At 48.9% G+C, this 275,160-nt stretch overlaps 1 protein-coding gene and 1 long non-coding RNA gene across 3 annotated transcripts; one reads left to right on the top strand and one right to left on the bottom strand.

Annotated features, from left to right (window-relative positions):
• Positions 1–60,520: 60,520 nt before the first annotated feature.
• LOC142835178 (uncharacterized) lies at positions 60,521–62,972 on the bottom strand. Its single transcript, XR_012907762.1, has 3 exons — positions 62,776–62,972; positions 61,770–61,908; positions 60,521–60,872 (listed from the first exon to the last, which is right to left on the bottom strand). It is a non-coding gene; the product is annotated as an uncharacterized LOC142835178 (long non-coding RNA).
• A 152-nt stretch (positions 62,973–63,124) lies between these two features.
• Positions 63,125–218,896, top strand: Esrrb (estrogen related receptor beta). 2 transcript variants are annotated; one of them, XM_075948102.1, is made up of 7 exons: positions 63,125–63,219; positions 170,230–170,633; positions 187,059–187,175; positions 202,802–202,912; positions 203,331–203,492; positions 211,489–211,758; positions 216,083–216,478. In XM_075948102.1, coding segments are annotated over exons 1-7 (1,311 nt in total). In that variant the 5' UTR covers positions 63,125–63,217; the 3' UTR covers positions 216,328–216,478. The 2 variants fall into 2 exon arrangements, with proteins under 2 accessions (XP_075804217.1, XP_075804216.1); XM_075948101.1 differs by lacking the exon at positions 63,125–63,219 and adding an exon at positions 122,266–122,585 and having other exon boundaries at positions 216,083–218,896.
• The last annotated feature ends 56,264 nt before the right edge of the window (positions 218,897–275,160 follow it).

The raw sequence follows: 275,160 nt of genomic DNA, 5'->3' as shown, positions 1-275,160 counted from the left end.
GAAGTGACACGTGCAGCCAAGATAGGAACATAAGTAAGGCGATGCGGTGAACATTCTTAATCAGGAAAACGGAAAGCCTCCCTAGTAATTTACCAGAATTCTGCAATCAGGGGAAATGAAAAGATGGGTTAGTTCTGTGACATTAAACAACACTGATTGTGGTTTCAAATCTGGGACTGTCCTCTTCGTAGACAGGTCTGTGGTCTACGCCACCTACACACTGTCGATTCTTTGCTGGGAACTAGTTCATGAGAAGACTGACTTGGAAGAACACAGGAAGACAACCAGCCTGAGAAAACTGAAAAGGCACGTGGAAGAGAGACTTATCCTACTCCATATTGGCATGAAGTCTAACTCTGAAAGTGATGTACAGCACGGGAATAGGCAGTGGGGCAGATAGAGAATTCAGAAATAGGCCCAGCTGCTGAAGAAAGTTGAGGATACCGTGAAGTTGTTGCCCCCGGGCATGGGGGTGGGGCGGGGTGGGCCGAGATAAACTGGAAGACTGAATGATGGATGCTGGGACAACTGTTTAGAATACCTCAGATGGCTGTACAGGAAAAGGGAGACTGCACCTGTTCCTCACACTGTATGACAGGATAATGTCCAGATTGACTGAGGGTTTGATTATACAACACCAGCTACACAATTACTAGGTGATTTCTCTTTAACAGGAGTCAGCAGGGCATGGCTGCTGATGGTCTGCACTGCCCAGTGCGTGTCTCCGCTGCTAGGTGCTGTCATGTTTGGTTTATTTTTTCCCCACAATTTGGGGATTCAGTAGGAAAGCAAAGGGCACAAGATAGAGATGTTCTGTGGTTGCAAGTCCTAAAATACTAAGAGTTTTCATAAGAAAGTTGGCCCTGCTTGTAACATGGGAGGAGGTAAGCTTCCTAGGCGCATTGGTCAGCTGCCTGGTTCTAAAGGAGTGACTGTCTGGTCCGCCCTGCTCTTTGTTCTTTGCTCTCCTTGGACCAGCAGGAAAACATAGACTACCTTTGTTGGAGAGGACCGTAAGTTCATATGGCAAAGGCTGGGGATGCAGGGAGAGTAAGGATTAGAGACACGAATCCTCAGGGCCTCTTGAAATTCAGGTGCAGCTGGAAGCCTTTGGCTCCTAAAGCAAACAACTAAACTTTTGAGTGCACTTATGACATAAGCAAACAAAAATGCAGTAACTGGGATGCACGTTTGTAATTTACATCACTGATTATGGCTAAGCTCAATGTATAAGAAACTTAAAAACAATATATTCCACAGAAAAATTGGGAATAAATTTGAACAGGCTGCTCAGGTTTTTTTGTTTTGTTTGTTTTAAGTGAAAATAGCTTTTAAACATTTGAAGAGGTGCTCAGATTTCTGTACAGCCATTCGGTATGCACAGCCACTTAATGAGATAGTGCGCCCCCATCCTTGTTCTAAAAGGCAAGGGAACTGAATCCTGAGGAGGTAAAGTATTCTGCTGAATACCAGTAGTTAGCAGTGGAGCTAGGATTGCGTCCAGCCAGATGGCTGTAGATAAGAGTAATTCACCATGACTAAGTGATGCTTATTTCAGGAATACAAGGATCATTTAATACAAGGAATAGCTGGGTGTCTCCTTCATATGATAAAATATATTTATCTCAATCTGAAGCCAGCTTCGTGCTTAATTGAGAATACCAGAAGCAATTTCATTAAAGCCAGGAACAAGACAAAGATGTCTACTAATCATCGCTATTATTTAAAGTTGTTCCACAGGACGTAGACAAAACAATTAGACAAGAGAAGGAAATTAAAGACAGAAATTAGAAGGGAAGAGAAGATAAAGTTCTAAGTCTCAGATGAAATGATTGGATTATTTGCCTAGAAGCAAAAGACTAACCAAAGACAAAATGATTTGCAAGATTAATTTTCAGAAAACAATCATCTTTATATACATGGTATCCAATTTCATGCCTTAAGAGAAAATATTTTTACAATAGCAGAAAACAAAAAATAAAATATTAGGAATAAATTTATTTGCAGAAAAAATTTAAATACCAGTGAGAGGCCAAACAAATTCCAATGAAAATAAGAACAAATGAAAAGACTACCATGTCCATGTTCTTTCGTAGGAATGATCAGCATCATGAAGCCATGACTTCCTCATGTTTAATCTGTCAATTCAATATGATATCCAGGGTTGGAGAGATGGCGCAGCACCTAAGAGTGCTTGCCATACTTCCAGAGGATCCAAGTTCAGTTCCCAGCTCCTGAATCATGAAGCTCATAGCTACCTGTAAGTTCAGCTCACAGGGAGCCGCTTCTGAACTCTTAGGCATCCACATGCATATGTACCTAACACATAATACAAGATAAGAGTAAAGATGATAGCCAAGAAGCATATTAGTAGGCTTTTTAAAATAAGATTTACATAAGCTAATTTTAAAATTCACATGGAGCAAGGCTGTGGTAGCTCACACCTTTAATCCCAGTACTCCGGAGGCAAAGGCAGGTAGATCTCTGAGTTTGAGGTCAGCCTGGTTTACAGGGTGAGTTTCAGGACATCTGGGGCTACACAGAGAAACCCTCTCTCGAAAAACAACCAAAAAAAAGTGATGAGCGAGACTCCACTATACATTAACATTTACATATGTGCGGCAGTTACAGTGTGGCAATAATTTGTAAATAGAGGAGAACAGAATGGTGCAGAGATAATATCAGCACATGAGAACTGAGGCTATGCCAAAGGGAGCTTTCAAATCAGTGGGATGGGGACCACTCCATGTGTTCTGGAAAAGGGAGCAGAGGCGTTCTTCACTTCTCACACCAGCAGTCTGCACGCAGACCTGTGTGAAATACCAGTGGTTATGGGAGTGTCCTTGGGTGTGTGGGGGCCAGAGGGGCCATTCGCAATGTTTTCTGAGGCAGCTTCTGATTAGCCTGGGGATTTTTGCATGGGTATCGAGGGTTCCTGTGCTTGTGTAGTAAGCACTTCCCAACTTAGCTAAGAATTGTCAAGTGGGAAGGCCTTTCTAAGCGTGAGCCAAGAAGCTAGAAAAGTTTACTAGATTTGATTTTTATACATATAAAAAGTTTCTTGAACTAGAGACCTCAGCAGTTAAGAACACTTGTTCTTCCAGAGGACCTGGGTTCAATTCCCAGCACCCACATAACAGTTTACAATAGTCTGCAGCTCCAGTTCCAGGGGATCCAACATCTTCTTTTAGTCTCCCTCTTCTGGGCTCCAGGCATGCACATAGTGCACAAACACATGTGTAGGCAAAATACCTATACACATAATCAAAAATAAAGCAGCAAAGTCTAAATTATCTGCCATTTTCTGTCCTTTGGTTGTTGATAGTGGGCTTCAGTATATTTTAAGTATATGTTCAATTCAGTGTCATAATTACAGTCATTTGAATTCTCTCCATGGGGGGTGGTGATGACTGAGTCCTCAAGGAATAACTGTTCACTAAGAACATTTCCAAATAAAACTGAATGAGATCACACAGGTACAGATACACAAACCATCACACAGCACACAGGAAACACACAAAAACAAGGCAAGATGATGCCTTCAAAAGACACTGACTTCTTAATTACCAAATTTTCAAAATACTGAAATCGTTAGGCAAATCACTCAAGTCTGCTTGTGAAAATGATGAGTGACTTCCGAGAGGAAATGAAGCAGGTCAGTGAAAGTAAGGAGAGAGAACATGGATGAGAACTGAACAAGGAAGTTTAGATTTTGGAAAAATGATCAGAAACATTAGAAAGGAGAAGCTTGTTGGATCGAATGCACACAGTGGAGAGAATCCCCAGATTAAGTTTAGGTTAATCTGCCTCACTGTTGTGTTGGGCCCACGGTGCATATCACGGCAGGGAGCAGATGGCAAAGTTGCTTAACAAACGGCAAAGCAAAGCAAAGAAGCAGAGAGGAGAGATACTGGGATCCTGTTCTCTACTTTTCTTCCCTCCATCATGAGGTGAATAGGCCTCTTTCTCCATGTAGACTAGATTAAGCCAAGGAAATACTAGAGATGGATGAGTAGGACTAAGAAATACTACATTCAGACAAAAAAATGAAAGATTAACAAGGATTGCTTCAACTTTCAGAAAATTTATGACCTAAGAGTCCTCACCTAAGAAGAGAAGGAGTACACAAAGGAGCTAATGGATTAAAACAAGGTCCAGCTGTTTGTTGTCTGCAGGAAATGCAGTTCTCAACAAAGAAAGCCAGAGATGAGAACATAGTGTCTAATTCTACTTATAAGCAGTAAATACCAAGTGTCATGGTTTCGATTTTAGATGTCCCCACAAAGGCCAGTGCACGAAAGACTTGGTTGCCAGCCATGGCATGTATTGGAAGAGATGTGGTAGGACCTTTGGGGTGAGGCTTATGTTAACTCTCCACTACTATGACAAAACGTCTGAGGCAATCAGCTTGAAGTACAAAAGATTTGTTTAGGCTCACAGTTTGAGGCCTTAGACTCTGGTCAGTTGGTACCCGTGTGTTGGGCCTGTGGCGACATACCATGGCAGGTAACAAAGTTGCTTACCTTATGGTAGCAAAGAGGCAGAGACAGACTGGGGTCCTAATAGTCTCTACTTTTCTTCCCTCCATTTTAAGGTAAATAGGTCTGTTCCTCCATGTTGTGCTCTGGTGTGATGCACTGAGCTGCCTCAGGCACGCGAGAAGGCCAACTGACCATGGCCTGAAACCTCAGACCCTGTGTAGTACAAGGAGATTTCTTCCTTATTCATTGCCCATCTCAGGCATTTTGTCACATATATAAAGCTGACCAGCTCAACAGGCAAAGGAACTTTGTTATTGCAAATCAGGATCCTGCCCACGCAGAGAAGTGTGAAGTAACCAAGGGGAGGTAAAAAGTCCCTGGGAGTCAAGGTGGTACCAGTTCTATGCCTTTGTTTAGAAGAGGGGGTGTTGTCATATGGCCTGAATGTGCCCGTTAAGTCCATGTGTTGGGAACTTAATCCTCAGTGCAACAGGTTGAAGACAGGGCCTGATGGAGTTCTTTAGGCCATGGGACGTCACCCTCCTGAACTGATAATGCCATTATAAAAAAGGAATGGTAGGTAATGTGAGCTCATTACCTTTACCGCCCACCCTGTATCCTCACCAGATGCTGGCACCATGACCTCGGACTTTGCACTTACAGAACTGTGAGGAAATTCATGTCTGTTCTTTATTATCCATTGAGGTGTTCTCTTAGCAGTAGCCCAGCTGGACAGTGTTATCCTGTGCAGCTACCCTTGGGGGTGTGCATTGTTCTGAAAGCGTGCTATTCATAAAAACAGGCAAGACCAAACATAAAATGTGCATGAGCACGAGTCAGTGTGCTTTGAATGTAGGGGATGTTTGAGAGCCTAGAGATGACACGTGTAATGCGGCCCAAGCCCTGGGCGGGAAACGCTGCACAGAGGCCTTCTGGACTCGGGGATTCCCTCATGCTATGGTTTGGGGATCCTGAGGGGACCTAGCATTCCCTTTCATAATAGGTCATGAAACCATGTATGATTTTAGGGCAGAGGGCATGGGATTCTGACTTTGTCATCATGCCACCATCTCCCTTGATTGGCATAACCTCCTTCCCACAAAAACCCTTCATAGGGGATCAGCTGTTGTTCCCCAATTTCCAGGGCCTGAGCACCTGCCTGGTCATGTGGCACGGAGGAAGGAGCTTGACAAAAGGGGAGTGAAGCCAAAAGAGCTGCAGAGTGGAGGGGACAAACTCGGACAGCAGTGACTGCTAGCGGGTGGGGTAGAGGCTTGTGCGTGAGGCTGATTGTCCAAAGAAGATGACTTCAGAAACACGCAGGGACATTCCCAAGGCCACACAGGATGTCACATTCTGTAACTCATGGCAGCATCCTCATAGGTCATTTGTGGATTGAGTCATGTTCTTGCTAAGACAGAGGCTTTTAAGATATTAAAAAGTGGCACACATTCATAGCCCAGATATCATCCTGTACATTTAGGAATGTACTAGACAAAGGGTTACCTATAAGAACTCTAGGAGAATTAACACCACAGTGGGTAGTGTGTAGGTCAGCTTTCATTGCTATAATGAATACCCAAGGGGGGCCAGCTTTACAAAGAACGGTTTGTTTCAGCCTACTATTCTGGAGGTACAGGGTCTGCTGTTCACCTTTAATGATGGCTTCCTTGAAAGGAGAGTTCTGACTAGTGCAGGTCATCAGTGTCAAGTCAGGAAGTGTATCTGTGTTTCTGGCTGTTTCTCTTCTATAACCACCAGGGTTCAACTTTGGGGGCTCCCACCTAATGAACTTATCTTACCTCTACACACCATGCTGAGATTCAGCTTTCCTCCTCTCCTGGTACCTCAAACGGGAATTAATTTGAGGAACACACTGAAACCACACCCAGATTGTAACCACACCCTGGCAGGCAGGCAGGTAGGTATGTAAACACAAGTTAATTCCCCTTCCAGGCAGTAGATAGGCTCATGGATTCAGGGCGTTCAGGTCTGCAACTCTACCCACAGGCCATCATCTATACCAGTGGTTGAGACCCCTTTGGGGTCAAACAACCCTTTCCTGGAAGTCACCTAAGATCATCTGCATAGCACATATTTATGATTCATAGCATCAAAATTGTAGATTCGAAGTAGCAATGAAAATCATTTTATGGTTGGGGGTCACCACAGCCTGAGGCGCTGTATTAAGGGGTTGCAGCCTAGGAAGGTTGAGAACCACCCTACAGGTCACCTGCTCCAGACTCTCCCAGGCGGAGGCTCACTCCTTAATTCCCAGGAGAAAGGAAAATAGCAAATCTACCTACTTTCTTCTCTTGGAGCGCGTGCACGCGCGCGCGCGCGCGCGCGCGCGCGCGCACACACACACACACGGGCTACGTGGTAGCGGGCATCCCTGGAGCTTTCCAAAAGCAACATGACTCTGGCACAGCCACAGTTAAATGTTCATAGGAAGCCTACTCAGACCAACAGCGTATTGCCCTAGGCATCCAGGTATCCAGATTTGTTTTTTGTTCCCAGGTAAGAGGTTCACTTCCTCTTCACCCCATGACCCCAAAAGGAGCAGAAATTCCCCTTCGTCACATCCAAGATTCTTGTTTTGAATGTTGCCCCCCTTTTGGGGACAGAGGAACTTCTGGCTCTTTTTGGGGGTGGTGTGTACATATGTGTGCAGAGAAAGAGGTTGCTTTCTCCCCTAGCCTCCCCTCATTACAGGTCTTCTCCCCGCTCCAGGCTTTCAACCGTCAACTTCTGCCAGGGGGCACGCAGTTTCTAGTCTGTCGGTTTCCCAAGGTCATCCTTTGAGACTGGCTGACTGCTGGGTGTAAGTGCTGTAAGCATTGGCTTGCTCAGCTCCCTGGGGGAAACTGGGTCCCTCGGACTTGGAAGCTACAGAGCAGGGCAGGGTGTGGCCTGGGGATGGGAGGGTGGAAGCAGAGGCATGGCTCCTGGTCCCCATTTCTTCCCTCCTCCTGCCCTTTGGTAAGTGTGGAAGGGGGTGGCAATGCCTGGTGGAGCTTGTGGAGGGGGAAGCAGCAGCCTGTGGGTTGGAACTTGGAGAGAGAGGTTATCTAGGATGAAATATCAAACCATATCACATTGATTTTCCCTCTGGGGGGGCCGGATATCACATCCTTCCATTTCCCTCTAGTGCCTGCCCGCCATCGATGGGGAAGCATTAACGGGGAATAATCAATGATTCTCTGTCCTGAAAATAAAAGGCTTGTCATGTCTCTCCATTTGGTGGAATGGATGTAAGACCAGGGGTCATGTGGCCGCTTCCATCTGTCTCCTGATGGAGGCACTGACTCAGACATGCTTCCCACCCAGAGGCCTGCAGCCCACAGTCAGGGGACCACAAGCTCTCTCTGGGCATCAGGAAACTCAAGACTTCAGTTTCTTTGGGTTCTCTATCAGCAGCTCAGCTAACACACAAGCTTGGCAGCCTAGGAGGGGCTTTCAGGACCGTTAACTTGGGAGTTCCCTCATGGGCTGGTTCCCTCATTCTCTGGGTGCTAAGCTGGCCATCAGTACAAGGCCATGGGGCATTGCCTCAAGGCAAATCTTCCTCCCACCTCTCTGATTCGATTCACTTGGCTCCCTGCTCCTAACTCTCCCACTTACAAACGCATGAAGTCCTTTTAGATTGAGTTCTTATATCTCTGCCCATCAAAAGCTCCAGCTTGGAAGCATGCCAGGGCTCTTCTATCAACCCCTGGGATAGCTTCTCGGTTCTGCCTCCTCCTCAACCCTTCAGCCCAGAGAAAAGTAGAAAACAGTCCTTCCAATTTCCATATTAGTGTCCACATGGCTGGAGGCTTTAGGTGATAGTCTTTGAACTAGTCTGAAGGTAGTTCTGGTTTAAAGTTCCTTAGCGTTCTGTTGGGTGCCTATTTCCTCCTGGAGGGAGGAGGTGTCTTACTGGAAACTTGCAAGGATCCAGAAGCTCAGAGAGCACCAGCATCCACAAGCCCCCTCCCCAGGGTATAGAAGCAGCAAACAGCAGCAGAGAGGAGACTGCTGGAGCTGCCTGCAAGTCTGCATGAGCTCCAGGGCTGCAGGTTAGTGCGGCATCTTCCACGCTGGAGTCCTTCTGAGTCCCTTTCTACCCCCCCCCCCCCAGTAAACTCTCAGCTACACATGGGTGGACTCCTTCTTTGGTCTGCTGCCGGTGCCCTAGCTGGGATGAACAGACATTTATTCACATCTCTGAGGATAAGTCATAGATCTACTATTTTCTGGGCGGAGGGAAGGTGTAGTGTGGAAAATGGACCCATGCTGTTGGGCATTCTAGGCAAATGCTCTGCCACTATGCCACATCTCCAACTCTTCTTGCTTTTTTTCTTTATTTAAGACAGAGTCTAATCTAGCCAAGGTTGGCCTCCAATTTGAGATGTAACTAAGGATGGCCTTAAATAATTCTCCTGCCTCTACCTCCTTAGTGCTAGGATTACTACCACACCCAGTTTTATGCAGTTCCAGGTGTGGACCCCAGGACTCCGTGCATGCCAAGTAAGCCTCCTACCATCTACCTTGCCCATCCTTGCTCCTTTGTAATTTTTTTAGACAAGGTCTGGCTAGCCTTGTACTCTCTGTGTAGTCCAGGCTGGCCTTGAACTTGTGGTACCCCTCCCCCTGTCTCTGTACTTTTGATGCACGCTGTATCTGAGGCAACATTTTTCCACCCTATACCTTGTTTTCGATCTACACACATCTGCTGTCATCCCAGTTTCTAGCGGTGGAGAGGTTTGTTGTGCCACCTGGAGCTCTATTTAAACTGGGCCCCACTATTGAAATCATTCGCTTTTATTCTCAGCTTTGGTTAACCTGGGAATTTTATGAGCATGCCTCTTCTCTCCTGGCAAACATGAGATGGTGGGGCTCAGCAGACCTAGATGTATGTCAGCTTCATCACTGACTAGGGTGCGGGACTTTGGAGGCACCAAACACACAGATGAGTTGCATTTCCCCTCTGGTTAAGGAGAAGAGAGCAGTGATGAGTCCAGAGGAGGCCATGGGAGGGGGCAAAGCAGCTCCTGCAAGTTCACGAGGCCTTCCTCCGTCTTTGGCGGTGGGGGTGATAACATCGTGAGTCTCCTGCCGTTTTATTTTCAACCGCCACCCCTGCATACTCTCTCATTTCCACTACCCAGGTTAGTGTCGGGGCTGAAGGGCTCAAGGTTAGCATGGGCCCTGGGAGCAGAGCTTCTCCCAAGGAGCCGCCCACTTGGATCGCCACTAACGATCTGTAAGATGGTTTCCTCAACCTTATTTCAAGAAAAACAAAACAAATAATGATTGCTTCTGGGATCTGTGCTCCTCTACTCTTCCTGGTGAGCTCTAGATGTAACATCTCTTTCTTCAGGAGCAAGGGAGGGACACAGATGCTAAGCTCAGGCCCTGTACCTCCTGTCCTCCTCCTGGGGTCCTGTACTCCAGGCCAGACCAGGGGGCTCTTCTGACCGAGTGAGTCCTGCCCATCTTTATGCAGCCCCTTCTTCCTGCCAGCCTGTGAGTTCTTCAAGATTTCCCCCAGAAAAATCCTCCGTTGCTCTGAAATGCCCAGGGGATTACAGCTGCTTGCGCACAGCAATGGGCTCCACGCAGCATGAAAGGCAGGTTCAGCAGTAATCAGGCTCTCAGCCCCTGCTTGGACTCACAGCTTCAAGCCCCACTGATCCGACTTCCTGGGTTTCCTCATTGGCTCTGTAAGCTTCCCCTGTCTATCAAGATGCAGCGCCACCTCCTGCCTGGCAGGGAGGGAACTAAGAATTACTCTGATGAGATACATATACCATGCCTATATTTGTGTGTCATATTCAAGAAGCCAATGATTATGACGAAGATGATGCCAGCCTGATGTGTGTGTATGTGTGTCGTATAAAACTCCAACTCTTGTCTTCTGGCATCTGCTGTATTAGTTGCCCCGGAGTAGCAATCCCATTTGCAAGGGTTATCAGCATCCCGGGAAGTAACTCATCGCGGTGAGTGACTTTAATTCATTACGTAGCTAGAGAAAGGGGGTCCTTTCTATAATCTATAAACTCCAAGCTCTAATTCTCTTATCAACGTCTTTGTTACCCTTCTCATGGTAAAAAAAATTGTATTTGACAGTAAAGATGGAGGAAAGCTGGGAGTATAAAGGAGCGGCCTCTCTTCTGATAAAAAAGAAAATCACAACTGTCCTAAACCATAGCCTGTACCATCTTCTTTTTCTATTTGACCCAATTTAACTTTAAAAAAATCTACTTTTGATGACTTGTTTGATGTCTCAATAGACGTGACTCTCTCTCTCTCTCTCTCTCTCTCTCTCTCTCTCTCTCTCTCTCTCCCTGGACACTGGGCATCACTGGTCAGCACATTGGACGTCTGTCTGCACCTCCTCCCCCCGTGCATGTCCCTGCCTTTGCTGTGGTGTCTCTGCTCCCCTGCACACAGCTTTCCCAATCTGATTTCTGAATGACTGTAAATTGCTCCTATGAAGCTTTTGAAATGGAACATCTGTCCTTGAGCTGACCCTGTGTGGTCACCTCCTGACCAGGAAACCCAGGGAGTTCTCTTTCTCTTCCACATGCGGAACAGTTGGTCCCCTTGGTTTTCATGGTCCAGGGCTCCCACCATAGATCTCTCTTCTATTTCTAGTCTTCCCTCTGCCACTGCCCCTACTCCCATCTAAGAGTTTGAAAACAATGGCCAGAAAATACCATTTAATCTGTTTTCATTTTTTATTATATAAAGAGGAAGGGAAAAGTGGTGGTAAGATTGTGGGTGAATCATGAAGGATTCTTCAGAGCTGGGATTTTTTTTCCTACAGTGAAATGAGACAGATTCCCATCACAGCTCGAGGACATGTTCCATGTAGCTCCCCCCATGCTCTCAGGGAATGGTCAGGGTTGGTGCTGTAGTCCTGATAGAGCCATCATAGAACCATTCCTAGAAGGTGCTGACTGCTGGAGGAGCACCCTGCTCCCCGCAGCCTTGCTCTGTGTGCTCCTGGGAGTTCTTACTTTCTCAGACAGGTGCTACTAGCTCATCTTGTCCAGGATTCTGAGCAAGACAGAAGCAGAGTGGGCAAGAACCAAGGCGGGAGCATGGTACCAGAGAGGAGATGATTTTAGATAGAGCTGGGATGCTGCAGCAGCAGGCTTGCAGAGAGTGCCGATCCTGACTAGTCTCAAAGCGAGGAGTTCAAAGGTGACCATTTCCCAAGACAGCAGATGCTAGACCACAGGTTTTTTTCTCTCAGCCTCCTTTTGATCCCAACTCTAGGCAGTCACCTGTGCAAAGAGCTTTTCCGCCACCAGGAACTGCTCTCCTCAGCTCTCTGTGTTGGTCCGAGCAGGGCTGCAGTGCCTACGACATCAGGAGACTCCCTGGGGAGACCCTTTGACCTACAGAACATCTGTCTCTCCACTCGAAAACATAGTCTTTCTTTCTCCCCGCTTTTAACACGGATCCACTTACGGCATAGTATAGCGAAGTAGAGGTAACAGACAAGGACCATACCGGGAAATAACGGCAGAGAAATTGAATCTCTCACAGCAAAAGCTGACTGATGCCCTGTTGCTAATTTCCTTTGGAATTTTCTAGAAGAAGCATATACAAACACTGATTCCCATGAATGTAGGCTCTGCTTTTACCATTGGTCATAGTGAACAGATACTGTAGAAATTCTACTTTGCCCAATTCTTAAAAAAAAATTATGCAAGCACAAACATGCACATACACACACACACACATGCACACACACATACACACACATACACACACATGCACACACACATACACACACACGCACACATGCACACACATGTACGTGGGGGCTGGAATGGAGTATCAGAGCTTCGGAGACTGGAGTTACAGGTTGTTGTGAGCTATCCTTTGTCAATGCTGGGAATTAAGTTTAGTTCCTCTGTAAGAGTAGCAAGTGCTCTCAACTACCGGACCATCGCTCCAGTCTAGATTTTTGCCCAGTTCATAACCACATCAGAAGTGGAGTCCTGAAAGGCGTGACAGTTTTTCCCTTTCCCATGTCCCTTGGTCTTTCTCTCTGGGAACCAGCTCCCCTGTGAAGTGTAAACTTTTGCCAGCTCCCGGATTCTGCCTTTTCAACTTTCCTGCATCTTCTTAGTTCATAGTCAAAGCTATCATCTTCCTGAAATTCTAGGGTCTCAAGCAGACATCCACGTACATCCAGGTTTCCGGTGTGCTTACGGCATCAACGCCTCTTCCTTTGCCCTAATGGCTTCTGTTAGTTTCTGCGGTCATGCCTCATTTGGACTCCAGGCAGACTGAGAGTGTGGATTTCATTTCTAGAATCATGATTGCTGCCTTATTAATACAAAGACAGTAGCCTAAGAATGGATGGAAGAGCCAAAGAGGGAAAGAGCAGGGACTCGTTGTTTGTTTGGTTATCTTGTTTTCGCTTTGGGCCTGGAACTCACTGTGCAGACAAGACTGACCTCAAACAGAGATCTGCCTGCTTTAGTCTCTAGTGCTGAGATTAAAGGTGTAACTGTAAGGCCCATATGACTTTGTCAGGGCATAAATTAGCCAGTACTGTCACTGCCTACCTCTGGGTTTCATGGTATGTGAAGCCTAGAGGTTGAGTGAATTCTCTTGTTACTTGCAGATGGAAATGTCCAGAGAAGGTTGAGTGAGCTCTCTTGCTATTTGCAGATGGAAATGTCCTAGACATGGCAGACACAGGACAAAACACATGCAGCTCTGTGGAAGGACACTTGTTTGCCTGGCTGGACATGGTCCTAGGTCTGACCCGTCTGGGGAGAGGGGAAAAAGGGGGGAAAGGGAGAGAAGGAAACAGAAGGGGAGCATAGGAAAGGAGAGGGAAGGGAATTTCACCACTTAGGGATTTGGGGAGCCTAGGGAAGAAAGCTACATCACCAAAGCTCTACATAAAAGAAATTTCTTCTCCCTTTCTGTAGTTGTTTTTACTCTTTGCTTTTGGGAGACCTGCCACCCAGCTCCCAAATATATCACACGCAGGGGCTTATTCTTACTTATGAATGCGCAGCCTTAGTTTGGCTTATTTCTAGCCAGCTTTTCTTACCTTAAATTATCCAGTCTACCTTCTGACTCTGGGCTTTTATCTTTATCCTTTCTTACTCCGTGGCTTGCTGTGCAGCTGAGTGAATGGCCCCGGATGTCCTCCTCCTTCTTTCCTCTAACCTCAATCCTTTTTCTCTCCTTTTATCCTTTTATTTATCCTCTCTTCCTGCCAGTCGTTCCTGTCCTTTCTCCTGCCTCGCTTTTGGCCATTCAGCTCTTTATTAGACCAATCAGGTGTTTTAGACAGGCAAAGTAACACAGCTTCACAGAGTTAAACAAAGGCAACATAAAAGAATGCAACACATCTTCGTATCATAAAACCAGTGTTCCACAGCATAAGTGACTGTAACACATCTTTAGTATTTTATAATACTTCTCTGTTTTAATCACACACACACAGTGTCTTATTATTCTGCTTCTAAGAATATGTGTCAGGGTGAGCTGTGTTCAAATTTCATGAAGTAGAACCTCAATACACATGCGTTTTGGCCTGGCTGTTTTGTTCATCCTTATATCTGTGGGATTTATCCAGTTTGTTGAATGTGTCAGTAGTTTCTTCATGTTGTGGACTTGGAATATTGTATAAATATACCACACTTGTTGTCGATAGTCGAATGACAGACTATTCCAGTTTGGAGCGTTGATATGAGCAAGCAGATATTCTCCTGGTAAGTGTGTGTGTACACACTTGGGGATGTATAGTGGGCTATGCAATAGGCACGTGTTCACTCTCATCTGGATCCAAATGATTTTTTTTAGATGCCTTTTATTCCTTCTTGCGTCCTTACATATTCTCCTGTCCCTTTCACTCAAAAAACTTACTTCACACAAAGTATATACACAACAGGTACTCATAACACTGTCAAACATATACATGTCTAACTGCATGTACATATCACATATACATATATATGGGTGTGCATATATAAGCATGTGCACAAACATGTGTGTTTAAAATATAACATACAACATATAGAATATGTAACATAATAGAATATCAAGCAAACCTTAGCAAGCCAACAATGCCAGGGTCTTAAAAGATATGTGAATGGCCAGGCATGGTAGTATATGCCTTTAATCCCAGTACTGGGGAAGCAGAATCAGGTGGCTTTCTGAGTTTGAGGCCATTCTTGTCTACAGAGAGAGTTCCAGGATATCCAGGACTACACAGAAAAACCCTGTCTTGAAAAAAAAAAGGAAGGAAAGAAGGAAGGAAGGGAGGGAGGGAGGGAGGGAGGAAGGAAGGAAGGAAGGAAGGAAGGAAGGAAGGAAGGAAGGAAGGAAATGAGAATGACCATGGACACCTATTCCCATCTGAAATCTGAGATTTAGTTCATCAATGGATTAGTCTCCAGGAATATTTCAGTTGTCTTTAGTTTGAGTTCTGGAAGTTGCTACAATTTACTTATTTCTATGGTTATTTGACAAGTTGTTAGCAGGCAGAACAAAGGCCTTTCTGCTGCAGCACTGGACTGGGGAAAGAGGGTCCACACCAGGCTATTTGGAGCAGAGAATATGATCTTTGATGGGAGCGCTGTCTAGCAAAAGCTGCCAGGCCAAGGTCTCAGATGTGGTATTGATTTTCTTAGAATTATTTTTGTTTCCAACAAACCACCTTTTCCTGCATGCTTCTTCCTCGTTCAAACTTTAGAAAGAACTTGGGCTACAGTGTGATATTAACACGGATCTTCTATGAACTGTCTCACAAAACCAGGCTCAATCTTTAGAATTTCTATAAAAGAAAACATTATGGTGTTGGATGGCTTTTTGTAATCACAGGAGGATGCAAAAATACATATTATTTGCTTTGCTCTTGATTGGCCTCATGGGAAAAATCTAATGCTGTTCAGAAATATATAATTTCTCCTAGATGATAAATCTCTGATATTAAACCACTATTCTCCAAGACCCTCACACTCATGGAAAGGCCCAGAATCAGCTAACTTTCTCTCCATCCCCAGATTCTTTTTTCCTTTTTGAACGATGGAGGCTTACCACATACTCCAGGATGTCTGTAAATTCACTATGTCCATGCAGGCTGACCTTGAATTTGTGACCCTCTTGCCTCTGCCTTCCTAGTGCTGAGATTACAGCCCTGCTCCGCACTGCAGGTTCAGTTCTGCCCCCAGTGCTTGCCATCTCAGGTCTCAGGGAAACTGCGCATGACTGGAAGAATGAACCCATGAATGTGCTTCTCATCGTGAAGGGTGTGGATGGCTGCCACTTAAATGCCAAACACACAGTTCTTTAACTTCATATAGAAATGCACGGCCACGTCAGAAAACACTGTAGGATGCATAGCAAGCTAGCAATGCATTTGAAGTTCAGCTACCAGGAACTGCTCATTTAAAGGAGGAAGAACAACTCTTGAGCATGCTGGGTGACCCATACATTGAGACAATTGGAATACTGACCAAAAAGTATCCTCTTCCAAAGGGATGGGAACTCTGAGTGTGCGCAAGATAAGTCAACGGGTACTCTGCCATGACCAAGACCTTGCACGGGTGCTAGATGGCTTAGCAGACCCTGCCTAGACATATTCCCAGTGAATGCTGGGAATTCAGTCATGGAAGCTTGCCATACGTATGGAATTCTCCAGTCATTAAGAATCTTCCAGGACAGTGGTTCTCAACCTTCCTAATGCTGTGACCCTTTAGTACAGTTTCTCATGTTGTGGTGACCCCCAGTCATAAAATGATTTTCATTGCTACTTCATAACTGTAATTTTGCTATTGTTATCAATTGTAAATATCCAGTACGCAGGACATCCAGTATGTGATCCCTGTTTGTTGGAGAAAAAGGGTTTGTTGAGCCAAAGGGTTTTTTGACTCCCAAAAGGGTCTGGACCCGCAGGTTGAGAACCACTATTCCAGGAAGTCACTAGTACAAACTCCTTAATCCTAAAGGGGAGAAGGGCTAAAGCCCTTGTAATTCCCTCTCCTTTGCCCTTGAGTCCCATGAAAAGATGCATGCCATTTCCTGCCCAACATGAGACCCTGCTCAACTCACCAGTGGGACAGAGCAAACTCTCTTCACTGAGTGAATTAGGAGTAGAGGTCTGTGCTGGCTAGTTTTATGTCAACTTGACACAAGCCAGAGTTAGCTGAGAGGAGGGAACCTCAAGTGAGAAAATGTCTCCATAAGATCAGGCTGCAGGCAAAACTGTAGGGCGTTTTATTAATTAGTGATTGATTGATGGGGGAAGGCCCAGCCCATTGGGTGTGGTTCCACCCTAGAAGGGAGTGGTCTTGGGTTCTATAAGAAAGCAGGCTGAGCAAGCCATGAAGAGCAAGCCTGTAAGCAGCATCCCTCCGTGGCCTCTGCACCAGCTCCTGCTTAGAGGTTCCTGCCCTGTTTGAGTTCCTGTTCTGACTCCCTTCAACAATGAACAGCAACATGGAAGGGTAAGCCAAATAAACCCTGTACTCCTCAACTTTTTTGGTGATGGTGTTCATCACACAGTAACCCTAAGACAGAAATTGGTACCAGGAGTGTGGAGTATTTGCTGTGACAGACCTGACCATGTGTGTTTGGGAAGATTGTAGAGAGACTTTGGAACTCTGAGCTAGAAAAGTCATTGAGTCTTCAAATCTTGGTGAGCTGTTCTGGGGGAGCTTGGAAAATAGAATGTTGAGAGAATCGCAAATGATCAAGGCCTGGCTTGTGATGCTCCAGAGGGTTTGGGAGTCATTTAAAGGCTCTCAGGGCTGTTGCCTGGGCTGAATTAAGAACCTGTGGTTGTAGTCAGACAGGGATGAAGAGTTAGCCATGCTTAACCAGAGACCAGCACTGTTGAAACGAAACCTTTGTGTTACTGGGGCAACTGGTGGTGATTAGCTGGAACCAGGAAATTAGCTGTAATTAATAAGAGACCAGCACCACTGAGGTGAAATTTTTTGGGAAGTGCTTCCCCAGGGTCCACACATAGAAGCTGTGTTCCAGAGGCAGCCAAGGTTGTACCTTGTGCTGGCGACGGAGTTTGGTAATGTAAGAGTCACCCAGGGGGTGCTGGTTGTGAAGGTATGAAGGGGTCATGGAGAGCAGCTGAGTTTTGGCACTGTGAGAGGCCAGGAGAGGCCCCTGGTGAAGGTGCCTCAGTAGCAGTTGAAGGCCGGGGACTGAAGTGGCTATGCAAAGACGTTCTGTCTTGGCACCGTGCAGACAGCCTCTGAGAGCTACTTGTGAAAGCGCAGCCAGTTGCAGCAGTTTGGAGGAGCCACTACCGTGGGATGACCACCAAGATGGAGTAGAGCCAGCCTGATGGACAGGCAAAGACAAGCTGTGTGCGCTGCAGAGGGCAGAGCTGGAGTAGTGGCCTGAGTCCTCGGAGGAGCCCAGAAGATCGTGAGTGGATCCCAGACACTGGATGTTGAGTGATTTACACTGTTGGAGTTTGGTTTTGCTTTGTTTTGATTGTTACTATACCTGGTTCTTCCACCTTAAAGGAAGAAAGTATTTAACTTATATTTTACTTAAAGGAACCCATAGTTGAGAGACATTAGATTTTAAAAAGACTTTAGATTTTAAGAGGCTAGATATTTTGAGGAGACTGAATTTTTAAGTGTTTGAATTTTTAAAGGCTGTGGTGTCTGTACGTCGGCAAACTGCTATGATGTCTTTATTAATATGTGATCTTAAGGATGAACAGGAAAGGAAAAGTCGCGGCTTAACAGTGATGTGTTTGTGTGTCAGGTGGATAGGGGGACAGTTGTGCCGGCTAGTTATATGTCAACTTGACACAACTGGTCATTGGAGGGGAGGGAGCCTCAACTGAAAAAAAATGTCTTTATAAGATTGGGCTGTAGACAAGCTTGCAGGGCATTTTTTTCTTTTCTTTCTTTTTTCCTTGTTTTTTGAGACAGGGTTTCTCTGTGTAGCCCTGGATGTCCTGAAACTTGCTATGTAGACCAGGCTGACCTCGAATCCCCAGAGATCTGCCTGCCTCTGCCTCCCGAGTGAGTGCCATGTCCATCTGGTTGTAGGGTATTTTCCTAGTGAGTGATTGATGTGGGAGGGTCCAGCCCATTGTAACAATAAGAATCATAACTACGACACGGTCTATTTGTGCAAATTTGTTTAAATCTTCCTGCCGGTCTTGGGATCTATAGGATGAGTTCACGGGGCACAGCCTGGACAAATGGCCACAGAATAGGCTAACCATTGATGTATCAGTATGGCAGACTTGTAGAGGAGTGCATTTGCTTGAGAGTAGACTGGGGTGCTCCATTACTCTGTATGTCACAGGTGGCCTGTATTGAGGGAAGCCAGGTCAGTACATTGTTTGTATATTTCTAGTTGTCTTTTCTCTACAAGCAAGTTCACTTCGGTGGTTTTTATGCACTTTGTTTGCAAGTAATCACCTAAAGGAGAAAACAACATGGGTGAAAATGGACGTGAAGAAGAGGAAAGCTTACACGGTATTCTTGGGAAGGCATGTAAATTAGTCCATTCACCGTGGACATCAGAATGGAGTTTCCTCCAAAACCCAGACATGGAGCTACCCAGTGACCCTGCTCTGCCACTCAGAGGAATCTAAGCTGGGGACGTCCGGACAATCCTAGTCACTAAAGCACACTATTCCCAAGAGCCAGGTTGGAGCAGCCTGCTGCTCGTTGATGGCTGGGTGGACAAAGGACATGAAGTGTGTTAATATACAGAGGAGTTTCATTCAGTTACAAAGCAGAGCAAAGTTGTGTCATTTTCAAGAAAACAGATGGGCCTGGAGGTCATCGTAATAAGCAAAATAAGCCAGAACTAGAAACACAAACTCCCCAGTTTCTCTCTTGAGTAATCTAGATTTTTAAATAGTAAGAAAAACAAAGGCGATGTGGAAGTAGGGAGTGCTGTTTCATTGGAGACAGGTGGCCAGCCGAAAGGAAGGCGGGGGCGGGAGAGGATGGAGATAATGCAAGCGTGCCATATGCACATATGAAAATGTTGCAATAAAACCCATTAGTCTGTATATTAAAACATACTAGTGAAAAAACGAGTGGAAAAAAGTAATCAGTGAGCCAGGAGTTGATTTATAACTGAAGTCAGTTTCCAGTCAGGTCACTCCACTCCAAATATATATTTCAAAGCTCCGCGTGACGTTCAGAGCCGTAGGGAGAGGAGGCAGCTTACAAAGAGCAGATCTTGTCGCTTGTGGGTTTGGTGAATGATGCCGTTTGAATTGCCACTTGATGGTGTATTATCCTACAAGTCTTAAGCATTTCCCAAAGTAAAGGAGGTCTTCAGACACCCACGTGGCCACTTGCCTTTCATTGCCAGGCCCCTAATATAGTCTGCATTAATCTCCACCCGGCCTTTCCTGGCCCACGTTTGCTCAGCCTTACACTAACCAGATTCCCAGTTGATTTTTTTTTTCAAGCGAGTGTTTCTCAGCTGGTGAAGGTTGCTTATAAAGACGGTTGTACATCCTGAGCTCCTGCCGGATATCAAAAGCCAGAATTAGCCATGAGCTTCTACCTCTGTGCTCACCATGAAAATATTAAACAGGATGGAGGCGCGAGGAAAGCACAGGAACACACGCCTTTGTAGCTGTCTTTTTCCACCGGATCCTGTGGCTCTGTCTCCATTTTGTGGAATATTTTTACAAATGTGTTTGTTGACTGTTTTAGAAAGGCAGGTGGACCTGTGGCTTCATCTATGTTAGCTCCCAGTGGGGCTAGGATTGCCTACCTAATGTACTAACTAGGTGTCGTGAACCCATCACACCTAGGAAGCAATAGAGGGCCACCAGAACCCAAGGAAACGCCTGGAGCCTGGGCGGCTGTGTAAGTGGCTTGTTGACATACTGGGTTTGGTCTTGGAACACGACTGGGCCCACTTAGAGAGCTTGCTTTATTGCTGTTGTTGGCATGCCTTTGTTCTTTACTCTGAACTCTTAAATACTGTCCCAACAAACTAATTTTTTTTTTTTTTTGCACTCTGGCCTGTTGTGATGGCATGAAAGTCAACAGCTGCCTCATCCTTCCACCCCTTACAAATGGGACTTTTAACCAGAGCCACTTTCTAAACTCTAGGGGGAGGAGAAGGTGGATTTTGCTATAATTACTGCTCCCAGGTCTCCTCCCTCCCAGATACCTTCTCCTGAAACTGGATTGAACAGTGAATGGTACCCCAGGTGACTGGGAAGGCAGGCGGGGAGCTGGAGAGAGGAGCCGGAGACAAAAGGTGAGGAAAAGCATTGCAAAGGGGCTGCTGTGATGACAGAGTCCAGCTCTGTGGAGATTGAAGCAGAGCTGTGGGTCTGAGGCAGAGAGGATGCTGGGACTGTGGGTCTTCAGCAAGCCATTCCTTCCCCCATGTGCACATCTTGCATGTGCAATGACAAAGCTTTCCTTTAAGTCCCGAGAAAGGACAGCATCAGTTAGGCAGGGGTGTCTAACTGTGTATGGAAGAGAACAGGTAAGAGGCAGCCAAACACAGCTGGAGAGAGGTGAGCCCTGCCTTTCTACTGCACTGCCCACGACAATCTGGGCTGTATTAACTAGAATACCAAGAACGCACCCAGCACATAAATATGATTAATGTTGTGGAGGAGGCACTTATTACCCAGATTTGATCATCACATGCATCGGATTATCAAACTGCCCCCCATAAAAATCTACAGATATTGTGTCTCAATAAAACCAAACGACAACAAAACAATGAAGCAAGGTGGCTGTGGTGACACAGCTCTGTAGTCTTAGAGCTATGGAAGGGCAGAGGCAGGAGGATTGCTGTGAGTTTAAGGCCAGCCTGTGCTGTTTGATTCCCTCTTGGAGCTTTCGGTTCCCGCTGAGATGTTTCCATTGGGAGGAATGAAGAATGGGGCCCGGGATGGCCATTCTCATGCTCACCCAGAATGCTCTCCCTCCTTTGGTTTCTGTGAAGTGTTTTCATGGGAGGTCTTCATCTTCGTGCTTTTCATAGATGGGTTTTCCTACCCATGCACTTGAGTGGCTGAGACGCCAAGGAAGATGATGAATCAGTGATACTGATGTCCTGAACGGTGAGCAGTTCATCTCACAGGGCCTGATAATTTTCAACAACGGGAGGAAAGGGTTTGGCCCTCCAAAAACTTGGACTTGCAAATGTATAGACTATAGCTTACACCACTTTGGGGGAAATTCAGTGGGTTTTTACTTAGCTTTGTTGCATCCTAACAGGGCTGGCAAGTGCCTGGCAGTTGCTCATCTCAGCTCTAGAACCAACCTTATGGTAGGCAATGAGTAAACACACAAGTCTCCCAGCAACACACACCATCCAAGCTAACCAGTGGACCGAGGACCTGCCCATCCCACACAGTGTCCCTCAGCTGTTTGATGAAGACTCTAACAGTGACTTTTATACATTGCCCTTTTTCTTTTCTTTTTTGAAAACATGTAGAGCATAGGTGTGTATACATGTGTGTTTGTGCAAGTGTGTGCACGTGTGTGTGCACGTGTGTGTGCACGTGTGTGTGCACGTGTGTGTGCACGTGTGTGTGCACGTGTGTGTGATGGCCATAGGTCAATGTCTTATGCCTTTCTCAACCCCTTGCTACTCTATCTTCTCTCTCTCTCTCTCTCTCTCTCTCTCTCTCTCTCTCTCTCTCTGTCTGAAGCTTGTCAACTGGCTAGACTGACTTGCTGGCCAGCAAGCCCTAGGGATCCCCTTGTCTCTACCCATGTCTCCCCAGCACTGGGGACACAGGTACGCTAGGCTTTTACATGGGTGCTGGGGATCCCAACTCGGGTCCTCAGGCTTGTACGGCAAGTACCTTGTCAACTGAGCTATCTCTCCAGCCCTCCATTTTTTTTCTATTCATTCTTAAATATGCATGGTTTACAGACAGGAAGAGGCCCTAGGAAACGCATGAAGAAAAGGAGGATGCATTTCACGCCAGAATTCCTTATACACATTTAGGAACTGAGGCCACTCCATCCCCTTTCCTGTTCTTCCCCGCTAATGCTCAGCTCTTGTCCTGCAACCCTGTCCCCAGACTTACTCCCCATTGGTCCATTCAAAGTGGAGTCATGAATTAGAAGGTGGGGGGGCTCCATCCAGGTAACTAACTTTGACCTTGTTTGTTTAGGGGGCACCCGTTGGCCCCGGCGCCCCCGCAAGTGCACGTGCGTATCTTTATTCTCTTTGCATGTTCCTCTAATTGATCTTGAAAAGAAGGGACAGTTAAAGAAGACGTTAAGGTGAAATGAAGCCATAACCGCAGCTGGAGACTTTTATTAAGTGTGGCAAAGTTTCCTGGGCTGCGCTGAAATTGTTTATTGATTTTGGTATGGCTGGGTGCTCGGGAGTAATCGCCCAGAATGCTGCCGGAGAGAGCCGCTTGTTAGCTGGGCTCAGCATCGCCCAGCCCCGCCTTCACCCCGGAGTTTGCCTCCTTAACCTGTAAATAAATACCGGCTTAACTCCTGAGGTGCCTCACCCGGGGCCAGCCTGCTCCCTGGGTGCCCAGCCACCCCCAGCAGGGCTGCCCCAGGGAGGGAAACGGCATCAGGGCCGATGGGAAACACACATCATTTTCCGTCTTTACTCTTGTTTATTTGCCCCCCAACCTCTGTTCCCCTTAGTAGTAAGGGTCAGAAGTTTGCAGAAACACGGTAAATTGAGGTTATGTCTGCGGTGGTAGCTTTACTCTTTGATCTCTTTTCTTTGTGTGCGTCTATCAGTTTCTGCGCCATGCTGATGTTTAGGCCTTCTAGTTTCTCTGTTACTGTAACCAAGCTTGCCTGGAGTCTCCATAGTGACAGGGTGGTCTGAGGACTGGCCTTCCCTCTGCAGCAGGGGCCCCTGTACAGGTCAGCTGAAAGTCTGGGGTGTGGTCAGCTCATGTAACCAGGCCTGTCTGCTCAGGGAATGCACGGGAAGCTGAAGTCCAGAGTCACTGAGGGAAAGGGATCAAATAGTGAGAAGGCCTGGAGATTTGGGTCAAATTTGCATCTCCGAAAGAACTGGTTTTACCTGGGGCATCCTATTCCAAAGGCAGACAAAGTATATGAAGCTTCCTGGGGTCCCAGGTTGACTGATCCATCCCATTCCTGAAATGGTCTTATTTGAGAATTAGGATTGGTAGAGTTGGGAAGGTAGACTTCACTTGTTTGGGTGGATTTTGTCCCACATTATCCAACAAATTATTAGAGCTGTTCTATATTTCTTTTTTTTTTTTCTTTTGGTTTTTCGAGACAGGGTTTCTCTGTGGCTTTGGAGCCTGTCCTGGAACTAGCTCTGTAGACCAGGCTGGTCTCGAACTCACAGAAATCCGCCTGCCTCTGCCTCCCGAGTGCTGGCATTAAAGGCATGCGCCACCATCGCCCAGCTGTTCTATATTTCTTGAGCGCTTTCCTCTATTTCTATACACCTTCTCCCGGGCCCTCAGGGCTATGTTGTTTCAAAGTCACAGAGCCACCAGGCTCCAGGAAACAGGGTCTTAGGTGAGCCCTTGGGAATGAGGAGCTATTCAACGTGCGCGTTCATGGGAATCATCTCCCAGCTACCCTTAAAATCTCCCAGTTGAGACGCTACTGTGTTGTTGGCTTTCCCAGCCCCTCTGTAGTGGCTGATCTCATGCCACGCGGTTACTGTTCGCTCTTAGGATTCAGCCTGTTTCCTCTTTTTCTTCAGACCATGGAGAAATCCTCTCTGCCTTCCAGAGAGAATCAGACTGGATGGAAGCGGCACATTCTCAGTATTTCCAAGATTCCCACCTTCTCACTGTACTTCTCCATCCACCCAAATGCTGTGTCAGCCACCAGCAGTGTCTCCGGGAGAGCTGTCACCAGAGAAGGAAGCAAAGAAGAAAGGGGACATAGCAGTTGGGTTTTATCCCTAAACCACTACGGACTATAACCTGATGTCTCTTTCTAGGGTCATAACAAAATACTGGAGACCGAGTGATTCAAAGAAGAGAGACTTAGCCACAGGATTCCAGAGCTGGAGCATGGTGCAGCTTCTGTCTGTTCGGTATCCTCTGCCTGGTGGAGGTCCTGTCATAAGGTAAGGCAGAGCAGCTTGCTTCAATCCCTTCCTCTGCTCACACAGCTACCAGGGTTGTTACAGAGGCCCCTTGATGTCCTTATCTAGTCCTTCTTAACATTACCAAGATGGAAACTGGGCAGTTAGGTTTTTAACTCATGAATGCAGGGGACCAGCATGGTGAGAACTTTTCAAGCAGGTCTGTGGCCTCAGGAAGGTTGGGCAATGCTGCCCATATCTTGGAAGATCAGGAAGAAGAGCTAGGCCACCGCTAGGCTAGTAGCCTGTGGCTTCCATAACCTCCCAAAACAGCAATGCCAAATGTTGGCCAAGTATTCAAGTACGTGGACTTGAGGGTTCAGGTTGGGGACATTTCACACTTATCATTCTGTATGGGAAAATTCGTATTAGTTTCCTCCGTCAATTGGTAGGGCTTGGTCAAGACTGAGGAGGCAGTCAGTACCACCAAGATGAAATGAAGTCAAGTTAACTCTGCAAGAAATAACTTTAATATGAAGTCTCAGTAGAATAAAAAGATTTCTAAATCTAAGATGATATCTCACTCATCTTCAAAGACTACTTAAATGGCCAGGCGTGGTGATATACACCTTTAATCCCAACACTTAAGAGTCAGAGGTTGGAGAATCTCTCTGAGTGTGAGGCCAGCCTGAACAACATAAAGAAGTCCAGGCCAGCCAGGGCTACACAGAGGGACCCATCTTAAACAAACAAACAATCCACTAACTACTGAACTTGGCTAGAGTGATGGTTTAGCAGTTAAGAGCACTGACTACTTTTCCAGGGGACCTAGATTTGGTTCTAAGCACCCACATAGTAGTTCACAACCGATTCCAAGCATCCACACAACCATCAGGGACTCTAGTCCCAGGGGATCTGACACACTCTTCTGACCTCTGTGGGCACAAGTACACATGTGGTACCCAGATTTACATGCAGACTAAACACTCATACACATAGAATGATTATTTAAAAAAAAAAGACTTACCTGGACCATTATTTTAGTGAAAGAGATTTGGCAGCGGCTAGATCAAATCTGACTTGCCGGGAGAGGCTCGATTTGAATAAATGATGAGAGACTGTTACTAAGTGTAGTCATAATGTCTCCCTTGGAAATAGCATCATCTTGGAAATGTATTTATTTTTACATTAGCAGACTGTATTTAGATCGCAATATCTTTGAATTTGATCCTGGCCAGGTTATCAGCCCTCATAATGAAATCGCCCTTAAAGTGAGGATATGAAGTCAGGGTTCTGTAGGGCATGGCGGGCAACTGTTTACATCAGCCTACATCTGAGGCGGTCCAATCCAAACCATCTTCCTACCACACTCGACTAGCATCATAGTAAGACAGCAGTGGCCAAGCCCAATGGTGAATGGGCACCAGTCTGCTCCAACAAAGCTTGATTGGCTAAAAAACAGCAGTGGATGGATGTGGTTGAAGTGTGCCAAAGTCTGCTGGAGGTGAGTTTTCTGGAAAGCGATCTGACATTCATAAATACAAAATGCTACCACCATCAAAATGGCTTGGTGGGAAAAGGTGCTGCTAAGCCTGAGAACCCGAGTTCAGTGCCCAGGACCAGCATGGTGGGAGGAGAGATCTGACTCTCCTGAGCTCTGACTTCTTCATGTGCGCTGTGCCTTGTGCTTGGCCTCTCCCCATACAATTAAATGCAACTAAATTAAATTATTTTTAGACATGGTAGTGAATGCATTTACTCTCAGTACCTGGAAGGCAGAGGCAGGTGGATCTCTGAGTGTTTGAGGATAGCCTGGTCTACACAGCAAGTTTCAGGCCAGCCGGGGCTACATAGTGAGGTCGTGTATCAAACAAACAAACAAACAAAACCAGCAACATCAAAAAACTTTTAATGAACTGTCAACTCTGTCACCAATCATAGAACAGTTGGCAAATACTTAGACATATTTAGCCAACTGATTTGGCCAGGATGAAAAGGTAACTTCCAAACTCTCCTAAAATTTATCCTGATCGTTGATAAGTCCAAATCCATTCTAGCTTTCTTAATTTTTTTCTTTTCTCCCTAAACTGGTCTATTCATAGTCTTCCTTCTGAGCCCCATCCCTTCCCCAGTCTCTAATTGGGCATCAGGACAGTGTGGACCTCCATTACTTTCCCAGCCCACACAGAATTTCAAACTCTTCCTAGAACCCCCCAGTCTGTTGCTTCCAGTGGAGAGAGTGATTTCTGACCTCCCCTGACCCTGTCTCGAACAACAATAAAACAGGGATTGGGAGAATCGTGACACAAATCAATAGGTTATCCCAACAGGCTGGCCCTTTGAAGCTGTTTTCTCGCGGACACTTGCAGCAGTAACTAAGATAAATCGCGACTGCCTCCCACTGTCATAGGAGCCCGAGGAGGCTAGGCCAATCACAGCGTGACCTCGCTGGTGGGTTTGGGCTGGAGGAAGACAGGGAAAAGCCATGATTGGGCTATGAAAAGAGGATGGGGGAGGTTCTTGGGCCTTGTTTTCTCCCCATGGCTGTCAGTAAAAGTTTCCCACCGGCTGCCGGCTGCTCTCCACGCTACTTCTTGTTTATTCTCATCCCTTATTTCATGTTCATTAACAAACACTCGTTACGTCCAGGCCCCCGGATCCTTCAGAGAACCTGATCCTTAGGAGTTCCTCCAGCATTTCATTTGCCGGGTTCTGAGCGAAATATTGGGAAGCAGCCAGAGCCAATTCTAGGATCCCAGGAGAAGAAAGGGAATGACAGCCCAATGGCTTCCTTCTTCCTGGATGTGCCAGGTGGCTGGAGGTGTAAGGAGAAGATTGAAAGATGGGGCACCTCTACTGTTTCGTTCCTGGACATTGTGCCCCTCCATGGGCAGTGGATGTGTGGATGTGGTAGAGAAGAAGGGTACTAGCAGAGATGGGCAGCTAGCCAATGGCAGAGGGGGAGAGAGAGAAAGAGATAGAGATAGATAAAGAGAAAGAGAGAGGGGAGAGGGAGGGAGGGATGGAGGGAGGGAGAGAACAGCAAAACCAAATCAATCAGTTAATCATATATACAACTAGTATTCCACTTCATATTAATTTGATTTTCCTAGCCATCCCCACGTCCCCACGGGGCAGATATGATTGACCTTCACACAGCTGGGGTGGGGTGGAGATGGCAAAGGAAGCCAGGCAGCCTGGCTCGTGGTGATGTGAGTCACAGTGCTACCTCCGCTTACTCACTTTCCTGTCTGCACTGCTTGCCTGTGAGCAACCAGGACCACGGGCCGGTGTTTTATATTGTAGAATCCAGCATAGATACAGAGAACTGTATAAGGACAACGAATCTCCAGTACACCCTGTGTCTTCACCACCTAGACATCGCCAACCCTGTAGAAGACCTTCCGCAGCCCCTCTCTCAATTCTCACAAATTCACGAATTCGTTTCTCATGAATAACAGCCTGTCAGTTAGTTTTGAACATTTCTGAGCTGGGCCTCTCCAGGGTTCTGAGGGAGAGCCTCCCTCTGCATCGGGCCTCTTGCATCCCACCTTGTGTTTGTGAGCTTCTGGTACACGAGGGTGTGTAGCGGTGAGCATGTGTTCCCATCTGGGAGTGTACCACTGCTGGAACATACAATTCGATTGTATGGACCCTGGGGAGTGTCCTGCATCTCAGGTCCTGCCCACATAGTCTTGAAGGTAAAAGTGGAGTTTCTGGGTCAGAGTGTTCCTATATTGTGCTTTGGGTTGAGTCTCCGGAGCACCAGTGCAAGAGGGTCCCTGCTGCTTGGTACCTCGCTAACCCTGGGGACCGCAGGTTTTCATGCAGATCCTGGCAACTTCTTCGGACCCTCATGCATGTCTTCCAGTAGCGATGAGGCCAGCATTTTCATCTTTCTGTTGACTTTAGAATCTCCCTTTTAGGAATGCTCGTGTAAGCCTGCTGCCCTTTTCTCAATTTTGTGTAGAGAAAACTTTAAAACGCTTTTGGAGAGCTTTATGTCAGGGTTCTCCCTCCAGAGGACCAGAATGAATGGACATCACAAAAGGGGGGGTCGTTAGATTGGCTTACATGATGTGGGCTGGGTAGCTCAGCAATGGCTGCCTGCACTCTACAGAGCCTGAGACCCCCATAATTGTCTCAGTCCATGAGAGCAGATGCCTCAGCAATCTCAGGCTGGCACTGAAGGCTGGGAGGAGTCTTGGAGAGCAGTGAGGTCTTCGGCTCACGTTGGAAGGCTCATGAAACTGGTTTCTGACACCAGCAAAGAATCATGGCAGCAGCGGGAGTTGGCGCAATAACTGATAGACACACTCACCCGCAGGAACAAAGGCAGGTGAACAAGAGCAGACCGGCTCTTTGTGGTGATATTTTGTTTGTGATCTAATGAATGAAGTTTATGTGAAGATCAGAGTGCCAAGGTAGCCACTAGTTAGCCATAGAGGCCAGGCAGTGGTGGTGCACACCAGGAGGCAGAGGCAGGCAGATCTCTGTGAGTTCAAGGTCACCCTAGGCTACACAAGGTTGAAGCAGTCTAAAAGAGAAACCGAGTCAGGCAGTGGTGGCTCATGCCTTTAATCCCAGCACTAGGGAGGTGGAGACAGGAAGGAATATGGTTGGACGGAGAGAGGAATATAAGGCAGGAGGAGACAGGCGCTCAGGGCATTCGGTCTGAGGATTGGTGGAGACAGGAACCCCATTCAGTCTGAGGACTTTGTAGTGGTAAGAACTAAGTAGTGGCTGGCTGCTCTGCTTCTCTGACCCTTCAGCTTTCACCCCCTCATATCTGACTCGGGTTTTTGTAATTAAGACCAATTAGAATTTGCGTTCCAGCTCTTCCTTCAGAACTCTTTCTATCTGGGCAGCAGCCGGAAGGTAGCAGCCACTTTGTATGTGTGTAGGGGGGTGCCTTCCTGCCTCAGTTAGTCTTTCCTGGAAATCCCCTCACAGGTACTCCCCCTGACCCTGCATATCTCTTGGTCAGTTTCGAATCCAGTCAAGTTGACAACCAAGACCACCCATCACGTATGGTATCCTTGAGTAAAGAAACCATGGTGGGCAGAGGCGAGCTTATTTCTTTTTCTGTTCTACAGACTGGATTTGGAGCAAGGTGTCCCAAGGTGAGGGGTGTTAGGCAGGCAGGTTAGGAGTTGTCTGACTTTGCACTTTTTGAAGACGGCTTAGTTAAAGTGCCCAGAAAGAAGTGAGTCACCAGGGATGGTTTTAAGGAAGAGAAATTGCTAATTAATAAGGGGCACGTAACTTCAAAAGCTGACCTTTGTTTAAAAAAAAAAGTAGCAAAAATACAGCGATTTTACATTCACCCACATTAATTGAGTGTTCCTTTCGTGTGGAAATCCATATCCACTGATAATTCCAGATGGACCTTTGACAGAGATTCACTACCTAATCATGTTTATAGCTTAAATTAATATGGAAATCAAACCTGAAACTCTAGACCATTACAAAGACCCTGAGTTTTTACAGAATTTGAACTACTTTTTAAAAAAATGCTGTAAATGTGAGCTGCATAATAATAAAAGCTGATCAGATTAATTTAATTTAATCTCCATTAAAGATGCCGGGAGTGATTTGTTGAGTTTTTCTTTAAAGGAGAGAGACTCTGTTATGGACATATGCCACCCACAGAAACAAGTTTATTGGAATGAAAAATCGTGCTTTTGTTAGATTCTAGTTGATTGCTGGATCCCAACCAGGAATAAAGTCCTGTGAGTGTCACTTCAATGGCTCTCTGAACAGCCTTTGTGTGGTAACAGTCAGTGGCTCACAGCTCCCCACCGGGCTGTACTGCAGTCTGAATCCTGAGGCCTGAGGGAGAAGAACCTTCGAGTGGTTTTCACTGCCACCATATGCTAAACGCTCAGACTGGCTGTGTGAGGCGCCCCCAGTTTGCTGAAGTGGGGGAAGACAGGGGCTCTTCTCTGCCTGGGTGGGATCTGTGGCCTGAGGAGTGAGTGACAGGAGCTCAAAGGTTCGGATGGTGAGATCAGGTTCCAGGGGGCTCATCTGTGGTCTGTGTTGTGCAGGAAAGTAAAGGTCGGAGGGGCACCTAGTTTGGCTGGGGTGGGTCTGGGGAAGGCCCTTCTGAGAAACAGACATTTAGCCTGAGAGACAAAGAAAGGCATGGACCTTCTGCACCGCACCCCCTTCTGCACCGCACCCCCTTCTGCACCGCACCCCCTTCTGCACCGCACCCCCTTCTGCACTGCACCCCTGTCTGCACCGCACCCCCTTCTGCACCGCACCCCCTTCTGCACCGCACCCCATTTTGCACCACACCCCCATCTGCACTGCACCCCCTTTTGCACCACACCCCCATCTGCACCGCACCCCCTTTTGCACCACACCCCCTTTCTGAACCGCACTCCTTCTGCACCGCACCCCTCGTTCTGCTATACACCCCCCTTCTGCACCGCACCCCTCATTCTGCACCACACCCCCTTCTGCACCGCACCCCTCATTCTGCACCGCACCCCTCGTTCTGCACCACACCCCCTTCTGCACCGCACCCCTCGTTCTGCACCACACCCCTCATTCTGCACCGCACCCCTCATTCTGCACCGCACCCCTCATTCTGCACCACACCCCTCGTTCTGCACCGCACCCCTCATTCTGCACCCCACCCCTTCTGCACTGCAGTCCCAGCCTCTTTTGTATTTGTATTTTTGTTGTTGTTTTGGATGGGATCTCACTAAGTTACTCCCTCTTCTTCCTGTTCTACTCCTATGGGGGTCTTAATTTCCAGGACTCCTGACAGGTGCTCCTGGCAGGTGACACCAGGGTTTTTTTTTTTTTTTTGTTTGTTTGTTTTTTTGTTTTGGCATCCTCAGGCTTAGGGCCAGGAGCCTAATTGTAGGGGAAGCATAGTTCTTTCTAGTAGTTTCACAAAAGGCCTCAATTTTATTCCCATTGAACCTGTTACTCCAGCCCAAGGAATGCAGGGTGCTGATTGGACAATGATGGGTCACATGTCTGGGGGAGCATAGGTCAACCACACTTCCACTTCCACTGATAGAAAGAGAAGGAAAAGAAATCCTTCGGATGGACACTAGGGATTCTTCCCGAGGCAAAGGGAAGGCTGACTTGATAGACTGGCAATGGTTCACAGATGGCCTCTATGACATCTATCCCTCTATCTTTTTAAAAAGTGTGTGTGTCTATATGTGTGTGTGTCTGTGTGTGGTGTGTGTGCACACACGTGCATGTATGTGTGGAGGCCAGAAGACAACCTTGATGTCATTCTTGGGACTGCAGTTCACTTCCATGTTGACAAGGTTTCTGTTGAAGCTGCAGGATGAGTACATTCCAGGATCCTCTGGATTCTGCTGGCCAGCACCGGGATTACCACCCCTTCTCTCTCTCCTTCCCTTCCCCTCTCTCTCCTTCTCTCTCTCTCTCTCTCTCTCTCTCTCTCTCTCTCTCTCTCTCTCTCCTTCTCTCCTCCTCGTAGGTGCTGGGACTTGAATTTAGGTCCTTCTTCTTGTGAGCTCTTCCTCTCTCCAGGTTCTGATTGTCTTTGTCTTTTGACCTTTACCCTTCTTTAGCACCAGCTCTAGAGGGTTCTGGGAGTGTTGTTTATGGGATTCTTTAGCCCTGCTTGACACAATTCCTTAGACCAGAGTCCTCAAAACTGCCCTTCCGTTCAAGCAGAGAAATGGTTAGCGACTTCATTTTGCTAAGAGGATGTTAATCCCATTTCTCACCTGGCCCATTGTCAAGGCGTGTGTCTGGAGCTTAATGGAAATACAACATAATATCTTTATTACAAATTCCTACTAAGGAAAATAACCCCCGAGTCTTTCCCAGCCAACTCATAAACATTTGCATCTCTAAAAGTAATTCTCAAGAGAGACAATGGGGCCTTTACAGTTGGATAGTTCCTCTAGCTGTTGCACGGTGCACTGCAGGGTCAAGAGCAGCCTGCTTGGCTAGGAGGCTTTTAGCCCGTTCTCTACCTGTCTTTGGAGAACGTGTCCTTGTCTTTAACTGAAGTACGCTATGAGAAGCAGCTGTAACTATCCATGACAGCCAACTTATGGCCCTATCTATGCGTCCAATGGGGACACAAGGGAATTTTTTTTCAATAGAAAAATGTGTGCAACTGAGTTTTTTCTCTCCTTTTTAGAAGATGAATCCAGGATTGGAGAGCTTGCAGGCTGAATTCACTGACAGCACCTGCCTAGCTGCAAGGGAGTCTGGGAAATGTAGTCTCATGAGTGCCTGAGACAACAGCTCCTCCTCCTCAGCTAGAGAGCCAGAAGCTACAGTTTCAAGTATCCACTGAAGGGCTTGCAACTTACTCCTAGAGGACTGGGCACATGTGCAAGTTGGTGTGCACAGAGAGCAAATGGGCGTGACCATCCATTGTGTGGCTAGAAAGTGTGCTGCACCTGCCTCTATGGGTCCTACTGGGGCTTTGGTTGGGAGGAAGGATTCTGGGATATAGAGACTGGAGACTGGGCATGGATCTTGCTTCAGGGAATTGAAGTGAGATACAGAGGAGTGAGCTTCTATTCCTACCACTAAGTGCTAGAATATTCTCTCTTTCTCTCCCTTCCCAGATACACAGATTTTTGCTATACAGACCATGCTGGCCTCAAACTCTCATTCTTCTATTCCTAGTTCCCCAAAGGCTGGCATCACACACCCCGGGCACACCCTGCACAGCTGCAGGCATTTTAAAGAGCCTTGCCTGTGCCCTGCAACTCCTTGGTGTCTATGGAACCTGCAAGACCATAGCATTGCAGACCACTTCCAGCTGGTCCCAGAAACATCCCTGTGAGCCAGCTGTGACTTCTGCTGGTGGTCAAGCTCTGCTCTAAGGATCTTCCTGTTCTGATCTGCTCCCTGTCCCCGGGGTCTGAGGTGTATATAACACAGGCCCAAAGCTGGTTTCATGGCCTGTGGTGCCAGTACAGCCCTTGCTAGCTGTGCTAGAGGTGATTCTGCACGGGTGCATGTGCAGGAACATGCTCACACGTGTGTGCACACAGCCATGGGGAAGTTAATAGAGATCTACGGCCCTCATTCCCGTTTGCTTTCATAAATAAATACATTAAATCGGTAAGCTGGATTTATTTCTGGTAACAGCTTGCCGGCGACACCTCTCCCTCTCACATCTCCCCCAGAATCACCCCCAGCCTCTTCCGCCCCACCCCCAGGCACGGCTTTCTCTCTTAAAATTTTATTTTTAATTTGTTGTGATGAATGAGTGGCACCTCTGACAGCCGATTCGCAGAGATTAATAGAAATGACACAATATTTACGTCGGCGCTACGAACAATTATCCCGCCATCTATCTCTGAGATTATCTTCCTGATTGAAAACTACTCATCCGTGTAATCGGAATTATTTGGAATTAGAGGGGAATTTATAGCCCCCTGGAGCCCATCGTCTCCCCTCGCTTCTGTACCTCGATTTCCGTCATTCTCTTTTCTCTTCTCCAGGCATTTGGCCTTCTCTCCCATCCTAGGGAGGGAGCAGAGTAAATTCAGGGCAGAGAACCTGTCTTCAGGGGGCAGTATGGAAGTATAGGGCCTGGAACAGGAAGTCGTGCTTGACACGAGAGAGGGTCTCTGTGTTGTTGGACAAATTAGGGGTCAGCCAGGCCAGTCTGAGAGCGCAAGATAGATGAGGGTAATCGGAAGGAAGAGGTTCAGGGTGAAGGTGGAGTGGAAAGGTGACTTTGGAAAGCTCATGGCGGAATGTGACAGCAGTCGGAAGTCTAAAGGAGTACGCTAAATCCCTCAATGGAGTCAGATCCCTTGAAGTGCCCAGTTCATCAGCTCAAGCTGTTGGAGTCTTGCCATAGGCTGGGGGTTAGAGACAGAAGGGTCAGTTGCTCACAGAGTCAGGGGTGGAGTTCGGGGTAACAGCACCGTGGTCTGCCTATGAATGCCTGTGTTGTGCTCTTCTAGGGCTGAAGGATAAAGCAAGGGAGACAGTGCTAGTGTGTGTGTGTGTGTGTGTGAGATAGAGAGAGAGAGAGAGAGAGAGAGAGAGAGAGAGAGAGAGAGAGAGAGAGAGACTGTCGACATGCTTTGAAACAATATTCTTGGGCTTGTGAGATGGCTCAGTGGATAAAGACACTTGCCACCAAGCTTGATGACCTAGGGTAGATACAGGGATGCATATGAAGAAAGGAGAACAGGAGAACAGACCGATTCCTACAAGTTTGTCCTCCGGTCTCTACACAGAGCCCACCTGGCTTCACTCGAGCCTTTTACTCATAGACGTTAAATTCCACGACCCCCAAAGAGTCCTCTGGGGCTGAACCTAGAGTGTACTTGAATCATGTTGAACCAGGATGAACTGCTGGCTTTTACCTTAGACCAAGGCTCAGACTGTGAATTTAAGGTGTGTGGTGTTGGCGCTGAAGAGATGGCTTTTCAGTTATGAGCATTTGCTGTGCTTCCAGGAGGATCCAAGGTCAGATCTGAGACCATGTGGGGCTGCTCACAACTGACTGTAACTCCAATTTCGGGGGTCCCACATCTGCAAACACGTGGCAGAGTCTTACATAGACATACACACATACTTACGTTTTTAAATTAAAAGTATATAGATATCTTAAGTGTGCCTGGGATAGCAATGCCTCGGGGATGTGTCTCCCCTGCAGGTATACACCTGAGGGATGCAGGCTCCTTTCCACCCTTCAGAGTCACACGGACCTCCTTGACTGCTTCTCCATGTAGAAAAAGATGTGGTACCATCAGGGTGTTAGGGGCTGGGAACAGGTAAGAACTGGCTTTGGCAGTGTCCTTGAGACCTGCCTCCAGGCCAAGCAAGTCCCTGTGGTCCTCAGGTCTGGAGGACCTTGTCTACCACAGAATTATACTCCAGCGCTGCCCTACTGACTGGAAAGGACAGGAGCTGATCCAGAGTGACCTGTGCGCTCTTTAGATAGTGAGACCCTGCTCCTCAGGAGATAGGGATGACATGAATGTGTCATCAGTGTCTTCTTCCTTCCAATCTTCCTGCCAACTGAAGGGCTTCTTTCAGCTCCTCAGAAGGAGACTGTGGAGCTTCAGAGCTTAGCAAAGGGGCTGCAGGGATGACTCAGTGGGTGAACCCTTGCCATGGAAATGTAAGATCTCAAGTTCAGATCCTCAGAACCCAAGCAAAGCTAAACATGGCGGGATACATCTAGAACGCCAGTGTTTCTACAGTGAGGTGGACAACAGAGACCAGGAGTCCCCAGAAGCTCATGGGACAGCTAGTCTGCACAGGACATGGAGAACAAACTTTTAAAGTTACTTTTTAAAAAAAAAAACATTTTATCAGAGTCCAGGGCCCATCAGTGAGTAACAAAGGACCTCGTGAATGCCAGTGGTGTATCAGGCTTCCAGACCTTAGCGCAACTGACGCCATGATGAAAATACCGTTTAGGCCTTGGAACCCAGCACCCAGGCAAGCAGCATCTTACAAAAGGAGGATGAAGACCTAATCCATTGAAGTCTATAGTTCTGCAAAAGTCCCTAAACACACTTACCTTGCCTTTTGTCTCCTTCAGTTCCACTTCTGGCTGTTCTTGCTCACTGAGGTATGTCAACCCAGGGTGCTGTTTTGTGCTTAAAATCCCACCCTGAGAAAGGCTTGGGACCGCACTTGGGTCTGGAATACCCAGTGTAGTTGCTGGCTGGCTAAGAAACGTTTCCGTTGGCTTAAATCCTTATCTGAGTGGTCTTCTCTTGTAGATATCCCATAACAGTGGTGCCGGGGTCCAGAGGTAGGAAGGACCCTTTGTAGGAGGACCAAGGTTTTGTATAAATTGTAACATCATCTTAGCTGAAAGGGAACATGTGCTGCCACTTGGAAAACCATTTTCTATTTATTTATTTATTTATTTATCTGTTTGTTTATCTTATTTGTTTAGATGAGGTCCCCGAGTCTGGCCTCTACTCACTAAGGTAGCTGAGGGAGACTTCATCTTCCTATCTCTGTTTCCCACCTACTGGGATTGTAAGTGTGCATCACCAATCCCGGTTCTAACATTTTCATTTTCAAATTGGCATTAGACCATCAGATGATTTTTTTCGCACACATTAATAATCTATTTCGGAGAGTGGTGGATGTGCCCACCTTAAGGGCCAGCAGACAAAATGGGTGGGCGGCCTCCTGTGTTTCATCAGAGTTAGCTACTGAAGGGGACTTCCATGCAGAGGGGTCCATGTCCACCACAGGACCCTGCCCCCTTCCCGGCTGACTGTGTGTTTGAGCTTGGGCAGAAATGGTCATCTCTGGTCATTTGTCAAGCCTGGTCCACTACTCCAGAGTGAATGGACCAGATGGGAGGCATTCTGTGAGGATGGCAAGGGCAGTGATGGGGAGGAAGCTCTTCTGTGTTGGGGTGGCTCCCCGTGGGAGTGGGGAATTTCTGGAAATATTCCAAGGAGAGACAAGGATGTGAAGAGGAGAGACTACTAACTCTCTGCTCTTCTGTAGTCACCTAAGCCCTGAATTAAGGCAGCTCAATGTTAGGAGCACTCGCTGTTCTAGCAGAGGACCAGAGTTGGGGTTTTAGCACTCCATGACCCACAACTGTCTCTAACTCCAGTTCTGGGGGATACAATACCCTCTTGTGGCCTTTGTGGGCACTGCGTACATATGGTATCCATCCATCCATGCAGAGAGAACACTCATACATATAAAATAATAATAATAATTTTTAAATCTGAAAAGCTGGTTTTAGGAGGAGGTGGCTACCCCTTACCAAGGATCCTCTGTGTACAGCTGCCCCTTACCAAGGATCCTCTGGATGCCGCTGGGCAAATCTAGAGAACACCAGGGCTGGGCCCAGGGACAGACCCTGAACTTTACTTAAAGCATAGCAAAGGGGCCTGCATTTGTTTGGAGTACTTTGTACAGGGGCAGGGGCACTGGGTGAGACGTGTGCGGTCCCCATCGGGCCTAGAGCAGAGCGGAAGTCATTGCAAGGCATCTGTCACAGGCTGAGGGGCTGAATTTCCCCATCCCAGGGCCTCGCTGGGCGCTAAAGGACTATCGGCACTAAACAAGGTGAGGGGGTCTCTTCCTAAGCGGAGCTGTAGGGGTGCACAGAGAGTTCCCGGGGTACTCAGCCTTAATACAGCCAGACAAGCTGGGGAGGCTGCGCTGAAGCAGGGGGAGTCTGCCGGCAGGAAATGACTGCTGGAGAAGAAACAGACGCAATTGAGCAAGACTCCTGGAGGTGGGTTTCCCTGCCTCGGCCCAAACGCAAGTCCCTGTGCTCAGATTAATTAGCGAGGAAATATTTTCCTGTCTGCAGAGAAAGGCTGCTGGATTGCCAGTGGGACTCGAGGGTGGGCAGTCTATCAAACAGCTACTAATTAGGTTACTTCCCACTGCTGTTGACATGCTGGGGACATGTTCCTGGACCAAAATAAAAATGGGAGGAGGGGAGAGGAGCTGAGGCAGAGCTAGAGGAGCAGAGCGGGGTCTTCTCGGTGCCTTTCAGGATGGTTGGCTGGGATTGTGGAAAAGCGGGTCCAAGGCACAAAGCAGGGGGTGGGTGTTCATTGCCTACTGACGGAGCTGGCTCAGAGCTGCTGTCTGGAGTGTGTCTCGCTATTCTCCATACATCTCCATCTCTGGAAAGGACACACATTGATAGGGGCTAGAATCTGGATGATGCTAATACTAACAGCAGGTTTACTGAGTGCCGGTTCTCTTTTGGGAACTTGCTTCCCGGGCTGGCGAGATGGCTCAGCAGGCAAAGTGGTTTGCCATCAAGTCTGAGAGCCAGAGCTCGATCCCCCAGACCCCATGTGATAGGAGAGAACCAACTCCTGCCAAGTCGTCCTCCGGTCTCCATTGTCCTCCATGCCATGCGCAATGCAATAAAGCGTAATCGTAATTTTAAAAGGAACCACCTCGCGAAGCACCTCATTCGTTCATTCCCTCAAGTGTATGAAAGGTCGGGAAATTGGTGTCTGTTTGCTTTGCCTGTCCTCCAAACTATGGATAAAGCAGTTTAGCCATTTTTTTTAATATATAGATAAAGAAACTGCACATCAGAAATGTTGATTAACTTGCCTGTGATGTCACGGCCAAGAAAAAGCTGAGTTTGGAATCCAAGGTCTGCCCGAGCCCAGCCGTACCCGCTCTCTGTTCTGTAGATGGTGTGTGCTCACTGATGCTGTGTTATCTTCAGGGACCCAACAGAGGAGACTGGCTGCTGTACTCCAGCTTTCTGCTGGCAGCACCGTGCCAGCTTCATCCGGCCAGGTGATGTTGGTCTCCTTATATGCCTTCTTGACTGGAGACCAGGCAGGTGAATGAGCTGGGGTGGGCAATGGACCTCCACCCTCCCCTCCCCATGCTTTCTTTGTGGACAGAGGCCACTGAGTGCTCCAGTGTAAGTATCCTTTTTAGGGAATCCTGATCTAGTGGTATATTTTTTTTACCCTCAAAATTCTGACAACACCCTTCTTGCTGTTATAAGGGTTCCTTATGGTCCAAGCAGTGTGTGTATCAGCAGGTATTGCTTAAGGGCAAGGACTATGTTTCCTATAGTTTTGTGTCACCTGCTCTTAAATTGTACCAGTGTTCTGGGTAATGAGTGTCTCATGGATGTTTTCAAGATCAGAGTAAGGTTGTTTTTATTATTATTGTTGTTGTTGTTGTTATTGTTATTATTATTATTATACCTGAGACAGGGTTTCTCTGTGTAGCTCTGCCTGTCCTGGAATTCACTTTATAGATCAGGCTGGCTTCAAATTCACAGATCCACCTGCCTCTGCCTCCCAAGTGTTGGGATTAAAGGTGTGCACCACCACTGGCTTGTAAGACCTCTTGATCTTGTCCAGCCTGCTGCTAAATGTCTTCTTGGTTTTTAATGTTGCCACCAAATACCTCATTAATACTGGCTGTCTAAATGTCCACTGCTGAATGCCAAGGAAAGGTGACAGCACCTGAGAGCTGTCATCACCCCTGTGTGTGTCCAGGTTTGTCTCCACATAGAATGAGTGGAGGCCACATTCTGGAAGAAGCTGTGTCCTGGAAAACCTGCATGCTCAGAGCAACCCTGCCTGAGCACGGAAGGGTGGGATGACGGAGCAAGTGGGTTACCTAAAAATAGCAGCACCACTTTCCCGTGGTGAAGGATGGGTCCTCTGCCATGCATCTGGGGAAGCTTGCTGCAAGGCTGAACGTCTATGGGAAGGTGGGGGAGAGGGTCAAAGCATCCACCCTGAGACAGACATTTGCAGCCTCTTCCAAGAGCAGCTGAGCAGATAGGCTGAGAGGAGGAGGGGCCTCTGATTCAGAGGCCTGGCTGCGGCTGTGGGGGGGGCCTGGGGGGCTCCCTCTGCTACACCTGCCTTCAGCAGTGCTTGATGGTATGTGTGTGTGTGTGCGTGCACGCGTGGGTACACGCGAGTGTGTGTATATAGGTGGGTGTGTGTCTCTCTCACTAAGAGAGCAGATGAAATTCCACACAGAAGTCACCTAGCCCAGATAGAGCAAATGTCAATCAGAGTCACGTAGGTGCAAGGTGAGATCAAGACAGGAGGAAACAGCGGGACCCTGTGCAAGGAAGTGTTTTATGAAGAAAAGGGAAGGGTCTTAGTCCTGAAGTTCCAGGTGTAAGTCTCCCACAGACACTGACCCCAAGAGACTCACTCTCTGAGTCTCACAGTGCTCCTCTGGGAAGCTAAGAACAGAGTAAGAGCCCTTGCTCCTGGGGATGCTGACACTGGATACATAAATTTAGAAGCCGGGGCAGGAGGGGGGGGGCAGGCTTCAGTAATAGTATTTGTTATTTTAAATCTGTACTCTTTCATCAACGTTATTAAGGTTTAATTTACGTATAAAAAACCACACCCATCTTAAGAGTCCAGCTGAATGACTGTAAGCCAGGTTCAGTAGACTCTGGTCCTTGAGTTAACTCAACCACGGCCATTGGCTTGCCAGTTGCTTACGGTCGCTCCCATGCCACAACGGCAGAGCTGAGTACTAATGGCTGACATCACATGGTGCTCCGTGCCTAAAACACCTACCGTCTGGCTCGTCATAGAAAAGGGCTCGCTCCTCTAATTCGCCACAGTCCAGACGCGAAATATTCTATCACCCTGAAAATGCCCCTTCCTGCCCTCTGCCCACTCCAGAGCCTGGTTCCCACAGCCACGGCTCTGCCTTGTGCCGTTCCAGCTCAGCTATGCTTCTGGAATCTCCTAAAACACAGTCTCCGAGCACACTCTCTCTGAACTTGATTTAATTCGTTCAGCGTCATGGTTTGGAGGTTCATCCATCATGTGCGCGCTGGTACCCGGGTCCTTTTGATGGCTCAGCGGCGTGTGCCACGGTTCACTCCTTCACTGGTTGCCGTGCCCTGGGGAGGATGTCTGGTCTCAGCTAGTAGAAATAAACTTACTACAAATATTTATATGCGGGGCTTTGGCCCCAAGAGTGTTCTCATTTCTCTGCTGTGAATAAAAGAACAGTTGCGTTGCACAGTCAGTGTGTGTTAACTTGAGAGACCAACTGTTTCCAAGATGGCTGACCTCTCTGTCTCCTCACCAACAATGGGGGCAAGTTTCAGTGTGTTACAGTCATGGGTACTTTTCAGTGTTGGCCTCTCCAGTGCCGAGGGGTAGTATTTCATGGTCCTGATGAGCATTTTCCTGATGATGGATAACACACTTCCTTTGTGTCCGTGTGGGGCAATTGTTTATCTTCTTTCACAGTTTAAATTTTTTGTGTATTTTCAGGTGCATTGTTTGCCTTATTGGGCTGTAAGATTTCTTTATGTATTCATGATACACACACACACACACACACACACACACACAGAGAGAGAGAGAGAGAGAGAGAGAGAGAGAGAGAGAGAGAGAGAGAGAGAGAGTTCTCTTCAGCCTGTGGCATGAATTTTCATTTTTTAATGATGTCTGCACTTGGTTCTTGTTAACACTGGAACCAATTGCCACAGACTTAATGGCTGAAGACAACACAGATTGCATCCCTTACTCCCAGGATAAAGCTCTTCAAAGCTTCTAAGAGGAAGCTTGAGGTGTTTTCCAGCCCTGCCCCTCATCAATGTTCCTCTGTCCTGGCAGATCTCCAAAGCCTTGTAGTTTTGCATTTTACCCAGCATTCCTATTTTTTCTCAGCGGGAAGACTAGTCTGATCAAGCTACTCCATCACAGGGGAAAAAAAAAGGATACAGAGAGGTTCTTTTTCAGTCTCTAGAACTATCATGTAGGTGCTGGTCCAGGGATGCATACATTTTTGGAACAATTGTAATCAAATATCTGGTATATTTTAGGCGCTGTTCCAGAGCTGGGAATACAGCAACAGGCAATGAGCAAAAATGGCTACACACAGTTCTTTATATTTTACTGGAAGAGACAATCAAAAAAGGTTAAGCACAATATATAGAATGTGAAGTAGTGAAAATCACTGAGGGAGTGAAATCAAGAAAGGGACTAGACATGTGTTGGGGAACGAGCCATAGTTTTATGTAGGGCAGCTAAGTGAAGTCTCCTGGGGAGGTGGCATACACTATACAAAGACCCATGTGATGTGGAGTCAGGGAGCCAGTCCTGCAGGTGTATGGGAAGAGTGTACCAGGGAAAGGGGGCAGTAAAAGCAAAAGTCACAAGCAGGGACTCCGACAGTGCTGAGGCCAGTGAGGCTAGATCAGGTACAAGATAAGACATGTACAGAGGAGGAGGGGCTCAGAGGAAGATTGGGCAGTTTAGGGTTTTCTTCAGAGAGCAAAGAGCAGGGGTGACCCTCCTCCCCACCCCGAGCCTCTAAGAGACACAGAGAGAAAGACAGTGGTGGGGCAACAAGACTTATTAACTGGCAAGAGTAATCTACGTAGAAAGGCCAGGGTGTCAAAGAAGAACTACGGCTGAGCCAGAGGGATCCCATGTGGGGGAAAGAGGGGCATCAAAGACAGGCTGGAGGTTTGGGCCCCGGGAACTGGAAGAATGGAATATCCATTTACTACGATGAGAAGAGCAGGGCTGAGGACGCCTGAATGGGGATTGCAGAAGCTCAGTGTTGGAACACACTTGGAAATGTGATCATGAGATTGCCCTCATTCACCAGGGTCCCAGTCCAGAAACCTCACAGATGGGAAGAGCTTGGAAGAGCTTCGAAGAGCCTGCGCAATAGCTGCATACACCAACCCCGCCCTGAGGCCTTTCACAGCTGCTTAACGGGAGATGCAAATCACTGACCAAATTGCTTCCTTCGAGACTTCCAGGAACTCAGCCTCTACCCGTAGCGAGATCCAAGGCAACCAAGTAATGAGTCCTGCAGCGTGAGGGAGTCCTAGCTCTCTGTGATGTCAGATGTTACCAAGAGACACCTCGCCTGAAGGGCTCACTGAGGCGAGCACCGGGATTCCCAGGCAGGATTTTATTTACCCTCCAGCAGAAGCAGTTCCCAGCATTCACAGATGTCTTCCCATGGAGAATCATGACTTAAAGCAGGACTTTTTACACTCTTTCACCTAATGGAGACTGGAGAAGTTAAGAGCGCTGGCTGCTCTTGGAGAGGACCTAGGTTCAGTTCTTAGCACACACATGGTGACTCACAACCACCTGTAACTGCAGTTCCAGGGATCCCTCCGCAGCACCAAATGCACATGGTACAAGCGCATGCACACACACAGAGGCAGGCAAGCATGCATACATAGTGTGTGTGTGTGTGTGTGTGTGTGTGCTCTTTCCCAATCAAAACCCCTTTATGTTCAAGAATCTTTTATATAATCCCAGGAATGCAAGTGTATAAAACACTCATACTATCAAACATTTATTGATAGCAAATCGTTAAAGCTTTATTTGAAAATAATTCTTTTAGGACTGGAGAAATGTCTCGGCGGTTAAGAGGAATTGCTGTTTCTGCAGAGGACCCAGGTTCCGTTCTTAGCACCCACATGGCAGCTTACAACTATCTGTAACTCTAGTTCCTGGAGATCCAATCCTCTGTTCTGCTGTTCTGGACTTCATGGGCACTGAACACACATGGTGCACAGACACACACACAGGCAAAAAAAAAGCTATACACATTAAAAAAACTGAAGAAATTAAAAAGAAAATTCTTTGGCATATATATATATATAATTTTACCATTTATTAAAGAGGAAAACAAGTCTGCAGAGTATTGAAACGGAGGGCCTTATTTGTTTCTTTCACAATGAGATAAGTCTGGGATCAGCAAGATGGCTCAGCGGCAAGGCGCCTACTGCCAAGCCTGACAACCTGAACACAATCTCTGGGACTCATATCGTGGAAGTAGAAAAGGGATTCTTGCCAGCTGCCCTCTGGCCTCCACACAAGTGCCATGTCACACCCCCAAAATAAAGAAATACATAATTTAAAAAGCATAACAAAATGACCCCTTTGCATAAGCACATAGCACAAAAACGGCAGTGGTATAATTGGAGCTGTTTTAGAAATTGTTAGAAAGTCTGTCCTAATCTCAAGCCAAGAACCCTTTAATGAATTTTTATCAAACTCAAATCTGCAGCGCAAATGGCAATTTTAAAACTGAAGAATTCTGCCTGGAGAGGTGGCTCAAATGGCTAAGGGTGAGTGTTCTTGTTTGTTTGTTTTTTGTTTTCAAGAAAGGATTTCTCTGTATAGTCTTATCTACTCATCCTGTAGACCAGGTTGGCCTCAAAAGCAGAGTTCTGCCTGCCTCTACCTCCGGAGTGCTGGGATTAAAGGTGTGCGCCACCACTGGCCAGAGTGAGTACTCTTGCAGAGGACCTGATAAATCACAGCGCACACTTCAGGCGTCTACAACTGTCTGTAGTGCCTGTATAGAGCATTAAATGCCCTCTTCTGGCCTTCACACATACTGCACTCCTGTACACAAAACCACTGTCTCTTTCTCTCAAACAACACACACACACACACACACACACACACACACACTTTGAAAAATACAAATCAGCCAGGTATTGGTAGGGCACACCTTTAATCCTGTCAGAGGGAAGCATGTCTTTGTGAGGTTAAGGCACACTAGGACTGCACAGAGACCCTGTGTTTAAATAAATAAGTAAATAAATATTAAATTTAAATAAATAAATGAGATATTTAAATACGATATAATCCAAAGATGTACTAATTTGGTGCATCCTTGCTGGGGAATAATGGAGGGAGAATTCTTGAAGTCTCTGTTTAGATTAGTGAGCTCTTATGTTTCTGTAAGGAGGGGAAACGTTGTATACACTATAAAAACACTGTATTTCATAACATCTATAGTCCCGGATCTGAGCTGAGGTGTCTCAGGCCATCCTTGCTGGCAGTGTGTGGTGTGGCAACGTGTACCGTGCAAAGCACGCTCGCGTGTGTGTGTTCAGAACCCAAGGTTGTCGTAAAATGAGAAATGCAGCTTGGCCGAACACAGCCAGCAACACCTCGGTTCATCACACATTTGACTTTGGACTAATTCTTTGTTTATTCAGAGAACCTTTTTCTTTTTTTTTTTAAATAATAAATTTTACTTAACTTTATTTCATGTACATTGATATAACGATGTCAGATTCTCTAGAACAGGAGTTACAGACAGCTGTGAGTTGCCATGTAGGTGTTGGGAATTGAACCCGGGTCCTCTGGAAGAGCAGTCAGTGCTCCCAACCACTGAGCCATCTCACCAGCCCAGAGAGACCCTTTTTCTGTGGGTAAATTGTTCCCAACTCTCAGATTCGGTTACCCGACCCCATGTGGTGGGAGCTACCCATTTTATTTATTTTATTTTATTTTTTTAAATTTATTTATTATGTGTACAGTGTTCTGCCTGCATGCGTACTTGCACCCCTGAAGAGGTCACCCGATCTCATTACAGATGGTTGTGAGCCACCATGTGGTTGCTGGGAATTGAACTCAGGACCTCTGGAAGAGTAGTCAGTGCTCTTAACCATTGAGCCATCTTTCCAGCCAGCGACCCATTTTATTAAACCAGGAAATCCATTCTCACCAAAAGAAATCCCAGACCCCACCAGATCCTTCCACTCTGTGCCCCAGGAAAAGAGTGTTTTCGGGACATTTGTGCCCCCCACCCCAGAGATGTCATAACCAGTCCATCACAAGCAGACCTCAACATGGCGCCCTAATACAGCTGCTTTATTTAGAAACACAAGCAAAGGGGGAGAGAAAACACAGAGATCAGGAGGTGGAAGGGGAGGTGTGGAAGAAGTGACCAGCCATGACCTGGCCACCTCAGGGATTTATGATGTTTTAGAGGGATTTTAGACCCTTGTCTCTGGCCATAGGAGCCTGATGTAAACCTCAACCCTGCTAAACAACATCTGGGCACTCCCGGGGGTGAACAATGATTCTATTCATGAGGCTACATTCCTGCATGACCAGAGCCTCCATAAGCCCCGAGTGGCAGGCAGTCAGGTCTCAACCCAGTGGGGCCCCTGTAAGACAGTGGATAGAACTTACCCCAACACTTCAGAAGAGGACCAAGATTCACCCTCACTAGCTGAGGGTTGCCAAAGAGGCACTCTCTTGATAGCCCTGACTCTGGGCAGAGCTTCCAGTAGAGAGAAATAGTCAGAAAGGAAGAAAGATCACGGGTTCCTGGGGCTATAATGTGGCCACCTCAGAAGCAGGTAGCCCCAGGTAGGTGGAGGCCAAGACAGGGTATCCAAGTGCCTCTTACATCTTACATACACCTTAACAGGATGCGTTCGCTGGAAGCACCCATTCCTCTCCTTTTACTTTTTTCTTTTCTTTCTTTTTTTTTTTTTTTTTTTTTTTGTTTTTTGAAGCAGTGTAGAGAAACTACACAGAGTTTCTCTGTGTAGCACTGGCTGTTCTGGAACTAGCTCTACAGACCAGACTGGCCTTGAACTCACAGAGATCCACCTGCCTCTGCCTTCCAAATGCTGAAATTGAAGGTGTGCACTGTCATACCCAGCATAGGAGCCTCCATTTCTAACACGAGAGTGAATGTTCATAGGACTGACCTACCAACAAGTCCACTTCTGACATTACCATGTGACTGAGCCCTGTGTGGCTGACTGAACAAGTCAGAGAGGGCCTCCCACTCGCTACGGCCTCGCCCTGTGCTGTGTGTTCTCACAGAAACGCTATGCCTTACTGCTGTGATTAACACCATGACCAGAAGAAACCTGGAGAGGAAAGGGTTCACTTCATCTTACACTCCCAGGTAAGAATCCATCAGAGGGAAGTCAGGACAGGAACTCAATCAGGGCAGGAACCTGGATGCAGGAACTGAAGCCAAAGCCATGGTAGAAGGTTTGCCCTCGTGGCTGCCTCAGCCTTATCTCTTATAGCACGCAAGACTACTTGCCCAGGAATGGCACCACCCACAGCAGGCTCTGCCCTCCCATATCAATCATCAATCAAGGAGACGTACCACAGGCTTGCCCGCAGCGCAGACCAGTCTGGTGGGGGCATTTTCTCCACTGAGGTTCCCTTGCCCCAAATGACTAGCTTGTGTCTGGTTGATATAAAACTACGCAGAACACTAGTAGCTGCTAGCTTTTACCCTACCCTCATTTGTGTGCACATGCTCACTCTGTCTGTCTGTCTGTCTGTCTGTCTGTCTCTCTCTCTCTCTCTCTCTCTCTCACACACACACACACACACACACACACACACACACACAGAGAGAGGAAGTTTAAGGCACAGGGTACACGCTAGCATGTGGCTGTTTGGACTATCTGTTGGAGGTAGCCATGAAGCTGAGCTCTCGATGACATAAGTCAAGGAGTCACTGCAGGACAGTTTAGACACAGGGACATTGCTTTTGTTACTTACCGCTTTTCCCTCTTCTCTGGACCTTGGGACCTTTCTGGTTTGTCAGCTGGAAAACAACAGCCATCTGTGTGTATAACAATCTATAAGCCTTCGATGGCCAGCTTGAAGACCTCACCACCTCCTAACTCCTTTCCGAGTCACAGTAGACTCTTCTGACCACCCCAGGCACTCAGCCGTCCATGATCGTCCCTTGCTATGTTTTGACTTGTAATGTATCTATCTTCTTCAGAACAGTGATGGTGGTTGTTCACCTCTGCATCTCCCTTCCTTTGTCTACCACCTGGCTGGTGTCTAATAAGCTCTCATAAGCTCTAGCAGAGTGAATAGCTCTGTTGGACTGGCCGAGGACGGGGTGGGGATAATGGTCAGGGTCAGCTCTTGCCCCATCACTTTCTACCAAGCCCTTCCACATGAAATCCTCCTTGGAGTTTGAGGAAGGGGAATTTTAGTGTCTGAAATAGATAGACATCCTCTACCTGCTGGACTCAAAGGCGGTCTTCAGGGCTGTATTACAGGGCGGGGAGGTCTTTGCCCTGTCCCAGGGTTTAATGTGTAACTTGTCACCTTCCTGAATGTCAGTTTCTTTTATTTGCCTAAAATATTTTCACCTTGCTCTGTTTCCTTGACTACAGTTTGTCATTCCCAGCACCATAACCTGCCACAGCCACCTCTGTCACTTGCCACTGGAGTCTAACCTAGAAGTCTCAAGCCTACCAGGTATACCTGGGCACCCCCATCTGGGGTCCCCCCTGTGTGGGAAGCCCCTAGGAGTCACAGCCATTGATGAGGCTGGGAACCCTCTAGGCCAGAGCCTTGCTCATCAGAAGGGTTTGTGGGATTCAAACAAAGGCTGCTCCTCCTCCTGCTGAGGCCCTCTGCTGGGATTCAATTTCCCTCTTTCTCTTACCTCCAAGCCCCGACTTCTTCCCAGCCCACTCCCTCCTCCCTTTCCTTCCTCCTACAGATGTTTACAGAGGACCTTGCATGCAGAAGGCGTGGGAAGGAACCATGGGGAGCAGGATGGTCACTTTCATAGAGATGACCTTACACTGGAAATGCATGAGCAACTCAACGAGGTGACCTCACGCTGTGGGAGATCCTGTGGGGGAAATGAGCAGAGGTCCCCACCTAGAAGAGGAGAGGGGTGGGCTCCAGTGGAGAGGACAGTCAGCGGAGGAGATGTCAGAAGAGGTGGCAGGGGCAGGATAAGTACTACTGGAGTCTTTGTGTGTGTGTGTGTGTGTGTGTGTGTGTGTGTGTGTGCGCGCGCGCGCGCGCCTGTGTGCACATGCCTGCGTGCACATACATAAGATAAGTACTGCACCATTATCCTCAATCACTCTCCCACCATATTCATTGCAGCAAGGTCTCTCAATCAAACTCAGAATTCCCCAGTATGGCTGGTGTCACTAACCAGCTTGCTCAAGGGACCCCCTCCCTCTGCCTTCTGAGGCTGGAATTACAGGTGAGCCCACCTGATGTTACCGATGTCTTAATCACGAAGAACAGAATCTAAAACCCATTTCTATGAATGAAATATTTTTGCTCCTCTCTCAGAATGAATGGAAGCAACAAATTGAATGTTTGTGCCCCTGTTGTTGAAGTACCAACTGAGGATGGACCGGAGACAGGAGGCAGATGCTACTGCCCTGTGTAAGGAGTTCCTGGAGCGCGACTGGGGCAAGTACCACTGGACTTTGCCTGTGCTATGGGTATCCCAGGAACTGGTGTGGAGCCAAGGAGGCAGGATGGTGCCCTGCTGGCCCTGGCTGCGGCTGCTGTATGAAACTGATCCAGTCTTTGCTCCTTGCATCAGATGACATCATGGAGTCTTCTGTCACTTGTTGGGGGCAGAGCTGCTGGTGTCAGAAGCCAGGCATAGGTCTAGAGGCTATCTGCGATGTTCTGCTTCTGGAGGCCTGGCCTGTATCGACTGCTTGCTGATGCCGCACTGCGGGAGCTCCCTGCTTCCTGCACCTGATGGAGCACTTCCTGCTGAGTTCCCAGCCAACTGAGATCCACAGACTCTGGATGGACTCATCACTATGCTCCCTGGTCACATGGGTCTGGGAAGACACACCGCAGAGGTGCACAGCTGTTGTCAAGTACAAGACAGCTCCGGACTCCTTCCGGCTGCCATGCTCATGGCAGGCATGGGTGGGGACAGGGAGCAGCCAGTGCCAGGAGGGTCCTGCTGGAGATGGGCTCTTTCAGATCTGGATGATTGCTTTGATCTTCTTGGGGACCCAGTGTTGGCACTGACACCTGGGACAGCAAACACAGCCTGATAATAGATGGGTACCTGCAATGGACACCATACAGCACCAGCAGATATTACAGGACTATGGGCAGAAGGGCCTGGAGAGGGTGGCACAGACACCGACCTGCCAGCTATGTTCTTGAAGTACGAGAAAGATAGTGGCAGCCATCACAAGGTGTAGTGATACGAGCGGTGGGGCTGCATCCCAGCACCCTGGCCACCTGGCTAGCTTATGCCCGAAGTAACAACACACAAACTGTATTCATTTAAACACTGCTTGGCCCATTTCTATCTAGCCTCTTGTAGGCTAACTCTCGCACCTGGACTAGCCCATTTCTAGTGTAGCCCATGAGGTGGCTTACCAAGGAGATTCTAGCCTACGTCCATCCTGGGTCGGAGCTTCATCGCATGTGTCTGCCCGGGAGCGGGGCATGGCGTCTCTCTGAGGAGTCTGCTCCCGAGAGGAGAGCTGTCGAGTCTGAGCTCACTTCCTCTTCCTCCCAGCATTCTGTTCTGTTTACTCCACCCACCTATGTTCTAAGCTATGAGCCCAAGCAGTTTGTTTATTACTTAACCAATGAAATCAACAGATTGATATATGACGCTCCCACATCAACAAGGGTCTCACCCAGCAGTATACTGCCCCTGCCCCCTGTCCTCTTCTTGGAGTTAGAAAAAAAAAAGTCTACAAGTAGAGAAAATGACCAAGAGATTGCAAAGGGCAGGAAAGAGAGATCTCAGTAAACCATTATGTAACACCCCACAAAAAAGTCTAGTTAATGGCACAACACTACCATATCTTTGTTTGGGCATCGGTGGATGAAACCCTGGATTCAGTCTCCAATATAAGCAGACACAGTGCCTCGTGTCTATAACTCTAGTACTCAGGAGGTGGAGGCAGGAGGGTCATAAGTTCAAGGTCACCCTCTGCTCCACATTGAATTCGAGGCCAGTTGCGGACCATGAGACTCTGCCTTACAGTTGCTGATGGTGGTGTTGACAAAGACAGCACAAACATTCTGTATTTGAGTTCTTATCCAGTCAGACATTTCATTCAGTAATTTAAAGCTTCTAATCCACACACTGTAGCTCATGTGAAGGATGAATCACCACTTGGAACCCGCCCTACACATGGTTCCCGAGTCCTTGTCTTATGGACACCTTTGACTGCTTTAAGACAGACTTTCGCTCATCCTTCAAGACCCAACTCAAAGATCATTGCCTCCGTGAAGCTTTCCCTGTTTCTCCCCGGGGAGTTGTCCCTTGGTCTATAATTGTGCTTGTTGAGAACAGTGTGTGTGTGTGTGTGTGTGTGTGTGTGTGTGTGTGTGTGTGGTATATTATGTGTGCTACATGCATCTGTGTATACGCATGGCAGCCAGAGGAAGATGATATGTGTCCTGCTCTATCACCCTCCTTGTTCCCCTGAGATTGCCTCTGCCCTTCACTGGTATCAGAAGCCACACTCACGGCCACATCTGGCTTTCATGTGGTTGCTGGGGATTCGAACTCAGGTCCTCATGCTTGTGCAGCAAGTGCTCTTATCATCCTACTGTCTCCCCGGCACCCTGTGAGTGTGCTTCTAAGAAGCACTAACACACTGCACCATTGCTGCTTGTCTGTCTACCTTCTGTTAGTCTGCAGATCCTCTCAACCATTGAATCTTGTTTGTGCCTTTGTCCTTGGCTTCTGGCAGAGAGCAGCACATAGTGGGACATAGTGGTTCTTCAACGACGATTCTCTAGGCCTGTCAGATGCGTGAATGAATGCCTAACCTTCAAACAGCAAGCTTTCCAGAGAATTATGGGGAGATATTTGTATACAAGGATATGCTAATTAAATTAGCTTTATTTATTCATTCACACAGACGCAGCAAGAGCCTCATTTGGCTGCTATTAGCATTCACTGTGATTTACTGGAAGGGCTGGGGATCTGAGAAGGTATCTCTTGGCTTTCCCCATGGGCTCCCTGCTTGCCTGAATTAGCAAGACTGGACTTTGGGAGGACCTGCAGGCTGGTATGGCCTTTAATCACCCCTGAATCTATGAGGAGTCCAAATACCTGGCCATCCCTGGGGAAGGTTGATGGAATCTATTGAACGGCATCAGTCAACAGAAAGGCTTGGGGCAGCCTTTTGCTGAGGGGACACCAAATCACATCTCTCTATCGGACATAGGACTGGAAGTCCCAGCCAAAGCAATTAACAAGCGAATGAGATTTAAAAAAAATCAAAATCAGAACAGAAGAGTAAGGTGGGCTGTTTGCAGGTGACACGGTCTTCCCCATGGAACCCTTTAATCCTCATGTTTGTAGCAACCAATACGGTAAAGTTGTGGGAGATGAGCTCTGGTGAAACGAGCGTGGCCTTGGTCCCTGTTCAATTGCTGTGAGGAGACAGCATGAACACAGCAACTCTTATAAGAGAAAGCATTTAACTAGGGCTGGCTTACAGTTTCAGGGGTTCAGTCCTTTATCTTCATGGTGGGGACGGTGGCAGCACACAGGCAGACAAAGTGCGCAGAAGCAGCTGAGAGTTCTGCATCAGATCAATAGGCAGCAGGAAGAGAGCTCTACCAGGCCTGGCTTGGGCTTTTGAAAGCCTCAAAGCCCACCCGCATTGACACACTTCCTCCAGCAAGGCCACACCTCCTAACCCTTCCAAACAGTGCCACTCTCTGGGGACTAAGCATTCAAATCTATGAACCTGTGGGGACCATTTTCATTTAAATTAGCACAAGTGTGTTGCACCTCTACAGTCAACCACAAACTATATGAAAGGGAGGGTAGGAATCCAATCCATGTAGAATAGCTTCAACAAGAGTGAAATACTTAGAAATAAACTTAACCAAGGAGGTTAAAAAAGACTCACGTGGGGGTGGGATGGGGGATACACATCAGTGATGAAGAAAATTAGAGAAAACACAAAGCAAGAGAAGATTCTCTCTGCTCACAGATTGGAAGACTAAACGCCATGTGTCCAAAGCCATCTACAAAGCAGATGCAAGGTCTATCAAAAATACCAACGGCCTCTCTAATGGAAACAGAAACTGTCAAAATTCGTATGAAACTCAGCATTCAGAAGGCAAAGGCATGTGGATTCACCTATGAGTGCAGCCGGGTCTACATAGCAAGCTCCAGGCTGACCAAGGCTAGATAGTGGGATCCTGTCTCAAAACAAAACAACAAATTCATATGAAGTCAAGAAAGAGTGCTAGAGGCTCGGCCTTCCTGACTGTAAGGCTAAGGAAGGTAACACAGGGCGTTTCTGGTATTACGAGAAACACACAGAGCGATGACACGGGCTGGGGAGCTCAGAGCAGACCAGCTATTCCCTTGGCAATAAAATCATGTGTATAGGGACATGTGGTCCGTGATAGAGTGCCAAGAATATGCAAGAGAGGAAGGATGCTCTGCAGCAAATGGCCTTGGGAAAGTGGATCTCCACACGCAAAAAGAGTGAAACTGGACTTTATGCCATACACAAGAACAAACTTAAATGAATCCAGTGGATACACTAACCTGGAAGTGTAAAAGTACTAGAAAATAACATTAGGGAGAGCCTGGGTCTGGATTTGACCCCAAAAAGACCAGCTACAGAAGCAAAATAAGACCAATAGGCTGGCTCCAAGTCGGTACCTGTGTGGCAAAGGAACCAGCAGGAGGGGAGGGCAGCCGACAGAGTGTGAGGGAGTATTAGCAAAACGGCAGCTGCTAGACACGAGACTGGTGACAAACACGCATGACGAATTCCCGGAACTCCGAAGCCAAGACTGAACAGCCTGATGAAAACGAAGTTAGGGCTGGGAGCTGGCTCGGCTCGTACAGTGCTTGCTGCGGGAGCTTGCGGACGTGAGTGTGGATCTCCAGAACCACGTAAAAGGCAGGTGTGGAGTGTGACTGTACTCCCAGAAGAGATGGAGGATCCCTAGGGTTTTATGGCCAGGAAGACCAGCCAAATCCCTGAGCTTCAGGTTCAGGGAGAGACTGTCTCAAACAACAAGGTGGAGAGAGACTGAAGAAGACATCGATGTTGACCTCTGGCCTGCGTGTGCGCGCTCATTCATACATCCTGCTACTCCCCTCCCCAGACAAACTTTAAGATAGTTGAGGGCACAGCCTGTAATCCCAGCACTAAGGAAACTGAAGCAGGAGAAGCCTGAGTTCAAGGCTAACCTGGACCATATAGTGAAACCCTATCTCAAAAATAAAAGGGATAAGAGGTGAAGGCCTTAAGAGGAGATTTCTCCGGGGAATATACACCTATAACCAATGGGTGTATGAGAGGCGCGGGGCACCATCAGAGACATGCGAACCAGAGCTGCAGCGGGCCATTATCTCACGTTTGTGAGAGTGGCAACTGCTGAAACAGTAGCAACATAAACAAAAAATAACAAGTGCCGATGAGCATGTGGATAAATTAGACTGTTGTGTGTTACGGTTAAGAGTGAAAAACGATGCCACTGTGAAAAACAACGCTTCCTTAAAGCTAAAAAGAGAATTGCCACACGTTGTAACAATCCTGTGTCTGAAGATGGTGTATGTGTGTGTGTGTGTGTGTGTGCACGTGCGTGTGTGTAACTACACATCATATTTGGATATATATGCATACATACACTTATGTATACACACACACACATATATCAGAGTCCCAAAAAGGTACATACACCTTATAGTAGTTTAATTTATATTATCCAAGCTATGAGAACAATCTCAGTCCTTTCGTCAACAGATGAAAATGCAACACACACACACACATACACATATACACACATACACACACACACGTACACACATACATACACACACATACACACATACACACACACACACATACACACACACACACACTGAACTGTTTCTTACTCACTCTTAAGAGGCGATCCTTTTTTTATGCCAATACCAAGCTGTTTTCAATACTGTAGCTCTGTAGTAGAGTTTGAAGTCAGGGATGGTAATGCCTCCAGAAAATCCTTTGTTGTATAAGATTGTTTTGGCTATCCTGGGTTTTTTGTTTTTCCATATAAAGTTGATTATTGTCTTCTCCAGATCTGAGAAGAATTTTGATGGGATTTTGATGGGGATTGCATGAATCTATAGATTGCTTTTGGTAAAATTGCCATTTTTACTATGTTGATCCTCCCAATCCAGGAGCAAGGGAGATCCTTCCATTTTCTGGTGTCCTCTTCAATTTCTTTCTTCAAAGACTGAGAACTCAAGAACAATGGCAATGGGTTTCTGATCCTACTGCACGTACTGGCTTTGTGGGAGCCTAGGCAGTTTGGATGCTCAACTTACTAGACCTGGATGGAGGTGGGGGTTCCTTGGACTTCCCACAGGGCAGGGAACCCTGATTGCTCTTCGGGCTGATGGGGGGGGGACCTAATTGGGGGAGGGGGAGGGAAATGGGAGGCGGTGGGGGGGAAGAGACAGAAATCTTTAATAAATAAATAAATTTAAAAAAATTTAAAAAACAAAAAAAAGAGGCGATCCTGCCATATGTAACACCATGGAAGAATCTGGAAGACATTATGGCAAGTGACATCATTACTGGTGGAAGGACAAACTTCTCATGACCCTACTGAGAGCATGTGTCCGAAGTCAAATCCATGGAAACAGCAGAATGCTACTTGCCAGGGGCTGCGGGTGGGGAATTGCTGTTTAGTGAATGATAAAGTTTCATTTTTGCAAGTAGTTCGCGTTCTAGAATGTTCTGCCGTGCAGCAGCTCTAGACTGTAGTTAGCAATGCTGCTTGTGCAGAGACAACTGGTGAGAACATGGACTCCACACTGTGTCCTTGTCATCACAGAAGCTCCAACATGACATCCTGGCTGCGTGTATAGAAACAGTTTGGCAGAGACTTAGGCCAGAGTGACCACCAAGAAGACTGTCCACATAATCCAAGTAATAGCTTGGGTTAAACCCAGAGCAAGGCCTGGGTCTGAGAGCCTGGGTTCAAGTTGGATGTCTCTCACTGGTCAGCCTTGATGGCTAGTGAGACGGTTAAGGTTAGTCAGAGGGAGAAGATGAAGTGCAAACAACTTGGAGGCTTGTGTTGGGAGATGGAGTAGATGGTGATGGGGGAACCCAGGGAAGAGTGTGTCATAGGTTGTGGAAGGAGAGCACAGTGTGGGTTCCTCCGGCACATTGAATCGGATGCAAGAACTTGGCTCCCAGTCTGATGACACAGAAGGAAGACACAGAGCTCTGAAGGTCCAGGGGATGGTGTAGAAGAGGGGCTGAGGAGGAGGCAGGCCCCCACAGGAGGCAGCTTGCTTTGTTCTGATTTCGCAGAGGAAACTTAACAGTGTTTGATGTGCTCAGCGGAAGGAGCCTTGGGAGGATTGATGACGGGCGAGAGAGAAGGAGAGTTCTGGCGGGGCGAGAAGCCGGGCCCAGATGGTGCTGCTAGCTGGGGGCAGGCAGAAGAGCAGTAATTAATCTGAGATAGGAGAAGAGGGTCACCATTAATCTTGCTTCCCCAAAAGGCTCACGCCCCCCCCCCGTTTCTTTTTGGATATGGAAAATCCATATTCCTAAGATTCCTGACAATTTTTACTTCTAAGGTCTGACTCTTCGCAGAGAGTCTTAGCCTGTTGAGCGCTCTCCTTTGCTTGAGAGTCTTAGTGGGCTGTCAGCTTCTTTCTGCAGAGAATGATCACATGACCCTGGCTGAGCCAATTAGCGTCTTTCCAGGGCCTTTGGCCTCTGGACAGAGCAAGCAGGGTTAAGCAGTTGAGGGTTCATCTCTTCACCTTGTGTCTGAATCACAAAGCATTTACCTACAAGATTCTGTTTTCGAAGCCTAGACTGCCCAGGTCATTTCAATCCTTATGTCCGGCTAGCCACAGCCAGTTTCTGCTGGTTTTGACTCAAGTAAATGAATGATCATGGAAGGACATGTTTTACAATAACAGAATATCCCAGAACTGCAGAGGTGACTTCAGTCTTTCCATTTCACAGAGCAGCCTGGAGACCCTGCATCTCCCCTCAGTTTACAAGAGAACAGGATTCAAGGCTTGAGCTCAGGCTTTCCCCCTTGACTCTCTACCCTTCTCTCTTGCTTCCCCTCCTCCATCTGTATGCTAGACCCTATTCTGGAGAATAGGTCAGGGGCCTTAACTGTCCTCTCTGGATTCCACTCAACACTGAGAAATCTCTCAGAAGTCGCGGGACTCTAAGGTCTTGCTCAACTCACCAAAACAGAAGACACAAATTTCTGGAAATGACCTGAGGGCCCAGAGATAACACACAAGTCTCACCCAGCCCACCAAGTCGGTATTCTTGTCTCTTCCCCCTTCCATCTGTGTGCATATAGAAGCCCTTCTCCTTTAATTAAATAGCATCACATAGCTGAATCTCCTTTTGGGTAGAGGCTAAAGTAGAGATGGCTAACCGACAACATCGGAGCAGACCTTCTTGACTCTACAGTTTTGGGCAAGCCATTTAGATAGTCACTCTGACGTGGTGGCCTCCTGGCTTATGAGCCAGAATCTCTTCATCAGGTAAATAAAATTAAATAAGATTAATCAAGGTAAATAAGATTAAATAAGACAGTATAGATCAGGTGGCTCCCAGAAAGGAGGCTGAGACACAAAAGATCTCAAGGTTTGATGGCCATCAATCCCACACCTGTTGCATCCTTATAACCTGCGCCAGTGGACCCTTGAAGCCAGCACATGCTCAGCAACTTGGCATAGGGTCAGCAGCTTGGGTTGAGAAGCACTGTGGTTGGTGATGGTGGGATTGTGGTTAGGATCCTAAGGGCAGAGATTAGACAGGGATGATGCCCCCACTTGACCTTGATGTGGAGAATAACTAGAAGTCTGGTAAAGGATGAAGGAGAGTGGAGCTGGGGTCACAGCCAATGGGGTTAGCTTGCCTGTAGGTTGTTGATTGACTACTAGACAGCAGGGGAGTCTTCAGTGTTGATGTGATGGAAGAAGCTGGGAGAGGAATTCTTGTCCGAAGCTTCCCATGCACAGTTTTCACCACGAGTTGCATTTCGTCCCTTGACTTTATGATCTGGAGATTTCTCCTTCCGCTAAGAAGACCATGGAATTCCAGTGGATGATTGGCGTGCCAAACTGCTAGACCGGGTGAGTCCCCTGAAAAATGGGACCCCTGGTCACATGATAACACAGGTCCCAGAGTGGGCATCTGCATGGTTATGAATGTCCTTTCTCAGAATACCCTTTAGAAAGGCCTCCACTGCCCTTCCCAGTTCCTCTCCCAAGTGTGCTGTGGCCAGCGCGGAGCCTTTTGACCCCTGCCCATAATGCCCTGCTACCTCAAGCTGTCTGGAATGAAGCCTGGAAAGGAAGGGGCCAGCAGCCTCCTCCCACCCCCAGGGAACCTTGTCCTTGTGTTTAAAGCCCGTGTGCCCACTGTGGCCGCTCCTGGTCTCCCATGTCCCAGCAGGGGATGATTAATGGCATAGCTGCATCACTGTGTTGTATTTAAGTCTGTCCCCAAGCAGATAGATTGTCTCTGCAGATAAAGTGCTCCTGGGCCCTCCCTGGGCTGTGGCTCCTGGCCCACTCCTTCCTCTGTGTTGGCAGCCTGCTACCGGGACCTCTGAAAGGTAAATGAATTGATAAGGCGGCGGGGGCAGGGAACAGGCTGTATCTTCAATGGCTCTTGTAAACAGTGTAAAGTCACCTTGATGTGCCAGGACTAATGACGCTGGAGCTGGGTGGCGCAGAGCCAGTATAGGGCCCCCACATCCCTAAGGCAGAAGGAGCCACCGCGGGAGGGGGTGCATGTCTCTCTGCCTTCCTCTCCCTACAGTGACACACTCTCTGTCTCCCAGAGCTCCGCTTTACTGTCTATACTGTCAAGTGACATTGTGTGTCCAACCTGTCCCCTAAATGACAATGAAATCCTCACTTCTGGTGCTTTTGGCTATGACCTTTTTAGGAAATGAAGTCTTTGAGAAATCACATTAAGATGAAGTCCTATGACCAGTGTCTTTACAGAAAGGAGCAATTTAGACACAGTGACAGAGAGGCAGACACAGCTGCCTTTACAAGTGAAGGGCACCGAAGATGGCCAACAACCCTCTAAAATTCAGGGAGGTCACAGAACAGGTACCTCACAGCCTCAGAAGGAGGTAACCCTGCATTGATCTTGGAATTCTAGAACACATCAGTAAATTCCTACTGTTCTAAGCCACATAGTTCAGGACACTTTATTATCCAGCCTTTGAAAATCAATTCAGAGCAGTAATTCTCCCTACAGGCATATGAGGGACAAGCAACAAGGGGTGCCCCGAGACACAGCCATGATAGACCAGGAGCTCAGTTATTGAATATTAAGTCTGGGAGGCTCACCCCAGACATAGTTAAGAACTGGGGTGGCAGGAGACAGCCAGCCAGAGAAATCACCCAAAACACACGGCTGCAACAGGGCCATGGCCACATGGCCTGGGCTTGGGAGTTTAGGAGGATGCCCACACGCTGCACAATTCTTTGCTTAGGAAACTCTCATACTGGGGAATCCACAGAAACAGAGAGAAGACCATCTTACCAGAGGCTGAGTTCTCAAAATATATTTGTTAAAGAGAAATAGATTTCTTTTACTTAGCCATACAAATGGAGGTATTTCACTGGGATGACCCTTGCAGACTAATGTGTGTGGGGGGGGTGGATGGGGATGGAGGCAGCTGTCTAATACGGAGGCTTCTTTGGGGGTTCTGTGAATGTTCTAGAAATAGATATGTAGTGGTGCTTATCGTGCGATGTGTGGGTGAACTTACCATGCTCAAGTGTACGCTTCAAGATGGTGCTTTTATGTGGAAGTGTATTGCACACTAAAAGCAAACCCCTCAAGGGAAGGTGCTCTCAATGAGACCTCAGGAGCCTCTTCTGAAGGAGAAGAAGCCTTCCCTCTCCCGGGGCACGGCAGGCGACTGGATTGCGGTTGCTGTCTGTGTTTTGTCTTCGTGTGTGTGGGGGTCAGAGGGTGCCTGTGCAAAGGTAGAGGAAGCCTTGTGTGCGTTCTCAGGCATCCTTACCTTTTGTGGGAGGCAGGATCTCTCACCGACCTGGGACATGGCCGCATGAGACACAATACTGAGCTGCTTCCAAGGGTCCACTTGTCCCTGTCCCTTGTCTGTCACTGGGATTATAAGTGTGTCACCACATCTGGCTTTTCACGTGGGTTTTGGGGTTCTAAACTCAGGTCTTCGTGTCTGCAAAGCCAGTCCTGTATCAACCGAGCCACATTCCCGGCCACCTGAATTGCCTGAATTTAAAATATATATACTTATGTATGGGAGGGGGGCTAAAGCATGCATGTGGAGGTCAGAGAACAACTCTGTGGGAGTAGATTCTCTTCTTCAACCATGTGGGTCTGGGGATCGAATTCAGTTCATCAGACTTGGAGACAGGCACACCTATCTGCTAAGCCATCTCTTTGACACCAGCATCACCTGTTTTAAAGCAATGCTGTGACTTTTGGATGGGAAGTTCAAGGAGGTGGATGATCCTCAACTCTTCAGGGATCCTAGGACACTCAGAGTGGAATACTTCTGGATAAAATGATGGGGTGTTGGAGAGGGGTGGAGGTGTACCGAGCCTGGCTGTTGCGGTGGCAGGAGAAGTTGCAGAGAATGATTCAGGGTCTTTGGGGCCTTTTTGCTTTTCTTTTCCCCTGCCTTTGGGTGGATAGACTAAAATCCTAAAGTCTTCAGTCTTCTCTTCCTGACCTCTGACCTCTGACCTCTGGTCAGGGGCTATGTGGGCCAGAGCACTTGCCATCAGCCTGTCACACCAATGCTACTTCTAGCTTTTGGAAAGAACTGAAGAAAGGAGGAGGGAGGCCATGAGGATGGGCAGGGGCCTGATCCAGAAAGAATACAGGGATGCACTGGGTAATGCGGATACCCTGGGTATTTATACAGGACACTCTGTGCTCCAGACACTGTCCAACACATCATCTTGGACTGAGTCATTTTATTCTCATGATAGTTTTGTGAGTTAGACATTTGGGGTTTCCAGTTGCAAATAAGGAAAGCAAAGGCTCAGAGAAATAAGGGGACATGACTTGAGTTTCCTGGTAATAGATGAGAGGAAAGAATTCAGCACAATCAGTCAGTTGATGGATTAGTGTTTGGGAGTAGGTGTCCTGCAGGTGGCAGGGGGACAAGATTCATGATGGGACAGTGAGTCTCTTGAGAGCAGAGTCTAGTGGTCTTCCATGATGATGGCCAGCATTCAAAAGGATGATGTATGTTATCACTGGGGGTTTCCCGTCCCCCATATACACATGGGGCAGCTCAGACGGGTGAATCCAAGGCTGGGCTCACTTAGAAGAAGAGTTGAGGCTGAGGCTGGACCAGTTCAGACATCAGCCTGGGGATAACAGTCAAAACCAGGATTTCATGGGGCTCGCTAAGCAAATGCTTCCTGGAGGCACACGTTCAATTCCTGACTTGTGCATTTGGGTCAGAGCAGGCAGTACACAGGGGTCTGGGGGAGCCTGGGAGGACTGTGGCCACGAGAGAAACACACACCCCATACACACATGCAAACACACTCATATGAACGCGCACACGCACGCGCACACACACACACACGCACGCGCACACACACACACCCCACACACATGCAAACACACACATATGTACATGCTTGTGTGTGCGCGGGCACACACACGCACCACACTGCTTTCTGCCGGGAAGCAGCGAGGGGTCAGTGAGAAGCCAAACAGCTGCTGGTGACTGTATAGAGAAAGACGATGCTAAAGGGAAGGCCTCAGTCTGCATCAGAAGAGGGGTTTTCCCCAGGAAGGCGCCTGGTGGGGAATGTGTGCCAAGTGCTTCTGAATCCGGCCATCAGCAGGGACCCCTCCCAAGGCCTACCCTGCAGAGCTCTCTGCCTTCCAAGCAGAAACACTTGCAAGCTACTCTGCAGATGGCCAGGCTAGCTCTAGAAGGATGCAAACTGGTGGCTGCTTAGCCACCCTGGCCTGGCACCCGCAGAACCATGCACAAATGAAGGACACATCAGACGGATTCTCCCAAAGTCCCCATCCCGATTCTCTACTTTCCCAGGGGCATTCTCATGAAACATGTACTCTGACATCCCGGAGGAATGACTCCCAGTGTCTTGGGTACCATTCATTCGCTCATACACTCGTTCATCCATTTCTTTAATCAGCCAGAAAGTCCACAGTCAGGAAGTCTTGCTATGTATCAATTGCCATGATAACCCTGGCCACAAGGTGGATAAGACAAGTACTGTCTTTACCTTCATGAAGCTTTTCCTCCACTGGCAGGCTGCAGCAAGGGTATTTGAGGTCCTACAAGTCAAACAGGCCTTTGACTTTAGCAGGTTGGGTGCCACATATCCTGTGATTCCTACTAGCCTAGGGAGGGAAAAACTGGATCTGAGAGAGAGAGAGAGAGAGAGAGAGAGAGAGAGAGAGAGAGAGAGAGAGAGACGTTAACTTTTTCCTTTAAAAAAATCATGATCAGGAAGCTTTAAGGGTTTTATTACATCCCTTCCATACCAACAAGGGCTCGCTCCATGACCCCCTTAAAGGGGACCTTGTAAGGATGGCCCCTGTGCCAACTGAGCATACGCAAGTTACTTCAAAAGCTGAAGCTCATAGCCTGGCATGATTAAGCCATATTGCTATCCTTCCCCTATGATGCTACTATTTTCTGGAAACTTCCTCCCCTTGTTTAGCTTCTGAATATGGACTGACCTGTCCCAAGGAGGAAGTGTCAATCATCTAGAAACTGGAGCAAGGGATGCTCTTTTTATAAAGACCCTTTAGTACCAAAAGAGTGAAGCTCATTTTCTAGAAGACACCTTTGCAGAACTTGGCCTCCTAGGAAATCTTTCTGGGAGAAACAGGTACCAGGTGGCCCCCACTATGGGCCTTTCTTTCATGGAGAATGCCACCTGCCTTTGCAAGAGTTCTGCCTCGGGGACACAGCTGGCTCCAGCTTCTTCCCGGGTCCCTTCCCCTCTCTACCCTCCAGGGGCCTTCTGCCTGGCCCCCGGACAGTCCCTCTGGCCCTCAAGCTAGGGGAACCACACACCCTCCCTGCCTCCTGATCTGGCAGGGGGAATGGAAACTTTCGTGGAAAGCACTTGAGCTGACGAATGCTCCCAAGTCAGACTGTTGACTACTCAGGGCCCTGACGACCAGGGCTCAGGATGGGGGGAGGGGCCGGGGGGAGCTCTCCTTCACAGGGTCAGGACCTCCTTCAGGCTCCTCCCTCTCTTTGCACAGACCCATACTCACCAGCTCAGTGTGACCCGAGTGAGCCAGTGAGCCGCTCCACTCAAGAAGCCATTGTCTTCCACACTTCCAGAGTACTCAACAGCCCTGGTCCTCCCCCTTTGCCCATACGCGTCCCGTCCCCGTTTCCCGCGCCCCATAGGTGACTAGGAAGCTTGCATGGGGCTCCCTGGAGTTGCAAGTCCAGAGGCTTTTGCTGTTTTGCTTGAGACCTGGTTATGGTTGTGGGATTTTTTTTTCTGTCAGCTGCCTGTTATATCAATCACGGAGTCGGAATCTATTTATAGGTTTGGGAGTACTGTGTCCTTAGTCACAAAGAGACACAGACAGGGGACTGTCAGCTGGTGTCGGAGGAGCCAAGCAAGGAGTCATCAGCCACTGGAACACCTGAGGGTAACCAACCGGTCCTATTCCTCAGCAGCCCCGTCCTCCAGCCCGCCCCACCATGTAAGTAAGCTAACTTCTCTCACCGCTCCCCAGACTGCCCTGTGCCTCCCGTCTTCCCTACACACCCTCCTCCTCTCCCGTGCATTTGCTCTCTTATTTTAATGGATAAAAATATCTCCCCACGCCTGCTCTTTGATCCTGATTTCCACGCGCTGAAGCATCCATCCATCCCCGCGTGGCCAAGAGGTAAATGTTGCCTCTCTCTGACCGTCATGAGAAGGTCAGGGGGTCTCCATGTGGCTGGGTGTGATGGTTACACGAACTCATTTGGAATCCATGGGTTCCCTTTAGTTTTTTTATTTTATTTGTTTTCGTGGAGAGAAAGTAAAGTAAATCAAAAGGGCAAAGCCAAGTTCACACACGGCTCAGTGGGGTGGTTATGTCTCCCAGCGTGAAAACTTTCATTTGTTGGTAGCTTCAGCATTTGGTGAGCGAGAGAGGTGACAAAGGCTGGCTTCTCGGGGGTTTTCAGGGTGATGATGGAGAGGTGCTGACAGTCTCGGGGGGCACCCTGGGAGCTTTCAGGTTCAGCTAGAGTCATGACAGCTCCAATAACTATCTTATTTCCAGCACCTCCAAGGAAAGGGGACACCCCCCTCCCCGCCCCCTCCATGGAATGATTCTACTTGACAAAGTGGAGATAAAAGCAGCCGACCCTTTCCTTGCCAGTTTGGATTGACTCCATTGCTGGGTGCATTTTCTCAACTCTGGTGGGAGTTAAGAAACTTGGGTTAGGAAGAAGTATGGAAAAGGAGTAACCCAGATGTGGGGGGCTTTGCACCCTTCATTGGGGAGAAAAAGTTACCTGTTTTGTCAAAGCTGGGCTCAGTGCACACAAGGTGGGTCAACCCTGCTCTTCAGGTGGCTCTGGAGCGCGCGCACACACACACACACACACACACACACACACACACACACACTCACCCCCCACCCCCGCCCCATTGCTGTCCTGAATCTTATCTGCCTACCATGAGTTTCACGTGGAACTTTGCAACTTTAGTTTCTAGATAATGGGTCATATTAACCAGAATTCCTGCATTTGAGGAGATTGGTTTCATAGCATTTCTGGAAGAAAAGGCCTTAAAGTTAAAAAAGAAGAAGAAAAAAAAAATCCACCACCAACAAAAAGCTATGTGTTGGTATTTAATGTACACTATGTAGAAGTTTTTAAATAGACTCCATCCTCTCCCCAATGAGTTTCTATTTACTTATGCTTCGGTTACCAGATGCTATATTGCTAAGGACTACTTCTAGATTTGTTTAAGGGAATGGTATCGGAGCAAAGAAACAATCCTCACTTCCATTTAAAAGCACTAAACAAAGCAAGTTGGCCTGAATTGGTTTTGATGACGTGCAGAATAGGTTTGTCAGCAAAACAGCTGATGAAATTTAAATAACGTGCGGGGGCACACATATGCTTCCGGGGCAATTGGAGCTCGTTTCGTTTTAGCTTGCCTTTCTCTTGGGTCCTTATTTCTACCTGCATTTTATGGTGGGTTATTAATATCTTTAATTCGCTACTGTTGGGGGGAGGAATGGCACGGGAAGTCAAAGAAAGGAGAAGGCGAGTTTCACATGTTCACCAGTGGAAAAACGCAGAATAAAAGGAGGTGGCCTGGTGTGGTGGCGTGCGCTTTTAATCCCAGCACTTGGGAGGCAGAGGCAGGTGGATCTCTGTAGGTTTGAGGCCAGCCTGGTCTACAGAGTGTTTTCTAGGAAAGCCAAGGCTGCTTAATGAGACTCTGTACCAGAAAGTGAGAAGAAGAAAAAAATAAAGAGAGGAAAAAAGAGTACAGAGGGTGGATGTTATTGTTTAGGATCTAGTATCAAAACATGTCCATAAATCCAAGAAAGGGAAAGCTGGGTACGTTGTCCGTGTCAGGTTCTCATTGTTTCCTATTCCAAGGTCTCTGTTTGACAAGCCAATCCTGCTAAGCCTTCCCTGCAATGTGCTGGGGTGGGATTTTGTGGGCTGTTGTTAATTAAGGCTCGTGCGAATCAAGTGATTGAGACATTGTGCACAGAGATCAGAGAGGTCCACTGCTTGCGGAGCCGAGCCTCCCGGACTTTCTGAGCTCGGGCGCTTCTGAAAGGAAGTCTGTCAGTTTCTTAACCTTCCAACACAGGGCCAGTCCTTTCCCCCCCACCAACCCCCTCCCCCATGTGCACCCCGAGGCCTGTCTGGTGGGGACTCCTGACTAAAGGTAACGGGGAGAGTCTGTGTTCTTGTTAGCGGGGAGAGAGCGTTTGTGGAAACACTTAAAACCATCTGCCCTCTCCCTTGACCTGCAGATATGTTCAGATGGGCTGGGGGCTTGCTGGGCAGCATAATGGAGGCCTTGGCTTTGCCGCCTGTGGGCTTCCCTGTGGGGATGCAGTTGGGGGGAAACTCCAGGGCATTTGCGTAAACCCCTGATTACTTGCTTTCTGCTTCAATAACCATTAATTGTATGTGGTCCGAGCTCCCACCAGACTCATTGTTTCCCCCTAACTGATTCCTTAAATGCAATTGGTCACAGAGCTGTCTGTGACTTCATGTAGGCAGGACCTAACACAATCCTTGGCATCGTTGCCCCTCTCTGTGTATGTCAACAAGCTGTTGCTCGTGTGCGCGCACTGTGGTTTCATGTGCCTTCCTTCCCTAGAGCACACAGGAATCCATTCTGACCTCTTCCCAAACTGGGGACAATGGGGCCAACGAGCAGGTGCTTTGGAATGCTGCAGGCTCAGGTGCAGGACCGTTAATCTCCAGGAAGAAGGGATGGCAAATGCCAGGAAGTACTCCCCTGATTCAAACAATTTAGGTAGCTGAGGTCTCTCCAAACCCCATGAATAAAAAACGGCAGCTGGCAGGGACTTTAAACCAAAGACCCTGGGACAGCTCTTTCTCTCCATCGCTGCGGTTCCACAGAATCTCTGGCCATCTCTTTCTTATCTCGATTTTTTACGTTTCATTATCTATCTCCTTTTTTTTTTTTGCCACCCTCCTTCTCCCACCCCCCACCCCTTGCCTTTCCTGAAAACACATTTCTATCTGGCACAGAAAATAAACTCAGATTGTGGGTAGTTATGTTAATCTAATTCAATCCTCCGAGGGTTAAGAGTGAAATTCTAATAGTGGAGCTGTTGAGGGCTTTTTTGTTAATGGCTTGGGGATTACATTGAGTTAAAGGCTCATTTCCTAATCAAACAGAGAGGGAGAGAGTGATTCCGAATATTTATGAGTCTCCCAGTGAGAGTTTAAACTTTCAACTCCAAAAGCTGGGTTTCTGCGGGAGGAAAGAGTTAAAACCCCTCAGGGCTGCTGGGGAAAAAAAAATTAGACCAGTTAAGTCATCAGTGTTTCCAGGCAGCTGTAGAACTTCTGGGCACCTCAAAGTGGAAGGTGGGGTGGAGCTGTGGAGAGGGGGAGCTGGGTTCACATAATGGAAATGGAGATTGGGGCCGGAGCCAGCTAAAGGGTTTCCGACCTGCCGAACCCCACAGCAGGCTGGGCTGCTCCATCCTTCCGAGGCTTGGAGGAGTTGAGAGATTATGACTCCTCAAATCAATCTCTTTCTCTAGTCTGGAAGTGAGAATAAGAGACAGGGGAATGGCTCAATTTGCCAGCATTTGCTGGAGAGTCCCTCGTGTTGCCTAGGCAGCACAGAGAACCAGCATCTGTCCCTGTCCCTGGAACAGGAACTTCCGAATCAGCCAGTGCCTGGGACCTACAATTGGGTCCCTTTGCTTGATTCTGCCATTCTGCTCCCTTCCCCCAGGCCCGCCAGTCTCTCTGGCTCGCCAGTGCTAGGTGAAGGCAGGTGGTGATCTTCCTGATCTCCAGCCTGAGAAAGCCAGGGGCAACTTGGCCAAGGTTGAGTCATGTCAAGGCCAAGCTGAGGTGAGGCGTCCAAGCCCAGGCAAAACTCCTTTGCCTCTCTCTGCTGTTCTCTGGAGTTCAGTAAAGGGAGGAGAAGGCAGAGCCATGCATGTGACTGCTGAACAAACCCTGGGTCCCGGCTCTGAGGGTTCCTTCTCAAGTTCCTGATATGGGCATTCTGTGATAGCGTCTTTTCCTGTCACCAACCAGGTGGACATTTTCTGTTTCTTTAACTTGGATTCCTGCCACCCCTTTTTTCTGAAGTCAGCTGACTTGCTTCCTCTGGGATCTTTGAGCGACTGTCTCCGGGGAACTGGGCACAGCTTTCTCACGAGTGGTGGCCCATGCGTCTTGTTCAGGTGGTCCTCATGTACCCTCAACGCCTTTCCTGTGAAGCCCTCCTCTTCTTGGGGCTTCCACTCTCCATGACCTCCCTCTCTACTGCATCCACTTGCAGTGGGGTGTGTCACGATGACCACATCACTAGACCTGGACCATCTTTGCTTTGCTCCTGCGTTAACCTACTCCATTGCTGAGCAGGCATGTCCCACATGCCTCTGCTAACAGTTTGGAGATACAGATAACAGCACATGCGCTCAGACAGGACTCCTGAACACTCCCAACCCCCTTTCTCAGTGTACCACAGAGACCCACAGGGTCCCCTCTGCTCAGGATAGAATCTGTCTTCCGGGGAAGACAAACTGCTCAAGCCCTGTCCAAACGATGTATATACATCTTTCCTGAGCTCAGTCCAGAGCACCGATTCTGCACACTCTGGGATGTAGTAGCCCCAGGAAGTGGTGTGCACCTCCACAGAGGGCCGCTTTCCCTCCTGCGCTGTCAGATGGAGTCTTGAGTCAACAACTCTTCAGCAGTCAATGGAGTCCCCTACTGGGAGCAGAGCTCAGGGTGCCCAGGACCTCTGGGCCTGAAAAGGACTTGAGGTTTTAAGCCACGGTGAGAGAGTAGAGAGAGCATGGGCCTGGGGCAGCATCGTTCAGACAGGGACGTGTCTGATGCTCTGAAAATTAATTTTGTCCATGCTCTGGGTCCTGGCTCATATTCTGGTGAGAAGTTTGGTGCTTGGGTCTGGAGACCATCCTGCATCCTGCTCTCTTCCTCCTTCTCCAAGGCCAGTTTCTGGTGTTACATACAGAACAGGCTGAATAAGTCTGGGTAAAGCCAGCACTCCTGTGACCATAGGGCTGCAGGTGACTTTTTGGTCCCCCTTTCTCTTGTTAGGACTGCCTTGAGAGATAGAGTCTAGAGCCTAGTGGGGACCACGGTAGGTTTTACAATGATTATCCTCTTGTGTGATGCTCCTGTCCTCAGAGGCGTGTATGGGGACTCACTGTGCCACAGAGCAGTGGGTTCTGTTCTTCTTTCCCACCGAGAAGCCCTCTATTTGCCGGTTGAAGTGGGGAATCTTGAACGGGGACCACAATGTCACCCAGCCTTGCAGCGTGACCTGTAGTCTTCCTCCTCCTCTCTGCTCACTGTCCTAGCAACAGAGGGACTGCCAGGAAACACTTGAATTGTCACACTTCCCTTTCAACCTCCCTATCGAAGCCCCTAGTACCCGGCACAGTATCTGGTATACAGTAAGTGTTCGATGAACGAATTCAAACGAATTACAGAATCTCTTCTCTCAAGGGGCATGTCCAATCCCTTAATCACAGGAGGAGTGAATTGAGACTTCGATTATCCATCTAGACCAGTGGTCCTCACCCTTCCTAACGCTGTGACCCTTTAATACAGTTCCTCACATTGTGGTGACTCCCAACCACAAAATTATTTCCTTGCTACTTCATAACTGTAATCTTGCTACTTTTATGAGTTGTAAGATAAATATCTGATATGTGATCCCTGTGGGGTCGCGACCCACAGGCTGAGAACCGTTTATGTACGTGATCAACTATAGCAGCTCATGATCCACTGCCATGGTCCTGGCTCCAGCCCTTTCCCTCTCTGCCAGTCGAGAGAGAGAGAGAGAGAGAGAGAGAGAGAGAGAGAGAGAGAGAGAGAGAGAGAGAACAGGCTATTTCTCAGGAATTTTTACATCCTTTTCAGCTTTGCCTACTTGATGTCAGATTTAATTGCTGAACGGTGCCTCTTTCCCACCTATCCCCCCTCCCCCGCCATCCATTCCTCTCCTTTGTCAGGCCCTGTCCTCCTCTCCCCTTTCTCAGCAGTACCTGCCTCCTCTGGCCGTTCAGACTCTGTCAGGCCTGTTTTGGTCCCAGGGGTGCACATAAGAGGAAGCCCTTCTCTCTGAAGCCTTGCAGAGTGTCTGCTTCCATTAGCGCAGACAAGGCCTTTGAAAGGTGGTGGTGGGCCAGGAGCATCCTTCCAGGTACCGGATCCACCCCACCCCCGAAGAGCATCACTGCAACTGTGGGGGAAGATGGAGTGCAGAACCCTGGACCGCTGAGGGTTAAATGATAGCAATGAAAAGGCTGGGCGTCTCTTGGGGACTGGTAGCTGGCTGAGACAATTGATTAGCTTGGCTTAGTGATCTTTCTAGCAATATTCAAGAGTAAAATTCTTGCTGGGGTAGGCTCTGTACGTGGATGTGTGAGCAGTTTAGGGTTTCTGACGATGAAGGGGCAGGCTAAGACTGCAGAAAGAACTGTCACGGGGTGGGTTGCTTCTGTGCCAGTCTCGGGCGGGGCCCTACTGCCCCTTGTAAAGGTGAGGTCAGGTAACAACTGTGTGCTCTATGTATGCACAATTCAGTATGGGGAAGCAGGCAGAAGAGATGCAGGGCATTGTTGTTGTTGTTGTTTACCTTCTCTTTGTGACCTCCTGGGAAATTATCGTTACTCTAATTTTCAAAGGACACCGACGGACTGAAATGATGTGGAGTGTATGTGTTTGGGGGTGGGGGATTTAGCATGGTGACGTCATTCATGGGTCCAGAACTACAGAGATGGAGACAGGGGATCCCTGGGGCTTGTTAGCCAGCTAGCCTAACCTAATCAGTGAGTCCCAGGCTAATGAGAAACTGTCTCAAGGAACAAGGTAAATGACATTCTCGATAATCATAAACACACACACTTGTGTGCACACGTGTATTCACAGCATTGTTGAACATTGATGCCAGCTGGAGAGAGGCCCTGGGTTGAGGAAGCCCTCTTCCATCTGCAGGCCTTGGTGGGGCGAGGACAGATGTCAAAGGGGTTGGTGCGTGGGAACACAGGTGCTCACACGTTGCAGAATGTGGCTCCCTTGGTTGTGACAGGAGGGTTGGCGGGAGGTCTTGTAGGCTCTCTAGCTTTAAGTAGCCCACATTGAGCAGTGATGGTCCTGATGAACCTGTGTCTGTAGCATAACCAGTCACGGTAGGCCAGCTAGCCCACGTCTCCGTCATTTGAAGCCAGGGACCCAGATGTGGCGTTGGCTGGGCCTTGCGGATTTACTATTACTTTTCTCAGCTTGCCTTCCTCTTTGCCTTCCCATACCCCACTCTCATTGAGCACCCTGGAGAACCGCTAAGAAAATTAGTCAGGACTATCACTCCAAACACATAGCTCCAAAGTTTTGATGTTTGTTTTCAGTTAGCAGAGGCTGCTCTTCTGTGGCTTCATGGGCCTCATTTCCCCCTTCCGCATGGTACCCATGCTTCCTCACACCTGGGGAAATCCTGGTACCCGCTTCCCTTCTTCTAGCTGGCCTTGGGCAGCAACTGAATGAAGAAGCACAGCCCTTGGGGACTTCTACAAGGCTTAGTTTCTCCATAGTGTGTTTTCCCTGCCTGCTGATGGGGGCTGGTCTCTGCTCTCAATCTTCTAAGGATGTTGAGAAACTAAAATAAAAACCAGAGAAGAAACAACCCCCAAGAGTAGAAGCTCTTAACAGTTTTGGATTAACCTATCTCACTATACCGTAGCCTCTGAGACGATATTTGGGTAAAAGCAGGCCTCAGAGCCAGACAAGGCTGCCAAAGTTCGATCACCTGAGGAAGAGGGACTCTCAGCTGAACAATTACCTAGAACAGATTGCTCTGAGACCATATCGTGCTGATTGACGCCTGATGGGTGTCACCGTCCCTAGGCAGGTGGGCCTTGGCTGTGTAAGAAAGCATCCAAGGACAAGCCAGGAAGCCAGGAAGCAGGGCTCCTCTGTGGTTTCTGCTGGAAGTTCCTGCCCTGACTCAGTGGTGTCTTTGTGACTTGGAAGTATAATCCAGCTGTGACCTGGAAGTGTAAACTAAGTTAACTCTTTCCTCCCTCAGGTTGTTTGAGTTTATCCCAGCAGCAGAAAACAAAGCAGGGCCTCCCTCATTTCCCACCTGCTGTGACGATGGACAAAGTAGCTGCCATTCTGTCGTCTAACACTTCCTTAATGGAGTGCTGAGGACCACAGGGGACACATGAAAGTCCCCTGGGCAGTGCTCACTCTGAGTCGTTGTAGTGGGCAAGGAGAGGACAGGTTGGCTGCTCTAAGCATTTTCCACGGCCCCTTGCCAGAAAGGCCAGGAGGAAAGAGGCTTTCAAAATCCCTACATTCCTTCCAGAATCTTCCTGGTCATTTTACAAAGATCAGGAAAAGAGCTACAGCTGAGATGGTTTCAAGAAATAACCGGTCCAGCACTGTGCATGGCGGTGTGAGCTGAGGGCCTGAGCGTGGCCGTGTGAGCTGAGGGTCTGCATGGCCGTGTGAGCTGAGGTCCAGTGCACTTGGCAGTGTACACCGAAGGACTGTGCGTGACAGTGTACACTAAAACTGTCCACATGTGCACAGTTACCCCTTTTTTATAATAACTTCACTTGTTTTTTGAAATTATATTATACTTACATCATTTCTCCCTTCGCTTTCCTCTCTCCAACCCTTCCCGTGTACCCCCTATTTGCTCTCTTTCAAATTCATGGATCCTTTTCTTTAATTGTTGTTATATACATATGCATACACATATATAAATATACATATATATTCCTAAATATATAAATACAACCTGCTCTGTTCGTATAACGTTATCTGTATGATCTCAGTTCTGGCCACTTGGTTTTGGATGACTCTTAAATATGGAACTGTGTATGGGGGTCGATCTTGATTTGTCTGAGAACTGCCTAGATTATTAAAGGTACATTTGTGTGGGCACTTCCAAAGACAACAGATCATGAAGGCTTTGGTCTAATCAATGGCTGTAATACAACTGATAGAATCAAAATCTGAATAGACTATTGGGAAGTTAGGTCGCAAGGGGGTGTGCCTTTAGAGGTCAGTTTAGCCCTGGCCCCTTTCTGGGACTTCTCCCTGCTTCCTGGGCTACCTTATGGGGAGCAGCCTTGCACCCCACACCCCTTCTGCTACGAGGCTCTGCCTCTCCATGGAGTGGACTAAAGCCTCTACCCCTGTGAGCCAAAGCAAACCGTTCCTCCCTCATGTCATTTGTCAGGGATTTCTGTCACAATGACTAAAGGAAAGCCTGAGTAACACAGTAAGAATATTACTTTCTGGGGTTGGGCCGATCAGGCAAAGTTTCTCACCTTTGTGTGCAAATCTATGCACCCACAGCCAGCATATATGGTGCTGGTATGTAGATGTGAAGGCAGAAAACAAGTTGCATAAGTTGCCTCGTATGTCTGTGAGTCTAAGTCCCCACAGTGCGTTTCTGTGTAGGGCCAATTCTTCGCTGTAGAGAGTAACGAAGGGGGGGCTGCTTGTTCCCCACATGGCTGATGGGACGTCTTCTGGGAATACTCAACAAGGAAAGAAAAATGGGAACAGGGAAGGGCAATTTCTAGCGCCTGGAGGTGTGGGGGTGTGGGATTTGTGTATTCCAAGGAGCTGCAGAACCGCCAATACGCTCCTACGGGAAAATTCCAAAGCCAGACTTGTGACCAGCCTGTGTGTCTGTGCGCGCGTGTGCGCGTTCAGGGTATTGTGGTCAGCCATCCATGACTCTTCTCCCACATCTCAGGCTGAGAGTAATCTAGAAGGAACGTGTAATTACTATTTACTCTGGGGTACTCAATCGAGAACACCCTCATGTAATGACTCGCGCTAATTCCACCTCAGCCGCCCATCTGCTAGGGCTCCTTGGGAAGCAGGGAGGAAGTGCCGCTTTTAGCTCAGAGGAAGGGATCCGAGATGGAAACTAGCTCCTGTGAGCTCAGACACTGCTCTTGGGTCACAGACACACACGGATGGCATCTTTTTTGGCAGACTCTTAACTCGTAACTCTGTGGTTGGGTATGGGCCTTTCAAAGGAAGGCCAGCTGCGACCGAGGGGCTCAGTTGGGCAGTCAGTCATACTGATCAGAGGATTGTAGTTAAAAAAAAAATCTTAGAGACAGGCAGATGCCATGTATAGGAAGTTATAAAATGTGTGCAAAAGAGGATGTTCATCACATAGGGATGAGACAGAGGATGAGCACAAACCACACACAGGAGAGCAGAGTGAGCATCTGGGGCGTTCTTTACCCACTTCTCGGTGGCACCATCAGTTTGACGTCCTCAGCACCTCTTTCGCTTGCTTTCCTGACTTATTTTTGGGAAAGTTTTCCAATAATCTAAGGTGGGGAATGTGGAGAGAGAGAGAGAGAGAGAGAGAGAGAGAGAGAGAGAGAGAGAGAGGAAAGGAGGGAGGGAGAACAAGTGAATGCATTATAATTAAGCCCAAGGAATCTGTTCGCTAAAAATATCAGAAATATTACCTTGAAATACGACACTCTACTGCTGTAGCCAGGCACTGTCGTGGAGGCAACCAAACTGTGTACGGAAATAAAGCTGAGATTTAGATCACCATATTGAGCAATCACTTACGTTAGCTTCTGCAAGCTACCGCCTGGTGGCTTGCACAAGCCGCTTGTCTCGCCCTGCCTCGGTGCCTTTGTCTATAGAAAGGATATCCGCAGAGTGGATAGGTGGACGACCCCCAAGGACATCTCTGCATCCTGCTCTGAATGCCTCTGTTTCTCCGAGCAGGGAACCTCTTGTATCACAGCTATACTCTAGGGTCACGAGTTCTGTGGTAGGGAAAGGGGGCCTGCTCCCAGCTGTGTCTGGATGTGACAGGCACCCAACATACTTGGCATGTACTGATGAAGCCCTTGTGATAGCACAGGTGTGTGATTCTAGCCCTCAGGAAGCTGAGGAAGGATTGTGTGAGCCCGAGTCCAGCCTGGATGGAGTGAGACCTTGTCTGGGAGAAGGAAAAAAAAAGTGTCTGTAGAATGAACAGTACCAGATCCCCACCCCGATTTGACTCGGCCGAACCACAAGTGCTATTGGCCTGGCTAGTTGGGCTTAAGGTCTTGGGCTTCTCCCCTCTAGACCTTCAAGTCAGGGACGGAGATTCTTGCTTTCATGGTTTGGACAGCAACCACTTTCACTAATAAGATGTGAAGTGAGCGGTGTACTAAAGCCCACTCTTGGGTTGGTGAGATGGCTCAATGGCTAAAGGCCCTTGCCGCGAAAGCCTGGCAAACTGAATTCAAACCCCAGGCCCCATGGGAGAGGTGGAAAGAGAAAACCAGCTCAATCTACAGGTTGTCCTCTAACTTCCGTGTGCTCACCCCTGATCGTGTGCAGTGCACCCCTGATCGTGTGCAACACACCCCCGGTCGTGTGCAATGCACCCCTGATCGTGTGCAATGCACCCCTGATTGTGTGCAAACAGTCACACGCATGGGAACAATAACAATAAAACATAATTAAAAATCACCACACAGGCAAGTAAATCAGTCTGCAGACACCCTGTTTAGGAAGGCTGGCTCCTTTCTGCATGTCTAGCCCACACAGCGTGCTCCTGTCCCTTTCTGTCCCCTCTCTATCTTGCTCTATTAAAAGTATTACACTTGGAGACACGCTAAATAAAGAGTCCTCGGAGTAGAGAGTGCGCCTCATCCATTTTTCTCTGTCCCTATGTGCCCCCTTGTAAAGATTATCTCTCGGTTTTTACTAAATGGCCTTGATTTTTATCATTAATCGTAAGTGGTAATTCCTTTTTCCGTGTCTAACTTATTTCTAAAATATTCTCCCTTGGGTCCTACAGTCTACTTTTACTGGTCTCCGTGCCCCTTTCCCCCGTCTATGCCATTTTAGAAGCCTCATCAAGAGACTCCTTCATACGTGGGACCCTTGGTCTCCGGCCTTCCCTCTCGCTCCCCTATATTTCCCAGAAGAGCGGCTCTGGCAGTCCAGGCGGACCTGGTCTCTGTCATTCCATACAGGGCCAGGGATGTCCTTTGTTCTCCAGCCCCCGAAACCTCATCTCTTCTTAAACCTGCCGTTTTCACGCTGGGGGGTGAACCACATAAATTTAAAGCTTGAAGATGTCTCTCTTCCTTTTGCTTCATATTATGTGCCTTCTCGCTGCCCCCAAACTCTCCTTCACCCACCCCATCCTCTCCTTCGCCCCGCCCCCAAACTCTCTTTCACCCAGCCCATCCTCTCCTTCGCCCCGCCCCAAACTCCCCTTCACCCACCCATCCTCTCCTTCGCCCCGCCCCAAACTCTCCTTCACCCACCTATCCTCTCCTTTGCCCCGCCCCCAAGCTCTTTCCACCTTAGCTCTGCTATTTCTTGAGACCTATCGGTGACTTTTCCTGGAGACATTTTGCTGCTGTTGTTGTTTAGTGTTCCCCTGCTTTCTTGACGTCCCGTGCATCCTTTTCTTCAATGATTTTTCTGAGTGTGTGACAGGGAAAGGCATCTTGTTATGTTTTTTTTTCAAGACAGGGTTTCTCTGTGTAACAGCTCTGGCTTTCCTGGAACTCACTCTATAGACCAGGCTGGTCTTGAACTCACAGAGATCTGCCTACCTCTGCCTCCCAGGGAAAGGCATTTTTAAGGAGTTAGTATGTAATGGAAACTTTCCTTGGTTTGTCTTACTTACCTTTGTAAGGATTGGAAGAGAGAGGTATCATGATTACTCCCATCTTACAGGTGGGGAAACTGAGGCACTGAGGTTAAGGATCTTGTTTAAGGTCAATCAGGCAGTTATACCATCTAACGTCACCTCATACCCTATAAGATTCAGTATAACAAACAGCCAATAGAAAACGTGTGTGCATGTATGTGTGTGTGTGTGTGTGTTCATATCAGATCATTTTAGAAGCAACTCAAGTAAGGAAGGGTGGGTTTATTTTAGTTTACTGTTTGAAAGTAAACAGCCCATCATGATGGAGAAGGAAAATCAACAGAAGCATTAGGCAGCTGGTCACACGTTCCAGAGAAAGATCAACACTGGCGCTCGGCCCACTTTGCCCCTTTTTACTCCCCATTTATTTCATCTGGGGTCCCAGCCCATGGGATGGTACCGCCCACATCCAGGGAGGGACTCCCATCCTCAGTTAAGCCTCTCTAGAGACATTCTCGTAGACTGGGCTGTCATTGTGTCTCCTAGATGAGTCCAGTCACATGGACAGCGAAGATGAAAGTCTCATGGTGATACTGACCGTTGGGCCTCACACACATTAGACGAGCTCTCTCTCACGGAGTTACATTGCCAGCCATTTTATTTTTATTTCTAAGAAAAAGATGACCTTTATTCACTGATTTTGTATACATGTGGGTAGGTGCATGCCAAGGTGCGCAGGTGGAGGTCAGAGGGCAGGAGTCAGTCGTATCCTTGAGTCTCAGGGACCAAACTGAAGCAGGTAGGCTTGGCAGCAAGCCCCTCTCTCTGCCTATGAGCCATCTTGCCGGCCCACTTTCAGTTTTATTTTGAGATAGGGTCTCGCTAAGTTACCTAGGCTGGTCTTGAACTCGTTTTGTAGCCCAGGCAAGCCTTGGACTTTTGATCCTTTTATCTCAGCCTGCCATTTTATAGCATTGACTTGGACACAGAATTTGGCCTGATAGCTTCAGATTTTCATATATTTTATTTGACATGTATCCCATGTTCCCCTTCACAGTGCCACATGGGCGTCAACCTGAAACTCTCGCTGTTACTTATTCTCTGCCCCTTTCTAAATATTACATCACAGGTGTCACCATCAAGACAGTCCCCACCCCCTCTTAGCTCTTGTTCGCTTCTCTCAGAACCCCACTTTTCCATAGATCATTCATTTTGTGTGTTCGTGTTTACATGTATGTGTGCACGTGTGTGCATATCTATCTGTTTATTTTTTAGACAGTCTCTTACTGGTCGAGAGATCTCCAAGTAGGCTAGACTGACTGGCTGGCAAACCCCACCTGTCTCTGCCTCCCTGGAGCTGGAATTGTGAGTTCAAGCCACCATACCAAGCTTTTTTACATGGGTTTTGGGGAATCAAACTCAAGACCTTGTGTTTGCAAAGCACTTTGCTGACTGGGCCATCTCTCCACCCCCGAAAGCAGTTTGCAATGTCTCCATTGAGCAGCAGGTAGGCATGCTGGGAAAATGCAGACCCAATCTGTGAGTTGCACTGGAGGACTGAGCGAGCGCCAGCGTCGTGATACTGTCGTAGTGAGTACATGCCCAGCATTGCCTGCCCTGTGGTGTCCACGCCTTCCCAATCCTTCTCATCCCCATGTGAGACCTTACACCCTCCAGCAGCCATCCACATGCAACATTCTCCCCTTCACGTCTCCTATTTTCCCCACCATGCTTTTTTTCACATTTGACCGTTCCCAAAACTTGAACCTGGTATTCATCATCTTTCCTAGTACGAATACTGGCACGCCTCCCTCTGAAGCCTTCTTCCATGGGGGCGATCTCCCTTCCTTTTCTGGGTACTGTCTCTTTCCCCTCTATGTGAGCAGTCTCTGCTTTAGCCTGCTACTAGGCTTTCTAATGGAGGGAGGGGCTGGGGCCATCTCTTGCCAAGGCCACAGCACCTGCAGCTGGACCCCTTATTCACCCTCCCGCGTGACCTTGGTCTCCTCTTGATCTGCCTACCTTGGCTCTCAAGATGCTAATCACATTCCCAAGGCGAGTCAGACTATCTTCCCTCCTTGGATGGAGTCCAACATGTGCTCGCCATTTGGGACAAAGTGTTTGTCCTCTGTGTCTGACCTTCCACAGATGAGAGTCCACTGGGTTCCTATTGTTCTGCCTTCCTTTTCTCTCCAGAGGTACTCACAGTCCAAACCCTTCCTCCTGGAAGTGTCTGGGCTGGGGGCATTTGACAGAACCTGCATGGATGCAGGGGAAAATCTGTGTTTGGCACCCGCCCCTTCTCCCTAAGCTGCAGTGTCACACTGGGAACCTCAGGAGGACCAATGAGGAGACCTGGATGGTCCAGTGGAGACTTCATGTCCCCAGATTTTTCTCTTTCCACGGGGATACTTCGCCTGGTTCTCTGGTGTTCTTTAAAGATCCCAACCCTGGTCTCACTTTTTTGTAGGGAGCTTGCTAAAACTGTTCCAGCAGGGGTGTGGGACATGGTGGCACTACTGTGTGTCACTGTCACCTATGATGCCTGCCAACGCCAACCTGTAGACCTCAGGTTATCAAAGTAAGCTTCAGGCTTCGATGGCTTCTCCACTGTGCACCTGGCCTAGGCTCCAGTTCTCCAGCCTGGAGCACACCAGGGGAAAGCAGAAGAATTCTCTGACATTCTGGACCCACTGTGAGCTCTGAGGACTCCCCTCAGATGAGGCAGCCTTTGCCTACTTGACTTTTTTCCGTCTGCAGAGGCGAATCAGGATCTCTGCCAGATGAGTCTGAACAAATACACCTTGGTGGGTTCTACTGTCTCTGCTATTCGGAGAAGGTTCTAAGGAACTTGGGGAGGTGAGGGTCTTAGGTCAAGTTCCCCAAAGCAGGGACTGATGGGTGTTCTGTCAGAGAGATGTAACGAGAGACTGGCTTCTGGAGGAACCTGGGAGCGGTAGGGTAGAAAGTAGGGGGGTGGTCAGCCCCCAAGCCAAAGCATGGATTTGGCTGTGGTTCGACCTGTCCTGGAGGACCTCTCTATGGAACTTCCCATTTTGAGGAGTGGAGAGGAGATGGTTCTACCCCCTAATCAGTGAGCGATCAGATTACCGTTGCCCTAGTGGAGGGCAGAACCACAGGGCTCATCTGGACCAAGTGGACGCTCTTGATTTCAGATGGAGAGGAAGCACTGTGGGGCAAAGGAGCTGAGTGGTGCTCCAAGGGTATCTACCCCGGGAGGGAGGACGGGATGGCTCTCTTTCCTTTCGCATCCACGTGGGCCCCTTGAGAATCTGATTTTGTCTGTCACTCTCCAGGTTGGCCGGGAATAGAGCTCTCCCGGTCCCTGTGTAAGAGGGAATCACTCACCTCCTCGTGTTTCCGGAACGTCGATGGCCGCAAGCCTGGCCTTTGAGATAGAAAATGAATTGGGCAAGGAAATGAGGGGAGAGGTCAGGCTTGCTTCAGCTGTCTGCAGCCTGTCTGGCTGCCTCAAGGGACAAGGTGGAGGATGTGTATATGGAGGGCAAGCACACAGGCAGGGGATCTCAGATGGCAAAGAACTGTGTTAGATGGAGTTCCTTGTGTGTTATTGACCCTCATCCCCATGCAGTGCCTCGAAATGAGTGCCATCTCCCATATGCCACAAGGACACAAATGTTTCCCAGAGCAGAGGATGATAGGCCCAGGAAATAGCAAAGGCAAGTTTCAAGCTCAAATCTAGTTCCCTCTGTAGCAATGCTTTCATAACTGAACTGTGGTCATGGATACCCAGTTCTTGGGGTACTGTGGAGGAGGGCGGAGGTGAGTCCATGAGGCCAGGCTGGCTCAGTGACTCAAGGTGGTCCAACTCATCTCAGTCCCCAGGGGCTTGGAACTTCTTCCTGCCTGAACTCCTCAGTCTCTCTCACCATCCTGGGGCTGGAGTCCTACCCCCTGCCATATCCCAATCCAAACCTCTCTATCGCTTTCTCATCTGCTCCTGGAGTCATCTAAGCCAGTCCATGGGAGGTCTAAGGATGGCGGGCGCTGAAGCATGGGGACGCTCTAGCTCCGGCTGGCCCAGAGCTCTGCTCTTCCCTTCCCATAGCGTCACGGCTCAAGTTCATGGATTATAAGGGCACTGGACCCCCGTGTGGAGGAGAGGTGAGCCTAGTCTCTGCTTTCTAGGCCTCCACCAGCTTTTCCATTTCCCACAGAACCAACTGTAAACTTCTCAAGACATGTCTATGCTCACACAAGTCAAGGCGGGATGAACAGGAGCTGGGGAAGTAGGCCTCGCTGGACCGCACCGAAAGGATACTGACTGAGTTTGCTAGCTACCTCTGTGCAACAGTGTCTAGCTGTAATGATGCCGTGGTGGGTGACGGTGGTCGTGATGAGCAGGGAGCACACACTCCGGACCAAGCTCTGGTCCTTCTCTTCCTCACACTGCCCATGCTCAGCAACTTGAGATTCTGGAGTCATCCCCTCCTGTGTGACAGATGGAAAAGGCAAGGCCCCGTAGAATTCAGTGACCAGTCTCAGGCTGCGGTGGCCCCTGAGTGGCAGCCCTGGAGTCTAAGCTACGGCCACACTCAAATCCTACATGGATGGCTGCTTTCTGACACAAGAATCCAAACCCTGAGCAACACTGCAGAATCAGAACCCTTGAGCTGCAGAGGAGAGCCCCCAAATAAGCAAAGAAAATTCCCATTTTACAGGTGGGAAAATTGAGGCCAGGGTCAGAGCAGCCTCAGTGTAGTGGCGTTAATGTCAAGAAAGGAATTTGAGGAGTTTTATGTCTTCCTGGGGTAAGGTACAGAGTGCTGAGTATGTATTTTAAAGTGCTGGGTGCTGAGTATGTATTTTAAGGGTGCTGGGTGTTAAGTATGCATTTTGATCATTGCTCCATGGAGGCAGGTGTGCGTGTACCATCATGTATCTTATCCACTGTGGTACAGGGAGACAGAGGGAAGAGAAAGGAAGCAGCTAGATAAAGTTGTCCCAGGAGTCCACACTAGCTAAACGACCCGAGTTCAAACCCCAGAACCAATGTAAAGGTGGAAGGAGAAAACCAAATCCACAAAGTTGTCCTCTGACCTCCACACATGTGCCACAGCACACGGGCACCCCCAAACACACAGGGTGATGATAAATACAATTTGCAAAGGAAAGCAAGGTCCGGAGAACTGGATAAAGCCAACGTCAGGTCTAGCTGCCCTTTGAGCTCATGTCCCCATCACCATCACCGGGAGAGCAGGGTACCTCTGTGCTCCTGTTTCCCGCCTGTCTTCCCACAGAGAGCTGGCAGGACTGGCACATCTCACCACTGCTGCTGCTGAGCCCAGCTGGAATCAGCCGTGGACTGCACCTCCCAGCCAGAGCTGACCTATGCAAACACAGGCAGAGTTACAGCCACCCATAAACAAATTAGCATCCTTTAAAAGGTGAAAAGCACCATAAACTGTCTGGGTTTTGTTTATGGCTTCCAGGGGCGGTGGCCCGGAGTTGGATTAAATCACGGAGGTGTCTGCTCCTTGCAGACTCTCTCACTCTCACCTTCCCCCAGCACCCTGTGGGCACACATGACCACGCGCGCTTCTTACACATACACGCTCATACGCATTGGACCTGCCTGCAATGGCCGCTCAGTCCATCCTGGTCCTGCCTCTGTTCCTACCAGCCCGGGTCCCAGCAGGTGTTCCCTAATTAGCAAATCTCTTCATTTCCAATCAAAGCACAAAGCGGCCCCAAAAGCCCGTCTTTATGAGGGAGCCGAGCAGCGGCTAGGGATGTGAGGGGGGGATAATTGTCTTCGCCAGTGGCGGCAGTAAGCGGGCTGGCTAATTCATTATTGTAATAACTTTGCTTGTCCTTGGGGAGGTGCGAGTGGGGGAGGGAAGCAAGGGAAGGGGGGAAGGGATCAGAGGGGCTGAGGGTGGGGTGGATGGAGGTCTGGGGCAAAGGGTGGGAGCTGGAAGAGCAAGGGACTGGTGCCCACTCCTGTCCTCCTTGATGACCTCCCAACCTCTGACCTTTCTTCAAGGTGTGTCCTCTGGTTCAGCATCTACTCCCTACTGTAGGGGCAAGTACCAATAGTGCCCTCTGCAGCAGCCACTTCTCAGTGACAGGAAGTTCAGCCTCTGGACCCTTGGATCTCTCTCTGAGGGAGGCTCAGAAAGCAATGGACCTGGCTTCCCAGGCTGCAGGTGGCCCTGGATGAAATCTTAGGGTTGAGACTGAGGTCTCCGGATGTTGATTTTCCGAGGGCTAAGTCCCACAAACTAGATCTCCTATGCTTGTCACACCAGTGACAGAGAGTGACTGGCCACTGTCTACACGGTTAGCTGACTGAAGATCCCTCCTACCCAAATCAGAAATTTCCAAGGCGGTTTGGAGTGTCCCTAAAGGGGACATGGTAGCTGTGGCTCCAGCTGCCCCTCGATCTGCCATAGTGTGTACTTGCATGGAGTGTTTGTCTCACAGAGAGCAAGGCCTGCTATATGAGAGTCTGGGGACCCCCTCCCCAGCTGATGAAGTACAAGTGACTAAACCCAGGGAAGACAGTTGTGGCCCAGGTGATCAGGTGGCCCTGTCAGGGCTTTGGGAGCTAAGGCTTAGGTGCGCAGAAAGGAAGGCAGGGTGCTGAGGAAGAAACAGCATGTGCCACGGTCTGGGGTGACCGGTCACAAGGACATAAGGAGGATGAGCTGTGAGTCACTGGGGAGCTAGGAACTGCAGGTTGAGATTGCCTCAGGGCCTGAGAGTCAGGCTGAGGCTCTGGCTGTTTCTCCTCCACCCCACCAAACTAGCAACAGCAGCCTCTGCTGGCCTGTCTGTGGCTACCTAGGTCCCAGGTAGGTCCTCAGTTTCGGAGGTCAGTCAGTCAGGCCGTGCTAGCACAGACTTCAGCACCCGCGCCTACCAGATAACCAAAGCAGAAGGGTGGTTACTGTGGTCCTGTCATGGCTGCTGGTCTTCCTTGGTCTCCTGAACACCCCCCTGGCCTTGCTGGATGGGGACCAGTTTGTGCTTCAGACTGTGGCTCAGGGGTCAGAAGACCTGAAGTCAAAACCTGATTCTTTTATGATCATCGCTTTGTGCCTCAGTTTCCTCCTCCGTCACATGGGCTCAAGGGTAGCTGCCTTCATGAGATCACACCTGTGACATGCACAGCATAGACTGTGTTTAAAGATGCGAGCGCAGCTCCATGGCGGAGCAGTTGTTTGTTTGGCATACACAGGGTGCCAGGCTCAGCCTCAGCACCACAAAAAGGAGGAGATGCGGGAGGGGGAGTAGAGAGGGGAGGGAGTACCAGAGCGTCCTCTCCTTTGCCTGTATTCCTCCCACCTGTGAAGCTGAACAGGGAGATGAAACTCTCTCTTTCTCTCTCTCTCTCTCTCTCTCTCTCTCTCTCTCTCTCTCTCTCTCTCTTTCTTTCTGCGTGGGAGGGTGGGTGGACGTACATGTAGAAAGAAGCCAGAGACCTGCATGGAGGGCATCTTCCTCAATTGCGGTCCATTTGCTTTTTTTGGGACAGGATCTCTTGCTGACCCTGGAGCTCACCAATTGGCTAGAGCAGGATAGGCTAGAATGCCTGTCTCTGCCTCCCCAGCATTGGGGTAACACACATAGACCAATGAGCGTGGCTTTTGTTTTTTATGTAAGTTCCGGGGATCTGAACTCGGGTCCTCATGCATGTATGGTAAGCACTTTACAGAGCGCGCTCCTCCTTGGTCTCTGTCGTTATTGTTCGTGGTGGTATTTGTTTGCTTGTTTGCTTTGTGAGACAGGGTCTCTTGTAACCCCAAGTTGGTCTCAAATTTGCTCCGCAGCCACGAATGGCCTGAGACTTCTGATTCCCCTGCCTCCTCATTCTGAGGCTTGGATGTCAGGTGCACACGGGTACAGCAGCACCCCTGGCTGCTTGAACCCTTTTCTGGTTGCACAGCACTGGGTGTTGGGGTGAGCAGCAGCCTGCCATGCCCAGGGTGCTGCCTTGGAGAATCTGTCTTGAAGCACAGCTTTCTCCCCAGCAGGGAGGTCCAGAGTGCTTCTCAGTCTGCCCTCTTCCTGTTTGGTCTGTGAGGAAGGCCTTGCAGCAGACCGTGGACCCCAGGCGCATGCCTGGCTCTGCAATCCCATGCTCTAGACTTGGTCTGGCTCATGTGGGAGTTTGGTAGGCTTGGGGCCCAGCTCTTTCAGTGTTCATCTTCTGTGTATATTGGAGCTTTGATGGGTGGCTGTCATCCTGGCTTAAGAGTACGGAGATTCAAGGAGGGCGATAGCAGTGCACGCCTTTAATCCCAGCACTTGGGAGGCAGAGGCAGGTGGATCTCTGAGTTCGAGTCCAGCCTGCTCTATAGACCCAGTTCCAGGACAGCCAGGGCTACACAGAGAAACTCTGTCTGGAAACACAAAAACAAAAAGAAAAGAGTGAGGTCATCCAAACAGCCAGCTTCGCTCCCAGCTCTACCCCTGCTCAAAGGCTACTGAAGCCTATGGACGTATCCATCCGTTCCTGATGCGAGACTGTGATCCTGTACCAACCCACGGTACAGTGGCAGAGGGCTTTCCTGGGGCTGGAGAAGTCTTCTCTGAGAAGTGGCATTTAAGTTAAGAGAGACAAGGATAAAACCCAAGTCAAGACTGTAGAAACAAATACAACATAAGCCACTACAAGGGCCCCTGTGCGTGGTTATCAATTCCTACCACCATGCTTCTTCATGATATATTCTATTTAACCCAAAAGATCAAATAAAGAACATTCCCACACCTTGCCTATAAAATAAGAACTTGCACTGAACTACTCTGCCTTATTCTTGGTGACCCAAGCCTTTGCAAGCTACTCTGTAGTTGACCCTCCCGTCACCCTCTCTGTAGACAAGCAACAACTCAAGTGCCCACTAGCCACATGTGTGAATCCAGAGATGAGAAACACAAACACTAGAGCCACTTAGTGGATGGGTGGCCCTGACCGAGTTGTCAAGGTTCTCAGTGCCTCTTCCTCCCTATCTGTAAAATGGGCCTGTAGGAGAAGTCACACACCCTGGTTATCTCGAGAGAATTACTTCAGTTTATAGACATAATGGTGCTCAAATAGCAACTGGCAGGCAAAGGTCGTTGCCTAATTAATAAGAAGTTAAAAAAGGTGAAAATATTATTGCTATTACCTTGAAGAAAGAACAGTCAAGGTAAAAAAAAAAAAAACAGGGAGAGAAAGGTCAGAGGGGCAGATTGGGAGTCAGGAGGGCAAAGATACCAGGCTGAGCACTGCGAGCCCCTAAGAACCTGGCTTCCTTTCTAGACCTGAGCTGAGCCAGAGATCAAGAAAAGTTCAGAGAGCCTTTGCCTGACACCTGTTTCCATTCCAAAAGATGGGGCGGGAGGCCTGGGGGCGGGGCTGGTGCATTCTGTGTCTCCCTCCCTTGCCAGGACTTGAAACTGTTGCATGCCGGCCTCTGGCTCCCAGCTGCATGGGAAGCACCGGGCATCAGCTGCAGGGGAATATTAATGATTCAATTTTCAACCGGGTTCCACTCCAGGGCCTCGCCTGCGACATGCATTTTTAATCATAACAAAACAGAATGACAAAGGGAGCCATTTGCAGCAAGGCAGCCCCTGCTGGCTAGACCTCCCCCCACCTCTGCTTGTGAGAGGGGTAGCCCCTCCAGTGTCAGGACAGTGTGACGAGGCATTGGCCTCTGCCTCCCTGCATCTCTGTCCCTCTGTCTCTCTGGTTCTGTCTCTCTGATTCTCTGCCTCTCTTCCTCTCTGTCTCTCTTTCTCTCTGTTTCCCTCTCCATCTCTCCCTCTCCGTCTCTGTCTCTTTGTCTCTGTCTCTGTCTGCCTTTCTGAGCAAGACTTTCTGGAGCTGTAACTCCTTTCTGGATTGAGGGAAAATAAAATCCTGCATGCCATGGGATGAGGATGGTGATCACTGGGATGCAGAACTCCAATCAGATCCACAGGGTATCCCTGGTTACCCACAGGCCTGAAAGCCAGAGTGGGGAGGGGCCTGCAAGCATGGAGGTTGCACCAGACCCTGCCCCAGCATCCTCTGAAGCCAGAGTTCATCTTCCTACCTCCTGGATCTGACCATACCAGGGCCTTCTGGGTGGCCTGCCTGGAGAGGGGGTAGGCAGGAACTGACCAGCGCAGTCTAGAGACAGTCTCACCTTCGGGAAGAGCTGGAGGAGGTGGCTAGAGAAAGGGGTCGCTGGGTATAATGTGCTTGCCGTGAACTCAGCCAATATTTGTGAACGACCTATGTCGGCCTAGGTGCCGGGCGCCAGGGATTGTGGGTGAAATGGCTAAGAAGATGGGTAAGCAGGATTGCTGCCTTCGCAGAGCAGTCAGTTAGGTGGAGAAGATTAAACAACAGTGCCCCTCGTCCCTTCTCACAGCCTCCCCCGTGCCTTGTGCGTCTCGGGTGCTCAGTAATTGTCCACTGGCCGTGGGTTTCCAGTTGACTGTTCTCGGACTGCCACACACAGCCCGGCTTGTATTTGCGAGACTGACTCCCAAGTTAGGTTTTTACCTGCTTCCTGCTGAGGGGTTTCTCGTCCTGACTCATCATAACTAATAACCTTAGTGGTGAGCATTATAAATGCTCCTCGTATGGTAGGCAGTGTGCACCTGACTGACACCAATAATATAATCTTAACTTCAGCATCCCCTTCAATTTGTTTTTATTGCTCAACCCATTTTATCAAAGAGGCCAAGAAGGAGGCACGAGATGTTAAGACACTGACTCCAAGGTTGCACAGCGAATCATCGGCAAAGCTGGGGTATAAACCCAGACAGGCTGGCCCTGTGGTGTGTGCCCTGTGACCCCATGCCCATTGGCGGCCACTTCTTAATCATCCAGAAAGCAGGTCAGAAAGAGGTTTTTTCTTATTCTTCTCTTATGATTCCTCAGAAGGAAGGGCCTGGCTTGCAGACTCAGGGACACCCATCATCTGGGTAACTCCCAAGTACTGTTCTCAAAGGCTCAGCAGAATCTGAATGGCAGGGGGCTGGTCTTGGAGGGCCACTCAAAGAAGCCCATGCCCTTGACTCTGCATCTTGTTCCAGGACTGTTGTTCCCTGCCACTGCTCCACACCCGACTCGTCCCCATCCCTTCTAAGTCAGAACACTCCCCATCCCACCCTCTCTCCCAGCCACCCCAGTGACAGTGGGAGAGGAAGTTAAGGTGAGTTGGCCTCGGGCCTCCTCTAGGCCTCAACTCCCACATTCAGTACAACAGATGCACACAGTGTTCTGGGTGCGGAGGATTTCACAGTGAATAGACCTCCATCCCCACTACCCTGTGCCTTCTGTTAATGTGGGAAGCCCCGAGGTGGTGGGTGTATTTAGTGTAGGTAAGTGCAATAGATAGGAGATGAAGTCGGGGGTCAGGAAGCCACTCACTCTGCTTCACTGACCCTGAAGGAGGTGAGGCAGTCACCCCACATCTGAGCACCTCAAGAAGAAGGAAGACAAAGAAGGTGTCTACGTCCTGAAGGGGGAAGGAGCCCAGTGTGGCCAGGAGGTGAGCAGCTGTAATACAGTGAACACTGAGTGTGCATGGAGGGGCAGGTGTGAGAGCGACCTTCTGACCTCATCAATAGAGGTGGCCTGACCCTGTGGGTCCTAAGGCATCCTGTTTCTACAAAGAGAGGAGGCCAGAGTGGACATCTTAACTGTAGAAGAGGGAGCTCTCCAGGGGCCCTGGTCAGTTTAGGGTCCCCCAGTTATAGACAAGGCATTAAGAACATTCAGTGGTAGGTGGTTTTGTTTTTGCTACTCCCCCCCCAACTGTCCCCCCCATCTCCTAAACACAAGAGTCCAATTGCTCCCGTGGCCTCTCTTTCTTTTGTGGTACTAGGGGCTGAAGCTGTAGAACTTTCTAGAGAATGGGTGATAGGGGCCAATGTAGGAAGCTCATTCCTGGAGGGAAGAAGGTATTAAATTACTACTGAAACTGTCACTGGGATGTCTTACAGGTGATAGGATCTTTCCTTCCTTCCTTCCTTCCTTCCTTCCTTCCTTCCTTCCTTCCTTCTTTACTTCCTTCCTTTTTTCCTCCCTTCCCTTCCCTTCCCTTCCCCTCCCTCCCTCCCTCCCTCCCTTCCTCCTTTCCTCCCTTGTTCCCTCTCTCATTCCTTCCTCTTTCTTTCTTTCTTAGACACGACCTCACTGTGAAACCCAGGCTGGCCTTGAACCTGTAATCCTCCTGCCTCAGCCTCTGTATTGAACGCTGGGCTTTACAGGTGTGTGTCACCACATCCAGGCAAAATGATCTCTCTTGGCTCCAGTAGAGTTTCTTGGTGCTCTTGTTTCCACGGTTGTCCCTGGAAGGAGGTATGTCAACCATTGACTTTCCTAGGAACTTATGGGAGCCTCATCTTGTTCTGAGGGGAACTGTAAGGGGAGGGCACTCTCAATAAACACTGCCTCATTTGGTTACATCTTATTCCTGGGTGGTGGGAGTCCCTACTGTGAGTAAGATCTTGTGGAGACATAAGCCGTCCAGCTAAGGCCATTCTGCCCGGAGGGCCCGGAGCCTCAGCTTTCTGAGCAAGCTTCTGTTGTCTCCTCCTGCCTTCCTACCACTGCCTCTCTCTGATTTAAGGGCAGGTTTTATTCCCAAGCTGCCTCGGGGCTCCTCTTTCTGATTGCATTAAAGTCTCCGTAATTCTCCCTCATTAATGATTGGCATATTTTTACCTCTCGCTAAAGGAGCTTCAAGGCAACTCCCGGGGGGGCCTGCTCTCAGAATGAAACAATTTCATCCTGCTCCAGAAACGCATTAAAAAGGGTTTGTCAGGATCTTATCACCAGTTAGAGAAAGCTAATCAAATTACTTCTATTTATTAGCTGGTACAGCAATGTGGTATTCCAGCAAACCCCCGGCTCCAGCAGGGTGGGCATGCACTGAGCCCCCTGGCACCTTGGCTCCTTGGCTTCTGAAGGTGGCTGGTACTAAACGGACCACCTACTGCTCCTGTTGGCACTAGGAGGGTGATCAGGAGAGCTGGGATGAGCTCCCAACATAACCCAAGCCACGCTGACCAGCTACTCAGCAAAGATGAGCCCTTGAACTCACCTGCTTGTGTATTCCCCTCAGCCACAGGGCAATATCTCAGGGCTTTCTGACCTTCACAGAATGAAATAGGAAATAGAGACATGTTTATAAGGCACATAGTATCCTTCTAGGGGGTCCCCTGTGGTCCCCAGCACCACCTTGATTGTGCACACTTGGGTACCCTGTTTCAGCTGCCCGGGGAATTATGGTTCATGGTGTCTGAGCAAGTGTCAGCTGTGCCCCCATAGCTGCTATTCAGCACACTCTGCCATCACTACTCAGAGTGGGTGGCCTATGAAAGAGGCCATCAGCCCTCACTTGAGGCCATCGGACCCTGAGCAGATTCTAGCTACAGCAAAAGCGCAGCCCCCACCCTGCCAGCCTGGGGCAAGGGGCCATCCCAGCTGGACTGCCCCTGTGGTTCCTGGAATGGTTCAAAAGACTGAGCCACGTGCCCTGTCACGTTGCACAAAAGGACATATTGATCGTTTCGTAGAAGCATTTCCTGGGGTCCTTTATATCTCTCTCCCTCGTCACCCGTAATGAGGAGGCCGAGGCACAGAAGTGGGGGAGGCCGGCGCTCATCCATCCGGGTGGGATTTCTTCATCTTATCAATCAGGACTTTAATTAGACACGTCCGAGAGGGCAGCTCCATCTTGGGGCAGGCAGCAATCTTTATCAAGCATGCCACATCTCTAATTACTGTGTACTGACAGATAACAATTGGGGAGCAAGCAGAGGGTGGGGGGATGTGGGAGGCAGAGAAAGGACAGGGGTGCTGAAGATGGCCATTTGCCCAAGGAGAATGGCCTTCCAAGACAACCTGGACCAAATTGCTGTCACCCAAATGCCCAGGGACAGGGATGCAGCCTCAGATAACACCCTTCAGAATGATTGCAGGGATGAAGTTGGAGAAAGGCCAGGCTGGCATCTAAGTAGGTGTGAGGATCGCGTCCCCAGCCTTCAACCATGCCCCTGACATGACACACATAGTTTTCAGGAAACTCTAAAGATGTACCTTCGTTTACTTATCTTTAACAGCAAAGGATAAAAATGCTAATAAGATCTTTCTGTGAGCTGCAATATGAGGGATTAAGGTTGCTGGCATATGTGTATATATATATGTATATATATTCATATCAACCAGCTTGTGTGACCTCAGGAAAGTGTCCTAACCTCTCTGTGCTCAACTGCCTTCCCCACCAAATGGAATAAGGCCATACAAGCATGAGAATCTGAGTTTGGTCCCTAGAACACACCTGAAAAGTCAGGCATTAAGGCACATACTTGTAATCCTGGCACTGGGGAAGTGGACACAAGAAAGTCCCTGAGCTTGTTGGCCAGCTCCCCTAGCCTAATCAGTAAGCCTCAGGTACCAGAGAGAGAGCTTGTCTAAAAAGACAAGATGGGCGACAGCTGAAGTTGATCTCCAGCCTCTGTGCATGCGTACATGTGCGTGCGTGCATGCATGTGTGCAAAGGAATGATATACATGCAAGCATGTGTATTCTGCCCTACCTCCCGCTGTTTAGGGAATAGCATTAGGGAAAGGGGAGCCATTCGGATAAACAATCAAGTGACAAGGGAGTCTCCTACCTTTCTGGGGTAACTCTTCCCTATAGTGTTGTCAAAGAACTAGGAGCCGCAGGACTGGGGATCACAGGCCAGACCCAGAGCAGCAGGCAGGCGCACTGTCTTGGGCTGAGGCCCTTAGCATGTGTTCCCTGCAGGGGCCTGAATTCGGATGCCTGTCCTCGCCAGGGTGAGGAACTGAGGTCAAGTGGGTCTCGGGTTCTTCCAGAGCAGAATGAGTCCATCAGGTCCTCCTCAGGCCTGGACAGCGAACACATGAACTGCCTAGACACAGCCCAGTCCCCTATGACAGCCCTGAAGGTTCATCAAGGCAGGCTGCATGGACCCCACTGTAATCGGTGGCCTAGCCCCTAAGTGTGCAATTTCTCCTTGTTCTGCTCTCCCTGTGGAAGCAGTGCCTCCTGCATATGGGGTCCTTTCCCCAATTCCGATGACTCCCAGAAGAGAAGTCTGAATGGTCCTTACTGCTTTCTCAGGAAAGGTATTTCGACACTCTAGCTCTCAGCCTGGGGCTATGTCTCCTGCTCCCCAAGCCACCACATTCCAGTCACCTTCAGAGTAACTCAATCCTCCAAATCCAGGCAGGAGAATCCAGAGCTGAGGTAGCCCCCACCTCAAAAAACAGAAACCAGGGAGCTGGAGAGATGGCTCAGAGGTTAAGAGCATTGCCTGCTCTTCCAAAGGTCCTGAGTTCAATTCCCAGCGACCACATGGTGGCTCACAACCATCTGTAATGGGGTCTGGTGCCCTCTTCTGGCCTGCAGGCATACATACAGACAGAATATTGTATAATAAATAAATAAATATTTAAAAAAAAAACAGAGGCCGGGCGGTGGTGGCGCACGCCTTTAATCCCAGCACTCGGGAGGCAGAGGCAGGCGGATCTCTGTGAGTTCGAGGCCAGCCTGGTCTACAAGAGCTAGTTCCAGGACAGGCACCAAAGCTACAGAGAAACCCTGTCTCGAAAAATAAAAAAAAAAATAAAAAAAAAAATAAAAAAAAACAGAAACCAAACAAAGGTCCACTCCTTTCTCCCTGGACCTCCAGCAAATGGTTGCTACCTACTCCGAAGGCCCACCTGGTTCTGGTTGGCTCTCCTGACACCCTGAGTCCTTGTTTCCAGACCCTGGGTGACAAGATTTTTCTTGAGAACTGGCTTGCCAGTCCTCAGTGCATTGGACTCTGGGGTACTCGTGCCTGTTGGCTCTGTGGCTCTCCATGGGGAAGAAGCAAGAGTTAGCTCTGGCTCTTCATACAATGAACAGAGAAGTCACTTCTCACGTAGAGAGCAGTGGGAAGGCTGCTAGAGCCAGTATCAGCACCCAGCTCAGGGTGGTGTTGGGGAGAGCTAAGATCACTGTGGATAAGACTACCAGTCAGAGAACAGAGTAAAGCTAGGCACCGTGGCCTGAGAGACAGCCAGGGGTGGCCCTACAGGAGAATTCTCAGAAGTTCTGACAGCTTTAGCAGGCTGAATCTTCCTGCAAGAAGTGGATGCTTGCATCCTGTGCTCAGAAAGTTGAGGGCTGTAGGACAACTCTGCGAGGCACAAGGTCATGTGTCCAGGAGATTGTCCAGGGGTGTCTGACCTGATGGCAACCTCTAGGTAGAGTTTCAGAATGCCAGTCACACAGGAACGCTATGCAGTGTTAAAGAGGAGCTGTCCCACCTCAGAGACCCTAGCGTCTATGAGAACATGGAGCCCTCAGGCAGACTTTACTGGAGACAGTGAAGGTCTCTGTTAGGGAGTGTTTGCAGGAAGACAGGACAGACACCAGGCCCTAGGGTCAGTCAGCCTTCCTGGAAGGAACCGCCCTCTTCCTTCTGGCTGTCTAGATCAGACAACGATCGTTTGGGAAGCAGGAATAACATGCATGATGGTCAGAGGTCAGCGTAGCTCAACCAGAGTCCTGAGAAAGCCCATGAGTAATGCCTGCTGAGTCCCTGACCACACCCAGACAAGGGGAATACAACTGGTCAATGAGAGTGGCCCTCACCTGAGACTTACCGCGTATAAAACCTTCCCGCGAAGCTGCCGTGAGTTCGGCTCCTCTGTCCCAAATGAGGCCTTCAGACAAGCCAAGCGAGGGGAAGGGAAGCCGCACGGGGCATGCGATCTGTGGAACTAGAGTGGAGTCTGAATTCTGTCCACGTAAGCTTTGCTTTTCTTGTCCATAAAATGGAAACTGTATCGTGTCCCAGAGGCTTGGGTATATGTCTTTGGCCCAGTGTATTTCCTGATACGGTTCCTGGTAGAATCACAACAAACCGTAACTGCCTTGGTATTCGTTCATCAAGAAAATGCTTCAGCCACCTTCCCGCTTTCAAAGCACATAAGTTCCAGCAGGCAGTGACTGAGGAAGTCAAGGATGAGACCATAAGGTCACTGCAAACTGGATGAAGCCAGGCTCTCTGGATTCTAATCCAACAAACGTAATCAACTCCCCCAATATGTAATGTCTTAAAACAGCAAAAACCAACCGGGTTCTGTGAGAGTTGGTCTCAGCTGCTAGTCACGGCATCTGTCTGGGTGGCTTGGCCAGGGCTAGCTCAGTGCTTGCTTATATGATGGTAGTCATGGCCCAGAGGCTCCAGCGAGGAGGCTCACCCAGGAGCCCTGGTTCTCTACCTGGGCCTCTTCCCATGCCATGGTGGTTGTTCCAGCATCCAGTGTTGTCATCTGCGTGTTTCTTTTTCTGACTGGACCTTGGAGACTGTATGCAGGGCCTCCCCCGATTCAGCTGACTGAGCCGGTCCCTAAGGCTGGTCTACATTCAAGGGGACAGGAATTATACTCCATTTCTCCATTAGAGTATATAAGCGCAGCTATGCCCTTGCTGAAATGTTCAACCTTTTGACATGGTGACACGACATTGTCGTGTGTACTCGAGAAAGACATAACCAAATTATTTAAAAAGGCATCCCAAAAGTCTCATGATGTCCTAGCTTTTTGTTCTTGCTAGTGGTGGGGTATTTTGTTTGTTTGTTTTGCATTTGTTTGGTTTCTCTGGACATTCTACGCAGTCCTGGCTGTCCTAGAACTCACTCTGCAGACCAAACTGGTCTTGAACTCACAGAGATCCACCTACCCCTGTCTCCTGCATGCTGGGATAAAGAGCATGTGTTGCCTACCATGCCTAGCCCATGGTGTGTATGATCATATGTTAGGCTGCATTTATATGGTGGTATATGGCCCGTGGGCTGAAGGCTGGACATGCCAACAGTTTGGTCGGCAGGAAACCAGGCAAGGTCACAGTAAGGAGTTTTCATTTACTTTGATGGCCCACGTGATGTCATTAATGAGTCTTTAATGTTCAGAGTTTTGGGGGTTTTGTTTAAACAGGTTCCCTATTTACATCCTGATTAGCCTTAAACTCACAGCAATCTTCTGACCTCTGCCTCCTGAGTAGTGGGGTTACAGGCGTGTGCCTCCACACCCAGCTTCATTAATGGCTTTAAGTACAGTCGAAATGGAATGGGGTTTTGGGATTTGATGACTGAGATCTGAATGGTAGCCGCACTGCTCACTAGCTGTGTGGCTTTGGACATGTTCCACAACTTTTTTGAGCTTGATTTTCCTATCCGTAAAATGGGATTGGTAACAGGACCTACTTCAGAGGTTTTGTTCTGAGGATGAAACACATTCAGTTTTTGTGAAGGGCATAGCAGCAGTACCTGGAACATTTGACATATTCAAAAGTTCATGATGATTAAAGGTTTGCATTTATTTATTGGAGAGAGAGAGAGAGAGAGAGAGAGAGAGAGAGAGAGAGAGAGAGAATGAATGAATGGGGGAGCATGCCATGGATCACACATGGAGATGAGAAGACAATCCCAAGTGTTGGCCCTCTACTTCCTCCTGGTTTGAGACATGGTCCCTTGTTTGTACAATGCTGAGCAAGCTGTCCCGTGAGAGCCCAGGGAGTCATCTGTCTCCACATCCCACCTCACCAGGGTACTGAGATAACAGATGTGTACTACTATGGCAGCCTTTACATGACTTCAGGGGATTTGAACTCAGGTCCTTATACTTGCATGCAAGGGCCTTGCCCACTGTGCCAGCCTTAAAGGTTTGCATTTAAACCCTTGTCACAGCCCTTTGAAGAGTAGCTTGAACAGGACCAGGAAGGCTTAGCTGACAGAGCCAAAAAGCTGAACTCAGGCCCCATTCATTCAGCTGACATTTTCCTGCTACTTGTTGCTGTGTGACGCTGTAACAATGTATGCTTTATTTTGCTGTGACATTCTTTTCTGTAACAAAATACCTGACGAGAGCCACTTAAGGGTTTAATTTTGGCTCTCAGTTTGAGTTTCAGTTCATCACGGCAGGAAAGGCTTGGTGGCAGGAGTGTGACTTTAAACACTGCCAGGAAGCAGAGAGCAAAGATTGCCAATGTTCAGTTCCCTTTCTCCTTTGGATTCAGTCCAAGGCGTCAGCCCGTGGAACAGTGCTGCCCACACTGAGGGTGAATCTTCTTACCTCAATTAGTCCCGTCCAGAAACTCTCTCACAGGTGTGCCAGAGGTCTAGCTGCTAGGTCATGTTAGGGCCATCAGGTAGTCAGTAGATACTATCATACACACAAGCAGTCCCTAGTTGCTCACCCCGGAGGAACAGATTTTCTCGCAGCTCTGAGAGGCTCGGCGAGAGAGGTTCCAAGCCTCCCTCCCACTTCTGGCACTTGCTGGCAACCCCTGGAGGTCCCTGGCTTAGAGCTGTGTCTCTCCCGTCTATGTGGCTATCTTTACAGGCCTTCTCCCCCATGCCTGTGTCTCTGTCCAAAGTCTCCTTTTCCATATTTGGTGGCAGGAACCTCTAATCTTGGCAGAGTAGGGGATTGCCAGGGGTTTGAACCCAGCCTGAGCGACATCATCCCAGAGCAGCCTGGGCTCTGGAGTTTAGAGGAAGATCCTGTCTCAAAATGAAGGGGGGAAAATGTCCTACATGGCGCCCTCTCTAACCCATCATGGACTTAGGCGTCTGCAAAGACTAGTTTTAGTGACGGCACGCTCAGAGTGGACATGAATTTGTTAGCATGCTTTTTACATGATCTGGCTGTTATCAGAACTAATCGGAACAGTGTGAAGAACCCCTCTCCCCCCATAATTCCTGAACTATCTGGAAAGGGGCTTCCGAGAACCCTGAGCAGGGGCCATTGGCATCCCTAATCACGGAGTCACCTAGAACTCAGCCCTCTGCTAAATCCAGAAAACCAGACCTAGAAACTGCCCCGGGGTGCCTTTCCGTGACTCTCTAGGGGCAGCACCCTTGTTTTAAAAGAAAACAAGAATGGGTGTCCACAGAGTTCTTCTATGTACCCGGGACTGGGCTTTCAGGGGCCCACAGCTCAGAGCTGGTGAAGCCGGCAGGGTACTTGATGGAGCTGTGGGTAGGGGTTCCATTGCCCTCCTCTCTGTCTCTTAGACTGCAGGACCTCAGCTCAGCTGATCTGGGGACTTTGCTCCTTGTGGCTAGGCCACAGGGGGGCCCACTCCAGCTAACCGTGATGGTTGGCCCTGACCAGTCCAGCTGAGGCCTTGCAGGGCCGAGGAGGATGCCTGGGATCAACCGGGACCCGTAATTGGACTGTTGTTCTTTCATTTTGCCGCGACGCAGCGTGTGGATTATAGACACCACTTGCTATAGATTTCCTGTCAGAGCTCATGAATCAAGCCCCACTGGCTTATTTACTGTGGCCAGCATCTGTGTGTGAATAACCCGGCCCTGGCTCACACTCACGGGCACGCACTCACAAGGACGCTGCCTAGGCAGCTACCTCCCAGTCCCTCTGTGGAGCTGAGGGAGGAGGTCCCTGCGGCTTTCTCCTTACCTCAGAGTATTGGAACCCGCAAGGGGCTGATCACTGCCCCACAGCCTTGTCCTGTGGTTGACTGCTCCATTCTTTCCCCATCAAACCTAGGGTGGCTTCTGCGAGCGTCAGGAGAAGCACAGAACTAGACCTCTGCCAATGGAAGCGGGAATCAATTTATATTTTGTATTCAAATCCCAGAGAGGCCTTACTACCCATGCAAGGCTGTACTAGTTATATATCCTCTGGGTCTTAGTTTCCACATCTGTGAAATGGGATGATAACAATATTAATTTGTAGGGGCAGGGTAGAGAAAGAGAGCACATGAAATGTGAATTTAGGTGAAACACTAGGCACTGTTTGCAGACCCAAACCGGTCAGCTATTACCATGAAAACAGAAACAGCAGCAGTACAGTGTGTGCCTTGTATACGATCATTTGGACCTGAAATGTTTCCCAGTATTTCTCAGGCTAAAGGTTTGGTGCTCAGGTTAGGGCTAATGTATGGGGCTGGAACCCTTAAGAGGTAGGGCCTGATGGGACTTGAGTGTGTCCTGGAAGGGGTCTCTTGCTTTTTTTTTGCTTCCCATCCATGAAGTTTGTGTTTTTATTATGCCACATATTTCTGCCAGGATGTGTACTTTACTACAGGCCTAGAGAAAAAGGACCAGTGTGTCGTGGAGTGACACCTCCAAAACCGTGGGCCAAAGTAAGCCGTTTCAGTTGGGCAGCTGATTGGTCTCATGTAGTTGTTATAGCGACTGACTGCTGCCAATTGAGCTAGCTCACTTAACTTGCCCAACGATGGTATCATCCCTGTGTGTGTGCGTGCATGTGTGTGTTCATGGGGATGGGTGCCTGTGCATGTGCAGGCCAGAGGTCAAAATTAGGTGTCTTTAGCCAGGCGATGGTGGCACACGCCTTTAGTCCCAGCACTCGGGAGGCAGAGGCAGGCGGATCTCTGTGAGTTCGAGACCAGCCTGGTCTACAGAGCTAGTTCCAGGACAGGCTCCAAAGCCACAGAGAAACCCTGTCTCGAAAAAAAAAAAAACCCAAAACCAAAGAAACAAAATTAGGTGTCTTTGTCAATTGCTCTCACCTTACTTTTTGAGACAGGGTCTCTCTCACTGAACTCAAGGTTTCCCAACTGGGCGAGGCTATTGTCCAGTGAGCTGTCTGTCTCTGCCTCCCCAGCACTAGGAAGGGAGACACATGCCAATACATCTGCTGGAGAGCTTCAGATCTCCAGGCCTGCACCATAAATACTGTACAGACTGAACCATTCATTCTGTTTTGCATATAAAGAACCAGCTCAAGGCTCAGCAAGATTAAACAATTTGTGCAACACTGTATGTACACATAGTCCATGAAGAAGCAAGAATCCAGAGCCAGCTCTGCTTGGCCCTTACTGTCCAGAACCCTGAGATTAAGATTATTTGAAAGTTAAGGATCCCAGGCAAACAATTCCTAGCCCATGTAGAAGCTTTGAGGATAGATTTTTAACCTCTTTCTGAAATCTAAACCCATTTTCTTACTTGGGGCCTGTTAGATATTTGCTTCTTCATCTAGAGTCTCTAACTTTTTAAATACATTTTAATGAAAATAGAATCACATCGCTTTCCCCTTTGCTTTCCTCCCTCCAGTTCCTCCCAAGAACCTTCCCTCCAACCCCTCCCATGCCTCCAACTCAAATTGATGATCTCTTTTTATTTGATTATCATTGTTACATACATACATGTGTGTGCATGAACACATAAATATAACCTGCTGAGTCTGCTTTTGTTGTTTGTGTGTTTATGGTCCCAGGGATGACCATTTTGTATCGAACAGTCAACAAAGAGGCTCATCCCTGGGAAAGGCCAACTCTCCCTCTCCTGACAGCCATTAGTTGCCTGTAGTTCTTTGTGTAGGGATGGAGCCCGTGAAATTTCCCTCCTTCTCACTAGCATGCGTTTGATATTGCCATTGCTCCGGGCTAGTTTATGTAGCCATCCTAGGAGAGACTGACTCATAGCAGACCCCCTGGTATTCTGACTCTTACAGCCTTTCTGTCCCCTCTTCCAAGATGTCCCCTGAGCCACACACGCAGGAGTTGTGCCGTGGAAGCAGTCAGTGAGACTGGGATCCCCACCATCCGTTGATCTCTACATTGTGTCCAGCTGTGTTTCTGCAATGGTCTCCATTGAAAGTAAAGAGAAACTTCTTGGATGAGAAGTAGTAGCTATCCTTACCTGTATAAGGATAAGATTTACTGTAGTAAGGAATATGCTGGTCTAGCAAAGTGACTTTTAAGAGTCTCTTATCTTTTATGTCATATGCATTAGATCCATATGTGAGTTTCCTGCAGGTGTAGACTATACATATCTGCTCCACTGTGGTCCCTACATCTTCCAGGAAGTATTTGGATACATGGTAGATAGGTGGGTAAATGGAAGGAAGGATGGATGGATGGATGGATGGATGGATGGATGGATGGATGGATGGATGAGTGGATGGATGGATGGGTAGGTGGATGGATGGAAGGATGTATGGGTGGATAGATGGATGGAAGGATGGATGGGTGGGTGGATGGATGGATGGATAAGTAGATGGGTGGGTGGATGGATAGATGGATGGATGGATGGATGGATGGATGGATGGATGGATGGATGGTGGGTGGATGGGTGGATGGGTAGGTGGATGGATGGATGGATGGATGGGTAGGCGGATGGATGGATGGGTGGGTGGATGGATGGATGGATGGTGTCCCTATATGTCATAGAATGTGGCTTTAAAGTAAGCACCTGCCATGTCTCCCACCATCTCTCTCTTGTTCAATATCCCTTAATAGTAGCAACTCAAGGTATCACAAACCTGGGACAACTGTCATTAATGTGCAGATGCCATTGCTTCAGTATCAGCAAAGGAAACATAGCTGGCGTTTCTCTCAAGCTCAGGGTGGACCTAGCCCGTGGAGTTTGACACGGTTGGTCTATAAACTGGCAGAAGGCCACGGTTAGAGGATGATGAGATATCGCTCGCCATACTTGAAGCCCATTTCATCACAAACATAATAAACAGATAACACTTTCTTCTCTTGTGCCTTTAGATTGTAAGTCAAGAAAGAGATTCCATCACTATGAGTTAGCAGAGAATACTCCCTGCTGATTATTTGTGCTATACTTGAACCATCCTGGCTCAATCAATTTATTTTCTTTAAAAAATTTTTAAAAGTTATGTATATGTGTGTTCTGCCTTACATGTTTGTCCGTGTACCACGTGTATGCCTGGTGGCCATGGAAGTTAGAAGCAAGCATTGGATCTCAGGGTTCTAGAATTACAAATGGTTGTGAGCTGCCATGTGGGTGCTGGGAATTGAACCTGGGGCCTCTAGAACAGCCAGTCTCTAAATGTCAACTTCCAGATGTATCAAAAGGAACTAAGAGTCCGTGTATCACAGGGAGCTGTAGAGGAACCTTTGATTCTGTCCTCAAACTCACTGCGGAAGATCACATTTTATTTCTTCCATGTCTGGCCAGGGACTTCAATGGTCTCCAATAAATATAGGTGAGGGATTGTGGAGGTTTGAGGCGATGCCAAGGCTGAAGGGGTTCTGAATGCAGTGCAGTTGTTTCTGCCAGGGCATGGCACACCCCGTGGTGATGAATACATTAATCCCATTTGCCTAGGAAGTGAACACATTTTCTTCCTTCCCCTCAAAGAGAGACCCTGGCCAAGGACTAGGTCTATACAAGGTTGGTGGGAAGTCACAAACCTCCAGGTTTGTCCCATGAGTCATCTCCATAAAGACACCTCCCCACCTCCCCAGTATCCCCATTCGCACAACAGACTCGCACAGCCTCATTCTTTGTTCGGAGGAAATGTTTCATCCTCAAATGCAATTGTGTCTGAGGAGGTGTCCTCTGCAACCAGGCGGGGCACAGGGCCTATGAGTCAGCGCATCCGGGCAGAGTTAATTAAAGCAATGAGGGCTGGCGGGGCAGCTGGAGTCTAGAGCACTGAGCCGAGAGGCAGGGACGGGTCCTGTTGGGAACAGGGCTCCCTCTGTGGTCTGCTGAGAGGCAGAGATGGCTCCTGTTTGAGGCAGGGATGGCTCTTTTAGGAACAGGACTCCCTCTATGGTCTGTTGGGCTCCAAAGGTACAAAGGATGCCAATGTCATCAAAGGAGCAAGTGGAGTCTGCAGAGGAAATGAAGAGTGGAGGTCAGGGCCTCGGTGATGCTCCAAAATTGCTCGCTACAAGGGCTAATTGCAGCTCTTACCGCTTCCTTTGGATTCCAGTCACAACATCTAAGAATAGCCAGGAGTTTCCTAGGATTTCTCTGTGCCGGAAGGGGACCAAGGAAGACAAAAGAAAGAGAGGAGGGAAGAAATAATTCCCTTAGATTGCTGTTAACCCAACAAGATATAATGTGGTGGACGATAGATGCCCAGGCTGTCCAGCTGCGGAATGGCGTCCAGTGGGTACCTGGTAGACAGCTCTGAAATGAACAGATAGGTGTAGATCCTCGAACTGATGCAGGTTGAGCTACTAGTGGTTTGATCAGTGGTCAGGAGGGGATGGGATAAAAAACGAATTGAAAGAAAAAGAAAGAAACGTACTTACTCACTAGGACATATATTTGGCAAAGATGGGTTTCGTGGTGACTCACTGCTAAGGTCCCTGGTGTCTGCAGGTGTATCCAACCCACAGCCCACGGACCACATGTAGTAGTCACCCGTGGATGAAGATAGCCACGCATGTGGTGCAACACAAAATTGGAAACACACTAGAAATGTTATGATCCTTTTGTGGGGTTTTTAAAACTAACTTGATTTCATGGTTCTGAAGTGTGAACTTTGTAAGGGACAATGTCATATTGCAATGTCAAAAAGTTGATGTGCCTTGCCCTAGAACAACACTTGACTCTGGAGATGTTCATTAAAGGTTTGTCTGATAATGAGTGGACAGAATAGAATGGAGGAAGGAAAGAAGGAAGGAAGGAAAAAAGGAAGGAGAAATGGACAGTATTGGAAAAGGAAAGTGGTTTGGCACCTTGGAAAATATCGCTGTACGTCTAGAGAGGCAGGGGGCTATGACAGGGTGAGCCTAACAGAACGTAGAGAAAGTTTGATGCCAGCAACAGCATCTTCTATGCTGTTTCTCACCCCATTTCTCGGTACCTGTTTCTATGGAAGACAAGTCCTAGAGAATGTTAGAGAATTCTCTTTCTCCACACCTGCAGGCCACCCACTTTGTAAATGTCCACCAAACATGTCCATTATCCCAGGCAATGGTTCTCTCCTGTCCTAGACAGGGTCCTTCCCGAATGTCTGCTTACTCCCCTTCTCCCAACAAGCAAGGCTACGCATTGATTTCAGAAGCCTCTATGGCTTCCCAAAGTGCACCCTTTTCCAGCCAGCAGGTGCCGTGGCCGGGGCCAGTGCTGCCTCTGAGTATTGAAGATGCGGGGTTAGACACAGGATGGCTGTGTCACACAGAGCCCTATCTGGTGGAGTTTACTGACTTCCGGGGGAGAGGAGCACATGAGCACGTCTGTGTGTCTAGTGGAACGTTGGGCAGAAGGGTCAGAGAAGTGTTAATCATGTTGTCTCTGAGACAAAGAGCAGCCATTGTGGAATGCCCAGGCTCCTGCATGGCAGGAACCACTCCATCTTTCCACTTCACAGTTCCACAAGAAGGCCTGGGTGCTCCCCCAGCTTGCAGATTTGACACTTGATTTCTTCCCAGCTAGAATGTCCTAAGCCAAGCCGCACCCTTGCCTCCCTGAATCTGGAGCCCTCAGCGAACCCAGCTACAGTGACAGCTCTATCAAGGCACTCTTTGGGGACATTGCTGAGTGAGAGGCGCAGATAGGCATGGATCGCCATAGGAATGGCCTCTCCTGCCACCTGGACACAGCTGGGTGGACTAGCACAACACTGTTTCTCCCTTTGTCCTCATCCGTCTCCAGGCACCAAACAGGCAATATATCACTGACACGAGGCTTTGGCAATGCGGAGAGACGCTGGCAGAGCCAGGGTTGGCAGGTGAGGTATTGGGGCCCTGGGCCCACCTGCCTGCTGTCTGCCCTGCTTCTGCCAGCTGAACACACCTTTGTCAGCCAGGCTGGGAATTGTTCTGTCAGAGAAAAGACAAGGGACTGTGACCCTGAGGTCACTGGCTTGGGCTGGAGGCCATTGTGGCCAGAGACTTTAGAATTAGAGCTTAGACATCCAAAACCAAGGTGTGGGGAGGCCAGGTTCCCTCTGCAACTAGAGGGGAGGTTCTCCCATGCCCGTCTTCACTTCTGCCACTTGCTGGTGGCTGAGGGCATTCTTTGGTGGCTGCCGCCACACTCCAGTTTCTGAGCGGTCTGTGGTCTGACCCCTTCTCTTCTGAGGACCTTACTATTAGATGAAGCCTCCTGTTCCCACACACCTTGGGAACTTAATTACACTGCAACCATCATATTTCCAAATAATATCCCCTCTTCAGGTGCCAGGGGTTGGGATGTCAGTGTACGCGCTGGGGGAAACAGGAACTTGGAATAGCTGTCAATCCTCTACCTTCTGGGGAAAGGTGAGTACCACGATGTCATAAATATTACTGTGAGCAAAAGGCGTGTTTCTTTTCTGTTCAGTGCACATGTCCTTGCTTCAAGAACCCTTACAAAACGCAGACCAGGATAACACTGTGGGCATCCCTATGGCTTGTGTTAGGTGGGAAACTCCAGTCCAGCTCACTGTGGAGTCTCTGCCACCTAAGCAGTGCCTAGCACGGAGAGGGTGCCCAATGTTTGTTCAGGGAATAACATATAACATGGTACTGGCATCTCCAGAGAACAGGAGAGGTCTCAACCACGTGACTCAAAGATAACCGCTTACCTCCCTGATTTTGCTTCCTCTGTAAACTGGAAACCGAAATGAGCACACAGCATGGTGACCCAAGTCTGTAGCGCTAGCGCTTGGGAGACTGAGGCAGGAGGTTCTTGAGTTTGAGGTCAAGCTGAACTACAATAGTGAGTTCCAGACCAAGACCGGGCTGTGTAGCAAGATTCTGTCTGGAAAACAAAAGAGTCACACGTGTATATATCATGGGTCAGGTATTCACGAGAACCCACAGAAGTGCGTGAACTGTGATGCTGGTATACAGGAAGTGCTCAGTCAGAACCTGCTGGAGTCCCTGGGTGTGCTGGGTCCTTAGACAGGTGGGGGTGGGGTGGGGAGCAGGGGTGGGGTTGGATGAAGAGTACCAACCCAAGGAGTTGGGACTCACTTTTCTTTGCTGCAGGGACTGGTTGGACTGTCTTAACTAGGGATCAGGACGAACCCTCCAAGAAGTAGGAGACAAGGGGAATGTGCCTTTGGGACCACAGGGGACACGTGTGTGACCAGTCAGTTTTGTTTTCTTGGTGTCAGTTTTCTATGTCTTACAACCCGACAGCAAAGCCCTCACCCACGAACTCTGGGCTGATTCTGAGGCTGCCGCCTCTCGTCCTGGCTCCCAGGAACTCACCCGTGCGCTCACCGGGTTGCAGCGCTTGCCCACGCGCGGAGCCTCCGCCGACCTTGCGCGCACTCTGAGACCCAGCTCCAGCGCGCCCTCTGGTGGCGCACAGCCTGGGACTGGCGCTGCCAGGCCTCTGGCGCGCTCCTGCAACCCTGCTTGTCACCCAGTAGTCTGACTCCCAAGATTTCCTGCTTTCCAAGGCCGGGCACCCTTGACCTTGGATTTCCACCTTCCAAGGAGAACCTCCCTGGCTTTATCCTGAGCACAAGCGGGTGGAACTCAGGCGGGAAAGAGCCGAGGGAGGGAGGATAAAACCTTTCAACCTCACCTCTGGACCTCCAGCGTGAAAGAGCAAGCACAGCTGAGGGCGGCTCTCTTGAGAGCCCCAAACACCTCTCCTTCTTTCCTTTACTGTGGTGTCAAAACCCCACTGACAGCTAAAACGGTCTGGCATCTGCAAATCTGCCCTTGTGTTCTAAGCACACCTGTTGTTTTGAGCCCCCGGGACTGGGAGACGGACGCGCAGCTATTACATAGACCTATTGAGACCGCCTAGTCCCATGATTTCACCGTGATCATCTCTGGGCCAGGTGCTATGCTGAGTACTGTGTGTGTAGCCCAGTTTATCTGAAACTGTGAGACCTATCGGTACAGTAGCACCTATGGGGAAACCCAGGCACAGAGAAGTTAGGGGTGTCTTCAAGATCACACAGATGGAAAATGTTGTCCTGATGTCAGCCCCATGTCCTGCAGCCTCCCTACCAAACACAATCCTCTGCTCTCTCTCCTACTCACCCGCCCCCGCGGATGTTACCCCCACCTCTCCAGCTGCTTAACAAGCCTGATGGGGACACCCCCCCCCCCGCACCCTTTTGTCCCCAGATTCCGCACACCCCGCAGTCTCTGCAGGAATCTGCCTGCTTTGTGATTCTCCCGCTTTTGCTGTGGGATGTTGAAGTTGCCAACAACTGAGGCGCTTGGCATTCTTTGTACCCAGCATGCAGCAGGAAGTTGTTCTGAGCTAATTTCCCATCTTTCCCCGGCTTTCTCTCCCACCAGGGAAGGAAAATGAAAGAGTGCTCTCTGGATCCCCATAGGTCCCAGGGGACTGGGGTTTTTCAGTCTCTCTCCCAGCCTCTCCACCTCAAGGACTGAGTGTGGAGTAGAGGGAAGGACCAGGAAGCTCCTTGAGCTCCCGCAGAGTGGACACGGGTCTTGCTGATTTCCCACAATGCCAGGCTGGAGCTTAAGGTTCAACAGTGGCTGTCGCTGGCCTGATCTGCTCAGGGGTGCCTTACCACTCCTTACCTAAATAGCAATGCCTGGGTGGGGTTAGTGATTGCTGTGCAGGGGGCATGAGATAACCCTCTTCTACTTTCTTTGCCCAATTGCATCTCCGTGTAAGGCTCTGGCTCCTCCTTGATGCTTTCTAGCCTTCATCCCAGAAAGCAGATGCTACTTTTGTCAGTAGAGAAACTGAACCACAGAGAAGCAAAGGGGCATGCACGGATTATGCAAGTGCCATAGAGGGTTCCGCTCCGAGGCTGTGGTAGCCACCGCTGTGCTATGCTGTCTCCTGGATGATAATATGACTTAAATTCTACAGCCTGACTTCTTGCTGAAGCCTGCCTTTCGGCACAGGGCTGTGTGGGCCAGTCTGTTTCACTTGGTCCCAAGTAGACCTTCCGCTTTAGATTACTCGGGGCACTGCTCCCCTTTAAAGGGTGAGAGGAAAGTCCCCTGGGGACAGAGGGCAAGCAGCATTCATCCAGCCCAACAGGTGAGACCTTGAGTGTAACCTTTCTTTCAGAAGTTTGTCATCTACAGCTAGTCATGTCACAACCACAGACAAGAGCAGGGAGAGGGGCCTGCAAGCATGCTCAGTGCTCAGGTACCCTCCTCTACTCTTACCAATTCAGGACCCAAACCCAGCTGGTAATGTGTCCTGTTTGGAAGCTGGATCTTCCCATATCAATCAATGTAATCAAGACAACCCCCACAGACACGGTCATACCCCACAGACACGGTCACACCCCCACAGACCCACGGTTACACCCCATAGACACGGTCACACCCCCACAGACACGGTCACACCCTCACAGACACGGTCACAGCCCACAGACACAGTCACACCCCCACAGACACAGTCACACCCCCACAGAAACGGTCACACCCCACAGACACGGTCACACCCCCACAGACACAATCACACCCTCACAGACACGGTCACACCCCACAGACACGGTCACATCCCCACAGACACAGTTATACCCCCACAGACACGGTCACACCCCCACAGACACGGTCACACCTAAAATTCTAAGATGCTAGGAGACCAAAAAAAAAACCACAAATGGTCTTTGAATTTAAAAAGTAAATATATATATATATATGCATCAAATTTGTAAATATTGGAGAGTTCTAATAGAACACTCAGGACTTTCCATCCCTTCGTCTACTTTACAATGTGCTGACCCCAATAATTCCAGAGAGGGAAGCGAAGCAGGAGGCAGGGAGGGGTTGTTGCAGAATAGAAGCAACCTGACCATGAAATAATGAGAAATGACTGACTTGCCTGTGGGGGGGGGGCTCATTTGAATCGATGCTTACGAAGAGCGAGCGACAGGAAATGTGGGTGAAGCAAGAGAAGCACACACCTGTGAAGCTCCCGTGGGCCAAAGGAAACAGGCGAAACACAACTGGTCTGAGAGTAAGGGAAGTGACTCTCGTCGTAACTGCCCTGGTTTGACATAGTGGCCTTGCTTAAAACGTTCCTTAGATTCAAGAAATGGGAATGAATAGGGCAAGGGAACTTGTGGGCCTGTCTTAGTTAAGGTTTCTGTTGCTGTGATAGAACACTGATCAAAAGCAACTTGAGGAGGGAAAGGATTTACTTCATTCCGGGTCCTCAGCAAAGGGAGTTAGGCCAGGAACCTGGAGGCAGGAACTGAGAGCAGGGGCTATGGAGGATTTGGAGGAACTGTTCCTCATGACTTGCTCAGCCTGGTTTCTTACAGCACCCAGGACTACCAGCTCAGGAATGGTACTGCCTACAGGGACCTGGGCCCTCCCATTAAATAAAATTTTAAAAAATGTTCACAGGCTTATTCATAAACAATACAGTAGGCACATTTTCTCAGTTGAGGTTCCTTCTTCCCAAATAGTTCTAACTTGTGTCAAATTGATATAAAACTAACTAGCCAGCACAATAGAACCCGTATCAGCTTGAACACGTATACATTACTATGCAACTAGAACCTTTCTTTTCTCATTTGCCCCCAAAATAGTATGTTAGTGTTAATATCACAATATAAAACATTCCTGCTGGGTCTGGTGGTGTGTTCCTTTAATTCCAGCACTTTGGAGGCAGAGGCAGATGGATCTCCATGAATTTGAGGCCAACCTGGTCTACAGAGAGAGTTCCAAAACAGCCAAGGCTGCTATGCAGAGAAACCATGTCTCAAAAAGCAAACAAAGCAAAAAGGCTTATGAAACATTCCAACTCGCAAGAGTCCCGCAATCTTTAAAAACTCAAACACTTTAAAAGCTGAATGTCTTTAAAACAAGTCTCTTTCAAAGTTTAAAGTCTCTATAAAATATTTAAAATATCTGCAAAACCCCAACTTTTCTAACTCAAAGAGGAAAAAAACAGGGCACAAGAACAATCAAAGCAAAGCAAAACTGAAGACGAGCCGTGAGAGGGTTCAGTGCTTGAGGTCTGGGAGCCACTCATGGTCCCTGAGCTTGAAAGAGCCTGGGCCACTTTCTCTGGAGTTACACATCTAACTCTAGGCTGTCTGCCATACTGGCTCTGCCCTCCGCAGAACATACAATGTCTCCGAGGCTCAGGCCAGCTCTAGTCCGTGGCTATTGGGCCCAAGGGGGACACTGGGGTTGCTAGCAATATTTGATTTCTTCAGGGCCATAGTTGTGTTTGTTTCATGAAAACTGTGCTCATTGCCTACCTAGGATAGACGGACATTTCTGAACATAAGTTGTTCTTAAATGAAAAGTTAGGAAACAAGCTGAGCATGGTGTTGTTCACTTGTGATCCCTGCACTTGGAGAACAGAGGCAGGATGAGGAACTAAAGGTCAGCCACAGCGACATGATTTGTTCGAGGCTAGTCTGTGCTACGTGAGACCCTGCGTCAAAAAAAAGAAAGAAAAAAGAAGGAAAGAAAAAAAGTTAAGTAACGAGTGCATTCTGCTCTTGCAGAGGACCAGAATCCCATTTCTAGCACAGTGGATTACAAACAGCTATAATTCTGGGGAATCTGATGCCCTCTTTTGGCCATCAAGGGCACCTGCACTCATATTCACATACACAAACTCACAATGCATACATGTAATAAAAATAAATCTGAAAGAAATAAATCTGGGAAGATAAGTAGATAAATATTAGGAACAAGGGGCTGTTGAGGTGGCTAATAGGGTAAAATACTTGCTGCATGAGCCTGGCGACTCTACTTTGATCCCTGGAATTCATGTAAAGGTGAAGGGAAAGAACCAATCCTATAAAGTCATCCTTTATGGCACTACCCACACACTATAATGATAATAATAATAATAATATAATTTAAAAATGAACAATGAGCTAGGTGTGTAGTGTGCACCTTTAATTCCAGCATTTAAGAACCTGAAACAGAAAGGTTATGAATTTGAGGCCAGCCTGGGCTACCTAGTGAGAACCTGTCTGAAATTTTGTTTTAAATAAATTGGTAATGGATGTTGTAAAAAGATGTTTTCTCCAGGATTCATTGAATCTGAAGACATCAGCATTGGCTATAAGAAAACTAACTTAAGAACTTAAAATACTTAGTATTTCTGAAAATTAGATTAGTGGTTCCAACATTGAAGAAATTCAGACATCTTTAAGGTGGGTTCAGACACAGATGGCAGGGCTCACCTGGCAGATAAGGACCTGGTGATGTTGGACTGCTGTGTCTACAAAACCCCTCCCCCATTTTTTAGACAAGGTTGCTCTGTGTGTAGCCTAGGCTGTCCTAAAACTCACTCTGTAGACCAGACTGGTCTCGAACTCAAAGATCTTTCTGCCTCTGCCTCAGATGCTGGGATTAAAAACAGGGACCACCATGCCCAGCTCTATAGAACCGTCTTAAGAGCTACTCCCTGCAGAGGGACCAGAAGCTCAAGTGTATCCGCTGCTACGCAGATGAGATCCTGTCTCAAAAGCAAAAGGAGTACAAAGAGAAAAAGAGAAGACACCACCATAACTATCTAGTATCCCCAGTAGGGAGGGCATTGCTGATTCATATCAAGTCTTGTTCCTCCTCCTGCAAGATCTTGGTGACGGCCATTGTTCAAGAAGCTGTCAATGGCTGGGTGTGGTGGTGCATGCCCTTAACTCCAGCACTCAGAGGCAGAGGCAGGAGGATCTCTGTGAGTTTGAGGCCAGCCTGGTCTACATAGTGAGTTACAGGACAGCAGGGACTACATAAGACTCTGATGCAAAACAAACAGAAAGAGGCTAACAGAGCAGTGCCTGTGACCATCCGGGCTATGATCAGTGTAGGATCAATTTATTTTAAATGGTCTTATTCATGCATGCTTCCCAAAAACTCTAGCCTAAGCTGGGACTCAAAGTTTGAGGATCCTTCATCTCCAAGTCTGAGAACTTTTCAAGGCACCAATATAATCCTGCAAGAGGAAAACGCAACACCTAACCCCGTGTCATCCGTCTTGGGCAAAGAAGCACACTAAAATTACCTTTAGGCTGTGTGCATGAGACATACATGAATTTCACATGTAGATGTGGGTCCCACCCTTCACGGTCTCTTTTTCTGTAAGCAAATATGCCCCAATAAGAAATCTAAAGCAGCTCTGGTTGCAAGCATTTCCAATAAGAGATCTACACCTCTGTTGGCATTGCCAGATACAAAAAGGACTTGGAGACACCCTTGTATAGGACAGGATAATTGCTATAACTGTATATTTGAATACAAGTGTGTCTTTTTAGGAGAAAAAGATAAACTTTTGTTTTGAGCAATTGCTTGGTACAAAATTCTAGGGAAATCAGACATGTTGATGAGGGGAAAATAACATGAAGGAAAAATCCAGCAATGTGGTAGGATGTGACCCATATTTGCCAGGACTCTTGGGAGTAAAAAATGTCAGGTACTAGGACTAACACCCTTAAAGGTCATGCTTTGTCTATGTCTTAGTTAGGGTTTCTATTGCTATAAACAGCAATAGCATAACCACAGCACTCTTATAAAAGAAAAGCATTTAATTGGGGCTGGCTTACGGTTTCAGGGATTCAGTCCATTATCATCATAGTGGGTCATGGCAGCATGGAGGCAGACAAGGTGCTGTAGAGGAGGTGACTGTCCTACATCTTGACTCGAAGGCAACAGGAAGTGAATGAACTAGTCACAGCTTGAGCATAGAAGACCTCAAAGGCTGCCCCCATAGTAACACAAGTCCTCCAACAAGGCCACACCCACTTCAATAAGGTCACACCTCCTAATAGTGCCATTCCCTATGAGCTTATGGGGGCCATTTCCATTCAAACTACTAAAATGTCTAAGAAAGAGTCCATTTTCAGGAATAGCTGGATCCATGAACCATCAGGACTCTACTGCTCATGAAATGTATTTTTTTTCTTTTGAGACAGGGTTTCTCTATGTAATAATCCTGACTGTCCTGGAACTTGCTTTGTAGACCAGGCTGGCCTCAAACTCACAGAGAGACACAGGCACATCTCAGTGAGGTCAAGGCCAACCTGGTCTACAAAGTGAGTTCTAGGAGTGCCAGGGCTGTTACGTGGAGACACCCTATCTCAAAAACCACACACACACACACACACACATACACACATACACACACCTTGTCTGGACAGGATTTGCCTCCATAGTTAAATCTTGGACTTCAGGAATAGCAGTTCTTTTTATACCTGATAGAAGTCTAGGTACTTGTAAGGGATGTGTTGTCACGAGCCACAATAAAGACTCCAAATAGACCCACAGCATCTCTCAATATGGTCTTGCCTATGTGGTCTCATCTCTGCCTTGTGTGGGAGTCTGTGGGTCACTGTGAACAACCAGGCATTGGATTATTGGGTTGGATGCTCACAAGAAGCTGAACAGTGATCGTGCTCCAGGTCCCTCTTGGAGATGAATTAGCCTCTGTGAGGGTTAAAGATAGGATGGGACAGTCGGAAGCATCTGATAGTTACTCGTTATTTGCAAGAGTAGATACTGGCTAATGCCTCGGTTGTACTCTGCTCTATGGGTGCTGAGCCTTATTAGGCTGAAATACAAGGAAGACCAGGCTTCCTGTCCCCAGGGTTGAAGGTCAGAACCTCCATTTAGTAAAGGAATGGGTAAAACCAGTCGCTGTTAATGCCTACTGTATGCTAGGTGTGTGAGAACTGTTTGAGGCCTATGCAGCCTGCAGCAGACAACTTTAAGTCATCTGTCTGTCTGTCTATCTATCCATCTATCTATTATCTATCTAGCCTTCTGTCTATCATCTAGCCTCTATCTATCTGTTTGTCTATCTATCTATCTATCTATCTATCTATCTATCTATCTATCTATCTATCTATCTATCCATCCTTCTATCTATCCATCCTTCTATCTATCCATATATATATATATATATAAAACCTATCATCTGTCTATCAATATATCTATCCGTCCATCTATCTACCTATCTATCAATCTATTCATTTCTTTATTTTGAGATACGTTCTCACTATGTAGTCCTAGATTGCCAAGAACTCACCATGTAGCCTTGAACACAGAGATTTGCCCATGTCTACGCTGCCTTTGCCTTCTGAATGCTAGAATCAAAGGCACACAACTATCAGCCCAACTTTCGACAAACCACCTTAAATACTGAGGTCACATCACAGAGGCATCTTCTGCCCCAGGATCACAGTGTTAACAAAGGACACAGCCAAAGTTTGAACTCAGCTGTGCAAGGCTCCCAAGCCAGTGTTCTTTGCCAGTTATAACATTCCCAGTCCCAGGCTCCATCCCAGACTTGAATCCACGTGGATATCACAACACGAGTAAAGAACAACCAAGTCTCAGTACCCACCAGGAGGAGCCTGGTACTTGCCATGAGTATGCTTCGGGTCCAGCCACCAAGAGGGTGTCAGCTGGATGCTGATTCGATGGCAAAGAGCACTGACTTAAGCAACATTGGCGAGGATTTCCCGGACATGGGAGGACAGAGAAAACGAGGACAGGGGTCATCCCGTCCCTCCTGTCTGAACTTGGATAACTACTTCTTGGCTGCTTTATGTATCAGAGTCTGAGGTTCAGTTTCAGTGGGAGATAGCTATTTTGGTCTTTCTTTTAAAGTCTCAAAACCAGCGCTTTCAAATGGAGCTTCTTCTGTCCCACAGGCAAAAACACGTCTGCTAGTAATGAGTCTCTCACCCGTGAATTGAAGAGTTCAAGGGATGTGAAGGAATCGGTCCACCATAAAACTCTCTACTCGAGACCATCCTTTGATATCGGGGGCAGGAAGGGAGTCGCCATACTGGCAATGCTAAGTTAGCCACGATCCACAGAGCCAGAGGGGAAATGTGTGTTGTTTGGTGTTGGGAGAAATGGGAAAATCAAGCCACCTGTTCATGCTTGACTAGCCTTTCCAGCTGGAAAAGAGAGAAACTTGAGGTCACAAGCATCAGAGACCCTATCCTAGCTCAGGGGATCCCTGTTTCCTGGGTATCTGTGCAGAAAGCTGTATCCAGCCGGCTTCAGAAGGGCTGCCCATTTGAGCCTGCCCCGACCAAGCAATTGGCCCTAACGAGGAGCTTTAAGTTGGCAGCGATGGTCTTCCTTTTTATCACCTCTGTCTTCTTCCGGTCGCCCTTCACTTTCTCCAAGTCACTGAAAGTTAAAATATAAGCGTTGGCTCCCACCCATAACTGGGAGTTTCTTCCCCAACATCTCATTCCTTCTGAGGTTTTCTCCCTTCCTCGCTGATAGCATACCTGATTCCTATCTGACAGCTCTTCTGTTAGAACTGGTCGTGTTTTGATGAACCCATGAGGATAGATTCGGTCCACAGTGGCCTCCCAACAGGCTACTTTTCTAGAGCCCTGACAAAAATGTGTTATCCGTACTAAGCATAGATTTCCCCTGTTATCCATTGTGATTGGATTTCCAGGCTAGCCCCAAAAGCCACAAGCATTGACTCTGTCAAAGGTACCAGAGGAAAATGGACAGACAGTAATTTGGGGTGAATTTGACTTGGTTTTTAAGTCCAAATTTTATTCTAGCCCTGAGCAATGTACCCTCAGACTTTTAATGTCCTCCCCAGACAGTAACTTGAGGGCGGTGATACACACCCCAGCTGCGGGGTGCCTTGCTTGCCCTGTGGTAAGAATAAAATAGCAGAACAGTGTCTAGGAACCAGTACTGAGTGGGTGCCCCGAAATGCTGGCTTGCACACCTTCCAGCTCACTGAGCCTGAAAACACGCCATAATTAGTACATACTTGTGTGACTTTAAAAGGGATAGAAAATAAAAATGTTGCCTCTTTATTTGTTCATTTGTTTGGTTCGGTTTTCAAAACAGGGTTTCTCTGTGTTTTAGTGATATTTTATTTGTGTCTTAACAAATGAAGCTTGCCTGAAGATCAGAGTGCAGAGTTAAGCTACTACAGGCCAGGCAGTGGTGGCTCACACCTTTAATCCCAGCACTAGGGAGGTGGAGACAGGAAGGGATATGGCTGGGCAGAGAGAGGAATGTAAGACAGGAAGAGACGGGAGCTCAGAGGCAGTCTGAGGTTTGGTAGAGATGGATGCAGCCCGAGGATCGCCCCTTCGGTCTGAGGATGCAGTCAGAGGACAGAGTCACCCTTCCGGTCTGAGGATGCAGAGGACAGAGTGACCCTTCCGGTCTGAGGATGCAGAGGACAGAGTGACCCTTCCGGTCTGAGGATTCGGCAGAGGTGAACGGTCTCTCTAGAGGCTGCACTGCTTCTCTGACCCTTCAGCTTCCACCCCTAATATCTGGCTCTGTGTTTTGTTTATTAAGACCAATTAAAATTCATGCTACACTGGACAACAGCCCTGGCTAACCTGGAACACTCTTTATAGACCAGGCTGGCCTCAAGCTCACAGAAATCTGCCTGCCTCTGACTCCCGAGTGCTGGGATTAAGGCATGTGCCACCACTGCCTGCGTGAATGATGCGATTTTAATGATGAACTCCAGTGGTTTGAATAAGAATGGTCCCCATGGCTTATATATTTGAATACTTAGCCACCAGTTAGTAGAACTGTTTGAGAAAGATTAGAGGGTGACCTTGTTGAAGTAGCTGTGTCGGTAGGGGTGGGCTTTGAAGTTTCAAAAGCCTAAGCCAGGCCCAGTCTCTCTCTCTCTCTCTCTCTCTCTCTCTCTCTCTCTCTCTCTCTCTCTCTCTCTCCCTCTGCCTGCTGCCTGTGGATCAGGATGTAAAGCTCAGTTACTGCTTCAGCATCATGCCTGTCTGTTTCCTGCCGGGATGATAATGGACTAACCCTCTGAAACCATAAGCAAGCCCCAATTGAATGCTTTCTTTTATAAGAGCTGCCTTGGTCATGGTGTCTCTTCATAGCACTAGAACAGTAACTAAGACACTTGCCAAAACAGAAAGTCTGCTAGGATTAAATAATAAATAGAAATAAGTCAAGCACTTGGGGGCAGGGGTGAAAATGGAATGATCGGGAGTTCAAGGCCATCCTTGGCTATCTAAGGGATTCAAGGCCAGTTTAGGCTACCTGAGACCAATTGTATGACTGAGTAATCCAAGTGGGAAGGGAGGAGAGAAGGAGGAAAGGAAGAAAATAGAATGTCTTCATTGGTAATATATGACAAACGGCAGAATTAGTTAGGAATCCACTGTCAGTGGGGCTGGTCATGGGAGTTCCGAGAGCACATCTGGACCCTTGCAGAGCCTGGGAGATGGCTGTTATTCATCAGTGGGAACACGTTCTCAGAACTCACTGAGATGGCTCCCGGGGAATCTCTGTACTTGGAGGTGGAGACAGGCAGGATGATTAGGAGTTTAAAGTGAGAGACAGGTAAATGGTTCGGCCACTGGAGGCACTTGCCACCATGTCTGGAAGTGCTAGTCCAATCCCTGGGAGCCACATGGTGGAAGGGAAGAACCAATCCCCATAGCTGCTCTTTGAGCCCTGCATGCAAGATTGTAGCATGTATATGCACCAGCAACTGCAGCAATTGCTTAGGACTTTGGCCAACAAAAGACTTTCTTGGGAGGAACATTTTTGCATCTATTGATGGTTTGGGGTTTGCTAGAACAAGATGTTAATAAAAAACAAAAAGACAACTTTTAACCAATTTTATTTTTGTTCCTATATTCCATATATACTAGAACCCTATTTGTGCTTGTTGTCGTGATGGTCTGACCCATCTCCTGCCCTTGATACATCACCAGCTGTGAGTCTCTACTGGTTGCCCCCAAGAACTACACTACCTCTACTTTCTTTAAGAGAATTGAATTTTTTCAATATTTGGTCTAAACATTCATGTGTTCAAGAAAACCGAGCCTCTCCCTCCTGTGAGTAAACATTTTAAGGCAGTCGTGATGGGCTATTTCTCTTTTGACAGTGATTGATTGGGGGTGAGCATGTGACTGAATTCTGGCCACTAAGGTGTGAGCATACAGGTGTGGTCGCATATGCTTGTAATCCAGGCACTAAAAGAGGGGAGGTAGGCGAATAGTTCTGGGTCAGGCGGGACCACCTAGTAAGATCCTGTCTCAAAAGGTTAAGAGTTGAAAGTGTACCACAGTGATGAGTGCTTGTCCAGTGTGCCCAGAGCCTGAGTTCCAACTCCAGAAAAACAAACGTGAAGAGAAATGTAGAATAGGAAGGGAGTGTACCTGGGAAGCTTACCCTCGGGGCCAAATGCAAATCAAGCCAAATAACTTAAGCTAGAGCAACAAGGAGCAGCATTTTTCCGCACACACACACACCTGTGCATCTAGTCCTTCCTTAGATTCTACACAGCTGGGCAAGGAAGTGATACAGGACCAAAAGAACCCCTGCTCAGTTATGGCCCCTCCCTGCCCAAAGAGGGCCAGTGAATAACAGGAGAGTTAGGTAAGACATCACTGGCCCAGGCAGGGTTGTTTTATTTTGTTTGATCTTAGTCCTGGCTCCCTAGGTGGTGGTTCACACTTGTAATTCCAGTACTCAGGAGCAGGAAACAGGAGGATTGCCACAAACTTGGAAGACCAACCTGGTCTGCATAGCAATGTCCTGGCCAGCCAGAACTGTGCAGGGAGACCTTGTCTAAGACAAACAAACAAACAAAAAACTAGAGCAAAAGAAAATCACCCCTGCTTCAAAGCAATCCATGGAGGGAAGAGAAAAGGATAGATTTTGGGGTGCTCCAAAGACAGCTGTAGGTGAGAGAAAGTAGGGAACAGTCAGGGAGCCTGAGGCCCACGCATGTCTTTCAGTAGGTCAGAGAGCCCACCCCTCCTCGTCCCGAATTTGTCCCTCTTTCTCTGGGGTTGCTGTGCCCTCCAGAAGGCTGCTGACATCTCCTTTCTCCCAGTCACCCCCGCAGTTGTCTTTCCAAGCAAGTCCCCGGGGTTGAGTATAAACCTCACCGTGCCTTCAGTCAGCAGGTGTAAAGAGGAATTACTGCTGCTCCCTGCTCGGCTGGGCCTGGTGGAATTACCCCAAAGCCGTGTTTATCATGCCATTGAACCTTGTGCCCATGTTTAATGTGCTATCTACTCTGACCCCAGGTGTCTCTCTGCTCCGCTGCTCTCCCCGCAGCCATCCTACAGTCTGCGGCTGGCTTGGAGGGTCATCGCTGACAAGTGTATTACTGGTGTTTATCCATATTAAATCTTGGATCAGTGACTGCCTTTTACCCATTTTTCTAAACTCGCTTTGGTTCTTCTGCAGCCTCGCCTCGCTTCCCAGTCTGTCTTTTTCCCTCCTAAGTCAGGAATCTGTTGTGGCCCCGAGTTTCCAGTTGCCCATGAAGAATAAAGAAGCTGCGGATGGCCCTGCTACACAGCTCGAGCCTTCGTCTGGAGTTGCTACTGACCCATTCATAATTGCATCATTCAGAGCAGAGGGGGAGCTCACCGAGGGGATCGGTTTAATTACATCATACATCTGGGAAGGCAGTGGTGGGCCCGAGTTTACTCCTATAAGGGCTCAAGTGAAAGCTATCGTCTTTATCGTGGACTGCATAGGTGTAGTACGCTACACCTCACAAAACCCTTCCCATTTGATTTTTTACCCCCCTAAAGCCTGGAAGCTGTCTGTCTATATCACTCTGTGCAAAACGTTCTGTCAGAGCAGACGTAAAATGCATTTTATTTAACTGCATCATTAGGAAATCAAAGCATGTTAGACAATCCCTAGTTGACCGTGGGGATTTTGTTGGTTTGTGCTTTTATTTTGTCTTGTTGATTTGTCGTTTTGGTTCAGAATTCACAGTCCTCTTGCCTCCGTTGCCCCGTTGCTGGGATTGTAAGCATGTACTGCCTTATCTAGCTCAAAGTCTCCAATTTTTGATTTTTCCCCCCTTGGTATGTAGCCTTACCTGGTCTGGAACTCACGACCCCAGTTTTGAATCTGGTGTCAATACTGAGACAGGCTCAGCAGACATGATTCTTTGTTCCCACTTAATAACACCTAAGTGTTAGAATCAATTTCTCTAAAGTTTCATGTATTTTTCTGTTTTCCCTAAAACAGTTGAGACTAGAAATATGAATACGGGGGGGGGGAGAGAGTTTGTGTGAAGAGATTAGGTGGGTAAAGGCACCTAATACCAAGTGCTATTACTTCAGTTCGACTCCTGGGCCCCACATGGCAAAAGGCAGGAACTCCTGTGATTTGCCAGCTGACCACGACATGTTTCCCCATGACACACATGTATGCACACACAGACATGCAGTTAAAGGAGGAATGTAAATGGCAGTCTAATCTGTAAGTTTGAAAGCAAATTTTCTTTCTTTTTTTCTTTTCTTTATGTGTGTGTGTTCAGAGGCTTTGACAGTGGGACATTTGTAGTTAAACTGTCATCAGTTGAGAAGTTTTTTTTTTCTTTACCAATAAGGCTTGAGATGAATTGCTTATACTATCGTTTCAAGTCAAGTATGTTTTATGCTTAAATTGATGCCAGAGTCACAAGAAATTGGATGATAAATTAATATGTGACACAGACAAAAATAAGGTCAAGTTTCTTTGTTATAAGAAAAACCCACAATGCACTGTGATGGAAAATATTTAATTAGATCATTCATCCAGTCAATAGCTCGGTGTCCAGCGCCTCTTAGCTTAGGTACTGTCAAGGCGCGGTTTTCCTTCTTGTTCTTCTCCTCTCCCTCGCTCCTCATTTTTTTCTTCTCTTTTCGTGTCCCACCAGCGTTTCTCTTCCGCCCCCAGAACTTTGTCAACAATGCTACCACAGCCATGATGCCCTCTGGTTCTCCCTATGATAAGGAGGGGGAGGCCTTTGTCTCCCAATTCCCTGGTCCTTCTTTCTCCCTGCTGTCTTCCGCGCAGGACCTACAGGAAGAACCAATCTGTGAGACAAAGCAGGAAGCTTTAAATACTATTCATCTGTATTGAGGAGCATGAGTTATTTGGGGGGTGTGATGAGGAGGCAGGTAACAGAGTTTTGGAACATCTGGACATTCTTCCAAGACCCCTGGTATGGATTTCAGAGAGTGGTGTTAGGTGAGAGCCCCAACATTTATCCACTGGAGATGCCCCCTTCATAGATTTTGGTGTCATGGTGGCAGTGTTAATAGAACACAAGCTTTCTAGCCCCAATAATGACCCATTGGAGCGTCAGGAAAAGCCATCATATTTCTGCAGCATTTATCTGTCAGCAGGAGACTATTACAGAGCACAAACTCACATTGTGTTAGCGTTATCAGTTCCTTATGATCCTTGGCACAAGCGCCAGCCAATGGGCTGGCGGTCTGCTGGCCCCCACTGGGAGATATAACTCCATACCCAGATTCAAGCATGTGAGAAGGCAGCAGATCTGCAGAGATGTGTGACTGGAGCCGTTCCCCTGGCCTGGAGCCCGTGACACACTGTCCTCAGGGATGCTCGGGTTAAGGTCAATGCCGTAGTTACTGTGGACAGTCAATGGATGCCTTCCTAGGGCCCGCCTTCCCCAGAACTCTCTGTGAGCTGGAGTAGAATCAGGTTTGGCTTATGATCCAGACAACTCCATGGAGTCAGCCCTGTCTTCCTGGTATGGTGGTAAGAAATGTATCTACACATTGGCTGTTTCCCCACCACCTTGTTCTCACCTACACCCTTGACTTCAGGCGCTGCGGGATGGGGGACAGAGATGGCATAACCAAACTATAGCTCTCACATATGTTGGATTTAGCGACCAGAGGGTAGACCCTCTAAAACTGCCTAGTGGGTTTAGTGATGAGACCGGGGGGTCAAGTCCTCTTGGGGGACCAAACTGAGTCCACCAGTTCTGTTGAGTTTCATGACTTGAGAGATGCAAGCAGCTTCCTCCTGTGGTTGGCCACAGAGCATGTAGAAGGAGGAAATGAGGGAACTCAAGGGCATTTCTCAGCTACCACCTACCTCATTTGTGGAAAAGAATTAATGCTGGTGTGGGGAGTCTATCCCAAGGGAGAGAGGATAAAATCAGAACCCATCTTTGAAGGAGCAAAGGTTTGATTCGTGAGGATCGCAGCGCTGTGAGTAGCTACGAGGATGGCAGAAGACCCAGGTGCAGACATTATGACAATATTAAGGACTGAACCCAGCTATGATGGAACACAGCAATGGGTAGGGTAGGTCGGTATGGATGGCCCGATTGGTGCTTTTTGTCCCGAGGGAAGATGGGTCTTTGAAGCCTAGTAGACTGTATTATATGACTGTGGTTGTAGATAATTGGTCACCAGATTGTGGCTTAGCATGGGGGACAGCAGGTCATGAAACTGACCCCTCCACCAGCTAGCAATTCCTTTTGCCCTCCCAGGAGTCCATCAGGCTGTAAGAGATAGGCACAGGTGCCACATCCCCAGTGGACCGATGTGTAGAATACACCCAGAGGTTCATGCTACTGACTTCACAGTCTCTGAAAGAGCTTGCCTTCAGGGAAGAGGAGGCAGGGCAAGGGACAGGCCTGCCTGCAAAGGTTAAGGAGTGGTTCAAGCAGAAATTCAGACCTCAGCTGACAATGCTTTGCCGGTTTCTGCTGTGTGACCTGGGGAAGGACGTTTCAGCACACGCGGAAATGTATAAATCTCTCCATTTATCAAACCTGGGGAGAATCCTAAACTCAGGTGCTTCTCAGCCAGGCTGGGGCTGCATCCCATCAACCTATCATGAATTGAAATGATCACAGGTTGGAAAGGCGGTGACTAGACCCAGCCTAGGGAACTTCATAGCCTACCTCCACAGCACACTCCAGGCCTCGCATGATTCAGGGCTGAGGGAAGGCTCTTGCTGCTGCTGCTTGGCACATCAAGGCAGCAGAGCACACAGCTGTATCCTGGGAAAGGGATTTTTTTAAAAAGTGTTTTGCACTGCGGGGTACCGCACGCTGGGATTCTCCGGTGAACAGCACAGACGCAGTCACCCCTCCCATGGGACTCCCAGTCTAGTGAGGAGGGAGGGCAGTACCTCTCTCATCAATATACATGTGACTGCTAACTCTGTTAAGCAACTTGAAACAGTGTGAATGGCTGAAGATTTGGTCACTGTCTGGGAGAGGGGGGGGTCTTCTAGGTAGCAGGTACAGTAATTGAGCTGCGGACGGGGTACAGAGGGACCACAGAATCCTGTCGTGTGAAAATGTCCATATAGGCCAAAGATCAGGCTTCATTCCGTATTGTAACGAGAGTCATTGCTTGTGCGTCTTCGAATCACTATCGAGCCTGTGTGTGCTTGAAGAATGGGCTGGGGAGAGAAACAATTCAGAGAAGCCAGGCACTGAGATCTCCACAAGAGGTGGGGGTCACTTAGAAACCAAGGTCAAGGTCAGCATCTCTGGATCCCATTGTTTCTAATAAAATCCCATTTATTAAAGGATGCAGGTCTGCGGGGGTCTGTCGATAGAGCAAACATCGCTATCCACTTCTCAATATCACCCCATGCTTTCCTCTACTCCAGCACACGTGATCCCTATCAGCTGCCCTGCACAGCCCTGACAGGTGCATTTTATCCGAGTCAAAGGTCACCCCTGTAGTCACCCCTGTAGCCAGTCCTAGTCCCCAGACCCCCTCCAGACTGGCTGACCCCTCCTGCGACTTCCACCACCTCCTTCCCTGCTTTACCTTAAAAACACAGCATTGCCTGCAGGTATAGTCCACTTAGACATTATTTTGGTAATGAAATTATATCTCCCCGCCTCCAAACACTGTTCATTGTCTTTTGTAGACTATGAGAGAAGAAGGTAATAGTCTCTCCTGAGGGCCTCTCCCCCCTTTAAACAATTCTGTATCCACACCAACACACATACTCATTTGAGTCATCAGATTGATTATTACCCCATGGCAGGCACATCTCCAAACATGAAAAGCCCCACAAGAAGAGTTGGGACTTGACTTATGGCTTATTTTGGTATAGTGGCAGCCCATAATATTCTGGTTCACAGAAGGAGAGGCAGACAGGGATGCAGGTGCATTGATAGCTGGGAATTCAGGTGTGCATTTGAAAGTGTCAAATTGTGCCTCAGAGAAGCTGTGACAAGGATGTTGGGGGTTTAAAAGCACAATTGTGTTTTTCCAAGCAGACAGGGATTTAGGCCCGGGGCCTGTGTCCTGGGTACACTATTGAGATTTGGCAATGGGCGAAGCCTGACTTTGTAGTCTAGAGGCATTTTATGGACACATACCCTGCATCCAGTCACACGCCAGCGGTTCAGAGCAGACCCAGGTGAGAGGAGCAGGGAAGGAAATCTGCCTCTCTCCTCTGGCTGGCTGTACCTCACCTGCTGCTGGCCTGACCCTTTGGCGTGTTTACACACTAAACACGAATTTCTAAGCCCCTGGCCGCTGCTCCGTGGCAGTGATAGTGCAGAATGTGACTAGTTTGTAATTTGGAGAACAAACCCATTCTGAGAGGCTGAGGAGGGGTTTGCCAAGCTTGCTGGTTCCTAGAGCTGTGTACCGGGTGGGTGGGTGGGTGGGGGTGCATATGTTGGCACCCTCCCCCTAAAAGTCCCACCAGTCTGTTGGAAACCCCCCCTTTTGCTTTTCAGCTGCAAGAGCAAGAATGCAAGCTTTAGGACTCTAAAAATCCAGCCTTCCCACTCCACAGGAGATGGAGACCTTGCTTGTCCGCGGGAGTGTCCTATTCCATTGAAGTCTCTCGGGCTGGCCCCCCTTCCCCCACCCCAGCTCGATTCTGTCACTTTAAGTCCAGCCCCTGAGAGATAGCCAATGGGAGCCAAATCATACATCAGTCTCTCAGCCTTAAAGCTACAGTAGGGTTAGTGGGCTCCAAGTGTCGGGCGCCCCAGCCTCCTCCAAGGCTTCGCGTCCCCTCTGCCCGATCGCTGAGCGCGCGGATGAGTGGGAGCGCAGGGCTGTGCGCGGCTTCCTGCCTCCGGCTCCCCCGCCTCGGTCCGCGTCTTCCCACTCCGCCTTCTCGCTCTCACCGTGCCCGGCCGGGGACTCGCACCTCGCCTGTGCCCTTCACTCGTCTTCCTCGTGATTTCCCCGCTGCCGGTCTCCTCCAACTGGGAATGCTAAAACAGGACTGATGGACGTGTCCGAACTCTGCATCCCGGACCCCCTCGGCTACCACAACCAGTAGGTGCCTTACTTTCCCGACTGTCTGTCTGTCCGCCCGTCCGTCTGTCCGCCCTTCTGCCCATCCAAGTGTCTCTGTCCTGGATGTCGCAGTTCCTCTTCTACACATTCCTGAAGTGACACGGACTTGGGTAGGAGGGGCACTCGGGGACTTAGGGGTAAGCCACACACTTGCTTGGTTTCTCTCTCTGGCTTAAACCCTCCTCTTAACTTTTCCCGCATCCTCTTTCATGAGCCCTCACTTTTAGACAGCAGTGGCGCTTTCTCATTCACTCTGATTTTGCTCCACGGTGACAAAATATCTCCATTTCCGTGATGGGAAGGCGGAAGCCCAGGACAGGTGCGGGAACGTGGCTGCAAGGGTGTTCTGTCCCGTCCTAGGAATCCTCCCCGCCGGTGCTTTGGTTTCCATTCTAGGTACCTAATAGGATTTCAGCCAGGGTTAGAAAATCAAGCATGCTGGATCCAGTCGGGAACCGCAGGCGGTCAGTGTTGCGCGGGCACCGGGGTCCCGGCGGGACGCTTGGCGCGGTGGTCCCAGGAGCCCCCTGGGGTGTGACGAGGCCGGGAGCGCTGCGCTCTGCACGCCCTGCTAGGGGAACCGTGTCCCGCCGGGAGCCCGGGCGGCCCGCTCGGCGCTGCGGTGGAGGTGAAGTCAGTTGGAGGTTCTGGGCAGCGGGTCGAGCGCTATTTCCCCGCCGCGGGCTGAGTAGCGCCAGAACGTGGGTTATGAGAGCGACGTGGGTGGCTGTGGCTGCGGCGGCAGGACTCGCGACTCTCGGTAGCTCCGGGGTCTTGGGACAGTTCTCCGAGCCTGTTGGGTAGGAAGGGAAGAACTGACCCTAAGCCGTGAGTGTCTGCCCCGGGGTCCTGTTTCGGCTATTACGGTTCAACCAGGGCCACCCGCGCTCTCCAAGGTGGCCGTACCGACTGCGCCAGCACCTACCAGGCTCTCCGCTCAGGCGTTCCGTATCCCACCGCGCTTGGGTGGGACCCGGAGCGTTCGGACCCGTTGTACGGACCTGAAAATGGTCCTCCGCAGGCTTAATAATAAAGATAAAACGAATCAAATATAAACTCTAGCTTCTGGCCGGCAGCTTTTCTAAGTAACTTTGTGCTTTTCTTCCCTCCCCCGCCCCCTTTTTCTTCTGAAACAAACTTACCGAAGTCAGGTTTTCTTACCTACCACGGTCCCTTCCTTTTCCCACCATTTTTCCTTTCCCTGCACCATCCCGCCAGAGAACTTGGGAGGCAGTTCTAAGATAAAGGCTGTGGATCACGTCCGGTTTAGTGAAGTTTCGAACCCTCCACCTCACCTCGGAGACCACGGGGTTTGCCGCGGGCGGGCACAAGGAGGCAACTTCGCAGCACCGCAGCATAGATAGCGGGGTTGTCCTGGACGCCTCCACATTGACCATTTCGCTTCTAATTTTACGATTTTCTCCGGGGCAAAGAGTTCTTCAGATACCTGCAGAATTTAAACAGAGGGTTAGACGGAGGTGGTGAGCAGGGAAAGGGAAGCGGGTCCTTAATTATAATGGATTCTGACTTACATCAGCTTGAAAAGTGGCTTTTCATTCTCTCTCAAGGTTACGCTGCTTGCGGCTCCTGGGGCTACAGGATGGAGTATGAGAACCAGGAGAACTCCGGTGAAAGAATAGGTTGAGGGTATGGACAGTGTGGTGCTTGTTGGGCATTTCCTCGCATAAAATTACCAAGTACGACAAATATTGGCTATTTAAATTATTTAGATTCCCTTTCTCCGGAGGTGACTTCTTCCGTGGAGCTCGAAATATCTCTGTGTTTGTCCCTGGGTCAAGTCATCATCAATCAATATGAAAATGTGTGTGCGTGTTTGTGGAGGGACAGAGATGTATACTTTGATAGTGTTGACCAAGTAAGCCAGGACAGCTCCAGGGTGAAGAGCTAGGCTCTTTGCAGACCCCGCAGAGAGCCTGATTTCAGTTTGTGGGGGAATGTGCAATAATAAGAGGGGAATGTCAGGAAGGCAACAGGACGCTGGAGCCAAGGTCTAGGTAAGGTGTAAAGAGGAAATCATTTCTAAACTAAACTTGGCAGTGGTGTGGATTCTCTACACTTTCTGGTTCTTTTCTTTCTTTTTTCCTTTCTCCAAATAATAATAACAGTATCTTCTCCATCCGTGAGCCTTGCCGAAAGTCAAAAGTATGCCTGCTGTCATTGAGGACTCAAACAGCTGTGAACTGCTGTTGTTTTGTTTGTTGTTTGTTTTTAAACTGAAGCCCTTCCAGGCAGTGGCTCTGAGCTGTAACCAGCAGTTCACACAGGTGTGTGCAGAAGCCTTGGTGCAGAGGCGCAGGGGCAGGAGGATGAGCCTGGCAAGGACAGAGGGTGGTGTTTGGAGGGTGGCAGGGGGGGCTACCTCTAGCAAAGTAACCCAACAGGAGGCTGCACACATTGGCTTGTTGGAAGGATGGGGGCCTGCATGCATCTGCCACGGGCTGGGGGTTCTCAGAGAATCTGCAGTGGAGTGGACTGGGGGGAGGGGATCATGTGCTGTGTGCATACAGGTTTTACCTCCACGTGGTAATTGACATTCCCAGACCCGAGAAAGCCCAAGGGCACAGGCAGTGTGAGCTCAGAGAAGGGGAAGCCTGAAGCTCTCCTAACACACAGAGAGCATCTGTCACACTCTGCCATCCTCACTGTCCCAGGTGAGAAATGAGCACACACATGTACCTTCCTACCTCTCCGCACTTCGTCTTCATTTTCCCATAGTCCATCCTGGAGGTGACTCCCTCACCCTTCCTAATCCGTATTTTATGTCCATGCATGACCTGTAGAAGCCAGGGCGAATGTGCTCTCCTGTGCCTGTGTGGGAACAAGGCAATGACGCACTCGCTAGGGACCCCGAGGCACAGAAAACCCAATGTGTGTGTCTGGGGTGGGGTGGGGTGGAGTTGCCCCCTTCTGAGGAGGAGGACCACTATGCTGTTGTTAAAGAAACAAAGAACAAACTGTCCCGAAGGTAAAATATGTGGGTTCACACGTAGGAAAAATGCCACATGGTAATTCAAAATCAGTGACCTGGAGAAAAACAAAGGGGGGAATTAATTTTTAATGGTACATGCAAAAATAAATCAGAGTGGAGGCATTAGCTGTGGTTTTTTTCAGGGAAGGGGCCACAGAAAATAAACCTTTATCTGTCTGCCACTCCCCTGAAGGTGTAGCTAGGTGGCAGAGAATGGTGGGCGAGCTGGGTAGAATTGTTCAGCCCTGGGGCAATAAATAGAAAAAACATTAGGTCAGTGTCACAGGGCCCCAGCCAGTGCTCAGGCCCTTCCTGGTCCATGACAGCCCCGTATCCTTGGAAATTTCCTCTTGGGGCTGATTATTATACCAATTCCTTTTCTTTAGAAACCATCTTCTATTTTGCCAATAATTACAGTATATGAAAAGATTGGGGTTTTTTTTTCTTTTCTAAGAGCATACACAAGAGAAACAACTTGATCCCCCCAAACAGGAACATTTTCATTCTATTGATTTGGAGTAATCAATAAATATCCCATTTAGTCCAGGAGGAAAGGGACAGAGGGGACTTTCGGGGAAGGCTGTGATAGTGACTTGATGTCGCACTGGGCCCTCGCAGAGCGCCCTGTCCTCAGTCAAGATCTCATAACGCCGCTGTGCTTTGTGCCTCATCCATGTCCCTGTAGCTGGACATTTTGTCAAATGGTTTTTGAAGAGAGATGAAAGTCATTGGAAAGTTTCTCTCCTTCCTTGGTCCTCTGCAGGATGCCTTGCTTCTTTGGAGTAGAGGTCTCTGTAATTTCCAGGCTACGCAGTGTTTGAGGATGTAGCTGGGAAGGGCTAGGGAGCAGGCAGGCTGCAGGCAGAGGAGGAGGGCAATGGACAGACCAGAGGCAGGGTGCTATTGACCCGGCTCCCTGGAACTTGTCATCTCAAGTTGATTAAGTCATGGTCCAAATTTAAAGGAAAGAATGGTAGATATTTAGGCCACAATTTACCTTCTCAAATAAAGCCTGAGCCATACCCTGACTGCCCTAATCCCGATGCCCTCATCACCTGCTAGCTTTTTGTCAGGTCTGCCAACCTCTCTCAGCAGGAGACCCCTCAAAGTGTTCTTCCCACATAGATAGGAGCTCTGCTCCGCCATAGCCAGCTCTGCTGATGGCCCCTGAGAATGTCTACCGTGGATTCTGGTGACTCTCTTGACTCTGTGACTGCAATGTTCCAGCTTGGCTGGAATGCCCAGCTCCTGGGGCTCTGTGCTCCTGCAAAAATACACAGAGCAAGAGTGGGCTGTGAGTCCAGGGTCTGCAGGTTGCTCCTACAAACTGTGAGGGTTGAGTTAAGGATGGGCTGGAGCCAAACCAGTCATCCATTTTGGAAGCACCCTGGACATTCTGCTTGTGTGCCCTTGAGACTCCCTGCTGCTTTTAAGACTGGAAAAAACAATTCGGTGGTATATGTCTGTGACCCCTAACAGAGCCTCCTTAGTGCCTGCTGTCCCAACACACTCATCCATCTCTGTGGAATGTTTGCTTGCGGAGAGGACCTTTCCTTAGAGGTGGGGCCCACAGGCTTCAGCTGGCCCTAGTGTCTCCTGATGGATCCAGAGTGGCCTGGGGCTCGGTTACATCTGGTTGTCCCATTGGCCCAATGTGGTCTGGTCCCCGTGTAGGGAGGCTGTAGTGCTTATAATTGCAAATGTAATTAGCAGACCATCCATGGGGGACTGGGATGCTCAACTGGTCTCTGCCCATCTCAGTGACCCCTGTGATAAGCTGGCCTGGCAGATTAACCCTCAAAGGACCAACCTGTCTCTTGCCAACAGTGAGGGTCCCTGGTCCTTCACTGACAACAGCAGCGCTATGGGGGGGGGACGGACCAGACCCCTTCCTCTGGGCGAGGCTCTCAGGGCAATGAATAGAAGAGGTTGGTACTTGGAGATTTTTCTTCCCTAGGACACTGGGTTAGTGACCCTCAGTTCTCTTGTCTGTTGGGGCATTTCCTTCCTCATCTCCTAGCCACCCTGGGACGGGTGCGATAGGAGCCTTTGACTGCAGGCTGGTTGGTCCCGTGGCTCTGGGAGTCATGCTGGAGAAAGCAAGGCTCTAAAAAGAGCTCTGGGTGACTTCTGCTCAAAGCACTGTGGGCTCAGGAGCAGGGGCTTGTATCCACCCTGCCTCTGGCAGCCGGCTTGCAGGAAGTGAGTGCATCCGGGGACCTGAGCTCTGTCTGAGTGAGTGTGTGCTCTGCAAGGCAGCCCAGCTTCTGGCCATCCTGCTTGGAGGAGATTTGTGGAGAGTCGGTCACTGAGAGCAGAGATCCCAGTTCATCATCCAGAAACAGACACCAAACATGGTACAAGTGTGGACACATGGAGGGATCTCTCTCTCTCTCTCTCTCTCTCTCTCTCTCTCTCTCTCTCTCTCTCTCTCCTTTCTGCCTTGGTCAGGATTAAAATCAGAGGATCTTAAGGGGATTTAATTTATAAGTACTGGGGTAAAGAAGTGTCAAGCCCTTTTGTGATACCATCAGGAGCTACATCCGGTCCTGGGTCGTTCTGCTCTGGAGCGACTGTGTGTGCGCCCGCGTGTGCAAGCCCCCCCCCCAACCCTTTAAAATGAGTGACAGTGTACAAAAGGCTGCCTGCCTGCCTGCCTCTTGCCTGAGCTGAGATCAGGCCTGGCGACATTCCAGTAGAAACTCTCACCTTGAAGTTGATCCAGAGTAGGGAAGGGATCACAGAGGGACCTACTGGCTGGTGTTCCTGTCGCACAAAGGATTCTAGTTTTTCTCCAAGGCCTGTTTTCTGTCTTCAGCCTGGGCTGGACTGGGGCAGACCCAAGAGAGAGAGCGCGAAGGCAGGCCTTCTCCTCTAACAGATGGCCACATTTGGAGGAACACTGGAGTACCTGGGCCATTCTGCTCCAGGCCTCCCGTGTCCTCTGCCGTCCCTGGATAGCCACACCATCAAGCTGGAGTTGGAAGGGTCAGATGGCTTCTTAAGTTGAGAAAAATAGGTGTGGCTCATCTGTCCTTCCTATATGGGATCTGATAAGGTGTGTGTGGGGGGGGGATTGTCAGCTGAATATCTTAAAATTAGGATTGTCCCAGTGAGAATCAAAATTAGTTAATCTAAAGTTTTTCTTAGATTTAAAGGCGACTATATGTGTGTGTATATAACCTTCATTTTGTTGTATTTTTAAACATGCATAGATTTTTATCTTAAAAATTAATTTCTCTCTTTTTTCTATAAGACCCCCAATTTTTTATTCCCTTCTATCATTCAGCTTTGCCCAGGGTGGAGACATTTCAGGGAATGATTTTTTAGAAAATGTTATTTTATTCTTCAATATCATCTTATTCAAGGGTCAAAGGCTAGTTGCGCAAACTCTGATCGGGTTTGTTTTTGTCATTTGGTTTCAGATGAGATCAATTTTCTGTTTAGCAGTATAGCGTGTTCCTTTCTGGCCGATTACAGTAGCCACTAGCTGGCTGGCGATGACCACTGTTTTACTAAAACAAGGCATTTAAAACAGAGCGACCAAGATCACACTGGGCACCGCTGCCCTAGAGTTTCAGGTCTGAAATACAAAGTGTTCTTTTTGCTTGATTCTTTAATTTTCAATTGCCCAAATTAACCGGAGTTTACACATTGGTTTTTAGAATTGTTATTCTTTCGCTAATTCACTTTGTTTAGATTTCTGGTTTGAGTATTTTTTTTTTCGTATCCTGACTGTGCTTTAAAGTAGGTACCTAAAGCTGGCTGGGACCGTGCATGCCTTCAGTCCCAACACGTGTCATGGGAGGAAGATCGGGGGTTCAAGGTTATCCTCAGCTATGTACTGAGTTGGAGGCTATCCCGAGCTATGTGAGATCTACGTTAAAAAGATACTACAAGATCTATGTTAAAGAGAATGAGAAAGAGGAAGAAAGAACTAGAAAGGTGGTTTTGAGCACCCACTTTTCCCTGTGCTCTTGGCTTCCGAAGGGCAGAGAACAAGGTTACAGGGTCCTAGGGAAACGTTCTGGGGAGGAGCGGGATGAAGGCAGACGTCTTAGATGACGTTTTTTTCGTACCTTATACAATTCAGCCTCATCTCCTTGCCTTCCCTCATCATCCCTCTCTGTTTTCATCCCAGCTCAGTACAGCGTGTCCTTGTCTGCTATCCTGGTTTTTTTTTTTTAATTTCACGTTGGTGGGGGGGAGGGCTGTACGTATGTGGATCTGACTGTGCACACATATCTCAGTGCATGTAAGAGTGTGTTCAAGTGGTCCAGGGGTTGGACAGGTAAAGGGCGACCCAGAGTACCATCCGCCTCTCTGCTCTGGTTCCGCCGTCCATCCCTTTATCCTCTGCTCTCACCTCCTCACCTGCTCCGGTGGAAACAGCAAGAAGAATGGAAAAAAGACCCGGGATTCATATTTCATTCAAGCTGACTGTGTCTGTTACCTGGGGAACCAGGGTATGGGTGGAAGTGGCAGGAAACGGCAAACTCTTCAGAGAAAACTTCAATTTTCAAATCTGCCCCCATCTCACTGCCTGGTCTGGGTGATCTCGTTTGGGATCCCGGTGCAACAGAGTAAGTAAGCTTGTCTGTACGCTCGTTTCCGTTTTTCTAATCTATCTGCAGAGAACATCTTTAGTAGTAAACCAGCTCTTCAGTGTGCACAGAGCAGTATTTAGCCTCCTCCGTTCCGCCTGACTCTGTCAGCAGTCCACCTAACCAGTAAGGCTAACAAGCTCCGTCAGAAAGAACACTGCTTTTCCAGAAATACTAGGCATAAAGTGGTGGCTGCAGTGGCTACGAGGAAGACAGCAATAGCTGTCACTTTTTCCTTCCCCCAGAGTGCCAAGCCAGTCTCATGACCAGTTTTCTCACAGTATCCGGAGAAGGGTCACATTTTGCCTCGGAACATAAATATATTTGCGGGAAGGTAAATACTCAAAGGCCTCGGGCTTGCGTATTTGAAGTCATTCCAGAGCAAAAACAGCCCAGTGTCCAGAGATGGGCAGGCAGGTGGAGGAGAATCTGGTGTTAACCACAGGTCCCAGTTCCAGAGAAATGCAGGAGGGAGAAGTGTCTTCTCATTAAGGATGCCCGGTTCAGCGCCTCCACTGCATCAGCGGCCCCTGCGTGGTTCCACCTCTCATGCTGTCGTGGCATGGTTCTTCTGGCTACAGCTCAGATGTTTGCAGGTGGGGGCCTTTGGAGGACAAGGGGGTGATACTTTGATATGGAGCATCTTGGAGGATGGCATGAGATGAGCCAAGTCACCTCTCAAGCCTGGGTTACCTTCCTGGACATTCTATTTCCGCCAGGCTCTTGTCCCGGCTAGCAGGGAGCCCACCTCTCCAGGTGCCTGTGAGTTACTCCTGTATCCCACTACAATGCCACGTTATATTCTCTCTCTTATTCGCTTTTGTGTGTGCTCGCGCGTGCACTTTGGAAAATGAGACACAGCTCTGCCTCCCCTCACGTGCCAGGGGGCCTGATGTCTGCAATCTTTTGAACATCTTAGCATCATTCTTACTGAGCTTCTTACTCAGACACCCCTCCCCCCAAGAAAATAAAATCGAAGCTTTGGATTACGAATTGATTAGTAACCGATTTAGCAAACAAAACATTCCCCTCTGGAAATGCAAGCAAGGGTAGCTGGGCCATTCAGGCTTAAATCTGCTTCTCTTCTCTGTCAGTAAGACATTCTATAGCTGTAATTCCCTTATTGGACTCAGAGGGTTTTTTTAAAAAAAAATTAATTCATGAATAATAAAAAACCAATCAGTCTTGTTGAGTTTAAGAAGGATTAGGAAAGAGGGTATTTTGTTTTGTTTTTCTTCCAGGGAACATTTGGAATCTGTGTGTTGGTGTTGTCACTGAGTGTTCAGGGGTGGCCTGAGCCTACCTGCCTGCCTGAGTTAGCTGTTCACTGTAGAGAGGTGTAACCCTGTCTTCAGCAGGTATAAGGCCGACTTTCTGTTGACTGATGGGGCTTCCTCTCTTCATGTCCACAATGCTGTGCTGATTCCAGAGACAACTGGGTAAAATGAAGATATTTCCCAATGTAAATAGCACATTCACAAACAGCCACGACTGTGGCCTTGCTTGTTTATCGATGATACAGAATCTTTCTGGTTTCTCTCCTCTCATCCTCAGAAAGTGACTAGCTAGAAATGTGCGTGCCTTTGGAAAACAGATTTGTGGATCTCTGTGGAGTTTTATGTGTTTGTTCATATTTGTTTCCTTTGAGACAGGTCTCACTAGTTTGCCTGGAACCTGCTCTGTAGACAGGCTGGCCTCAAACTCACAGAGATCCACCTGCCTCTGCCTTCAGAGTACTGAGATTAAAGGCATGAGCCACCACGCCTATGCTTCGTGATTTTTGCAGAAATTTTATTCCTTCTTTCTGCAAATATTATCTACCTCTCTTGGTGATCAAACTGAGTTGTTGACAAGTGCCATGCATTTAGCAGGCATGTAGTAGGCATGTAGTAGGCATGTAGTAGGCATGTGTAGGCATGACGCAAATATTCGGTGTTAATAAAAGCAGGGTGCCTGAACTGGACGTGGCTTAATGTAATCTCTGTGGCTTGGATTTCTGTATGTGTAACACAGAGGATTAAAGAAAGGATTACCAGAGGGGGTGGGGATGATGAATAGGAAATTTTCCTCTGAATGAGCGTGTATATTCTCAGCTTCCTGCATAGAGTGGCTGGATGCAATAGAGAACGCCCAGTTACGTATAATTTTAGATAAACAACGATTTTTCTTTTTAGTGTAAATAACCCGTAAGAGTCAGTAAATCTTAAACTTGTCTCATTAGTTAACATATTATTATATTCTCCATATCATTATTGCTATTGTCATTGTTGCTTTGGCAAAGTCCCAAAGAGCAGGTATTTGTTTAGAGTTTGGGGGACAAGGAGGAGGGTGTTGGGGGAAGAGCTTCCATTTTATTTTCAATTTATTGATTTGTCTAATTTATTTTTGGTGTTTTGTGATAGAGTCTCACGTAGCCCAGGTTGGCCTGGAACTCACTATGGAGTTAATGATGACGTTGAACTCCTCATCCTCCTGCCTCCATGTCTGAAATGCTTGGATTATTGTCACGCAATACTATGTGCAGCTCAAATTATTTTTAATTACGTTTTTATTTGTTTATTTTGTGTTTCAGTATGTGTGTGTGTGTGTGTGTGTGTGTGTGCACATGTGCACGCATATGCCGTGGAACCATGTAATCAGATAACATGAATGAGTTGGTTCTCTCCTTCTGCCCTTTGAGTCTCCTGGGATCAAACCCAGGTCTTGAGGTTTGGCAGCAGGGCACCCTTAATGGCTGAGCCATCTTTCTGGCCCCTCAAAGTATTAAGTGACCACCTTCAGCATTTTGCCAGTATTAACTAGTTAGGCTGGTGATAGCTTCAGGGATTAGTGGGTAGAAGTGAGCTCTGCTCTCTGGTATGTGTCAATGGGAATTGCGATTGTGTAAATAAGTCCACAGAACAGGTAGCACCCACAGCTGTTGAATTTTGCTTTAGGAAGAAGCAGAGGCAAAAATCGTTTTGGGGACCTCTATTTGTTTGGTATCTCCTCCCCAACCCCAAACATGTTGGACAAGGCAAGAACCTGACCCTCGGGCAATGAGAAGGAACCCTTGTTCTACCTAAAGGGCCAAGAAAGATGCTGTCCCCTGTCTGTCTCCCTCAGGCAATGAGAAGGGACCCTTGTTCTACCTAAAGGGCCAAGAAAGATGCTGTCCCCTGTCTCCCTATGGAGAACACTGCTAGGAGGGAACCCGCTCGTGTCAGTGTCACATTGGGAGCAGAGGGGACCAGAGATCAAATCTAAAGAGAGCCAGCTGGGAGGGGGTGCAGCTAAACTAGGGCTCGCTAGCAGGATACCTGCTAACCCCCGCTACTCCTCATTCACCTCTCAGAGCTAGTAAGCACACCATTGTTTTACATGGGGTCTCCTTGCCGCCAGAATACCGGGAACTAAAGGGCTCTAGAGCCCCCTACAGGCCTTCTCCGACTCTGCAGCTTGTGGGTAGCGGGGCCTTTCTAGAGCCGAAAGGAAGGGCATATGGACGCCTCAGAAGCCAGAATCACACACAGCCCGGAGCTAGTTTCTAGTTCTCCTTTTGAGCCGTGGTGCAGGCTCTGTAGCACATGGCTGTGGAGTGCCTTCCCCTAGCACACGCACACACAGACACGTGCGCGCGTACACACAGCCGGCGGGGACACACTCACTGCCTCTGCGGTTTGCCTGACCTTCAGACAGGCTGGCAAGTGTTCCAGCCCCACTTATTCTGAGGAATGCCCTCTGGCTGCTGAATATGCAGAAGCATCACGGCCAGGTGCAGAGCCTCATGGTGGATTCAGAGTCTCCATGGATGATCTTAATAATCAAGATATTAATAGCAACAGTCCCAATGCCTGGCATTTATTGGGTGCTTGCTAAAATTTTCCTAAAAATATTTCACACACTAAATCACTGCTGGCTCATAACAGCCCGGAGAATCTTATTTCACCGCTAGATAAGCAGACATTAAGTCACTGTTTCAACCCTTGCACGCTGCCCTTCCTCAGACTTCATAAGGGCATTCCTGGGAGACTCCTCTCTTTGTGGCCTATGTTTCTCCCTTCTCGTGCCTCCCATTATCATCTCTGTGTCGCTCTTTCTCCACCAGCTCCCAGATCTGAATCTGTGTGTGATCCTGGAACCTGATTTGAATCCCACTCGTGCCTCCCAGGAGGGCACAGACCCAGTGTAACAATACCATCCACCCTGCCTTCCGTGTGCCTTGCCCCTCTGTCCAGTGACCCAGGGATTCATTCCCAGCAAGACACCGAGAGCATCTTCAGTTCGTTTCCATTCATTGTCTAATGCCCACAGATAGCTCAAAAACTCTCATCCAAACACACGCTGGAGATCTGTTCCTTCCTAGAGGGCCTTTCCCATTCTTGAGGCTTCGTTGTAGCCTGTGAAACCCTGTCCAGGCATCCCCCTCTTTGTGACGCCATCTCTTACACCCCCTAGGGGCTGAACCTCTCTCCTCAGGGCTGCCCTCTGGCCCTGGGTTGCAATCCTGACATAGAGTGCTTTAATAAGAGCCGTTTAAGCATGATAGGGAGACTGGAAGTGAGGAGAGGGGAGTCTCAGAGATGGAAAAGGGCGGAAGAGAGCCGTGCAGCTAGTGGTGACCAAGACTGGCTCAGCGCCTCCGCGCCTCCTGCTCCAGCTGAGCAAGGAGCAACCTAGCATGAGGGCGTGGCTGGAAGTAGCCACACCCCCTGGGAAGCAGCTAGTTCTGTGGCTGGAAGAGAAACTAGATCCAGGTGCCCAGGCCCCAGGAAAGTCCGTTGTTAAATTTTCAGGTTGTTTTAAGCTGATTGTTTAACAGAGTCACTATTGAGCATGAAGTTAATTATAAATGTGGAACACAGTACACCATAATAAAATCGAAGATCATGATACACAAAGTTCATCATTTCCCCGGGCTGTGGGACACTTTGCTTTCAGTGTGTGAAGCACGCAGCCATCCCTGAGCTTGTCAAAGGACATACTGTACGGTGGCAATGTGTGGCCCCTTCAACTCCTCAGAACTGTCCCACTGATAGCTTGACATGGGACACCACGGAAACTGGAAAATACTGTAAGTCAGTCATTGCCTCCTCTCACTCCTACGCGTGTTCAGCAGTGGGTACCAATGTACTGCCTGGCTCCCTTGCATCCTGTTCTGTGGCTGTGGATAAAATGGTTTGACCTCTTCGAGCCTCTCCGATTCCTTTTCTGCAGTGAGCCTCTTTGTAGTGCTGGCACAACTAAAACTGGGCAAACATAAAGAGCTTAAGCAGTGACTGGTACACAGTAAATGCTCAATTAGCGTTGGATCATCTTTCTTTTGCTCCTCATTGTTTTGGACATATCCGAATCCCAGAACAACAGAAGACTTCTCGAATAGAGAAATGCGCATTTAACATCTGGAATCTGTGGTTCACTGCTTTTTCCCCTCCTACCCTCTTGCCCACGTTGTTGTTGAACTTGAGTAGCTCCGAGCAGGAAGCAGAAAATACTGAGCGGCCCAGGGGAACAGCCCTGGTGGACTAGAGGATTGTGCCCCAGGGCCTAGGAGGCTTTGAGGTTAGGGCTGCAACAGATGTGGAGCAGGCAAGGGGGCAGGCACAGATGAGTTCGGGGCAGAGTGGAGCTGACGTCAAGTGTGCCAACCTGCACGAGCAGGGAAGGTCGGCAGATGGCCGTGGGCACACTGAAGCTCTGCAAAGACCCCTGTCCCCTCTGTGAGTGTGGGATGCAGAAACTGTGCCCTGGCACGCGGGGGCTCCCCTGGTATTGGGAAGAGGAGATAGGGCTGAGGCATTCCAAGTGACGCATGCGCAATGAGTGCCCTGGGCTGTACTGGGTTGCCGGTGCTCTTGTTTCTTGGGATATCACAGCAGAGTGGGAAGTTGAAAGACCAAGGCTGTAATCACTCAGGCAAAGGAAACTGAGCAGAGGCCAATGGGCAAGGGACCTCTGGCTCTTTCTCACCGGGCTCCTCAGGCCCCAGCCAGCTCTGGCCTTTAAGGGTTCATGCTCTGAAGTTATCTGACATTGCTAGGTCACTCCCAGACAATCCCCACCCAGCCTCAGCCCAGCTCACCTCTGATGGTTAGCTGACTGGGAACCTATGGACTCCGGAAAATGGTTCCAGCTAACCCTATACACAAGTCTGAAGGTGCATCTTGCTGCTTGTTGTGATCTCTGTTTTTAACTCTGAGCTCATAGACCAATGCCCCTGGAAGTGACTGTGTCTAGAATAGGCAGCCTTGGAAAGTCTGTCCCGAGTTCCCACTCCTCCTAGGAGTCTTGTCTTTCTCTGAGCGACTCTGGGGCCTGCCTGGGTCTGAACTATATGTGAATCAAAGCGCAGGGCCAGGATTGGAGGGGCGCTGATGAATAGGATACATTTAAGCGTGTTTCCTTAGGCTGAGCGGCTCGCGGTCTGCTGTAGAGCTACACAGTTGTTCACTGACCACGAGTGCCTGATTGAGAGGATGGGCGAGATCCAAGGCTCATTTTTCCTCAGTCACAGGCACATAAACAGGGAGAATGGGGGGTGAGCATCTGAGGCCTTGAGGGTGTTGAGAGGCTGAGGAACCAGGGTCTGTTCCTTCGATGAGAGCGGCCATCACTAGCATGTGCCCAGATTCCCTGAAGGCAGCTGTGTTTGTTTCGGCAGGTACCCTCCCTGCCATTCAAGTTCAGGGCTTGGTGTGCTTTCTGCTCTTGTATTAGTTGAGGGGTCCCTGAAATTGTCAATCTCCTGGGAGGGGAAAGGAGGGGCACCCTGGCTTGCTCATACTGCTGAGAGTCCCAGTGCTCAGGGGTAAGAGCTGGGGCCAAGCTGGGCATTCGCTGGCTGGCAGAGAAAAAGAAACCTTCTGAGGAGGTGTTGGGGTCTTCAGGCTCTGAGGGCTTGCGGGGGTTTGGGGACATGGCTGAGTGCAGGCACTCTTAGAGGCAGTAGAGGGGAGAAAACGGCTGAGCTGGAGACTTGCTCTAACTGGGAAACCCTGCCCTGCTTTACGAAGTACAAAGGAAGAAGGGCTTGCCCAGGTGACATGAGGATCTATGGAATCGGGTCCGAAATGAAGCCATTTTGTGCAATAGCTCTGACGGCACCCTGTCTATCACATCTCACGGCGGTCGGCATGGACCAGTCCTCACTTGCACAAACTGTGCAGGAAGGGGATGTGGAAGCCTGGAGCATCTGATGGTGTCACAGGCGCAATCTCAGGCTGGCCCATGTGGCTGGGACTGGGAAGCAGAGAAGCCGAAGCTCTGTCTGTCCTTGCTCCACTGCTCTCTCTGCTTTCCCCACGGCAAAGCCTGGTGGGGTGGGGGCTGAATCAAAGGCTTGGGTCTTGGGGCAGGGCATCGACAGTGGATGGCTACAGGGACCGGCTCTGCCTACTTGGTAAGGGCTAGCCTCTCTGCCAGGCGCTTGTTACCCTAAATGCTCACAGAGCCTGGCTGGGCCATGGGAGCTGGCAAGGAACAGCAGATCACCTGCCTCAAATGCCATTAATCTTGTGTCTCTGCGGGCCCTTGTCGTCCTGTGCTAGCCTCCCAGCACCAACTGTGGCAGAGAAGGACATGAATGAGCACTTGGACACCTCTCTATGGTAGGTTAGGACCCTGGAAAATACCATCTGCTTCTTCTGTGTCTTCTAACATATTCCCCAGGTGAGGATGCATCAAGGAGAGCCCTGGCTGGTGAAATTCCATTGTTATTCGCTTGACAAGACCTTGGCATTAAAGTCATGGCTATATAAGCACCTCCAGGACTACATGTGAGTCCCCCAAGGGGGGCTTCTAGAGGTTGCCCTGAAACCCAAGGCTTATTCACTGTATCTAGCTGGCCAGTTTGCACACTGAGCAGCAGGGACCCCAATCTCCCACTCGACGTTTCCTCATCTAGCTCATCCTTCCCAACGGACTGACCAAGTGCAGGCCACAAGTCACCTGGGTGCCGTGTAGATGGATGGAGTCTGCCCCTGGCCACGAGAATCTCAACCGTAGCCTGGGGTCTCTGTTTTCTTTATGCTAAGAAAGCCAAAGTTATCTGGGCATGCTAGTGATGCCTTCCTATAATCCTAGCACTCAGCACCCCGTGGGAGGGAGACTGTTAAGAGTTCAAAGCCAGTCTGGATTAACCAGTAGGGCCCGGACTTGAAAACAAACTGTTGGCGGGGTGGGGTGAGGGGAAGGAAGGAAGGAAGGAAGGAAGGAAGGAAGGAAGGAAGGAAGGAAGGAAGGAAGGAAGGAAGAAACTGGAGGCCAAACAGAGGGTCTTTGATTCAGCTGGATGCTTGGTGTTCAGAAAAGAACCCCTAAGCTAGCAAGGTAACATGTGCCTTAAGTCCCAGCTCTTGAGGGGTGGAGACAAGAGGATCAGAAGTTGAAGGTTATCCTCTGCAACACCTCAAGTTGGAGGAGAGCCTAGGGTGTGTGAGACCCTGTCTCAAAGGAGTACTAAACGAGTGAACGAGCAGCTCTGCCTATCCACTACCCTGTGGAAGAGCCTCTCCATTCAGGGTGATGGGGACTGTTGGTACCCTCTTGAATAGCCTCTCCATTCAGGGCAGTGGGGACAGTTGAGGGGGCTCATTTAATCCTGGCTCCTCTTCTCCCTGTTTCACTCCCCATCTTTGAAATGTGGGCAGTACCTCCGCAGCCAGCCTGTGCTTGTTGGACATGTGTCTCTGTAACCGTGGGAGCCAGCACAGGTCAGCATCTTACTCTGCGCCAGACACACCACAGCACACCTGTCCACTTTCTGCCCTGACTCCCTCTGCTGTGCACATACGTTTTCCTCATGTGAATGAGGAAGTTGAGAGATGCTGTAGCGGCCCCAAAGGCACAGAACTGATAAAAAGCACAGCAAAGTTGGGACTGGAGAGATGGCTCTTAAGAATGCTTGTTGCTCTTCCAGAGGATCTGAGTTTTGCTCCAAGTACTGCTTGTTCACAACCTGCCTACTAAACTCCAGCTTCAAGGGATCTATTGCCCTCTTCTGGCTTCTGTATCCATATGCATACATATGTGTGTGCGCGCGCACGTGTTTTTTACACTAAGTAAAAATAATGCTTTAAATTTTTAAAAAAAAATGTCTTGACATTTAAAGGTTCTGAATCCAGGTCTGTAGTCTGCCATGCTGGGTGCACCTGTGGATGACAAATGATTCCTTGTATCTGCCCCCCCCCCAATTTTTTATGATACTCACTTATTTGTGTGTGGGGTGCCCATGTGTGGAAGCCAGGGATGGAACTCGAATCACCAGGTTTGGTAGCAAGGGCGTTCGCCAACTGAGCCACCTCAACAGCCCTTTCTCTTTCTCTTATGAGTCAGGGTTTTGTGTTTCCTGGGCTCTCCTCAGATACACTGTAGCCTCCTCAGATACACTGTAGAAGCAGGATTTCCCTGCTTCTACCTCCCAAGTACTGGGATTACAGGGGTGTGCCACCAGGTTATGAGGCTCTGGTGCATGGCTTTGCCCTTCGTGCACGCTGCCACCTGAGCTGCATCTCACCTCCTTCTGTTGACATTTTCCCCACCAGAGTTCCGAGACCAGCCAGAGATTGGGGGAGGGGAATTGTCTCTGTTTTGCTGCTTGTAGTCTTATTACTTTTTCACTCTTGTCTCCCTAGGCAGAGGACAGTGCCTTTTCCTAGGGAGTGACAGTCTTGGACATCACCTTCATGGCAGCTGCTGTGGGCGCCAGATAAATGTACCCATGGAGCCCTTGCAACAACCCATGAGGCAGAAGGTCCTCTGTTCGTTGTTTCCAGATGTTGCCACTAAAGCCTGGAGAGATTCTTTGACTGTCCCAGGGTTGCTCAGTATTATACCACAGAGTGAGACTCAAGCTTGAGTCTGGTACACTAGATGTCGCTGTATTTGGTACAGGCCCCTGGCCCCAGTTTGCCTCTTTCCTGGTGTGCCTAAATGGCAGATGCCAACACCATGGAAGGGACGAGTCACCACGGTGGTGTTTAAAGGTACGGGACGAGACAGTTTGTGGGTGGATTGGTTGATATTTTTGTTGGTTTCTGAAACAAGAGTCTTGCTATGTAGCCCAGGCTGGCACTGAACTCTAGGCAATTCTCCTGTCTTTACTTCCCAAGTGTTCGAATTATAGGCACGTACCATCGCGCTTTGCTTGGTTGTTCTTCAATCCAGTGGGAAGCCTTTGTTTAAACAGGTGACTGGCTTTGGGCAACGCAAAGAGAGCATGGGGTACAAGGCCTCCTGGGAGCCCTGGCTCCTAGACAGGTTTTCACTCTGAGCATTTTGGTCTCTTCTGTGGAGCGGGTATAGCAGCCAGCTCATATAGAGCCAAGGAGACAAAGCAGGCATGGGTAAGGTGTCCTTCGCCCCAGGACGCAAGTTCTAACAGCACCTCCCTCCCTCCCACCTCCCTCCAACCACCTCTCTCCCTCCCACCATGTTCCGTGTTTGTTACACCCGCAGTCAGCATCACTCCCATTATGTGGAATTCTTTCTTTGGGGGACAGCCAAGGTCACCTAGAAGGGAGGCTGGGGAATTAGGTGGGTGACAAGAGAGAAAGTGAGGTTCTGACTCTTTCTCAGTGGACCTGACCCTCCAAGGCAGTTCCAAAAAGAAGCATCAAGAATGTGACCAAAGGCAGCATTGCTGGGGACAGAGATGCCCAAGGTGACCATTTTGAAGGGGACCGTACTCCCCAGGTATATAAATATCCCTGGTCACAATGGGTCTCCTGACTTCACACAGTCACAGCCTGATGTCCCAGACCAGCTGTCCCTGCTCCATGTTGTAAACTTGGTGGGAGTTCATGTAAGTCTCCCAGGGAACTCAAGTCACTGTGGCAGTCACTGGTCAGGTTCTATCCCGTTCCACGCAGAGTCAGCGATGGCTGAGCAAGGTGTCTATAACTTTCTCATCTCAGCAGCCATGCCCGCTGGTTGCCCAGCAGAACCCATGCTCCTTTAGCCTGGAGGACCAAATGAGTCAGAGCTTGCAGAACCTCACTGAAGGCGGAGGGAACGAGGCACAGCAGAGGCTGCAATAGGCCCATCCTCTGCCCTTGAGAATTAGCCTAGCAGTGGAACCCCTAGGTGGGCAACTCTCTCCCTTTTTCTTGTGTTACCCTATGCCAGCCTCATCCTTCTGGAAAACCTAGGGGAAAAAATCGTTTGGAGAGGTAGAATTTGGAATAAGAATGTAGCAAGCCTGGAGACGACCTCAAATACCGACCCAGAGCAGCCTTGAGAACAGGGGGAGAATGTTGAAGCCGATGAATCTTCCAGAATTCACTTCAGCTGGGATGACCATTGTTCTAATTGTTCTAGTTTCATATGATGAAACACTGACCAGAAACAACCTGGGGAAGGGAGGGCTCTATCTGGCTTTTCCTTCCAGGTCTGATCACATCACTAAGGGAAGTCAGGGCAGGAACTCAAGATAGGAACCTGGAAGAGAATTTTCTTATTACAACCCGAGACCACTCACCTATGTATGGTACCCCCCACAGTGGACTGTGGCCTCTTGCATCATTTAGTAATTAAGACAGTCCCCCACAGACATTCCAGCGGGTCAGTCTGATCTAGGGGAGTCCTCACTGGACGCTTTGCCCTGTGGCAGCTCTAGGCTATGCCAAGTTGGCAATTAAAGCTAAGTGAGAAAGCGTCTTCCTTGTATGTGCTTGTAAATGGCCTCTTCTTTCGTGAAGCGTGGCTGTGTGGACACCTATCCCTCTTTAATGTTGTTACAGAGCCATCCCTGGATTAGGGGCCAAGTCGGTCGACAGTGGAGGGAGCAGGTTATGTCCCGTGAGATTGAAAGGTGTGGGGGGGGACTTCTCCTGACCCAAGCCCAGCATCCCCAAGCTAGGTAGTCGCAAGCCAGGTCTCAAGGCTCAGTAGGGAGCCTGGGAACAGAAAGCAAAGATGTACGAACAGGTACCTGTGTCTGGTGTCCTGGGAGGCCCAGCTCTGGCCTATCTGGTATCCTTCTCCCAGCTGGAACTGCCTTTCTGGGCTGGGCCTTCAGCTGACTGAACAAGGCCCACCAACAGTAGGGAGGGCAGCCTGCTCTCATTTGACAATTTAAATTTTAATCTCCTCCACTAAAACCCTCAATTGTCTAGGACGATGCCTGAACAAAGTATTTTGGCACCCTCTGGACCAGCTGAATTGACATATAAAATAAAGATATCAGTAGTTAAATGTTTGGAAAACACTATATACTGTATACCACAACTCTGCCTTATGCCTTCCAGGCCTTGGTAGTATATTCAAGGTTTTGAAAAATTCTGCAGTAAAGAAACATGTTTGAGTTATTCACTCCAAACTCCTTCTATATTTATTTGATCCTGGTGTGTTTTTGGGGAAGGAGCGTGTTAAATTCCCATGAAGCTGGGTCCAAGGCACAGTATACTGGGACCGCTAGCTCTGAGAACGAGCGTGCGCACTAGGTGTTGCTCAGAGCCCCCTCTGTCTGTAATATTTGGCCTTGGCCTCTGGCCTCTCTCCTCCATGCTTTCTGCCCTGCTGTGCCAACTCTTGACCAAGCGCACTGTGTACCCCTCGTGGTCAGAGGGAATCTAGAAAGGACCCCAAGAGAACTCCTCGGAGTTGTTCTTGGTTTTTGTAACCAAGTCTCACAGTGCAGTCCAGGCTGGCCTAGAGCGTTCAGCAGCTCCCCCAGCCTTCCACCTCCACCCCCAGCTGCTGGGATCACAAGGATAAGCGCATACTGGCACTTCCTAGGTACTCGCCTGGTGCCGAGTCTCAGCCTGGCACACGCAATCTCTTTCATCTTCCCAGTCACCCTTTGCGATTAGAACCAGAGTCCCATTTGACAGATGAACAGGCCCAGAGAGGCTGTGGGACTGTATAGCAAGTCAGTCTTTAGATCCTGACCCATCTGAGTTCAGAGCAATGATTGGACCCCATTTTGTCCTGGTCTTGCTGTGTAAGGGCAGCTTTGCCGAGCAAGGAACCTCCCCAGCCATACTGTTGGGGGGGAGGGGGGGCCTCAGTTCATCTGAAAGCCCCTTGTTGACAGCAAGGACTTTTGGTAGCAAAAGGAAGGCAGGAGAGGAGGTCAGGGCTGGTGAGCCCAGGGCTGCTGGGGAGGAGAGTCTGCGTGCTGGCCCAGTGTTCCCACATCCAGCGGGATTGCCAGAAGAACAATGAGGGCACAGAATGGTCCGAGTTGCCATCTGCCTTGCTGGTGAGAGATCTTGTTTAGTTCTGGTTTCATTAGCCATGTGAGAGCCCAGGGCTCTTGAAGGCAGACCCCATGGTGTCAGCCAGGTGGACATGGCAACAAGCAGGAAGACCAGCTAATTAGGAGCGGGTACTTTTGATCTTAGCAAAGTCTGGTTAATCTCTAGTACCCAATACGTGTTCTGCTTGTATGCCAAACACTCTGGTTTGCATGAGGACATTCCATCACGTGTGCATAGGAGCGTGTGTGTGTGTGTGTGTGTGAGCACACATGCGCACATGAATGTGTGCAATTGTGTGTGCATGTAAGCTTGTTACGTGTGTGTGAACCATGTATATGTGAGAATGTGAGCCGGTATGTGTGAGCATGTATAATCGAGTTGTGTGTGTACCTGTATGACCCAGCATGAAGGCAGAAGGGAACCTGGGGTTCCTGGAAGCCTTTAGGATATGCCAACAGATGTGAACACTCAGGGGCGCTGTTCTCCAAAACAGGCTAAGTGAGGGAAATGTTAAGGAGAACTTAAATTGTTCAGCAGAGGGAGGGAAAAGGGAGTTTTCAGATTTAGTAGGGTCAGGTGCTCCAGGCTGGGTCAACCCTAGGGTAGGAGCAAGGGGTGTTTCATGTCGGTTTCCTCTGGAGGCAGTAATGGATTTTACCTTGGGCCTATGAGTCTGTGGACTGATCAAAAGAGGTCTATGGGTCTGGAGAGATGGCTCGGAGGTTAAGAGCATGTACTGCCCTCACAGAGGACCAAGTTTGGTGCTCAACACCTATGCCTGTCTGTTGGCTCATAACTGCCTCTAACTCCAGTTCCAGGGGATCCCAACGCCTCCAGCCTCCGCAAGCGCCCAACTCACACATAAGTAAAAATGAAAATAAACAAGTAAGTAAATGAAGAGGTACATGGCCTCTATGAGAAGCATACTCATAAGACAGAGAGTCAGAAATCCCAGAGTGTCTGGAGGCCCATTGTAGCCAGGATGGAAGCTACATACAGAATTTAGCCATCTTCCCTACCCAGCCACCTCTCTGGCTTCTTCATGTCACCATGGTCATCCCAAACCTTTCTTTTTTTTTTTTTTAATGGACTTTAAAGACGGAGTCTCATAAGTCAGGCTGACCTTGAATTCACCAAGGAGCAATGGATGACCTTGAATTTCTGATCCTCCTTCCCCTACCTCCTTAGTATGGAGCTACAGGTGTTCAATACCAGGGCCAGGTTTATTTATTATTTCAGTTTTACTAGAGTTGCTTACAGGAGCATGGGTTGGGGGGTTACTTACAACAGCATGGCACCTTACTAATGGCTGCACCATTGAAGAAAATGTCGTGTCCCTCCATTAACTGTTAACCTCACTGATGGAGGCTGGGGCCTTCTGAGCCCCTCCTCTCAGACTGTTTTTTGTTTGTTTGATTTTTATTTTGCTTTATTTTTGTTTTTTGGATTTTTTGGGTTTTGTTTTGTTTTGTTTTGAGACAGTTTTTGGATAATGACATAGGCATAAATACTTCTTCTACCTGAGTGCCATTTGTAGGTTAAATTTTCTTAGGAAGAATCTCAGAGGCCAAAGGTTGTAGCACACATGTATAGTCCCAGCACCTTGAGAGGCTGAGGCAGCAGAATTGCTCTGAGTTTGGGACCAACTGGAGCTTCAGAGTGAGACCCTATCCCAAAAAAACAAAATAAAGAAAAAGAAAGGGGAAAGTGGATTTTACATTTTTTTCTTTTTGTCTTTAAAGGTTAAACATATTTTGTTGCATTTTTCCTACATATCAGGGTCCCTAGAGAAATCCCTAGGCCAGAAGCACTGGGCCAGGAGGGCGGAGCATACAAACTGCTCCCGCTTCTCCCTGGGGAGCATAGGACCAGAAGTGGAGAAAACAGAACCCAAAGGGAAGATTGGCAGGAGAAGCCTTGCGTGTCTGAGGGGCATCCAGGTGGCTGGGGAGCCTGGGGACTGGCAGCTGGACTGAGTTCCCTCTGTGCTCTGATGTTCAGCTCACTTAATTCATGGAAGGCCTTGAGTCTCAGCCCTGCTGCCTGCCAGCCCCCGTGCCTCTCCCAACCTCAGATAACTTCTTCTCTTTATTCAAAACGCTTCTCAAGGGACACCTTGATAAAACCCCACCCTTCCTCCTCTGACAGGAGATGCAGTTTGGACTGGAGAGAAGTTAAGAGCAAACACTTACTGCTTTTGCAGAGAACCCAAGTTGAGTTCCCAGCACCTATCCCGGCAACACACAACTGCCCGTAACTCCTGCTCCAGGAGGCCTGATGCCTCTGGTCTCTTCAGGAGCTTTTCCTCACATGTATGCCCACCTAGCTACATGATACGTAGACAAGAACACTTCTACATCATGTTTTCAAATGCAGTGTTTAAGTTGAATGTGGTGACTCAGCCTGAACTTGGGAGGTCGAAGCAGGAGGATCACAAGTTCAAGACCAGCCTCTTCATCAAGTTTGAATTCACCTTGTTTAAGGTGGGGGCGGGGGAGCCTGATGTAGTGACCTATACCTAAAATCGTAGTACACTTGGGAAACTGAGACAGAAGAATCAGGAGTTCAAGGTCACCTTTCTCTACAAAGCAAGTGTAAATTACTCAGGCCTATAGACCACTCAGATGGAAAGAAAAACAAACAACAAAAGAGAAGCCATTATGTTCTACAGACAGATGAGCAGGTTTGGAGAGCAAAGACATCCTGCAACTGTTTGTCATCCCATGAACTTCCAGCCCCATAGACTGCTCAGGACAAAAGTTGGGTCCTGTGGGTCGTTAGGGCCGTGGCACCGGTTCGTATTTGGTCTGAAACCCTTGCAGTTGACATGATTGGGGTCTGTGTTGTCCTGGAAGTGGGGCTTCTAGAAGGGCAGAGATTCTTCTTGATCTCCCGATAACCTTGCAAGCAGGCACCAGAAGCAATACAGCTCCTGAACGCTTCCTTAGCCTGGGTATGCAACCCAGGACTCTGTCTGGCCTAGCCACAGCATGGGTGACTGTGGGTGGAGGACCATGGGCTCCTGGCTATCCAGTTCTCAGCCAGCTGCTAACAGCTCGTGGAGCTCGGGCCACGTCAATCAAGGCCAGGGCCCATCTCCAATGATGTGGTATCAGACTGCAGCTCTTTACATCTCCAGTAATGCCTGAGTTCCAGTTACCAGACAACTTTGAGGAGCCACCGGGGAGTGAGAAGGAGTTTGGTGTAACCTGTAGGGGAGAAGAGCAAGACCATTTCGGCTGAGCGGGGTTGTTCCGGCACATTCCATCTCCTTTATCAGTTGTCCGCATTCCCAGTCTTCAGCTACACAGCTTCAAGGCCAGAAAAATCAAATTCTTGTCTGAGGCCATAGAGGCACTGATAGCCATCAGGTATAAGCATGAGACCAAAAAGGATACGGGGGGAAAGAACGTTCTGGTTACTGGGTCACTTCCTGGGTCTCTGGTGGGCATCAGTTAAGTGACCAGAGACAGGGTGGGGAGGAGTCAGGTCTGGGTGAGGTGAAATGAGGAAGACAAGGTGTAGCTGGTGTTCCTGCAGTGGGGATAGCAAGAGGAAGGGGCTGGCACCAGGCTTTTGCCTTAATCCATGGACGGGTTATCTCCGCAGACTTCGCTCAGTCAAGCTCAATACCATTAGTGTCTATCTGCGGAGGCCCTTCATAAAACTGATTAGAAAGTGAGCTTTTGCATGTGGGGCGGGGACCGTGGGCCTAATCGCATTTGAGCACTAGATGGTATCTAATTCCCTGTGTCGAGCAAGCGGACTGGGGGCCCGCCTGGAGCCAGGGTTCCCCTAATTTGGTTTGAGAATACATTAGCTAAGGAAGCTCAAGAAGCTCCTTAGGGGAGTGGGTTTTTGGAGAGTCAGAAGGAAGCAAAGGGGTCCTGCAGGAGAGATGTGACTAGTCTTGAGGGGCCAGCTCTGCCGGACATGGGCCCAGGTGTGTCTCTGATGGTTGGCCCCATTCCGAAGAACAGAGCACTCATATAAGGAGGCTTTTGATTATTGCTTCCATTTATTGAAACCCTTCGTGCATTCTCCTCTTTGTCATTTTCCATTATAAAAAGGAAAAGCAATGTTGGGCCCAGAGAGGTGTCTCACTTGCTGCCCTTCCAGAGGACCTGCGTCCAGCTCCCAGCTCCCACACAGCTCACAAACATCTGTAACTCCCGTCCCGGGGGACCCAATGCCCTCTTCTGGCCTCCAAAGGCTCTTGAATGCACATGGTGAATAGAGGTACATGAGAACGAAACACTCACACACATAACATTAAAATAAAACCTTTTGCTGGGCGAGGGTGACGCACACTTTTAATCGCAGCACTTCAGAGGCAGAGGCAGGCGATGACTGTGAGTTCGAGGCCAGCCTGGTCTACAAAGTGAATTCTAGGAGAGCCAGGGCTATACAGAAAAAAACCTGTCTCAAAAAAAAAAACCCAAAAAATAAAACAAAACAAAACAAAACAAAAAAAAAGAATACAGGGCTAGGGGTGTGGTTCAGTTGGTAAGGTGCAGCCATAGCTGGCACAATGCCCTGGGTTCAGTATCCAACATCCCCATAAAATCAGGCACAGTGGCATGCACCTGGAATTCAGTACTCAGGAGGTGAAGGTATTGGCAACTTTGCAAATCTCTCCAATAAGGGCTGGATCAATAAGGCCTCCATCAGATTGGCCTGGAGACTTGCCTGTGGGGGCAGCATCTTGCTCAGTGGTTGATATAGGAAGGTCCAGCCCACTATGGGCAGCGCCACCCCTAGGCAGATGTGTTTATAAGAGAACAAAGCAGCCTTAGTCTGCAATCTCTCTTCAGTTATTACCCCCAGGTCCCTGCCTTGAGTTCCCGCTCTGGTTTCCCTCCTGGGTTGTGACCTGGGAGCCAGAAGAGGAAAAAAAAAACCCATTCCTTCTCAAGTTGCTTTTAGCCACTATTTTATCAGAGCAACAGAGAAGCAGAGCAGGACACTGCTCTTCCAAAGGACCCGAGTTTGATTCCCAGCATCCATATTGGGGATCTCACAATCACCGGTAACTCCAGATCCAGTGTATCTAATACTCTCTTCTGACCTCTTCAGGCACTTTCATACATGTGCAAGCACACACACACACACACACACACACTCACACCCCATACACACATACACGTGATAACCAAAAAAAAAAAAACAAAAACCAATCAACAGCAACAAAATATAAGAGAATCCTAAATTTCAGGCTGGCCTTGGCTGCTTGAGTACATGAAAACTTGCTTCCAGTAAACAAATAAAACAAAACTTCTAACCAGCCCGGGTGGCGTGGGTCTGCCAGCCCAACATTAGGAGACAGAGGCAGGTGGATCTTTGTGAGTTCCAGGTCAGCTGGGGATGCATTCCTTTCCTACTCTGTGCTAGTTGCATCATCTGAGCTGAAGAATAGAATTTCTCCCCCACCCCATTTCAGTCTTTTGAGACAGGGATTCTCTATATAGCCTTGGCTGTCCTGGAACTTACTCTGTAGAACTCCTAAAGATCCTCCTGCCTCAGCCTCCTGAATGCTGGGATTAAAGGCATATACCTCTGTCTCCTGGCCCTAGAATTGTTTTTATGTTACTCTACTTTTGATAGCTTATGTTTAAAAAATAATAATGTTCACATGATAAAACAGTATCATTTTAAATAAAATTAGCATGATGCCAAAGTGTAGGAGAGATTCAGTAAGTATGGTTTATCACCCATGTCCTCTTCCCTAACCAGATTTAAATTAAGAGACTGGATGGTCATGGTGCACACCTTAACTCCAGCACCCAGGAGGCAGAGGCATGCAGATTTCTGTGAGTTTGAGGCCAGCCTGGTCTACACAGCAGTTCCAGACCAACCAAGGCTCCACAGCAAGAATGTGTCTTGTGGGTAGTGGTGGTGGCACATGCTTTTAATCCCACCACTTGGGAGGCAGAGACAGGCAGATCTCTGTGAGTTCACGGCCAGCCTGGTCTACAGAGTGAGTTCCAGGACAGGCTCAAAAAGCTCAGAGAAACCCTGTTTTGAAAAACAAAAAACAACAACAAAAAAAGTGTCTCAAAATCAAACAAACCAATAAATAAATAAATAGGAACTAATTTTCCTTTCCATTCTAAACCTGATTTTCCATAAAATGAACTGATTTTAGTTTGTTCTCAGCGCAATTATTGAGCACTTGCTGTTTACTTGGCATCAGGCCGTATGGTGGGGCCACAAGGTGAACAATTCCTGAGTGTGCATAGAGGAGCTGTTCGCCTGCGAAGAACTGCAGAGGAAGGGCTGGGTTTGGGGGGCAGAGGACGGGGATCAGTACAAAATGAACATTGCTGGTTTATGCTGTGCACCTCAATTTTTCATTCTGAGAAGAGGAGCCCAGTCCTTTTCTTGTTCCTTTTATCTGGAAGATGCAGAACCTCTTGGCTGATACAATTTCTGTCTTGTGGGGACAGGCAGCACTGAGCCAGTGTTAGCCCAGTCCCGTCGATCCCCTCTCCGCTCTCCCTTCTCTGCGAGCCTGCAGGCTCTGGCTTGCTTATAGACCAGCAGGAACATAAGTTCCTACTCTGCTCCTGCCCTGTTGTCACCCACAGCCCCTGGCAACCCATCCTCCCCCAGGTGAAGACAGGTTTGTAGGGACCAGAACAGCTCAGCCCCAGGCTGCACTGTGAGAGCCTGAATTACCTAACAGCTGCACCACAGAGCGATTATTAGCTTTACTTAAAGATGTTCCTTGTGCATGAGGATTAGCTCTGGGTTCCTTTAAATAGCTGGCTTTGCTGAAGCATTGGTGTGGGGGTGGGGGGTGCAGAGCAGGAGATTGCCTAGGCTTCTGGAGCCTCCTTTTCCTCAGTAGGGAAGTCAGCTATCATCGGCTAGGCTAGACCTACTACCGAAGGATACCTTCTTCTCCTTCAAGCCTGGCCTCACCTCCTCCAGGAATTCTCCCTGACCCAACCCACTTCTCAGGAGTGCAAGTCGATGCTTCTCTGTGAACATAACTTACTATGTGGGTGCACAGCTTGCGTTCAAACTCAAAGCAATCCTCCTGCCTCCACTAAAGTGGTAGGATTACAATCATGAGCCACCATGCCTGACTGCCCTGAATATTTTTAGGTTCAGAATCTGTTGTATTTGACTCAATAAATATGTGGGACATCAAATTAAACAAATGCATAGTTATCTACTGTTTGCAGGAGGGAAATGTGTTTCCCCATAGTGTAAGGGACACCCTGCACCCTAGGAAGCACAAGGCATGCTGGTCGAGAACCTGGTTTGGGCTCCCATTAGGTCTAGGGAACCTGGGCTCTGCTTTGGTAGGTGTAACCCCTACGAAAGCCTATCCCTGAGTTTCCCACCTACCAAGCCAGCGCTGGCTCACTCGCAGTTCTGACCCCCTGGCGTTACTGCAAAAGCTGCTAAGGGTCACACTGCTCTTACAATGGTGGTCACAGTGGCGTCTGGATGTTTTCAGAGGCAAGGCTGGATCCCCCCCCCCACACACACACACCACTCACTGAACTTCCTTGCTTCCCATCCACCCCACCTGGGCAGCGCAGTGCATACAGACTCTAACGAAACCTGATTGTCCCTCATTGCTTTCTGCTGCCCTGCTTTTCATCCATGCCCCCTCTCCCTGCTTTCCAGACTGAACTGAGCTGATTAATTAGAACATGCTCTAGGATGGGAGTTTTGATGTAAACCCCAGCCTCCTGTAATCCAGCCATTCTCAATCTGTGGGTCGAATGATCCTTTCACAGGGCTTGCATCTCAGATATCCCATATACCAGTTATTTACATTATGATGAATAACAGTAGCAAAATTACAGTTATAAAGTAGCAACAAAACAATTTGTGGGTAGGGGTCACTACAGCATGAGGACCTGTTTTAAAGGGTCGCCACATTTGGAAGGTTGAGGACCACTGTGTCTGTCTGTCTGTCTGTCCCTCCAGTCACACCTAGGATCCTGAGATACACTGTGGAGTGTATGGGCTGGGAACCAGGGGCAGGTCCCCTTGCCTTGAAACTGGTCCTCTGTCCTCTTAGGACCTGAGTTTGCCACTAACATATCAGAGTCACACTGTGTCTACCCTCACCTGGCTTGTGACTCACACCTTTGTCCCAGTCACGACCTACCCAGACCCTGGGCTTGACCAGGTCTGTGGAGTCCAAATGGGAAACAAGCAAGAGTCACGTCTTCTACAAGCCAGTTTGGAGGATGAAGGGAGAAGGCTCCTAAACTGCATGGGGGATTTGGGTCTAGCCCAATACCACCCTGACCAAGAGCCAGAAGGGGTGGGACGTGGTTGTACTCTGAGCACTGAGGCATATAGGAATACATAACTTTTTTTTTGTTTTTGTTTTAATCTAACACTCCTCCTCGCCATATTAGTAATCAAACCCAGAGTCTTGACCATGCTAAGTGAGACAATCGCCTACCACAGGGCTATATCTCTAACCTTTGTTTTATTTTGAGATAGGGTCACTCCGTTGACCAGGCTACCTTTTAACTCAGTGTGTAGCCCAGGCTGGCCTTCCATTTTCTATCCTTCCTTCTACCCTCAATCTCTTATGCCATGAAATCACAGGCCTATACTACCAGGTCTAATTGTTTTGTTTTGCTTTGTTTTTCTTATTTATTTACTTACTTACATAATTCGCTTCCTTCTTTCAATAAAGTCTCACCTCGCCCAGACTGGCCCTGAACTCCTCTTGGGTCTATGTAGTAATAAGAGCGGCGGGGCTGCGTCCCCAACACCCCAGCTGCCTGCTCGGCTAGCTTATGCCCCGAAATAATTACACAGACACTGTATTCGTTTAAACACTGCTTGGCTCATTTCTACCTAGCCTCTTCTAGGCTAACTCTCGCACCTGGACTAGCCCATTTCTTATCATCTGTATAGCACTGGTCTTACCGGAAAGATTCTAGCCTAAGTCCATCCTGGGTCGGAGCTTCATAGCGTGCATCTTCCCTGGAGCAGGGAGCATGGCGTCTATCTGAGGCGTCTGCTCCAGAGAGGAGAGCTGTCGAGTCTGAGCTCACTTCCTCTTCCTCCCGGCATTCTGTTCTGTTTACTCCACCTACCTATGTCCTAACCAATAACATGGGCCAAGGCAGTTCCTTTATTAGCCAATGACCTTCCTCCATCAGGTCTGTCTCTCAAGTGCTGACATTACAGGTGAATGCCACCCCTTCAAGTCTTTATAATCTCTTTTAAAAGCATTTTACTGGGATAGGTTTTATATTACAGACCAGTTCTCAACATAGCACTGAACCCCTGCGTGCCCATCATGGGGTTTCTCTATGCCTTGCATCACTAGGATAAACATCAGATTCGTCACAGCTGAGATGACCCTTCACGCCATCACTGTGAATGGTACAAACTCCTCGCCCTTTGCAAATTGCCTTGGTTTTCCTGCTGACGCCCTTCCTTCAAATCCCCGGCTGTGTTTAGTTGTCACATCTTGAGTGGCCCTGGGCTGTGACGTTCTCTCAGCTTTTGTGATGCTAACAGTCATGAGGCTCACGAGCCAGGCCCCTTGCCAACTCTCTTTTGGGGTTGAGATGTTGAAAGGCTGTGAACTGGCAAGGTTGAGTTCAGGCCTCAGAGATGCCAGGATTGGGGACTGGCTTCAGATACCCCTCCGCCACTAAGCCACACAAATTGGGGAGCCTTCTCTGCCTCACTAGGGGTCTGGTGGGGCTGAGCTGGGATACGGTGTCTTCTGTGGGTGGGTCCCTGGGGCAATGATCTGCTCTGAAGGTATTCTTGATCTCTTCTAGGAGCTGGGGTGAAGAAATGCGAAGGGTGGAGGGCATCTTTAAAGGAAGCGGACACTTGGCATGGCTTCTGAAATTAGCATTCTAATTCAGTACTCACAATACATATCCCACCCTGAGTAAGTGGGTTATCCCTGCTTGAAATGAAAAAACTGGGGTTTGGAAAAGGCCAAGAACTTTCTGGAGGTCGCACAGGGAGAAGGGTTTGCCTGGGGGGTGGACTCTGATGTTCCTCTCTTCCCACATGCAGAAGGTTCCTTGGTGTTGTGGGTCTGGAAGCCTGGCCTTTGGTTCCTAACGCATGGTTCCTGGCCCCTAGCTCCTGAGATGCTGGGCGTCTGCCATGGGAATTTGACTAGCCGGACGCAAGGGATAGAAGACAATAAATATGGATTCCCAGTCTCTGTCATATTGATCTCCAACCATTGTATCCAGCCAGGGTTTCTTTCTGTTATGTGGATTTTCACTACCTCGGGGTGATTTCATTTTTTAACCCTGATATTCTCTGTGAAATTATCATGAGCCAATAAGCCTCTGAAGTCAGCTCTAGATTCAGGGATCTAGCTCGCTTCCGGGGTGAAGTGTCTCACTTCCTGCTGCCTGCACTTTCAGCTCCCACTAGCAGATGACCAAGGTTGCCTCCCTTTCCTAGAAAGGGATGTAGAATGGCCAGTTGTCCCCTCTCTCAAAGAAGCAGCTTCTGCCTCTTCCCACTTCTCCCCTTCTCTTCTCCCCCCTCCCCTCTTCTCCCCTTTTTCCTTCCCCTCAATAACCCACCTAATAAATGTTCATCCAACTTTACTCTGCATTCTCTCTCTCTCTCTCTCTCTCTCTCTCTCTCTCTCTCTCTCTCTCTCTCTCGCCCGCCTGCCACCGCCACATGGAGATATGCCGCGTAGTCTCCTAGGCAGTCTCTGCCTAAAACTGGCTGGTCCTGCTGCCCACTGCCGGAGACTTGCACCTTCCCCGGACCCACTGTCTGCCACTGCCTGGACCCCGCAGCAAGCTGCCAGGGACTCGCAGCCTGCTTGGGACTGGCTGTTTTTGGGACCCCGCAGCAAACCCATTACAGCCAGGGCAAGCAACTTGAGTAACAATGTCAAGACACAGAGTCTTGGAATCAAAAGAAGCCAAGTCAGCATCCGGGCTCTTCCCACCAGGCTCGGAGGACAACATGTGCTGTTTAGGGTTTCTTCAGGCCTGAGGTGTAAGGCTTAAAGATGATGGGGGCTAGGAGGTTACCATTCTAACCATGTGAGGAGAGAGGGAAAGAGGGAGAAAGGGAAGGAGAGAGGGAGGGAGAAAGATGAGGGGAGAGAGATTAGGTCAATGCATTATGAAAACAATTAAATAGTCAAAACATGCCATCAAGTCAAAACCAAGTCATATGTGTTTAGGTTGGAGGCTCCTGGGGCCTGAGGCTTCCCACTCTTTTGTGGACCAGACAGGCCTGGAATTTGAGATTCTCCTGCCTTGGGTAGCCTAGGAACTGGAATTATACCACCACCAGGCCAGACACTTGACACTGGAAGTTCCCACCCCACCCATGTTGAGCTCTCTTAACTTCAAGGCTTGCAGGCCACCCAGAATACTAAATTGGTACTAAGTGACATCTCTTCTGCCTGGATCTACCAGCAGACAGAGGTCTGTCTTCCTTACCTATCTCTTTCCAGCCTGACCTTCTGGAAGCTTCTCTAGAGCTGGTTCTGAGGCAAGTGCCAAGTATACAAACAGCAGCGGTATTTGTTCAGACTTTTTGCTTTACATTTATTTGTTTTATGTATGTGAATATTTTGCCTGCATGTATTTTGTACACCACAAGTGTGCCTTGGGTCCCTGAAGATTAGAAGGGGGCATTGGATGTGAATGTTACAGCCCTGAGGGGAAAGGTTTCCCCAAGGCAAGTGCTGCAGTTCTGAAGGGAAAGGTATCCTGGCAGTCAGGAGCCAAGGAATACCACAAAGTCACACGGCACAACAAACTTCACACAGAGATTTACTCAAAAGGGTAGCTGTCTCTGCTTGGGCAAAAAACTGCAAAGAACTGAGCAGAAGGCAGGGTTATGTAGGGTTTCTTGGGGGCACAGTTTTCCATGGTGGGAATTTCCAGGATGGGAATTGATGGGATTTCAAGTCCTGAGCTTGGATCAAGCCAAGGGATGGGTGGGTTTTTGAGCTCAGGGATTGGTGGGTTTTCAAAACCCTGAGGTGAGCTTGGACTTTTTAGCCCTATATAGGGGTCCCTTGGAAGTGGAGTTAGGGATGTTTGTGTGACATCATGTGGGTGCTGGAAACCTAATCCAGGTCCTTTGCAAGAACAGTCAGGGATCTTAACCATGGAGAATCCCTCTGGCTCCCAGAGTCATTCTGGAGATGAAGAACTGCAGGTTGGAGGTGCCGACAGAGGAAGCTTGGCACTCTCCTCCAGTCCTTTTTCTTCTTCTGAGAGTTTATGATCTGTTCTCTTCCCCCCACCCCATGGCCTTACCACAGCCCAATGCCACCAAGTTGTTTCTTGGAACCCAGTTTCCTGGTGCAGCAGTTAAGGCTCGGTGGAGTGTGATGGTATCTGATGTCTCTCTGCAAAGCTGGGAACTGAGGCTGGGTTCCTCCCTGAAGCTCAGAGGTCCCATCCTTGCTGGCATGGCCGGCACACCCCTTCCTCGCTGTCATGCTGCCTCCCCAAGAAACAGAGCCACAGTCTCCTCAGTGCTAGTAGAGGATAACTCTGCCTCCCCAGCTCTGGGGCAGGAGCATCCTGGTAGGATGAAGGCTGCGGTCCTGAGCAGTAATTGAATTGCAGAATCCCATTTTGATGGAGCCAACCAGCTGTTAATTTATCAGATCAATAGTCAACACTGGGGTCAGTCAGTGGTGAGTGACAACATGGCCAAGGGCAACCTTGGCTCCAGCCCATCTCACAGCAGCATAGATTAGGGAGGCCAAAAACGGCCTACCTCCATTTCCTAAATGATGAAGAGAAAGAGGGAGGATTGTAGGAGGGGGGGGGGATCAGAAGGGTCAGGGAATGTAGCTTGGTCTTCTTGTGTAACTGTGGGAAAAGGGGCTGTCTTTGACTCTTTTGCTGACTTTTCGGACCCTATTCCTTATACTTGCTTTGCCCAGCCTCAATACAAGTGGAGGTGCTTAGTCTTATTGCAACTTGATCTGTCATGTTTTGTTGATATCCACGGGAGGCCTGCCCTTTTCTGAACTGAAACTGAGGAGGAGTGGGTGGAAGGAGGGGATAGAGGGAAGGGACTGGGAGCAGAGGTGGGAGGGGAAATTGTGAGGGGGATGTAAAATAAAAACAAACCAAAACAAAAACCCCACCATGATCCAAAGCAACTCAAGGCAGGAATCTGGAAGGATGAATAGGAATTGGTGCAAAGGCCATGGAGGAGTTGCTCCTTGTGGCTTGCTCAGTTTGCTTTCCTATACATCCCAGGACCCCCAGCCCTGAGGTGGCACTATCCACAGTTGGCTGGACCCTTCTGCATCAATCAGCCAATTTTAAAAAGGCACCAGAGGCTTGCAGAGGCCAGTTTTCTCAACTGACGTCCTCTCTTCCCAAATGGCTCCAGTTTGTCTCAAGTTGACACAAAACTAGCCAGCACAGCCTGAGAGTGAGTGTTCTCGGTGCTGGTAGAAAGCAAGAGAAGCCAAATGGAATTCCTGGTATTATGGAGGTTCAATGCAGTTAAGGTACCTACAGGATAGGGCGGGTGCCTGGGATGGTGGTGGTAAAACCAGACAATGGCAAAGCCAGACAATAGCGTACTACAGGCCCTTGACCCCAACACAGATGAGGGAGGTTGTTGTTGTGTAGAGGTCTCCTCTGAGAAAAAAAAAAAAACATTCCATCCTGCAGGAGAGCTCCTTAAGCAGAGGAGTAAACAACTAAAAAATAGCTCCAGGACCTCCCTGAAACTGACCAGATTCACTAGGCCCCTCCCTGCCAGAATAAACAAGAAAAATTGAAAGTTGGCTTAAGAGAAAGCAAAAGCTAAGCTACAAGGAAGATTCCAGACAGGCTGAGATGCCTAGAGAACCCTCTGAGGAGAAAGGCTGTACAAAGGACTCCAAGACCAGCCCAGCTGCCTGGAAGAGGTTTAGAACAATAGCTGCCTGGAAATGATGCTCTCCACCCGGTTGAGCTGCCTGCAGGCTGTGCAGTGTGCTCCAGGTTCCCAGCTTTTGTGAGCTGTCACCCGTGCTGGGGTGGGCCTTGGTGGTGCAGCTGTCTGTAAGTCACTCCTGTGCCTGTGAGTAACCCTGATAACACTAATTGGTTACCAAGTTGGAATTAGAGGGTACATGCTCATTGGGCTGCTGGGGATCCCTGTCTGGGGTCAGAAGGTCCGTGTCATGTCTCCCCAGGAAAGGTTCTGTCTCCCAACAGTAGTTCAGTAGTCGAGATGGGGCAACCTTGGAGGAATGTGGGCAGGAAACAGCAGAGAAGCTGGACTGATCCTGGAGGCTCCAGGCAAGGTAAAATCCCTGCTTTCTGAGCGTGGGGTAGTACCCTTTGCATAGTAACTTACCACAGTGTTTTCTTTCTATGTGACCCTTGCCAAGATAGTGACTCTTTCCCTCCTGGACCTCAGTGTCCTCATCTGAAAAATGGGGAAACAAGAGATAGGCACAGTGGTGCATGCTTATAATCCCAGTAATACTGATACTAGATGATTGCTATGAGTTCTAGGCCAGCCTGGTCCACAAAGTGAGTTCTAGGCCAGCCTGGGCTATAGAGTGAGAGAGATCTTGTCTCAGAGTTGGTAAAAGACAGGGGCAGGGGGACATGGCAGAACAGGGGAATGTTAGGGGCCACCTCAGCAAGTTTTAGTGAATTAGGGACCTCGTACATACTTGCCCCATGCCGGGATAGAGCAAACCCTCTGTGACATTGTCGGTGACACTGCCAGTTGACAGTAAAGCCTGGTCCCCATCGTCTCACTGAATGACGATAGCTCTGTTGTCTGCCTAGAGGACACAAAGCTGGAAAATTGATCGAGAATAGGAAAAGGATGCTGAGTGCCATAAATAGCCTGTGTCACCTGTGCTGTGCCTAAGGCCACATAGAAAGGGTCACTTCGATGGCTGGAGAGTGGATAGAAGTGTCCTCTTTCTGGGCTTGCATATGTCCGTCGTTGGGAATATGCATAAGCTGGTAGTAGCAACACTCAGGGAGGATTGGGTTTGTGATGGGGTGCAGCTGGGGTGAGAGGGGAGTAGAGGTCGGTGGAGGGTACCAAGCACCTTATGTGCTGATTCTCCCTGGGCTGCACAAAGAAGCACGGTGCCCAGGATGTGTGTCTTTCATTGCTACTTTGCTCAGTACTGGTCCGAGCTAATGAGGAGACCTCTCCCATCTTCCCTCTTTCTCAGCCACAGGCCTCGGCCTGCTCCTCCTCCAGCAGGGCTTTCCCTGAAAAGCCTCCCCTCAGGGCACAGACTTCCCACTGCCTTGTAGTCTTCAGGGTCCTCATCACTGACTGGGTTTGCGCCAAGCGGTGCCTTGCTCCTGGTATTAGTTAGGGGGCAGCATTGGCTCTTCCTTCCTACAGTCACAATGTCATGGTGGCTAACCCCACAAAACGTTGGTCTTATCCCTCTGCCACTGTAGGTGGGTGGGGAAGGTGTGCTGTCTAGAGTTAATACAATATGGCACTGTCTGCCTTTGAGGGCAGGGGCCTGTCCGCTTTGTTGACTAGGGGAACAATAGATCGCACATAGACACTCAAAGAACAGCAAGAGAATGAGCGTGTGAGGGCGTGATGGGGATGGTGCTGGAGTCATGCCTTCAAGTGCCTGAAGTCCTCTGTGTGGACGCAGGCTTCAGGGAAGCAGCCATTCTTAACGGCTTGAGCAGAGATGCCGCTGGCTGCTGCACCAGCACAGCCTCCCAGAATCCTCTGCCTCTGACCCTCGCTCTTGGTTGCTGCTAGCTTCAATATTCTCCTTTCCCACTGCACATTGGAGTCAACCCTGGAGCTCTGCAGCTTGCAGTTTCTGGCCCAGGAGAGGCATCTCCAACCCCAGAAATCTTCCGGGAGAGACTTGGTGGCCTGTCTTGGATCAGGTGCCGCTCTTGTCTGAGAGAGTGGAAGAAGTATGTTGGGATTGGATGCCAGTTCCCAGGAGAAGCACCTGCATGAGGGTACCTTTTGCTAGCAGGAATTTCTCAGTGCAAATAGTGTGTGTGAGTGTATGGTTGAATGGGCGGATGGACAAATGCGTGGGTGGGAGGTAAGTAGAGGCCGTTCCCTTATTGCCAAACAAGGGTGATAAAATCATTACTCATACAGATGAGTACTTACTATGTGCCAGAGATTTTGTGTATCAAGGTGCTCATTCTCAAGACTGCCCTGGGAGAAAAGCATTCTCATTCACATCTCCATGTCACAGATGGGGAAGCTGAGGCATCAAGAGGTTAAATAACCCAGATCATGAGTGGCAGAACTGGGGTTCAAATTCAGACTGTCCAGCTGTGAGTTCAGTGCCAAGACCATGCCCATGGCTCATGTGAGAACAAGAGATGCCATCTGGAGACACCAGAGTGTGTTCAGCACCAGTCTGTGGGGTGTTTATGTCATATCACTGACTGATACAGGGGGAAAATATAAACATGCTTGGGACCGGTCATAACATTCACAAATGTCAAATGTCATGTCACCTTTAGTAGGACATGAGAGATGGGTGTTGACAGAGGTTTCTGTCCTGCCCCGGGTCCTGCAGTCGTTCAGTCCCAAAGAAACACACAGAGGTCTATATTAATTATAAACTGGCTGGCCTATTAGCTCAGGCTTCTTATTAATTAATTCTTACATCTTAAATTAGTCCATCATTCTTATCTATGCTAGTCACGTGGCCTGGTACCTTTTATCAGTGAGGCATTTTCATCTTGATTCCTCTGGGTCTGGATTCCTCTGTGTCTGGGTAACAATTGCAGACTGAACCTTTCCTCTTTCCAGAATTTTCCTGTTCTCATTGCCCTGCCTCTACTTCCTGCCTGGTTACTGGCCAGTCAGCCTTTTATTAAAACAATACAAGACCATTATCCCACAGTAGATGGGGTAGAAACAGATTGTGAGGTTTTAAATTTCTTTCATTATGTGTGTGTGCACAAGTGCGTGTATGCATGTGTGTGTGTGTGCGTGTGTGCATGTGTGCGTGTGTGTGTGTGCCTGTGAGTGTAGGTAGCTTGCTCCTTCTGCCATGTGGGTCCCAGGCATAGCACTCAGCCATCAGGTTTGCAAGAAGCTCTTTTGCCCACTGAACCATCTTGCTGGCCCTTTCAAGTCTTTTCCTTCATTTATTTTTATGTGTTTGAGTGTTTTGCCTGTATGTGTGTCTGTGCACCAAATGTGTGCCTGGTACCCCCAGAGGTCAAAGAGGTCATCGGGATCCCTGTGGACCTAGAGTCACAGATCATGTGAGGTGGCATGTGAGTGTTGAGAATCAAATCCTGCTCCTCTGGGAGAGTAGCCAGTGCTCTTAATCTCTAAGCCATCTTTCTACCCCTGTTCATTTTTTTCCTTGGTCTTGTTTTGAGCCAAGGTCTTGCTATGTAGTACAAGCTGTTCTGAGGTCATCCCCCTGCCTCAGTCTCCCAAGTCATAGGGTTATGAGCTTGTGCCTCTATGCCCAGTTTATTCAGACTCTGACAGTTTCCCTGACCTTTTGTTGGGGTGTGGGGAACCCAGAGCTGGCCGAGTGGACTGAAATGAGATCCACTAGTATTGATGACCCCGGAGTGAGAACACTTCACTGAGGAAGTTCCAGGTCAGGACTGAAGCTTCACAAAAGCTCGTAGTGGCCGTCTGGGGGCCAGACTGGGACTTCCCGGCTGTCCCGAGGGGGCCACTCTTCATCCAGCAGTGGCTTCCAGCTTCATCACAGCCCCTCTCTCTTCTGATGTATGCAGCCTGAAAACTGATGGATAAAAGGCCCCAATTGAAAGACACTAATTACCTATCATTATTTTCCATGCCATAATTTGCGTGCAATGAGATTTCCATCAGTTGTCTGGGATCAGCCTGGTTTTGACTAATCTTCCAGGCGACACGGTGCTTAATGGCAGATTTCTGCCTGGGCTGTGGAGCGTGGAGAAGGAGGAAGGCTGTCGCTGAGGCTGTTACACTGTTGAGCACTCGTTTTTCCTGTGTTCCAGCAAAGATATTCCCAAGAGAGACTACTAAAAACAAAACGCAGACATCGCAGAGGAAAGTACCTGAATAGCAGTGTGACCTGGGTTGGTGGCAGGTGGGTGGCTTTCTCCATCAGTTTGATCTCCCAGGCAGGTTCCCTCCAGCTCAGAATCTAAACTCTGTACTTCTTGGGTGCCCTCCACAAACCAGCCTGTTTCCCAGGCTATGGTTCCCTAACCTAAAAGTCACCAAGTGAGGCAGAAGGCCTGCTGAGAATTTGCGAGTCAGTGACTTCAGCTGGGCAGGTGTGTCTGGTTGTGAAAGCTGAAAGATACAAGTGTATAAGATGTCGGCCCCACAGGAATGATTTTAAAAAACATTTCCTATTAAAACGAGCAATTCAGACTGCTAGGGGAAGGGTTTCAATTAATGAAACTTCTGAGTTTAAGAAAAAAAAGTATCTATAATTAATGATCCTCAGTGCACAAAACCTGATTTATCGTAATCCTAACACGTCTCATCACTGGCCCACCCCTCTCCTCCTCTGCCCCCTCCTCCCCTTGCTCTAATGTGGTAAGCACCTAGAAGGCTGAGAGTTGGGTAGTCATTTATGGCTAACATCTAGCCTCAGGCCTTCCCCTGTCCTGTGCACAGCTGAGTTGTGCTTTTTTGTTTTTTGAGACCAGTCTGCCGGCCTTGAACTCTCTAGGTTGCTGAGGCTGGCCCCGCAGTTCTGATTCTTCTGCTTCCATCTTCCTAGTGCTGGCGTTTTAGGCACACACCAGCAAGTCCAGCCTTCCTTAGGTGATAGTCTTCCTGTTGTTTTGTCTTCTGAGATGGACTCCCGCGTGGTATGGGCTGTGGCCATGCACTCCGTGTGTAGCCAAGGCTGGCGCAGATCTCTCGAGTGTTTTGCTTGCCCGGAAGGTTAGGAGTGTTTCTCTCTGTGCTTGGGGGGGTCTGAGGACCCATCTGCTTTACCTAAGGTCCCTGGTGTCCAGTCAGGTCACTGACTATAGAAATGTGTGAGTCAGTATTTCAGACCCCTGCCCCCTTTACTGGGTTCCCAGTTCAGGCCTCTCTGTCCTCTTTGCTTACTTATCAACCCCTTCCCCTCCTAGTATTTGGCAAATTTCTTGCATTTTTTCCTCAGTTTTGGATGAGGCTGGTGTTTGTCAGTTAACCCCAGGTCAGTTAGCTGCTGGATTTCTTCATAAGCTGTCCATGGAAATTATCACAATAACAGCACCCACTAAGAGATGGCTTGGGGCCAGCACTGTTTGGAGCTGGTCCCCTCCTTAGCACCATCACCTAGACAGCCTTGGGAAGCAGATGCTGTGGTTGAGCCTATTCCACGGGTGAACACCAGAGAAGGCATGACCTGGCTACCCAGAACCGACCACACTGTGAGGCAGAACCGACATGTTCCACACAGATGTTTGTCCCTGCCCTCAGGTGCGTAGCCTGAGGAGAAAGCCAGATGGCTCTAGCTAGGGCAACAGTTTGTTGTGACCCAGATTCTTTTCAGTGGTGAGAAGACCCCCACCCCACAGCAGAAAGTAGGTGCGTCTGTTTTACACCCCCCCTCTGCCTGCCCACCTACTGGCAGGTCACCTCAAGGGAACCTGTACCTGGGATTCCCGCCAAACTCTGGGAATTATTTTCCTTTAGAGTTTGGGGGCAAAACTGGGTTTCATTCAGAACTTACAAGGTTCTCCCCATCTCTCTGTGTTTGGAGAATCTTCAGCCCTGTGGAGTGATGTCCAGCTGGGGCAGGAAGGGCTGTGTGGAAGCAAGACGGAGGCCACATTTAATCAGACGGTGGTGACATTGAGGCCAAGGTGGCTTGCTGAGCTCGGGTTACCAGACTGATCAAAGAGAGATGATGCCTCAAGGGGCTTCAGCCACCAGTGATTGCTCTTGCAAAGGCCCTGAGATGGGATGTCTGCTCTCTTCCTACAGAGTCAATAGTTATTGTCATTGATCCAGCCCGCCCCAGATGATGGCTGGCCTGCGCCCCCTCCCAGAGCTTGTGTGGGGTGCCTCCTACTCTCTCACCCTGAGACGGTTTCTTTCCTGCTCTCCACTTGGTAACCTATCCATGATCACCTCTAAAATTTTTTCATTTTAAATTTTTCTTTGTTTTATTTTATTTTTTGAGAAAGGGTTTCACTGTGTAGCCTTTGCTGGCCTGGTACTGGCCTGTAGACTAGGCTGGCCTTTAACATCTCACCTGTCCCACCTCCCAAGGGCTAGGATTCAAGGTGTATACCACCATTTTGTGGCAGAGATGCTCATAGCCCTGGCTGGCCTCCCAACTCAACTGTTGCACAGCGTACCTGAGGCTAGCCTTGAACTTTGAACCCTCCTGTCTCCATCACCTGAGCACTGGAATTATTGGCATACAAAACCAGGACTGAGTTTATGCAGTATAGGGGATCAAACCCAGGGCCTTGTGCAAGCTGGGCAAGCGCTCTACCCACTGGGGTATATTCCCCACTTTTGCCTTCCTTCTTGTTTCTGAAGGGTTGGGGAGCATGTCGAGGTTAGAGGACCGCTTTCTGGGTTCCAGGAGTGGGCACGCATCCTCAGGCCTTTGCCTGCTCAGTCATCATACAGGCCCTGACCTTGTTCGTCAGGAGTCTTGGGGACTGAAGCCAGGGCCTTGCACTTGTCCCAACTCCAGCACTTCCTATTTTATCCCTCTAGTTTATGATTTATTTACTGATTTTTGAAACTGAGTTCCACTGTGTAGCCTGGGGGTGTGGTGTGTGGAACTGGAGATTCTCCCAGCTCATTTTCCTAAGTAGCTGGGATTGAAGGCATATGCTATGTTGCCCGGATCACCCTCCAAACAAAACCACCATCAGCAGCTGACATAAAGCGGAGCGTTCTACTCTGAAAATTTGAAGTCCAGAATTTGCTCCAAAATCTGAACTTTTTTTGTTGATGTTGTTCATTGCTGGGATGAAAGATGGAACGCAAGGTGCAAGGTATTCTTTTCACCTGAACCTTTCCCCAGTACTGCACAAACATCCCTAATAACTTAAGACTTGTATTCATTTGTAGTGTCAAGGTGGTTTTCTAAAAGTTCTGGGTTTAGGGACTGGTCCTGGGTTTGATCCCCAGCACTGAAAAAAAAATGTATAAAATTACCTTTTGGTTCTGTAGAGCAGTAACCTTTGGGAAAAGCAAATACATTGCATGTTTAGACTTGGGTTCCATCTCCATGATCTTACTACGTGTATGCAAATATTCCAAAATCTGAAAAAAAATTCTCCAATCCAAAATATTTCTATTCTGAGGCATTGCAGTTGGCAACCATGCAATCTGTAGTTTACAGTCTGTCGGGGAGCAGGATGGAGAGAGCGAGCCGTGGTGACGGTAGATCGGCCGGCGGGAATGAATTGCTGGGGCAAACTAGAAAGTACCGGTGGTTGATTTTAAATACGTGGCATTCCTTCCACTCTCAACGATTTGCTTCTCGTCAAAGACACTAATGTGACCAGCAACCGTCGAAAGTGTATCCCTTCCCCATACCCACATCCCTAAGTCCAGGGGAGACTGCCCTGTACCTGGTGCTGACTGCCCTGAACCTGGTACTAACTGCCTTGTACCTGGTGCTGACTGCCTTGTACCTGGGACCCTTCTGTCTGTGCCTTTCCAGTGCTGGGATTTCAAGCATGCTACCCTGTCTGACTTTTTACATGGGTTCTGGGGATCTGAACCTGGGTCTTCACGCTTGCGTGGGCAAGCAATTTACCAATTGAGCCGTATCCCCAGACTCCTTCCTTCGCTCCTTCCTGCCATCCCTCTGCCCTTCCATCTGTTCATCCCTCCCCCTTCTCTCTCCTTCTCTCCCCCTCTCGCTCCCCCTCTCTCCTGTCTTTCTTTAAGGTCTCACCATGTAGTCTAGGCCGACCTTGAGCTTGCTCAGTCCTCCTGCCTTTGCCTCCCACTTGCTGGGTTTATAGGTATGCACTGCCTCACTTGGTGCTGTCTTCTTGGACGCCTTCCTCTCTGTCCTTCCTTTACATTTTGCTCTGAATAAGTGCCTGAAGTCAGGGGCAGACAGGGACTGCGGCCAAGTGTTCCAAAGAGTCTGGCATCGTCAATAACTTCCTTTGCCCTGCCAGGGACATGAAACGGGGTTGATGAGAATGGACATCCCCTCCTTGCCTCAGAGTTCTCCATTCTTTTTGTTCTGGATTGGAGACAGTTTCATTGTATAGCCCTGCCAGAGTTTTCTGCTCTTAACTCTAGGGGTCAAGAGATGACAATAAGGACTTCGGGTTAGGAACAGTAAGACACCATCTGTATTTTGCAGGACTGTAAAGACAAAGTTTCATTATTTCTATATGGAATGGGTTTCCTCGGGCCTGGGATCAGGGCGACGGGGGTCTGACATAGGAACCAGATCTGCATATACTGCTAGCTGGACTCCTGGCTCCTCCCTCTGCTCTAGTAAACCGAATAAACGTGGAGTTCCTGCTGTCTATTCTGTAACGCCGGGGAAACAGTCTCCAGCAGATAGGTTACGATGATTAAGTACGACGGTTCAGAAGAAGATCCCCAGCCGGGTGTGATGGTTCACGCCTGTAATCTCAGTCCCCAAAGGCTGGGAGGTAGGACTGGCGTCAGTCCAAGGCTAGCTTGAGCTGAATGGTGAGAAGCAAGTCACCCACGGTTACCTAGTAAGAGCCAGCTCAAGAGTCAAGCCAGCAGACAAAGCAAAGGTCTCTAGAGGACAGCTGGAGCTTGGTGAATGGCAGCTGGGGTCAACAGGCCTTGGAGTGGAGGAGCAGGCGGATGGGGCCTGAGAGTGAACAAGAAAATGAAACAGAGCAAGGCATCTTAGGGACATTTATATCCAAAGAAGACCAGAAACAGGGGCATCCCCTAAGGTAGTGCTGGTCTGGGGGCCTGATGTCCCCTAAGGTAGTTCCGGTCTGGGGGCCCGGGATTCTTTCATGAGGGCGTCTGACCTGGCCCCTGGGTTGTGCTTGTCCTCTTCCTGTCAGCCAGCCAACAGCTGGTGTGAAGTAGGGACCCACACATGCAGCCTGTCCATGGGAAGGCATCCTGGTGGGGCTCGAATAGCCACAGAAGTGAGAATGCTAAATTAGATGTGGTGATGGGTAAACATGTTATTCCAGCACTTGGGAGGCTGAGGCAGGAGAATGGCATGCTAGAGTCCAGCCTGGAGAGATGGCTCAGAGGTTAAGAGCACTAACTGCTCTGTCTTTGGATCTCAGTTCCATCCCCAGAATCCATGTCAGGTTGCTCACTACTGCCTGTTAGCTCTATCTCCAGGGGATCACATGCTCCTGTCCTTCCAGGACACCTGTGCTCATGTGTGAATGAGCACATGCACACAAACACAAACATACACACATACACATACAATTAAAAATAATATAAAATGCCAGATAGCATAGTACACGCTTTTAATGCCAGTGTTCAGGAAGCAGTGGCAAGAGGAGTTTGAGGTCAACCTGGTCTACATAATGAATTCCAAGGTGAACAAGACTACATGGACCTTGTGGAACGAAGAGGAAGAGAGAGGTAGGGAGGAAGTGGAGAGGAGGGAGAGCTGGAGGGGAGATAAAGAAATAATGTCATTACACCAAATGCCCCTCTTTTGGGATTCAGATACTAAATTACTGGCTGCTTCCTGCACTGACTCTGACTGAGACCAGAGTCCAGTTTCTTAGCCCTGGGGATCCCAGACACTGAAGGATGCCTTGGGGCCTTCTGAATTAAGACACTGGACTGAAGAAAGCCAGGACTTGGGCTTGGGAGCCCAACCAGATACTTCCAGTATCTTTCAGGGTAGTCTGAGCTTCAAGAGGAGGTGGGGGGGGCAATGGAAAATTGTGACCCATACCCTCCCAGGAGAAGCTGCAGCCTCCCTCTCCCTCCCTCTGTGTAAATGTTTCTTGTGCCTCCAGAGACAGAGGGAGGCCTGTGTTACATGCTCAAGAGAAGCAGCTTTTGGCCCTGCTGGTGTCAAGGGTCCCTTGGGAAGTCTTGGGTGCTCTCAGAGCCTGTGGAAGGCTGAGTAGAATCAGGAAGTTAGGGAATCCCAGGGCTTCACGTGGGACTTAGAAGCTAGAGAGGATCAGAAGTTGTCACCCCTGACACAGAGTGGAAGGGCACGTGGGGAGCACTCCAGCAGTGTTCTTGACCTTGCTCTCGGTCCGACCCCCACCTCCAGATGGTACCCTGCTGCTTCCTTAGGCTACCTTGCTGGTGTTGGGTGGCCATGCCCAAGATGACAAGGTACCAGCCAGAGATGTAGAAACGGTCTGGAGTCGACTGTCTGCTTACCAAGGGAGAATGGGGATGCCGTAGGAGAGGATCTCCATGTTAAAGGAATGTTCTATTTGGAACACAGGGGACCCAGGGGCCCAGTCTGTACAAACTCCTTTCTAGAAAGCTAGAGAACAAGAGCCTGCAGCAGCTGTTCTCAACCTCTGGGTCGCGACCGGGGAAAACACATTTCTGATGGTGTTAGGAACCGGGACACTACTCAGTAACAAAATTACAGTTATGGCATAGCAATAAAATAATTTTATGGTTGGGGGATACTACAACGTGAGGAAATGCATGAAAGGGTTGCAGCATTAGGAAGGCTGAGGACCGCTGCAAGGCTCTCTCATTCAGGACCTGCAGCTACCTCCCTCCCTCCCTCCCTCCTCCCCACCTTCCCTCCCCCCCTCCAAGTTCAAGTGGCCGTGAGTGACAACCCCAGGGGGTGAGGTGTCCTGAATGTGAGTGCACTTCAGTGGGACCAAAAGCCCCTTTGGTGGGTTATGTGAACAACTCTGTGGTCTTGGTGCCCAGCTAAGCCAGGGATTGTTAGTAGTGTAATGATAAAGCCCCTCTTCCCTATGGAGGGACCCTTTTCATGGGCTTTTCAGAAAAGAGGTAATAAGCAAAGTTGCCTTCAAGAGATACTGGAGGTGTGAACCCTCTGATTCTGGGATCTTCCTTCCTGCCCAGGAGTCTTGCTGTTTCTGTCATTTTTTTTCCCTTTGCTTTTCTCCTGTTCCAGGTGCACAAGCTGGTCCACGCACTCTCCTTGTAGAGAGGCGGGTCTGAGGGTGGGGCCCGCTTTAGGGAATCACGCCTCTAGACAGTTTTGTTTGTTTGTTTGAGACAGGGTCTCTATGTAGTCCTAATTGTCCCAGAATTCTTTAGGTAAACCAGACTGGCCTCAAACGCAGAGATCTTTCTATTTCTGCCTCCAAAGTTGCTGAGATTAAGGGCGTGTGCCACCATGCCTGGCACCCCTAATCTGTCTCTGCCTCCAGTCTCAGACCCAAACCCTAACTGAACCTGGTGAACAACTAGGTTCCCCTGAACCCTCCTTCAGTCCAGTCCCCTTCGTGTGAACTTGGCTGGAGAGATGGGGCTCCCAATAAGCAGAAATACTCTATTACCCCACAGCTGTCAGGGATCCCAGAGAATCTGCTGTAGTGCTGAGACTCCAGAGCATTCCGGAAGGTTCCAGGCTAAAAAGAACTTCAGGCAAAAGGAGTAGGTGATAAGAAGGGTGTTTGCTCAGCTGACGAGAGGCAAACAATTCTTCCTTAAGAGTTATCTGGTGGCCGGGCGGTGGTGGCGCACACCTTTAATCCCAGCACTCTGGAGGCAGAGGCAGGCGGATCTCTGTGAGTTCGAGGCCAGCCTGGTCTACAAGAACTAGTGCCAGGACAGGCTCCAAAGCTACAGAGAAACCCTGTCTCGAAAAACTAAAAAACAAAACAAAATAAAAAACTAAAAAAAAAAGAGTTATCTGGTGGCACACCCGGCTTAGTGGCGCCCACCTTTCACCCCCAGCACTCGGGAGGCAGAAGCAAGCTGATTTCTGTGCAATTTGAGTCCAGCCTGGTCTACATAGTTCTAGGCCAGCCAGAGCTACAAAGAGAGACCCTGTAAAGTTACAGTATGTCCTTGGCCAAGGTAGTAGAGTACAGAACTCAAGGTCAGACTGAACTACCTAATAAATTCAGTGCCAGCCTGGGCTATTCTCACAGGCTCCGTCTCAAAAAGAGAGGGACTAGGAAGCAGAAGAGAGAGCTGTGTAGAATTAATTGGCTTTGCTTGATTCTCTCATGCAGTCTAATGGAGACTGTCTTTGGGGTACTGGGGGGGGCTTTATGCAAACTGGATTAACCATGGGTAAGAAGAGAAAATAGAAACTCCTGCTGCGGTGGTGCATGCCTTAGGCTGGTGAGTCTCTGAGTTCGAGGCCAGCCTGCTCTGTAGAGTGAGTTCTAGAATGGCCAGAGCTACGTGGATAAATCTTTCTCAAAAAAAAAAAAAAAAAACAAAAAAGAAAGGGGGAGGATAAAGAAAGGGTCAAGAAATCACACTTCAGATAGGACCACAGATAAAAGTCAACAACAGTCAATCTGATTGGTGCCTTTGGTCACACTGCCCCTCTTTGCTCCAGTTAGAAGACTTGGCAATCTCGGTAAGGGTGAGGAATTTGGGGGGAAGTTCCAAGCAAGGATTTCACAGCTTACTGGGGTTGGAAGGAGTGGAAGGACTAAGAGGGCCTTTTACTGTGCGTGCCTGAGGTGAGGCTCGGGGCTTGGGACAGCTACTCGACAGCTTCCCCTGATTGTCCGTCAAGGTAGGAAGGTTGGCCAAATATTTAGGAAGGCTAGTTAGCATCTTAGCGCCCTTAGGCCAGCAATTTGCGTGGCACAGAGTGTCCCCTTTGCAGCTTGCTAATTCAAAGTTTCTTAGCACTCCGAAATCGCAGAAACTTGTTCTGGGCGGCTGTTACTGGCCTGACCACCACGGCATCTCAACGCCTTAGCTGCAGACACGCCCACGTGGCCCGCCCACTAGGCCGGAGCCCCAGCTGCACTTTCACCTTGCTGAGGACTGACTCCCGCGTTTTGTGTCCGCAGGCTGCTGAATCGAATGTCCTCGGAAGATCGGCACCTGGGCTCCAGCTGCGGCTCCTTCATCAAGACGGAGCCATCCAGCCCATCGTCGGGCATTGATGCCCTCAGCCACCACAGTCCCAGCGGCTCCTCGGACGCCAGTGGTGGCTTTGGCATGGCCTTGGGCACCCACAGCAACGGTCTGGACTCGCCGCCTATGTTCGCAGGTGCAGGGCTGGGAGGCACCCCGTGCCGCAAGAGCTACGAGGACTGTGCTAGTGGTATCGTGGACGACATCAAGTGCGAGTATGTGATTAACGCCATCCCCAAGCGTCTGTGCCTCGTGTGCGGGGACATTGCTTCTGGCTACCACTATGGCGTGGCCTCCTGCGAGGCCTGCAAAGCGTTCTTCAAGAGAACCATCCAAGGTGCGTGGTGGGCAATGCAAGGCCTGGATTCAGGCCGTGGGCAGGAACTCTGGCCTCCTGGACTAGCATGATTTATTTTCTTAAATTCAGGTCTGGGTTCCCAGGGAGCAGAGGCAGTCTGGAGGACTCCTGTTTGTGTCTATTTCTCACTCATGGATTCTAGGCAAGGATTCTAACTGTAAGACCATAGGTAATACTGTGCTCCTCCCTGCCGCACCCCTGAAACACCATAGCAAAATCCATGCCCGTACCTAATCTTGAACAACGGTCACCGTGTGTGTGTGTGTGTGTGTGTGTGTGTGTGTGTGTGTGTGTGTGTGTACTGCCAATTGCTTGACACCTCCCTCCAAAAACTTATTGTGGGGTATGAAAATAGGTGTTAGCGTTGTTTGCTCCACCATTCCAGACTTAGTGAAATATGAAGAGCCTCTCTGTTTTTATTTTAATTGTAGAAAAGTAGGCCTGGGTACCGGAACTGGCTGGGGGGCTGGGGGGGGGCAGGGGAGAGATCCTGCTGACCTTAGGCTATTTCTCAATGCATTTGCATATCACTTGGGTCACGTGCTTGTAGCCCTGGGGTGGTCACCTCTTTCATCTTGATTGCGGTGTTCAGGAGTCCTGTTGCCTCCCTCTGTGGAGGATAATGGTGGACCGGCCCTCACTGGGCAGCTTCCTTTATGGCCCGGAGGGACTGGGAGTGACTCTTAAATGGATTTAGTGTGGACCACTTAGCTTGTATTCAGGCAGCCAGGCTTCCTACGGAGCACCTCCTACGCTGTTCACACAGGTACCTAGAATGTACTGATTCCGGTCAGCGCACACTGCCAGTCAGCTGGAGGAAGGAAACCCAGGGGTGTTGCCTGTGTCTCCCGGTCTGGTTCCTCACCTTGTGTCCTGCCTCTCGGCCTCAAAGGTGTTCTGTTCCCGTGTTCTTCCTTGACCACTTTGGAAGAAGTTGGCCAGGCTTCCCCTAGGGTGATTCTGTTTATTCAACAGATTTTTATTTGTTAATCTCATCCGATAACGATCTAGTAGGCCAGTTGAGGGCATTAAATGCTTGCCACGGCACACACAGAGAAATCAGAGGAGTAGATTGTCTCCTAATGTGTGGGTCCCTGGGATGGGGCCCGATCATCAGCATTGGCTATAAGTGTGTTTAACCTCTGAACCGCCTTGCTGGCCCCTAGCTTAGACTTTTCACAATCTCTCCATACACTTTGTTCATGAGAATAAGTGTAATCTGTTTGATCGTAGAGGAAAAGCTTAATATATATTATATATAAAAATATACTTTCTTTCAATATATATAATATATAATCAATATATATTGAAAGAAGGTAGTGTGATTATTTTGATCTAATAAAATTTAGATTATTAAACTATTTTAGGGCCTCTGAGATTGCTCAGTGTGAAGAGCCACCAAGCCTCATGACCTTTCAGTCCTTCTAACTCACATGGTAGGTGACTCCCGACCTCCATGTGGGCACTCCGGCGCTCCTGCCCAAACTCGTGCACACAAACTAGGGTCTCACTGTGTAGCCCCGGCTCGCCCAGAACTCAAGAGATCCACCTGCCTCTGTTTCTGAAGTGCTGGGAGTACAAGCATACACTAATATATCTGGCTTGGAATAATGTTTTAAGCAAACCTTTTTTTAAAATTTAAAATGTCCAAAATGTTAAACAAGCGAGTGTTTGTAAGCCCCACCCTCCTGCCTCCCTCATCTCCCTTGGAGTCTTCTGGCTGTCCCATTCTGCAAGTGTGTATTGACCGTCTTGTGTGCCAGGCTCCGAGACAGATGAATGGCTGTTCTGTATTCCCCTTTCGGTGCTGGGGTGAAACCCAGGACCTGGTGTGTACTGGGCGCCTTCAGCTTTATACCCCTCCCCTTAGGTGGAAGGAACCTGGGCTCCGAAATACGTTGTGTGGCAGACAGTTCCGTCTATTGCTTCAGCCTACTGAACTCCTACGGCTCAACCAATATTTGCCCCATATGAGATGTTTAAATCCGTGTTACTGAAACCCCAGGTTTTTCTTCCTAAACTGGGAAGTGGCCTTGCAGGCTCCTTGTTTTAGACATAAGTTTTTTGGAAATGAGATTTGAGATGTCAGCGTGGTTTTTTTTCCCCCTTTTCACGGTGACTTTAAATGGAACAGGAATGTTCCAGATCAGATTTTCTAGAAGCCAAGGCTGATGTGTACAGACCCAGAGCCCCTGCCACCCCCTCACCAGGTGGCTAGGAGTGTCTTAGGACAGATCTGCGAGCAGTATTAATTACGGGCTACCATGAAAAGGATACAGATCTCTTCCTAGAAGTTGGCTGTGTGCTGTGGCTCCTTATCTCCGGGAGAGGTCTGCGCTCAATTACCTGGTGGGAGAGTCTTCTCTCCAGAGCCCGGGAAAGGTAGCTGGAGGCCTGAAGTTGGCCGGATGCTCTCCTTATTAACTCCTTGGTTTCCGATCTAACAAAGATCACAATCGCCACCCAGCCCTAGCAGGCTAGCTGGTCCCCTGTCTCTACCGCTCAAGTACTGGGATAACAGGAATTCTCCGCCATAGTTGTTGTTTCTGAATGCAGTCAAACAGTGAAAGAATGAAGTAATCACTTAAGATCCTGCTCTGAGAAAAATGCAGAGTGAAGACAGGAGAATTAGGGGTATGTCTCTAAAATAGCTGAATTGAGTGCTGAGAGCCCAGGGGTCTGCAGGATCTGCTGGCATGGCGGTCAGCTCCAGATCAGAACAGCTTTCTCCTAACCAGGGAGCTTGGGCCATTTTCCTTCATGTGTACAGACGTGGAAGGTGTTTTCGGTACCGAGGTGCTGTGTGGGCTCGGTTGGTTTGTTTGTTTTACTTTTGAGACCTGGTAAGCCCAGAGTTTGCTGCAGAGTCTGGGCTGGCCTCGAATTTACAGATCATCGGCCTATGCCTCCTTCGTGCTGGGATTGAAGCTGCCGTTAGATCCGCTGTGTCAGACAGGAACCTCCTAAGGGTTTCTTGAATATGATGTAGTTCTGCTGAGCTACACCTCAGCCCCAGGCCATCCTCTAAAAGTCAGATTCTGTGGGCTGAACCGAGTGGTGCAAGCCTTTGAAGTACTGGACCAGCCTGGTCTGCTAGCAAGTTCCAGGTCAGCCTGGGCTCCACCTAAATGGTTTCATCTGTGGACCGATTCCCAAATAATTACGTAGGCTAAGAGCCATAGCTGTTCCAATTCTTTCATTCCTTCCTGGCAGAAATGTCTGTCTGCTTGATCCCATATGTAAGGAAGCTTGCAGAAACCAGGTGTCCTGACAGACATTGAAAGAGAACCCTGGAGGTCCATCCTCTGGGCTTGGCTGAGTGTGTGTGTGTGTGTGTGTGTGTGTGTGTGAGAGAGAGAGAGAGAGAGAGAGAGAGAGAGAGAGAGAGAGAGAGAGAGAGAGAGAGAGAGCGCTGCCAATCATTCTGCCTTCAACTTTTGTAAATCAAGGAAGCCTGGGACCCAGACAAACCTAGCATTTACTTGTTGTCTCTGGCTGCTCCTAACAAGTGATTGAGCAGGGGCAGCGGGGCGTTGGGTCACAAAGTCCTGGACTTACTACCCATCCCTCACAGAGCAAGGGACAGTCAGCCTCCCAGCTTCTGCAGTTTAGAGTCAACTCCAGTGGTGGCAGCGGCATGTCTACACCGCCTCTGACAGTGAAGATTGCAGAGCTGGGGGCTGTGGTAGCATCGCTCAGAATAGATGAGCTCAGAGATAGACGGAGGCACCTTACTGATGGACCTGGTGGCTCCTGGCAAAGGGAAGGCGGCAGTCTGATTGAATTTATTAGCATATCTAAAGGACGGCTTGTGTCTCTCCGGGAGGATTAGCCTGGCCTGGGAGCTGAGAGACTGGCAAAGGTGCCTACCTGCCCAGGAAAGGGGAAGCTGAGGCAGGGGACAGAGGGACAGCGTGATGTGATTAAACATTCAGCCAGTCTGATTAATGTCTTTCTGATTATGACCTTGTCCCTCTCAGTCAAGTTGTGACCTTGCTCGTTAGGAAGACCGATCAATTTCTTAGGTTTTAATCTTCCTTTCTGCATTGATATTGCTGGGACTTCAGGCATTGAACTTGGGCGAAGGAAGTCGGCCCCTCATGGACAGCCCCTCTCTGTGGCTAGCGACATCTGAGTCTAGACACATTTAGGGGTCTTCGTGTGGAGTCAGTTTCCGGTCTGTGATGCTGCACCCACATTAATCAAAGCCATACAGATGAGGTTTTCTGAGGAGAAACTCCAGGTGTTGGACCGCAACCGCTCTTTGTAGTGACTTTCCACTGGGTGTGGGTCCTTCCAGCGAGAGCCTGCAGCTCTCAATGGAAAATCCCCTCGACCCTCACCCCAGTCCTGTTTCTCTCTTCCTCTCGGTTTGTTCGGTTGTTCTTAATGGTGTTGTAGGGTGCAGTTATCAGTGATGCCTTTCATGGACTTCCTGAGTCTTCAACCCCTGACAGCCCTTCTGATATCACAGACTCTGTTTCCCTGAGAGGACAGTAAGCTTCGAAGGGACAAGCTTCCTTTCCCTGAGCCCAAGGCCCCTCATAGCTCCTGGCATGGCAGAAAGGTCAAAGCATCTGAACATGGGACAGGCCCCAAACCCAAGTGTCCCTCATTTTCCCAGTAAGGAAGAATGAAGTCAAAGAAGTCTGGCCAATTTGCATATATAAAGCTTACTGACAATATACTTATTTTAGTTTTATTTGCATATTTTGAATCTCATGTTGTCAAACAATTTTTTTTTTTTTTAGACAGAACCTCAAACTTAAGGTAGTTCTGCCTCAGCTTCACAAGTACTGGGATTACTGGCATGAGTCACCATGGACAGCCTTTTTTGTTGTTTTAGTTTTTTTGTTAGATTTGTTGATTGTTGTGTGTGCCACCGTGGTTCGTTTGTGGAGGTCAGAGGGCAAACCTGTAGAAGTCAGTCCTCTTGTGTAGGTCCTGAGGGAACCACACGGCTTTTCAGGCATGGAGCCAAGTGTCTTTACCTGCTGATCCATCTCCAACCCTTGAAAAATGTGTGTGTGTGTGTGTGTGTGTGTGTGTGTGTGTGTGAGAGAGAGAGAGAGAGAGAGAGAGAGAGAGAGAGAGATTGAGATTTTGTAAACCTAGGCCAGCCTCAGATTTTCTGCATTTTGTCTGCCTCAACCTCTCCAGGAGACCTCTATGACTTCCATTGCAGGTGTCCTCACCACACTCAACTTTTGTTGTTTTGAGATAGGGTCTCCTGTCCCTGGCTTGCCTCTATTTCCCAAGTACTGGGTATGGGCATGGGCCTGAAAAATACTTATTTTTTCTAAGCACATTTTGTTTAAGGCATTGAGTTTTCCCCCAGAATCTTAATCTCGGCCCTCTGCCAGCCCTCTCACTGAGTTTTGAGTGGTTTCGTAATGCTTCAGGTCCCTGTCTGCCCTACCCTTCCAGACTGGTTGAGTGTGTGGACCACTCTCCCTGTTTGTTTGTGTACTTTTAGGTCATCATATGCCTCCACTATTAGGATAATCCTTTCATGTGTTAGTTTCCGGATGTTAAGCTTATCTAGGTAAAATATGTTTTTTTTTTAACTTCCACCAGTTTCAACTGTAAATTCATGTTCCTGAGAGTGACAAAAATTGGGTTAAATTTCTTGGCACCCTTGTTGCTGACCTGTGCAGATAAGCAGCATTGATTGTAGCCTTCAGACAATGCCAGTAGTTTCTAGTTAAATCTTAGCGACTGGTAGCTGGGAGGTGGCAGCACGTGCCTTTTAATCCCAGCACAAAGGAAGCAGAGGCAGGTGGGTTTCTGTGAGTTCAAGGCCAGCCTGGTCTATGAGGGAGTTCCAAGACAGCCTGGTCTATAGGGAGTTGGAGGTCTGTGAGACTCTTGTCTTAAAATTTAAAAAATTAAAATAAAGGAGGAGGGGCTGACATATCATGCCTAATATGAGACCTTACTTGCGTATTAAGCATCTCCCCCTTTTTCGAAAGGACTAAAGGTGGCCTTACATTTGAGCTTGTGACTTGGTCATTAAGTTCTTCAGTAAATTTGTGTTGAGTGCCAATCATTACACTGGGAACTGGTCCCAATTCTAGCATCTTGCCTATGACAAAGTCAAGGAACAAATTGAAGAAGAAGTGAAACCAGGGATAATAGGAACTCTAATGGAGACGGAGGGCAAAGGAGGCTCAGGGAAGGCTATGTGAACAAGTGATTTTCAAGGTAAGTTGAGGCCCAGGTAAGAGCTCTGAGGACCAACGTTCCAGGGAGAGGAAGCATCAAGTGTTTTGTTTGTTTTTGTTTTTGTTTTTTTTTTTACCCTGGAGGCAGAGTTTTTCTGTGTAGCCCTGACTGTCCTCGAACTCACTCTTGTAGACCAGGCTGGCTGGCCTCGAAACTCACAGAGATCCACCTGCCTCTGCCTCCCTGAGTGCATCATCACCTCCCGGCAGCATCAAGTGGTTTAGGACAAAACTGTGGTGCCAAGCATAGTCTCAGCTGCTCCAGAGGCTGAAGCAGGAGGATTGCTGGAATTTAGGTTGAGGCTGGCTTGGAACCGTATAAAGCAAGGATACTCCCCACTTTGAAAACTATACTTGTGTACTTGGGGGAGAGGGGTTGTGCACGGGCATGCCTGGTGCCTGTGGAGGCCGGAAGAGGTCCTCAGATGCCTCTCAGGGAGCGGGAGTTAGAGTGAGCCCCTTGTGGGAGCTAGGAACTGAACTTGGGTCCTCTGCAAGAATGTGTGCTTTACCCATTGCGCTATCTCTCCTACCCCAGTTTTTTTTCTTTCTTTTTTCTTCTTTGCTTTTGAAATAAGGTCTTGTTGTGTATCCTTGGCTGGCCTGGAACTTGCTGTGTAGACCAGATCTTCTTGCCTCTGCCTTCTGAGTGTTGGGATCAAAGGTGTTCACTCCCAACTCTGCACTTTTTTTTCCTTTTCTTTTCCTTTCCTTTCTTCTTTCTTTCCTTTCCTCTTTCTTTCTTTCTTTCTTTCTTTCTTTCTTTCTTTCTTTTAGCGGTAGTTAGGGAGCTGGTGGTAGAACAAACACTTCACATGTGTGAAGTCTCGGTCCAGTCCAGCACAGAAAAGAAGGGCAGTGTCGAGTCCCACCTTGCCTGCCCAGAAGAGGTGATCCATGTAGCAGGAGTGTGAGATACCCTGCCAGCACCTCCCTGGATGTGTGACTTGTGACAGAGAGCAAGTGAGGAGTCCTGGCATGGAGTTCCTGCTCCCCAGAGGCCCTGCTTCTGGCTCCCAGGAAAAGTCCTCAGGGAGCAGGGCAGAGGCATGACAGATGGGGTGTTCTGTCTGGGACCACCTCCAGGCCTTTTGTCTTGGAGAATGAGGCTCCTTGGTGAATCCTGGGGGACCCAGGACTGGTATGGGGGACAAAGCCCAGGAGGAGGAAGGAGTCGGGATCTTCCTGCAGGCCAGTGACAAGCCAGCTGGCTGACCTTGGACAGGGACTTGAATCCCCTGGCCTCGATTTCCCTGTCAGCCGAGGCTGTTAAAGTGGAGCTACTGGAGGGTGGAAGGAACAGCTCATGAATCCTGTCACAGACGGGTGGGTGAAGGGGGAATATGGTTGGCCTGACTCGGTGACCGTCCAAGGAGGCATTTAAACTGACTCAGAATCGTACCTGGGCAGTTTGCTGGTTGTAGCTATCCTTTTGAACTTGTGACTTTTTTCTGAGCTATTTAGTAAACTGTATCTAACAGTAGTTCCTTCCTCTCAAGTGTTGCTGCAGAAACTGAGCCGTGCACATAATGTGTGTAACTTCATGCCTGGAGTATAATCGCCTTAGAATAAACAGCTCATTGTCCTGTTATTTATGTTTGACCAAAGGAAGCTGTTGAAGATTTCTGGGCCAGGTAGTAAGTCTCCTCTTAGCAAAAGAATTCTGGCGATGATAGGAAGGGAGGATCTGGAAGCCAAGGGTATCTGGGGAGGGGAGGCGGGGAAGGTGGGATGGACTCACGTATTGGGTACCAGCCTGCTAGATCTAGTCTGGAAGGGAGGAGCGTGGTGGAGGGTTAGGAGCACGGGGACCACTGAGAGTGCTAAAGGTAGGTGCAAGGGTGTGGAAGAAACCTGGCAGATGAAGCAGGGTGGGGAAGAGGAAATTTGTGAAATAGATGCAATTTTGGACGTGCTGAATCTGTTTAGGTAAAATGAGATCTAGGGTTGTGTTTCTCCAAAAGTGTGCCCTGGCCTACTTGGTTTCCTTAGAAGTGCAAATTCAGGGGCCTGGCCCTGAATTGAACAGCACGTGAGGACTCCTGAGGGACAGCTGGTTCAGCTATCTGGTTCGCCACACCCAGCCTTCTTCCCCCAGCTTCCTGCCTCTAGGGATGATAGCAGGGGTGGGGGAAAGTGCTGGAGGTGAGAGCTGTGGGTGGGTGGGAGGCAGAGGGGTGAAGGAAAGGAAGTGAAGAAGTTCTGAAGCACGTTCGCCCTAGTTGTAACTGTGGCACATCCGCCTTACCAGTGCGGGGCCTGTGCCCGCACGATGTGGTTGTCACCGGCTCATGTGCATACCTCAAAACTTCTAGAGCCAGGGTTAGTGGCCCAGGAGAAAGGTTGCCATGGCAGTGATTCCTCGCGTAAAGAAACAGATTGTGTTAGCTCCCAGGTTAGGAAGGAGACAGTCTTGTGAAATGGCAAACTTAGTAAACAACAAACAAAAAGCAAAAGACATTTTGGGATCTCTTAGCCAGTCTTCTTCATATATACACACACGTATGTATGAAATAATATACATATTTCACATATATACAGTGAATACATACATACACACAGTACATACCTCAATTCCATGTGATCAAGCCTATACTTAACTAAAAGTGGTTTTAACTAAAAAATGTGAAAATGCTCCTTACACTGTAATGCTTTAGTTTTTTTTAAGACAGGGTCCCTCTACATAATCCTGGCTGTCCTGGAACTTGTTCTGTAGACCAGACTGGCTTCACGCTCACCGAGATCCGCCTGCCTCTGTCTCCAGGGTGCTGGGATTAAAGGAGGGCTCCACCACACTGTCTCAAATAGCAGTTTAATTGGAGGTGTTCTCTTCTCTCTTGGTGGCACATTAAAAGTACATTTTCTTATCTTAGAAATGATGAAGTGTGCCAGCCAGGTAGAAATGACAGTCTCTGCAGAGAAAAGGGAGATGAAATGTAGTCCTTCATCTTAGCTAAGCTGGTGGTGAAGGGTGTGTGGTCCCCCAGGAAGAGCCCGGAGGAGGACCAGGAGGACACTGTTGTCCTTTGGGAATTCTCTGTGGGGCTCTTCAGGCTTTCAGATCATCTACATTCAGCCTTAACTAACAGATACTTAGGTGCCAGGTATGGTGACTCAACACTTGTGAGTCTGGTACTTGGGAGACAGAGACAGGAGGATAGAGTTGACTTACTGGCCACACACACACACACACACACACACACACACACACACGCAAACCCAGCATATTCTGGGTTACTGATGTTAATGACTTCACAGCTGTACTTACTGGCTTAGCAATCTTGAATTTTTTTTTTTTTTGAGGTAGGTTTTCTTGTAGTCCAGGCTGGTCCTGAACTCCTGCCTCCTTTCTCAGCCCTGGAATTATAGGTATGTACCATTACACCCAGTATTATTGTTATTATTATTTGTCTGTCCCTGCCCTGTGTCCATCTCTTCATTCCCTCCAGTATAAAACTTTTTGGTTAAGATCGGTTTTTCTGTTGTTTTCTTTCTTGTTTTGCCCTCCTCTTTATTCCTGGGTTAAATTATCTGTTTTCTGGGCTCTTCCACTTTTTGTGCTCTGTTCCGTTTGGAGTTGGAGCACAGGCTGCAAGAGTGTGTTGGAGAGGGGGTGCTTCTGATGCCCTGTGTGTGTGGAAAGGACTTTCTATCACCCTTCACTACTCTGTTAGGTTCACACCTCGGCTTCCGAGGGAATTCTAGTTGACAGCCTTCACCTCCCGCTCCCGGAAGCGTGTTCCAGGAACTTGTGTTGTGTAAGGAGGACTTATCTGATTTTTTTCTTCTTTTTGGAGACAAGGTCCCATGCAGTTCAGGTTGATTTGAGGCTCACCATGTAGCTAGCCTGGGCTAGCTGGGAACTCATCCTCCTGCGGCGGCTTCCCAAGAGCTCAACTGACAACCTGAGTTGTGAATTTTTTGTTTAGGATCTTTTTGTTTTGAGATAATTATGGATTGTTGTTTTGTAAAAAATGCTGGGGTGTCCCGGGTGGGCAGAGCTGCGCGGGTCCCAAGGTGCTGTTGGCTGCAGCGAGAGCCAAGCGGCTGCAGGTTCCCAACAGCCGGCTGCTGGTTCCAGAGCAGTGGCCTGAGCGGTGGTTGTGGCCATGTGGCAGGAGACATCGGGCCCTGGGAGCAGCCAGTCCCAGGCAGAGATGGCTGCTGGTCTCAGAGCAGTGGTGGCTGGCCATATGGCAGCAGGCAGTGAACCCCAGGCAGAGACGGCTGCTGGTCCCTGAGCAATGCCTGGTCCCAGGCATGGAGACACATGGCAGGCAGGCAGAAGATGTGGATAGATACGACATGCAGGGTGAGGTTGAATGTTTATTCAGGGGGTTATGGAGGAAGAAGGGTGAAGGGAGGACAGAGAGAGAGGGAGAGAGAGAGAAGAGGAGGAGAAAGAGACAGAGAAGGGGGAAGCAGAGAAGTGGGGAGAGAGGCAGAAGCGAAGCTGCCTTTCTGAGAGGAAGATGGAAAAGAGCGAGCTCAGGCCGAAAGCTGAAGATCAGCCTGCCTCAGCAGATGGGGGAGGGAGTGGGCGTGGCTTGTCTCTTAAAGGGACCAAAACCATATCATGGATCACATGAAGCTGTGAGCAGAGATAACCATGAGATTGGGCACATTCCTCACCCAGCCTCACCTATGTAGATTCTTGTATAATCTGGAAATTGGCACAGATAGAGTTTCCATGTTGCAGTCTCGCTGGTGTGGGGGCCTGAGTGTGGTGGAGCAGGGATGAAGGGTGTTCCTTTGTTTACCTTTGTCTGTTACTTCAGGGCACTCATTCCTCCCTCAGGTATAGGGATGTCCTCGGAGTTGACTCACGGAGGGGGGCGTGGCCCCACTGTCCATTCATCTTGTAGGCCTCATCTGATTGGGCCTCTGGCCCTGTGTCCTAGACATCATTCTTGCTCATATTCTCCAGAGACATTCTCTGTCAGCTTCCTCTTGTGCAGACCTTGGTGAGATTCTTGGTGGCCAGGGGGCTGCAGAGCAGGTTTGAATCAGCGAAACACTCCCTTGACATACTGTTCCAGAAAAGACTATTTTTAGCCCATGCCTCTACCTATCTCTTGCATTATCTTGAATCTTCTGTGCCTGAAGCTTTCTGAGGGTCATTTGGACCAACAGCTTCCCCTTTTGGTTCCTGTTTCGGAAGGGGCGACGGGAACAGACTATAAGAATCCAGGTGCTTCCTCAGTCTTTGACCTAAGCGGCAGGTTGGAAACTCATTCTGTTTGACATGACAAGGACTATAGAAGGGCACGGAGTGTGAGGGTGGGTTCAGTTTGAGGATGCTGAGAAGCCCAAAGGCCTCCATGTGGGAGCTGCGGAGCATGCGGGCCCAGGAAAGACCATTTGTCCCAGTGTAGAGATGTTATAGGGATGTTACATGATGGAGTTATGTGGGCATAGTGGAATAGGATCCTAGCAGTGGATGGGGGTGGGGGTAGGGCTTGGGGACACTGGACCACACACAGTGAAAGGGAATGTCTCTGTCCTCCAGCACTGAGATTAATGAGAGCCCAGTCCTTCAGGGCAGCTGCTCACCACTGCCTTTGAGGTCAACTGGAGCCTTGGAATTGTTTGAGTTTAACAGCTCCTGTGCCTGAGCCTGGATGGGGACGATGGCTTGCCTGCAGCTGCGGAGACAGCTGGTGTGGCTTCCCCCTGGGATTCCCTTCTCAGAGTGGCCTGGGATCAAAGAGACTACCTCTTTGCCTCAGGGTCACAGTGAATTCCAGCTCAGCTCCGGATGTGCCTTCCTGTCCCTCAGAAACAGACAGACAGGAGCTGGGGGCCAGCCATCCGCAGATTCGAATGCTCTCAGGTGTCCTTGGGTGGACAACCTTCAGTGTGACACCGACAGGCTAGAGACCAGCTAGCTGGTGTCCTCCACATCTGCTCCGGCAGATCTGCCTGGGTGTAACACGGTCTGTGTTCCGTTCAGTTCTGGTGTGCCGAATTTATCCAACTTTGAGATGGGAGGTACACCTGTTCATAGACAGGGAAACTGAGGCTCAGTTAGGTGGCTCAACTTGCCAGAAGTGGCGTCTGCCTGTGTCTATAGTGGACACACTTCCAGGTTGGGACCTGAGTTTGCACTAGCTGTTGTCTAATGTGCTATCCACTAACTTGGTCACACCTGAGTTGATGGTGTGTGTGTGTGTGTGTGTGTGTGTGTGTGTGTGTGTGTGTGTGTGCATGAGCAATGCACCACTGATGCCCCCTCTCTGTGCTGAGATCTCCTGGACTCCCCTTGAGACCACAGGAACAACGATGAATTAATCTCATCACTTTATCAAGGAGGCACTTACAGAAATTACAAGGCAAGGCCACCAACTTGGTTTTGTTGGCAGCCGGCCGCCAGGCCCATAAAACAAATTGAAACGAACAAAATAAATAAGGGAAATTGGAAATCCACACAGGCACTTGTGTGTGTGTGTGTGTGCGCGCGTGCATGCGCACACACACCCCCTGAAAGGTCAGGAATGTTGCTCCACACTCGCTGTTAGCACTCTTGCATAGGAAACACTCCTTTCCTGTCACCTTAGGGAGACAGCAGGACCAAACCCACACCCCCATTCTGGGCAGTAACTAGTGGCTCATCCTCACTCAAGGGGTAGCTGGCCTCAATGCGGCTGAGAGCAGCTCCCATGAGCAGGCCACCTGGTTCCATTCCCAGGCTGCTTCTGCTAGAGTTGTGCTCTCCCTTCTCATTCATAAAAACTTTACAACAAACAAACAAACCAGACTCTCACTGTATAGTCCTGTCCCATTCTGAACTTTGTGATCTTCCTAAAGCACTGGGACATATGTAAGATGGGGAGAAATTGGCTAAGTTAAAGACTTAATAAATGTTGAGCAGGGCTGCAGCTGCATCACCAAATGCTCGGTCTTTTAGTGGTTAGTGTGCTTTGGGAACCTACTGTGTGTGAGTCAGGTCTTGGACTGTCAAGAGGAACTGGCTTGCATGGAGGAAATAGTCAGGGCATGGATGGTGGGCAGCATGGGGTGGTTGGCAGAAAGGAACAATACCTCCTCAGCGGGATCTGGATTGGTGGGCTGTAGACCTGGGGCAGAGGCCACTTGGTGGACTTGCTTCTGTTTACCAGTCAGAACTGGTTGCTATGCACAGTGCTGGGGAGTAGGAGGGGCTTAGGCTGTGTGTGAAGATGGTTGGGTGGGGTGGGGGACAGGCTCCAGAGCCTGTAAGATAACACACGCGGAACAGGTACAGAACAGGTACGTTAGCTGAGCTTGTGTTTTCCTCTTGCTTATCTTTGATATTGCCTTGTTTAGCCAGGTGTAGTGACTCCACATCTGTAATTCAAGACTGAGGCCAAGGTAGGAGAATCCCTGAGTTTGGGGCCAGACTGGGCTACAGAGTGAGATCCTGTCTGAAAAATTAAAAATCACTAGAAAACCAAAAACCATGTTTATATGACCATTGCAAGTTACTGCCACACCCCAGTTGACTTTCCATGAAGTTACACAAGTGAGTTCTCTCGGGAAAGATGCTTGCTGCTAAGCCTGATGACCTGAGGTTTTGAGCCTTAGAACCCACGCGTTGGAAGAGGGAACCGACTCCCGAGAAGCTGTCCTCTGGTCTCCAAACACAGACTGTGGGCGCTCAGGACACACACATGCACAGTGCACACACACACATGCACAGTGCACACACACATGCACAGTGCACACACACACATGCACAGTGCACACACACACATGCACAGTGCGCACACACACGCACAAATAAGTAAATATAATACAAACACACAAAGAAGACGGGAGTAGCATTGATTAGAAGAAGCAAGGGGTGTGATGAGCGGAGAAATGTCGTAAGACAATTGTCCTGTTGTCACAGGCGTCTCTGTGGTTCCCTTGGTCTGAGCTCTGGGGAATGCGGCAGTCTGGTAACTTGGGTCCAGAAGTGACCCTGCTTCAGAGCCCTTTATCACTGATGGCCCACACTTCATACTTTGCTCTAGGAGATCTGATAGTGTTTCCATATCCCACACCAGGAGGCTGTGGCATGGGATGCCTGGGAACACTTACCTCCCCTTCTGGCTACCAGACCTCCTCAGCTGCTGGGCTAGTAACAAAAGCTTGTCTTTGTGGGTGAGGCACTTTCTGTTTTCTTCAGGCTCCTTGTGGGGTACAGGGGAGTGGGTATAAGAGCTCTGGGCCCAAGGTAGCTCATTTTGGCTTCCCGTTTCTTGGTCTGTGAATCAGGCACTGGTAGGCCAGCTCAGAGATGAAAGGGTCAAGAGAGCTGATCCAGAGGTGGCACACAGTAGTGGGTTTACAGTTGGAGCCCTGGCTATTATTACTGTGAGTGGATAGTAGCAGAGCTGGGGCCAGGGCCCAGCTTCTTTCTCCTTGGCCCCCTGGGATGGGATGAGCATCGGATGTCTTCTGTTGCTTTTTTTCCCTGGTACCAGGCTTGTAGGCACAGAGCCCACATTGGTTAAATAGGTGTTGAGAAGACAGGGGACTTGGGGTAGACACTGTCCCTGTTTCAAAAAGCTGGACACTATCCCATGCTTTCACAAGGAAGACGGCTTTACAAAATAAGCACCTCGTATGACGAAGTGGTTTGCTGTTTGGTTTTAATAGTTTGAGAGTAGCCTACATGGCCCTCAGACGTTGAGCGTCTCGCTCCAGCATCTCCAGGGTTGAGACCAATTGAATGGGTTGCCTTACTTAGGCAATAGTTCTTTATTTTTGCTCACTGATTTGTGTGTGTGTTATATGTTTGAGACAGGCTATATATATTTTTGTGGCCCAGGCGGCCCTCAAATTCCTGTTCTGTGGCTAAAGATGACCTTGAAGTTCTAATTCCTCTGCCTCTCCTTCAGGATCCCAGGTGTGCCCCACCAGACCTGGCTTACAGGCTGCTGGGTGTAGCACTCAGGACTCCTGCACACTTTCATCACCTGAGCTACATCCCAGCCCCATTTCATTTCTGAGATGTGTAGTCCAGGCCGGCCTTGAACTTGATTTGTAGAATGACTCTGCTAACCCCCTGATCTTCCTGTCTCCAGCTCACCTCCCAGGTGCTAAGATTGCAGAGCCAGTGAGATGGCTCAGAGGGTGAAGGCAGTTGCTGGCAATGCAGCAACTAGGTTCAATCCCTTGAGCCTCATGGTGGGTGGAGAAAACTGACTCCTGCCTGGAAAGTTGTCCTCTATGCACTGTGTCCATACACGCTGGCATTCAACTTTCCTCACCTTCACTAGTATACACACACACACACACACACACACACACACACACACACACACAAATTAAAAAAATGCAGTCATAAGAAAACAGGAATGCGCACGGTCAGGCCTAACCTAGATTACAACTTGTCTTTTGCTTACCTGTCTTCTACTTTCTGTCCATCTATTTTAAGGCAAGGTCTCACTGTGAAGCCCTGGCTGTCCTGGAATTCACTATGTACAACAGGCTGGCCTCAAACTCACAGAAATCCTCCTGCCTCTGTAGGGATTAAAAGCATGCACCACCACACCCAGCATAGGCTACAGGTTTGTTTTGTTTTATGTTGTGTGCCACCACCTCCCGGCTAGGCTACAAGTTTTTAAAGTGACTTTCCACATAAGGTTTCGTTCCACCCTTCTCTTAGGAGCTAACAACCCACCTGTTTTGCAGATGAGGAAACTAAGGTTAAGTGACAGCAAGGAGATTTCCTCCAAGTCGGGAGCTTGGTGACCTGGCCCCCAGAGGGAGCAGAGTCCTGTCCCTGCCACAGTTTTCCTGGGCTTTTCCTAATGACAGGTGTAGGCTGGAGGAGCTGGGGCGGTCTGTGTTGATGATCAGCTCAGCGCTGAGGCTGTGCTCCTGGTGTCAAATGCTGACTCAGCACATCTGATGTCATTCTCCTACCCCACCCCACATCCTGTGGCTGTCACAGAACCCAGAACTGTGAGTGACCATTCTCAGAAGAGAAGAACTGTTTTTTTCTCCCCAGCTCACAGGCTGAAATTGGCATGGGAGAGAGTTTGACACATTCCGGAGAGCCACTTAAGAGTTCTTGCTCCAAGTAGAACTTCCCTGTTCAACCAGGGGTTAGAGCAAGTCTGCGCGGGCCAATTAGTTCCCAGACAGTCAGCCTAATGGGTGGGGGTCCGGGATGGACAGCAGGCACCTGGCAACCCTCTCTCTGTTGCAGGAAACATCGAGTACAGCTGTCCGGCCACCAACGAGTGTGAGATCACCAAACGGAGGCGCAAGTCCTGCCAGGCCTGCCGCTTCATGAAATGCCTCAAAGTGGGGATGCTGAAGGAAGGTGAGACCAACTGCCAGGGTGAGGGCTCCGCTTGGGTTGTCATGGTGGGGAGTGTCAGGCCTGTGAAAGGATACGTGCAGGCCTAGAGCCTTGCCAAGGGCGGTGTGTGTGTGAGAGATGGGGGGCTATAGGCTGCCATGCCATAGTAGCCTGCTGGACTTCTCTTCTCAGAAAGATGTGGGCTAGTAAGATGGAAGTCAGGAGGTCCCAAGGATCCTTTTGGGGACTCCAGGCCCTATTTGGAGTCTTGGCTGTTAGCTTGTTACCCTGGGAAGTCCTCGTTTGGACTAGGACTCCCCTCCCCATCTTGACAGGTGGACTTAGGACTCCTGGAGCTCCCTCAGGTTTGGAGGTAGATACTGAACATTGCTTGCTGGTGAGGAGTGGCCCTTGGCTTCCAGTGGAGTTCAGGACATGTCTCTTGCCTGGTGAAGTGTTTTCCACCTCTATTTCTCTTCCGTCTTCGTTCTGGTTTTCCTTCCTGTTGCTTTTTCCTCTGGAGTCATTTGGTGTATTGGGTTTCCCTTCAGTGCAATGATCAGAAGTCACAAGTGCCAACTGAGCTAAGTTTAGTTCCATCAGAGGTTTTTTTTTTTTAATTTGTTGGCCATTTAGCTTTTAATTTTTATATGTTTTTGTCTTGTATGTATGTGTGAGTTCCTGCATGTATATATTTCCATACAGGTGCCCTTGGCTGTCAGAAAAGATCTTCTGATCCCCATAAGTGGCAATATAGGTGCTGGAAACAGAACCCTGGTCTTTGATTGAGTTAACTGAAGCATGGTGATGTTAACATTGTGGCATCGTGTGTGTATTTTTTTTACTTGAGAAGTGGCTCCTTGGAAGTGTGAGATGGAGCCCATTGTGTGGAAGGCCCCATCTCTTGTGGATCTGCCCTGTTTGAATCTTGTTCAGTACCGTATTGGGAATGGGGTACAAGTGTGTGCGTGTGTTATAGTTGCACGTACGCACACCATTGCGCGTGCCCGTGTGATTCCCTCAGAAAGAGCCAGTGCACATTCTTACAGATCAGCGGCCAGATGTCCCCCGGGCTGATGTACTGAGTCCAATGCAGCCATTAGGGAGCCTTGCCTGAAGGAGGAAGGGACCAGTCGCCAGGGCACATCCTACCTCCTCTGCTGGCAGGCCTGTGTCTGAAAGGGGAGAGCTGACGGGAAACGTCCCGAGCGTGGGTGAAACTGAGCTTCTGGCTTAGTGTCCGTCCACATAGAGCTTTGTGGTACCTGGCATCAGAAGCTCCGTGGGGAGCAGCCTCCAGGGAGAAGCAGGCCTCCTGGAGTCTGGGTTCCTGCCAGGTAGAGCTCTTGGCCGCTGTCCTGGCTCCTGCTTTTGTTTGGGTATCCTTCTTTGCTGTGTGTGCAAGGTCTGGTCCCTAAGGCCAGCATCTCACACCCCCGTCTCAGCCTCTGACTTCATTCTAGAAACAAACTTCACACTTCCCCTCTGCTGATTCCTGCCTTAGGGTCTCGCAGTCAGCTGGGCAGCAGGCGTTCCTGCATCTTTCAGAAGAGCAGGGGGTGTAAACACGGCTCTCATTTCCTCCCTTCTACCCAGCAGCTCGAGATGTCTCCAATCACTTTTTCTTAGTAAAATAGTCCACGCCACTGAGCTTTGAATTAGGGGCTGCAGCCGTTACTAGGGATGAAGTCAGATGCGTGGTGTTCTCTGCCTCACGATCAAAGCCTGTCAGTTGCCTCAAGTGGTTGGAGACTGGTCCTGTTTCCCACACGGCTTCCTTTGGCTCTGCCCTGTCTCTCCTGGGATGACTGGAGCGATCGGTGACTGAAGGCAGTGTCCCAGAATCTCTATGCAGATGCATTGTATGACAATTCATGTTTTTAGGGAAAGTCATCCTTTTCCTATGTGCAAAATTGAATGCAAAATCTGATGTGGGTTCAGAGCTGGTGACTGGCATTTCTTTGTGGCTCTCATACCTAACAGTCCCTGGACCTCGTTTCTTCACCTCCTTTGAGACCCGTTCATCATCAACTAAAGGTGAGGCTCCAGGGGGACAGCTGTGATGTTGCCTTGGTGTGTCAGCCCTTTGGCAACATTCAGTTCGTGTTAGACTCACCTGAGTTCACACTGGTCTTTTCTACAGCCAGCTACTGAGTTGAGTGAGGCAGGTTGGACCCATTGATCTCCTTCCTGGATTTGTTGGTGGAACTCTAAGGGAGTGTGGTGTTACCTTAGGCTGGTCCTCTCTGAGTTCAGAATGGAACAAGATGGTCCCTGGCATCACAGGTGTGGACAGATTCAGTCTCCAGACCAGAAAATCCACTTGGCTGTGTCTGTCCGGTGCCCCCAGTCTTCAGGTCAGCTCTGGGTCTTGACTACATCTCCCTAGCCAGCTCTGTCTCTACTCACTTCACCTTCCCCTCCCCTGACTTGCCCTCTCTCCAGCCACTCCTGCTGCCTCCTCCCTGCCTAGGCCTGCCCTTCCCTTCCCGAGGGTTTTCTGAAAGATACTTGATTTCAGTGAGAGCTGGGCTGACGGCCATACAGTATGCTTTCTCTCTCTCCACGTGTGTCAGAAAGGCAGAGAGCTTCTCCAGGGGTTCCGGGTAATTGGGTTAGCGGCCAACTCATGTCAGGAAATTAAAAGGAGGCCCTGATCAGGTTCTGGCTGTATGGGATGGATCTAATGGTTTTGTATTTATAGAAGGCTCTGCCTCTAGCCCATGCCAGAAATACCTCTTCTCTGGTCTTGTGAATAAAGGAAGAGAAATTCTTTTGCTTTTCCAAAATACATTAATGTTTTGAAACAAACCAACTCTCCAACGTGTTGGAGGACAGCATTGAGCTACTTTCTGGCCTATACACATGGCCACCCCACCCTCCTGCCTTGCTAGCTCACAAGACCTCCCCAAAGCCTCCTGAACACTCACGTGCAGTGACCTCTGACTGTGTAACCGCCCAGCAGGTCAGTTAGTCTAGGGGTTGTAACCCGCCTGGCAGGTCAGTTATTCCAGGGTCCCGAAGAGGCGCTATCTGAAAAGACATGGGCGGGAAAGAGGAAGAAGGCCAAGCAAGACCTGTTGTCAAAGCCTCCGTTTTTTTAGCGTCATGGTTGCTTATATAGCCCCTGGATGAGGAATTTGGGTTGAGATGGGGCAGGGGCATGGCCAGGGCAGGAAGGGATCTTGCAGCTATGGTCCGAGCCAGTCAGGAGGTCACGATAGGTCAGGAGTCGACACACCTAGTTCTCTAGGCAAGCAGAATCCTTTTGTGATTCCAACCACAAACAGTTCTCTGGATAGTTGGAACGTGAGGCAGGTTCTGTTAACAGATAGCTCTCAAGATAGTTGGGTGTGGGGTGGGCTCCGCCAACAAACAGTTCTAGAGCCCACAAACAGTTCTTAACACCGTTGGGGTGTGGGGCTCTCTGCAAACTCCCCAGGACAATGGTCCCTACAATACTTTTTGGGGGGAAATGGCTCCTGACATGACTGGACAAGTGTTGACTGAGTACAGACAGTTGCTCTTGGCTGTGTTGAATTCTTATTACAGCTCACTCCAGGCTTTTGACACAAGAGCATTGGATCACAGGTTCAGCCCGTCTGGTCAGGCTCCTGGGAGGGAGGTGAAGTTTATGAAGATCTAAGTAGCCTTCCCAGGGAGCTGCTAGATGGCCAAGTGGGGGTCTGACCCTAGTGGTGGCCAGGGATGTCTCTGGGCTTCTGTTTTCTATCCTGTCTGTATTCCTCTTCATTCAATGCCAGCCTCACCAACTTGCTTTCATTCTCCAAGCCTGGCAAGACCTAGTTCTCACCTTAGGGATTCTAGACAATGTCCTCTCTCCAAGTGTGTTCCTGAAGGCAGGCTTCTTGTCCTTTCGGTCTCTGTGTAGATGCCGTCTCCTCCATCACCTGCCCATAGACCTTGTCACTGAACTGCTCCCACTCAAGAAATGACCTTGTTTATTTACGTCCGCACTCAGCTTCTTTTGTTTTTGCTCTGCCCTTCTCCTAACACCCTTGCTTTTAATTCAAGAAGCAGGGTGGCAAATTGCCTTTCCCTGGGACTGTCAGCTCCAGGGTGGTGGTGTGGTAGTGCACATGATTGAAAGGCCCCAGTGGAGTATCTGAGACCAGCAGGCTGTGGTGGCATGATTGATTAGCAGTGTCTATCACGGGCAAGGAAATGGAAAGTAGTCGCACAGGTGACAGGACCTGCCATGCTTGATCTGGCCCAGCTGTGCTTCGGTGACTTTCCCAGGGCCAAGCAGCTAGGACATGACAAAGCTGGGTGGAGTCTAGGCTTCTTGTAGGAAGCTGGTCTCATCCTCAGTCTGGGTTCCTTGCCCAGCAGAAGCCTGTAGTTCTTCTCCAGCAAGAACGGAGTAGAGGAGGGGCAGCTGGCTGGACTGAGTTTTCCCTGCCGGGTGTAGTTTTAGACATTGGCCGTGGGAACACAGGGATCACACAGGCTAAATGTCCTTAGCAGTGTGAGGCTGTGGGCCAGGGGGGTCTAGGAGGGAGAGGAGCAGCAGTAGACACTGGTTCGGTAGCCAGTGTACTGGGATTCCCCTTTAGACATTCAGGGACTGGTGTGTGTGTGCGTGTGTGTGTGTGTGTGTGTGTGTGTGTGTGTGTGTGTGTGTGTTTATCCATCAGGAGATTCCCGTCAAACCTCACCAGGTGTACTGTTTGGTTTTTGTCATCTTGACACAAACCTAGACATATCTGGGAAGAGGGAATCTTAATTGAGAAAATGTCTCCATTATACTGATCTGTAGGCAGGTCTGTGGGTGTACTCTCTTTTTATTTATATAGAAGCAGCCAGCCCACTGTGTGTGGTGTCATCCCTAGTCTTGTAGAGTTGTATAAGAAAGCAAGGTGAGCAATCCACCAGGAGCAAGCCAGTAAGCAGCATTCCTACATGGTCTCGGCTTCAGATTCCTGCCTTGGGTTCACTCCTTGGCTTCCTCCTAATGATGGATTATAACCTGTAAGACAAATGAACTCTTTCCTCCTAAGTTGCTTTATTAGTCAGTGTTTATCATATCACAGCAGTGGGAAGTGAACTAGGATACCAGGGTGAGCTTCAACCCACAATCCCCCCTGGGAAGAATGCTCAGAACAAAGAACTGTATCATAGAGACCCAGACCCTGCCTACAATCACCTTTGAAAAGCACTTGGAAGGAAGAGGGCAGGTGGATCTCTGTGAGTTTGAGGCCAGCGAGGTCTATAGAGCTAGTTCTAGATAGCCAAGGCTGTCTTGTGGAGGGGAGGGTGAGGGCGCTAGACCAGAGGTTCTCAACCTGTGGGTTGTGACCCCCAGTGACTGAATGACCTTTTCATGGAGTGGCCACGACATCAGAAAACATGGGTATTTACGTTATGATTCAGAACAGTAGCAAAATTACAGTTATGAAGTAGCAACAAAAATAATTTTATGGTTGGGGGTCACCACGACATGGGGGACTACTGTATTAAAGGGTCAGGAAGGTTGAGAACTATTGCTCTGGACAGTACATGACCCCAGAGACCCCAGGCTCCGAGCCTCCAAGGAGCATGTCCTCCATTCTGAGCTGTCCCCTTCCTTGCAGACTTTTCTCACCATGCAGGACAGAAACGGAGTGGCACTCAGTCACCCACAGATCCAGATGCAGAGCCTTCTGTCCCTCCTGGCTCTGTGACCCTGTCCAGGTCTTGTGTATACCACCAGGCTTGTCTTGAACTTCTCTGCATCCTAAAATAGCCTTGAATTTCTGACCGTCGTATGCAGGGCTCACAAGCAGGCACCACATACAGGTTTATGCAGTATCGGAGATTGAACTCAGGCTTTCTGCACGTTCCGTCAGCACTCTGCCTTCTGAGCTACAACCCCAACCTACCTGACCTTTCTCTGGTCCTCCGTTTTCTCCTGAGGACAGCCCTGAACTCTCCATCCTCACAACTGTCGTAAGGTGAACAGTCCAGGACCTGCTCTTCATAAAGAAAGTGAGGACGGTGGAGCCAGTGCTGCCGGCTCAACCCTTAGCAAGGTCAACAGGCTTCAACCTGGGCCAGGAGTGAGGGAAGGATTCTGGCTTCCAGGCTGGTCCTCTCCATACCCTTGGTAAACCTCCCCTTGGGCAGAGAGCCACGTGATGGTGGAGGGCAGCGCCAGGACAGGCCTGGGTCCAGGTGCAGGACCACGCTTTAGCTAGTTATTTTTAGTGCATGAAAGAAACATAAACTGGCTGCTGCCCCAGTACCATCAGCTATTTTTGCTTTGAAAGACTGGGATCCCGTCCAGCCTTGAGGGAGGGGGTTGCAAATGAGAAGCAAGGTGGTGGTTGGGGGAGGGAGGATGGCGAGGAGTGGGAAGTATTGTCCTTCCATTAAGAAAGAATGAGAGGCCCAGTGGCGTCATGGCGGCCATTCAGTCAGTGCCTGATCCTGATCCGGAACTCTGCGGTGCCTGCAGTGGATAGCAGAGGCCAGCAGGTGGGGCATGGCTTTGAGACGTTCCCCTCCTCTCCTTGAAGCTTCTGTACCATCTCCTGGGCCCCAAGCAGGGCCCCCACAAGGCCCTGTCGGCCAGCCTCAGTGTCTTGAGGCTGGGAGAGGGTAGAGCAAGTGTGACTTAGCCAAGGCCCAAAGCTCTGTCCTTGGGCTGAACTGAGGTGGCTGCTGGGCTCCGTCGCTGTCATGCCTGGCAATTTGAAATTTATTTTATTTTGAGATGGGGTCTTCAGGTAGCTAATGCTGACCAGAAACTCACTCTAAAGCCCAAGCTAACTTGGAACTCAGGTTGATCCTTCTGCCTCAGCCTTTCAAGCGCTGGGATTACAACCACGAAATCCCTGCACCTGCTACAAGTGGGACCCAGTGCTTACTAACTCTTCGTCCCAGATTCCTACCCATCCCCGATGTCCAGCCTGCTTTCTGTTTAACCTCAAGGACTCCAGAAGCCTCAAAGGTAGAGCTGAACCATCGCTGCCTTTTTGTGTCTGGCTTATTTCACTCCGAGTGACTAATATGCATGTATAAACCACGTTGTTTGCCCATGGCTGCTAATGCCCATCGAGGCTGCCCCTCTTGTTAGCTCTCAAGAGCCGTGCTGCAATGAACACTGGCGTATTTCCACCTTCCGTTCTTATTCGGGGTGGAGACTTGGGAGTCGGATTTGTGGTGATTCTGGGTAGTTTTTTGAGTTGCCTACACATAAACCGTTCTACACCTCCACCAGCATTTTCCAGAAGTTTTTCAACTTTTCATTTTGAGATCATTGAGTTGTAAGCAAATACAGAACAGTTGCATGTACACTTTCCCCAATTCCCCCATCACAGTGCCTTGGAAATCTAATATATACGGCCAAGATGATGACGTTGTGTGACAGACAGAGCATCCTTAAGGATGAGGTATTTTTAGCAGTGGTGTTAGCATTTATTTAACATTTACTGTTTGCCATTGGAGGGTTTTCAAGTGTTTGCATGAATTGAATGGGTTTAAATGAGCTGTTAGCCCCGTGAGGTAGGCACCACTACCCCATCACCTCATCCCAGTCCCAGGAAGTGGAGGTACAGAGAGGTGAAGATGTGTACCCTGTACCGCTCGAGTATCTGGGTGTAGTTTGGTTTACCCAGCTCTGCTATAGGCCACTGCTCGTCCCCTCTACCAAGCTAGGAAGCTATCACACTTGTCCAGACGTCTAGCACTGGCCAAAACTCAAGGACTCTGTTTTCCCAGGGCCATGAATTGCATTGATTACCAATCCTTTTTTTTATATTCACGAGATACCGTCAAAGCATTAAAGTTCTCCGTACATCTGAATGGGTTAAGCGGTATCCAACAGTAGTTCAAACAAAGGCCATGTGTTATTTAGTATTTGGAGATCTGCACTGATTTCCATACTAGCATTATTAATACCTTTCTATATTTGGAAAATCTCAATGATAGTATCTGATAATCTCAGATAGTAACTATAAGTTAATTAGTGTTTTCTTTTTTTTAAATATTTATTTATTATGTATACAATATTCTGTCTGTGTATATGTCTGCAATCCAGAAGTGGGTACCAGACCTCATTACAGATGGTTGTGAATCACCATATGGTTGCCGGGAATTGAACTCAGGACCTTTGGAAGAGCAGGCAATGCTCTTAACCACTGAGCCATCTCTCCAGCCCCTTAATTAGTGTTTTCATTGCACTTCCTGACTGTGCTTTTTGGGTATTTTGCCAGTGTAAGTATACAAACATAGGCATTCTTATTTCAAGACTCCCTTTTCTCTCTCTCCCCAGTTGGCATTTGGAAATTACAACCCAATTTAGGAGTAACTGTCCCTCGTATCAGTCAGAGGAGATGACTTGTGCCAGACTCTCTGGTAGCCAGTAGCTTAAGCATCAGCAAATGAAGTTGCTTCTATCTTTTCTGTCCCCTGTAGCCCAGACTGGACCCAAACTTGGCTACACAGCTGAGGATGACCTTGAAGTGTGGATCCTCCTGCCTCTGCTTCCCAAGTGCTGGCTTTCTATTCCTAGCAAGAAGCCTGGGGTAATGATTTTATAAGCTCTCTATTGGAAACTGTTTTTTGTAAGAATTTTACCTAGTGGCTCAAGGTCTCCCATAAGAATATTATAACTAGGGCTTTAACCATTAAATAGCTAATTAAAAGTGTATAAGCTATCCTCCTCTTAAGTGGCAAGTCTGCCTCGCAGATAGGAAAATGGAAAAAGGAAGCATTTTAACTAATGATTTAGGCCTTATTAGACATCAACATGTAGAAGAATAAAAATAGATCCATCTCCATGTACAAAACTCAAGTTTAAATGATCAAAGGCCTCAGCATATAAAAATTATATTTAGAAGTACATTTTGCCACATCTCAAACACAGCCTCAGTGGCACAAACATTGGGAGAAACAATGAGATCTCCTGAACTGAGAAGCTTTTGTATAACAAGACTATAGAGTGGGAAAAGATCCTTACTTATCATAAACCCATTCCAAAAATATATGAAGAACTCAGGAAATTAGTTATCAAAAAATTAATCCAATAAAAATATTTGTTACGGACCTAAACTGAAAACGCTCAACAGACGAACTTAAAAATGACTGAGAGACACTTAAAAAATGCTCAAACATAACATCCTTTAGCCATCAGAGAAAGGAAAATCAAAATTCTGAGATTTTACCTTATCCTTGTAAAAATGACCAAGATTAAAAATTATTAACAATTTATGCTTAAGAAAATGTGGGTAAAGAAAAAACTCCAATGCTGGAAGTGTAAACTGACACAGCCACTTTTGGAAGTATTGAAAGACCTGGATAAATCCAGACTCCCCCAGCAGGAAGAGAAGAATCAAAAATCTAGGACTAGCCGGTTCAGTGACCCTGCACCAGGAACTAGCTGAAGACAAAGCCAGACCCCAATCCTGAGAGAGACAGGGAGTTCCCCCTCCCTGCGATTATCACTGTTTAGGGAACTAGCCAATCATGACCCTGGGAGTGGTCCTGAGAGGCAGGGAGTTGCCCCCTTGTGACCATCACTGGATTTTTGAAATTTTTTATGACCCTCCTGGAACACTGGGCTGTGGCCTCTTTCCTCAAAAACTCCTTTTCCCGGTCACTTGGCCGAACTCCTCCCCTGCGCAGGTTATGAGCCTCGGCCCCAGTGTATCGGACCCGTCCCATCCCATCAACCAAAGCCCCGTGCAATTGCAGCAAGGACGGTCTCCGGCAAGCCATGGGAAGGGGGGCGCCATCCCGAGACCCGAGTGAGAGTCTCCCCAGTACTAGGGGCCCCCCATTATGGCTATTTTTTTTTAATTAGGCAAATATCTACCTTAAAACTCAGCAATACCCCTTTTGGGCCTAAATACAAAAGTTGTTTAACCATACCATAAGGACATGTGCTCAGCTATGCCCATAGCAGAACTACTTTATCATAGCCAGAATCTGAAAACAACCCAAATGTATCTCTTTTACACCTAGGATAAATGAGACATCATCCTTTTAAATATCCATAAATTTATAAAATATCTTGGAGTAACTCTAAGCAAGCAGGACAGAAGTTTGGGTTCTGTCATGTCTGCTTTTGAAGGCGGAAATGTTTTTTATTTTTAACCATTATCACTCTGGCCCTTGATAAATTTAGTAAGAGGCCTGGGCCTCAGCAGTCCACCCTGAAGCAACACCTGGCAGCAGGAAAGGACCACAAACTGAGACAATACAACTCCCACCCAAGAGTGGGCCATACAAAATGGAAAAACCTGTATGATAAGAACTTTAACTCTTGAAAGATCTCCTATTTTCTTGGGAAAGTAGAAGAAACACAGCAAAAATGACAATTTCACTGAAAGCAATCTACAGATTCAGTGTAAATGTCCATTAAAAATTATAGCAACATTCCTCACAGAACTCACAGATTTAATGTAAATGTTCATTAAAATTATAACAAAACTTTTCACAGAACTCAAAAGAACAAACCTCAACTTTATAAGAAAGAAATAAAAACTCAGGATAGCCTAAACAATTTTAAAATCCTCTAAATGTATTACAATTTTGATTTTAAAACTTTCCTACAGAACCACAGTACTGAAATTAATCTACCTTGGATATAAATTTATGTGCCTACAAACTAAAGATTTTTGACCAAGAAGCAAAATTATAAAATGGAAAAGAAACATATTTAACCTCCTTTTGTTCTCCTGAAGCTGTAACTTTTTGAGTCTAGTTTCCTTTATAGCAAACCTGCCTGGCAGCTTCTACTGCTTATGGCAAGGGGTTAAGACATAGGCTCTCTAGCCCTAGCAGCCAGCCTGCTTGGCTGGCGTAGTTGTGTGGATTGTACCCTTACTTCTCGCATCTCGAAGGACTCCCTTCTGAGTCTGCAAACACATAAATCTCTCTTTTTGACTCTTACTCCTCTCTCCCTGATAAATTTCTCTTCCTTTGAGACTGTTGTTCCCATGTCTATTGGACGGCAGTGAACCTGCGCCTACCTCGTCCTACAGATCTGTCCAAGTTCTACAGCTGGCAGAACCTTCTCTTCTTTATCATTGTCGTCCCGGGACTGCGCGTCGTTGTCCGATAGTTGACCGTGCTTCAAGTTGTTGGTTCGGGCGGGTCAGTTAGTCTAGGGTTGTAACCCGCCTGGCAGGTCAGTTATTCCAGGGTCCCGAAGAGGTGCTATCTGAAAAAGACATGGGCAAGAGAGAGGGACGAGGACAAACAAAATTTTCTTGTCAAAGCTTCCGTCTATTAGTGTAATGGCTGCAGCTTATATAGCCCTTTGGCTTCGGATAGGGGCATGGGATCTTGCCGGGGCAGCAACGGTCACGAGTCGATACGTGGTCACGAGTCGACACACCTAGAGTTCTCTATGCAAGTGGAATCGTTTCTTTTGTGATTCCAACCACAAACAGTTCTCTAGATAGTTGAAATGTAGGTCAGGTTCCGCTAACAGATAGCTCTCAAGATAGTTGGGTGTGCGGTGGGCTCCACCAAGGAACAGTTCTCAATACAGTTGGGGTGTGGGGCTCTCTGCAAACATCCCCAAGACAATGGTCCCTGTAATACTTTTTGGGGGAAATGGCTCCTGACAGGAGCTGTCTGAGGTGAGCACGTCAGCCTCCTCGTTGGCCACCACAGCTCAGTACTGGGCTTGTCTGGGCACACTCAGCCATAACTGCACGTGGGGTGGTGGTTCTGTAACGAGAGCGAACAAGGGAGGCCAGGGAGTTCTCAGGAAAAGCCATGATCCAGGAAGGCCTTCATGGGGAGAATCCAGAAAAGCAACTGTTTCCAGGCGGTGTCGGCAAGAAGGGCAAGGTCACTGGACTTGGAGGTTGGCACTGACTCTTCCTGATTTGTGCTCCACAGAGTGAGAAGCACAGGCCCATGGCCTCTGCTCCAAGTAATCATTAGCAAATCCTGACCAGTGTCGTACAGGGCTGTAGGGAGTACAGAGGCATGATGGGAGCAAACCTGAGGTGGCTCTGGAAGCAGCTAGTGAAATGTAGCTCCCGGGCTGTTGGAACTCCTTGGCAACGCTCCTGCCTCAAGAGTATTAAAATTTCAGGAAAGCCTGGACTCCCGGCAGAATGGGTTCCCTCCTCCCAAGCCCAAGGATGACCCTGAAGCATTGAACCTCCTTCTCCAAGTCAGGAACTATGTCAGCATGAGCATGACCCCCGGGTTCCCTGGTCATAGACTTCATGGGTTTGGATTTGGACAAGAGCGTAAAAACAGTGAGAACAGACCCGTTTTGTGCCGATCTTTGACGTGCGATCCTTAGTTAGTTCCAGCCAGAGAAGCTGACATGGCAGTTGATAACCATTGGCATCGCTGGGTGCCTGGCTATAAAGAACTGGAGGGAAATGCCGGGGTGGGTCTGAGTCCTTGAGCTGTGTCCTGGAAGGCCACTCCTGGGAATGGCAAATGGGTTTGGGTACTGACTCTTAGCAGGCAAGCCAGCCAGCCCTTCCACCTGTTTTCCTTATTTGTTAAATGGGGTAATGGCAGCCAGTCCGTATGTTGTGGGTTAGACGGTGTAATATATATAGAAAGTCTTCTGTGAGCCATGCTGTTAACCATTGTTGATGTGACTTACCAGAAAATTGAACACAGTGTTTTCCTAATCACCTGCTGGCTACCAGGCTCCATGCCAGAACCCAAAGTGGGCCACGTGCAGCTCCTGACCTCAAGGGACGCGTAACCAGCAGGGGAGGCCCTGGTGCTGTGAAGAAACACCTGGTGTGTGTTGCAGGGTGGTGCTCTTTCTCATCAGGACTTTCTTGAGCACCCACCAAGGTCTTTAATCAAGTCAGAGAACATTCAAGAAGGAACGGCAGAGGTGTTAGCTGCCCCCCAGCCTGTTTCAAAGGTCTCTCTCTAGCTTACAGTCACCTTAGGGTGGACTAGGGGGAGAGGAGAGTCCCTTGGAGTGGCTTGTGGAGAAAGTGGTGTAGCCCCCCCCCTTTGGACTCAAGAATAAGAGTGCATATCAGCTCTGGCACATGGAGGGGGGTGCCCATGGGCCCTCAGTGTCCTCTGAATGCAGTAGGGTTGCACTCTGGGTTGTGTGGCATTTCAAGGGGGTAGCCTGAGCTCGGGTGGGAGAACAGTATGCTGGGGTCTCGTGCCTTGTTGTGTCTCTGCCTCTATTAGAGGGGATTTCAGGAGTGGGGGACAATTGTGAGCTACGGGAGCCTGTAGGGTTAGGTTTGTGCTGGGAGACTGAGCTGTTTCCTGTGTCCCCTAAGGGCCGGGATGGTGAGGGAGGTGGAATGTGGAGCAGGTCCACCAGGGTACCCCAGGAGCAGTGCCTACAGGCTCTGCATGTCCTAACTCATCTTGGTAAGATGTTTATTTTGGGACTGGGAGTATAGCTTGGTTAGTAAGTTCTTGTCCAACAGGCGCAAAGTCCTGGATTTAAACACCAGTGTTGCATGAACTTCACATAGTGTAACATGCCTATAATCCCAGTACTGGGGAAAGAGAAACAGGAGAATCTCAAGTTCAGGAACTTCTTGGTTACTCAGTGATTCAGAGGCCGGCTGGAGGTACTTGAGATTATCTGGGCGGGGGTGGGGGGAGGCTGGTCATTTGCTCTTCCTGTCTGGGGGCTTGAAAAGTTTGCTCTCTTAGCAAGCCCCAGATGATGCTGATGCTACTGGTCTGTGGCCCACACTTTGAGAAGACCACTCCTCTCTCATCACTAGCCAACCTATGTATGCTGGTCGCTTCCTGTGACCTCAGTTCTGCCCCAGAGCATTGGCCACAGGCTGGCTCAGCCTGGGCCCACCAGTAAGGCTAGCAAAAGAATCAAAGCAGCATTCAGCTGGTGACAGGGAGATAAATCACCCAGACCGGGCCTCCAGTGTCTGAGGAGTACCAGCAGGTTGAGCGGACACAGCCAGCAGCAGAACCTAGAATGGCCCTTCCTTCCCTTGCCCTCATGGCTTCTTGCATGTGCTTCCTTTGCTCTGGTTCTGCTCCTAGAGAAATCAACACAGACATGATCTGTTACAGCAATTCGATTGTCTCAACAGAGGTGGGGGGTTGCTGACAGCTTCTCAGAGGTCCACGGACCAGGCTTAGAAAGGCAGATCCCAGAGTGCTCAGAAACGTGGAATATGTCACCAGGATGTTGTGCGTGTCCTGGGGCTGCCCACACATTCTGTATCCTCTTCCTTCCCATTGGATGGCCCTGAGTCACAGACTCAACATTTCACCTCTAAGGGGGGGATGAAGAACCCAGGTCAGTGGGAGTGCATCACAGAGCCCAACAAGGCGACCCTCCAAATGGGAATTACCGTTAAGTAGAAGTCAGGGGCGGGATGCTGAGTCCGCCTCGTCCCCTGTAGCTGACAGCCTGTGTGCCACCTGTTAAAGGACTGTTAGCGAACTGAGGATGTAGCTCTAGTGTCCAGTGCTGGCCTGGTACAGAGGGGACCCTTCAGTCCATCCCTTGCCCTGTGTAAACTGTGCCGTGGTGCAGGCCTCTAATCTCCACCTTGGGAGGTTGAAGCTGGAGGATCTAAAATTCAAGGCCAGTTTTGGGAGCCACTCTGGACTAGGTGTGGTTGAGAGGTAACTGGCTCCTTAAGAAAGGCTTGGCTCCTATCTCCGAAGCTCCAGCACCTCCTTTGCCCTCTTGGAGAGGATGTGGACTGCAGCCTTTTATTGAAACTGGGGTGTGGGTGTGTGGTGTCTTCCCAGAATCCCTTGTCCCAAAGGCATTGTCCCACCTACAAAAGCAGTTCTCTGGGCAGCTTCCTCTTTTTCCTAGGGCTATCTGTATGTAACTAGCTGTACTTACTATCAAAGAAGTAGCCCACAGCACAAGTGAGAAGTAAATCACCTTTCTATCAAGTGACTTTTTTTTTTTTTTTTTGGCTTTCTCTCCAGCTGGGTGGGCTGGACTGAGTTAAGTGGGCAGGCTAAGACTGCTGACAAAGCCCATTGTCTCTCTTTCCAGATCAGCTGGTCTTCCTGGAAAAGGGAAGGGCAGGCCTTAGGTGGGGTACTCTTACCTCTGGAGGAAAGAACAGGAGTTAAGCTTTAGAGGAACTTAGAAGCTGAGGCTTTCTCGGAGGACTGTCTTCGTATTCCTTTTTACTCTTGAGACAATCTCATGTAGCCCAGGCTGGCTCTAAACTCTCTGTGTTGCCAACCATGGACTTCCGATCTTCCTGTCTTCACCCAACTGCTGGGGATTGAAGCCAGGGCTATGTATATGCTAGGCACGCACTGTACCAACTGACCTACCTCGCTAGCCCCTCTTCCCCAGCTTCGTGAACTCGGCCCTCCCTGTATACAAAGCAGAACTAAGATAGGGACACATGGCAGAGGGCTTTGTTGTGCCTTCCTTTTGGAGATGAGGGCTCAGAGGGTTACGGTTTCAGGGTGATTTTAGGGGGAGCTGCACACAGAGAGCAGACAGTGACCCGCTGCTTGCTGCTGCCCCTCGGGGAACTGCACCATTTTTTCTAAACCACTACAGACAGGACCAGGCTAGCAGGTGGGATGGGCTGTTATTTCAGATGGTGTCTTCCACGAGACTGGATGGCCTTGAAGCTCTTAGCCAGGGCTACAGATCCTAAGTCAGTGCCTCCTTCCCTGGAAATTTGGAACGGCTCTTGATAGCAAACATCTCTCTTCTCTGACAGGTGTGCGCCTTGACCGAGTGCGTGGAGGTCGCCAGAAGTACAAGCGACGGCTGGACTCCGAGAACAGCCCCTACCTGAGCTTACAGATTTCCCCACCTGCCAAAAAACCAAGTGTGTGCCAGGCAGCCCATCCCCATCCCTTCACCCCCTGCCCTTCTCTGACTGGAATCTCGGGCATCCTCCTGGGGCCATTCATTGTGGATCTAAAGACGTCCAACAGTGGCCAGTGTTGGCTGGCTTCATCAGAAGCCCTGTCTATATGGAATGGCACAGAACTGGCCTCCGTGTAAAATAAGAACCCCAGCACCCAGGCCTTGTCTCCATGCCCTCCTAGAAACGGCTGTGCCAGGGTCCTCTGAGCAGCTGCCCATTGCTGAAGACACCTCGGTGCTCTCCTTACTACTGCCAGCAGCTTTGTGATGTCAGGGAGCAGACAGATGCCAGCCACCTTTGACCCCCAGGGCTTCAGCCTGACACTACCCCTTCTGCCCCAGACATTTACTGTTTGCTCCCTTTTTGGTCATTGCAGTGACAAAAATCGTCTCCTATCTACTGGTGGCTGAACCCGACAAGCTGTATGCTATGCCTCCCCCTGGTATGCCTGAGGGAGATATCAAGGCCCTGACTACTCTCTGTGACTTGGCAGATCGGGAGCTGGTGGTCATCATCGGCTGGGCCAAACACATCCCAGGTGAGTTGTGGTGCGGTGGGGGCAGGAGTACTCTAGGCTCACCCCGTCCCGTAGCTGTGCCTTTGATGTTTGGTGCCTGGCCCAAAAAAGCCTGGAAGACCTTTGCCACCCCACTCACCGCCCTTCTCTCCTCTATGGGATTGGGGGAGTAGTATGCGGAAGGTTCAGAATGTTTGTGAGCTCATCAGAACGGCTTGTCATCTTATTAGGACCTGCCGTATGGGGTAGACAGTTGAGAATGTTTGGACAGCAAGGTCGTTAAACCCACAAGACAAAACAGTAGGCGTCTCCTGGAGTTCACTGGCATTACAGTGGGAAACATTCCCTTCTTTTACAGTAGCTGCAGGTCGGGAGGCGTTAGGAGCAGGGCCTTAGGAGTTGGGTCCCGGTCAGATTGTAGACCCAGAAGCTCTGTGACCTAAGCCTGTCATGTGACCTGTGGAGTGGGAGTATGAGAACTCGGCCTTTGCAGATAAACACGGGGTGAAATAAGGTAGCGGGTTGAGGTGTGGAGTCTGTCATGTGACCTGTGGAGTGGGAGTATGAGAACTCGGCCTTTGTAGATAAAGACGGGGTGAAATAAGGTAGCGGGTTTAGGTGTGGAGTCTGTCATGTGTCATTATCACTTGTATCCTCACCATGGCCACCTGGTCTCCTTGTTTGAGCATCAGGGGCAGGAGCAGCGCTGCATGCACGGTGTATTTCAGGCCTGAGCCCCACTGTGAGCCTCTCTCGGTCTGGGTGAATGGTGGAGCCCGTGGAATTCCATATTGCACACGCATGGGGGCCTTTCTCTGTACAATTTAAGGTCCTGGCCTGTCCTCCAGCACTGGGGTCCACTGAGTCAGAGAACCCTTCCCCGTGCAGACTCTTTCTAGCTCCATGACATGGCTTTATCTTTGTGTCTGTAGATTGTCTTTTGTCAGCCGTGGTCCTAGAAGACAAGCATAGCACACGTGGCAACGTAGCAGAGCTGTGCTGGCCTGTGAGGGCCAGCACTTGACTGAGGTGAGTCTCACTGTTGAGTGAGACTCAAGGGTACCCCCTCGGGAAGGCACCGACTTGTGGACAGGGCTTGGAGATGTTGCCGACGCGAACCTTCGGCAAGCCTAGAGGTCCCTTAGCACTCTAAGCCTCGCGTGGGTTTGCCCAGGCACCTGGCGAGTACGTCCTTCATAAGGAGCTCAGCTCAGTCTCCCGGGATTACACACTCAGTCGTTTTTAAATCTGCCCCGTGCTGCCTCAGCACAGATGTGGTGTCAGGCCGATGCTTAAGATACCTCAGCCTGGATTGCTCCACTGACCCCAAGCCAAATTGGGCACAGCCACCCCAGCCCAGCCCATAGACTACTCCTCGGGGTCAGCTAGGTACAGCTTCAGAGGGACGGCTCAGGAGTGGCGCCTGGCGGTCTCCTGGGTCAGTACATCTTCCTTCTGTGAGCCTTACCCCATAACACCTGGGGGAAAGGAGCATCCAGGAGACTCAATCTTCCTGCTCCTGTGTTTCTCACATCTGCGCCAAGTTAGAGGGACATGCTGAAAAGTTTCTGTGCCCTGATGAGCCTCTCCACCGATGCAATAATCCCAATCAGACCGAATCATACCAAATTAGAAAAAGCCCAGGTTTAACTGATACAAATGCTCCTGGATGCTTTCCAGTCCCCCAGAGAGGAGTCCAGAAAACCACGTGTTTGTTCCGGGGGGGGGCAGTTTCAATGCCCTGTAGAGGTGGTCTTGAGCATCTCTGGAGGGCAGAAGTCTAGACTGAGTCAACTCTCAGGGGAGGGGTTTGGGGTGGAACTTCCACCCGAACACAGGCAAGCAGGGTTATTGTTGGGAACATAGGCTTTGGAGCCAGACAAGTGGGGCTCCTGTTCCAGATCTGCCTTTATTGGCCTTGTGTGAGGTTTTTCTGAGCTTCAGTGTTTCCATCTGTAAAATGGGAATTCCAGAAGCCCCCACCAGGTGTCCCAGGAGCAGGTCACTCAGAACCTGCCACCCTACCATGGTTGTCATAGTTACCAGTAGTGACGCAGCCTCCTTTGCGTCTGCATGTCAACTCCAAAGAATAATTCCTGTGGATTATAATCAAGGTGAGTGTGATGGCTCACACCTGTAATCTCAGCACTCTGGAAACAAGAGGCTTGCCGTCACTTTGAGGCCAGTCTGTTGTGCCTAGTGAATTCTAGGCCACCCAGGCTGCCTAACTAAAGAGACCCTATCTCAAGAAACCAGAGCCATAAATAAGAGGATGTGAAGTAAGCAAAGTCTCACTCGTTTATCTTACATATTGACTTGCATAAATCTGCATGTTGAATCGTTTAGTTAATTAATAAGGGTCTCCTGCCACTGTTTGTAAGTCTCACACTAAGGGCAAGGACAGACCAAGTGTCTTTTTTTTTTTAAATGTGTATGGTAGGTGTTTTGCCTGCATATAGGCCTATGCACCATGTGCATACAATGCCCAAGGAAGAAGAGGGCGTCAGATCCCCTGGAACTGGAGTTACAAATGCCAGTGATCTTCCATGTGGGTGCTGGGAGTCTGCCCTGATCCCTCTCTGTAGGAGCAGCAAGTGACCACTGACCCATCTCTCTAGCACTGTGTCCACTATAGTTTAAACTACTGACTTAATCCCACTTTTGATGGAAAGCTCATTTGAAGATAGGCTTATGGAGAGAGAAAGCAGTTGAAGATTGATTAGGAGGCTCACCTGTTAGAGCCCACACCAAGACCACACTGAGTCATCTTGATTCTGGTGGGGGGGGGGCACGCGTAAGAGAGGGGTTTAGACTGCCTAGGACCAGAGTTCTGCAGCAGTCTTTAGGCGGGATTGGCTCATGCTGCATGTCTTCAGCTTGTGGCCTGCAAGCAGGTGCACAGAGGGTCTCCCAATACGTGACTTACACAGAGTATTAGGGGTGCTTTTCCATTAATCGGAGATCATCTGAGACTCCACCCCATCCGTGCAGCCTGAAACCTCTAATAGGTTCCCATGTCTGAAACTCTTATATATTGTATTTCCGTCCTCTCATTGCAATGGAGTTTATCTGTCCTTCTATATCTTATGTCCTGATGCCTTCCCCTGTGCCTGGGGTCATGAAGACCACCTGAGCATATCTGTGCACTGCATGTCCCTGATACTTGGCCTCAAGACTGAGGTGGCTTCATGTGACAGTCAGGCGGCATATACAGCAAGGATACACCAGAAAACAGCCCGATTTTTGTATGGAACAGAGTAGAGCAGGGTGGCCCAGATCACTTAAGCTTAAGTATTTTCTGGACTTTTCTACTTCCTATGTTCATACCCAGTTGACCTTGGGGAACTGAAACCTCAGAAGGTTTTCTCTTTTGGAGACAAAGTGTGACTACGTAGCTTTGGCAGGCTTCACACTTGGAGTGATCCTTCTGCCTCCACCTTTTCGGTGCCGGGCTGATGATAAAATAGCAATTTGCTTGGTTATTGCTTAGGTCGCTTTGAGGTTTCACTACTGGAAATGCAGTTTTGGCTGAGTCGAATTTCCCAAGTATTGAGCTTCTTGGAGGGCAAGCCCTAGTCCTGAGAGCAGCGACCTCTTACTCCCGCAATCCAGGCAACAACAGCCTTTGCCTGGGCTGCTGGTCGAGTTCAATGAGTTGCAGGCTTCCTGCATTGTTCGCCGCTTGTCTGCCCTCCCCAGGCAGCAGGGACTCCGCCCTGGTCAGGAAAGCCTTCATGGAGAGTCGTTTCCAGTGCCCAGCTCTGGCTGCTGTGTGCAGGGGATCCCCAGAGGCCTCTTCAGGAAGGCTCTTTGGACAGCCTGCTCCTGAGGAACCGCCGTCTGGCGGGATGAAGGATGAGCTGCCGAGTGACAGCAGCTGTGTCTGAAGTGGCCCCGGATCCTATAATTACATCTCCCTTTATTACCTCTCTAATGGCTCTCCAGGTCGGCAGAGACCATCATAAATTAGCAGATTATGAACTCCACTTGCCACAAATTACGTGCTTTTTTTTTTTAATTCTAGGAGCGCATAGTGTCATGGGGGATGGGGCCAGCTGTTATTAGATCCACTGGTGCAGATAACAGTTTTCCCGGAGCTGTAGAGCATAGGGAGGGAGACCTGTGTGCCAGGGGCCCTGGGCTGGGCAGTGGTCCCAGGATGAGCTGCACAGAGGGCTGGTCAGCCTTGTCACCAGAGCCTCTCTCAGACCTCCTGCTGCAGGAGGCCCCCTTGCTGGCCCTCCATCCTCAATGAATTGATAGGGGCCCAACCCAATTGGAAACACAAGTGGGGTGGGGGGGTTGGCGGGGAGCACAGCTGCTTGCCTTTTAAATAACAAAGGATAAGAATCTACTTTGCAAAGGCCAGAAGTGAAGAATGTGAAAACCTCCAAGGCCCCTACGTGGGAGCCTTCTGGGAATTCCCTGTGTGTTTTCCCTGTATCATATCCACCACCACCCCCACCCGGCCAGGCTCGCATTTTAACACTGTAGTCCCCTACTGTATTTCCCGTCTGCAGACTGAAAAGTGTTCTGTGTGGCCACACATTTAACCTCAGCATCCCTAACATGGTGTCCTTCCTCTGTCCCATTTTACCAAGGCGTGTGGATACATAGGGTCAGAGGTGGGTCACCTCTAGTGGTTAGCAGAGTGACAGGTTGGCTCTGGCGTCTGTACCGCTGGTGTGTATTTGCACATCCACAAATAGTTCTGCCTCACACTTGGCGGTGGCTCATTAATTAACTGTTGTGTTTGTCTAGTAAGTACACGTATCACAAGCTGCATTTCCATAGTGTTCTGCCCGGCATCCTTTCTGCACGAGATCTAACAGTGCCCCTTTTCCCATTGCCACCCAGTCCCCTCCTAGAGCTAGCGGTGTCTTCTCCTGTTTTCCTCAAGTATTAGAAAGCATTAAAATGGTTTTTAAATACTGACAACAAACACTGTAGACTAGCTGGGGTTTTTAGAATTCTGTCCAGGACTTCTCAGCTGTCAGAGAGAACGTACTCCGTCCCCGGAGGGTGAGCCTGCTGCTCAGACCCAGATCCGCACACTCAGCTGGCCCAGCGGAGGAAAGCCACCCTTCTGAATGCTCTCCCAGAGTAAAGGATTTTCCAGGTGGCTGTCTCCCCTCCCCCACGCTCCCTAGAGCAGGCCAGCCTCTTACATGACCCTTACATGGGGTATAAACTCGAAGCAAGTGTTTTGGGTTGTTTTCCTGCCATCCCAGGGTCAGGCCATGACATCTGTCTGTCCTCTGCTGTGACTATTTATCAGACTGGGTGGGCAGGAAGGCAAGCAGCCCTGTGTCTGGTGTCTGCACTTTCCAGGCACATGGAGGTCAGGGCTCAGGAGTGTGTCTGTACCCCTGGGGAGTGTCCCTTTAGAGCACAGCCCCCAGGTCACTTGTGCAGGGTCTCCCTGGACTGATCCTTAGCAACTTTGCCATTTGCGTGTTCTCAGAAGCTTCCAGTCATTGAAGCTCTCCCTCCTTTCCTCCCTCCCTCCCTCCCTTTCTTTTCTTTCTTTTCTTTTTTCCTTTCCCTTCCCTCTCCTTCTCTCCCTTCTCCTCCCCTCCCTCCTTCCTTTCTTTCTTTTTCCAGACAAGGTTTCTCTATGTATCCCTGTGGTGGGATTAAAGGTGTTTGTCACCATGTTGCTTGGTAACATTCAGTGACCTGTAACATCCTCACTGTGGACAGAAGCTGGGAGTTAGGGTTTGAGTAAAGCTGTGGCATGGAGAGGGGCAGAAGCCTGCTTGTAACATTCTTCACAGAGATCATGCCTGAGAGATGTACCTCACCAGCCTGTTTATACCCCCAGAGCCCGGCTGTCTCATGCCCACCCACCCGCTCTGCTTCCTTCCATTTCATTTGTCTGTGAATTCACCCCTGTGTGCCTCCTCCACCCTCCCCAGTCTCTCTGCTGTCCGACTACCCCTCCCTGTACAGTCCGCCTCCTCCCCACCCACACCCTCCCATGCTGGCTGATTGGTATCTGCTAATTAATGTCACCAAAGCCTCTCTCCTACTCACGGACCTGATAAGGAAAATTGGATGTCCATTTCTATCTATCTTTTATTACCTCTGGCTTTCTGGGCCCCCAAAGGCTGCCACATACCCCCTGTGCTACTGGGAAGGTAGGCAGCAACAGACACACAACTTAACCCCTGTGTCATGTACCCCCCCACAAGGAGGCACAGTCACCAGAGTTGCCCCTAGTTGGTGGGCACACTTCCTCCTCTGTGATTGGTCACCCATAGGTGACCAGCTGAGAGCTGGCAGTAGTGATCCAAGGCACGGGTTGTATGGAGAGGTCAGGGCTCATAAGAGAAAGGTGAGGTAAATGGCCTTCAGCTTTAGGTGTGCCTCCCTTCCTTCCAGATGGACCTTCAAGAGGGAGAGCTCTTGCTCTGGCTGGGAAGCAGGATAGACGCCACACAGACCCTAAGAGATAGGTCATCCAAGGCAAGGAAGCAATAATGACCGCACTAATAAGAGAGTGGCGGCTTCCTCAGTCATCCATGGCAGGAGGATGGTGGCTCACTGTGTGTCCCGGTGGTCTGGGGTCTCATCCATGCCCTTTCATCCTCATGGCACCCCCATGTCACAAGCAGTGAGTAGGCAGGGCTTGGTCCGAAGTTAGCAAATTTTTTCGTTGGCACAATTACCCAGAAACAAATTCCTTCGTTTGGGTTGCACATGGCACATTGTGCATACAGCTTTGTGGATTCCCTCCCTTGCTCCCCAGCACTAGGAGTTGAAGTTGGGGCCTCACACATGTAGGCAGACACGCGACAACTGCACAGTATTCCCAGCCCTGTTTTGTTTGTTTGTTTTGAGACAGGGTCTCTTGTAGCCAAGGCTGGCTTTGAACTCCAGATCCTCCTCCCAAGTATTGGGATTGTAAGCGTGCGTCATCATGCCCAGCTATTTTCTTCTCACCATAAATCTAGCTTGCTTCGAGTTAGACTAATCTCCCCGTTTCTGGATGAGCCCCCCTGAGAAGTTATTACCTCCTGTTTAGTTTTTATGATTTGAAATTAGCAAACTTACTCTTCCCTGTTGCTTTCTCATAAATCAGGCTATTAATTGACTTTGCCTAAATCAAGTCCGCACACAGTGCCGTCCCAGCATGTCACCCTCATCTGGCAGACACAGGGCTTCCTCTCAACACTAAGAGGAGCTCGTGTGTTCTGTAATCATTCTCCCGTGTAGCTCACGACCACTCTGAAGCATCCCCTGCTCTCGTGCCCATTACATGGAACGGACAGAGGTTAGAGAGGTCAAGGTTTGCAGAAGTTGCATGGCTTCCTGAAGGTCAGCCCACAGCTAGTACATGGGCAATCAGAGTCCAACCCAGGTAATCTCACATAGCACCCTGGACAAGGCAGGGTCATGATTCTACAGCCCTTTTAACCCCATTTCTCCTCACTGGAGGGAGGGGGTTGTGTCCCTCAATGCCAGCTTCCAGGGCATGGCTGCTGAGTCTTACGGGAAAGTGCCAGTAACAGGCTGTATGGAGCCTTCCCCTCCCAGCAGCCTCTGCCTTTGGTCCCAGGCGATTCTGCCCAGGTCATGGACAGCTGAACCTTCCTTCCTGGCTGGAAGCTACATTAGGATCTAGTACTGTTTTAAAACAGAGAGCCTCCCTGGAGTGAGCAGACAGTTAGAGATCCCATCTTGCCGCCCCCAGATCCTGCTATTAATTCAGCAGCTCCCTCAATTGCAAATGCACGTGGGCATACGTCTCAGGACATGGGGCAAGACCTAGAACCAACAAGCATAGTGATAACAACTGTCAACATTGACCCAGCTCTTATTCTGGAAGTCTTTTCCATGAATTCTGGTGTGACTCATTTACCAAGGGGAGGGTAGCAGCATCACATGGTTCCCCCACCCCCAGCAGGGTCTGGAGATGCAAGGACACAGACCCCCCCCAGTCCGAACCCTAGCAAGCCCCAGGGAAGCCCCGGGGCCCACTTCTGATCATCGTCCACTTCTCCGCCCTCTGCAGGCTTCTCGAATCTGTCACTTGGGGACCAGATGAGCCTGCTGCAGAGTGCCTGGATGGAGATCCTCATCCTGGGCATTGTGTACCGCTCACTGCCCTACGATGATAAGCTGGTGTACGCGGAGGACTATATCATGGACGAGGAGCACTCCCGCCTGGCGGGGCTGCTGGAGCTTTACCGCGCCATCCTGCAGCTGGTGCGCAGGTACAAGAAGCTGAAGGTGGAGAAGGAGGAGTTTGTGACACTCAAGGCCCTGGCTCTGGCCAACTCAGGTAAGGGTGGCGTGTGACCCTCAGAGGGCTTGAAGGATTTGTGGGAGCCTGGCAAGCCCAGCTCGGACGGGCATGGCTGTGATGGGTGGGGGGTGACAGGCATTGCTGTTATCAGTGAACACTGCGTGCTAGTTCCTTTTTCTGTGATAAAAAGCAGCTTACAGAAGAAAGGGTTTATTTTTGGGTCAGGGTTCCAGAGGGATAGAATCCACCACCGGAGCAGGGAGCGGAGGATTGGTGTGGCAGCAGGAAGCAGAGAGATGGCATTTCATCCACACACAGGGAGCGGAGGGAGTGAACAGGAAGTGAAGCGAGACTGTGAACCTCAAAGCTGTTCCTCCAGCAAGGCCCCACTTCCGGAAGGTTCCATCTCTTCCCCCAGTACACCACCAGCTGGGAACCGAATGTTCAAATCCATGAGCCTGTGGGGACATTTCTCATTTAAACCACAATACACGGCAAGGGTGACCTGGGGTTGGAAGGGCTGTCATGGAGGTCAGCGCTGGATTTGTATTTCCTAGGTCATTTACTTGCAGAAACCAAAGGCTGTAGATTCTGAATCCACTGCTAAGGGCCGTGCCTGCATTTACCACTTGAGCAAGTTGCTTCACTCTGAGCCTGGGTGACCATGAGCAGTGCTTACTTCATGCAATGTATATATAATTATGTCAGCCACATACCTAGTACACAGGAGTAAGTGCTCAGCTTGCAGAGTTCGCTATGACATTATATACATAATTCTTATTATAATCCCATTTTATAGACATGAAAATTGAGGCTGGGGAAGTTGGAAATTTATCCAGAGTTTAAGGGTGCCACTGTTTGAAGGTGCCAGGGTTAGTCCAGGTGTGGTGGCACAGGCTTTTAATCCTAGCACTAAGAAGACAGAGGCAGGAGGATCTCTTGAGTTTAAAGTTAGCCTGGTCTACACAGTGAGTTCCTGGCTAGCCAGTGTACATTTTTTAAAAAACGAGAAAAGAAATGTCAGAGTTAGCCTCCAATCCAAGGTCATCTAACTGTCAGATAGCATAGGCTTCTGCTACTTTTTGAACAGATGCTACTCTTCCCATCAGATCACCTGGGTACGATCCATCTAACTTCCCACGTGGATGGTTAACCTAGTGTTCAAGTCTTGAGATTATTCAATATCTTGAACTTCCTACAACTTCAACTAGATTTTCTTGGGCGAGGCATTGGGTAGCTCCGTCCACATTTAGAGCCCCTGTCCTGCTGGAGTTGTCTGCTGGGTGCCAGGGAGCTGGAGGTGCTGGCTGGGTGCTAGGGAGCTGGAGGTGCTGGCTGGGTGCTAGGGAGCTGGAGGTAGCCGGTTGGGTCTAGGGACAGGGAGAAATACAGGGTCTCTAGATACGTGCTGGAAATGTGTACATACAGTTGCAGTACTGCAGTATGTGGCAGAGTTCCTTGCTCTGGCCTGGGCCAGATGGTCCTGAGTTCAGATTTTGTCTCTGGGGCTAAAGAGGTGACTTAGCAATTAAGAGCACTTGGTTTAATTCCCAGCAACCACATAGCAGCTCACAGGCTTCTAATTCAGCTCCAAAGGATCCAGTGCCCTCTTCTGGTCTCCACCGCCACTATGCACACGTGATGCATATACATGCACACACACACTCATACATACACACACTATTCCTGACACTAACAGCACTGGCGCTCTCTCTCTTTCTCCTCCCCCCCCCCCGTCTCTCTCTCTCTCTCTCTCTCTCTCTCTCTCTCTCTCTCTCTCTCTCTCTCTTTACCTCTCCCTTCCCCCTCTGTCTGTCTCTCTCTCCTTCCCTCCCTCCCTGACACCAACTTGACCTTGGTTACTCTGTCCTTGAGTAGGAGGCGCTCCTGGTACCTCCTCCTCCAAGCACCTGTGAGTACTAAAGATCAGCTGAGGATAATGCAGTTCACTGCTTGGCCTAGAGGAAGCTCTGTAAATATTGACTGTTGTCTCTGCTATTACAGTGTCAGGGGAAATAGTGATCCCGGCACACAGAAGAGGAAAAGCTGGCTCCCAGGAGGAGAGGCCCGCTTCTCCATGCGTGCCGGGCTCTCTCTGGAAGTCTCATATCCTAGGAACTCCTTGAGTGGCTGACAAACTGGGACCATGGTCCCTCTGGCTTTCGAGCACATCCATACAGGGACACTTGATGGCTCAGACCCATGTTCCTTCACAGCATTCCCATCCTCAGCCCCCTGGCGTTTGCTGCTGTTAGCTCCCCAGACTAAACCCTCCGGTGCCTTTCCTGATGTCATCAATCCCCAGCCAGCCTTGTCAGCCAATGGGGGCTTCACACGGCACAGCAGTCTGCCTTAGAACTCTTTGTGGGTGCAAGCCTTGGCTTTATGTTGTCTGTTCCTTCCGTGCCTCTGCCTTCTTGCTTCTTCCTGAAAACACCCTCTTCACAAATCATTAAACCCAAACCCTGACTTAGGCTCTGCTCCTCAGGAGCCTGACCTAATACAGGTTGTTGTTTTTATTTTATTTTATTTTATTTTATTTTGTGTAGCTCTATAAACAGACAGTGCATGAAATCCCATGATTCCATGTATCGTCCCCACGCCTTCTCACCCCCAGCGTGCCCAGTCCACTGTTAATATCTTACATTAGACAGTTTGCTGTAAATAGCAAGCCAATAATGATTGGCATCTTTCTGGGTTTTGAGACTGTTTTACTCTGTAGCCCAGACTAGCCTGGGACTGACTGTTTATCCCGGGCTGGCCTTAGACTCATGGACAATTCTCCTGCCTCAGCCTTCCAACTATTGGAATTACAAGTGTATTCTTCCCTTCCATGGCAGTGGCCCTTGCTTGCCCCAGTGACTCCTTACTCTGCCGTCCATTGGTTTCAAAGATTTAGTGCTTTGTGATCCTGGAAGGGAGAGCTGGTGGACAAGGCCCCTGCAGGTCATAGTCTCAAGGCAGGACAGTCACCCAGGAGCCTACAGAGCCTGTTGGCTGGAGAAGGGATGGCTGTGAGATCACTGAGGCCCCTGTGGCTAAGTGGATGGGGTGACTCCTTGGGTACCTGGCAGAAGAGCAGAGCTCATCAGAGGCTGACCCAGTCCCTTGAGAGTATGCCAACTGTCACTCACCTGCATCCCAGCCATCTCTAGGGCTCTTTGACAGCAGAAAAAAAATTCATAGCCATTGATTTTGTAATTAACAGTTTATCAATGCCATCGATACAGACTCACTGATGGATTGCAAAGAAATTGATCCTGCACTGTTATTTTATTTCATTTTTGGTTGAAAGCACCTGCCAATTGTAACTCCTTGGGGAGGGTGCCAGGATGGGAAATGGGGTCAGAGGTGACTGGGGTGGAAGGAGACCCCGGGGGAATCCAGAGCATCGCTGGGACGAGCCAGCTTGTGCAGCTGCCTCAGCAGTCTGGGGTCGGGCCACCCAGCATGCTCTGGACTTGCCTGCTCTTTTGAGGAATTCACAAGGTTGGCTCAGCTCCCGGTATCCACACAGCAAGCTTTGGGACTACAGTTCATAGTGCGTGCACAAGATGCTGACAGAAGTGGCTGGGTAGTTCCCCCACAGGACAGGTTCTAGGAGATTCCCTCTGTTCTGCTCAGATCCCAGTGTTTAGGCAGTGAGTTCATGGGCTACATTCTAAACCAATGCCTTTTTTTCTTTGCCATGCTGGGGGTCAGACCCAAGGCCTTGAGTGTGCTAGGCAAGCACCCATTACTGAGCTATTGATATATGTCAATATCTGAATACATATATGAATATCTCAGCTATATTCCCACTGGCTCCCTCTGTCCCATGCCCCTGTATTCCCCTCAACCCCCAAGCAGCTAGACCTTGATTTCTGCCTTTATACCTGTTCCGCAGCCAGCGTTGTAAGGTTAGCTGTGCTGCATATGAGTGGTGCTCATGGCTCACAGACCATGAAGACACAGTGGTGCCCGTAGTGACCACGGTGAGGCTCCTGTGACACAGGCACTTGAGTGTCCTGTACCTTTAGCCTGTATGACCCTCTTAACTCTATGAGATAGTTATGGCTAGGAACAATGTGGGACAGAGAAGTTAAATAGCTCGCCCCAAGTCTCACACAACCTACCAAGTGAGGAACATAAGATTCTGCGGGCCAGATTCCAGGGTCCCCTGGATACCTCCAGGATATCCAACAGATCTCTGGGAGCCAAGTGCCACCACCAGTCTCTCAGTGAAGATCCTTATTCTTCAATAGTCAGCCTTTGAGGGTAGACGTGCTCCCTGCTGGTCTGTCTTCACCCCAGGCATCCCTTCTGCCCCAGGGCAGCCAAGCAACCCCTGCTGGCTCTGACTCTCTTCCTGTGTCCGCAGATTCCATGTACATTGAGGACCTGGAGGCTGTGCAGAAGTTGCAGGACCTGCTGCACGAGGCGCTGCAGGACTACGAGCTGAGCCAACGCCACGAGGAGCCACGGAGGACGGGCAAGCTGCTGCTGACGCTGCCCCTCCTGCGGCAGACGGCAGCCAAAGCCGTGCAGCATTTCTACAGTGTGAAACTGCAAGGCAAGGTGCCCATGCACAAACTCTTCCTGGAGATGCTGGAGGCCAAGGTGTGATGGCCCAGCACACAGATGGATGGACACGACCCATGTGGAGACCTCCACAGCCACCAGCCTCGACTTTCCACACCTGCATCGGGGCTCTGAGCTGTCCCAGAGGAAGAGGTTTTTCTGCTTCCTGGCCATGTGCAGACTCCTAGGGGCAGCAGATGGGGAGACGGGGATGGGAGGGTGGGGGCGGGGGGCTCATCTGTCACCCGCATTTTCTTTGGTATTTTTTCCTTCTCCATGGGCAGTGCTAAGGCTTGGGCCAGGGCTGACTCCCCTTAGGGCTGGAGACCACCAGAGGAATCACCCCTCCCCACAACCAAGAAGCAGCGCATCCATATCCAGACCCTTCCCCATTCAGGATCTGGATGTACCTGGATGGGCAGTGCTTAGAGTCCAGGACCCAAAAGACTTAGATTGGGTTCTTCTGGAGGTATTGGTGTCAGAGAGGGCGGGCCCTTGAGGCTGGAGTGTCTCCAGAGGCCCTGCCTGCATAGAGAGGTCTGTGGCCAGGGCCTTTAGCCGCTCAGGAGTCTCTGCGCCTCCTCAGTCCAGCTGGCTCCCTCCCCTTCCTTCTTTCCTCTTGTTCTACCACACCCAGGGTCCAGTTGGTGCTCCCGCCAGCCGCGAGTGGCCACATCCCACCCCCCTAAAAGCCCTTCCCTTGTTTCCTGCCCCATCTCAGCCTGCTGAGGTAACTCCAGGGTATGTATCCAGGAACTTACTGGCTCAGAAAAGAGCTGGGTCCTGTACCTGTTGCTACTGTTGTCTCCTCCTTCTCTTGGGCCTGGCAAGTCTAGAACTTGTTCAGGACCTAGCCCCATCAGAGGGCACCTGGGGACCGTCACTTAAGGTCAGCAGCCTTGGCTGGGATGTAGGATAGGGAGAGGCCCAACAGTAGAGCAGGGAGGCATAGTGACACCTTGGGAAGGAAGGAACTCTAAAGGTCCCTCTTGGCTCCTCCCTTACCTCATAAAATTCTAGGCTTTGTGTCATGGGAGGGTAGCCTCTTGACATTTGTTAGTGGATGTAACCCTTCTGGATCACCTAGCGAGACCTGACCATCAGTCGTGTATAGGGTGATCCACCAACCCATTCCACGCTTCCTAAGAGGCTCTGTCTTAACAAACCCCTTAGCCCTAGGCACAGGGACAAAGTTCCCCTCCTGTAAGCCCCCTCAAGGGGCAGTCCTGAGTTCTCACTGGATGTCCTGCAGGTGAAGATGCTCCTTCTGGAAAATAACATGCCAACACACTTTGGCCACTTTCCTGGGCAATCCCCCAGGCAACACATATCCTGACCCCTTCCTGGAATGTAGGAGTCCTCCTATTTCAGGCTTTCTGGCACCTGTGACTGCTTCAGGCTCTGCCTCCTTGGTGACATCTCCAGGAGCTGCAGGGACTCAGAATTAGAGACTGGCCACTTCCCAAAGTTAACGCTAAACTAGGGAGACCTCCCTGTCTGAAAGCCACCCCTAGCCACACTGCTGTGTCCCAGAATTGTGGAAAGGGTGTTACCCAAAAATAGATCTGCCAAGTCCTCAGCCCTCTGCTTGGCCTCCTGCCACACCAGCAAGGGCGGGACAGATGGCCCATGGCTGGCTGAGTTGACACTGCTTTGGAGTAGTAAAAGTGGGCAGCTTTGTCTCCATGGTCTACGAATGCAGCTCCCCACCCCCACCCCAGATGGAATCCTTTTCACCCGAGGGGGCTGCTGACCCGGTGTCCCTAGATAGAAGCTGCTTTTACAAGCTAAGAGAATGTACTTGTGACAGCGGTGTGCCCAAGCTGAATCGCCTGGGCACCTGGAGTCGGAGGGTAGCGCCAGCTTGTTCAAAGACTAGATGAGAGACGTCTGTGAGGCCAGGGTGCTCAGGACAGGGAAGAGTGAGAGCTGTCCCTCCATCACCCAGCTCCCCTAATCAGAGCAAAACCCCCGGGCTCCCCGCTATGTCCATTTCTGGGATACTTGGAGAGGAGAGCGCCCTTCGCAGTTGAATGCTCAGATACAGGTTATTTAGATTATTTCAACCCGAGAAATAAACAATCCGTTTTAGAGGAGGCCCCGGCTGGGGTTTATTTCATTCCTTTGTCCCCTCCCCTTTCCTGAAGGTTCTGGATGGTTTTGTCGTGCCTCCCGGTTTTTGTTGCGTATACAAACTGACGACTTTCCAGGGCCTCATCTTGAGGAGGACTAAGTGGCTCTCATCTGGGGTCAGCAAGGTCAGAGCCTATGCTGTCTGCCTGGTCCTTCCCTCCAGACCCCTACCGTGGGAGACAGGCGGCAGGGCAGGCGAGGATGACAGACTTGCGAGGAGGAGACCCGAGTCCAAGCCCATGGAACAGCACCAAAGAGAAGCACTATGTGGAGAGATTGCTTTATTTTCTGATAATGATATCGTGGCTGGAATGGCTTAAGATGTATATATTTTTTAACCGGCAGTCCTTTGTGCCGCCCACCCTTCCTGTCTGTAATTCTCGTATGTGTTCTCCCATAGCCCCCATGTAAATCACATGCCCCGGGGTTCTCCCATCCGGTCCCATGTATCTGGAATCTAATAAATAGGGAAAGGTGCGTTGAGTTTTTCATGCATGGTCTGTTGGAGTACTCTGCCCTTAGGCAGCATCGCCCTTCGGACTCACACTGGTAATCAGAGAGGTGCACAAAGCACTCGTGCCTAGGAGGCCTTGGGTACAGGTTACATGGCTGTTGTAAATGTTAGCAGTACTTAGCCTAGGGTCCAGAGGCCATGGGTTCAACCCCTGGCATTGTCGGCCCCACTACTGCTCTGCAGCAGAGAGACACACTCCGTGGGTGCTACATGGGGGACACAGCCTGTGTCGCTTCAAGTCACCATCTGGACTGCGTGTCTCCAGGTCCTCGGTGTCTTGTTCAAAGAACTGAAGTGCCCCCAAGTTGCAGAGTCACGAGGAACTTCATTAAAAGCAAAGGGATAATGCAGAACAGACATGCTACATGGCAGGCTCCTTGAGTACTCAAAGGCCCCTGGTAACTGCTCGGGACCTCCTTTTATGGGCACGAGGAGATGGTTGCTAAGGAGCCTGAGATGAGGGAGTGGTTCTTTGTTTTCACTGACAGACTTGATTATTTGAGGCTTCACTCGCTGCTCATATGCCCAGGATGCATCTGATTTTAATCACGTATGCCCACCTATACATAGGTATAACATAGTAAATAGAGTATCGCTCTCAAAAACCGGTTCAGCCCGTACTGATGCTCGGCCTCTAGTTTCCAGGTATGTCCTGGGAAATGTTTGAAGAGAAACTGACCTCAAAGGAGGAGTCACTAAGGGGCTGCTAAGGAAGGAACAACTTACTCCATTTTTTGAAGTGGGGTATCTGCAGCTTGATGTTGGGTACGCTGTTGGGAGAGGGAGTATGGATGGCTTGAGCCAAACAAAGTCCCAGGCTGCTGTGCTTGCCTGCCAAGACAGGAGAACCTGGAAGCATTATAACAGGACACCTTTGTTACAAGTAAAAGGCTTTCCATCTTAATTGGCTTATGGGGAATTGTTCCTATAGAGGGAGGGAGATGTGTGTGCACGTGTGCCAAAATTGAACAAAACATCGGACAGAGTTTCCTCTGGAGCAGGCCGGAGACCCGGATAAACAGACCACGGACCCCACATCTGTGGACAGCTCAGAGCCTGGCCAGACTTCCGTGAACTATGAGAGCCACCAACAGGGTCCCCATCACAGTCTGTTCTCTAACATCAGCTGTCTGGAATAATGCTCACGGTGGATTTCTGGGGTTGGGGGGAAGGTAACATAACTCACAACACATGAGCTGGAAGAGCGGGGCTGGCATGTGTTGAGGTGGAGAACACTTGACCAAAGTCCAGAGTCAAATAGGAGAATCCATGGGAAGTTTAAGATGTTATTGCTTGTCTAGGGAGACACCATCAGGGCGACGAGTAACGTACCAGCTAACTAGGAAATGGCACAGCTTCCTCAGGAACACATTCAACACAAAGCCCTGGCCAGCTGTGAGTTCTTTTGCACTCCCAACACGCAGCCTCCGCTGTGCAGAGACAGGCCCTCTCTGCCAACCCCACTGACTTCAGGGCTAGTTACCAGCTGCCAGTCTGCAAACTGCATGGGAAATTCTCAAAACAAGCAGCTTTCAACCGGGCAGTGGTGGTGCACGCCTTTAATCCCAGCACTCGGGAGGCAGAGGCAGGCGGATCTCTGTGAGTTCGAGACCAGCCTGGTCTACAAGAGCTAGTTCCAGGACAGGCTCCAAAACCACAGAGAAACCCTGTCTCGAAAAAACAAAAAAAAACAAAAAAAACAAAAAAACAAGCAGCTTTCAAGCTTTAAATAACTCCCTCCCTCTCTCCCTCCCACCCCCTTTTCTTCCTCCCTCCCTCCCTTTCTTTTTTTTATTTTGGAGACAAGGTTTCTCAGGCTGGCCTCAAACTCAGAGATTCACCTACATCTGCTCCGAAGTGCTAGGACTAAAGGCATGCGTCTAATTTTAAACAACTTTTATTACATTGCATTGTTATGACCGCTGTATTCATAAGTACTACTTGTACCTTTATCATAGGGGTATGTGTGTGTGCGTGTGTGTGTGTGTGTGTGTGTGTGTGTGTGTGTGTGTGTGTGTATAGGAAACAGTATTGACTATGTCTGCATCAGCTACAAGAGGACTGTGGTAAAGGTCTTTCTTCTGAGCCCTGCTTTGTTAAACAATAAGGACTCGGTGGCCACCTTGTACACCATTGGTAGCCAGCAAGAGAAATAAGCCCAAAGGAATCTCCTAGTAAAGAAGAAAGTCAGAGCTGTGACCTAAGAACATCACTTCACCACAGTCTCAGGGACGGTGTGAGTGCTGGGAGGCTCACTAGATTATTTTTATAATTAACTTTTTATTTTTATTTATTTATTTATTTTTGAGACAAGGTCTCTCTACAGAGCCCTGACTGTCCTGGAACTTACTATATAAACCAGGCTGGTCATGAACTCACAGAGATCCGCCTGCCTCTGCCTCCTGAGTGCTTGGACTAAAGGCATACACCACAGTCAGTTTAATTTTTTTTAAATTTATTTTTATAATTTGTGTGCACATGCGCACGTGCAATGGTGTGCACATGGAGATCAGACAACTATGGAGTTTTCCTTCCTTCTACCATTACATGGGTTGTGGGCATCAAACTCAGACCATTCGGCTTTCCTCATCGGGCTGCCACTGCCTTTGCCCACCGAATCATCTAGCTGACTGATGGCAGAGGGAAGACGGGAAAGAGAGAAGAGCACACATTGTAGGAGTCCTGGCTTTGTCCGCCTTGAGGCTGGCTGTTCAGCAGTGTGGGAAGAGCAGCAGCAGGCCTTGGCGAGTCCCCAAGCAGGAAATGATAGGTCAGATCCCACTAACTACAGGCATGATACAAGACCTTTGGTTCAAGGATGGCGCCTCCCAGGAGCCAGCATAGCTTCTGCCCTTACTCCTGTGTGGTGGAGCCTCACACTGGGCATAGCCAATGTGGAAAGATTCTCACTGGATTCCACATATGTTTGATGCAGCCTTTACTTTACAGGGGATGCGATTTCAACAAGGTTTAAGATTACACAGGTCAGTTTCACAACCCAGAATTGTATACATCCAAGCAAAGTCTCTTCTTTAAACCCCCATACCCCAAATCTGGCTAGTCGCTGAAACTCAACAAATCTGTCCATCTTTGTGTCTTTCTTGCTTATGATGGGGCCACAGAAGCCATCTCTAGCCACAGGCTTCTGCTCCCACCCAGCCAGGACTAGCTCAAAGGCATATGCATAAGGACTGGTATGTCTGGGAAGGTTTTAAACATGATTGGAGGATCCCTAGGTGCCATACAGCCTATGTGTACCAGTGAGGCCACTGAGGAGGCATTGCTGTAACCTAAGCCATGGCCCAGTGGAGTAATTTAAGTTCAAACACTGTTGTGGTCTTCAGGCCACATTTATAGAGACAAAGATATGATATCAAGACTCTCAACCTTAGTTTTTGCTGATCTTTTGACGAAAATATTAAGTCTAACCTCATGGTTAATATTGTGACTTTTTTTTTTTAACCATTATCCTAAAGTCCTTGGGTGGAAAGTTTAGACTCATTCAAAGCAAAAATGATCTCAACTGTGCAATGTCTAAGTTTAGTGATCAAACAGAGAGAGTCCATGTCTCCAGACATCCCAGAAGGATCAAGAAGACAGCCCTGGGCTTGCAGTGTGGGGGTGGAGATGGCAGAGGTCTTGTGATCCTTGAGCCAGGTCTCTTGGGAGCTGGTACTGGCTAAGACTCTCCTCCTGTTCTAGGTCTCCTGTGAGGTGGGGTATGGGGAGGGGATGTCAGAAACGGACAGAGGAGAGCTGAGCAACTCTCTTGGCCAGGGGCCTGGGTCTTCTCCATCCTGTGCAACCCAACTGGGGTCGCTGCAGTGAGGGAGGGGTGGGAGGCTAGTAGAGGAGAGGGACCCAGGGCCAGTGCGGAAAGTGTGCCTGGAAGGAAGGGACTTTGACTCTGAGGAAACATTCCTGGAAGGAGATCAAGCTCCCCCGGCTTCCCCTGGAAATTGCTTTGTTTAATATGCAAAGTACAGCTGTGTTCAGAAGACATCTCAGCATCCATCACCCCATGCAAATTCCGACCCTGGGGACAAGAAGCCCCTGTAAGTCACTCGATTCCCCTAATCAGGTGTGCGTGGGTGACAGCAATGTTCCCAGGGAGCAGCATAGGGCGGCAACAGCTTACCCCAGCCAGAGACAAGATAAGGAGCCAAGAAAAGGTGAGAGCTTGCCCTGGGTGGGGTCTACAGGCCGCATCCATGCCCAGTGGTTGCTCGCACCCTGTCTCCAGGATGGAGCTGATGTTGTGGGCAACTAAATAATGGGAGTCTAAAGAAGCTGCTGCTAACTCGGGCAGTGAGTCGGATGCCTTCCCTGGAAATATAGGGGATGCCTCTTCCCTGACCACAGCCCCAAAGAAGAGGGTGAACTTGACCTGGCAGTGGGAAATGGGCACTTCCACCCCAGCCTACTATCTGATAGCACAGGCTGTCTCCAGGCTGCAGCCGTCAGACACAAGAATACCTCAGTCTGGGAACCTCTCCAGATGAAATACACAAGGCTGTTTAACTTTGTTTTAAAGATAATTTATTTCTAATGAATGTGTTTGTGGGGAGTGGGGTATACCCACGTGAATACAGTGACGCTGGAGGCCAGAAGAAGGCACTGGCTTCCCCTGGGCAGCAGTTACTGGCTGCTCACAGCCCACTGTGGGTGCTGGGAACCAGGTTGGCTCTTTGCAAGGGTAGTGCACGCTCTTAACGGAACCATCTCTCCAGCCCTGTTTTTGTTTATTGAGCCAGGGTCTTGCTGTAGCCAGACTGCCTGCAACTCACTATTTTAAATTAATTATTTAATTAATTATCTAATTAATTAAATGTGTTTGTATGTGCACTCAGCCCATGTGGCAGTCAGAGAGTAACTTATGGGAGTCTGTTCTCTCTTTCCACCCTATGGAGCCTAGGGACTAAATTTAGGTAATCAGGCTTGGCAGCAGATACCTTTACCCCCTGCCGGTCCACAACAAATCAGCCTTGAACTTGCCATTCTCCTGTTTCAGCAGTCCCAGCCCTGGGATTGCAGGTGGAGCCACCACACCTGATAAGGCTAGTTAACTTTGCATTTCAAGTAAGTCCTGAGTATATTTTTCTTGAAGTATATCTTTTTGTTGTTGTTGTTGTTGTTTTTCGAGGCAGGGTTTCTCTATGAAACAGTCCTCGCTATTCTGAAACTCACTCTGTGGACCAGGCTGGCCTTGAACTCAACTCAGAGGTTTGCCTGCCTCTGCCTCCTGAGTGCTGGAATTAAAGGCGTGTGCCACCACGCCTGGCTCCTAAAGTGTTTTCTTGTGCTTCTGTTTTGTTTATCTGAAAGTCAAGGATCGCTAGCCTGTAATGAGAGTTGCTGATCCTGGAATGTACTCGGCTGACTTTGCACACGTCTAACCGTTCAGTTGTGGAAGGGTCTCACTTCCCTCTCTTCCTCCCATTTCCATGTATCTGTTCTTGACACGGTACGCTGCCAGCCAGCCTCCTCCTGAATGGCCCATCTCTGCTGTCTCTCTTGTAGGATTAATATGTAGAACACACATAGAACAAAACAACAACGAAACCCACCATGAAATCAAACAACCCAATTGATGGAGACTCCTCACTACACCCAATCAACAAATGGGCTAATGAAATGAGCGCTAATTCTCAAAAGATGACATACAGGTGGGCTGGAGACACAACTCAGTGGCTAAGAGCGCTGGCTGCTCATTCAGAGGACCTGTGTCCCAGTACACACAAGGTGGCTCACAACCATCTGGCACTCCAGTCCCAGGGATTCTAATCCCTCTTCTGGCCTCTGCTGTCACAGTACACACTGCACACGCGGTGCACAGACATGCATTTAGGCAGACCACTCATACAAGTAAAACAACAATAAGTGAAAATCTCAAAAAAGTGAAAATTGAAACTATACTGGGATCCATCCTATCTTGCCCTATGTAGAACAGCAGTTCTGAAGAAAACAAGTAACAAGCGCTGGAAACACTGTAGACAAAAGCGAAGCCTTTTGCTGGTGAGTCCTGCCACTGTGAAATCAACCTGGAAGACTCTCAGGAAACTAACAACAGAGCTTCTACAAGGCCCAGACACCCCACTCCTGGGTGTTCACCCACAGGACTCCGAGATGATCGAACACAGGCATAACCGCACATCCATGCTTAGCGCAGCATTGCCCATAACAGCGAACTATGGAGCCAGCCTAAGTGTCCAGCAACGAAGGATGGCTAAGGAAAACGTGAGCTATATACAGTGGGAAAACTTTCCATCTAGAAAGAAGAATAAAACCACGTCATTTGAAAAACAATGTGGCGGCACCTGGACATAATTAAGTGATTTGAGCCAATCTCAGAAAGACAAATATCCCATGTTATCTCACCCTTGTGGGTCCTTGACTGTATACAGGGATGTAAAATGAAGTGTGTCTGTCTGTATGACAGGAGTTAGAAGGAAAATCGCCTCAAAGAAACAAAGGGACTGATGGGAGGGGTGAGGAGGTAGGGTCTGGAGGTAAATAGTCTCAGCACAATATCTACTTGCACAAAACTTAAAACTTGCCGGGCGGTGGTGGCGCACGCCTTTAATCCCAGTACTCAGGAGGCAGAGGCAGGCGGATCTCTGTGAGTTCGAGACCAGCCTGGTCTATAAGAGCTAGCTCCAAGACAGGCTCCAAAGCTACAGAGAAACCCTGTCTCGAAAAACCAAAAAAAAAAACAAACAAAAAACAAAACTTAAAACTTTAATTTTAAAAATTAAAATTGGGACTAGTTGCTCAGGAATTGTGTCTTCTCATTATCTTTGCTATATTTACATCCTTTTTTGTACCTTCAGCCTTATCTGCTCTACAGGACTCTTCCCCCTTTGCCCTCTGCCCTACTCCAGCACACAGCTTCTCTTTCCCCTGTGTCTTCATCTCTTTCTTTGCCTTCTCAGCCATTTTCTCCCCAAGATATCTGATGATTCGTCTCTTCCTGCTTGCTCATCATCCATGCCTTTTATCCTCCCATCCTCCACCCACTCGTCCAAATTCTTTCCATGATTATCACTGCTGCCCTTCAGCTCTGGACACCCCTGTGTCTTGTGAACAGGACCTGTGGTGAGCCTTTCACCCTCTCTGCCCCTGGTTTTAAAATTGTTTTTTAAGTGTTAAGACTTTTGGGGTTATTGTTGAGAGGTGCTTGCTGATTCCTGTGATTTTTGTTGATTCTTTTCCTGATTGGTTCAAATACTTTTTGTTTGCTTGTTTGTTTGTACCTTTATCAATTTAGGGGCTCGCTGGATTCTGAATCTGAACACACTTTGGACTTTCTTGATTCTCATTTGTTCATGTATTCATTTCATGAAGTTATTCTTTCCTGAGTCTTTGTTTCATGTTTGTCTTTTCCCCTCCTCTGTGTGTTAGCTCCCTTTAGGGATCTTCTGCAAATGGTGTTCATGAGTTGCTTTCAGCATGCTCACCTTTGGGCGATAGTGGCCCACGCCTTTAATCCCAGCACTCGGGAGGCAGAGGCAGGCGGATCTCTGTGAGTTCGAGACCAGCCAGGTCTACAGAGCTAGTTCCAGGACAGGCTCCAAAGCCACAGAGAAACCCTGTCTCGAAAAACCAAAAAAAAAAAAAAAAAAAAAGACAGCATGCTCACCTTAAAGCTCTTTATTTTCTGCAGTGGTTTTTAAAGGCCCCCAAGAGATGCCCATGGAGTGGCTTCTCTGTGACCCACATACTGAGTAGCAACGTTTGGAGTCAGTACCCCAGTCAAATAACTGTGCCAGCTGCCGACCCTCCACAGATCACGTGTTCTTACAGGGGCAGCGAGAAGAGTGCTGCTTCCTAGGTATGCAGCGAGGGTAAAGAACCCAGCGCCTGGCATTTGAGAGGCCTGAGTGAGGTCCACGACTGGACCCCCCTCTCCTGTGGCTCTCCAGCCAGCCCAGCCCAACCACTGGCTGTAGGACAGGTGAAGGACCCGATTCTCCCAGAGGAAAAATGTCTGGGGGTTGAGCCCTGGTAAGCACTTTTAAGAATGTTATATTATCTTTGCGGTAAGCACTTTTCATTCTTAATTTTCCTTCAAATAAATTAAGCCATTGGGCCCAGGTTGATTTGACCCTCTTGATGACAGCTGACAGACCCTTCTCTTACATCCGATTGATTTGAGTGCAAAGCTGGTCAGCCAAGAAGTTCCTTCTCTGGTGTCAAACTCTCTGTCGTAGTCCTATGTAGTAGTGTAGGAAACATTGTTGCAGCTGCAGGGCTCACTGCAACCGCAGCTGCAGCCGAAGCTCTGAGGTCTGCTTTAGAAGCAGCTCCAGGAGGGGGCTTGCATTTGCTTTCGAAGACTCCCCTCCAGGCAAACTCCCTTTGGCGAACTTTAGAATCTCTGCTCACCCTGCAGGTATTCTCACGGGTGTAGCACCTCGACAGTGACTCGACAAACTCTCCAGGTTTGGTAGAATCAGAAGCCTTTTCCCTGCAGAGCCGTGACTGGTAGAACTGATCTGCGCGGGGCATGAGCACCGCCTTTCCACGGGTGAGAAGGCCACTCCTCAGTCTCCTAGGCTTAGTCCTAGAGGCTTCTCTCCCATATACCTACACTCGGGGTTGAAATAGTAAGGCCAGCAACAGCTTCTCCTGAACGTTCTTTTGGCTGCTGTAGGTCTTCGTCATAGGTCTAGTGGGCTGAGCTGGTTGCACAAAGAGCAGATAAATCCCCACACCCCCAGTCCTGATGGCAGCATTGAGGAGACAGCTGAAGAGTCGAGCCGTTTATAGCGAAGGACTCCAATATCCTGATTTCAGGGTTGTAACAGTAGAACAGGCTGCAGAGCTCTAGAAAGTGGCTGTGATGGGCCGTGCTAATCGTCAACCGGATAAACCAAGTTAATAGTCACTTGGGAGGTGGATCTCTGAGCATGCCTGCCTCCCCCACCCCCCCCTCTCTCTCTGTGTGTGTGTGTGTGTGTGTGTGTGTGTGTAGGGGAGATTTTTTTTTTTCAAGATAAGGTTTCTCTGTGTAGTCCTGGCTGTCCTGGAACTAGCTCTGTAGACCAGGCTAGCCTCAAACTCACAAAGATCCACCTGTCTCTGCCTCCCGAGTGCTGGGATTAAAGGCGTGCACCACCACCACCTGGATTATCTTGATTATACTAACTGATTTGGAATGATATCTGAATTGTGGGAGGCACTATTTCATGGGTTGGGTCCCAGACTGGATGAAAAGGAAAGGGAAGGAGGGAGAGAGAGAGGAGAGAGAGAGAGAGAGAGAGAGAGAGAGAGAGAGAGAGAGAGAGAGAGAGAGAGAGACTGAGTACAGTCATTTATTGCTCTCCTGACTATGTATTCAACTCCTGCTGCCCTGTGAGGATGAATTGAACTGTGAACTAAAAGCCTTCTCCCTAAGGTTGATTTTGTCTGAATATTGTTACCACAGCAACTGGAAAAGAAGCAGAACAAGGGCCAAGGGTGGTAAGCAATACACATGAGTGTCAACAGTGTTGCGAAGGTAAGAAGTGGGAGAAGCTGAGGTCCTAGCAGCCGGGTCAGTAAAGAGCAGAAGAAAGGAACCCAGACGGTAAGGACTCAAAATCTTGGTCACTAGAAAGGTTTGAAAGAGAAAGAGGAACCAGGGTGTTGCATGACAAAACTTTTCCCCGATGAGATGGAACACATGTCATCTGACAGGGAGTCCAAGCCAGACCAAAGCACCACAACTGAGAAGTCCAACTTAGTGAACCATGAGTTTCATTGGAGTTACCTGCAGGAATATGGGTGACGGTCTACATACAGGGGCAGAAATGACTCAAAGACAGCTGCATCACCAGGCCCACCCCAGCATGGGTGATAGCTCACAAAAGCTGGGAACCTGGAGCACACTGCACAGCCCAAAGGCAGCTCAGCAGGTCCAAGATTGTTCTTTCCAACTGATTCTGATCTAAGCGTCTTCCAGGCAACTCAGCTGGTTTCTTCTGCCGGTCTTGTCTCAGAGAACTCTGCAGCTCAGCTTCTTTCAGGAACTCTCTGTTTTTATTGCTTTCTCTGGCAGGGCAGGGCTAGTGAATCTGATAAGTTTCAGGAACTTCCTGAAACTATTTGGAGTTGTTTATCTTTCTCCTTAAGGTGCTTTCTTCAGGATGGAATGAATATATTAATCTCAGAGGAAATTGTTACACAGTTGAGGGGCTAAAGAGAGAAGACTCAAGAGCTACAGCTGTAGCAGCTGGGTGTTGACACTCTTAGCTCAGAGCAATACTCCTTAAGCAATATGCCTCTGCCTTGAGCCCCTAAAGCAATACACCTCTGGCTTTGATGGCTTGGAGCTGTAAGCCTCTGGTCCTCCAGACTTAGAACTCTATTAGCCTCTGGCTTCCATGGTTTAGCTTGTGCAGTTCTGGAACCTAAGTCCATCAACATGAAGGGGTGGTTCCTTGGCTATCTGATTTATACCCAGATAGACCAAAAGAATGCCTAGCCAGATGATTGTGCCAGCTGTTTGTGGCTGCAAGGTTATATGGGACTGGAGATGGCACACACAGGGTTAAAACTTCTGTTCTTGCTGGAGACAAATGTTTTGTGTTGAGTTGCTTCTGGGAAGGGAAAGGAGGGGGGAGAGAGGAAGCCCCTTTTTTATTATTCTGAGGTGCATTTTAATTTGCACAAGCAATGCTGTGTCTGTGATGGATGACACACAGGGAAAAATTACAGCCCAGAAAGCAAAGGGGGAAAAAAGAGATCCCGAAAGGATTAAAAAAACCCGGCCCATTGTGATGCTGCATCCTGATCAGAGGCTGGGGGCTGGGAGAGGCCCTGGAGGGATACCTGGGCGGGGCTGGGAAGTTCAAGGGCTAGACTCTGAGGAAGCAAGGCAGAAGATGTCTGATGGGAGCTCAGCCTACTATTCTTCCACCCTGGTACCCAAGGTACCGTCTCCCCTGCAGCCTGGCCAGGCCAGTGTATGGTACAGAAGGAAAGGCCAGCCCACGTCAGCTCTTGGCACACTGAGAGTCTGCTGGAAGTTTGCTTTCCTTCTCCCTGATCTTCCTACCATCTCCAGATCACCCACCTGAGAACTTCAGAGAAAACTTAACTGTCTCTGCTCTTTCCTGTGCATGCGTCCATCCTGGCAGCCTTTGGGGTGGGGGTGGGGCACATTCAGAACAGCCCAGAGCAGAGGGATCAGGCAGCTCAAGAGCAGATCACAGAAGGCCAGCTGCCAACAGAGGTGTAGATGTTTGCTTTTCTGTGGTTGCTAGCTAACAGCTTAAAGAGTGGGTTCTGGAATCAGGTGCCAAGAGCTGGTTTGAAGCCTGACTGCTTAATAGCTGTGTAGCCTCAAGCAAGGTACTTAACCTCTTTGGTGGCTCTGTTTTTCTCAGCCTAGAGCTGAGACAAAATTGTTAGGTCCTGTCCCAGCAGCAGCATTCTATCATCACTTGCCGCCGGATGTATTTCCATCCTCAACTATGCACCATGCACACCCCTTAACAGTGTCTGCCATCCAAGCTCTCTCTCTCTTGCCTCTTCTCTCATTGCCGATTCTGTCTGTCTGCTACCTGCCTCTGCCAGGCCCCTACTCCAAGACAGCCTTTCGCTCTTTTGCTCTCCCCCCCCCACATCCCCTAGTCAACCTCTTGGACTAACTGTTGCACAGGGCGTGTTTGCTTAGTGGCATACTTTGGCAGAGCGTGCTGAAAGGTACCAGCTTTATTATTATTATTATTATTATTATTTTCTAAATCATTACAAAAAATAGTGCTTATGTCATGGAACTGCTGTGAAGGTTAAACAGAAGAGCAAGATCCTCTCACCAGAAGAAAGCAGGCCAAAGGTGAGGGCATTTAGGAGCTTGGTGACCCCCACATGGAACTGGCTACTCCTAGTGCAGCTAGGTAGCCGCTACAGTCATTGCCAAGCCCCTGAGGGGAGGAAGAGCCAGAGTATGTGTGATCAGGAGCTGCCCTAACCAGACTCTGCTCAGGGTAGTTTCCTTTCAGCAAGTTCTTGGAGGTGAGGAAAGCATCTGGCCACTGTCTACAGCCCAGGGACTCCGCTAAGGACCAATAAAGAATGCTGTCAAGTCTACCGGAGTCCGCTGCTGATGGAAGGGACCTCATAGGCGAGGTTGCCCTGCGTTTTTCCTTGTAGGAACAAAACGTCAGCAAATCTCTACGTTCCCTATGCAAGACACCAGCCCTCAGCCAGGTGTCTCCAGGGCAACAGGTAGGCAGGGAAAGAGCGGCAATGCTTCCTTGTAGGCAGCTCTCCAAATATGGATGGTGCTGTAAGAAGGATGACTGAGAGATCTTAGAGAGCCCCCATGGGACACCCCGCCTGCAAATAGCTCGCCCCTTTCACACACCACTCACTCATTAATAATCTAAATAGCTAACATTTATTGAATGCTACGTGCTGGGCCCTGTTTTAAGCCTCCTTGGTTACTCCATCACTTAATATCCAGGGTAAGTGCTATTATAACCTGTCTCTTGCGGAAGAGGAAATGAAGGTGCCAGAGAGCTCAAGAGGCCTGCTCAAGGTCTCACTCCTGGAGGCATCAGTGCCAGGGCTTAGACCCAGGTAACCTGACTTTGGAGACACATACTGGTAGAGCCCCTGTCCTCTGCAAAGGTACTTGAGAGACTGGAATCCTTCATGGGAGGGCTTACAATTCCTTTTTCTGAAACTGGACCCATCGTGCCCTGAACAGCAATGCTGGGAAACTCACTGGGGCTTTAGGGTGATAAGGTTTAGGGCAGAGCACTGTTTGCTCAGTGCTGCGAAAGCTCGGAAGTGCAGCTGTCACCTGCCGGGAGAGGTCTGGCGGCCCAGAACATTTGGAAGCTCTGTCTTGTGCATCTTCTGCATGTATAAGGACACGGATGGGGGATGTGCTCCACCAGTGACTGGGAAAATCAATAATGTGAATCTAAATTTTTTAAATTATTTTTATTATTCATAGTGATGGATTTATATAAAGGCATTTGGGTAGAGCTAAGGAGAGTCTTGCTGTGTTATGTGAGCTCACTGAACCTCTGTTTTCTCATCTCTGACGTGGGGCATTGCCTCTCTGGTGGAGTGACACTCCCTGAAGGATGCCTGGAGTTTTCACAATATCTTACTGGGTCTAAGGCTCCCAAGGTAGCCTTGTACACAAAGCCACAAGATCCCCGTTGAAAGACAGGCATACCCTCCTCGTCACAGAAGCTGTCTGCACGGTGAGCCTGTGGCTCAAACTCTGGACCTTCTCCTCTGTAGTGGGCCAGCAGCCTAGTGAGCCTAGGGACACTAGTGCCCAGGGCAACACGCTGCTGCGGGCCATTAGGCGCAGCAGGAGACTTGGGGCAGAACAGAGGTTTTCCCCTGGGGCTCAGTCCAGGTTTGTTTGCAGCTAATCTAGGCTGTACCTGGGTTAATTTTAGTTCCTCCTTACATGAGGACATGAAGATAAAGCACTCAGCAAGCTCTTTGGCACATAATGAGGACTAGCAAGTGGGAAAAGCGTCTGTTCTACTTACGACTATTGACAACCTCACAACGGCATTCCCACATGCTTCTTTCCCATCACCACTCTTGTCTGGTTTTTGGCATCCTCCTACCCTCTGTTACCTCCTTTTCAAGTCCAAGGTCTGTCCTCAGGAGCTTCCATTTCTCCCCTCCTGAGCCCTAGGCTCACCTTCTAACTCTCATTTCCATGTGCACAGCTACCGACTCTTTCCAAGCCTGTGGCCCTTTCCTTTCCTTGCAGCTCTGCCTGCTGGGAATGATGCTCATATCTTCCAGTCAGAATCCTATCTTCCTTCTGTGTGACCACGACAGTCCTTGAATGAGTCAGAGAGAACAGCCCTGAACCACAGCATTCACAGTGGCTCAAACAGAAGCTCTGATCGCCCTCGGGTGCTTGCCCCTCGCCTGGAGTGGCATAGGCTTAGTGGGGTCTCCACTTCCTTCCATCTTCATTCATCAGGTTTCCCGTCGCTCTGACAAAATCCTCCAGGAAGGGAAAGAAAGGCAGGGTTGTGCTGGCTCCCGGTTTCAGAGGTGTCAGTTCTATAGACAGTTCTTTTCCTTCTGGGCTTGCGGCAAAAAAACATCATGGGTGACAGGGAAGCTGCTCACTGAATGGAAGCCAGAAATAAAAGGAAGGGGGAGAGAGGGAGGAGGAGGGAGAAGGCAGCAGGAAGCAGCAGGGGTAAGACAGGCCTTCAAAGTCACAGCCCAGCCATGTGTTTTCCCCAGCGGCCCCTACCTCCTAACAGCCATTTGGTGTGTACCCCTATCCAAAATGAACCCACCGATGAAGTGATGAAGTCAGCCCCTCCTCATCCAATCACCTCTCAATAGTGTCAGCAGCTGGAGATCAAGCCTTCCATCCATTGAGATTTTAGGGGCATTATTTTTAACCTAACTCTTACAAACCCTTACAGAGAGACACAGGCTATGCGGTTCCTGTTTCTTTCAGAGTTCTGGGTCCATGGTTGTTGCTCCATTTCCCTGAGTTGAGCAGCTGCTATATGCAAGGCAGCTTCCATTTTTCTCAGAACTGTTCCAGGACAAGGTCAAACTCCTATCAGCTAATTAGAAGTAGAAGGAGGCTTCCTTGGGGGGCTCTGGGAACCTTTTCACTCTAATCTGAGTTCACCATGGTAGTTGCTCCAGAGGAGAAGGCACACTACTTCCCGGCAGGCCTCACGTGATCTGCCCCGAGACTCTCAGACTAAGGTTCCACAAACGGGTTGTTAGCATCGCAGAAACTTCTCATTCTCCCACAGTTACAGAACAGCAGTTCCGGGCTGTCCTAGGGAGGCTTCCTGTTGCTTGTGAGCCTCACATCTGTGAAAACTCCATGTGATGGAGAGTCTGCTTCTCTCACCCCACCCCCGCCGGAGCCCGGCCTCCCCCTCTCCACCTTTCTGTGCCCCTCCCTCCCGCCCCCCATTCATCACACCTAGGTTTACAGACTTTCAGCTGAGCTCCATCGCGGGGACGATCCCTGTCCGTGCCAATTGAAATTAATTTTGCCAGTCAGATTTCACGAGACTCTGAATCAAAGGCTTTTCTAAAATCAAAAAGCACTAAATTTTCAGCGGCCTCGCTTCCCACCAGCGTTAGAGATTAGTTAGAATAAGAGAGCATCATGGCTTCCCGGCATGCCTTTGCGTAAACCTGCCAGTGGAGTTGATGGCCCCGGCTTCTGTTGCCCTCCAGCTGCTTACTGGATTTTCTACTCATAAAATTTATCGTAAATTTTTAATCATAAAATTTTTTTCCTATGGCCTGCTGACAAACAGAACTTATAGCTTCCCTGGGTGGGCGCGGTGGTAGGGAAATTGCTAGAACCAGTCTTCCTCCTTGGTTTTCCCCGGCAGCCGTCTCTCACGTCCACTCTTGTTCTCTGGAAGTAGATGCCAAGGGTTCTCTAAGTTCATCAGCTAATTCTGGCCAGACCTTTCCACTCGTGTGCCACGGGACTCTATGATTTATGCATCTCTCCAGCGTTTAATTTTTCTAAGTGACCCTTTACCTGTTTTTTATTATGACTTACTAATTGCGCCCATTTCCGAACTTTATTTTTCTTATTAAAGACAGGTTTTAATAGCTAGTTCATTTCTCAGCCACTTAAGGACTCTTGATTAATTCTGCTGGCCTGCCAGTCATCCAGGAATGGATCACCTTTCCTTATTCCCTTTTCCTTGAGTTGGAGGGTATGACTGGGCGAGGCAAAGGAAGTGTCTAGTTTAAGTGTGATGCGAAGAGGCCAGAAGACGCGAACGAAGCTTGTCTTATTGTCTGTCCTCATCAAGTGTTTGAGCCACACTCATGTCGGGTTTCAGAAATTACCCTTCCCGAGGGTTTCATACTCCTAACAATCAATAGAGGTGTTCCCAGAAGTCGGAAGACCTTATTCCTGTCCAGTCTAGTTTGTTCTCTCGTTTCTGGGGGAAACAGTGATCCCCAAAGTCTCCCAAAGACCCGGCTCCTCCATTTTTCCCCAGTAGCCAGTTAGACCTTCCACATTCAGGTCAGTTTTCACTGGCTTGAATGCAGGACAACGTGTCACTCAGCAGTTGCTGCTGTGCTCCGTGACCGGCCAACACAGGGATGTTGGGATTCCCAAGGACCTAAATCAACACCCGGGTGGGAATGTCCCTGCAGAAGTGACATTTGAACAGTCTGAAGAGTGGTCAGGAACAAACTAGAAGAATGTGGAAGGAAACAGATGAGGAGGAAGGCATGCTGTGGGGATGAGACACCCAGGGCAGAGACAGAGAGGAGAGGCAGCGCATAGACACCTGGAACAGAGACGGAGAGGGAGATAGCGCATAGACACCCAGAGCAGAGATAAAGAGGGGAGACAGACAGTGCATGAACAGGGCTTCAGGATCCTGAGAGCTGGGTTATAACGTCTATATACAGGCTGCAGCTTGAGTCCAAGAGTCATGGGACAGTCATTGGGTGTTTTAGAGGCTGATCAAACTGCACATCCTGGAGGGAGCCTCTGAGCCTCCTTGACCAGGGAGAAAACGCCCAGAGCAGGCAACCCACTCAGCATCCTGCTCCTACATCCCTTAAGGACCCTGATAGAGGTCCTGTCCCAGGATAAGCTCAATAGCAGATCAAGGAACAGCTGGGAGGCTCCAGCTGGGGTAGGGGGCAGCCAGGGCTGCAGCTGGTTGTCATATGGAAGACATATGAAGCCTCTCACAAAAGCGGCCATTCTGTCAAAGAAGGGAGGCTTGACCTTTAACCTTACACCAATTCAGATTCTTAGCTTTGGCATCTAGGCAGTAGGAGGGTGGAGAGAGCATAAACAGGCTCAGGTTAATCCTTTTTTAAAAAAAAATTATTTTTATTTTATGTGTATGTGAATTTTGCCTACATATATGTTTGTGTACTACATGTGTGCCTGGTACCCAAAGGCACCAGTTCCCTTAGAACTGAAATCACAGAGGTTGTGAACCACCATATGGGTGCTGGGGACCGAACGGGTCCTCTGGAAGATCAGTCTGTGCTCTTAACCACTGAGCCATCTCTTCAGCCCCAGGATGAACTTTCGAGAAAAGAGTCTCTCCACTCTAAAGTGTCCCTGGCAAGCCTGATGGATAAGATATCCAGGACCATAGCACCGCACCCCGGTTCCAAGCGCACTCACTAGAGCATAGATGAAGTTGAGAAGCTCTGGAATCCAGTGGTCCTTACACTTCAACCTAGCTTCACGTCCCGGATTATGGGTGCCCAAACTATCATTCTCCTCCTATAACGCTCAGTTTGAAGGCTCAGGATTATGGCACCCAAAATTGGGACGTGCTAGAAGTAGAGACGCTGGAGCTCCTGTTCTTTCACATCTGTAAAAGATTGAAGTTAAAGTTGGCTTCCCGGGCTACTGTTTAAGCACCAAGGACAGCAACTAGCCTCTGCCTTCTGACCAACCTCTGGGAAATGCATGAAATACCAGTTCCTGAGTGTGGACCACCAAGAAGGATGCGAGGAAGGAGGTCCCGCTGCTGTCCCTTGGTGGCAGAGGAATTCAAAGACAGGAAAACTGGTTCCCAGTCACCATTACTGGAGCCCTCCAAGGAAAGTGCTGTTCCAACAGTTCTACTGGGAGTCTTACCTTCTCTTGCAGGTATATGACATAAGAATCCTCTACCTGTATGCCACCCCCAGTTGGAAGCTCCTCCCCTAGAACTCTAGGGATTCCATGCAGAAAGACATGGCTCTAATAAAATAGACATTAGGAAAATTGCATCCAAACAAACAGGGTTGGTTATAAAACGAGAGAGCTGGGGGAAAGTAGTTAATTAACTTGAATGTGTCTCTTATTTAATTCTCCATTCACCAGGGAAGGGTGTTTTTCTCCTTATGGCTGTCATCTTTGGTCTTATAAGGGACACTGTGGGAATGTGGCCCAGCCTCAGCGTTCCTCCCTGAATAGTCAAGCTATAAGATGAATGGAGGGCAGGTTAACACTGCAAAGTGCCTCCCCGAGGCGGGCCAGCGGGGATCACACTGTATTGTTGCCCTCTTCTCTGCTGCACTGTCAACAGTGCCCCTGCTGTGAAGATATGGCAACCCCTTACATAGGCTTTCAGCCGTGCTCTGGGGTCATGGGGTCACACCAGGGCACTCTCCTACCCCCTAGGAAGTCACTGCCACTGCCATATTTACCAGGGAAGTGCTGGGACTGGGAAATCTCAGCAGTCCTTCCCAGCCCATTTGTTGGCATACAAATCCTTTTGTTTTGTTTATATAAGAAAAGTTCCTGTCTTAACTTGTTCATCTTTATTCATGATGATTTGTGCCCTCCTGTACTCATTCCCAGTACATGTACCCCACTGGCAAATGACAACCCCAAAGCTGGCCTGGAATCTGCTGTGAACCTATGGTTCCTGGGGTTGAGGGCAGGAAGACACATCTATGTCAAACATTCTGACAAACAGATTGGCTGATTGTAGAGGGCTGAAATGTTACAGATTGAGAGCCAAAATTAGCTCGGGCTATAGTCAGGCCCTTGATAGACATTCATTGCTCCCCTCTGTGTCTGACCTGACATTTTATAGTGTACTGACCCCTAGCTTCCACCAACCCAAAGGCTAAGAATGTCAGCATTTGGGCTTGTTACAAAAACTCCCCCACTTTGCTATAACCTCCTACTTGATGGCTCCCCACCCTACGTATTTGAAAAGCGCCGTTACCATAAAATTTTGGGGTAGGGCTAGAGAGATGGAATTAGTTAATACTATTTGAGGACCAGAGTTCAAATCCCAGTACCAACATACCAAGCTGGGTATCCCCCAAACACCTGTAACTCCAGGCCCCTTACCTGGCCTCCACAAACACACAGGTACACACACCTTGGATGCACATGTGTGCATACTCATGCAGACATATACACACAACTAAATAAATATTCTCCAAAGCAACTTCCTGAAACTGCCAGCAAGTGAGAACGTGGTATTCGGGGGAGGCTGAATCTGGGTTCCCGGTCATCATCACTTATATTTGGCTCCAGAATAAACCATCCCTTATTCACTTTGAGGTGACAGCTGTGCCTTTGTGTGGACATCGCTTTAGGGTTCTCAGACTTGCAGGAGTCTACAGTTCTCAAGACCAGTTGCAAGCGTGAGCTCCCTGGAGGCAAGGTTGGTGTGCAAGTCCATGGTGGGATTCAATCTCTGCCCTGCGCAGGTGCAGAGGGGACAAGCCACACCTCCCCTCTCACTCGCAGAACTCTCCTCAGGGAGGATGGACAGGTAGGGTTCTCTCAGCTGGAACAAGTAGGAAATGGAGACATAGTGCATCAAGGTAAACAGATCTATAGCGCGGGCTTCCCTGGTGTGTCTCAAAGTGTGACCAGAGACACTTGGCAAGCACACCTACCTTCCTAGGCCTGGGTATAGCCCTGAATTAAAGCTCCCGGAAGTGAGGCTGGGTTGGCTATCAAGTTTGTGGGCCACCTAGTCCACTGTGGGGAGATGGCTCAGTCACTAAAGTGTTTGCTGTGTAAACACGAAGACATGAATTCTGATCCCAGCACCCACCTGAAAAGCAAAGGCAGTCGGTAATGCCAGCTCGGGTGCATAGCCAGAACTTGCTGATCAGTTAGTTTAACCACGTCAGGGAGCTACAGGTTCACCAGGAGACCCTGTCTCAAAAACTAAGGTAGAAAGTGACAAAGAAGTCACCTGGGCATTAACCTCTGGCCTGCATATATGTACAGATGTGCACACACACACGCATAAGTGCGCACACACACATGTGCACACACGCTCAGTTTCTATTGTTCTGGGCTTGGGTCTTTCCTGTCACATGTGTAGGTATGTAGGCAGGAAGGATGCTTTTGCTAGAATGGGGACATATGCGACCAGCCAGTTTTAGTGAGTAGTAAGTTGAATGTATGAGTACAGCAGCTAAGCAATTGCTTTCATAACCATTGGGGGAAATTTTAAATTTACTTCAAACATGATTTTTTTTTCCCTTTGGTTTTGGATTTTTGAGACAGGGTCTCACTATGCAGCCCAGGCTGTCCTCAAACTCACAGAGATCTGCCTGCTTCTGCCTCTTGAGTGCTGGGATTAAAAGCTTATGCCACCACCATCCAGCTAAAACACACGAATTTTTGCGAAGGACAAAGTTAAGCTTCTGAAAGTGAAGTAATCTGAAGTTTATTTTTAAGAAACTAGGAGACAGAGCCGGAGAGATGGTTTAGCAGTTGGGAGCGCTTCTTGCTCCTGCAGGGACCCAGGTTTGATTCCCAGCACCTGAATGGTGGTTCACAACCAGGCATCTCCTGTTCCAGGAGATCCGATGCCTTCTTCTGACTTCTGCGGTACGGAGCATGCACATGGTACACATGCATACAAGCAGGCAAAATGCCCACACATAAAATAAAATAAATAAATATAAATTGAAAGTTTTTGTAAAAGAAAATAGGACACACGTGGAATCGAAACGTCGGCTTACTCCCTGGATGAGGCACTAGTGACCGAGATCTGAGTGGCCAGAGTGTCCTATCACGGAGCAAGCGTTCTCCTTAGCTCCACAAGCAGCTTCAGCACTGCGGCTGACTCAGATCACAGTCCCTGTTTATGATGACTATTGTCGCCATGCAAAACCCAGCCAGGGGAGGGGTCAGCCTCTTCTCAGGGAGAATCAGCCCTGTCTAGCCCTTCATAACCTTCATAGCTCGGGAGAACTCCAGACTAAAGCTCTGTCCCAGTGAGTCGGTAGCCCAGGAGACAAGATGTCACATTCCCGCATCTTCAAGCTATCGCTGTGAGTGCAGCTAGCTCTCATTGTGCCTCAGCTGCCTATAGTCAGGTTGGCCAGGGCCTGGGAGCAGAGAGCAAGTAAGAGACTGAGGAGACAAGAAGAGAGAGGAGGGGACAGAATAAAGGTTGGGGGAGGGGTGGAATCAGAAGGAAAAGAAAGAAAAAAAAAAGGAGGGGGGGAGTGTTAAAGCATTTGTAAAATGAAAAGGCAAAGCCCTTCGGACTGCACTGGGTGAGGAAAGCCTAGCCCAGGCAGGAGTAATTGGTAATCGGAGCTGATGTGAAGAAGGGATGATTTATGCGAGCATGCAGACAGGGGTGGAATAATTTTTGGAGCAGAACAGGGAACTTACTGAATGCCTGAAACTCAGCTACTTATCCACTCGCTTGGTGATGAATTAGCTCTTGTTTAAAGTAACCGGGGCTCCATTTTTCATTCTGATTACTACACTTGATATCTTTCTCTCTCTCTGTTTCCCTCTGACCACTGTCCCCTCGCTAGGTTCTGAGTGCAGAAATTCTGGGTTTATAGAGACCCGCCCCTCCTCCTTCGCATCCCCCTGACCCTTCCACCCCCACGGCAACATTAACTCATAAAGAGCCAGGTTGAGATAGTGCAGAGATTAAGACTATGGAATTAGCCAAGGCTTTGGATGTAAGGCCAGCCTACTTATGAGCACTGGGTGATTGCAATTCTTTTGCCTATCTGATGTGCAGAGTCTTGCTCTTCGGCTGTCAGCAGAATGGAATGGAGAAAACACACCCCTTCCTACCTGAGCGCTCCATCCTTTCATAAGTAGAGCAAAACCCAAATGAGAGGTAAAATCTGGGTGACTGTGCACCCCCTTTCCTTGCCAACATTTATTTATTTATTATTTGCTTATTTGTTTTTTTTATTTTTGGTTTTTCAAGATAGGGTTTCTCTGTGTGACAGTTCTGACTATCCTGGAACTCACTTTGTAGACCCGGCTGGCCTCACACTCACAGAGATCCACCTGCCTCTGCCTTCCAAGTGCGGGGATTAAAGGCATGCACCACCACCACCCAGCTCCGTGCAAACATTACAGACAAAAGCAGTTTATTAATCCCAGCACTCAGGAAGCAGATGCAGGTGGATCTATAAATGTGAGGACAGCCTCTACATAGTAGTTCCATGTTAGGCAGGGCATCCTGAGTTTGTGTGTCAACTTGACACAAGCTAAAGTCATCAGAGAAGAAGGAGCCGCAGTTGAGGAAAGGCCTCCTTGGGATCCAGCTGTAAGACATTTTCTCAATGAGTGATCAATGGGGGAGGGTCCAGCCCATGGTGGGTGGGGCCATCCCTGGGCTGTTGGTCCTGGGTTCTGTAAGAAGATGGGCTGAGCAAGCCATGGGAAGCAAGTCTGTAAGTAGCTCCCCTCCATGGTCTCTTCATCAGCTCCTGCTTCCGGGATCCTGCCCCGTTTGAGTTCCTGTCCTGACTTCCTTCAGTGATGAACAGTGCTGTGGAAGTGTAAGCTGAATAAACCCTTCCCTCCCCAACTTGCTTTTTGGTCATGGCGTTTTGTCACAGCTATAGAAAGCTTAAGACAGTAACATAGTGAGATCATGTCTCAGAAGCTAAACAACTAAATAAATACCCTTTTAAATTAAAAATCATGTTTGAATTGGATAGGTAGGGGCAATCTCTGGACTCATATGTAAGCACACAAGCATTATATACTTTGATTACTAACCTTACTTTTATTTAAAACTCTCAGCAGGCTTTCGCTCCCCAAGTACCACCTCTGTCTCACAGGGGGTCTTTCTCTCTGTGTGTATTTCTTTGCCTTCATAAAAATAACTCGAGTTTGGAAAAATGTGATTAAAGCTTTGAATGATAGTGCACATCTAATTCCAAGTACTCAAGAGGCTGAGACCAGAGGGTGGAGAGTTCACGGCTAGCCTGGACTACATCATGAGTTTGAGGCCAGCCTTGGGTCCATAGCAAACCCATGTCTCAAAACAAAATACTAAGAACTTTGAGGTGCAGCCCAGTGGTAGAACACTAGCTTGTGTAAGGCCCTGGTTTTAAAAGGAACAATAAACAGTGGTTAAAACAATTTAAATATTTATAACAGTTACTTATCCAGATAACAAAGATATTCCAAGTACTGAGAAAACACTTGTTTTTTTTTCCCAGATGTATGCAATATTTAATTTTGTTCCAGTTAAATACAACCATTATAATTTATGATTCTTGATGGGATAGATTGGGAATACATAGTTGGACTGGGGATTATGATAAAGGAGAAAAAAAACAAAATTAAGTGCTTCAAATTAAGACCAAATGTACAAGACTTAAATATTAGAAGTTCACAGTGTTCTTGATACTGAGTATACTGACTGGTATTTCCAAAGTGTTTAAGTGACATTTTTTGTTGTCACATCCTTGCCAACATCTGTTAATATGTATATGTGGTAATATTCAAAAGGGATGAGAGGGACTCTGATATGTCTTTTTGCCTTTTCTCTGGGCAAATGTTATTGAGCTTTCTTCATATCTTTATTAGCTGGAGAAAACATTTCTAAGATACTCTTAGCATCGGTTTTCTTCCCCATGATCAACTCTGAACCAAGGATGCCCTGGAAATCCCAGTAGTGACTCTGGGTCTGGAAACCACGCCATTCTGCGGTTCCCTCCCCTTTGTCAGTCAGAAGGACACCCCCACTCCTCATTGGGCCCTGCCTCAGCCTCCCAGCCTGAGTCTGCCTGAGTGCCTTCCCTTGTCTTCCCCAGGAGCTCTGTCTCCACATCCCTGGGATTTCTTCTGTCTCAGCAGATCCTGGACTCTCTGTCTTCTCTTTCAGAGATCCCTAAGCCCCCAGGCCTCCTGGACCTGGTCTTCCCTCATTTCCTACCCCAGCCTTTAGCTACCTGATTTCTGCCTGACTCTATCTTTAAAACCAGCTTCCCGTAGTCGCATGCCCACCCCACCTTACCCTGGGCATTGTTTGGCAACACTTGTTAGTGCGCTGAGACCCTCTCCACTGCTGAGGTCTCACTAGCCCTGGGACAAAGGAAGAAAAGAACTGAGTTCTATGTACAGCAGAGGAAAACTTGACATTAACTCCGAGGATCCTGTTCTCACTCTGCTAGACAAGGAAATTGCCCTGTCTAGAACTGGGTTTTCTCATGTGAAATATAAAAGGCTTGAATGCTTGCTGCTGAGACCCTGGATCAAACCTAGGAGCAGGCTTCCTGCTGGTCTCTCTGAACTTCTGCAGTACCACCTTCCTGGATTCTTGGGAGTATGAAGGGAGACAAGAAAGCAAAATGCTTTCCAAGCCCTTGGCCCGAGGTACTCAGGAAGTACCAACTACCGTTATTGTTATTCATCACGAGTTCATTCTGGAAGGCTTTTCAGGCTGGCTTTGCACAAGCAGAAGTATAGCGCCTGGCCTCCGCCCTTCTTCTGCCTCCTCACACTTGCTAAGAGAGATTTGCTCTCTGCAATCAACCGTGATGACGTTCAGTTCCTCAGACTCTATGGGGAAGAAGGAGAGGAACCTGGGATGGACAGCCCTTAGACTTGTGCCTCCTCTAACAAGGCAAAGTTTGCTAAGTGAGTGAGCCTCACAGCTATCCACAGCACAGTCAGCAACCAGCACTTAGAGAGAACCAAGATGCATCCATCTGCAGGGGCCAGAGTCCCATTTGGGCTTTTGAGAAAGCAGATATGTTCAGGCATTCATTGGTTTGATCTAAGTGTCTGCGTGTGTGTGTACGTGTGTGTGTGTGTGTATATGTGTGTGCGTGTGCGTGTGTGTGTGTATGTGTGTGCATGTGTGTGGGTGGGTGGGGGGACAGGGGATGTGCTGTGGGGAGAGGGGGCCCAAGAGCAGTGTAGTTCAACGCATTGTTGCCTGGGCACAGGAGCCTGGACTCCGCTCCTCCAGACTTTCTCACGCCTGCCTCCAGCACACTCTAGACAGCTCCTGGGCAGTGTAAGAAGCTGAAGGCAGAGGGGATGGGTGCCAGAGCAGCAGCCCTCCTCTTGCTGGCTGGGGTTCTGTGAGTGTCTGGTCATTAGGCAGACACACTAGAAACAGGACAGTCATTCTAGCTCAGCCCACAATAATGAAGTCATTATTTTGCCTAGCTTGCATCAAACCACAATGGCTGCTGCTTTTTTATTTGGCTGGGTTGTCACCTTTCATGACTAGCTCTTGGAAAGGACTCTTCCCCTGAGCTAAGCTGATAGCTCCTGCTTTCTAGAAAGCAGGCTTTCATTCCTGGGGCCCCAGTGAGACTGGGCAGCCTACCCTGTTTTTTTTTTTTTTTTTTTTTGGTTTTTCGAGACAGGGTTTCTCTGTGGCTTTGGAACCTGTCCTGGAACTAGCTCTGTAGACCAGGCTGGTCTCGAACTCACAGAGATCCGCCTGCCTCTGCCTCCCGAGTGCTGGGATTAAAGGCGTGAGCCACCACCGCCCGGCCCAGCCTACCCTGTTTGCCTACGTTTTGAATTCCCCACTCTAGCCAGCCTCTGTCCCGACAGTGTGAATTAGACACCCACTGTATGTGGGCAACTGGTGGTAATTGGAACTGATTCCTCCCCAGGGCTGGGAAGACCAGTGAGTGAACTCACCTGGGGGGGGGGGATAAAAGCATCCATAGCCCCTGACTCTTTCCTTGGGGACAGTAGCTCAATTCCATTGGACTGAGCAGCTGGGGAGCAGGGACTGCCTTTCTTGTGTTCTTTATTATGTACTCAGCACCGTGCACTCGGCATTTAGCACCAAGCCTCGAAAGTACCAGGCACTTGGGAAATACCCCTGGAAAGAATAGATACTTCTGAAAGGGGTTGGTTGGGGTTGGTGAACCAAGTATTTCACACTAGCGTTGGCCAGTATTGACAACCAGCCCTACCCACCATCAGTCCACACCTCTCTTGCTCCTAGGATGTCCTCTAACCCAGAGAGGGTGGCATTATCATGGCACCTCTCCTAGGCAGGAGAGCTGTCAGAAAGAGGAGTGGGGAAATCACCGAGATTAGCATATGAACGGAACCAGTAACACGGAAAGAGGCTGGAACCCCTGACCAAGGGCTACAGGTAAAGGACCAAATACAGGGAAAGAAAAGCACACCCATACACATATGGAAGGCGGGCACTGTGTAACAGACCCATCACTGTGGTCTGAATACAAAATGTCATCTTAGGCTTGCGTGTTTGAACACTCCGTCCCCATTAGCTGATGCTGCTTGAGGAGGCTGTGGAGTGTTTAGAAGGCAGAGCTAGGCTGAAGGATGTACATTCCTGGGGTTGGGGTTTTTAGCCCCCCCTCCTTTCTGTTCTTCCTTTGCTTCTTGACATCGAGGCTGGCCACATGTTCCTGCTGCTGTGCCCTTTTCAACAGAATGGACTTTATCCCCTCTGCAACCATAAGCCAAAATTAATTCTTTCTCCCCCACGTTGCTTTTTATCTGGGTATTCTATGGCAGCAACAGAAAAATGACTCAAGTGTCCGCAAGGGTCACAACACTTGGTGTCCAGTGTCACTGACCCTGGTCCTTTCTTCAGCTCTGGCTTACTCCTACCCTGGGAAATCCTCTCTTTCTCTCTAAATTACCTTTTACCTCTATTTGTGTGTCTGTCTAAACCTTTGTTCAGGGACACAAGAACCTAGAAGTCTCAAAGGGTGCCCTTCAGAGTATTTTCTGCCTATGATACCACCATAATTGGGTAATCCTATCAATGCTTGCTAGCCTCCAGAGCCAGCTGCCAGCTCCCAGGGGGTGGTCAGCCCAAAGATGCTCCCAGCGTGTTCAGAATGAGACCATGGAGGATGGAAAATGAGAAAGAAGGCAGCGGTGGCGGCGCACGCCTTTAATCCCAAAACTCGGGAGGCAGAGGCAGGCGGATCTCTGTTAGTACCAGGCTGGACTGGTCTTACATACAGAGTTCCAGGCCAGCCTGGGCTACATAGAGAGGTTTTGTCTGAAAAAACAAAGCTGGGGAAGAAGGCAGGTGCAGGACGAACAGAACGTATCTGCGCTGGAGCTCCGCGGCAGCAGGCAGTGGATCCAGACAAGACTCAAGACAAACTTTTGGGGTGTGGTGTGCGGTGCGTTGCTGGGAGAAGGCAGCCAGTGTGGCCCTCCACACCCACCCTTCATCCCTTCACTAAAGAAACACTGAACAATTCTGATTGGTTGCCAGCTTGCAGAGGGCTGGAGAGGCTATGAGCGAGGCAGGATGGAACTTGGACCCAGCTGGTTTCCTCCCAGTGGCCAGGTGGGACCTGCTTTATGGGGTCTGAAGGCCCAACCACCAAAATCCCCTCCTCTCCGGAGCCCCGCCCTTTAAAGGTGAATTGCGAATCTTTGGCTAATAACTATCTTGTCATAAACCTCATCACTGCCCCATCTAGAGAGTGCCCGAGGGAAAAGGGAGGGGGTGGAGAGAGAAAGGGCCCAGCCCAGCACCCCAGAGGCCAGCCTCAGCCCCTGCTCCTCTGCCCATAATAAATACGATGAAAGGCACCTCCTGATAAATGCCCATGTCAGGGAGAGATTTTACCTTCACTCAGAAACAATGTAATATCTCGGCTATTACCCAAAATAATTTATCAATGTGTAATAGCTTTGTGCAGGCCTCAGATAGGAGGGGAGCTGCGCTATCAGAGATGGATGTGGCCTACCTTCGGCTTTTAATTTTTAATGTTCTCAGCCAGCTTTGCATTAAAGGCCAGGTGTCATATAAAGACTTAATGTAAGAGGGGAGTTCATGAATTCTAATCTAGGGAGGAGCGCTCCCTGGCTGGCTGCTGTCACCGCCAGGCTGTTCTTATTGATCTTTTGTTTTCTGCCCTCCCAGTTTCTTGGGCTCCCCGCCCCTTTCCATTCACCCTACTTACTACACTTCCCTGCCCTGCCGGATGAGACACCCCTCCCCCCCCCACACTTTGTCCAAAAGTCCCTTCTGTTTCTCCCTTCCCTGAGAGGGAGGACCTGGCTGTCAGGACTGAGACGGTGACAGCGCTGGACAAGACACCCAGGGCACTACCCCCTTTTCATTTATTCAGCCAATTAAAAGACATTTATTCACTCTCATTTTATGTGTAAGGACATTTTGCCCGCACATACGTGCATGTGTGATGTTCATGCGGTGCCCACGGAAGGCAGAAGAGGACATCAGCTACTCTGGAACGGGCAGAGTTGTGACATCAGCTACTCTGGAACGGGCAGAGTTGTGAGCAGCCACTCCAGGTGCTGGGAACCAAGCCCGAGCCCTGTGCAAGAGCAGCAAGTCCTCCTAACCGCCGAGCCAGCCCTCCAGCCTCATTGATTTGGGTTTTGTTCTGTTTTTATTTGCTTTTCCCTTTCCTTCCCACATTCTCTCAGTCTCCCGTGCTCAGCCGTGTAAATGTGACTTGAGACAGTTGTGCAAGATCCATGCAAACAAACCTTGAAAAGTCTTCTCAGTTGGGTCATAAGTCATGTTGTGCACATAAGCGCATGTATGTGCATGCATGGACAAACATGCACTCCACACACACACACACACACACAGACACAGATACAGACACACACACACACCCCAGCATTCACCACTTCCTCTGTGTGTGACTTTCCTCAGATGCCCTTATTACCTTCTGCTGGTGTGTACTATGTAAATTGCCTGTAGTTTTTTGTTTTGTTTTGTTTTTAAACAGTTTCACCTGATCCTCGCGCCACCACACAGGGTTTGTATCATACTGGGACTTGAACCCTCTGTGCTTGCCAGGTTAGCACTCCTACTAACTGAGCCACATTCTTAGCTTCAATCCCCACTAGATTAAACTGGGCATTGTGGCACACTCCTGACACCTCAGCACGTGGGAGGCAGAGACAGGAGGAGCAGCACATGTTTAAGGCCAGGGTGTACAACATGCTGAGCGGTAGGCCAGCTGGAGCTACACAGTGCAATTACGTTCTAAGATTTATTTTTAATTGTATATACATAACATATATATGTTTATGTCAGTGTATGCAATATGTACATGTGTGTGTGTGCAGGTGCCCTTAGAGTCTAGAATGGGGAGTCAGGTCCCCTGGAGCTGGAGTTACAGGTGCTGGGAACTGAACTCTGGTCCTCTGCAGAAGCAGTGCACATTCTTAGGTGTTGAGCTGTCTTCCCTGCCCCAAAACAATGTTTAAAAAAAAAGATAGATTTATTTATGTTAAACTTTGAGTGAGGAGAGTTTCAGAGCTAGTGCAATATTCTCCCAAACAACAGGAACCAAGCTCTATAGATCACACAAAGCGAGAACTTCCCAAAGGTGTCCTGGTGACTGCAGGGTCACAGCAGATAGGCTGCTCACTCTCTGGGGCCTCAGCAGCTGTGATCTAACAGCTCACAGTGCTCCCTGTGCAGGGTCACAGCAGATAGGCTGCTCACTCTCTGGGGCCTCAGCAGCTGTGATCTAACAGCTCACAGTGCTCCCTGTGCAGGGTCACAGCAGATAGGCTGCTCACTCTCTGGGGCCTCAGCAGCTGTGATCTAACAGCTCACAGTCTCCCTGTGCAGGGTCACAGCAGATAGGCTGCTCACTCTCTGGGGCCTCAGCAGCTGTGATCTAACAGCTCACAGTCTCCCTGTGCAGGGTCACAACAGATAGGCTGCTCACTCTCTGGGGCCTCAGCAGCTGTGATCTAACAGCTCACAGTCTCCCTGTGCAGGGTCACAGCAGATAGGCTGCTCACTCTCTGGGGCCTCAGCAGCTGTGATCTAACAGCTCACAGTGCTCCCTGTGCAGGGTCACAGCAGATAGGCTGCTCACTCTCTGGGGCCTCAGCAGCTGTGATCTAACAGCTCACAGTGCTCCCTGTGCAGGGTCACAGCAGATAGGCTGCTCACTCTCTGGGGCCTCAGCAGCTGTGATCTAACAGCTCACAGTGCTCCCTGTGCAGGGTCACAGCAGATAGGCTGCTCACTCTCTGGGGCCTCAGCAGCTGTGATCTAACAGCTCACAGTGCTCCCTGTGCAGGGTCACAGCAGATAGGCTGCTCACTCTCTGGGGCCTCAGCAGCTGTGATCTAACAGCTCACAGTGCTCCCTGTGCAGGGTCACAGCAGATAGGCTGCTCACTCTCTGGGGCCTCAGCAGCTGTGATCTAACAGCTCACAGTGCTCCCTGTGCAGGGTCTCAGCAGATAGGCTGCTCACTCTCTGGGGCCACAGCAGCTGTGATCTAACAGCTCACAGTCTCCCTGTGCAGGGTCACAGCAGATAGGCTGCTCACTCTCTGGGGCCACAGCAGCTGTGATCTAACAGCTCACAGTGCTCCCTGTGCAGGGTCACAGCAGATAGGCTGCTCACTCTCTGGGGCCACAGCAGCTGTGATCTAACAGCTCACAGTCTCCCTGTGCAGGGTCACAGCAGATAGGCTGCTCACTCTCTGGGGCCACAGCAGCTGTGATCTAACAGCTCACAGTGCTCCCTGTGCAGGGAATGGCGCACAGCCGCACAACCATAGAAGATGCTCTGAGAAAGACACCAGCAGAGGTTCCCCGAGAGCAGGAAGCAAACTCCCTTCCCTCCCCTCTCTGCCTGCGCCTCAATTCTTCCATCACAGACTGGTTCTTGTGGGGACCTCACAGCTTTGCAAAGAACACCATGGGTCTCTTCTCTCTCCACTTGGTCCAGGCCCAGCCCCTATACACCCACTCTCTGCTGCTTGCTCCCCCCACCCCTTCCTCTTCCACATCTCCTTACTGCCTGGGTCAGATTACAGAATGCTGCAGAACTGAAGAGAGAACGATGTCTGCTTGCCTGCAAGAACTTCCATGTGGGTCCACGTGGGAATCGAACTCAGGTCATCAGGCTTGGCGGCAGGCACCATCACTTGCTAAGCTATCTCACTGGCCACTGAAGGGTGTTTTGCTTTGTTTTTAATCCATGTCCTCTTGTCAGTATTTCTTTCTAATCTGTAAATCTAAATAATGCCTCTAATAAACCATCTTATAGTTTCATTTATGAAAGAAAAATCCTTTCTCCCTCCCTCCCTCCTTCCCTCCCTTCCTCCCTCCTTATTTTTCTAAGACAGAATTTCTTGCTGAGCCTGAAGCTCACAAGCTCTTCCTGTCCTGGTGTTACCGGCACACACAACCATGCCTGGATTTTCTTTTTTATGTGGGTGTTGGAGATTCAAACTCGAGTCCTTGTGCTTGTACCACACACACTCTTACCTAATGAGCTATCTCCACAGCCTCCACAGAAAACATCTTTAGCTAAAAGGTAAGTATACCATGGTTAGCCATGGTGGCTCACACCTATAAGCCCAGTATATGAGGGACTGATCAGTAGATGATGAGTTCAAGGCCAACCTGAGAAGGGAAAAAAAGTATACAAAACATTTTTATTTAATTGTTAACATTGGATACACTATAATTCAACAGGATAATTCCAAGGGCCACAAAATCACACTCATATAACAATAGCCTAAGATACTTAAGTCTGCATTTCTTTTAGGGCGTCTAGCCCTAAAACAGCGATTCTGTTTCTAGCCGGGCACTCAGTCTGTGCTTTCCTTTGCTTAATAAGCTTCGGGTTTGCTTTCAGCTGACTCCCATTGGCTTTTGGTTCTTTCCCGCAGGTTGCACCCCGCCCGGTAGGGATCTCTCAGGAGTGCTGGGCAGCCGGCAATGCTCTTAACCACTGAGCCATCTCTCCAGCCCTTTTTTTTTTTTTTAAAGACAGGGTTTCTCTGTGTAATCCTGGCTGCCCTGGAGCCCTAGAACTCGCTCTGTTGACCAGGCTGGCCTCAGACTCACAGAGATCCGCCTGCCTCTGCCTCCCAAGTGCTGGGATTAAAGGGCATGTGCCACCACCGTCCAGTACCCCTGAGATTTCTATCCAGCTGGCAGCTTTCTGGTAAAAACAAAACAACTACAACAACAACAACAAAAAACAAAGGCATAACATTAGTCCAAATGAACCTGTCAATCACTTGGATAAAAAGCAACTCCCAGGAAGCTGTTGCAGAACCGTGAAGAAACAGCATAAAGCCTGCCTGCACCTCTAGGCTGGCACTGTGATTCTCTGGCCATGGCCCACTCTCGCCGGAGAGTGTTTCCCCCGTCACTGCCCACTCTCTCCTAGTCTGTTTATCATCTACCCAGCACTTTGATCGCCTTGTTTTAATTCATTAGAGGGAGATCACGGGGAAGCCAAGGCAAGGTCAGAGTGAAGTCCTGCTGCCACTATCAGGTTTTTTTGTTTTTGCTTTTGTTTTTTTTTTTTGAAAATATCTGCCAAATACCCAAATCCAAATCTCTGTCATTAGCCTGCTGTTCTTTTAGATAAAAATAGTATTCCAGAAGGAAATTCTAAGATTATGTTTCAAAACTGGGGACACATGTATGCTTCTCCTCAAATATCCACCAGAAAAGCTGTGTGTGTGTGTGTGTGTGTGTGTGTGTTAGATTTTGTCTCACCACACAGAATATTGGAAAGACAGGGACTTAGGGCTAGTAAAATGGCCCAGCGAGTAAGTAACGACCGGACCTGGATCCCCAGGACTCATGGTAGAAGGAAAGAACCAGCCACAAGCTCAGTACGCCCCCAAATGTCTAGATAGCAAACAAACAAACAAATAAATAAATGTGAGAAAAGAGGCTCAGGGCACAGGATTTTTACTTGTTTTAGTTTACTTATTTTTTTATTTTTATTTTTGGTTTTTTGAAACTCCAAAGGGTTTCTCTGTGGTTTTGGAGCCTGTCCTGAAACTAACTCTTGTAGACCAGGCTGGCCTCGAACTCACAGAGAACTGCTTGCCTCTGCTTTCCAAGTGCTGGGATTAAAGGTGTGTGCCACCACTGCCCAATTTAAGATTTCTTTTTTTGTTTGTTTGTTTTGTTTTGTTGTTTTGTTTTGTTTTGTTTTTTGGAGACAGGATTTCACCATTTAGCTTTGGCTGTTCTGGAACTCACTTTGTAGACCAGGCTGGCCTCGAACTCACAGAGATCCACAAACCTCTGTCTCCCAAGTGCTGGGATTAAAGGCGTGCACCACCACTGTCCAATTTATTTTTAAGATTTAAATTTTTTTTACCTGAGCACATTTTTAATCCCATCACTGGGAGGTAGAGGCAGGTGGATCTCTGTAAGTTTGAGGTTCGCCTGCTCTATATATTGAGTGCCTGGACTGCCAGGGCTATCTAGCGAGACCCTGTCTCAACACTTGCACCCTAAAAAAATTATTTAAAAAAATTTTTTAATGATGTGTAGAGTCCCCCTCCCTCCCTTCCCATATTGTGTGTGTGTGTGTGTCCCAAGAACTACAGATGGTTGTGAACTGACAAAGGTGCTGGGAACACGCACATCTGGCAGGACTGGCCCCTCCCGCATTGCTAATGAGCAGCTCTTAGCCTCACCCCAGTCAACAACGTTGGAGCACTCACCATGTCCTGGTCATCATTTGGTGTAATCCAATCCGTAACTGCCCAGTTCAGTCAGTGGGAACTGGCATCTCATTCCTACATCAATCAAACATTTCGAATATATTTATAATTCTCAAAATGTTTAATGATGGGTTCTTAGTGGTATCTGCTGCATTGGTTGGTCATTGAGATTGTTTATCAGGGTAAAGTTATAAAATCTCTTTCAGTGCATTTAAAACGTGTGTGTGTGTGTTCTAGCTTTCATATTGATAAAACATTTCTAAGTTCTATTTTCTTTTGCAATTTTCCAAATGGAGTTGCTTCTGGAGAGCACTATTTTAGGGTTTTAATCATGTACACCCTGTACGCATTGCCAGCCCATGTGGTTTGGACTCCAAATTGCATTTGATTACACAGGAGATTTGAGCCTGCTCTCCTCCAGGCTGGTTCTGCTATCTGTGGCTGCTCTATGAAACTCCGGAGGTAAGCTGGTGCTAAGTAGAGTCTCATGTAGCCCAGGCTTGCTCAGACATACTCTGTAGCCACAAGGTCTTGAAGACATGACCACTTCTCGAGTGCTGCGATTGCAGGTGTGTGTCACCATACCAGGCCGACTCTACTCATCTTGTGGACAGATAAGGATGCTCAACACAGAACGGATTCCTAGAAACAGGTAAAGCTGGCTGCCCTGGACTCACTGGGGCAGGACATGTCAGTCTCCAACAAGAGAACTTTCTAGATAACTCTGAAAGGTTGACAAACTGCTGAGCAAGTTCCAGGGTGTGAATTTTATTTTATTTTTTGGTTTTTCGAGACAGGGTTTCTCTGTGGCTTTGGAGTCTGTCCTGGAACTAGCTCTGTAGACCAGGCTGGTCTCGAACTCACAGAGATCTGCCTGCCTCTGCCTCCCGAGTGCTGGGATTAAAGGTGTGCGCCACCATCGCCCGGCTCATGGTCTGAATTTTAAGTTTCAAAAGCCAGCTATGTCTGTTGCAGCTGTTCAACTGTACCATTGTGGGGAAGAACACAGTCGTGGACAATAGACAATCAGCTGGTGTCACTGTGTTTTGAGAAAAAATGCCTACCAGTGCAGGAGTGGTCTAGATATTGAGGACTCCTGCTCCTCAGGACTTCTCCATCAGATTCTCTGCAGCAAGCCCTGACTGACCTTTGCTGTGTAGTCTTCCAGGAGATGGCCTGGCTTCCTTTCCTATCACTGCTGTGCATATACGTATTGTTGGATCTTCAATTTGCTTCAAAAAGAAGTAAAGACGAGGAGATGGAAAGGAAGACAGTGGGGCTAATGTGTTGAGTTATTTATTATTCCTGTGAATTATAAAGCCTCGCAGACTCGGGGAAGAAAGCTGGAGACTCATGATGACTGGGGTCCGGGACTCTGGAACCTGGGGTCATCTCAGGGCCTTTATTTTACTTCAGAGAAATCAAATTAAATTGGTTCTGCTTCTAGGTCTGGGACAAGGAAAAAAAAAAGGAAGAAGCTGAAACATCTGATTTCTCTGGGAGTCAAATGTGCTCAAAAAATGATAGCAGGTCCAAAGGTATGGCTCAGTCAGTAAAGTGCTTGCCATGAAAGTATGAGGACCCGAGTTCAATCCCCAGTACTCATGTAAAAGCAGAGTGTGGGGATACATGCTTGTAATCCCAGATTTGAGGAGATGGAGAGAGGCGGGTCTCTAGGGTTTGCTGGCTAACCAGCCTAGCTGATGGATGAAGCACAGGTTACAGTAAAGACATTGTCTTAGAAAAGCAAGATGCACAGCTCCTGAGGAACCACCCGCAAGGTTACCCTCTAACTTCCACACACGTGTGTAACCACATGCACATGTACTCTCACATACAAACATGCACAAGGCACATGTGCAAAGAGTAAAAAAAAAAGGAATACATCTAGTCAAGTCTGAGACAATTAAGCAACAAAATATATAACAGTAATTGAGTTATAACTCACTGAAGATAATCAGGGTCTCTAAATGCACACTAATAAATAGGCAACTATACAATAGACATTTGTTTCTCTTTGAGATGTGGTCTCTTGCAGCCTAGGCTGTTTTCAGACTTTTCAGTGGTAGCCCTGCAGGCATGCACCATCATTCCCAGTTATAGCCAGTGCTCAGAATCCAACCAGGAGCTTCATGCTTGCCAGAGAAGCCCTCTACCACCTGAGCTGTATCTCCAGCCCTGGGGTGGTTCTTCAGTAGAGTGCCAAGTAGCAAACCTGGCAGTTAGAAAACCCATGGGCAGGTCAGAGTCTGATGTGATCCTCTGAGAATCTTCTCACCACACAGTCCTACACACAAAGGCAGAGAGAGAGACAGAGAGAGAGAGAGAGAGAGAGAGAGAGAGAGAGAGAGAGAGAGATAGAGAGAGATAATGCACTGCCTGCCCTCTCCCAGTTCCTGGCACCTGCACCATGGTCTGACTTTGTGCCAGCCAAGACCTTGGCACCCTCACTACTACTCCCACTTCCTGCCTAGTGGCTGGTAGGACACATGGGCCTGAGATCAGGTAAGTTCCCTGGTATCACTGTAATAGGTCAGGACCCTAGGTCAGGACCACACCAGAGGTCTTACAAATTCTGCTGTTCTCAAATGCTTCAGGTCTCTGGCTGTTGGGCCCCATTGCTAACCTTGTCACTCCAACTGCCGGTCCTACAAATTAATCGATTCCTGTAGGCTCTGCTGTTCAGTAACTGGCTGTCACAGCCATCACCCTAGTCAGTCTGGATGCTAATGAGAGTTGTGATCCGTGGAGGTATTTCCATTAGTGGCATGACAGACAGCCACCGTGCACACACAGACACAGCAAAGCACAAAAGACGGATATACAGACACCAAGCAAGCATACTCATACAAATATGACTCAGGCAATAAAATACAGATGTGTTCAAACTCATGTGTGTGTTACCATAGAGACAACCGGGAAACCAGGTGGTATTTAGTCTCCATTGTCAACTTTTGAGGGATCAACTAACAGACCCATCAATGGGTGGGTCTCTGTGGCTCTTTCCAGGAATCAGCTAAGAAGAAAAGATTCTCCCTCAGAGTACAAGGCACCCTAAGCATCTGGCCAGATACAAAAGGTCTTTGAGGGGGAAATGTCTGCTTTTGCCTGCCTGCCTTCACACCCTAGTGGTGAGTGCATCTATTTCGTTGCTGCTGCTGTTGCTATTGCCCTTTGTTAGCATTGGTACCCAGCTTCTTTGGCCTTCCAAAGTGAACTAAAGACCAGGGACTCTCCGGGAATGTTCCACACCTTCACTGGCAGCTGGGGACTGCTGAGATAGCTAGCCTAGCAGATCAAACAACTACCAGAGGGCTGGAGAGATGGCTCAGCGGTTAAGAGCATTGCTTGTTCTTCCAAAGGTCCTGAGTTCAAATCCCAGCAACCACATGGTGGCTCACAACCATCTGTAATGAGGTCTGGTGCCCTCTTCTGGCCTGCAGACAGAATATTGTATATTTAATAAGTAAATAAATATTAAAAAAAAAAGCAAACAACTACCAGAGTCTCAAGCTTCTACAACAAACAGGCAGTCACAGTTGGGCCGTTCAGTCCACATAGTATAAGAGGAGCTAATAAAACTCCCATTGTAACATATATTCTATTGATTCTGCGGAGGTCGCAAGGCACCTGGGATTTTCTGGAAGAAGATGGAGCCTTGGGAGCAGAACACTGTCTGCTGTTGGGAGCACCGGGGGGGGGTGGGGGGTCCTCTCCCACTCTTCATGTTGTTGCACTTGGGCTCAAAGAAGTTTCTGTGACTTTGGTTACCTGAGCGTCTGCAGGTCACTTCCTTTGGCAAGGGGAGGGCAGGCTGGGAACCACCTCCATTTCTGAGGGGACAGGGACTTCTTCAGTGGCCGGAGTGGATGACACTGAAGTTCTCAGCTAGTCTCGGGTTAGCATTCTCCATCTTGTGCCAGGTGCTGATGAACACACTCATTGCTTGGTTCCTGATGTGCTTGATTGACAGCGTTCTCCATGGTCAATGGTGGACCTTGGCTGGCTTCCAGGAAGCAGAATCTGGGATGAGATGGGATGGGATGGGGACATGGACCCACGAGGAAAGTAGGAAATGCAAGGGAATGGAAGGGAGGCAATTTGGGAAGGAGCAACTGATCATGACAGAGGGCCCTAGCCCTGCCAAGCAGAGGATCAAGAGACATTGATCTTCAGCTACCTTTGGACATCAGTTGAGAGTTACTCGCAAGGTTTTAGCTCTTGAGAACCTTAACCTTTATGCTGAGCATGCGTCCCAGCCAGCCCAGGGTCAGAGTCAGGGTTCCCCAGTGAGTGCAGGGGAGACGTTCGGGAAGAAGATACAGAGACATCTGGAGTAGATGAGTGTTAAGAGAGAGGAGAGTGCATGGAGGTGGAGGTGCTGGGGAGGTAGGTGTGGGGGGAGGGAGAAGAGTGTGCAGGGAAGAGAGAGCGGGGGAATGGGAGGCCCATGCTGAAAGCAGAAGGCCAAGCTAGCCCATTATTTAACTATTTGATTTCAGAAGAACATAGTCAATCCCCACCCCCAAAGGTCTTCAGTTCATGAGTCAAGTCAGGCTGACTCCAGGCCAGGCTCTGGCACCTACCAGATAGAAGACTGGAGATGGCTCTGCCAGGAGCCCTTCTGCTGTGCCCCTGGAGTGTGGTCAGAGTCCTCTGTGTCACACCCTACCCTATCTCCTTCTGTCACTTTCCTTCACACACAGCTTCACTCCCCAACAGGAGGCTGCCCACTCAGACACCCCCAGCCTGACCTCTTCTCTGGGCTCCGGAGCTATGTGCCCATCTTAGCAACCCACTGCCTGCTGAGAAGAGCCTTAAGTCAATGTGGTCAAAAGCCATCTCCTGCCCTCCTCCAGCTTTGCTAGCCTGTGTTCCTCATCTTGGCAGGCAGCCTCTTTTCCAAGATCCAATCCTGGAGATTGCAGCCTGGATGTCTCCTTTCCACACCACTCTAGGGCGAGCAACATCGAGTTCTATTGATTTTTGCCTCCTGGCCACATTGGCTTGTTCTCCACCCCATGCCGTAAACTAAGCTGCCTCCCAAGTTAGAACACCAGGCACCCAGATATCTGCCAGTCAAGACATGCTGCAGATGGCTTGTACTTCCAGAAAGCCAAGACCATCCACTTCCAAGTAGAACCAACCTTCAAGATAATACACGTGATTGTATTAACTCAAGACCTGTGTCTACCCTGGTTATGAGAGTAAAATGTCATGCCTGGGGAATTAAGTTTCCAAAACAGAGTCTGAGGGTGGTTAATCAAAGAAGGGAGAATGGAGGCCAAGACAAAGACTGTAGAAAACAAAGAGGTGCTCATCCTTGCTATGTGTCACAAGGAGGAAGCTTTGCCCACAGCCAGTAGGACCTTAGACTGGAAGCCACACAAGTCATGTACCACAGTCCCCAATCATGGATAGTAGCCATCCACAGAGCTCTGGGTCAACCCCTTTGTCCCTGTGTGTGTGTTTGCACGTGTATGTGTGCGCACGCATGTGCATTTGTGTATATGAGTGTGCATGTGTGTGTGTGTATGCGTGCGTGTTTGTATTTGTGCATATGTGTTTGCGCATGTGTGCATGCATGCATGCTGTGTGTGTTTGTGTTTGATGCAGGAAAGGCCAGGGCCAGTGCTCTGGTTCTTCCGTTTCCCCTATATCAAAATTTGTATCTCCCAGTTTCTCTCATTTAGTGATCTGGACCGGAGTATCTCTCAGAAGTATGTGCCACCCAGAACCTAGGACTGTGCTGTTATCTAAACTCCCATAGTTTGCACATTTCCTAAGCACTTGTCATCTGTGATTTTTCCCATCCTACCAGAGCAGTGGTTCTCAACCTGAAGGACATGACCCCTTTAGAGGCCAAATGACCCTTTCACAGGGGTCACGCATCAGATATCCTGCATATCAGATATTGACATTATGATTCATAACAACAGAAAAATTGATAACTGTGGTGAGGAAACAGGGGAAGAGGGTCCATTCAGGGCCACTCAGAAGAGTGCTCGGAAGTGAGCTGGGACCTGTAGTCACAGGAGAGCATCTCCACCGGTCTAGAGCCCACACGGAAGACTTCAAGAATTCAGTATCAGTCAGGAAAACAAGGTTGGCCCTGCAGGGAGAGCGGAAAGGAGCCACAATAGAGGAACCAGTCTGCATCCAGTCATCCATAGTCCTGGGGCGGAAATTTAACAAAGTGACTCAATGATGGATGGTACGACGCACATCCCAGAAGCAGGTGCGACGTTCAAGCTCGCTGGACCACGGTGATAAGCTAGGACATCCTGGACAAAGGGCCTTATATATAGGTCAGAATTTCCCAGACATTTGCATCACGTCAGTGACCGTGGGTCTGCAGCAGCCCCGAGACCCCGCATTCCGCATCTCTAGTAAGCTCCAGGTGATGCTGATGTTGGTCCAAGGATTGCACTTTAGCGGCAACCTCGTGACAGGTGCTGAACCAGCATTCATTCAGGGATTTGGGGAAAATCTTCTGTGCAAAGTGCTTGCTGTTCAAATGTGAAGACTCGAGTTCATTGCCCCGGCACCCACGGAAAAAGTCAGGCGTGTGATTCTAGTGCTGGGGAATGGGAGCATCTCTGCCTTCTAGCCAATCGTGAGCTTCAGGTTCGTGGAGAAAACTCACCTCAAAAAGGACAGCGATGGAGGAAGACACTGATCTGAATACATGTGCACACATAGGCAAGTATGTGTGCGTGAGTGCAAACACAGACACACACACACACACATACATGTCATTCAGCCAGTCAGACTACAAATATTTTTTGAGAACTCATAAACAGTATCTGGTGTTCTAGGTGCTGAGATACCAAATGGGGTGGGAGGATGGGCAGAGAACTCAGCTCCAAGGGTAAGTAAAGGTACAAACTGACTGGCTGAATGGATGAATTGGTGTAGGAGCTTGTGGTTTTGTGCAATATATGAAAACAAGACGGCACTTGGGAGGCAGAGGCAGGCGGATCTCTGTGAGTTCGAGACCAGCCTGGTCTACAGAGCTAGTTCCAGGACAGGCTCCAAAACCACAGAGAAACCCTGTCTCGAAAAACCAAAAAAAAAAAAAAAAAAAAAAAAAAAAAAAAAAAAAAAGAAAGAAAACAAGACGGAACAGGCTCTTCTATGGCAAATTGAACCTTGCAGACACCAAACCCCAAGATAAAAGAAAAGGAGGAGAAGAGAGAGGGTGCTGTGGACTGTAGCCCAGCACTGTGGACACAACCACACTTTTAAACTTCTGTGAACTACAAAGCTTTTCTTAAGGTTCATTTATTTTTACTTTATGCACATGTGTGTGTCCAAATGTATGCGTGCACACTCTGTGTGTGTCTGGTGTTCGTGGAGACCAAAAGAGGAAGATAGGATTCCCTGGAACTGGAGTTGGAGGAAGGTTGTGAGTTGCTATGTGGACACTGGGAATTGAACCCAGGTCCTCTGGAAGAACAGTCAGTGCTCTTAACCACTGAGCCACTGAGTCATCTCTCCAGATCTCAATCTTTAAAGATAATTATATTTATTTCTTCCCCACCCCGTGTGTGTCTGTATGTGTGTGTGTGCGTGTGTGTGTGTGTGTGTGTGTGTGTGAGAGAGAGAGAGAGAGAGAGAGAGAGAGAGAGAGAGAGAGAGAGAGAGAGAACGTTAGACGACGACTTGCGGGAGCCTGATCTCTCCTTCCACCCTGTGGTTCCCTGGGATTAAACTCAGGTGGTCAGGCTTGGCAGCAAGGGCTCTTACCCCTTGGGCCACTTCATTGGCTCCACGAACACCAGACACACACAGAGTGCACATGCATACACTTGAATATTGTATACATAAAAAATAAATAAATATTAAAAATAATGTGGCTAGGTCCACAGAGCTGGCTCTAGATTCTTTGCTTGCTAAGGAAGGAACCTATTTCGGCTTCCTTTCATCATCCTGAAGAGTAAATTAGAAAATACAGATGTGTAAATCTGGCACATGGTAAAATGCTCTCATTTTTCTTTTACCGGAGAGTAAAGGTGCTTCTCTTTGGGCTGGTGTCCTCATGCCCTGCCAGCCTGGAGCCCCACCCCCACCCCCACCCCGCTGGCCCTGGGGCACATTGCTGCCCCATGGGTGGCACAGCTCCCTGTGAAGTGCTCTGTGTTACCCCCAGCTGCTTACTGATTGCAGTATTTACTTTTAATCTCTCGTGCCTCAATGCCCGATAAAAACTTTGTCACATTAGATGGTGACGGATGGGGGCAGAAAGAGGGGCAGGCCTTCGAGGGAGCATCTGGGCCACTCCACCATCCGTCACCACTCCAATTACGTCCTTCAGTGCGCGCCAGCATGGGCACCCATGTCAGCGTGGAGGGAAATGGAAAAGCATAAATAAAGACAAAACCAGGCTCGGCGAGGCTTTAATCTGCACGGTAACATTTCTCATTTGTGTGAAATATCACTGGGTTCTCTCCCTATGCTCTGGGGTACACATGCGTGCATTCACACACCCAGGAGGGAAATTGGGGCTCCTGGGTTCCTGGGGGTGAAGTGGGATGCATATTGCTAGTCTGGTTTTGAAGCTGGGTTAGCTGGTCCCTTTTCCCTACCTAGACTGTGGCATGGTTCCTGCAAGGCATTCCGGAAATGAAAGAAGGGGCCGGAGAGAGAGAAAGGAGAGTGGGAGGAGTCGTCAATCAGGTACAAATTAGGGCTGCATGATGAGAGACCAGCCCGGCTAGTAGAATTATCTCCTAATCGCTGGTGGTATGATTGGTGCTCCCCAATTTCTAAACCCTGTCTCTCCCACACTCCCCCTTTCCAATTCCCAGAAGTTCTGTGAAGCCACGAAAGCCCGCCCCTCCCATGTGCTTCTCTCTGCGTGTCCCTGGTGTCACAGGGTGCATTTCAGCCTTTTTAACTAAGTATCCCCACCTGGGAGACCCCCAATGTAGATAACTGATTCTCTCAGGCTCCTGGAGGCCCCAAATCGGAAGGAGAGTCTTCCTTGCTCCCTACAGAAGGCCTGGACGAGGGGCCTTCCTTGTCCCTCCTGGCTCCCTAATGCCTCAGGTTGCTTGGTTCCTGGTGGCTTAACATCTTGTGTGTTGCAACATTTCTAGTCCGTCCTCACTGTAGCACGTATGAACCCTTCGTTCCTTTTTACGGCCTCATAACATTCCATTAGTGCTTTACCACGTTTTTTTGTTTGTTTTGTTTCGCTTTGTTTTTGAGATTATAATTGCTGCCACATTTTGTTGATTTGTCCATCCACGAGCATACGTTGGCATCTGAGATGTTTCCACGATTTGGCTACTGTGGGTGACATGTCATTTTGATAGGAACTCCATTCATTCTGCTACTGATTCTGGTCACGTGAGTAGATTGGGGCTATCTCCCTGTAACCTTTCCCAAATAGTTCTCTTGCAGAGACTACCGCCATGGCCTCACCTTAGCTTGACTGCAGATGCACAGATTGTATCAGACGGAAGACCAAGGTCAGAGCTGTACCCTGACTTCTGCAGGGGATAAGACTCAGTGCACCACACAGATACTCAGTGATTTCAAAATATGTTTTCAAATCAGACAAGCTTGTGCTTGTTGGAGGAGGCTACTTGTTGGTTCGTGGCTGCCCAGCTAACTTAGACCCAAAATAATCACACAGAAACTGTATTAATTAAATCACTGTTTGGCCTATTAGCTCTAGTTTCTTATTGGCTAACTCATATTAATTTAACCCATTTCTATTAATCTGTATATAGTCACATGACTGTGGCTTACTGGGTAAAGTTCATAGTGTCTATCTCCATGGCTTCTCTCTGACTCCGTCCTTCTTTCTCCTCGCATTCAGACTAGCTTTCCCTGCCTTCCTAAGTTCTGTCTTGCTATAGGTCCAAAGCAGTTTCTTTATTCATTAATGGTAATCCCAGCACACAGAGGGGACTCCCACATCATGTGCTGAACCTCTACTTTCAGAGACAGGTAGGGTAAGGGGAGAGAGACCTCTGACTCAGACCATGTCCCCTGGGCTAATGTTTTAGACACAGAGCAGAGGCATTGTTGGGTCTGGCGTCTAGTTGTATGTGGCAGGAGTCTTTACAACAAGCTTCTATGCTTTTCCCATGCTGGCCTGTTTTTCCTCTGTGCATAGCCTCAGAGCGAGGAGGCAATACAGGAACGGAGGCAGGGAGACTGAAGTTCACAATGGCCATCGAGCAAAGGTGGAGGCCTGTTTCAGAGTGACCCGGAGATGCAGGCTTCAGAGTCGGGAGTAGGAAGCCCTTTAGTTCATTTTGAATCTTCAGAGCAGAAATAACTCAGAGCCTAGGGGACTGCAGCGGCGTTGAGGTGGAACTAGATGATGGACAGACAGCCAGGAAAAGCTGAACGCTAAGGACTCCAACCTCTGCTGGTGACAACCTTGCCAAAGCCCTAGCAGAACAGGAGTAGGGACTAGTCCCCAAGCCCCTGGGGTTCATGCCAAATTGGATGGATGCAAACTAGCTTGGAGAGAAGGAAGAAGCCCCTGAAGTCTGGCTGCTGGCAGGAGAACGGGGGCAGCAGGGCCAGGAGAACAGGGGGGCAGCAGGGCCGGGTGAGGTGTTCAGGCCAAGTGAGAAGCAGGAAGGGAGGTGGATGGAGGATAAGGACTGGGATCTGAGGGCACTGTCCGTGCCCCCTGAGGATGCAGAAGCCCTCACAGGTGGAAAGTGGGGTACTGAAAAGTCCTGAGCCTGCTAGGTACCACAGTGATAGATTCCTGCTGTCTCATAGGAGCATCTTATCAAACACTGGGGTGAAACACATATCAAACCAGGTACTTGAAGGGTGACAAGTCCTTGGGATACTCAAGGCATGACCCCCATCATCTCTAGAAGCCTCCAAATGCTCAACTCACTTTTATGGCCTCCTAGTTATCCATTGCATGGATAGGCCACATTTTGAATATCTATCCGCAGGTGTTGGATATCATCTGGGCTGTTTCCACGGCTTGGTTTCTACGTGGGCATGCCAGTTTGATGGGAGCTCCTTAACTCTGCTGTGGATCCCAGCTAGGAGACTGGAGGGAAAGACCTGGTTCCCCCTCCCTCACCGTCTTCGCCTCCGACCTTCCCGCTCCCACTCATTCATTTCTGAAAGCCCGGTGTGCCAAGCACACGAACTCTATTAGCAGAGGGGCTGGGCAGCAATGCCAACTTCCAGCTCTCCTTCCAGCAACTCAAGGAAAGCAAATCGCAGCACCTGCTCCAGCCTGAGGAGATGGCTCCCTGTGTGCTCCTCAGAGCAGGAGGCAGAATGGCTGGCAGTCTGACTGGACATCTCTCCAAGGGAGGTGAGAGTTCAATCTGAAAGCCAATCCAGGAAACGTGCAAAGATCTAGCTGCTCCCACTCAGGTTTTCCCACTGAGACACTGACTTCCTGTCTCCAGGGGGCCCCACCAAGCCTCTTGGCCATCATTCTCCAACACACAATGAATTCTTCACTTGTTCTGGCCTTCAGGGTTTGGGGCAGTGGACAGCAGGCGGTGCTTCAGACTAGGTCTGTGGTTCTCAGAACCTGGTACCTACATGAAACAGACTGAAAAGAAAGTGGGTTGACTTCACAATATTATTACTATCATCATTATTTTTGTTGTGGTTTGTTTGTTTTTTGTTTTCCAAGTCAGGGCTTCACTGTGTATCTCTGGCTGTTCTTCAAACTCACAGAGGTCTGCCTGCCTCTCCCTCCTGAGTGCTGGGATTAAAGGTGTTTGTATCTACCACCCGGCTAGAACATTATTTTTTTAAGCAAGTATATTTTTATATAACTGCCTATTGCCTATTATCACAGAGCTTCCTACGTTCTGGAACAATCCTTTTCTTGCTCTCATAAGTTCCTGAGTTAAAATCTGCCTCCAGGATTGGCGTTCGTGGGGTTCTGTATGAACAACCCCCCAGGGATTTTCTCCAAATGGGAACAAGTTTAGAACAGTCTTTGCTAGATGCTGGGAGGATTTGTCCTGAATCAGAAGAGGGCCTCGTTCTCTAAGGGCCATATACATAGGCAGCAACTGAATCAATGTCTGTGGCCAGAGGTGGCGCAGGGATGCAGGGATGCAGGGATGCAGCGTTCTGTCCCTTCCTCTAAAAGGGTACCAGGCAGTGCTCTCAGGAGAGAACCTGATGCTGCCCGTGGACAGAGAAGCGAGGAGATGCCAGAGTAGGGCAGAAATAATAGAGGTCACATGGTTCCTCATGGCGTCCGGAGGAGGTCTCTCTGCTCGCTGCCCTCCCCCGCCCCCGCCCTGCACAGTGAATGTTTCTGGTGCTCACTCTGTACCAGGTGCTGGGGAGCGCATTGGAGATGCAGAAGCGATTGTGGGAAAATCAGCTGTGTTCTGTCTCAGGGGAAACTTTCCCACAGTGATGTTTACAGCCCAGGACAGGGGCCAGGTCCTAAGCTGACCTTTATTACCAGAATCTGCACAGCTGGTGAACCCTACTGACTTCAGGGAAGAGTCTGATTAACAGCTGGCCGCTGCAACAAGTTGCTACTTAATGCCCTGAAAAACAAAAACCAGATTTGTCTTACAGCTCTGGGAGATAAATACCTATCATGGGTTTCCCTGGATCAAAACCATGGTATTCGTGGGATTTTTTTTTTCCCCTAAAAGTTCTGAAAGATCCCATCTCCCGTGTTTTCTAATTTATAGAAATTTAACTCTTTCTTTTGCATGTGTATTTGTGTGAGGGAGACATGTATGCCATGGTGTGGGTGGAGAGGTCAGAGGACAATCTGGGGGGTCAGATTGTGCTGTTCAGCATATTCCAGGCTAGCTGGCCCATGGGTTTCCAGGCAATTCTTCTTTCTCAGCCCCACATTGTCCCGCAGATGTGCTGGGGTTACAGATGCTCACCACTGTCCTTCACAGGGTTTCTGGACTCAGATCATCAGGCTTGTTAAGTGAGCACTTCTACCTCCTGAGCCATCTTCTTGGCCCTTTTTTTAACTCCTAGAAGCCACTGTTCAATGTTTTGTTTTCCCAGCATGGAACCCAGAGTTTCATACATGCTGGGCAAACGTTCTACATCGGGAATACGTTCTCAGTCCTGTATTTCCTCCCTCTGCCTTCAAAGCCTGCAAGGACAGGTGTAGCCCTTCTTAGGTCCCAACCTTCTGACTTCTCTATCATCTCCTTCCTCCATCTCTGAAGTCCCTTATCATTCTATGGGGCCACCAGACAAGTCAGGGGATCTTCCTGTGAAGGTCAGCTGGTGAGTGACCTTCATGTCACCAGATCCTCGGTCCCCTTGACTGTACACTAAAGCATACTCCAAGGATCAGAGGATAAGGGCATGGGCAGCTTTGAGGGCCACCACTCAATGCCCCTTCCCTGTCAAAGACCCATACACGCGATTGATGGCATCATCAGGTCCTTTCAAGGGCAGAGGCCCAGACACAACTGAGAGCAATAGAACATCTCGGCTCCCCAGCAGCAGGGCTGTTTGCCTCAGACGGAAGGCAGGCCACACTGCAATTACTTCTCTGTCTACTGGCAGCAATTCTGCCCAAGTCAGTAGGAGGTCTAGAATTATGTAGACGCAACCTCTTTCTCAGGAAATCCCATTAAGTGTCTGTGTAACAAAGAACTCATTACAGGGCTTTGGAATTACAGTGTCACCCGCCCTAGAGAGTGAACCGCGATCTCCCAGAGAAAGGATGGAGAGCGGGAAGGCAGTGAAGGAAGGGGACTTCTTCCCTACAGATTTCGTGACAGGTCCAAAGGTTCCACAAAACCTGGCGCATTCTAGATCTCCATGGAGCCCAAAGGCAGGGTAGGGGGAGTGGATAATAATAACAACAACCTGAGTCTCTGTTACCTCCTGGCTGGAGGGCATGTTAGCTGGTCTTCATTCTCCATAAAGCCAAGCTCCTAGTGATGCCCCTACAAGAGGCAGTGGATAGCCACCTAGTGTCCGAGCTGCAAAATAAAGGTGGAAACCTCCAGGGTTGTAACTCAGAGGACCAGTGAGGGCTGGGAAGGGAGTTCAGGGCTCCCTTCCCAAGCAATCTTAGGTGCTAGTGAGAGATGAAACAAGAGAAGTCCAAGGATCAAGCAAGGAAGTTTAGAGCAGAAGGTGGAGATTAAAGGGGCAAAAGACAGGCCTGGCTTCCCTGTGAAACCCCACCACAGAGGGTAAATGTTGTCCTAGGGTGTCCTTTAGATAGAGTCCCTTGTGACTATGTGAAATAACAAAAGCTTTAGCTTTGAAGGACAGAAACTACCCACCAGCAGCAGATCTAGACAAATACGCGAACGTGCTCAGCCCTGTTTCCATAGAACCTTATTGAGAAATCGGGTTGTTAGCCAAGTTTTCCAACAGATTGCGAAGTACCATTTGCAGTCTCATCTAGATACAGGCTGGGTTTGAAGTGCACATGTATCTTATGTTCCCCAAACTTAGTAATTCTCCCTGGAAGATGACGGCTATATACCGGAAATTAGACCCTGGCGCCTGGCTTTGAATGACTCATTCCTAAACATGATGCTATGGTAGTCAGGGTTCTTTAGAGGAACATACTGGTAGAATAAAAATATATATTATAAAGAATTGATTAGATCGGTTTACATCACATGGACCAGGGAGTCCAACAATGACTATCTGCCTACCGGAAAGGCTGAGAGCCCAGTACTTGCTCAGCCCATGAGGTTGGATGCTTTCGAGGTCCCAGTCTAGTACCCAAGGCCTGAAAGAGTCCTGTAGAGCTGCTCCAGTCTTCAGTCCACAAGGGAAGGCAGAAGAAGCCAGGTTCTGATGGCAGAAGCATTCTCAGCTGCCGATGAAGGCAAACAGGCAAAAGGCTTTTGCTTGGAGGATGGAGGATGGGTCTTCCCACTTCAATTAAGCTAATCAAGAGAAATCCCTCACCAGTATGCCCAGCGGCCAGCCCTGTCTAGGCAATCCCTCACAGGCAAGCCCAGAGGCTGGTCTCCTTAGTGATTCCGGATCTAGTCAGCCTGGCAGTCAATATTAACCACTACAGACGCCAATTCAGACACTCATGGAATACAGACCCAACAAAGCACCCGAGGGAAGGGCCTGGCGCCACCTCCTAACAACTGGATGACTTGGGAGGCTGATGTTGAAGGCCCAAAGGCATGGCTATCAGTGTGAAGAGAGGTGGCCCCAGTTTTGGGAGTAAAGAGGCCTAGCAGGAGCCCGTGGCTCTGGAGGAAGTTTCTTCCTTCTGGGAGGGAACTGCAGACCCTGGCACGCTCCCCGTGGACGTGAGTTGGTTTGTCTAGAGAGACCACCTTCTGGACACACATAGTGTAAGCGGACAAGAAAGATCACCTTGTGGCTCTTGGAAACTTTGAATGTTGCCTGGTCCCAAACAAAAAAAAATGTTGTTTGTCTGTTTTTTCAAAATCTTATCATTTCCAAATTTTCCCAAGAGCTCAACTCTTGCAAATTAATATGAAAGTGGATTTTGTTGTTTAGGACGTTGATGAAAACTGGTTACTGTTTCAGATGATGAAGCTGCATACAAAGACACCCTGGGTATTTTGTTTACTTGGCAGGATTGGCCTATATTTGTAGCTGTTGAATTCACAGTGAGTCGGCCATGGTTGTACATTCCTGGGGTCTCAGCACTCAGGGGATGAAGGCAGAAAGATGCAGAGTTGGAGGCCAGCCTTGGCTACATGAGACCGTGTCTCAAAACAAAACCAAAACAAAACAAAAAAAATCACAGTGAATCAACAAATAGATGCAAGTTCCCAACTGCTAAAAAAATAAAATAAAAGGCAAAAGATTTATACAATCTGAAGAAAGTTTCTCAACATATTGAGAAAATATTTGAAACTTTTATTTTGAAATGATTTCAGCCTCCCAAGATGCTGAGTAAAGAGTACAGAGGACTGTGCTCCCACAGTGTGGCTTCCCCGATGGAGTTGTCTTACAGGACTCGAGTTCTGATCAAAGCAGAAAGCTTTAGGTATCTGCAGACTTTCCTTGGTGTTCACAGCCATCTCCAGCTCTCCATCACTCACAGGTTAAAATATAAATTGTTTATTATTCATGACCTGTGTTTTAGCTTTCTTATACATATTAAACCTAACATCTTGCTTTTAAGGCTGTGTTACTATTACTCTGTTCCTTCTTTATTAGGATGTGGCAGTATTTGCTGATTGCTCATTTACATAGACCATATGATTATGACCTGTCCTGACCACTCTGGTCGTATGCTAGGTGTCTCAAGTTACTTTTCTATCGCTGTGATGAAGTGCCATGGCCAAGGCAACCTATGAAGAAAAGCGTTTAGCTTGGGACTCATGATTGCAGAGGGCTAGAGTCTGGGACCCTCATGGTGGAGAGCGTGCAGCAGGAAGATAGGACCCCTGTAGTAGTGGCCACCAAACTGGCAAAAAGCTGTGTCCTCTGAAATCACATTGAGCCAACACCATGCTGGGGTCTGGGGTCCAAGCCTGATCACTCCTAGGGTAGACGATATGGGCCTTCCTGATTGGCCAAAGGCTCCTAGTCCCAGTAGACAGGCCACCAAGCAGAGACCCATCAAGCAGCCCCTCATCCGCCCCTCCACCAAACCCTGCCTGCTGTGTAGGCAAGGAAGAGGTAAGGGCCAAGCTTGTCAGCTGTCTGAGGGGTGGGCACATGTGGGGTGGGCACCGGAGGGGCACACAGAAAGATTATCTCACAGTTCCAACTCGTTAATGAAAGAAATAAATTAACCAAGCTCATTTTTCAGGGAATTCTTGTGTAAACTGGAAATTTTCCAGTCTGTGAGCCTCGTGCCGGGCCCTCCCATAAATCACAGCAAGTAAGCTGTCGGCGCTGGAGGGGGGGAAAGGCAGAGGGGAGAACCTGAGACAGAGGGATGCCAGTCCCTGGCTAGGGTGACAGTGGGAGGGGGAGCCAGGCTCTCACGGTGATCTCTCCCTCTGAGTCACAGAAGAAAGAAAGAACAGGCACAGCCCACCTCTGCGGGGGAACAGGGCCAGGTAAAGGTACAACACCCCTATCTCCCTAACCTGGGAGCAACCCCCAAACAGGTCATTTTTTTAATTGAATACAATATTAATTACTGGGTGCACCATTAACGGTTTGTGGGATTTGACTAATTAATGTAATAGTTTTTGAGTCACGCTCATTAAATATGAAAATTACGCTGTTGAAAGGTATTGGTTTCATTTATCAATCTTATATGGACAGGATGGGGGCAGGGACCAGCAAGAGACAGACCCCTGTCCATTTGCTCCTGTCATGAAGTGTTGTACTGGAGACCCACATTTTCTAGGAGCCCATAAGAGGGAGGGGAAAGGAAGGAAGGGCCAGAGGAAAGTTGGGGGCAAATTCTGATTAAGCCTTGACTCAGTGGGCATGCTGGCTCTGATAACCGGAACTCTAGAGTCCTTTCTACCCTCTGCTTGTCTTGGTTGCACCTCCTTCCGATTGATTGATTGATTGATTAATCGATGCATTGATTGATTGGTGCATTGATTGATTGACGCATTGATTCAGGTCTGGTGCAATAGACTCCATCAGTTGGTTCTCTAACACCACATCCACTCCCAGCCCTCTCCACTTAGGAAACGTAAGAGGACATTTTGCTACCCACAAATGTCTCATTTCATTCATGCTGTTAATACACCCCATTCTTGGTAGCTTATGAACAACAGGAAGTCTTCCTCACAGCCTAGAGGCTGAAGAGCAGGCAGCCAGGGCAGCAACAACCAGTTTCCCTGACCATTGTCTTTACGTGTGACTTCCCATGGTAGAAGAGGCCAGAGAGTTCCCCAGGGTCTCTTTCACAGGGCTTTACCCTCAGGATCCAATCACCAACCAGAGGCCAGCTTCCTCAAACTGCCACCTTGCAGGGAAGAATATCGACACATGACTTTTGAGGAGACACGAGCAGCTAATCGGTGTCACCAACCTCCAGAGTTTAGGGAGATCACAGGACACCGTTGTGGCCAATAAAATACAGGGAGCAGGGTCCAGGACAAAAGCAGGTGATGTTGTTCCTTTCTGTCAATGTGGAGCTGTGGCTGCTGTGTTTGAACCTGAGGGGAAAGCCACAGGCACAGCAGTGCTGGTCCCACACTGTTGAATCCTCAGCCCAGCTATCACTGTATACCCGGGGCCTGTGTTGAGGGGAAATGGCCCTGTTTGTCTGAGACACTGATAACTGATTATTCTGCTGTTGCTTTTTTTTTTTTTTTGAGAGGATCCCAGACAGGTACCCATGATGCAAGGGCTTGATCAGGTGCTAAGAGAAACCCAAGGAAGTTTTCAATCTAGTCACACAGAGAGAGAGAGCCAAAATGATGGAAGAGTTACAAAGGCCCACATGCAAGATGCCAACATCTGGGGACTGGATGCATGGCTGGGTGATAGAGAACACTGGCTACTGTTCCAGAGGATGCGGGTTCAATTCAAGGGCTGGAGGGAAGAAAGTGGAGGGGGAAGGAATAGAATTATATTACAAAAGTAAAAGAGAAAAATTTTAAGAAGTGTTTTGTTTTTGTTTTGTTTGTAAGAGCTAGTTTGTAACAAGCCTAAGATATCAAAATTAATAATAAGTCTCTGTGTGGTTATTTGGGAGTGAGCTGGAGGGACAGAAAAGTCCAACTACACCAGTAGGCCCCAGGGAGCAATCACATGGGTCATTGCTCCCCACTACACACTGTACCCCAGATCTAATCTGTGGGTTCTTTGAACTATGACTATTACTTTTTAGAGATTCTAAACTCAGGAGCAGGCTGGCCTCGACCCAGGGTCTCTCTTTCATCTTTGTGTTGGGCTCTTGCCAGGACCTGACCCGTGTGTATCTTGCAATCGATTAAAGTTATCGAAACAGACCTGCACGACAGCAGTAGGAGCAGTGGTTCCCTTTCTTCTGATGAAATGCCCCCACAAAAGCAACTTAGAGAAGGGCTGGAGGGAAGAAAGGGGAGGGGGAAGGGATAGAATTATATTACAAAAGTAAAAGAGAAAAAAATTTAAAAAGTGTTTTGTTTTTGTTTTGTTTGTTTGTTTTTCCAGGCAGTGGTGGTGCACGCCTTTAAATTCCAACACTTGGAAGGCAGAGCAGGCAGATCTGTGTGAGCTTGAGACCAGCCTGGTCTACAGAGAGCTTCCAAGACAGCCAGGGCTACACAGAGAAGCCAAAGTCTTGAAGAACAAAAACAAACAAAAGTGTTCTTGTTTGTTTGTTTGCCTCCCAGTTCAAGGCTTTCTCTAATGGTGGTGGGGAACTCAAGACAGCAGGCGCCTGAAGCAATGTTTATAGAAGAGAGTGGTGGATGCCTGCATCACAGGAAAGAATCGTGAAAGAGATCTGCATTCTGCTACTCTCTCTGCTTTATCTAGTTCAGTGGCACCACCCAGGGAATGGTCACGTCCACAGTGGGCAGATCTTCCGTCCTCAGTTGACCTGGTCAAAATACTCCCCCACGAGCATGCCTAAAAGCCCACCCCCCCCCCACGAAGGCCCATCTCCCCCGTGATTCTGGATGGTGGCAAGTTGATATGAAACACTAACAAAGACAAACAACAATTCCCCTTGGTAAGAGCCGTGCTAGGCCAGACAGACACTTCATGTGTGCATCACTGTGGCTTCACCAGGTGGATTAGTTCCCGTGTTCACACCATCCCAAGCTGGGTTATCGTCACCAACCTCCGTCACTCTTTGAACGCTAGTTCCCTCACTGGGACAATGGCGAGTACAACCACCTTTTCAATGTATGTGTTGTGCTTCATTTTTTCTTATTTCTCCCCACCCCTCTCCCCATGCGTGTGTTCTTTTTAAATTAACTTGTATTGATTCTTTGCAGATTTCACATCAGGCATCCCGATCTCACCCATCTCTCCATCGCCCTCCCATTCACCCTCTACCCTTGCAAACTCCCTCCAAAACAAAACAAAATTTTTATAAAAAAGTCAAAGAAAACAAAGCAAACCAAGAAAAAAGAACAGAAAAGAAGGGGAAAAAGTCTCGTGCAGAAGGTGTGTGTACCAGCGAGTTGGTCACACATGTCATCTTTCCGGACTCCCAAGTGTTCATTGCCGTGAGTCATTGGCCCGTTGCGAGGCCTCTGCCTTCTGTCGTGCCATGGACTTTCACTGCGACCCCCTCCGGGACATCCCACCGTGGTCTTGTCCATGTGTGTGTTTTAAACAGGGTTTTACTATGTCCATCAGGCTGGCCTTGAACTAGTGATCCTTCTGCCTCTGTTTTCCAGTTGCTTGGATTACAGGCCCCACCTGTTATGGTGACTAAGGCCTCCACTGCTGATCAGAGCTGATTTTTATTGCCAGCTACCGTACTAAAGGCTTAATGGCCATTGTCTCATCTATTCTTTATAATAAGCCTCAGAGGAGGGTATTCATTATCCGCTTATTATAGACAAATAGCCTGAGTCTTAGAGAGGTTAAGTAACTTGTCCAATGACACAGTTGGCAATGGGAGATACAAGAAAAACTGATGTGTGCCGTGGGTGCTATGCGATGTTACAGGAAAGAAAGGTGGGCATTTTCATTGGAGTGCTCTGTGTGGCCAATGGTCAAGAAAGGGCTAAAGAGTCAGGTCAAGAGATGCTGCAGCTACTTCCTTTGTAGGAATTTGTCCCTCCCTCCAGGGCCGCTGCTTCTATCTCGAGATCCACCCTTCCTGCCACAGTCTTTAATTAGAGAGACCAGAGACCTGCCTCTCCTGCTGCTCTCTCGTCAGGGACCTGCTGCCTGCAGCCTTGCTCTGCAGCAGATCGCTCTCGGTTGCCATCCGGAGATGCTGCAGCGCACCCACAGTCTCTCAGCTGCTACTCAGCAGCTTGCTGAGAGCTCGGAGCTGTGACACACAACCTCTCAGGTGGCATCAGAGTTCTCAGAGTTCCTACTCTCCAACTCACATCTTTGCTTGTTTGTCCGTGAAGGTCTGGTTGCCTTTGCACCCAAAGTCTTCAACCCTAGCTGCTGCAGTAGAGGTCAGATCACTGTAGGTACCCTAGCTGCTGCAGTAGAGGTCAGATCACCGTAGGTACCCTAGCTGCTACAGTAGAGGTCAGATCACTGTAGGTACCCTAGCTGCTGCAGTAGAGGTCAGATCACTGTAGGTACCCTAGCTGCTGCAGTAGAGGTCAGATCACTGTAGGTACCCTCCTGTGCCATCAGCCAGGACTGCAGGTGTCTGCCTACTCCATTTTTGGAGGGAGGGCAAGATAAGAACCCGATCAGGGGGATAAAGAAAAACCCAGCTGAGGATTCCCCTAGAGACATGGATGTCTGTGCACTAAGGAAAAAGATTGTCCCAAGGTGACCTAGGACTGATGTATATGGATAACATCTCATGCATATTATTAAAACGGGATCATGAGACGATGCCTGTGTAGTAAATATAATGTTATATAACCCACAACGTCAATCATTTACTTCAGTCAAAGAAATATCCGCCCTGAGGGACCCCTCCCTTCCCTTTAGTAATTGAAGGCCTTGAACCCGGAAAAGAAGGTGTTCTTAAACCACATCTGTCCTTGCCCAATCCTGCTTGCCGGTGTCTTTGCTTTCACTTCCACTTCATAAACCTATGCTTTCCCTACAGCTTTCCCTCATGTTTTGCTTAATTCTTTGTTCAAGACACAAAGAACCTTGAAATTATGTCATGGAAGACCCCCCAAGACTCCTATCCAGTAACAATTTAAATTCACTAAAATTATACCTTGAATTTGGGGTCCTTGGTTGTTCTAACCCTATGAATAGGGACCGGTTTGGCTAGCTGGCTTTCAAGGTACGGCAATTGTTGGGCAAGGCAGTGGAATTTTTTGTGACAATTCTGGAGGTAACAGTACAGTGGGGCGGGAGAAATCAAGTCACAATTTCTAAAAGAGAAAGGTGATGGTCTTGATCCCATCAAGAAAACTGTAGATGGGCAAGGTCTCAAGCAGAAAGCCAGGAAAGATGTTTTGACCAACCCTTCCCCCTCCCACCCCTGCCTACAAGACAGGAGCTCACCTGTCACTTGAACAGGAACCATGGAAAAGGACTTCAGCCAAATCCCCTCAGAGTGGCCAACTTGAAGGAAAGAGGACATGGCTGTCGGAGTTTTGAGTTTTCAAGAGTCACAATTATGCACAAACCAAAAAAAATAAAATCAATAAATTAAAGTTTATTCTGGAATAAAGGAGTGGATAAAGGCTTTTAGGCATGAAAACATAGTTGGGCGTGATGGCTACAGACAAACGCCTGGTCACGCAAGAAGTGTTCATGAATCCCTCCTGGGGAATCTACCAAAGACGGACTAGGGCAATCAAGACTGAGCACTAAGTAGTAAGTACCTATATTTACAGAGTAGGTACTCCTTAGCCAGAATGCTTAGAATTTCTGATTTTCATGTTGCTGGAATATTTGTATATATGCAATGCTGTATCCTAGGCATGAGTCCCAAGTCTAAACATGGAATTTAGCTTCATTTCACACAGACCTTATATACACACCTCATTCATGCACACCTCATACACATAACCTATTTCGGATTTGCACAACCCAACGTTAGCTTCACCCACCTTTGTGTGGTGTGTGCAAGTCATGCAAGGTCAGGCAGGGAGTTTGGATTAGCGATGTCTGACCTATTTATATGTGTTTTAGAGGTATGAATTTATTTTATATTTATATAAGTATATATGGATGCAGTCAATGATCAGAACGGGAGGGAGAAGCTAAGTGTTGCCCTTGGAGGACAGAAAGCATGAACAAAGAGTGTTGCCAGGAAAGGAGGGCGAATGGCTTCTCTTTCCCTAGCGTGTCATCCTGAAGTGTGGCTTTTCCCTTCTGATGTTCTGCGACCCCAGACGGAGGCTGGAAATAAAACATTCCTCATCTCACCCATGGGGTGTGAAAAGTGTCCAGCACTCTAAAAATATCAGGCTCTGTTGTTCTGAGACCAGGAAAATGTATCCCCACTTAGAGCTAAGGAGACTAGTCTGGGGTGGGGGGGCTCTACATAGGCATCATGGGGTCAAGTAGCCACCACGGGATAGCGGAGCCAACCCAGCTATGGGCAGGTCTCAGAGCCACCCCGACTTGCTCTCTAGC

The sequence above is a fragment of the Microtus pennsylvanicus genome, chromosome 14 (genome assembly GCF_037038515.1).
Source record: "Microtus pennsylvanicus isolate mMicPen1 chromosome 14, mMicPen1.hap1, whole genome shotgun sequence".
NCBI classification, from domain to species: Eukaryota; Metazoa; Chordata; class Mammalia; order Rodentia; family Cricetidae; genus Microtus; species Microtus pennsylvanicus.
This window is presented reverse-complemented; position numbering and strand designations above follow the sequence as displayed.

Coding starts and splice junctions, on each gene's coding strand:
- Esrrb (XM_075948101.1), top strand. CDS start 122,536: ATGGACGTGTCCGAACTCTGCATCCCGGACCCCCTCGGCTACCACAAC. Junction 122,586..170,229: donor CCCCTCGGCTACCACAACCA/GTAGGTGCCTTA, acceptor TTGTGTCCGCAG/GCTGCTGAATCGAATGTCCT. Junction 203,493..211,488: donor CTGGGCCAAACACATCCCAG/GTGAGTTGTGGT, acceptor CGCCCTCTGCAG/GCTTCTCGAATCTGTCACTT.